This window comes from Armigeres subalbatus, chromosome 3, assembly GCF_024139115.2.
Source record: "Armigeres subalbatus isolate Guangzhou_Male chromosome 3, GZ_Asu_2, whole genome shotgun sequence".
In the NCBI taxonomy this organism is placed as follows: domain Eukaryota; kingdom Metazoa; phylum Arthropoda; class Insecta; order Diptera; family Culicidae; genus Armigeres; species Armigeres subalbatus.
Genome location: NC_085141.1, coordinates 31,234,891 through 31,523,248, shown reverse-complemented (window position 1 = coordinate 31,523,248; position 288,358 = coordinate 31,234,891). Strand labels below are relative to the sequence as shown.

General features: G+C 40.2%; 3 protein-coding genes and 1 long non-coding RNA gene across 9 annotated transcripts; 3 read left to right on the top strand and 1 right to left on the bottom strand.

Moving 5' to 3' along the window:
• The first annotated feature begins 28,273 nt into the window (after window positions 1-28,273).
• Window positions 28,274-33,582, top strand: LOC134224865 (zinc finger matrin-type protein CG9776). Its single transcript, XM_062704503.1, has 6 exons — window positions 28,274-28,532; window positions 28,639-29,178; window positions 29,304-29,494; window positions 30,543-30,775; window positions 30,921-31,308; window positions 31,370-33,582. Exons 1-6 carry the CDS (start codon window positions 28,514-28,516, stop codon window positions 33,329-33,331), a joined length of 3,333 nt encoding a protein of 1,110 aa, XP_062560487.1. The 5' UTR covers window positions 28,274-28,513; the 3' UTR covers window positions 33,332-33,582.
• Window positions 33,583-45,141: 11,559 nt separating this feature from the next.
• Window positions 45,142-281,050, top strand: LOC134220390 (serine/threonine-protein phosphatase PP1-beta catalytic subunit). 6 transcript variants are annotated; one of them, XM_062699444.1, is made up of 9 exons: window positions 45,142-45,399; window positions 59,478-60,039; window positions 145,779-145,856; window positions 272,413-272,544; window positions 272,716-272,931; window positions 273,009-273,148; window positions 280,433-280,531; window positions 280,609-280,848; window positions 280,912-281,050. In XM_062699444.1, exons 2-9 carry the CDS (start codon window positions 59,988-59,990, stop codon window positions 281,026-281,028), a joined length of 1,074 nt encoding a protein of 357 aa, XP_062555428.1. In that variant the 5' UTR covers window positions 45,142-45,399; window positions 59,478-59,987; the 3' UTR covers window positions 281,029-281,050. The 6 variants fall into 6 exon arrangements, with proteins under 6 accessions (XP_062555428.1, XP_062555427.1, XP_062555433.1 ...); XM_062699443.1 differs by having other exon boundaries at window positions 45,142-45,408; XM_062699445.1 differs by lacking the exon at window positions 45,142-45,399 and adding an exon at window positions 45,688-45,827.
• LOC134220669 (uncharacterized) lies at window positions 263,046-263,742 on the top strand. The gene is made up of 2 exons (XR_009982001.1): window positions 263,046-263,496; window positions 263,560-263,742. It is a non-coding gene; the product is annotated as an uncharacterized LOC134220669 (long non-coding RNA).
• Window positions 266,972-272,400, bottom strand: LOC134220391 (NADH-ubiquinone oxidoreductase chain 1-like). Its single transcript, XM_062699450.1, has 2 exons — window positions 267,532-272,400; window positions 266,972-267,454 (listed from the first exon to the last, which is right to left on the bottom strand). Exon 1 carries the CDS (start codon window positions 269,708-269,710, stop codon window positions 268,682-268,684), a length of 1,029 nt encoding a protein of 342 aa, XP_062555434.1. The 5' UTR covers window positions 269,711-272,400; the 3' UTR covers window positions 266,972-267,454; window positions 267,532-268,681.
• Window positions 281,051-288,358: the final 7,308 nt, after the last annotated feature.

Below are 288,358 nucleotides of genomic sequence, written 5' to 3'. Positions count from 1 at the left end.
AACATGGACAATGCTCGAGGAGGACTTGCAAGCACTCGGAGTATTCGAGAGACGGGTGCTTAGGACCATCTTTGGCGGTGTACAAGAAGACGGTGTGTGGCGGCGAAGAATGAACCATGAGCTCGCCCAACTCTACGGCGAACCCAGTATCCAGAAGGTAGCTAAAGCCGGAAGGGTACGATGGGCAGGACATGTTGCAAGAATGCCGGACAGCAACCCTGCAAAGATGGTGTTCGCTTCCGATCCGGCAGGTACGAGACGGCGTGGAGCGCAGCGAGCGAGATGGGCAGACCAGGTGCAGAACGACTTGGCGAGCGTGGGGCGTATCCGGGGATGGAGAGATGCGGCCTCGAACCGTGTATTGTGGCGTCAAATTGTTGATTCAGTGTTATCTGTTTAGATGTTAACTAAATAAAAAAAAAAAATCTTGCAGAAATGGTTATGCTTAGATCTTCGATTGATCCGCTCCGTTTTCACGAACGCTTTACAACCCTGGTTGTCCTCACGGATTGTAGTTGCTTCTTCCCCAACAAACAACGACAAGCTACAAATAAGCATCTAAGTTGAATTAATGTTTATTTGTGATCTTCATAGTTGAATAAAATGGATCCTGAATAATTCGCTAGACCGGTTTCATTTCAGCATTTGATTCAACTAATATTCGACTTGGCCTATTTATTTGTTTACCACCTTTATTTGAGGTCGAACCAACTTTTTAGTTTTATCACATTTCAGCACATTGGGGAAGTTTATCAATGTGCTGAACTAATTTTCGAAATTCTCTGTTCGACTATGATGTGATGCTCTAAAAGGGTGGTCGAATTTAGTTTGAATAGTAGATTAAAAAGCAAGCATTAGACATTCTTCTTAGCCTTTGTTTTTCTGAACCATTGGACCTTTATCGGATCTATCACACAGTGGAAGAAAACATTATAGGTAATAAGTTATACTTTTTCCGTTTGAAAAAAATCGCGATGGCTTGAATTGATGATATTTGGATAGGAAAATAATGATTTATTTTCAAGAACACTCAGGCTTTTTATATTCGTGGGGCAATTCATAATTATTTCGTGATACATAATAAATTCCTGATCTATGAAGGTGTTGGAAATTATAACCAACAAAATTAGTGGAGCAACGAAGAAAATGTATGCAGTTGTTTTAAAGTTGTGCGGAAACGAACACAAACAAATTCAAATAAAATCGACCATATTGCATATTTGTTACAGATTCCATATGTATTAGTTGTTTTTTTATATGTAAATAAATTTCGATATGTGTAGTTATTTAATTGCTGCATGTGTAGTATTGATGGCACAATCATATCGCAACCGGTTATTGAGAGATTCCAAGCAGGGTCGTAAATAAATCCATTAAATTCTCATAAATTTATCGTTTTGACATTATTTTCATATATTTTTCCCCAGTGTTCGATGGTTATGACTGGCTGAACAATGGTTGAAATAAAAATCTTCTACAGTTATTAACAAATTGTAGTTTGACAGATTGACTTGTTGAATAAGAGTCCAATCATGATTTATATTCAGCCATACGATTATTTATGTTTGCGTCGAGAAGGCCATAACTTACGAATCAAGGATGGCGCGGATGACAACGTTACCGGCGGATGATCAAATGTCAGCAGTTCGAGACCCGATTTAGGAAAATTTTAAAATGATTATATGAAAATAGCAAATTTCATCAACATACGTTCAATAAAGATCTTGATGATGTTACACTTAATACGTTATTATTTTCGAAATATTTACATGTAGCTGAATTAAGGCTAAGTAAAATGCTTATTAAAGATTTAACAAATCAGGTAATAAAGTTGTTTTCCAAAATAAGATGTTGTAGCTGTATAACTTCTCCAAAATTGTGTGAACAAAGCCTGAACAGAAGTTGCGATAAGAAATAATACAGACATTATTCAACACAGTGCTGAATTGAATCATCACACTGATGTTAGTTAAACTAGTGAATGTTTGTTGGGTCTTGACGTTCGCCGAAATCCGACAGCAGTTGCCTCAGCCAAACCACTTCTTGGCAGGCCTCGCTGAGGGCAACATATTACGCTTGCTTGACCACGACTTGCCCACGAAATTGTTCCTCCGCCAAAAACGAATGCAAAACCCGATGTTGATCTGCGACTGGTCACGTCGCCAGCCCAGCTGCCAGCCAGCTGAAATCGTCAATCAAGTGCATGACGTAACGATTACCACTTGGAGTCGTGGTTTTCATCGGCCCGCACAAATCAGTATGGACGATGTCGAGAATTCGTTTGAATTTACGCTCGGCGACCGGGGGAAACGGCTGTCTAGCGGACTTCCCCTCGAGGCAACATTCACACACAAGACGCATGCCACAATCACCTACCTTAATACCAGTTGCGAGGTTTTTTTTAAAAGGTCGTTCGGCTGCTGCCCAGTCCCTGTGACCGAGGCGTCGATGCCACTGGTGTTGGCAGTTTTCCCGATGTTCGCCTGCTACAGCCTTATTGGAAAGCTCTTCCGTTCGCAGGTAGTACAAACCACCATAGCGGTAGCCCGTCGCAACGATGTCTCCTCCTACATCATCGAAACTTCGCCATCGAAACTTACTGCAAGCTTCTTTTCCGCCAACTTGGCCACTGATATCAGGCTCGTCGCCAGCCCCGGGACGAACTTAACAGTCTTCATCTCGATCTTCACTTTGGCGACTTTGGCACTCGAAACATCCACGCCGTTTAGCACTCCACTTCCTTTTCTGAGGATTTTCTTCTTTTGTCCGTCAGCGAGCGTGATCCACCCACCGGAAAATTCACTCAACGCGTCGAAAAACTCACGATTGTTTGTCATGTGGGCGCTCGCCCCACTGTCAATAACCCACGCACTTTTTGACGAGCACTGCACAGTGGTGCGTTTGGCTAAAATCGTGAACTTTTTATTTTACCACTTCAGGGTGTTATTTTTTGGCATCGGTGTCTTTGGGAATAAATTTTAGAAAAATATGGCGCATCGAATGACGAAAAGTTGTAGTTCCAATTTTTGCCACAGGTGGCGCTGCAAAATGTAACTTCTTTAATAAACGATTTTTAAATATGGTGTCTTTGGCAAAGTTGTAGTGTAATTTATTATGAATTTTATTGCTGAAGACACCGAGTGTCCATCTATCATCGTTTTTGAAATACGGGCGTTTTTTATGGACAGACCCTAAAAAACAGTATTTAAAGATATTTTCAAAACTAACAGTTTCAGGTCAAAACAATGTTCTACAAAAATGTATATATAATCAAAATAGACCACTTTCTGGAAGAAACCAGGGATGTTTTTTGCAAACATGACTTGTTATCGGCGATTTAGGGTCGAAAATAGTGATATTTGAAGACTTCATATGCAACAGAGGGGCAAATTGGGGCAAGGAAATCCCCACAGGATTTAAAATATCTGGTCTGTAGTTTCATATGCATATAATTATGTCTGTCTCCACGTGTATCCAAACAAGTATTTCTAAATTTCATAAATCGACATTTTCAACTGATATTTATATAATAATTGAGATTTCACCACACTGCATACCACGCTGTTGAATGTTAATGTCAAAAGAAGTGCAGCGTGAAGCTATTTTTTGTTCTCTTCATCCAATCATTTCACACAATGCAATTCTGACGTCATACGCTACTAGGGATGTCGTAACCCAGCGATGAATCGATTCAATAAGAATAAAGAGTAATGAATCGACTGCTTTGAGCGTGCTTACAGCGGCACACTAGGAGTTAACTTTCTGAAATCAGTATGGCGAAAGGCATCTAAGGTTCGATTTCTCGAAATTAAGCACTTTAATCGAAAAAATATTTGGTAGGCGTAGTAGCGGACACCATCCCTCATAACCGGTACCAAATAGTTTTTCATGAAAAGTTCCTAATTTTAAGAAAACCAGCGTTAGATGTATTTCGCCATACAAATTTCTGGCGGTTAACTCTTGCTGGCTATTTTGTGCATATACTATAGCGCCTGGATGTGGCTGCGGCGGGTAGAAAATCAGCCACTGCCAATAATTCATTGATTAGTTACTAATCGATTATTCGGGATTTTACGACATCTCTAGGAGCGTATGACGTCAGATTTGCATTTTGTGAAATGATTGGATGAAGAGAACAGAAAACCAGCTTCACGCTGCACTTCTTTTTACATTAACATTCAACAGCGTGGTATGCAGTGTGGTGAAATCTCAATTATTATATAAATATCAGTAGAAAATGTCGATTTATGAAATTTAGAAATACTTGTTTGGATACACGTGGAGACAGACATAATTACCCAAGTAACCGTAAGCATTAAGTCACTGCATGTTAATAGCGTTATAATGGCATGTAAGCTGCTTGAAAGCTTAATAATAGCATTCTTGCAGCATACATGTCCTAAACAAGCATCGCTAATGCATTCAAGTCTTGACAAATGTGGCATTATTAATAACATTATATTCGTCTATAGTGCTTATTTAATGCATTGAAACACTACAAATTTCTATAGGGCATATTTGCTGTAAATCTGCATTACGAATGCAATTCCCAAATCTATTTTTAGATGTTGAAAATGTATAATTGATAAAAACAATAAAAATTGCATTGAAGAAAAATAGCATAAAAAGTATAGGTACACAATTACAAGCATCATTGAATGCTATCAGTTTGCTGAATATTTTCATCAGTTCTTTCAATTCAGAGTCATAATACAATCAGATCAAAACTTTGCATTCTAATTTATTTCGAACCTATATCACAAAAAATTACTTCACCCAGAAGTGATTGTGAATAATTTTAAAATTCGACTTAGCATGAACTTCGGAAACACATTTTAAGTGGTATTCGTTCAGATCTATACTAAGTAAGTCTTCCCTCTTTTGATTGCTCCTGTTCCGTTCACCCTCCTGAGTCCTGATCATTCTCGAAATCTGTTGTAAACTGATGATGATCCTTGATGGTTCCATTGAATTTAATCTCTATAACTTTCTGGTTTACGTTTACGTTTACGGTTTACGTCCATCCATGTCGGAAAGCAAATCCTCACAGTCCATAGCAATTTTCCGCCACATTTATGATTCGATGTGTTTTCGATATTAAGAAATCTCGTGAAGGCGTGTAATGCTGCCATGTTCTATACGTTTTTGCACTCGAATTACATATATGTAATTTAGTCGGAGATTGCCACATCAATTTTGTACCATTATTCCACATCAGTGTACACAAATGTCTGGTAGGCCCTCCCTAATTAAGTGTCCGCTGGTATGTATGGCCTTCCAATTCCAATCCAGCGGCTCCGTTCCCCATTCGTTTTGTGTGACGCATACCGAAGGCTATTACGGGAGCAAAATATCATCGGTTCCGGATGTTTGTACAATCAAGTAGGTAATTGTTCCGAGATCATTGCATCTATGAAGAAAAAAGGAAATTAACTAAAAACTACTAGAACTGAATTTGAATAACTTACCGGAATTATGCAGGAATTATGAACCAAACAAACACGAGATTTGATGACGAAGTTTGGAAGTTTTATTATTAATACTTGTACGAAGGCAGGATCTGTTTTGAAATTCAATTTGACGTTTCACATAAACCGAAGTTTTGGAGCAGAGTTGCCAGTTTTACAATAAATGAAAAATCATATTTTTTCTTAATATTAAAATTGTAAAATATACTATTTAAAAATAATAATAATGAGGTGAATATTTATAAATAAACGGATCGTTGGGATCGTGCATTAATTGCGCAAATTTATGTATATATTAAAATTTCAAGGGGAATGGGAGCTTCAACGATCCTTAAAATTTATATCTCGACTACAACATATGTACTAGCACCACTGTTGAGTTGAGCTTGAAACGAATCAAGAATGAAAAACGAATTTAAATTGATGACTTGTCACCGAGTTCATGCATATCCCGTATGGCCCAGCTAGCAAAGAAGCACTCCAACGAATTACGACGAAGCCAACCTCAGTTCGAGACCCAGGAGATGATAAATTTAAATACGTTCAATTTCAGCCTAATCATATTAGGGTATAAAATGCATACAAATATATAGAATATATAGAAATGGAGAATAGTTTACAACAATGATAATAATATTTTTTCTTCTATTTTGTATGTCCACTGAGACAAATTACGTTTAGAACACATAAAAATACCCTTTTCTCATGATGTCAATGCAAATAAAATCAAAATCAAAATCGAATAGCATTAGCCGACGCATTAGCAATGCTATAAACAGGCTGTGAAATTTGACAGCATAATTTCGCTGCTTTTAAATAGCATCAGTGGGGCTATACAAGTGCTTTCATCATGGCATTACATTGGCACGCTATTTCGCCTTTTGTTGCATTAAGTTGGCATTATATTAGCACAAAATGCTTGTTAGCTTCAAAAGGCTGCATCATACATGAATATGAAGCTATTTTAAAGCAATTTTATAGAGCTTATGGTTACTTGGGTAGTTGCCACTTATGTGCCTTATTGACAGCAGCCACTGGGCTGCGCGACCGCTATCCGATGATTCGGCTCAACGAACGCCGTCGATTGCCAGATCCGCCGAAGATGGGACACGGATGAAAATGATGTGCTGCTGCTTCCACGACCGCCACCACCACCGACCGAAAAAAATTCATCCGCACCACCACCGCTGAAACAGCCGTTGTCACTGGGACCGCTTCTGGACGCCTGGTCCGCTCGCCGTGACATCCAGAATGAAAATGACGCGCGCACGCGAAACACGAGGCTTTTTATACACAGGGAAAACGAAGCAGTGAATCAAAAGGCCCGTACCTTACTGCAATCTGATGTCCGTGTTGGGGATTTATGAACGGAATTGAATTTTTCACCCGGTTTGGAAAGAAACAACATTTTCAATAGTTTAACGTTAATAATTAATAGTATCAATAGAATTGGCAAATTGCTGGAGAGTTTCTGAATCGATTGATAAGCAAATGTCGAAAATCCATCGAAAGATAAAGACGCTATTAGCGTTTGAAATCTATCCTAATTTCGTGACGGTCTCGAATTTGGAAATTCCGGTTTTACACCCTGTATCTGAGTCTTCCCCTTAGACGTAGTTTACGTCAAAACGCCCGTATTTCAAAAACGATGATAGATGGACACTCGGTGTCTTCAGCAATAAAATTCATAATAAATTACACTACAACTTTTCCAAAGACACCATATTTAAAAATCGTTTATTAAACAAGTTACATTTTGCAGCGCCACCTGTGGCAAAAATTGGAACTACAACTTTTCGTCATTCGATGCGCAATATTTTTCTAAAATTTATTCCCAAAGACACCAATGTCGAAAAATAACACCCTGAAGTGGTAAAATAAAAAGTTCACGATTTTAGCCAAACGCACCACTGTGCACTGTTGCAACACTTCCGGTAAAAGCAACACTTCTTCCCTCGCTCTGAACAGCTTTCGCTTTTGGGGTGTCTTTCCCAGAACCAATTTCTGCTTTCTGTGCCTTAAATTTTCGGCAATCGCGACGCAAATGACCGACACGCTTACAAAAGTGACACACGCGAGACTCTTTCGGTTTGTTATCGACTGAACGCATTGCTTTATCCGTTTTCGATCCGGTACCGGCACCTTCGCGCTCCAAACGACACAGATATTCATCCGTCAGTTTGAATTTTAAGATATCCAGCGATATATCTTCGTCTTCGCGGCTGTCCAAAGCCGTAACACCGCACATAGTTTCTTCAGTAATGAAAACTCGTACCGAACGCGTCGTCTTTTGGTGGTACGATTTCAAAGCACTAAACACCGCGTGAGCACTTGCACAGTTTTTAATGAGTGACAGCTGACTGTCCTCAATCAGCAGCACCAAAGTGGCTTTTGCCTTTCGGTCGGCACTCATCGTCTCGGTCTTCCTCATCCGGGACGGGTTCACTCACTACGGTCCACAAGTCTTCCCGCTGCAGCAACATCTCGATACGAATTTTCCCCGTTCGCCAATTTGTGCCATTCAACTTGGCAAAAGCGAAACGGGAATCAGCCATCTTCACGACAAACACACAACTGTACTTTTTCTCACTCGCAACGCTTAACGAACGAGGTTAGGAAAATTTTCCTCCAGCGGTAGCCCCACACTCTGTAGCAGCAGCACACCAACACACGAAAACGCCGCCGAATCTTCGCGATACTTCGTTATTTTCCGACCGGACTATTTCTTCCGCGATTTCTCAAATCCTACTGCTTCCTGGGCCCATAACCTGACGATAATACGACCAGGCGGAGTAGCACAACGGATCAACGAAGCCAGTTTCGGACTTGGTTACGGTGAAATAAAAACACGCGAGCTAACTGTTAATGAATATAATTCGAGTGGAAAAACACTTCCGCACTTGGGAAATGTGCTTTTGGAATGAAAATGAAATGTCAAACATACATAGGGGTGTGAGGGTAAAATCAGCAGTGATTCAAATCGTTCGGGGCTGTCAGTTTGAATATGAATCTGAAACATTCATTTTCCCAGCAGCTGTTCTAGATTCATTTTTTATACCAGTCAAATGTCAAAAAATAAAACTGGTATAACGCTCCGTTCTATTTTCTGCAGATTTGAACCACGATTGAATCACGAGATTCAAATATTTTCCAATTGTTTTGGTGTATGAATGCGTCATTTTATCTACGGATCAATCCACTTTGCAATTACGGCGCCTTTCTTGGCGCCAACATGATGATTTCATTTAATTGAAAATTTGAAAACATGAATAGAACACTGCTGGGGAAACCAGCGAGTTTGTTCTATTTGGCTCCAGATTCAAACTAGAATAGTGGTCGAAAATTTGGAATGAAACTGAATCACTCCTGATTTCACTCTCAGAGTGAAATCGGTTGTACTCAATAGGGGTGCTCGAAAGCACCGTGTTAACAGGGGGTAGTTATCGCTCCTCACAAGGAAGCGGGCGTTCTGTTGAGGAGGAGCGCAGAGAAGAAGAAAACTTTTACGACTTTGTGGATGAAGATCAATACCGATGCTAAGTGCCGGATGAATCAATAAGACAACGAAGCGGTGAAGAAGACGAAGCAGGAGGAGATATTGTAGGAGAAGTGCTGAAACGACTGTGTGCCCAAGTAAAACTCTATGTATTGACTTTGTGTATGTAAAACTACGTGGACTTTGTGTTAACTGTAAATGATGATAGACCTCGAGGAGTAGTGTTGAATGTTGGGCCAGTCTAATTTATGTTTGCGATGTTTGTCATCCCTCACCAGCCCTGTGAATGTACGTTGTTGTTGTCTATTGTATGTATGTAAATAGTAAATAAACGACCACTGCGGAGAGCGAATCGCTTGTGTTTTTCTGTCCACTTACGCGTCCGAAATACCCCGGCGGGAGTGTAGATCGGTTCCGCTGTGTACCGTGGGAAGCCTCAGTGATTACTTCCCACAATTGATTGTATCAGCGCCCCAAAAACCTATCAAAACAAATAACGGAGTGGTCGATCATGATGGTAAACTGATAATGATGAACGATTTATTGTGCACAAATTCAAAAAAAATCCTTGAAACGAGTGCACCCAAATAGACAAGTGAGTTGGAGAGAAGAAGTGCCAAGATATTGTCTGTTTCCTTGGTAACAAAACGCGCCGACCATTTTTTAGGCACTATCAAAATCGTCGCCAACATCTTTATGCTAAAATTAGGTTAGTTTAATTAGAAAATAATGTCAATCTGCATTAAAAACAGGGCTCAATTTTAGGAAATAATGTGATTATTGAGTATATAAAATTTTGTTCACAGTTGATTTGACAGATCTTATGGCCATTTCTGCTGGCGACGATTTTGGCGTCAATTTGCTTTGCGACGATTTCAAATCGTCGCGGCCGATAAGGTGGGAAATTGATAATATTAGCCAATAGGAAGAGAAATACCTGTGAATAGTATGGGTATAATAGGCGAGTATCACAAAAGAAATTTCAAGTGATCCATCAAATTATCGCTGGAAGAAGGATGAATTTCGGAATCAAGTCATGTTATCTGACGAAAGCAAGTACAGCATATTTGAATTAAATGGCCGATGCATGATATGGCAGAAAATGAATACCGTGGACCCCCGGTAATATGACCGCTTTTAATCTGAACACTTTTCAATTTGAACCCCGTTGGTTTGAACATCGTTCAAATTAAAAATGGTTCAAACGTCATTTAGCACGTGGAATCGAGAGAAGAAAAATGAAACATCGTGAAACGGAACGCAGAATCAAAACAAAACAGCAAAGAGAGCGGCCAGAAACCAGTTTTTCTGATGCAAATAGAGTAACCAGAAGTTCAAATTAAAAATGAACCCCGTTAATTTGAATGAGGTACCGTTCAAATTATCGGGGGTCCACGGTATGTTGAGATACAACCGCAGAACCTCTTTTCAGCAGCAAAGCATGGCGGGGGCTTCGTCATGATTTCTGAGGTGCATGAGCACAACCTGTGTGAGAAAATTTCACATTAATGAAGGAATTTTGTATCACAGAATGTTCATCCGCATTTTGAAATAAAATTTGAACGCCAGTGCTGATAAATTAGGCTTACAGGGAACATACATCTTTCGCCATGGTAATTATCTCAAGCACACAGCCCGAAATACTAGGCTGTAGCTACTGTATAATACCCCAATCAACTCAAAACACTTCCTCAGAGCCCATATATGAATCCAATTTAACACCATTCGAAGGTGCTGGACGACAAAATTCGTAAAAGTCAGATTTCCAACAACAATGAATTGAAATTAGCGTTGAAAGAAGAATGGGAGAAAATTTCGTCCCCGTCACGACTAATTTGGTCAGTTCCATGTCACAAGAACTACAAGCCGTCATAGATACACAGGGGAATCCAACGAAATATTGAATTCTATTCTACAACTCCCGTTTCGTTTCAAAAGTACGCCAAACCTGAATAGACGAATACTTTTTGAGCCCATATTTAATGAATTGTTATGTTTTGTTACCTTTGTTTTTGCTATTGTTTTTTTTGTGTTTGATTTTTAATGATAAGGATGAATTATGTATTGATTTATTTTTGAGATCTTACTAGATTCCATTTTTGAGATTTTCTAGAAAACACACATCAAGACCACAGACAAACAGACATAACCCATTGGACATTCAGTCACCACATTCATCGTCGTTCAAACACTTACGACATCTGTTGATTTCAGTTAGTTGGGCAAATCACGAACCAGATGGCGGTAGTGAGCAAACGTCAACCTAGAGCAAATCGGATGCGCGCGCCACAAGTGATCAATTGGCCAACTAATGATTAATTGAATTGATGAGTAAATCAGTGAGCGATTGATATTTGTCAAGTGTTATGTTTGTTTGTCTGTGTCAAGACGATTACTTTTTGTGCTCACTGTATACGTTTATTTACATATACAGTATTTACCCCCGCTAATAGCGGGGGTATACTGTACACAGCAAAAAAAAATGTAATCCGCTAATCCGACAAATATATGGCCGAACTATAGATAGTAGAATCTATCAGGCTACTGACATCCTATTGTTTAGCCCATCGCCAGATCGTAGCCAGGATGTCCTGGGCTATAATTTTTTTTCATACTGCGTTTCAATGATGACAGCGGTCTATGTCTATTGATGATGATGACACCGCGCTTGTCACCGGGTCGGAATCTATAGATGAGCGAAAGCATGGCTGAGTCGATTTTTTTGACCGTGCACGCGCGCATATGACGTCACAGCCCTTAACATTTTCATTGAGATCGTGATGTCATGCTCGTTTGGAGACACGTTTGACAGTTCGTTTGGAGACAGAGGATTTATCTTCGCTCATCTATATATTCCACTATCTATAGGCCGAACTACCGGGGTTTCTCTCGTTAATCCGACTGTCAAATCCATACAAAATGAACCAAAACAAAATCACGGCACAAATTTGAAAACTGACAGCACAATTTTATTATCAAATTAGACAAAATGACAGTTCAAAAATTTGCAAATAACCCAGGTAACCATTAGCACTATATTTCGCCTTTTCGGCTATATAGGGCTATTATAGAGCCAGTATAAAGCTCGTTAGCTCTGTGATAGCGTTATAGTCGCACGTACGGCTTGTTTAAATGCTTACGGTTACTTGGGAACCCTACTCGCAGAGCAAGATTACTTTTGACAGATATTGAAGCCATTTTGATAGATGTTTTGTTGGTATTGCTGATCAGCACCAGCCATTCGTAACCGGGGGATTTCATAATTTCCGAACTGTCACTTTTAAGTTGAATTTGATTTTAATTCGTGAATCGGTGGTTTAAACTTTTTCCGTCCTACCGATAACCTCCGATAACTACCGATTTTTCTACAGTTGTGACGAAGTCGACGCAGTCGTCACTGGAGTTTCGGGTGTAAGAGCTACTTATTTCTCCGTGTGAGGAGACGTTTTTCGCAAATGCACGCCGGCTTGGTGATTCCTCGAAACTACTTGTTTCTCCTGTTAGGGAGAGACCTTTTCGATCCAAGGAACCGGGTTGTGACGACCTCGCTGGACTGTCACTAATTTTCTGGGTGCAGGAGCTACTTCTTTCTCCGGTTAGGGAGATGTCCTTCGCAAATGCACACCGCGAGGTTACTTTCCCAAGGAACTACTTGTTACTCCTGTTACAGAGCAACTTGTTTCGATCCAAGGAACCAAACCATATACTCCTTGTTTCTCCTTTACGGAGAGACGTTTTCGAGTCAAGCAGGGAAGTTGAAGACCGGAGTTTCGAAATTCTAATTAAAGAATCAGGAGTAAAACATCGAACTTAATTTTATTTGAAACATTCACAGGGGTAAGGGTCTTACTTCTACATGATACATTAGTGATTTACAATTTAGAAATATTTGGGTCACATTTTGCTCTCTTTGGGGCATTAGTGATTAATCTACGAATATTTTCTATTTCACTCATTACAACTATTCTTCAATGTGTGGTGATCTTCCACGTTGCGCCTAATGTAACTCTTGAATGTGTGGTGATCTACCACTTGTATAATAGTATTGAGCTTATTAACTAACGCCTATCCAGATCTGGTAATTATCCTTATTCGATTCTCTTTCGCTTGCTCTTACGGCCAGATCGGGAAGGGCTCACAATTTAAGGCGCGGCTTATCTTCTATGATTGCATAACATTAGCTTCTTAGGATTGAAAAACATTTGTATCGTTCCTGCCAAAGGACTGCATTCTGGCAGGACGAAAGAGAAAGGAAAATGTTTATTGCCACATGCGCCTACGCGTGGGCGTGTTTATCGCCTAATCTGTGTGCGATACTCGTTCCTAGCTGTCCTTATGTAAATTAGTTATGCCTTTTTCCGCTCTACTTATCACTTACAGTTTCTTAATATGACATCAACATCGGTATGGCTTAGACCAACGCGTTGCAATGCTGGGTGCAACGGCGTGATTGATTTTATGATGAACTAATTTTGTTCGCGCAGCGACATTCCGGAGCCCGTAAAACGCTAGGTTTACTCAAATTTGCTCATTAATCCGCGAAAATAAATTTGGGTAGAATGGAGCGCTGGGCTTGTCCAAATTTTCTTGAACGACTTCTACTTCGTGTTGCGGTGGATTTTCATTTTTATTATTTTGTGTTTCTGTTCTTTTCATAGCATTTCTATGAGAAAGAAAACTTGTTAAAGAATCCCAAAATGATGCAAGTAGTTGCCATCCCAAACCATATAGGGTGTATGTCCCTATATCCATCTCAATAAGCAAGCTAACATATCATAATCGTCTATTATGTGATAAACACAAATGTATTGCTCAAATAAATATCAAAACCGTGATTGCTAACAATCGACGGATTATCTGCATTTAGAAAATGATGCAATTTTCTTCCACAATTAAACTAATAATCGTTCAAAACTACCATCGAATTGAACATATATCCATCTCACCGTAAAATTTTCATCTCAACTGAATTGCGACTAGTGTACCGATATCCATCTTATTTTTAATTGCTCAACATTTACTTCACACTACTGTAGCTCTTGCACAGACTCATATAGATATATTCTTATAACCCACACATGAGCGATTTTCTTGAATAGCAAATGACATTATCAATTGATTTGTTTATCGTATTCCAAAGGAAAGACCGACAACAACAAAGTTCATGAAGTAATTTAAAAATATGTCGATCTCCAACAAGCACTCACACATGGCCGAGTTGCGCATGCGCATCGCGATGCCGTGCAAACAAGCTGGCTGTGATGCCAAAGTTTAAAAATAAACTGTGCGCACAATTTACTTTGAAATTTAGGGCATATATTTTGAGCAAAATTATGTCAAATAGATGATGATTATGGTGCTCTGACGTTTGAAAAAAATATTCAAATCTAAATTTAACACAATATTGTCATTTTACTCAATGTATCATAGTAGAAATATTCTTTCAAAACGATTTCATAGACTTGAAAACTGGCACCTCTGTGCTGCTAGGAGAATAGTAAAATGAGATGTATATACGAACAAAGTTATTTTGTTGGATGAAAAAAATTCATCCCATAGTTTTTGTAACATTCTGAGGCAGTTTTTTAACTTTAAATTAGTGAAACAGTGAATTCAAACTCTAAATTAGGTTGTGCGCGGTCATTTGTTGTGGAAAATGTAGTGATTATATTGTAAAAAGGTGAAAAAGTTCGGTGCTAAAAAGTGCTATTCAGCTAGTACGAATGTGCTGGTAAGACAAATAACGTTGTATGAAGGTAAGATTTTCTTCCTACATGGAAAATACTCGACGTTTTATTGGAAATTACGCTTTGAAAAGGTGATTCTCGTAAATATAAGTTGGAAAAGATATAATTTAAACCCGTGGTAATGTGTTTCATTAGTTTTTTTTATTCGATCTGTGATTATTTAGACTGGTATGCTGAGTTGAAATTTGATGAGTATCGAATGAGATGGACATAGGGGCTGAGATGGACATGGGAACAGATACCCTATGTCATATAATATGCGCCCGTGCATAATAGTGTCAATCGTAAATTTAATTATTCTTCCTATCATGTATATACCAATAAAGGTAGAAGTTATGTTTCCCAACCAGGTTGACCATGAGAGTAACTTAGACCAATATTTTTCAAAAACATTTTCAATTATTCGATCCGATATCAAAGCATCAAAACGGAATCCTTGAAAATCTGGTCGCTCTCCGACCAAAATTTTATGTAAAACATTAGATGCTGCTCTTTTATCACCCTGTTCATAGATCATGTTTCTCATCTTGATCACGCTTTCTGCGTCATAAACACCACTTTGTATTAGGTTTGGAAGATGAGTATAAGTCCACGTGGTTATTAAATCTGTAGTTAGCTTTAACGGCGACGTGGTTTCTCTTATCCGTCCGTCGGTGGTGTACCATCTTCCACCTATTTGAAACTTGGCCGGAAGAAGAGGTGTACAATCAATCTGTGTACCTCTATTTTGCAGTACGTGGCTTACTGGTGCTATAAACATGGAAAGATTGTTATAAGTTACAGGTATTTCCTGATAACAATTCTCGTCAGACCTGGGAGTTACATAAACTGGTTTGCATTCCAATACGTGCAAAACTTCTCCTGCCACCACAGCGGTGTATCCAGATCGTTTTATGATACTGGTTACAAATTCTGTAGGGTTGAGACGTGCCAGTGTTAATTTGGTTTCCATCAGTGTTTTGTCTACTTTACACATTTCGGTCATAACCGTGCTGTAAAGTTCCGACATGCTTTTCCCAATATAGTTTTCTACTAGGGTTATTTTGGAATTGAAATATGTAAATAAATCAAAGTTTCTACCCGTCGTAGATTTCCTTTTGAAAGGAGAGTTGAAGCCTACCACTTCAACAATAACGATACGAGGATGATCGGTCATAAAACCTAAGTGCCCACAAATTTTGTCTTTTCCCTAGCTCTAATAGAGAACAGATGTGTGTCTGAAATTGTGCTATAGACGGCGTTTGAGATTTTGTTATGTTTATCCCTTTTTTCGTTTTGGGTTCGATTTACCAAACCCTCATAAATTACCTCGTATTCTGATTCTTCACATCCGTTGTTGGAGACGGCGTCCCATGTTATGTATCCGTCTTCCGAATCTAAACATTTTCCTTGAGAAAATCTGCATGTGAGACCGTTTCTTAAGTGTATAACATCATTTTCATGATCTACAACTGCCATGTAATCTCGCAATGTGATCTCATACTCGTAATAAACCAAGGCATCTTCCCAAGTATATTTTGGAGTTCGGTAGGTGCCTCCTTTACAGTGGCTTCCCCAAACTGATCCCACTATCAGTGCCTCTCCGCGAGTGGTAGCATTGCGTTTCAATTCGCGCAGTTGATGATCGTAAGCTAATTTAATTATGCCTAGCTGATGTGATAAAATGACATTCTTCGGATGTGAACTCTTTCACAATGTATTCATAGCCGCGTTCATATTCTGAAGTGTGAGAATGCATTCCGCAATGCTTAATCCTCCTCTTGGCTATTACTTTACATTGATAGGCCTTGACTTCACTTTTAACACTCCTCTGCAATACTTGTATTTGCAATTCGCTTGTCGACAAGTTGTTCGAGGGTGGTATACATGAAGCTACATCTAACAGGGAGTAGCTCGTAAGATTGACCTCCGGATTTCCGCAATCAAAGGCTATCAATCCAGATCCATCGAAGGATATCGCGCTTCCCAAAAGAGCACATACAAAGTACAATATAACCATCATGCTTGTCCAATTTACGGCTCGTATCCTTTTCTTTGTTATCTTGGGCTTTGGTTTTGCGATAGCCGCAGCAATTTGTTTGACCCTTTCGATATCAACGCATTTTCTTTTACCGTACTCGTACCCTTCCGGTAATTTGTTAATTGCCCCGACAAATTTATTGCACTCAGAAACATTTTCAGAGGGCGCTTTCCGCTTATTTGACCTTTTCTTTTCGGCTTGTCTTCGGAGGTAGTAACGTCATCTGGTGGTAGTACATCCAATACCGCCAGTTTGGCTACCGGACGAGTAAATTCGCCCGTTGCCGTTTTAACTACCGCTGATCGAATTTGACCTTCTTTCGATGGGTGGACTTTAATGATCATTCCCTTTCGCCATCTTGCCTTTTGATCGTCGTCAGCGATCATAACGATGTCGCCAACCTTAATGTTGTTAACTTCTTCAGCCCACTTTGATCTTTTGGCCAGGGAGGGAAGGTATTCGTGCAACCACCGATCCCAATAATTCTTTGCCATATGTTGTACCCTTTTCCACTGCTGTCGGTTCGCTTCAGGTTTAGAAGTATCATTTAATGATGGTTCCGCTCCACCAGCACATCCAATCAAAAAATGGTTTGGAGTGAGTGGTTCGTCATCGGTTGCATCCAATGATATAGCGGTAAGAGGTCTGCTGTTTATGATACCTTCAATTTCGGTTAGCAAAGCTCTAAATGCGTATTCTGACATGGTTTCATTAGGTAAAAGGCTCTTGACTTCCTTTACCATTCTTTCCCATGCTCCACCAAAATGTGGTGCTGCTGGGGATTAAATTGCCATCTTATTCCCTCTGATGCTAGTCTATGTTGGATTTTTGCCATCTCGTTATTAGCTCCTACAAAGTTGGTACCATTATCGCTATAAAGGAATTTAATTCGTCCCCTTCTACTCTGTATAGAATTCAGGCTTAGCAAAAGCATCCGCGCTTAGATTATGGGCAAGGTCCAAATATACCGCCCGCGTAGTCATGCAAGTAAACAAGACTCCCCATCTCTTTTCAGTACGTCTCCCAATAGATACGTTATAGGGTCCGAAGTAATCTACTCCGGTATGAGTGAAGGGTTTCACATATGGTTGTAGCCGACATTCTGGTAACGGTGCCATCTTTGGTATATTTATCTTGGCATTTTCGTTTTTGCAATGTTGGCATTTATTTTTATTCTTTTCATCCCAGAATCAATATTTACTATATGGTACTTTTGTTGTATGGCTGCCACTGCCGTTTTTGTTTTCTGGTGTTTGAATTCCTCATGCTTGTTTTTCAATATGAGGTCCGATACAATATGTTTAGCCGGTAAGATGTACGGATACCTGGCAGAATATGGTATGCATTCTGCGTTTTTGTATCGTGTTTCCGATTTCATGGTGCCATTCTTATCCAAGAATGGTGTGAGTGTACGAATCGGACTCGATTTATCAACTGTTCGCTTGGTGCTTAAATCCATCATTTCATTAGGGAAAGCTTCCCATTGAGTTTTTTGTATAAGCAATATCTCAGCTTCCTCTAAGTCTTCAGCTGAGATGATCATATCAACGGTGACTTTTCTAATGTTGGCCTTTAATTTTCCCAAATATTTGAGTGCTCCACTCACGGCTCGTTTTAAGCGTGTCCAATCAGAGCACCATTGGATATTTATCCAATCCAGATCTGGTTTAAAGGTTTGCATTGTTGCAAGAACAGGACGTAATTCCTCATGGCTTAAATCGTCCGAGAAATCGTATTTAGTCACGTGTCCCCAATTTTCTTCCTTAAGCGTTAGAAATGAAGGACCTTTAATCCATGTTGTTTTCGCATTAGTAATTTTGGTACCTTCATCTGCGGGATTAGAATTCGATTTTATGTACTTCCATTGAGATCCCAGCGTACTCTCTAGTATCTCTCCTATCCGATATTGTACAAATTGCTTGTACTTGCGAGTTTCTGATTTTATCCAGCTAAGTACAGTTTTGGAGTCTGACCAAAGGGTAACACTATTAATCTCTACTCTTATTTCCTGTAGAACTGTATTGTGAAGTCTTGTTCCTAATACAGCCGCTTGAAGCTCCAAACGTGGTACAGACATAATCTTAGTAGGAGCTACCTTGGATTTACCCACGACTATTGTTACATCAATATCGTCGCGACATATAGTTCGCATGTAAATGACTGCTGCGAATGCGTGTAATGATGCATCGCAAAATACATGAAGTTCTCGTCTGATGGGATTTTTAAAATGAGAGTAGCATCTTGGAATTCTGATGTTAGTAATGGAAGATAGTCTATTTAGCCAAATATTCCATTTTTTGGATAAATCGTTTGAGATTTTATCATCCCACCCTATTCCGAGTCGCCAGATATCTTGCATTAGTATCTTCGACTCGATTGTTATATGTGCTATCAAACCCAACGGGTCGTACACACTCATTATAAATGATAAGACTTGCCGCTTCGTAGGTTCATTAGTGGGTTCACTAGGAAAGTTTATTCTGAACAAGAAGTTATCTTTCCGAATGTCCCAATACATTCCTAGAATTTTATCGTAGTCGCCTTCTTCATCATCTAATTTAATCTCCTTCAAAGGCGACACTCTGTCGCTTGGTAATTGATCGAGCAATGATTTTGAATTAGAAATAAAATTTCTCATTCTGAAATTACCTTCGTCATGAATTCTAATAACATCGGACACGATGTTTACAGCTTCACTTAAATCATCGAAACTGTCTAAGTAATCATCTACATAGTGATTCTTTAATATCGCGTCCACTGCTTTTGGACATTCGTCCTTATATTTTTGGGCATGATTATTCTTTACGAATTGCGCGCAAGCAGGAGAACATGTAGCCCCAAATGACATGACTTGCATTTCGTAGAATTCGAGTCTAACATTGGATTTTTCCCTGGAGATAATTCTTTGGGACCCTCGATCCTCTTGTCTAATTCCAATGCGATGGAACATTTCTTGTATATCCCTGCGACGGCAATGCTTCCTTCTCGAAATCTGATTTTATCCCGAGAGATGATTCCGTCATATCGGGTCCAGAAAGTAACTGAGAATTTAATGATACGCCGTCGACTTTGGCAGCTGCATCAAACACCATTCTCGGTTTCGATTTGTTCTTATTTATAGTTATAAAGTGTGGTAGATAGAAGGTCTTACTATTCTCAATCATGTACTCTTTTGGACTCAACTTTCTTAGATATCCTTTTTGATATATTCCTCAATTTTGTCATGATACCAGATTCTTAAATCATTATCACGCTCAAGTTTCTTTTCTTGCTGTAAGAATCGACTTAAAGCTGTTTGAAAGCTACTAGGAAGTTTCACATCATCAGTCTTCCACAGTAAACCTATTTCATAGCCTTTATCCGTACGTGTGAGAGTGTCGTTCATAATTTTTAAGGCTCTCTCATCGGACTTTGAAACTAATTCCGTCGATGGTACTTTTACCCCAAAGGCCTCTGTTGAGAAATATGCGGACATTATTTCTTTCATGGATTCTTCCTCTTCCTCCACCTCGTTGAGTACAAAGACATGGTTGAGAGCCGAAAATTATTATTATTTGTGCAACCGTACAAGACCCACCCTAGTCTAGTATTGGATGCCAGTGGCTCGTTGAACTTACCAACTCTATCTTCGATGCTTCTAAAGAGATAAGCGTGTGGAAGCCCCAATAATATTGTGGGAGTTGCGTTATCGTAGGATTCTATGTCTAATCCTTCAATATGAGGATAACGTCCCTTTAATTGTTCATAATTTAGAGATTGCTTTGGCAGGGAAAGTTTTCTTACTGTGCAAAGATCCTTCAAAGTAAAATACCTCCCGTTTGATCCATTAACTCTAAGCTTGATAATCTCACTATTATCATCTTCTTGAACTTCTCCGTTAGTCCAAGCCAAGGATATCTTCTGTTTTGAACCTTTCGCTTCTAATTCATCAGCTGTTCCTGATGAATTAGACTAATAGAAGAGCCTGAATCAAAGAATATGTGAGTATTGATTTTATGCTCACCATTAGATAATGTAACTGGAAGTATAGGGTAATATACCTTTTGGGTTCTCCTCGAGTGATAATTTATATTTCCTTTCACAGTTTCGACTTTATCTTTACCCCCTGGGTTTTCGTGAAGCAAACGATGGTGTCTAACAGCACATCCATCTATATTGCATACGGTTTTATTTCGGCAATCTATTACTCTGTGGTTCGGGCTGCAACAGGAGAAGCAAAGCTTCTTCTCCACTGCGAACAACCTTCGCTTGTTCACAGGCATCTTCTTAAAATCGGTACAATCTACCAATTTATGGTTTTTGTTACATTTGGGACATTTCCGTGGCGGTAACTTATGGAAGTTTACACGATCGGATTTCCCCGGTTTGTTGACTCCTCATTACCCTTCAACTTTTCCGCCAACAACATAGTGGCTAATGTTTCATGTGGTTTCAACCAATCATAGAAATCATTAAGGGTGAGTGCAACGTATGGGTTCATTAATGAGGACAATTCTTTTTCTTCATTTACGTGCATCAACCACTTTTGATGCAAATTAGAAGGCAATTTATTTGCTAAGTCTCTAATTAACCGCTGATCGTTCAAGTATTCTGTACGATTTAATGTAGTCATGTTGACAACCAAATTTCCCACTGCGGAGATGAAATCAATCATAGTTTGGGGATTTTCAAATCTAGGATTTCTTGTCGTAAGAACATCCTGCAGTAATCCTGTGTATATAAGTTCTATATTCCCAAATCGGTTTTCAAGTTTATTGATTATGACCCCACATTATCGGGGTTCTAACAAGAGCGCATTGACTGCACGCAATGCCTCTCCTTTAAACTCTTTTGGAGCCGTGTTCGATTCTCCAAGTCCGAGAAGTTGCCCTGTTTAGTGGTCTCCAAGAAAATTTTCTTAAAGCTGGACCAAGTTTTGTAGTTACCATCAAAATATGGTAACTCTATCATAGACTGTCTAGCAATATCCTTTTCGATAGCCGTTTGCCCATGGATGTTGATGTCGTTAACCTTTCGGATTAGAGCTTCAAAATTTCTACTTGTGGCTCTATTTTATTTATGCCTTTCAACTGTTGGATCTGATCCTTCAGTGTTTGGATTTCTAATTTTATTTTGGCACATTTGGCACAAGACCAAGGTTCTTCTTTTAACGGTCTATGTTTTAAATTTACGCACATAAGGTGAAACCAGCGACTACAATCGTCGCAGGCCACCATTACATCCTTATCATCCTTACCCTGACATAAGCCACAATGGCCATTCTTGTTAATCTCAAATTGGAAATCCATTCCAACGTTTGTATATAAATTTTCTTTAATTTGACTCACTTGACTCCTTTCCTGGTTAACGAATGTCCTCTTGGTTGGAACTTGATGGTCTGACGTGCTCCTTCCTTGTACCGTCCCAGACTAGGCCCTATCGGTCGGGCGGTTAGTCGACAGTATTGATGAGCTGGTCACACCGGTCAGCTGGCCTGCTCCGAGGCGGGAGCTGATCCGATGGTTTAAGGTGCGCACCCGTATAGCTAGCCTAACGCCGAGGCGGAAGCTTACACGGTTGCGGTTTTTCTTTCTATGTGATAACCACTATCGTCTAGCGGGCTGGCCTGCACCGAGGCGGGAGCCCGTTACTGCTACTATGTTGCGTGCACCGTACGACGGACCTTCACCTGAAGTGTCGTTAAGGATGCGGTTCCGACGGATTCCGAAGGCGTACTCCTCCTGTGCTTTTGTTCCAAGTGCACTGTTGTTCACCTTCTGGCCCAGCGAAGGGGTTTATACTTCGTGATGTTCTGCCGGTGTGTCCTTTCTTCGGTAGTCCCGGGCCACAATGTAATGGTGTATGTTCTTGTCTCACTCAGAACTTCTGCTGACAACGGTATCCGCATCCACCTTTGGTGCGCTGGAGTTTGTCTTACAAGACTCACTTGACGATCTATCTCGTTGAAATATTCGATCATGTAACGAACCTCGTCTTCCAACGTGGTCATTACTCGGTTCACTTGATTCACTTGGCCCAACTGGCCTACCACGGTTCACTTGGCTTACTGCCTACACGACTGATTCTTCTGGCGATCAGTACACCGTTGGCGCGAAGCCTACTTGGCTTATTGACTACACTTGGCCCAACTGGCCTTCCGCGGTTCACTTGGCTTACAGCCTACACGACTGATTCTTATGGCGATCAGTACACCGTTGGCGCGAAGCCTGCTTGGCTTATTGCCTACACTTGGCCCAACTGGCCTTCCGCGGTTTCTCAGTTAGATTTCGACTAACTGGAAGCTCTTGGCTTACTGCCTACACTTGGCCCAACTGGCCTTCCGCGGTTCACTTGGCTTACTGCCTACACGACTGATTCTTATGGCGATCAGTACACCGTTGGCGCGAAGCCTGCTTGGCTTATTGCCTACACTTGGCCCAACTGGCCTTCCGCGGTTTCTCAGTTAGATTTCGACTAACTGGAAGCTCTTGGCTTACTGCCTACACTTGGCCCAACTGGCCTTCCGCGGTTCACTTGGCTTACTGCCTACACGACTGATTCTTATGGCGATCAGTACACCGTTGGCGCGAAGCCTGCTTGGCTTATTGCCTACACTTGGCCCAACTGGCCTTCCGCGGTTTCTCAGTTAGATTTCGACTAACTGGAAGCTCTTGGCTTACTGCCTACACTTGGCCCAACTGGCCTTCCGCGGTTCACTTGGCTTACTGCCTACACGACTGATTCTTATGGCGATCAGTACACCGTTGGCGCGAAGCCTGCTTGGCTTATTGCCTACACTTGGCCCAACTGGCCTTCCGCGGTTCACTTGGCTTATTGCCTACACGACTGATTCTTATGGCGATCAGTACACCGTTGGCGCGAAGCCTACTTGGCCTATTGCCTACACTTGGCCCAACTGGCCTTCCGCGGTTTCTCAGTTAGATTTCGACTAACTGGAAGCTCTCAATTCCTGACGATGATTCGCCCTCCGAGGTCCTCTCTGGAGCCACCAAAATGTGACGAAGTCGACGCAGTCGTCACTGGAGTTTCGGGTGTAAGAGCTACTTATTTCTCCGTGTGAGGAGACGTTTTTCGCAAATGCACGCCGGCTTGGTGATTCCTCGAAACTACTTGTTTCTCCTGTTAGGGAGAGACCTTTTCGATCCAAGGAACCGGGTTGTGACGACCTCGCTGGACTGTCACTAATTTTCTGGGTGCAGGAGCTACTTCTTTCTCCGGTTAGAGATGTCCTTCGCAAATGCACACCGCGAGGTTACTTTCCCAAGGAACTACTTGTTACTCCTGTTACAGAGCAACTTGTTTCGATCCAAGGAACCAAACCAAAAAGTCCTTTTTGATACTACTTGTTTCTCCTTTACGGAGAGACGTTTTCGAGTCAAGCAGGGAAGTTGAAGACCGGAGTTTCGAAATTCTAATTAAAGAATCAGGAGTAAAACATCGAACTTAATTTTATTTGAAACATTCACAGGGGTAAGGGTCTTACTTCTACATGATACATTAGTGATTTACAATTTAGAAATATTTGGGTCACATTTTTGCTCTCTTTTGGGCATTAGACGATCCCCACCAGTGCGTAAATAAAGCCAAAATAGCAACCTCTATCATGACGCGAACTCGCACCGGTCGTTGGTAAACGGGTTTGGGAAATGTAAACGCAACCTACGGTGAATAGCGAGTTGGCAAATTTGGCGACCCGCTCCAACCGTTGCCAAACCATCACACGGAAATATAGAGTAACGCATAAATAAAAAATGTGCCGTCTTCTGAAAAATTGTTCGGTTATTCATCATCAAAACCATTGTGATGGAGGTCAGTTTAGTTTGGATTTCAACTGATTGGCGGCGCTAGTGCATATGAAATAACCTGATAGGTTAGATATCTCGAAATCTGGAATTTTTAGAATATTGGCGTCTTCTACAAAGTTGTTCGGGTGGTCAAAACCATCATGACGAAAACAAGTTTAATTTGAAATACAACCGCTTGGCGGCGCTAGTGAATAACCTTAAAGGTTAGATATTTCGATAGTTGAAATCTTAAGAATATTGCCGTCTTCTACAAAGTTGTTCGGATGATTAAAACCATCATGACGAAAGCAAGTTTAGTTAATAATACAACCGCTTGGCGGCGCTAGTGTATTGGAAATAACCTGATAGGTCAGGTATCTCAAAATATGTAATTTTATAGAATATTGCCGCCTTCTACAAAGTTACTCGGGTGGTCAAAACCATTATGACCAACGCAGGTTTAGGGCCGATGCCCACGTAGCGTTTTTTCAACGCTGCGTGCACACGGCGTTAAAAGGACGCATGTGTGCGTCGGGAAAAAGCGGTAACGCAGCGTCGCCGCACCAATGCACACCTGCGTTTTTTCAACGCCACGTGCACGCAGCGTTGAAAAAACGCTACGTGGGCATCGGCCCTTAGATTAAGATATAACCGCTTGGTGGCGCTAGTGTATAAGAAATAACCTGCTAGGTTAGATATTTCGAAAACTGAATTTTTTTAGAATATTGCCATATTCCACAAAGTTGTTCGGGTGGTGAAAACCGTCATGATGCAAACAAGTTTAGTTTTAAACACAATCGCTTAGCGGCGCTAGTGTATAAGAAATAAACTGATAGGTTAAATATCTCAAAATCTGGAATTTTCAGAATATTGCCGTATTCTACAAAGTTACTTGACATAAGACGAGTTCGTACAATTCCATTTAATTCCACCACTTGCTTGTACCTTTGACAGATACTTATTTCGACTTCTACAGTAAGGCCATCTTCAGTGTCTCGTACTTGACTCGATTCGACTCAACTCGAGCGCCAACGAGTATTGCGGTTTCAAACGAAACTTCTGGTTTTGACTACCCTTTTAAATCTTACATAATAACCAACCTAAAAGATAATTCGGATAACTTTGTAGAAGATGGCCACTTTCTAACTCTAACGGATTTAGAAATATTTAACCTAACAGAAAAATATATTAAGCTCGTTTAGTGGAATGTATTAAACCGTCTAAGACGAATTAAGTACTGTCCATTTAATTCCACCAGTTAATTTTCGTCATCTTTGCAGATACGTATTTCGACCACAACTGTGTGGTCGTCTTCAGTGTCTTGTACTTGACTCGACTTGTCGAGTCGAGTCAAGTACAAGACACTGAAGACGACCTCACAGTTGTGGTCGAAATACGTATCTGCAAAGATAACGAAAATTAACTGGTGGAATTAAATGGACAGTACTTAATTCGTCTTAGACGGTTTAACCTAACAGGTTATTTCTCATACACTAGCGCCGCTATGCGTATGAATTCCAAACTAAACTAGTCTCCATCATAAATGTTATGGCAACCCGAACAACTTTGTAGAAGACAAAATCTTTCTAAGTCTTATAGATCTCGAGATATCCATCTCACTCAATTATTGCATATAAGCTAGCGCCACCTAGCAGATGTGTGTCTAGCTAATCTGATAATCACAAAATGCATTACGCACATACTTATATTACAAAAGTTGGAGCGCGTTCTGAAAGATTTGAAAATAAATAATAATTTTTTCCTGATTTTATTTATTTCCGTGTTTGCCTCAATAGCACCCGGATATTCACCACCGGTGCGAAGCATGATTGCACTTCAACAACCTTGATAGAAACAACCGGTGCGAGAACAAGTGCATAAATAAAATATGAACGCATTTCGTTCCTATACTAGACACTCATTTGGATACACATCGGTGGGGATCGTCTTAGTGATTAATCTACGAATATTTTCTATTTCACTCATTACAACTATTCTTCAATGTGTGGTGATCTTCCACGTTGCGCCTAATGTAACTCTTGAATGTGTGGTGATCTACCACTTGTATAATAGTATTGAGCTTATTAACTAACGCCTATCCAGATCTGGTAATTATCCTTATTCGATTCTCTTTCGCTTGCTCTTACGGCCAGATCAGGAAGGGCTCACAATTTAAGGCGCGGCTTATCTTCTATGATTGCATAACATTAGCTTCTTAGGATTGAAAAACATTTGTATCGTTCCTGCCAAAGGACTGCATTCTGGCAGGACGAAAGAGAAAGGAAAAATGTTTATTGCCACATGCGCCTACGCGTGGGCGTGTTTATCGCCTAATCTGTGTGCGATACTCGTTCCTAGCTGTCCTTATGTAAATTAGTTATGCCTTTTTCCGCTCTACTTATCACTTACAGTTTCTTAATATGACATCAACATCGGTATGGCTTAGACCAACGCGTTGCAATGCTGCCCGCTCGGAAAGATATTCTAGACTTCTACCGTGATATCTCTGAGACAAAAAATTAGTCTCCTAGATATTTTTCTTCGATGTCTAGAACCTGTCAGACATCAAATCCGCCTCAAATGCAACAACCGTTTCTACCTCAAATTTACGGCGAATAAACCGTTTGAACCGATAGGGATTTGACAGATAGAATCTCTTCGATATTTCTTAGACATCTCTTAGACACGGGTACCATCATTCTAGTAGATTTTTGCTAGATATAATGGAGACAAGGGTACCTGAATATATACTTCTTCTTCTTTACTTTTTTTTTGGAATTTTCGATTTGTTGACATAATATTATCTAAAATTGAAAAGCTGGAAAGTTCAGAATTTTATTTTTATTTTACATTTTTATATTTATTTATTATAAAATAATGCTATGGACTATAGCTCATAACCCTAACTATTTGCTCCTGATGCTGGTCTACGTGTGTATCGTTTTTAGTTGGTCTTGTACAGCATTGTAGCGGCCAGCGGGAGATATGTATATAGGCCCAGCGAGATTTCCTTATGTTCCAATGTCCTACTTCCAATGTTGAAGGAGAACCTCGTTATGGATTGTCGCTCGGAATTCACGAGTACCACTTCGGCGATCAATGTGAATTGAATCAGCATCCTTCGGTTTCCATATCCAAACATGGACAACTTTCCGGCAAAATCCCCGACATAAAACAGCGGGTTTTGATTTTAAAATACTCTGGATCACTTCGCGGTGTGGCTTTCGATGGTAATTCGGATCAATTTTTCCAGATGCGGGATTTTCTTCGGAGGAATTTGGCAATGGCAAAACCAAAGCATCATGCATCAACATCAGTTTCTTCATGATTAATTTCTCCGTCTCCTCTTGGGATATTATTTAGTAGGTATTTAGTAATAAATATCACTCGAATATAAATTTATAACCTCACCGGTGAAAAAATGGCAATTACCAGCGGAAAAAAAATGTCAGTTTTAACCGTTGAACCGTTGGAGTGCGAATTAGCGGAAAAAAAAATTCTCGGCGAAATTACTTTAGGTGAGGGGAAAGGCGAAGGATTAAGCGGTTTAAAAAATGGTGGTTCTGTTCAAATGGACAGTTGATGGTGAGGTAGATTCCTGTTCGCTGTTAGATATCCTCCAATGCGGGTGGGTGCAACGGCGTGATTGATTTTATGATGAACTAATTTTGTTCGCGCAGCGACAACAGTCAAGCTACCGATTTAACAAAATATTTATCATCTGGCCACCCTGGAGTCGAGTCACTCATTTTTATGAGCTGTCATCTGTCAAATCTTGCTGGCGAAAAAGTGCCGCATTCGTGTGATTGGTGTGGCTTTTGAAAAAGTGGTTTTACTGGTTGATATTATCAATTTTACTAACCAAATCACCGTAAATGTATGGATATTTACTACGAGTTTCATAAAATCATAAGGAATAACAGTGAGCGGTAAAGCAAGAAGATAAAAACAAGTTATTTTGTGGCACCCGTAACGGGGTGCAGAAGCCAAAATCAAAGATGGACGACAAACGCGATGGTAAGCACCAGCTATGAGTTCTCGATTCGTTTTTTACAACTAGCCTGCCGCAAACGGTTGTTGTTTATTTTGTGTCGATAAAAAAAAGTTGGGGTTTTCCTTGCAGGTAAAAAGCGTGATAAAAAGATACGAAAATCGCGTAGCCCTAGTCGTGAAAAACGTCGGACGCCGTCTCGAAGCCCCAGTTATGGACGTCGACGACGTGACCGCAGTCGCAGCAGGGACCGCATTCGAAGACGCTCGCCCAGTCCACCGCCGATGAGGAGACGAGGTCGAGGTCGTCGCAGTCCCAGTCGTAGCCCACCGCCTCCGCCGGGAATGCAGATTCCACCACCGCCAATGATTGGGAACCCGGCTGCGGTGGCCGCATCCGCCTACATGGGAACCGGCCCGCCCATGTACGATGCTTATGGCGGTTATGCCGTTCCTCCGCCACCAGCACCGACCTACATGGGAGATATGGGCGCGGGTTACGGAGCATATGACTACGGAGGGCCGAGCGTGCCGCCGCCGGATGGTTATGCTGGTATGATGAATGCCCAAGGCACGATGATGATGGGACAACCAGGACCGCCTGGTGAAGAGTATGGCGGCGCCGGAGGATGGAATGTACAAGAAACCGAAGAAGAGAAACGCAAACGGGAAGGTAAGCAAAATCTGCTTCAGTGGGTTGTTTTTTAAGAAAAATTTTCGAATATTTTTCATTCGGTCTCTATTGAAATAATTGTTCAAGCATTTAATTTAGCATATTTCGAATATTATTTATTCCAGCCGCTATTGCGCTGGAGGTTCGCAACCAGCGCGCATCGCTAAAGAAACAACGGGATGATTACCGCCGGCGTGCAAGTGCCCTAAAACGGGAGTTGAAAACTTTGAAACAGCAGCGTTCGGATTTGTGCTCGGGACGGGATCCACCATCGCCAACGACCAACAGTTTTGTCAAGGAAAACGATAAGCTACAGGTGAGTGATGGTTGATCGGGAATCGAGCTGAACGTTTCTGCGACTATAAACGATTCAATCCAACCGTTCAACAGTTTATTTTCAAAGTCGAAACACTCTACACCTCTGAAATTCGGATGGCTCTTCAATCTCTCCGGAAGAGCATTCGCTTCATGATTTAGTTCTTGATTTCTGTAGTTCCACACTCGTGTGCATTTTTTTGTATTCTCTGTTTCAAACGCAACACTTTTCCCCGCAGCATTTGATTGTGTGCGTGCCTTCCTTCTTCACATTGATTCGAATGCTCACATAATTGTCTGATGCGGCTGATACCATCCAGGAGCACAATGCGGAAATTACAAGGCCCTCACGGGTGTCATTCCTTCCCGACTCGTGTCAACGCCAGACAATCTGGATATTCAAAATTCTGCAATCAAAACAGCTTTCTTGGCAGCGATGTTTTGATTGAACTCCGATTTCAGGTTCGTCCACGTTAGGGAAGGGATGGCCTCGTTCGATCCTTGGACCCATTCGGAGCGCAGAGGGAGACAGAGAGATAGTTGCGTGGACAACTTTGTTGGCGCTGTTAGTAGACTTTATGTATTCAACCGATTGATCGAAAATTGTACACATTGTAAGGGCGTGTTGTAAGAAATGGGCCGGAGTTCAACTTACATCCGCTCAGATAGGGCTCATATGTAATGATTAGTTTGTAAGTCTGCCCCGAGGACCACTGGAGAAGCCGCAACTGGAAGCGCGATCGACCGACCGGACTTGAAGCGAATACCGAAAAAGATTTTCTTTTCTAGCTCTGAGACAGAAACAACCAACTGATTGAATTTGCCCACACACAGTAGAAAGGTGTCTTAGCTTCGATAAGTTGCTAATCTCACGCCTCAGTCCCAATAAGAATGAAGCAGCAAGGTTATCCAAATATGATATCATACCACTTAATACACCCGTAGGGACATCCGATTTCGACTAATTGTTTGCCATATATTTTTTGCTTCCTTTATCCCGAAACCCTTCCGAATGTCCTTTTTCGCCATCCCACCGTCACCTGTTACAGTCCCAGATCCAGAGCAAGATCAGCACGATCGAGAACGTGATAGACATGCTGGAAGGAATCATTGGAAAGGACAAGACACCGACTCCACCACCGCCGCCAATCAGCGATTCGCCGAAGAAGTCCTCCAAGAGCCCAAGCAAGGAGCGAGGCAAACGATCGGAATCAGGTTCGCCGGAACGACTCAAAAAGGAAGTTCTACAGACAATGAAGCGTAAGGACAGGAAAGATGATAAGTAAGTATTGATACCTTGTTGACTGATTCAAGCCAAACATTGGTTAGATTAGATTTCCAGAAATTTTCATTCCACTGCATATTGAATATTGATTGTCGCATTGCAAAATCCATGCATTTTCATTTAAAGAAAATTTATTTCTTAGATCCGCAGTTAAAACCGAACCAAATGACGCGGATCACAAACGGAAGCCGCAGTACAATTACATCTACTACGACCCGGAACTGCACTGGTGTTCGGTGTGCAACATATTTCCAAAAACGGCCAAGGAATACCTCAACCACCTGCATTCGGAACAGCATCGCTCCAAGTTGACTGGCGAGGTTTCGAAAGATTTCCCCTGGAGGGAAAAACAAACAACGGAAGATCCCAAAAACGATCCGGATCTACCGAGCAAGCGGACACCCATCCGAGGGCTGCAGTTCTTCGTACCGGCGACCGCGTGGTATTGCAAGATTTGCGACTACTGGATGGGCGATCTTCCCAGCGCTTCAGTGCATCTCAAATCTTCGAAACACAGCGATCAGTATGGGGTATAGAATTGGTAACTTTCCCATAGAACTGCATCACTGACGCACATCTTTTATCTTACAGGAATTTATTGACTCGCATACCAACTTCGAGATCGACTGGATGTCGGACCGCCAAAAAGCTTATGAGAAAATGCGAGATAGCGATCGGCAGCCACAAGCGAACACCAAAACGACCGATAATGCCACACCGGCAGCCGTGCTGTCCGCCGTTGGAGGAGGTGATGTTGATTTCATAACCGGAAGTTCATTGCAGAAGGAATCGGGTGAAGGTAAAAAGCGCAAAAAGTCTAAAGATGATAAAAAGGAGAAAAAGAAGAAGAAGCGATCCAAGAAAAAGAAGAAACGAGCGGCTTCCTCGAGCAGTTCAAGCTCCAGCTCCGATTCAGATTCGGACTCGGATCAAAAGAGCACCAAAGGTGACGGGTTTGATCCAGCCACATCGATTCGGGTTGCCATGCGAAACTTGCTCAAAGCGCAGGAAGCAGCAAAGGATGCTCAACAGGTGGAAGAGTCTACTGCAGGCAAATGGACCGTTGTTCAGACAGCGTCGGTGCCGAAGGAGCTAGCCGCTCCACCCCCTCCCTTCATGACAGATGGAGCTGAAAGTCGAGAGAAGAAGCGCGACGAACTGATGATTTCGCAGTGGGTCACCCCGGATCCGATTATTTCCGAATCGGAGAAAAAACTACTGGAGCAGTTGAAAGGTAAGTTGAAGAAACGGGATGATGGACCGCCGGGTTCTGGTCGTCATCAAGACGATGAAGGTCGTGGTCGAGGTAACGATAGACGCAGCAAATCAAAAAGTCCGCCATGGCGTCGAGGTAGCCGTAGTCCAGGGCGACGTGGTAACAGTCGGAGTCCAATAAGGCGTTCCAGTCGAAGTCCTATCAGACGAGGAGGTTTCAGAAGAAGTCCAATGGATCGTCGACGAGAACGAGACTTTGATCGTGGACGGTTCGACAGAAGACGGCGTAGTCGATCGCGCGGCCGCCGAAGTCCTAGCTATGGGCGCGGAAGATTTCGCATGAGAAGATCGTATTCCAGATCCAGGTCTCGCTCTCGATCGCGCGGTCGTCGAGTGATCGAAAAACCGATCGTCAATTTCCCTCCGGAGCCGAAACCCAAACCAGAGAAGAAGATCAAAGAGAAAAAGGACGACGATAAAAAGGAAAAGAAACCCGTCACGTTGGCCATCGGTCAAAAGAAGTTGCCATTCATTGGACGAATGCCAGTATTCAAAAAACAACAACAGGAAGCCAAAAAAGAGGAGGCGACTCCGCCTGAAAACACCATTGGCTCAGCTACCGCAAGTGTTGAAAACGGAACAAAGCAGCAACCTGAAGAATTCGTCGACATGATGCCGGATCCGTATCAGTATGTTGCCCTAATGGGTGCACCTCCGCCTCCACCTTCTCACCCAAGCAAACCGGATAGCATTCTTCCACCGGGAATCGATGAAGCGGATGCAGATCTTGTTCCAAAACCCATCAGCGACGCCCCCATTCCACGCAAGGGGCCGCTCCCAAAAGATTTCCAAGAAGCTCTGGACATTCTCTTCGATGGCGACAAACCCAAACCAGCGGACATCATAGCCAACGAGACCAAACTCCCTGAGATGGTTCCCCAGGTTCCGATCGTTCCGATCATCGACACCGATCAACCCCAGATGATTGTCCCGGAAGCGATCGAAATCTACAACCAACAGATTGCCGCGCAGTATAGCACAGCAGTTGTATCGGCACCGGCCATCGCCTACGACGATGAATCGCAGAATCAGCCTCTTGAAATGGCGAAAGCCACCGACATGGCCGTGGACCATTCGGCGGACTCACTACCCCCGGCACCGACGGATAGTTCTCCCCCAATGCCTCCAACTGGTGAAAACGAGTCAGTGGAGCCAATGCCGCCTGCTCCTCCACCGCCGGAAATCGAAAACGAGGAAACGCGTCGGAAACGGGCCGAGCTGGAAGAGCTTGCCATGCTGGGCATTGATGCGGATGACATGGCGGCACAAATTTTCTAATCTTCAGCACGTTTTATTTTCTTAGGTTCCTTCCGCTGTTGGGCGCCGCCATGCGGACGGAGTAGACCGTTCCAAGGCGTAAATTTGGTCACATTAAGTATACAAATACAGTACACCAAACGTAGCCTACATCGATTTTTGTAAGTTCTAAATAACTTGTATTTTATACTACATTGATACATTGAATGATTATCTGATTAAGATATGCAAAACATGGTTCCCATTTCCAATAGACAACTGTTGAAAATATAGAGCATGCAGTTTGTTCAATGATCCGAAAGACTTCCCTAATTGGCGGAAAAAAATTGAGGGTAAAAACAAAGGATGCTTTACGCGTTTCGTGTGATTAAAATTGAAGAAAATGAGCATGAGCATAAGCATTATGACCGCACCATTCGTAGTTGCTACTCCGTGATTGTCGCGTACATTTTTTTTTTGCAAACTGTTTCGGCTTGTTTGGTGCATGAAATTTGACTGGATAAAATGTAAATATTCGCATAATCAGAGTGTTTTAATGTACATTTCCCAACACTGCCCAAGACAGATTGGCAAGCTTCCAATGCGTGAGAGTGAATGCGATTCTTCAAATTTGTGCGTTTGTTTTTTAATTTGTTTATTTTAAGGCTCACCCGCCGTGTAACAGCTTTACAAAGCCAAGATTTATTTATTTATTGCAGTCGGGATTCGCTGTTTGGGATTTTAATACTTGGACGCAAGGGGGTCCCTGAGAAAATCATCGGCGTCATCAAGGCGCACAGTACGAGGCCTTCTCGTGTAGAGTACTGCACAATGGATTCTTGTCCGACCCTATCCGGGTCAAAACTGGTGTTTTCCGCTAGCGGTAATGGCCGCCAGCTTGCCTGCGGGTTAGTCTCTGATTTGACGTTTGTGGAGGTCAACTGCACCCACCGTTCGAGCATTTTGATCAATGTGGTATATAAGTAGGGTGACCATATGAAAATTTTCGAAAGGAGGACAAGTCACCCAAATCGAAGCGAAAAAGGAGGACATTTGGTTGGAAAAGGAGGACATAGAAAACAAGATATCGAATTCAAAACTTTGTTTAACACTTGATATTTGCCATCTTTCATTTTGGTTCAGAATATTACAGTGGAACCGTTCCTACCTCCCTCTTACTGGATCTAATCGAGAAAAAAAAGCACCCAGAAGTTCGGATAAGGAGGGGATGTTTTGGCTTAATCAGCTCGCATTTTAAGTAATTTTTTGGTATGGTGGGAGCGCAAAAGTGAACTTTGACCGTTAAGGTGCTTGGAACTGAATGTGAACCATAAGTGAACCAATTGGTTTGGTTAGGAACAAATTTAAGTTCAATCTGAACTTCTGGTTGCTTAAGTTGTTTTTTTTACAATTTTGTATACTAAAATTAATTGTGAAGCATTACACAAGATGCTCCTGCGGAGATTTTTCCTCCAGATTAACTAATAATCACAAATCCAGGCATGCGAATAAGAATGACACCGTAACTGTAAGACCATGAACTGTTGTTTGAAGAAATTCAAAACTGTTTACTTCAGGGAACGTATCGTGCAACGCGAGCAAAACGCAATTTGATGCGTGCTTATTCGCGTTTTCTTCTTTTAGTCTATTTTTCACAATGTTTATTGTTTTAATATCTTCGACACAATGATTGAACTCAAACACTTATGCAAAATATGTTTCATATTAGAAAGCAAAATCGCAAACGTGTACAACTACTTTATTAACGAATTGATCTCAGTTTTTTTTCGATAATCCAAAGTTCCGTAGTTTTTCAGAGGTTAGCCAGCCTAGGGCTGCAAGCCTTTTTAATAAAGAAATAAAAAAAGTCCATGCAACCAATTACTCAGAATATTCAAAAAGGAGGACATTTTAGTGCAAAAGGAGGACATCCGATTTTTATTGAAAAAGGAGGACATGTCCTCCTTTAGGATACCATATGGTCACCCTATATATAAGAAGGCTTGAATTCACTTAACCAACACCTTCTCACATGCCACATTGGTCAGAATGCTTGGAGCGGTGGGTGCAGTTGACCTCCACAAACGTCAAATCAGAGACTAACCCGCAGGCAAGTTGGCGGCCATTACCGCTAGCGGAAAACACCAGTTTTGACCCGGATATTTAATATTTAGCTGGTTGAAACAACTTGAAACGCACATTTGATTCATAAAAAGTTTTCGTTCGCTTCAAATGCAACAATATGTTTGATCCAAACATATTTATTTTTGATGCCAGAACAAACTGAATTTATGTTTGGAATTACCTAGAAGATGTTTGTTCTTATCGTAGTTTTTTCTGCGTGTCACCACCGATGCAAACTCGCGGTGGGTGGCTCACATTGTCGTCTCTTGAACCTCTTCCTATCATGTACTTTGTCTTCGACGTATTGATGACTAGTCCGATCCGCTTAGCTTCCCTCTTCAGTCTGATGTAGGCTTCCTCCATCTTCTCAAAGTTACGTGCCATAATATCTATGTCGTCGGCGAACCCAAATAGCTGGACGGACTTATTGAAAATTGTACCACTCGTGTTAATCCCTGCTCTTCATATTACCCCTTCCAAAGCGATGTTGAATAGCAGACACGAAAGACCATCACCTTTCCGTAACCCTCTGCGGGTTTCGAAGGGACTCGAGAATGCCCCTGAAACTCGAACTATGCACATCACCCGATCCATCGTCGCTTTGATCAACCGTGTCAGTTTATCCGGAAAACCGTGTTCGTGCATTAGCTGCCATAGCTGGTCCCGATCGATTGTATCATATGCGGCTTTGAAGTCGATGAATAGATGATGTGTGGGCACGTTGTATTCGCGGCATTTCTGCAGTACTTGGCGAATGGCGAACACCTGGTCCGTGGTGGAGCGTTCGCCCATAAAACCCGCCTGGTACTGCCTCACGAACTCCCTTGCAGTTGGTGCTAGTCGACGGCATAAAATTTGGGAGAGTAGGGTAAGATGTGGCAAGATGAGTCGCCTAAGGCGAACCCTGAATATCTCAAAACAGAAACATTTTAATTCAACTTTTCAACATGGATCTATAAAAATAGCTCATAATCTGTAAGCCAGGGGTATGAAATAACAAAAAGTCCACTTATTATTCCACTTCGAGTCATTAAAGTAGAAGTCTATTTTTCTGTCAATCAAAAAATGGCGGGGTAAGATGGGTCAAACAGCGGGGCAGGATGGGTCACCTTTAAATACTGCAATTAATATTGTTTTTATTCCCAATATTGATTTACACACAGATAGAAAGCTTTATTGTCAATGATTATATTGAATAAAAAATAATGTTTAAGCCTTGGATGAAGAAATGGCGCTACATTTAAAAATGTCTGAAAATTCTTATGAAAACAAGCCGTCTAAGTATAGCTTTCTTAAAAACAAAAAATAGACATTTTTAATAAACAAATTAACATCATTATGTCAAAAGTAACCTTAAAATGATTAAACCAGCAATGGAAAATATGTTTTGAATACGAACTATGCACTTCAGTATGTGCTGACCCATCTTGCCCCATTTGTAAGTTCATGTTAGAATGTCTAATTTTCGATCAAATTTATTTATTTCAACGCAGTTAGTATAACATCACCTACATTACTTATAATACGTTCACTATGTTACTAAAAATGTTTAAATTTCACATTGCTCGACGAGATTACACGTTTTATAGAAAGTGTGTTTTGCATAAGAAACAATGCTGAAAAATATTTTACCTTGCCATACTCGACCAAAATAAAATTTTATCATCAAATCGAGTGATAATAAAGTAGAACCAAATTATTCCTCCTACAAAGTCATAATCTCCACATTAAAATGTACACGATGCTAAAAAACGGCCCTGACCCATCTTACCCCGTGACCCATCTTGCCCCGCCTAACCCTACCTTGTAGGCGGCGTTCAGCAATGTGATTGCGCGGTAGTTGCTACAATTTAGCTTATCGCCCTTTTTGTAGATGGGACGCACGACACCTTCCATCCACTCCTGCGGCAAAACTTCCTCCTCCCAAATCTTGGTAATAACCCAGTGCCTCACGTGTTTAAATAGCTCTCCTGGTAGTTGGTCAACCCCAGGGGCTTTGTTGTTCTTCAGCCGGCCAATCTCCTTCTGGATTTCCTGGAGATCCGGAGCCGGTAAAATTATGTCCTGCGCGCCTTCTCCCAGGTCCATCACCATCATTTATTTAGTTTACATCTAAACAGATAACACTGAATCACCATACCGCCATCTTCGTCTGCCACATCGCCATTCAGGTGTTCTTCGTAGTGCTGCCGCCACCTTTGGATCACCTCACGCTCGTTCGTAAGAAGGTTCCCGTTTATGTCCTTGCACATATCAGGCTGTGGCACGTGGCCCTTACGTGAACGGTTTAACTTCTCATAGAACTTTCGTGTGTTATTAGCGCGGTACAGTTGCTCCGTCTCTTCACGGTCTCGATCTTCCTGCTGGCGCTTTTTCCTCCGGAAAATCGAGTTTTGTCTGTTCCGCGCCTGTTTATATCGTGCGGTTTATATCGTCCATGCTGCATTTTTCTCTTTCACCAACTGCTCACATTCGCCGTCATACCAGTCGTTTCTCTGATCCGGGGGCACCGTGCCAAGTGCAGCGGTTGCGGTGCTACCAATGGCGGATCGAATATCTCTCCATCAGCCATCTTTAAGAGACGCTGCGCCTAGCTGCTCTTCCGTTGGAAGTGCCACTTCCAGCTGCTGCGCGTATTCTTGGGCTAGTCTACCGTCTTGTAGCCGCCCAATTTTAAGCCGCGGCGTCCGACTTCGACGCGTGTTGTACACCGTCGAGAGTTTTGAGCGCAGGCATACTGCAACGAGGTAGTGGTCGGATTCAATATTCGCACTGCGGTAAGTGCGGACGTTCGTGATGTCGGAGAAGAATTTACCGTCGATTAGAACGTGGCCGATTTGGTTTTCCGTTTCTTGGTTAGGTGATCTCCATGTGGCCTTGTGGATATTTTTGCGGGGAAAGAAGGTGCTTCGGACTACTATTCCGCGGGAGGCTGCGAAGTTTATGCATCGTTGGCCGTTGTCATTCGATACGGTGTGCAGACTATCCGGTCCGATGACCGGTCTATACATTTCCTCCCTTCCTACCTGGGCGTTCATGTCACCGATGACGATTTTGACGTCCCGCAGTGGGCATCCATCGTATGTCTGCTCCAGCTGTGCATAGAACGCTTCTTTCTCGTCGTCGGGTCTCCCTTCGTGTGGGCAGTGCACGTTGATGATGCTATAGTTTAAGAAACGGCCTTTAATCCTCAGCTTGCACATCCTTGCGTTGATTGGCTGCCACCCAATCACGCGTTGGCGCATCTTACCCAGCACTATGAAGCCGGTTCCCAGCTCGTTGGTGGTGCCACAGCTTTGGTAGAAGGTAGCCGCTCGATGCCCGCTTTTCCACACTTTCTGTCCTGTCCAGCAAATCTCCTGCAGCGCCACGACGTCGAAGTTGCGGGGATGTAATTCATCGTAGATCATCCTGTCGCAACCTGCGAAACCTAGCGACTTGCAATTCCATGTTCCAAGCTTCCAATCGTGATCCTGTATTCGTCGCCTAGGTCTTTGCCGATTATATCGAGTCGCATTATCTCTTATATTGTTCGTAATGATTGGTTTTCCAGGCGGCTTATTGGGCCTGCGCAAACCTCCTGTCTCGTCTGAGGGCCTGGGGAGGGATCGTCAAGCCCTTGGACATAGTTCCTGCTGCCCGCACAAACGTCAAATCAGAGACTAATACGCAGGCAAGCTGGTGGTAATTACCACTCGCGGAAAACTGGATAAGCGAAAGAGGGTGTAAACAGAGAGCCTCTCTTTTGCAGATTCGACCTACTCTCCAAGCAATCTAGAATTATTCAAGCTTTATCTGGAATAAGGAGGAATACCGCAAGAGGGGATTCTCTTCTTAGACTAACCCCTGTTTTAAATAAAAGTGAAAAGCAACAGTTTTTTTTTTTTTGGTTTATCACCTTAGAACGATAGAAAACAATGCAAACATGCATTCTGAGATGATAAACTGCAAAGAAATCCTCTGCTCGTCATGTTTATTCAAAAGAGGGGAAGTCGACTTAGAGTATTCTCTACTGCGACATTCGCCCTTTTATCAGATAGAGCTTAAAATTACTCTTATTTTTTACGCTTATAAACATATAGGGGCGGGATTTGCGGACGATATCGATATTATCGGAATTGATCGCTGTGCCGTGGAAGAGGCTTTTGTGCCTTTTAAGAAGGAGACAGCGAGGATTGGACTCACGATCAATACCAGCAAAACGAAGTACATGGTCGCTGGCAATCAACGTGGGTTCATTAGTGGTGGTGGTAGCGAAATGGTGCTGGATGGTGAAAAATTTGAAGTGGTGGAAGAATTTGTGTATCTTGGAACATTAGTGACGTGCTATAATGATGTTACCCGCGAGGTGAAAAGCGTATTGCAACTGAAAATAGGGCTTATTACGGACTTTGTAACCAGCTTAAGTCCCGCAGTCTGCAAACGAACGTTAAAGGAGGCTGATCGGAGAGCTTTCGGAGTGTTTGAGCGTAAGGTGCTGCGGACAATACTCGGCGGTAAACAGGAGAACGGTATCTGGCGGCGTTGCATGAATCACGAATTGTACCAAGTGTATAAAGGGCTGGATATTATTAAGCTTATACAACACGGCAGACTACGGTGGGCTGGTTACGTTGTTCGTATGCCGAAAGAACGTCAAGCGAAGATAATATTTAGTAGAGAACCCAGAAGAGGCCCCAGGCTTTGTGGAAGGCGTACGCGTACACGATGGCTTTTTGCAGTTGAAGAGGACCTGAGGGCGCTGGAAGCGATTGGCTCAGCATCGAGTCCAGTGGAGCAGGATACTCTATTCGGCGTAGGTAGGTTCATCGAAGAGCTGTAGCCTATCACGTATCAAGTATCAAGTAAAACTAAGGACACACCTGTGGTACTTGTACCATGGTACAAGAGGACAAGAAAATTATTCCAAGACTATCTTTAATAAAGACAATAATTGGTATGGTACTTATTTCAAGATTCTTGTACCATGGTACTTATACCACCGACGAACCGACGTGTCACCCCATGGAAAATAATTCAAATTTGCTGCCCACGACGCCATGATGAAAAATCATCGAACACTACTGCCACCTGCATAATGGCTCGCGAAGTTTTTGTAGCTCAGCCACCAACCTACGTGTATTAACATTACAGCGGAGTTGTGTCTTAGCTCATTTGACAGGAGCGATCGCCCGCAAAAGCGAATGGCCGTTAAAAAGTGTGAGACAATCAGAGAGCGCCAGTGACATGTCGGTTCGTCGGTGCTTATACCCAGAGATGCCAGATTTGAAGACATGTCTTCAATTTGAAGACATTTGAATCTCTGTGAAGACATTTATTTCGTGAAGACATTTTGAAGACTTTTCAAAATATTTGAAGACTTATCCCTACTTATTTGAAGACACTTGAAGACAATCAATAAGCCAGCGAATAGAAAATATAATTTCATTACTTACTTCTTTTTCTTCTTCTTCTTCTTGGCATTACATCCCCGCACTGGGACAGAGCAGCCTCGCAGCTTAGTGTTCATTAAGCACTTCCACAGTTTTTAACTGCGAGGTTTCTTAGCCAGGTTACCATTTTTGCATTCGTATATCATGAGGCTAGCACGATGATACTTTTATTCCCAGGGAAGTCGAGACAATTTCCAATCCGAAAATTGCCTAGACCGGCACCGGGGATCGAACCCAGCCACCCTCAACATGGTCTTGCTTTGTAGCCGCGCGTCTTACCGCACGGCTAAAGAAGGCCCCATTACTTATTTATACTTATAAGCTTATAAATTCTGCGACCTCTATGTAAACTAGGTATATAAATACACAGGATTTTGTTTTTACACGATTTTTTTTCGCTCGTATTTTTGATCGTGTGACTTCAATTTGCCACCAAACTCTTCGCAACATGTTTCAAAAAATCCAGAATAAATCAAAGAAAAATCACATGGTAATTAATATACGTTAAACATTTAGGATGAGTGGAAAATTGAAAAAATGTAAATCGCGTAAAAACAAAATCCAGTGTATTACAAAAGTTATAATAGTCTTTGTCTCGAACTTAGAATCTCAAACATAAAATACATTCACTCTAGCCGGTTGATAACTGCAACGCATTTTAGACCTCATACACACTTAAATTTGAGCTGTGCGCTTGTGAAAAAATTCCCGATGGTAACATTCGTTTGAATTTTTTTTGGCGGCGTCTTTGAAAAGGTATTTCGATCATTTCGGAACGCAATGACCTATCTAATTTGCGGCAAACATAGACTAAATTCTTCTATGACTAGATTTAATCTATTCAACCGTTGAGCTAGTACAAGTTTTTTTTCTAAATTTATTCTAAATGGCATATGCATACCATCATTCCACATTCCTCTAAATATCCGCCGGGAAACTCTTTGAATTTCCCGTGAATTTTTAAAAGAGTTCTTAGTGAAAATTTCAAAGAATTTTTCGTGAATTTTATAAGGAGAATTTCCGATGAGGAATTTCTTTTCTAAATTTAAGAGAATTGAAATTGAAAATTCAGGTAAAATTATAGTGGAAATTTATAATAATTTCCGTTAAGAAGAAATAATGGAAATACTCCAAATATTCAACGAGAAATTCTTCTTAACTTCCACAAGTTTTACTGAGCTCCCACAAAAAAATCCCTTTTGATTTCCACAAGAAATTTGCCTCAAATAATTCCCATAGAAAATTCTTACGAATGTCGACAAGAAATTGAAATTGTTTTGGTGTTAAACGGATATTTCTCAGATCTTCCATGGTAAATTACTACAGGAAAATGTTCTTAAAAGAAATCCGGAGGAATCTTATTGCACACCTTCGCTATATTCTTCCTTGAATTCCTTTGGAAATTCTTCAAGAAATATCTTTGGACATTCTTCCAGTATTTTATCTGAGAATTCCTTTATGAATTTCTCCAAAAAATCGTTCTAGTATTGTTTCTGAAATTCCTCCCAAATTTCCTACACGAATTTGTCCGGAAGTTTCAGGAATCTCTCCGATAAATCCTCTAGGAATACCTTTGGAATTTCTTCTAGGAGCTACTCCGTAAGGTCGTCCGAGAATTTCAGCGAAAGAACATCCAAGAATTTCTTCGGAAGATCCTCCTTTACTACTCCGGTAGTTCCTCCACGAATTTCTCTAGCAGTTCTTTCAGGAATTCCTCCGAAAGTTATTCCAGAAATTCTTCCGAAAGTACCCCCAGAATTTTCAAAAATTCCCGCTTAAGCTCCTTCAGTGATCCCTCCGGAAGTTTCCCCAGAAATTCCTTTGGAAGTTTCTCCAGGAATTCGTCTGGAAGATTCTCCAAGAGTGTTGCTGAAAGATTCTCCGAGAATGCCTCCAGAAGTATACTACGGAATTTCTCTGGTATTTCCTCCAGGGTTTCTTTTGGAAGTTTCTGCAGCTATATCTCAAGAAGCTTCTCCAAGAATTCATCCAGAACTACTTCCAAGAATTGCTCCGGAAGTTTCTCTAGAAATTCCTTCAGGGATTCCACCGGATATTCCTTCAGTAATTCCTCAGGAATATCGTTCACAAATTTCTCCAGAAAATCCCTTCGGAATTCATCCCGAAGTTCCTATAGGAATTCCTTCTTAAGCCTCTCCAAGAATTCCTTCTGAAAATCCTCCAGCAATTCCTCCGGAAGTTCCTTCAGAAATTTCTCCAGAAGTTTCTTCAGTAAATCCTCTGGGTGTTCCAACAGGAATTCTTCGGGAAATTTCGTCTGAATGTTTCTCAAGTATTTTACGGTAAATTTTGAAACCTTACAGGGTATTCCTTAAAAATAAATTTGAAAGAATTCCACATGAAAATTCAGTTAAAAATCCGGTGGAATTTAAACCAGACTCAGTATAAAACCCAGAAACTCTTTATACACTATCTCGTGAAAATTTTATAGAATATTCTCTTGAATTCTATCAATTTGAATGTTTAAAAAAATAAACAATATTCCACATCTGAATAATTCTCGCTGAAACCGGGCCACTATTTGCACGATGTTCTTAAAAATGCCTAAATTTATATTCTTTCGAAAGCTTTCGGCGAGTCTATTAAGGATCCGAGTTAAATTCTTCAGAAAGATGAACCCCTCGTTAGTTATACACGAAATCATTTTAATGGACCCCTCGATTTTTGTCAATCCTCGACTCACCAAAACTGTCATAACTCCAACATTTCTCAACCGATCGTAGAGATCAGCATATCGTTGGAAAGAGGATCGCCATCTTGGATTTCTTTTTAAAAACTATTTTTCCGCCAGGTTTGCAACCACCAATTTAGAATATGAATACATCGATAGAAAGCTTAGCTTATGTTGTGCATTGTGTCCGAAAATCTCAGGTGTAGGTTTTTCTATCAAAAGTTATGTACGATTTACCAATACCGAAATTCTTGAATTATTTAATACAATAACTTGAATACGGCTCCGTTATGCTCAAAACGTTTGAGCCCTTCAAATAAAATACTGTTGTAGATATGCTTTTCATTTTTGAAACATATTTGGCTTAGAATAGTGTATGAAATCAAGGAACTGACGTCGTAGTACCATATTAACCATAAAAATAATGTTCGTTGGTCAGATGGCCCTCCAAAATATAATTTGGTAAATCGTACATAACTTTTGATAGAAAAAACATACACCTGAGATTTTCGGACACAATACACAACATAAGCTAAGCTTTCTATCGATGTATTAATATTCGAAATCGGTGGTTGCGAACCTGGCGGAAAAGTAGTTTTCAAAAAGAAATCCAAGATGGCGGCCATATTCAATATGGCTGCTTTTATTTTTATTATTGCAAATTGAGGATACACTCTTCCTCTTTCCAACGATATGCTGATCTCTATGATCGGTTGAGAAATGTTGGAGTTATGACAGTTTTGGTGAGTCAAGAATTGACAAAAATCGAGGAGTCCATTAAAATGATTTCGTGTATAACTAACGAGGGTTTCATCTTTCTGAAGAATTTAACTCGGATCCTTAATATACTCGCCGAAAGCTTTCGAAAGAATATAATTTTAGGCATTTTTAAGAACATCGTGCAAATAGTGGCCCGGTTTCAGCGAGAATTACTCATCTATAAAACGAGGACATGATTGAATCTACAAACCTATTGGATTTTGAAATTTCTTGCTAATAATCAAAATTTTTATATTGAAGACATTTGAAGACATATTTAAACGACTGTGAAGACATTTGAAAATATTCTCTGGCATCCCTGCTTATACCACCAGTGTGTCATTAGAGGTCATTAGTATAAGTAAACATAGGGGCGTAACTGCATTGATCGATTTCTCTCTTCTCTTAATCGATTTCATTTTTCGTCCCCCGGCGGTTCTTCCGTGCAAAGCACAAGCACACCCCTGCAACTGATCGCTTCGGAGTTAAATTTTGAGAGCTAAACGATAAAGCACTGCGTTGTGTGCGTGTGCGCTCTCCGCGGCGTTCTAAACGCACCCACACATCGCCGTCGGTCCGTATCGGAAAAGAAAACGATCAGATTTTCCGCGAGTGACGAGTCTTCTTCGTTCAGTTCCAATGAGATAGATAGAAGGTGAGGAAGAAGACCAAATGCAAGTGTATTAGTGGATGATAGAAAATGTAAACAGCAAATGGTGACGTACATATTTGCACGGCTTCTTATGGGAGCTCGATCGAATGTAGTAGTGAAATGTTTTTCGCCATACACGAAAGGTACGCACACAGTATATGGATTTCCATACCTTAGTATTTATTTTCATTGGTTCAGTTCGACCGACATTCGTGTGGTGTTTTTTTTCGAGCCGAACCGAGTTCATAGTATCTGCGAGCAGCGAAGTCGCGCGTTTCGTCGTTCCGGTGCGGTGTGTTCTCACTCAAGTCCAGCCAGCGGGCCACTCATTCGATTAGTAGCATTTTCCGCGACTGGCAGCAAATCCGCGAGGTTCCGCGTTCCGTTTTCGCGTTTAGAGTGGGTGCTCTCCCAGTTACAGTACAGTGCGGTTGTTTTTCGGGGTGTGGAGGTGAGAAAGGTGATTATTTTTCCGTTTCTATTCCGTTTGGATGAGGGAATGGTGGTTGGGACAGAACGGATTATGGCCACCGGAGTAAAATTCGTAATCGGTCCGACATGTGCGGGATGAAAAATTCACTTTATATTGCGTAGCATCCGAATATTGTGTGTGTGTGAGAGTCGAGCCGCCGTTTTGTGTTTTTCAATGCGAAAAAAGAATGAAAATTGGTGTCTCGATTATTATCATTGTCCGATTTGGAACTTCGATAGTTGGCCGACGGAACAGACGATTGTGTTGATCCGTTCTAATGAGCGGCAGGTTTTGGTTTGATTCATCAGAAAAAGGGTGTGTGAGAGAGAAAATTGGTGCGGAGCGAAAATCTGTCGCCAATTTTGGCTCAGTGAAGCAATTTCTATCGCAGGGCTGGTTACGAACAGGTTAAAAACAATGATGTTTAACAAAATTACCGTTATTGTAGTGGAATGGCTGTAACTAAATATATATACATTGCCAAACGTGGTAGAGTTATGGTAAAATATTTTTATGGGTGTGGTGTGAGATCTTAAAAATGTGATAAAAAAATATTTTGTGCTTTTAGTGGAATGTCATTGTAATTTTTGTATTTATTTTATTGAATAATACGTTATCCTGTAGTACATAACTTTTAGTCAGGTCTTGACTTGTTATAAGACGAGTTCGTACAATTCCATTAAATTCCACCATTGAGTCAATTACGAGACACTAAAGACGGGATTACTGTTGAGATCGAAATACGTGTATGTCGTCAAGCAAGGTAGAACCAAGTGGTGGAATAAAATGGAATTGTACGAACTCGTTTTATAACAAGTCGAAATTTTTTTTTAAATTTTTTGGAACATAGGTTTTGATACCATGGTTAAAATCTACATTTTCAAACAGTTTTAGTTTCAGATATCTACTTCCTTGACCTCACTGAAATAAATATTGTAAAAGAGTTACGTGCTCTATCCAAAAAACTATTAAACTATCCTATAGTCATTTGAGAAGTAGAATAGGGACAATTATCATCAAATAACATTCGCGCTCACTTATATTTAGTATCCAAATGTACTGAAGGATACAAATATAATCAACAGGGCATCGTATATAAATGCAGCACAACACTAATTACGTAAGCAATTTTTCTGGATTTTTCAACCCCCACTCACCCATGTAAGATTTTTCCCATATACATGATTTTTTATTTATATGGAGCGTAAGAAAATGGGGGGTCTGCCATATAAGTGCTTACGTAATTAGTGTACGACCCCTTAGTCTATGTCGATTTTTACTGATTTTGATGATCATTCAGTATTGCCTGAAAACGTGGTAAAATAAAAGAATAATACATAAATTGGTTTTAGAATATGAAAATCGGATATTTCTTGTGCTGTCTCTCTCTCCGTTTATCTGCATAAACAGGGTTCAAATGTTTGCATTCAGTAATAACAAAATATAAACATAATAATGGAAATTAATATGCAGTTAAGTACCGTTGGATCGATCAGGTGGACGACGATAGCCGCAGACTGCGGGGCTGGCAACATGCAGCCATGGACCGAGTTGAATGGAGAAGACTTTTATTTACTGCATAGGTCAATTCGGCCTTAGTTTGCGAAATAATAATAATAATAATCGTTCAAAAATAAAGTATACTATGCCACAGTTAAACAACTTTAATTCATTTATTGTTTTTTAATTTAATTTCCAAACGAATTGGAAAACGATTTCGGAGATCACTTATCTGTAAGGAAAATTACTTACCTAGTTTTTACAAGTAAATCAAATTTGATTAAGGAGCTTGGTAACAAGCATTGGGGATATCCAGCTAGTCTTGCAAGCTAAGGCAGCATTGCCAATCCGGAGATGGCGAGTTCGATTCTCCGTCCGGTCTAGGATGTTTTCGGGTTGGAAGCATTCTCAACTCCCTGGAAATAATGAATCCGTTGTACTTGTCCCACAATATATATACTCATGCAACTGAGGAAATGCTAGTAGAGCACCTACTAAATTGAAAAGCAGGCCAAGTTCCATTGGTAATGTAGAGCCATTGAAGAAGAAGAAGGAACCTATGATTTTAACTTTAATAAAATTCTCGAGTCACATTTAATATTGCCTTTTTTGAATGATTTTGCTACCAGCCCTGCGATTGTGCGTTGATGCAAACCGCGAGTGCTTAGACGATTCCGACAGATGGGTGATAGTCTGACGGTAATACAAACCATTGAATGATAAGTCGCGACTTGTGTGAATTGGTTCGAAAGGATTTTTCTTTAAATGCAGATAAAAATCTTGCAGCTGCTGCTGTCCGGCGCCGCGCTGAACAGTGGAAAAATATTTTGTGATTGTGTTAAACGAAGCATTATCACTTGCTCGAAGGGCTGACAGTGTGTTTGTATATCGGTCGGTCATCATTCCGCGTATCTGATTCCAGAAGCAGCAGAAACGGACCTACCCGAGCCAGCCCATCGACGTAGGAACAAAGTGCGGTGCGCGAAAAGTGTGAGGAATAACTGAACTGTGAAACGGTGCGCGGGTGGTGGAATCGCAGAAATTTGCCCAAGTGAAAAATTGAAGAACAAAAACACGACGACGTGATGAGAAAAGCACACACATTCAGCGGACCGACCGGACAGCAAAAACAACAACACTCGCAAGACGCTCAAAATGATCGTCGTCCGTCTGAGTTTCTGTGGTTGGGTTTTGCCCTCATATCTAATCCTGGTTTTGCATAGTGGGCAAAAGTCAAGTCTGTGAATAAGATAAATTTGGTTGTTTTCACAGGATGATTGAATGCGTGCATTTTTAATGTGTTTCGCTTATCAAAAATATTAAAATTTATAATCCCGATAAAAAGGAATAAGCAGGGTGTCTACTACCTGGAAAAACCTGGAAAACCTGGAATTATCAGGGGATTTCTCCCTACCTGGAAAATACCTGGAATTGTCAGGGAATTCCTGACATAATGAGGGAAATTTCAATAATTTCCCTGATTATGTCAGGAATTTCTCTCAAAAGAAGAAAAAACTAAAAAATATTGGAATAAATATACCAATCAATTCTATTGAAAATGTAGTGAACGTTATTGGTTCGTTCCACATAAAACGTTTTGCCATCTTCTAAAGAATTCCTGGAGAATTTCCGAAGCTATTCTGGGAGAAATCTAGGAATTTATTCGGGAAATCATTTAGGGATTGCTTTGTAAATTCTTTTGAGAATTCCCTAGGAAATTCTTTAGGAATATATTAAAAAATACTAAATTAGTTAGGACTTTGTAAAGCAATTCCTGGAGAAACTTCCGAAGGAATTTCGGGATCAGTTTTCCAAGGAGTTATTCATAGAAATCACTAAAAGAGTGTCCATAAGAATGATTAGCAATTTTATAAATTATTTCTGGAAGAATCTCCAAGATAAAAACCGAAAAGAATTCCCAGAGGAATTTCAAAACGAATTTCCGGACGATTTTTCGTATGGTTTCTTTAAGAAATTCCTGAAAGGGAACATGAAGGGATTTAAAAAAAAGGGTGTGAAGGATTTTTGCTAAAGGAATTCTTGAAATAATAGCCGAAGAAATCCCGAATAGATTTTTTTAAAGGAGTTTCTAAAGGTACACTTTTTTTACCGAGATCTCAGCAAAATGTTGAACTTTTACCGAGATTCGCACAGCCGTGCCCCGGCAAACATGTTTTTTGCCGAGATTTCTGTCAAAGTTGCTGAAAATCAGCAAAAAAATTGCCGAAAATCAGCTAACAAACGTATTTTTTGCCGAAATATCAGTTTTTTATTTTGCTGGCGCACGGCTGTGCGGATTTTCGCCGAGCTTCAGAAATAAAAACTGTGTGTATGCTCGAAGTATTTCCTAAGAATTCTTAAAAGCAAATATCCGAAAAAACTCCTCCAGGTGTTTTCTAAAATTTTCCTCAAGATACTTCTGAATGAGTTCCTAAAAAATCCCATGGAATCCTCTGTAACCATTAAAATTATTCTGCCAAAATATGATTCAATAAGCTTAATAGCCTATTCAGATTATGATTAGATTATTTATCGTAATAAATATCGTGTTAAAGCGGAGAAAGAAAATTGAATGTATGGGGATGGCATCAGGTTGTTGTTTATCATGATATTCATGATCATAAATGGCGTAATCTGACTAGGCTATAACTTGGCCGTTTGACACTTATAGTGCCGGTACCTTGGCTGCTAGGTCCGAGCAAACTAGATGTTGGTCACAAACTAGAACAAACTAGATGTTGGTCACGCGAACAGGTATAAGGACGTTAGGCATAAAGGATGTTAAGCATAAAATGCCTCAAAAACAGCCCACGACATAAAGAAGGTACAGTAGCCGTTCGATAACTGCAACGCATTCTAGACGTCAAACAGTTGTCAATCGACGTCAGATGCAATAAAAGTGCATCTAAATGTGCAGCGCAATGCAGCTGTCATTGAGTTTGACATCAGTTTGAAGTTTAGCGGTCCGATAACTGCAAAACTGTTGCAACTATCGGATTGCAGTTAAAAAGCATTGCAGTTAAATGACTTGCAGTTATCGAACGTCTACTGTATTATGCCTAACGTCCTTATGCCTAACGTTATGGGCCCAGCAATCTCATATTTTTGCATCAACACATTTCCTGAAGGAGTTTTCGTAAGAAGTTCTGAAGAATTTCCTGAAGAAATTCCCAAACATATTTCCGGAACATTTTTTTAAGAAGTTTTCTTAAGTTTCTTTAAAAAAAGAAGCTGAAATAAAATTCTAAGAAATTTCCGATAGAATTCTTAACCAATTTTCCAAAGAAATTCCTAAAAATTCAGAAGAATATCTGAAGAAATCTACAAAGTATTTTATAAAGGTATTTCCGAGGGATTTTCACAAGACATTTTCGAACAAACATCTGAAGGAATTTAGAAAAATCGTAAAGGAATCGCCTAATGCATCTCTAAAGGAATTTTCGGAACAATTCCTTGAGATGTTTTCTAAAGTTTTAGCAAAGAAATTTTTAAATTAAATCCTGGAGAAAGTTCTGAAGCAATTCTTAAAATCTGGAGGATTTTCCGATGGAATCTATGGAGAAATTTTCAAGGGAATACCTGGAGGAATTTCTTAAGTAATTTACAACATTGTTTTTATGAAGCCACCAATTCTTAAAAATAATATTTTTCTTTTGATTATTTTGCTGCTAAAATCTATATATGGCTCGTTTGTTTTTGCCTGGAAATTAATGTGAAACACCTGGAAAAAACCTGGAAAAATCAGGGAATTTTGTTTTTACAGATGAGTAGACACCCTGAAGATACACCGGGATAATAATTCCGGCGTGAAACGGCGAATTCTAAGAACATTACACTCATTCATTTCATTTTTTAGTCTACATCTAAACAGATAACACTGAATCAACAATTTGACGCCACAATACACGGTTCGATGCTGCATCTCTCCATCCTCGAATACGCCCTACGCTCGCCAAGTCGTTCTGCACCTGGTCTGCCCATCTCGCTCGCTGCGCTGCACGTCGTCTCGTCCCTGCCGGATCGGAAGCGAACACCATCTTTGCAGGGTTGCTGTCCGGCATTCTTGCAACATGCCCTGCCCATCGTAGAGCTGGGCGAGCTCGTTCATTCTTCGCCGCCACACACCGTCTTGCACACCGCCAAAGATGGTGCTTGCAAGTCCTCCTCGAGCATTGTCCATGTTTCATGTCCGTAGAGGACCACCGGTCTTTTATTAGTGTCTTGTACATGATACATTTGATGCGGTGGCGAATTTTTTTTGACCGCAGTTTCTTCTGGAGCCCGTAGTAGGCCCGACTTCCACAGATGATGCGCCTTCGTATTTCACGACTGACATTGTTATCAGCCGTTAGAAAGGATCCGAGGTAGACGAATTCACCACCTCTATCGTAACACTGCTTCCCCGGCGGGCCCTGTCGCGCTCGGTTCCGCCCACAAGCATGTACTTTGTCCTTGACGCATTCACCACCAGTCCAACTTTTGTTGCTTCACGTTTCAGGCGGGTGTTCAGTTCTGCCACCTTTGCAAATGTTCGGCCGACTATGTCCATGTCATCCGTGGCTGTTACACCAGGCTCTCGCACACCTTCTAGCGCAATGTTGAACAACAGGCACGAAAGTCCATCACCTTGTCTTAGTCCCCGGCGCGATTCTAACGAACTGGAGTGTTCGCCCAAAATCTTCACACAGTTTTGCACACCATCCACCGTTGCTTTGATCAGTATGGTAAGCTTCCCAGGAAAGATGTTCTCGTCCATAATTTTTCATAGCTCTACGCGGTCTATACTGTCGTATGCCGCCTTGAAATCAACGAACAGATGGTGCGTTGGGACCTGGTATTCAGGGCATTTTTGAAGGATTTGTCGTACAGTAAAGATATGACCCGTTGTCTAGCGGCCATCAACGAAGCCGGCTTGATAACTTCCCACGAATCCATTCACTTTTGGTGACAGACGACGGAAGATGATGTGGGATATCACTTTGTAGGCGGCATTAAGGATGGTGATCGCTCGAAAGTTCTCACACTCCAGCTTGTCGCCTTTCTTGTAGATGGGGCCTATAACCCCTTCCTTCCACTCCTCCGGTAGCTGTTCAGTTTCCCAGATTCTGACTATCAGTTTGTGCAGGCAAGTGGCTAGCTTTTCCGGGCTCATCTTGATGGGCTCAGCTCCGATACCATCCTTACCAGCTGCTTTATTGGTCTTTAGCTGTTGGATAGCATCCTTAACTTCCCTCAAGGTGGGGGCTGGTTGGCTTCCATCGTCCGTTAAACTGACGTAGTCATCTTCTCCGCTGCCTTGACTTTCATTGCCTGTACTCTCAGCGCCATTTAAATGTTCCTCGTAGTGCTACAACAATCCAAACTGTCCTCCATTTCAGATATTGATATTCTAAACAATCAACAAAAAATATGAGATATCCTCACCATTTTTATTAGTAGGATCAGCTCCTGGAGACATCATTACCAGGGTTTGCAGAAATCGCTCTCAATAGATAACAAGCAACGATAAAAGAGAGACAAAAACCTTTTCTAATCATAACAAGCCATGAAAACAAGTTTATCGCATTTGTACACAAGTTAGAAAAAAAACTGGTTCGGATAGGCGATCCCCACCGAGGGGCTTTGATAAAACGCTTTGTTCTCACTCATGTTATGTTGGGGATCATATTTTTTTCACACAGCTCTATGAAACAAGTTGAAATGCATCATCAGAACCGGTGCCCCCGCAATTGGGTCTTTTTAATCCGTAATGAATCTAACATAGAATAATATTCTTATATTCGGGAACTGAAATTTGAACTTGTGCTCACATATTAAGGCCTAATATGTTGCTCTGTGGGGTTTTGAAAAAAAAAAAAATGTTGGTAGATTTTGTATTAAAAAAAAACACGTGTGCACAATATTCAATTATAGATCTTTTGATTGTAATGCATTTTTGACTTGTATTTTATTCAGTTTTATATCAAGACTGCATTTATAAACTTTAAAGCTTATAATAATTCTACCTATTCAGCAAAAATTTACATTTAAAAGTTTATTTTCGTGTTATAATTGAATTTTTGATGCGGTTTTCATGTTAAGGCATATATGGAGCATGCTCTTGAAGATCATTTACTTTTGACATGATAAAACCATTGGCGTAAATAAGGGGGGTTGTGGGGTTAGCCCTCCCTAGGAAAAAAAAACTAGGATTTGAAAAGTTAGTTAGCCGTGATTTCAATTTTCAACATATAGCATAATGAATTACTTAAAAAATTGAAGACAAATGATTTATCTACCATATTCACCATATTTTAATGAAATGAGTGGAAGACAAATGAGCTTGTTTCTAATTTCTGGGAAAGATTCCCGTCAGAATCCGAGAAGATTTCTCATTGGAATCTCTAAAGAATTCCTTTCAGACTCATCCAAGTATTCCAATTCCAGAAGAATTTACACTGGATTCCTTTCGGTATCGTTGAGGGATACCCTTGCCAACAAACAAATTTAGCTGAATAAGCTAATTTTTTAGATAAAGAAGAATATTTTTAATCATTAAACAAGAGATTAGTTCTAGAAAGTGAAGATTGATTTGCATCCCATCAGCATTTCGGGCTGCTCCTTTGCGGATAAGTGTGTGAAAAATTCTTTTTTTTTCAATGCCCTTTGAGAAGAAGTCAGTGATAAACCCACCAAAAGACTATTAAATTGGCACGATACTGCTAATTTATGCAATAATGCGAGACGAAGTACGTGGGATTCCTTGAAGAAATATGTTCATTATCACGGGAAGTAATTCAATATGCGGTGAACATGTTAGTAATTTGAATATTGAGCTTTTGTTCGACGCTATTCGATGCATTCGAATATTGGTGGGAGAGGGGTAGGGGAGGTGTGGGGTTGACCTCCGGTGCCATTTTGACTGCCATCCTGGTACTCTTCCAACTATGTCCTTAACCTTGACTTTGAGGCTGCTACATATGTTCTCGAGCAACAGAATTCAGATTTGTAAATCCATGCTTAATGGCCAAGCCTAAAACAGTTCAGTCACAAGCTCCGCTGTACTATCAACTCTCGCCATTGGGATATGGATAGCTTGTTAAAAGTCGGGCATTGATGCAACTGAAGGCTTTTGGCTGGATGCAGGGCAGAGTTGAGCATTTGACATGACTTCGGCGGTGGCTGGGTTTGTCAAGGATTTGAACGAAGGCGTTTTCTTGGCTGAAGGTTCGGCCATCTTGAAGCTAGTCGGCGGATATCGTTACTGTAAGTCACTGGCTACAGACTGCAGCATACGAAAAGCACGAAGAGTTGAATAGTCTAGCTTCTTAAAAAGAATGAAGATACGTGGAGTGTTCCAGTGGAAAACAGTCTCTCGGTGCTCGGCCAGAGCTTTCACATGCCACTGAAAGTCGCCTACTAATGTGTTGAGATCCGCGGCGGATTATTTATTGATGGCAGTTCTTTCTTCAGGAACCGCTTGATGTCATAACGCTTCATCAACGCATCCCACGTCGATGCATAGTTGTCCGCTTCCGTCTTCCAGTCTCTTCAAGAGACTGTAGCAGGTAGTGACGTTTGTTCACGGTCGGTATATCATCGTTGCTGTGGATCATCGAAATGAAGTTGTCACTGAATGACATGCATCTTGATTTTTAGCTCACTGTATTCTAAATTGTATCTCCTTAAAGTAACCTTCCTTGACCTGATCAAAAGTCGTACTAGCAGGCTATCCTTTTGCCTTTCTTTTATACTAAGTACTGTGTACAAAAAAAAAACTAACCCAATTTTTAGGAACTTAACCTTAACCGATTTGCTCGCAACAAGTTGCTTTCGACGGCGAATCCTTTTCCATAATATTTTCTATTAAAAATCGCCCGATCGTACTACCCTAGCCAAGGTCACGGGGGTTGACGGTACTGAAGAAAATATTCATCTGTGTATCACATCACATTTGGAGCACTTCAGTGCGCCTCTAACGATTCATAGTGGATCGGCTGCTTTGTAGGCTGTCCCGACATACTTATCAGGTAAAGCGCTTTACATGGAGGATCCGCTAGGGCTCATTGGCACCCATGATTAACCAATTTCTCGTCAACTATAAGTAGCGAAGCCAACGCGTGGCCACAGGATAGGATAGGTTGTAATATAGATTGAAATTGAGAAGTCATGAATCACAATAGATCATTCTTATATTTTAGAGACATTAAAATTTCAGAATGTTTTCAATTGGGAGTGGAGAACTATTTAGACTTATCAGGTTGGAAAATTCAAAATAGTAATGTCGATGCAATTAAATGAATTTAAGGTGAAGGTGGGTTGAGTACCAAAACAAAGCTTTGAAAGTATTGGTACAATAAAAACTGTAATATACTGTAGTAGTATTGGTGTCGTATTTGTAAAAAAAAACAAAGAATATTAGTAGGGTGGTTCAAAAAACGACCCAGCTCCACCACGTTCAATCGATTCCGTCCCATGCTCCGAGTGTCCTCCAAAAGCCGATTTGAACAAAAACTGATTGAGCAGTATGGGAAACTAAAGCTTTCATTACACTGGCTACAGTGCTTCTCCTCCAAACGCTGGCGAAAAGAGAACCCACATAGCTGAATGAACACCGCACTTTGAGAAAGATCCTTTGATTACGTAACACAAAAATAGCATTTTATACCCCGCTCACTCCCATGTCACACTTTTTGTATGAAGTATCTGTTCCCGGTGCGATAGATATCACAGACAAATTCCGGCTATTTTGTTGAATTACACGTTTGCTTTTACACTGATGCTTTCTGAGGAGCCTAATTATCATGCTAAGTATTCGCAACCTCGATTAGAATCGACTCCAAACTATCGGAAAGACAATTCGATATGGAATGTCTATGCAGTCAAAGCTCTTGAATATTTCATCCAGTCATATGGTCTCCCCCCTCGCCAGGGCCCAATGACTAAGCGCCACAATCAAAATAATGTAAAATTCAACCTCGCCATATCAACTCTCATACAAACCTGAACCAACCTGTGCACGGTAAGCCCCTATTCAAACCAGCCCAAACTATCGGAAGATACCCAGGATATGAAACATATTCGACTGAGCGTGGCGAAGCAAAATAATTTTTGAGCCACCCTAAATATTAGTTTGCTGCTGCCGGTTCCGATGCGATGTTTACATTCGCTCCGCGATCCGTTTTTAGTGTTTTTTTTGGTCAAAAATAGCAGTTTTTATTAAGTTTTCGCTTCAAACAAGTGACTGATTTCGAAAAGTGATGTCTAATTGGTATTCCATCAACATTTCGGGCTGCTCATTTGCGGAGAAGTGTGTGAAAACTTGTTTTTTTCAATACCCTTTGGGAAGCAGTGAAGTGCAGTGATAAGCCCACCTAATCGCGAACGGCTATTAAATTGGCACGAAACTGCTGATTTATGCTATAATTTGTGCCTAAATGCATAGGACTCATTGAAGAAACATATTGATTATCACGGGAAGTAAGTAAATATGCTGTGAGCAGGTTAGTAATTTGAATATCAAACTTTTGTTCGGTGCTGTTCGATGCATTCGAATGTTGGTGGGAGAGGAGTGCGGGAGGTGTGGTATTGACCCGTGGAAGATCCGGTGCCATATTGACTGCCATCGTGGTACTCTTCCAACTATGTCCCTAAAATAGCTTAATGATAGGAATCTGAATTAATGTTTCTCCATAACAATGAATATTTCTTATATAAACTGTGCATTGGTTCTGATGATAAGTCTTGACATCATAGCAAACCAGAAATCAGCAAAAAAACCCAGATTAATTCACCTAGCGTTGGTGGTGCCGTTCTCGCATTTAGTTAAGACACCAACCTTATATGGGGTTTATATGGTCCGATGTACCATTTTCTTCATAACTTTTAATCACAATGACCGATCGCTATCCACTAGTGATCAACAAGGCTTTGTCTCCTGTCGAATGAAACTTGTTGCGAGAAAATCGGTCAAGGATTACTATACGAAAAGTTGTCTAATGTTTTTTATAGCTTTTGTGCACACACATACACACACACATACACACACACGGACAGACATACATGTGCTCAGCTCGTCGAGCTGAGTCGATTGGTGGGTCTCATCTATGGGTCTCAGAGGCTTCTATAAAAAGTTCGTTTTCGGAGTGAAATGATAGCCTTTCGGTACAACTTAGTTGTACGAGAAAGGCAAAAACGTGGAATTAAAAAAACCCAGATTAATCCACCTAGCGTTGGTGGTGCCTTTCTCGCATTTAGTTGAGACACCAACCTTATATGGAGTGTATATGGTCCGATGTACCATTTTCTTCATAACTTTCAAACGCAATGACCGATCGTTATAAAATTCAATAGTGATCAACAAGGCTTTGTCCCCTGTCGAATGAAACTTGTTGCGAGAAAATCGGTTAAGGATTACTATACGAAAAGTTGTCTAATGTTTTTTATAGCTTTTGTGCACACACATACACACATACATACACACGGACAGACAGACATGTGCTCAGCTCGCCGAGCTGAGTCGATTGGTATATAATACTATGGGTCTCAGAGGCTTCTATAAAAAGTTCGTTTTGGGAGTGAAATGATAGCCTTTCGGTACAACTTAGTTGTACGAGAAAGGCAAAAAATTAGATTGATCATCAAATGAAATAATATTGAACATTATAGATTTAGATAGGATTTTTTTTTTAATTTGTGTTTGAGAAATTGATTAGAGTAGCCAAGGAAGAAGTTTACTGTACCATTGGTTAGAAACATCAAGCTCTATCTGAAATAAGGGCGAATGTCGCAAGAGAGGATTCTCTTCGTCGACTTCCCCTCTTTTGAATAAAAGTGACAAGCAACGGATTTCTTTGTGGATTATCACATCAGAACGATAGGAAACAATGCGAACCAGCATTCTGGGGTGAGCTATAAAGAGAAGATAGAGATTGATAAAAGGAAAAAGAAGATATTGATAGATAGAGGAAGGACATAGGATTTGTAAGGCAATACAATTCTTTTGTAGTTTTATACATACTGTATCTAACAATAATAAGACCTTTATGTTAAAACAGACAACCGACAACAACACAGTGACAATAACAGATGTAAAATATAAAAGACAAGTCTAGATTGCTTTGAGAGTGGGTCGTTTGTGCAAAAGAGAAGCTCTCTTTTGCTAATAGATAGGCTAGTAATGCATTTTTTTGCTTGTTTTTACTTCAGCTCGCTAGTTAAAGATATTGTCTTGAGATATCTGCCAATAAATCCAAAGTAAACTTTAGTATAGTGTTGTAATAATCGAAAGAGAATGGAAGCAAAGAGAAACTCTTTTTTGCACATGAATGAGACCTATTCTCAGGACACTCTAGAAGTTGTGTTTCACATTAATTATAAAACTCACAATTATAGAGTCGACTCAATAAATAATCAACGCCTAACATACATGCAAACAATAATGACTTATTCAAATTTACATTTTGACTAGACTTTGTCCTATGTGACTGACTTGACTGACCAAACCACATTCCTGAAAGTTTTCAAGAGGATTATGTTAGCTGATTTCCGCAGTACGGTGTTCATTTGGTCAAACGAGACTAGTTCTTCCGGCATAATCACTTGTCAACTTTCAAAAACCCACACTGATCATAGCAATCATAAGGGGCAAAAAAAATCGCTCGATCGTACTATTGGATCAAAAGTTATGACCAAAAAATACTAAAATACTCAAACCTGGGGTGGCATTGCGCATCTCGACTCGAAACCAGCAAACCGTGCAAACTGTCACACGAAAGAGCTATCGAAAGGAGATACGCAATGAGGACCCTGTTTGGGAAACATCACTTCTGCTCATCCGAATGGCTTGCAACAAGTTGCGTTCGGCGTGAAAAACAAGATTTATCCACCTTTTAGTGTTGTTTTAGACTTTTCTTACATTATTTCAATTTGGCGTAAGCTTAGAATGCCAACAATTGGTATTTATTCCTACTCCGCTGTAAGACAGCGCAAGTTCTATTAGGGACGTTAAGTCGTAAAACAAACGTATCTCGAATAGTTCTAGTTCGTCCGTTTCATATTTATTAGCTTCAAAATTCATCGCAAGTAATTACACGTACTTCAAATTATGTTTACATATGATGGAAAGCAGGAGTCTATTGCTGATCTACAAAATTCATTTGTTCGTGAGTGAAAATAACACATGATGAAGCCATCGCGGAGAATTCTAATACGTGCGAAAAATAAATGTCATTCATCATGATTTCTTGAAACTTTTGTATAAACACAGATAACGCGGTAACCATTTTCACTGACTCGACGCAATACCGGTAATCATCACTTATTAGCCTAAATTCGGTGTTAAAAAAAATGCTCTCGTGACTATGTGTGTCCTTCTTTCTTTACCCACTGTGCCCCGGTGATCGCGATAAAGACTCGCCACCACAACACTGCTTAGTTGGTGTGTGCGCGGTGCAAAAGGAGGATACAGTTATTAATAAACATCGCGGCTCGACGTTCGCCGTACGAAATATGTTTTTTGCCTTTCGCTAGTTTTCAATTTTCAATATTTTCCCTCTTGTTTTTTTTCTCACTTCTAGCGCAAAGCTTCAATCGAATCGGAACTAGCGGAGGCTTCGGAGAGGGTGTTCTTACGCTCGGATATCGCCAGCAGCAGCAAGAAGATCGAGTTCTGTAGAGTGAAAAAGTGCGTGCGTGGGTGAAGTGTTTTTGTGGCCTGAGGAGTGGAAAGTTTTCCACGCAACCGTTTAGAGAAGAAAATATTCAAATTCAGAAAAAAGAAAAAAAAAAGTGAAAAGTGATTGCGTGTTGGTGGGCTGGCGATCGGTTTGACGTCAGTGTGTCCGAAGAAAAACAGAAAATTCCTAGCGCTCTCGCTTCCAGAGCGGAACTAATCTATTCTTGACGATCCAGCCGAATCGACGATCACAGAAGCGTTGCGGCAGGTTTTGATCCAGTTACTACCACTTATTACTAGCGCCTGTCTACACTACTAGCGACAGAGTGTGATTCAGCTAGCCCAGTGAGTGAGAGGCAACCGAGCGAAACGAACCAGAGCAAAAGAAGGCCGAACTCGAACAACAGCAACAATGTCCGACCACGAACTGGATGTGGATAATCTGATACAGCGGCTGCTGGAAGGTAGGACCGAACATTTTCTCTCCATCACCTAACCCTTTTAGAGAAGAAATGAAAAATATGCAACGTCTCAATCATTTGAATAATGCAATCTCCCTCTGATTTTTACTCTGTTTCTATTTTTGGTTCGCGGGACTATACGACGAGGAAGTTTATTTCGAGTTTTATTGGTTTTGTCTTTATGTTTACTACATCACCACCGTTTCCGACGATCGAAATCTGGCTAAAACTGTCGTAAACTTCATTGTAATCGTGTTCAGTGCAATCGCACTTCCATTCCTGCCACCTTCCACTTCCGGCCACACTTCCTATGCTTGTCATCGATATTTTTTATTGCTATTTTTTCGTTAGTTGAATTCGTATTCGTTAGCTGAGTTCGCTCTCCCTATTCCACACTTTTCTCAGTGGCAAAACAACATTGTCTGGGAAATGAGCAACAAACAAGCAGTAATAATCGTTTCGTTGAAAATCGTGCAGATCTTATCATACCGACACAAACATGGATCTGGTGTGTGGGCTGATGGGTGATTAGTTCACAAAAAAGTAGAATGATAAAACTGTGTGATACGCTTTGAAAATAGTTTTTATCTTTCATTTGTTTCCCGTATTTATCGTCGGAGTCATTCCGAAAGTTCTCCAGTTGTTTTTTTTTTCTATAAAAAGGAACCAATTAATTTTTTTTTCGCTCTTAAATCAGAGTTTCCTTCCTCTATCAATTTTAATTCGAATCAGGTATTTATGATTGTAATCAAATAGTATTTTTTTATTCACAAGAGAGTTCGTTTTGAACTCTCTAATTATTCAAAATTAGATAATATCAGAAGCAGCGATCTTTCATTTATGATTATTTTGAGAACAATTCTCACACCCGCTACCACTACGACGTTTGTTGTTTTGAGGAACTTTTTTCACAACTCAGTGCTTTCAAACACGACCGACTATACATACTTCCTCCTTATCAATTACCGCTATTACTTCTATTGCTACCGGCCCGCTACTTCTACCTCATTAATTGTACCTTGCTGTTTCTTCATTTCTTGATTATTCCAATTTTCAAGATCCTCTTTCCTCTTCACGCGAAATCATGCGTAATGATAGCTCGTGTTCCATCAACAGACGGCTAAATGTTCAGTTAGTCCAGAAAGTCATTGCACACCTTTACTTTTCCTCTCGATCAATTGCCACGATTGTTTCGCCGTTCAATCGAACCGACCATCATCGCATCATCGGCGTAATCATCATCCATCGAGACACACCCGTTCCGTCTCACATATTTTCCGTGCGTCAATTTTTAAATCCCATTCATTTGGCCATCGGGTGGTCTATCCCGGTGCCCTATTGTTGATGTTGTTTTTCAATTCGGGTTTTTTTTCTTTCTTTTTGTTTTCGTTTTTTGATATTATTTTTCATCATCATCATAGCGTAATTGAATACGTTTGTGCCGATTTTCTATCCACTAGTAGCAAATTAAATCAGTTGAGGTGCTACTGAAGTGGCCATCAGCACCATTGAAAAAAAGAAGAACTCCACTGGATTAGTTGAATCGTAATGATGAAAATTTTCTTATGCTTTAATTGGTGGAAATAAAACTGGAAATGAGTGAAACTACTATTATTGTCAGGATATTTATTATCAAACTTTCTTAAATTTGGTCACAAGATGCTTTAAGCTAGACATAATCTTTAAGTTTAATTGTAGCAAAAAAAGACAAAGAAAACAGCAAGGGTTTTGCAAATAATAAAATAACATTTGATAAAACCGTAATCACTTCCACATAACATCAACATACTTTGCTAGTTACCGATTGCGGAGGAGACTTTAATGTTGATTGACAAATTGTGTCGCACTTATGTCTGATAGTAATTTATATTAACAAGCAATGTTGATATTATCTAATTATCATCAGCTGTCAATATAAACAGCACAGACAAGCAGTCTTAGCATCAAGCATAATTTTCGTTGCTATACGGTTTGACATCTTTGAAATTCAAATCGTTCTCTTTATATAGGACCGATGGAAATTTCCTTAGCGCGACGTCTGTTTGGCAAACATGCTCGACGATACCACGAAGATGAGATGCTTATATTAATCATCCAAGTGTACCAGACAAGCGAAGCATCCTTCCTCCCAGAAGTGACACATTAATTGTGTCACTTGAGGACAAAATTAAAGCATCACTTTGTCGTAACGTTGGGTTTGGTATGTTTCATAGCATGATTACAGTGGAGGAGTTGTTTCTTTTTGACGCCGCCATTATCTTTGGTGTAGTTTCGGTTAAAAGAGTTTACAATTCATTGTACTGACCATGATCGCATATTTGTATTTAGTTGACGTTGATGTTGTGCTAAGTCTGTGAATCGTTTTAAGCAAATTCCAGGAAAGTAAAATACGCATTGCTATTCCATGTTGCTTATCTATGGTAAGTTGCCAGAATTATTATTCTGGTGGTCAGGTGGTCACAGTGATTCACAAATTCAGAAAATATGCAGATATCCCAATACAACGATATGCAATCATGGGCAATGTTGATTTTATTTTAAAGCGAAGCAGAATTAGTTATAATTTTTTTTGGCAGTTCGACTTATGTTTCGAGTTTGATTCAAGTTACAACCTAATTTTTTTCGAAGTGTATGTTTTTGTATTCGTGTTTCGCACTAGCTCCAACCCCAAAAGCTGTCTAGTGGGGTGCCAATGAAAATCGACTTTTTGAATTTTAAAAACGGGTAGTGCTCAAAAGTTTCATCTCTTCGAAAAAAAGTCCCTATGCTAAATTTCAGCTCAATCGGACTTCGTTAAGTGTTTGAACAAAGCGGTCAAATTTTGACTTCTTTGAAACACGAAAATTTTCAAAAGAAGAGGGGGAGGGATAGTTGGTGTAAAGGAAAATTTCGAAATTGAAATGTTTGTTTTTGATGGCCGTTACCACGGAATTTTTTTTTTTCAAAAAAAATTACTTTTAAAAATTTTGGAGACTTAAAAAAAATCGAAATCTAAACTTTTTTTGATACCAAATGTCTAAGAAATACATGAAACATCGAAATGTGGTGTTATATCTAAAACAATTGTTTTGAAAGACATTTGGCATAAAAAATCGATCACAAAAAGTTATTTTTTTTCAGAAATCAACACCAGATCTCGACGTTTCTTGCATTTCTAAGACATATGGCCTCAAAAATAAAAAAATCGATTTCGGAATTTTGACAGCGTTGACAGCGAACGCAATGTCCGGTCTTGTTGTTTGTGCAATATCTGTCAAAGAACCTACGGCTTCTTTATATGGGATGTCCTGCCTGCATGATTTGAAGTTCTTCTTGATCAGATGGACACATTTTCTTGTCGAGCTTCACACTGGTTGCAGTATCGATCGAATGTATGCGTTCAATACTTGGCGGCGTGGTGGAAATTTCGCCATGAATCACAAGTTGTACCAAGTGTACAAAAATACAGTCATCGGCAATCTGATAAAATGCGGCAGATTACAGTGGGCTGGACATTATTGCGTATGCCGGAAGAAAAAACCAACAAAAAGGATTATTAGCTCCGGGCTCCGGGTAGAGCCCGCACTCGCTGACTGTGTGCAATCGAGAAGGTGCGAGTAGGAGATTGGCGGTCCAAGAACGAGCGACCAGGAATGAAATTATATTCGGTTTTGCTCCGGACAACACGAAGTGTACGATTATCATGGGAAAGGTAATTATAAATAATCTGGAATATACCTAGCTCATTTTTTTTTGGGAATCCGTAGGTTAAATCGTTTTGTCGTTTTGCCCAGATGAAAAGTAAACACGGATATCACGGACGAGATCATATTCTTTCTGGACAACCACTGTGTCAAGCAGTGTCGACAGGCAGAGCAGTAATGGGAGTCTCTATGGAGGCCAGTTGGGAGGTATATCTCTGGATTCAAACCCTTATTGAGGAGAAGTAGTTGGTGGTGAACCAAGCGGCGGATGCCAGAGAGGAAGCTGATTTGAAAATTTGGCTCCTTACTGAAGTTATGTTTGGAGCTCGGGAGTTCGTTAGAAAAGTTTCGAAGTTCTTTCAAAAATTCTTTCGGAACTTCCTTCAGAAAACCCTTGGAACATTCTTTCAGAAATTCCTTTGAAAATTTCTTCAGGAAATTCTCCCAAAAAATCTTCCGGAAGTAGAAAAATTTAGAAATTCATTCTCGAAATGCTACTCAAATTCCTTCAGGAATTTCTCCAGAAGTACCGTCAGGAATTTCTCCGGAAGTTCCTCTAGAATTTCCTCTGAAAGTTTCTCCAAGAATTCCTTCGGTGGTTCCTCTAGAAGTTCCTCCAGAAATTCCTCCAGGAATTCCTATAGAACTTCCTCCAGGAATTTCTCAGGAAGTTCCTCCAGGATTTCCTCCGGTGGTTCTTTCAGGAATTCCTCCGGAAGTTCTTCCAGGAATTCCTCCGAACGTTCCTCCAGAAATTCCTCCGGCAGTTAATCCATGAAATCCTCCGGAAGTTCCTCCGGAAGTTTCTCCAGCAATTCCTTCGGAGGTTCCTCCAGAAATTCCTCCGGAGGTTCCTCCAGGAATTCCTCCAAGAATTTATCCGGAAGTTCCTCCAGGAATTCCTCCGGAAGTTCTTTCAGGAATTCCTGGAAGAACTTCCGGACGAATTTCTGGAGGAACTTCCGAAGGAATTCTTGGAGGAATTTCTGGAGGGACTTCCGGAGGTATTTCTGGAGGGACTTCCGGAGGTATTTATGGAGGAACTTCTGACGGAACTTCTAGAGGAATTCTGGAGGAAATTCCGGAGAAACTTTTCGAGGAATTTCTGAAGGAACTTTTGAAGAGACTTCCTAGGGAATTTCTTGAGAGACTTCCGGAACTCCGGTACTTCCGAAGGAATATCTGAAAGAACTTTCAGAGGAATTCTAGGACGAACTTTCGGAGAAATTCCATTTCCGAAGGAATTCTTGTAAGGAGTACCGGAAGAATTCTTGGATAGACTTCGGGTGGAATTTCTGTAGGGATTTCCGGAGAAATCTTTTGAGGGACTTCCGGAAGAACTTATGGAGGAACTTTCAAAGGAATTCCTGGAGAAACTTTCAGAGAAGACTTCAAGGAGGAATACTTGGAAGAATTATAAGAATTCTTTAAAATTGTTGTCTCCCCAAGGAAATGTGTCTTTGTCCCTTTACAGATGTGAAACATCACCAAGAATGCCAACCATGTGAACATCAGCATTGTAATTAATTAAGCACCCTAAATTCCTCTCCCTTCCTACTTTTTTTTGTATTCCCTAACCTCGACCAAACCGCGAGTCTTTCGGTTCCCCAAAACTAACTCTATATATAAGAATCATAAAATGTATAGAAAATTATGATTTCGGCTCCGTAGCGCTTCATGGCAAATGAGCCTACCAAATAAACGAAAGATTAAAAAAAAAAATTCTTTAAGAATTTTCCGTTTGATTTTCTTGAAGAACTACTTGAATAAATAATTAATTGGGAATTTTCGATCAAATTGCAAATGAAGTATCAAAGGCCCATAATATTTCGGTTTAAACAAATTTTACTGGGATTACTAAAAAAGTCTCAAGGGAATTCAAATATAATGCAAATGTAAATAAATATCATTGGGAATAAAAAAAATACCGTAAAGGCTCCACCATACCTAAGCGATTTCATCGCCGCGACGGCGACAACTAGTCGCCGCGATTCTATCGTTGGGTCGCTGCAGGCAATAATCTATTTACGCTTCCACACCAACAGCGACAGAATCGCTGTCGCCAAGCGATAGAATCGCTTCGCGACTGTCGTGTCGCGTGTGTTTGGGGGAAGCTTAAAACGTAATTCGATGCGCAGTCTTTATTAAATGCACAAACAGTTTCGTTTTTACTCGTGTTTGTATTTCCGTTCGGTTTGTTTCAGGTTTGTTTTTGCAGTCAACATCTCAGTGTAAAATTCATGGTAGTATGTGTTTTGTTTACAAGCATCACATTTGATTCTCATTAGGATACAGAGCTGTCAGTGGGATACGGTTGCGTAATGTTGGCTGCAAAACAAACCTATAGACCAAGATATATACACAGCTAGGTGTTTCAATGTGCCCAATTTATGGACGAGAAGAAGGCGGGGGTGAAAAATTCATTTTAGGTGCAAAACATAAACAAACCGGTTGGCTCTCCCATACTAAAATCCAAGATGGCTGAATCGTGAATTTGACAGATTGGAACACCTAGTGGTGTATTCATCTTGCTATAGACTAACGCAAAATGAACTCCCCCAAGAAATTATGACGTTTGAGCGGGTCGCATAATGAACGCAAAATGAACTTTTGTTCGAGAAGACGACCCGCTCAAATGTCAAAATCCATGGGGCGAGTGAATTCGATGAACCCCTGTATAAGTCTATTGTGTGAGAAAGGGATGCCACCAGGCTGGTTTGTTTATTCCACCCATATGGTTTTGACAGTTGAAGTGCAGTTGTTTTGGTGAACCTGATGCGAAACTGTGAAACAACACAGTGCGAACCCAACAGCTTTGCGGTTGGAACTAGTGCGAACTAAAGACACTATAAACAATGACGGGAAATGTTCCAATTGGAATTCCAAGTTTACTGTCAGTGTCATTCCAATCGAGCAAGAGACCTGTCATTCCAAAAAATCGCGCATAACATTTGATGAGAGCCATTCTAAAGACATGTTTCAATTTTATTGTTTTATTATTTCTAGATGATATGATTTTGGGCTAACCGACCTCAACAAATGGTTGAAAATGAGTTTTATTTGTTTGTAGTGAATTCACAATCCGATTTAAGTTGGTGAACGCGATACAAATTCAATATTTTAATATCTTGAAAATTTTATAGACCCCGATCAGCAGTGTTGCGCATTTGGGGCTGCCGGTTGATTTGTTTGTCCAGGGATCAGATTTCGCGTCTTTGTTTATAGTGTCTTTAGTGCGAACATCCTAGGTGCGAACCTATTTCCAACCTGAGTGAATAAAAAAACGTTTTGACAGCAGTTAGGTTGGAACTGGTTCCAACCAGTGGTGCATTTGAACGCGTTCAATGTGCGTTCACAAAAAATGAACTGAACCTGTGAGCTTATGAATAGATCACGCGTTCAGATCTAGGATAGGATGTGACAATTGAATTGTGACTGCCTTGTTGTTTCCTCAGTCGGTTGCTTCGACGAGGTGGTGGCCAGTGCTTCCAAATAATTCTTATGCAAAATCCGATGAACAATATATGTAAAAAAAATCATGTTTTCTCGTGCATTTCTTCCATTATTCGTAGTAAAAGATGCTATGTACTACAAGAAAAAAAGTTTTAACATGGAATTATATGAGTTTTAGAATTAAAGGGGTGAAAAGTTGGTAAATAATGCTTCAAATCAAGTGTTCTAAATTAGTATAACACTTAAGACTCACGCATACACCATTTGCAATCTAGCATAAATTAATTTAATCCAAAAAATCTAAAATCAAATTTTAGAATTTTTTCATAAATTTCAATTTATTTACCCAGCAAAACACGGCCAAGGTAACAACAAGCTGCCCTTTTGAAATTGCGATACCGCCGATCGAAGTAATCGATTGTCATTTTCACCCAATCAACAACCGGTAGGATTTTGACAGAAAATCGGTACGTTTTTTAATGACTAATTGGCACATCCTATTAAAAAACTGAACTCGAAGGAGGCTTTGAACGAACGTAGTATGAACTCTGTCATTCGCTCAGCAGCTTGTCAATGTTAACATCTGCTTGGAGTGCTGTTGTCTGGCCGCCTTTTTTGCAAGCAAACTCAATTATTCAAGTTCAATCCGTTTAAATAAGTATTCATTCGAATGCCTCTTTGTTAAAGAAAATAATTATATTCACAATTTTTAGAATAGTACAAAATGCGGAAATTTGCTGATTAAAATTCAAGTTATGAGCAGTAGATCCCTGATAATCAACAATTTGAGCATGGAAACCGGATAATCGGAAGAAAACGTCTTTTTATTCATGGAAATAAGGCTTCAACATACTTAATGAATCATCAATTTTCTTCACTCAAAAATAAAGAAAGCTTTATCTTGTTGTTTGCAATGATTTTACATGCCACATTTCACGTTATTTCTAGTCAAGTTCATTACAATTTTTTTGTTTATTCAACTTTTTTTAAAGAAATTATAGCTTAGTAGTTCTGTTGATTGGATGTTGGAAAAAAGAAATAGGTAGATGCAGATTATTCCAAGCAGGAATAAGGAGAAGATCTAATTGGGTTCACAGTACATTTTACTTTTAGCGATTAGTAAAAGCGATTTCATCTGTTATTAGCTACATATTAATCTTCCATCATATGATAAACGAAAAGCTTGTTTTATTCTATTTCTGGAAATCATTTTAAGTTTTCGAATAAACTTTTACTGACTTATATGTAAAGGATTAGCGGTACTACTCGAATGGTTATTTTACTGACAGCTACAATTTGAAGTTCTCAATCAAGTTGCCACATTATAGAAATTCATTGCTGCTGCTTTGGCTGCTAGACATTTCGAGGATTTTTTTTTGACAAATTAAATATTATTGAATTCGATTCATCATTGCACATTTGATCAACTTGAATTTGATTCTAACTGTTTCAACCGTATTGCTATATGAATAATATTACGCACATGCTATTCTTAGCTCGCGTTCAGTTCAAAATGCAACACTGGTTCCAACCTAGGTTGCAACTTTTTAAAGACGAAATCGACATAAGATTCGCCAGAAGGTCGAGCAGGTTGCCGACCCTAAGAAAAAGCGCAAAGCCTCCATCAAAGAGAATAGTTCAAGTCCGTCGGGAGGAAGGGCTGCTCTGAATAGAGGTTGTGCTTCTCAAAAAGGCGAAAAAAAAGAAGAAAGCCGCAAGAGCTGCAGTCGAGGGAGTGAAAATGGCTCGTCTTGAAGTGGAAAAGTTCCGAGTATAAAAAGTTGACCGAGTAGGTGCTGGGTGATTGGGGTTTAGGTGAAATTCCTATGTCCAGTGGAGATAATACAGTGTCGAAGACTGAACGAAATAAATGAAGCCGGTTGCATGCTGACTGCACTGAGACATCAGTGAGGCGTTTAAATTGATGATGCAGTCACTCGCCCACTGCAAGCCGAGAACACCTCTGCACTTGCCACGAGTTCCTGCGGAATTTTATTGGAGTCTGGGAGTTAGGTTTTATGGCAGAGGTTCGTCTTGGTTAACGGGTTGCCAATGTGATAGTACTGTGGTGTATTATTCTAATTGGATGTCGAAGCTAGCTTTTTATTTCATTTTGATTTCTAACAGTTACCTGCTAGGTATAGGGACAGAAGATGGAAACGGTATGAACGCCCATTTCCAGTTCTAGCGATTGCTAGAACATGAGAAATATATGAAAATGTACAAAGTAGGAGGAATGGAACGGTCCTGGGATTGATCCCACGACCTCCTGTATATGCGGCAGAAGCGATAGCCATATGACCACCAAGCCCGTTAAACTTACGTGACCAGAGAATTTCACCTAAAAATTCACCTAAGGCTTACGCGATTTTCACTTAGAATGTTAATCTGTGAGAGAATCAGGTAGACTCTACTTGAATTACCGCAATTGGTGGTGGAAAAAATCTACTAGGGTTTCAGGTGGAAACAACGTGCAGATTTTTTTGGGTGTACCGTGCAAACTTAAACATCGGACGCTTAAGCACTTCCTGTTATAAAATCAACCTGTTTACTGACATTTTAATTTTTAAGTCACACCGTTTAAATCACCATTGCAATCACTAAGTACAGTATTCATCTTTGAACTACCGTCAACTGGGGGGAAGATGATCATTGAGGTGAAGATGATCATTTGATGTGTCAGTCAAAAGTGCCAAATTTTTTTATGAAACGGTAGTCAACAATATTCTCCGTTCAAGTAATGTTACCGCTAGGTAGAAATCCGAGTTTTTCGATTATAATCATGAAAATGTATTTTGTGGAAGAAAGAGAGAGATAGTCATAAATGACGCTATTTTCGTTTCATTGACTCCGTAGATTTCTTTACGTAGTAAATTCAACATTCATACAAAAAACCTAGTGTATTTTGACTACTAGGTCATAATTATTTTAGTAGAGCTGTCTTGATCAACTTCACCCCAAACCAGATTACTAAAAAAATGTGTGATAATTTAATTTATTTTAATAAATGCGAATTTCAGAAAACTAAAGTTGTTGATTATTGCAACGTATAGCAGTACATGTTTTGAAAATATTTGTTTGGATTTAAAATGTAAACACATATTGTTATTGCATGTTTTGTCTTAAAAATGATCATCTTCCCCCCAGTTGACGGTACGTATTTAATGTGTGCAAGATATTACGGAAAATGTTTGCAATTTATGAAAATGTCCGGCTTCTGTTTGAGTCAAACCTCGGACACCGTCTGGGTTGGATTCATATTTCGGACACAAAGATTCGAACTTCGGACACATGATTACACAGTACCGGGAAGAATAAATGAAAATAATTCGCACTGCACAGCTCAGACTGTCTTTTAAAAAATTCGTTGCATTGTTTTAACATGCCTTGTTAGAATGTAACTATACTAAAACAAGCTAAAACTATTAATCCTTCCGATCCAGCTTGACGAAACATTTCGATGAAATATTTCAGAAAATTTCCCATACGAATTGAAGCGTCCGAAGTTTGAGGGTGTCCGAAATTTGATTTTCCACGGTATTCCAAGTGATTCGATTACGGGTACAAGTCGTATGACTGTAAATGTCCTGATCGGAGTAGGCTATGTCGGAGATGTGGAGCTGAAGATCACAAGGTTCAAATCTGCCAGGGCGCACCACTGCGAAGTAGCGCAAGCGCTGCTACAACACTTGGTTCATGAAAATATAACTGATCTCGCTTTGTTGCCTGACCCGTGCCGCACCCTGCTGGGAACGACTGTTAGATTGTGGATAAATCCGAAACAGTGACTATCCAGGAGATAGTATCATCTGCATCTCCTAACGATGTGCGGTTTCGTTATATCAAACGGAAACTGTGTTTACTTATGTAGCTGCTATTGTGCGTTAGCTTAGCTTAGACTGACTGTACATTACTATTCCGTGATTGATCAGAATTGGTGTAAATTGCACTCTTATTTAAGTAAATAGAGGTTGGGATTTATTACCTATTCACGATGTACATGTTTCAACAGCTCACAAATCTAGATCAATAAAGGCGCCGACCAAGTCATTGTTGCTACTAGAGACCCGTTAACCCTCTGCATACCCACAATACTAGAAAAAGGAAATTTTATTAATTGCCACTAGCATGTGACATGACCATGCCAATCGGTAATAGCCAACCGGTGGTGTACTGGTGGACGAGTATAATCGCACAAAAACTGTATTATGGCCAATTTCTTCACCACCGTTCAGGCGCTAAACCAGATTTAATAGTATGGGTAAGCACCGCTTACTAGCTAAGCGAAGGTAAAGAAATTGGCCCTTAGAGCTGAAAAAAAGTTGCGACGCACCAAAACCGATGCGGATAGGTTGGGAAGATGCCCGACTTTCCAGACAGCGAGCAGAGCTTTCAACTATACTAGATGAACTGTAGTAGGAAAGCCTGATTCGAGGAACACTGCAAGGTGGCAAGCGATATTCTATGGGGGATGGATTGCTATGACCAACAGTTCACTTCCGAAGAAATACCCGGAGATCTCAGCCAGGATCGTCAGGACATGACTCATTGGACTGACCTGCGACACCGTACGAGTCAGCTGACGTGGTACCGCTAGTGACTAACGAAGAGCGTATCGTCGCTGCAAGAAAACTTAAGGTGATTATACAATCAAGCCATGTGGTGAATTTCAAATTCACCACACGATTTTCTACTCCTATTGTCAAAAGTTCAAATCTAGCGTAATAATTGTCGTACAATGCTGAAATTAAAGTCGATTGTTAAGCATGAGTAAGCAAACGATCTACGGATGTTTCATACCCATGGGCATTGAGGTTTTTCTCAATTCGTGCTCTTGAAAAATCACTACAAAAAACACGTGGTTTCCAAGATGGCCGATTTGTGGCTTTGTTGTATAACCACCTTAAGCTGAATAAGGCAGCAGGCTTGGATGGAATTCCAATCCTAGTCCTTGAGCATGCGATTCTTGCTGATCTAGATATGTCCTGGAGCTGCCTTCTGCAATGCCTTTCACTTACCCAGCTGTAAGATGGTAAAACAGATGTACTGATTACGCTGGATTATAAAGTAACCTTCATACAAATTTTCTTAGTCTAAAACGTAGTTATTTGAAAGAAACACAATTATCACTTTGGGTCTTCAGTTAGCTTTGCGAGCAAAGGTGTAGGATTGCCAATCCGGAGATGGTGAGTTTGTTTGTCGGTCCGGTCCAGGATGTTTTCGGGTGGGAAACATTCTTGACTCCCTGGGCAAAGTGTATCAATTAGGCTAAACCACACAAGATATGCACACACTCATGCAATGGCGGGCATAGAAAAGAAAACAATTGGAAACTGAGGAAATGATATTAGAATAGAATGTAATATAGAATAGAAGTTGAGAAGCAGGCCAAGTGCCAGTGGGAATGTAGAGCCATAAAGAAAAAGAACAATTATCACTTTACACTTTGGTAAAAAAAATCTGAATTCTGGAAACAACAATCTCACCTATTGTCGTTTCGTCACCCGAGCGAGAAAAAAAGGATTAGGTTCCCAACAATACCGCTCCGCTTAATTCAGTTTCCGAGATAAGAACCTTCGTCGCCCGCTACTCTATATCTCCATATCATCTCCGTTATCGTTAACCGACAATGACATTTCCAGTGACCCCTCTATAAAACAACAAGGCCCAGCCGTTGCAGTAATCTCCATGTTGGATTTGCAAAGTTAGCCAACCCTAACGGAATTTTCACAATCACAGACAGTAGATGGTGGACTCGTCTGAATCGTCATTGTCGACGAAGCATCCCCAAAACTCTTAAAGTCATAGCCCACCTTCAGTCGAAATGCTTGCGAAATGTCTCACTTTTATTGCGTCGCCGGTATCGACGTTGACTGCCACCACCGTTATCGAAAGCTTTGCGAAACCCGCCACTCTTTTCCTTATGGAATGAACTTAAAAAACAGGCGAGGAAAAGTCGATAAATATAAACCCTTGAAAAGTTTTTTCTCACCTCCTTTTCCTTCCCTCAAACGCACGGTTCCGCCCCGTTCTCGTGTCTGTTGTTTATGTTTCCACTGCAACATTGGCCGTAGAATAATGAAAAAACGGAATGAAGCCCTTTTCGGGGGTACGATATTGCAACACAGCTCGTAGGAGAAAACTCAGATCTATTCAACTGGTGAAGAAGGCAGCTTCTTGATGAGTGACGATTGACAGATTAAGGTTTTTTTTCGTAACTGTTATTTCTTGCTACTATATGTAGATTCCAATTATGTCTATTTTTTCACGATGATGGTTGATAGAAACTGCAAAACTATATGTACTCAAAAAATCATTTGAATAGTATGAAGCATTTGTTATATGATTGATGCTCTTGGTCTGACTGCCAGGACCATAATCGCATTGAAACATCATGTTTTGTACAACAGAAACATCTGCGCTCAGAAGTTCACCATTTCACATGAAATTGCATCCTTTCGGGTGCACCACCGGAACAGTACCAACAACCGCGACGGCGACGAGCGAAAAAGGGGGTACTTGCAAATAATGGCACAACATAACAACACGTGACAGAGAACTTTAACGATTGGTTTCCTGGTATGTCGATGGCGAAGGCTGCGGTCGTGACCGTTGTCGACGTCGTCGTCGTCGTCGTCGTTGCCGCCGCGGTCGAGGTCTGTCATTATGCTTATTTGAACGCAGAGCTGGTTTGCCTTTTCGCGCTTTGTAATTTTCGTATTTTCTATTCATGTGGAACGCCTTTTTTTGCGGGAATTTGTATCTGGACTTTGTAAAAGAAACATTGATAGATATAATGTTTTCATAAGGGACTAGGTCGTAAAAGTAAACATTGACGTTCTTTGCACTTCTTCGGTGATTATTACCGCTGCGAACAAACTACTGTTTCTCCAAGGCGTGTCTGTCAAAGAAAAGTGGAAAAAGCCGCGAGCAGCCCTTGATTCCTGAATTATTGCTCAATTTAAGTAGGGAGTTAGCAATAAGCTAATGATCGTAAACAAATAAGCTCGCAAATGCTGAACAGAAGAAAAAGCAATCATGGTTCATGTTCACGATTTAGGCCATTATGAAAAATCTATGTCGATTTGTTTCGTTTGAAGTGTAATCACTACAGAAGTTAATTTGCGCTTGGAGTGGAGGCTAATTACGGTAAACATTCTTTTAACTATCAATAAAGCTAACTAATTACAGTTACGATTCGAAAGAGGCTTCTGCAAGTTTATTTCTATTATTAGCTGGCAGTTTTATCGATGAAATTCTCGGAATTTCGGCCACATGGAGCTTTGATTAAGGATACATGTTAGAATTGCCCTATCGCATAAATTGGCAAATAATTTAGTTGTCATATTGTCATCTTTCTGCATTAGTCGGAATGCGCAGCTCGTCGGAACTCATTAACTTGGTTGACAGACATATCGGAGAACAAAAACGGTTGCTCACGACCAATGATTGCAGGAACGTTGGTTAAAAAGTCAAGGGCGTTCGATGCCCTTTTCTTCAGCGTGAATCCTGCTGCTAAAAGTATGACGGAAGCTTGCTTGCGAAAGCGGAGGTGACCGGAGGTACACGAGTACACACAAATGTACTCGAAGCTTCAAAAACTCGTTGATTCTTGGCATATGCTTAAGCGCTCGAATTGCAGTATGCATCCTAAATGGTTGCCTGTCGTTTAAGTTCCTTCTCCAGGCTTAGGAAATAGTACTCGGTCATTGGTCAAAATTTACTGAGGACTACGAGGAGACCGTGGTGCAAGTGGCAGACGTACGAGATAACTACCGGATTCTTTTGATTCCTCCAAATTTCATCGGGACATTCTTCCGAATTTCGCGTCTGGACATTTCTTGGAATTTCGTCTGAAAATTATTCCGATTATCGTCGGAACATCCCTCTGAATTTCGTCGAGACATTCCTCCCAATTTCGCTTAAAAATTCCTCCGAATTTCGCCATAATAAGACTCCAAATTTCATAGAGAAAATATCTCCGAATTTCATCGGAACATGCCTCTGAATGTCGCGAATTTCATCGGAACATTATTTTGAGTTTCAATGAGACATTCTTTGGAATTTCTTCGTCGGGACATTCCTCCGATTCTCGTCTGGAATTTCCTCTGATTTTCGTCTGGACATTCCTCCTAAGTTTGTTGAGACATTACTCCGAATTAATTCATGAAAATGCTAGAAATATATCCGAATTTCATCGGAAATTCAGGAAATGCTCCAAGTTTTGTCGAAAAATTTCTCCGAAATTCGTTCAGACACTCTTCTGAATTTCGTTTCAAAAATCCTCAAAATTTCGTCTCCAAAAATCATCAAAATTTCGTCTAAAAATTTCTCCAATTTTCGTCAAGAAAATGCTTCAAATTTCGTCCAGATTTTGTTGAAAACTTTCTCCAAATTTCGTCTAAAAAGCCTTAAAATTTCGTCCAAAAATACCTTCGAATTCCGTCAGGAATCAAATGCTCAAAATATCGTAAAAATATCTCCATGCTTCTGAATTTTGCGTCTGTACATCTTTTCGAATTTCGTCGAGATATTTCTCCGAATTGCGTCATGAGAATGCTCCAAATTTCTTCTAAATTTTGCCAAAACATGTCTCCAAATTTCCCTCCGAATTTCGTCAGAAAAATGCTCAAAATTTCTACGAGAAATATCTCCGGATTTCATAAAGACATTTGAATTTCTTCGTCGAGACATTCCTCCGATTCTCGTCTAAAATTTGCTCTGATTTTCGACTGGACATTTCTCTTAATTTTGTTGAGACATTACTCCGAATTATGTCATGAAAGTGCTCCAGATTTGGTCCAGAAATATCTCCAAATTTCATCGAAACAAATTCTCTAAAAAAAAATTCTCTAAGGTCTCTAAAATTATCAAAATTTGTTTAAATTTTCACCAAATTTCAGGGGCGTCTCGTGGACTTTTGCTACACCTGTTCTACCATGCTAATAAAAAAATATTCATCAAGCTGAGTGGTTTCGAATAAAAGTTGTGCAGTTAATCTAATATTACAACCTTTTCTTGTACAACTATATGTACAATATTAGAAAAAAAAAACAATTTAAATAGATAGGATTTACAAAACAATAAATAGCTTATTAATCTCTTTTGTTACAAAAATGTTTTAAATTTAGATGCACTTGAAATTCTAAACTCTCGCAAATCGTCTGAAATCTAACTTGATAACAGTTGGCAATACCGTCGTGCGGGGCTTCTTTTGATAAATCAGGGGCTACTTTGGACATTTTAAAACAAGAATTATAACGAAAATTACTATAAAGTTGTCATTATCATCAATCGGGGGTCTTGTTGATAGTTGAATGGTAACTTTCTGTTTCAAATTTGGTATTTTTTCCGTTTATTTTTTTCAAAGAATCAAAAATCCAAAGTAGCCCCCGGAATCAAAAGAAGCCCCGCACGACGGTAACTGGATATTGCTCAGAATAGAGATCTTTCACATCGGCTCATTCCACCATTCGGGGTACACGGGTCCCATCGCCGCTAATATTTAAACTCTTACATATTTTGTTGCTATGAAAGAAATGTTATTAACCATTATTAGTATAATAATAATAGTATATAATTATACAATTATTCAGTTCAATCAAAGTTAATTGCCTATTTCCGGGGATTAAACCACCCGACTTGGACATTAATTTACAATGTTGTGAAAAATCATATGTGAATAGTCTAGCGTACTGAACGTACATATTCACATATGAGTTTTCACAACATTGTAAATTATACAATTATTGTTTGATGCGACCCCAGATTGTGACGTCCAATGAGTCACATTTAGAAGTTGAAATGTGTTCCAGTTATTTAATTCTTCAAATTTAGTGAAAACTATACTTTTTCTCTATATTGATCGATTTTGAGTATTCGTAAAAAAGTATTATTTAATGAATCTTTTGAAAACGCAAACATTAGTTTAATATTGTTCTTGATGCATTGCATATTCATCAGGAGAAAAAAGAAAAACAAACTGTTTCCAATCATCGAAGTATGAACGAAAGCGTGCGCGGTGCGCCTTTCGGCAAAGCACAGCCCGACACTACGATCGAGTCTAACCGAAAGTGCATCGCGTCGTTGATTGTTCTCGCAGCGCGTCGAACGGGTTTGACTCATGCTGCGCGCATAGCAGAACTTGCATCTAAACGTGCTTGCTTCACTTGCGAAAGAGGATGATATGAGGAAACGGGGAATGCTGGCAACGCTCACGCTGGTTCTCTGCGCGCGGAGAACGAGTGAGCATATCAAGAAGGAAATTATTTCAAATCATTTGTCATGGCGCAAAACTTTAAATTTGACTTCTGGCAGCGCTGCTGTTGGTTCTTCATTATGAATCGTACGACTGGCAAAAGCTTTCTATGTGATGGGGTGTGGTGTGTCAGGGAAACACACATTTAGCTGCAATTTGACTATACGCCAAGCATGTGGCGTTAACTTGATCTGCCTACGAAATATTTTGTTTCTTTAGATGTTTAGATGTTAAAATCATTGGAAATATTACGCGAAACTTTGTTTAAAAAATTTACTGAGTAAATTATTTGCCCTAATAATTAATTGCCAAGACATTAATTTCCTACTTCTGACCTAACAATGGTTACCTGTTCCATGAACAGGTAGAACGTATGGACGAGTCGCCTCTGCCAAATTTCGTCATAAAAATGCTCTAAATTTCGTCCAGATTTTGTCGAAAACTTTCTCCGAATTTCGTCGAGACATTCTTCTGAATTTCGTTTAAAAAACTCTCAAAATTTCGACTAAAAAATCGTCAATTTTCAAATTTCGTCATGAAAGTTCTCCAAATTTCGTCCAGATTTTGTCCAAAACTTTCTGCGAATTTCGTCAAGACATTCTTCTGAATTTCGTTTAAAAACTCAAAATTTCGTCTCTAAAATCATAAAAATTTCATCTAAAAATTCCTCCAAATTTCTACATGAAAATGCTCCAAATTTAGTCCAGATTTTGTCGAAAACTTTATCCGAACTTCGTCGACACATTCTTCTGAATTTCGTCTAAAAATCCTCAAAATTTCGTCCAAAAATACCATCGAATTCTGTCAGGAGTCAAATGCTCAAAATTTCGTAGAAATATCTTCGGATTTCATCGAGACATGACTGAATTTTATGTCTGTACATTTTTTCGAATCTCGTTGAGGCATTTCTCCGTATTGCGTCATGAAAATGCTCTAAATTTTGTCAAAACATGTCACCAAATTTCGTCGAGATATTCTTCTGAATTTCGTCTAAAAAATCATCAAAATTTCGTCCAAAAATACCTCCGAATTTCGTCAGGAAAATGCTCAAAATTTCGTCGAGAAATATCTCCGGATTTCATTGAGACATGTTTTCGAATTTCTTTGTCGAGACATTCCTCCGATTTTTGTCTAAAAATTCCTCTGATTTTCGTTTGGACATTCCTCCTAAATTTGTTGAGACATTACTCGAAATTAAGTTATGAAAATGCTCCAGATTTTGTCCAGAAATATCTCAGATTTTCATTGGGACATGCCTCTGAATTTTGATTCTAGATATTTCTTCAAATTTCGCCGAGAAATTCTTCCGAATTTTATCGAGGAATTCCTTCGAATTTCGTCATGAAAATGCTCCAAATTTTGTCGAAAAATTTCTCCGAAATTCGTCAAGACATTCTTCTGGATTTCGTCTCAAAAATCCTCAAAATTTTGTTCAAAAATACCTCCGAATTGCGTCATGAAAATGCTCCAAATTTCGTAGAGGCATTTTTCCGAATTTCGCCTAAAAATCATCAAAATTTTGTCAATAAAATCATCAAAATTCGTCTAAAATTTTCTCCAAATTTCGTCTTGAAAATGCTCCACATGTCGTCCAGATTTTGTCGAAAACTTTCTCCGAATTTCGTCGAGACATTCTTCTGAATTTTGTTAACAAAATCCTCAAAATTTCGTCTAAAAAATTGTCAAAAATTGGTCTAAAAATTCATCAAAATTTCGTTTAAAAATTCTTCCATATTTCGTCATGAATATGCTCCAAATTTCGTCCAGATTTTGTCGAAAACTTTCTGTGAATTTCGTCAGACGTTCTTCTGAATTTCGTCTAAAAAATTCTCAAAATTTCGTTTAAAAAATCATCAAAATTTCGTCTAAAAATTCCTTTCAATTTCGTTATGAAAATCCTACAAATTTCGTTCAGATTTTGTCGAAAATTTTCTCCGAATTTCGTCGAGATTTTTTTCTGAATTTCGTCCAAAAAATCCTCAAAATTTCATCTAAAAAAATCTCCGAATTTCGTCTGGAAAATGCTCAAAATTTCATCGAGAAATATCTCCGAATTTCATCAAGACATGATTCTCAATTTTTCGTCTGGTATTTTTTTTTTCGAATTCCTTCAAGACATTCCTCCAAATTGCGTCATGAAAATGCTCTAAATTTTGTCGGAAAATTTCACCGCATTTCGTCTAAAAAAATATCAAAATTTCGTCTAAGAATTTCTCCGAATTTCGTCAGGAAAATGATAAAAATATTTCGTCCAAATTTTGTTTAAAAAATGTCTCTAAATTTCGTCGAGCCATTCTTCTGAATTTCGTCTCTTGAAAATTTCGTCCAGAAAATACTCAAATTTTTTCGGGAAATTTTTCGAATTTCGTAAAGGCATTCCTCCGAATTGCATCATGAAAATGCTCCAAATTTCGTCCAAATTTTGTCGAAAAATTTCTACGAGTTTCGTCGAGTCTTTCTTCTGAATTTCGTCTCAAAAATCCTCAAAATTTCATCTCAGACTACCTCCGAATTTCGTCAGGAAATCAAAATTTTGTCGAGACATTTCTCCGAATTTCGTCATGAAAATGCTCCAAATTTTGTCCAAAAATATCTACGCATTTCGTCAAGACATTCTTCTGAATTTCTAAAAAAAATGGTTGAGTCATTCTTCTGAATTTCGTCTCAAAAATCCACAAAATTTCGTCTAAAAAATCCTCAAAATTTCGTCTAAAAATACCTCCGAACTTCGTCAGGAAAACGCTCAAAATTTCGTCAAGGCATTCCTCCGAATTTCGTGATGAAAATGCTCCAAATTTCGTACAAATTTTGTCGAAAAATTTCTACGAATTTCGTCGAGTCATTCTTCCGAATTTCGTCTCAAAAATCCTCAAAATTTCGTCTAAAAATACCTCCGAATTTCGTCAGGAAAACGCTCAAAATTTGGTCGAAAAATATCTCCAAATTTCATCGAGACATGCTTCTGAATTTTTCCTATAATTTCGTCGGGAAATTCTTCCGAATTTCGTCAAAGCATTCCTCCGAATTTCGTCATGAAAATGCTCTAAATTTCGTCCAAATTTTGTCGAAAAATGTCTACAAATTTCGTCAAGACATTCTTATTAATTTCGTTAAAAATTCGTCTAAAAATACCTCCGTATTTCGTCAGGCAAATGCTCACAATTTCGTCGAAAAATATCTCAGAATTTCATCGAGACATGCTTCTGAGTTTTGAGTCTGGATATTTCTTCTAATTTCATCGGGAAATTCTTCCGAACTTCGTCGAGACTTTCCTCCGAATTGCGTCATGAGAATGTTCCAAATTTCGTCCAAATTTTGTCGAAACATTTCTACGAATTTCTGAATTTCGTCTAAAATATCGTCAAAATTTCGTCTTAAAATACCTTCAAATTTCGCCAGGAATTCCGAATTTCGTCAAGGCATTCCCCGAATTTTGTCATGAAAATGCCCCAAATTTTGTCGAAAACTTCCTACGAATTTCGTCATTCATTCATTCTTCTGAATTTTGCCTCAAAAAACTTCAAAATTTCGTCTAAAATACCTCCGAGTTTCGTTAGGCAAATGCTCAAATTTCGTCGAAAAATATCTCAGAATTTCATCGAAACATACTTGACATGTTTTGAGTCTGGATATTTTTCTTCTAATTTCATCGGAAAATTCTTCCGAATTTCGTCAAGGCATTCCTTCGAATTTCGTCATGAAAATGCTCCAAATTTTGTCGAAAACTTTCTACGAATTTCGTCATTCTTCTGAATTTCGTCTCAAAAATCCTCAAAATTTCGTCTGAAATCCCTCCGAATTTCGTCAGGCAACTGCTCAAAATTTCGTCGAGAAATATCTCCGAATTCCATAGAGTCATGCTTATGAAATTTGCGTCTGGATATTTCTTCTAATTTCGTCGGGAAATCCTACCAAATTTCATTTTGAAAATGCTCAAAATTTCGTACAAATTTGGTCGACAAGTTTCTCCAAATTTCTTCGAAAACATTCATCTGAATTTCGTCTAACAAATCCTCCGAATTTCGTCTAACAAATGCTCCGAATTTCGTCTAATAAATCCACCGAATTTCGTCATGAAAATGCTCCAAGTTTCGTCGAGAAATATCTCCAAATTTCTTCGAAAACATTCATCTGAATTTCGTCTAACAAATCCTCCGAATTTCGTCTAACAAATGCTCCGAATTTCGTCTAATAAATCCACCGAATTTCGTCATGAAAATGCTCCAAGTTTCGTCGAGAAATATCTCCAAATTGTATCGGGAAATGACACTGAATTTCGAGTCTGGATATTTCTTCGAATTTCGTAGAAACATTCTTCCTAATTTCGTAGAGACCTTTCTCCAAATTTCGTCTAAAAATCCTTCGATTTTCGCCAAGAAATGCTCCAGATTTCGTCGAATTTCATTGAGACATGCTTCCGAATTTACCGTCTGGACATTTCTTCGAATTTCATAAGAAATTTCTCGATATTTCATCGAGACATTCACCACGATTTTTTTTTTCGGAAAAGTTCTACGAATTTCGCCAAAAAAAGCTCCAAATTTCGTCGAGAATTTATTCCTCATTTCACGTTGGGGATTTCTTTCGAATTTCGTTTGGAATTTTTTCGAATCATTCCTTTGAATATTTTCTGGAATTTTTCCCTCCACCGAAAAAGAAGTTCAGAAATAAAAAAAATATTCGCTTCCAATTGACTTTTTTGCAAGATTTTACGAGATCTGTAAAGTATTCCATAATAATAATGTTATGTTTTCCATAAGAATTTCTTAAGAAACCTCTCCAAGATTATCAATGCTCTCGTTTTCCCTATAACAATCCTGTTCGTTAGACATATGCGGTCCTCTGCCCAGAAACAAATGCACATCAATGGTCATCCCGAGTCAACAAATCAATGTTTGCTCGCAATCCATCATTCCAAAGCCACCCATAAACATATTTATTCAAACGTATTCCAAAATGCCGATATGACCTTGCACGACTTACTGCAGCCACAGTAGCACAAACGAACCTTCACCCAAATACCACGAAACCAAAATTACAACGAACAAACCCCAAACGAGAGCTGCCTACCCTCACGAATGAAAGCTTGCTCCTTCCCAAAAATGCAAGAAACCATACCGTCCATTTGGAACTTGATTAATGCCATAGGTGCTTACTTTCCATCCCTTCCGATCGTGTTCCGATGGGGGATGGTCCTCCTGCTACCCATATCCACGGGTCCGGCCCGGCATGATGTCGTTCATGGTCAAGTGGTTTGCTGTTCCCGTTGCATAAATTGGAATATTTTACCACGGGAAACACAAGAACGAACCGCACCGAGCCGACCGACCGACAGACCGACCGTCGACTTTGCCAAACGATGCGATGATGATGAAACTACTCCGCTAGAGTGGAAAGCGGGAATGAGGTGTCGTCGTCACTTGGTGGTTGCTCCGGGTTTTTAGTGCTTCAACCTGTTGCAAGAAGTACACACCTACCCCATCCTCAGCCTGGAAACAAGGAAGAAACGTGCCGAGCGGAGCGAAAAAAAAGTTGACAAAAATCAATAATTTACAACACAGCGAGCTTCCCCAACTCAACTTACCGTGTGGCAACTAAGCACGGATGGCGGTTATTCGAGTGCCTTTCTGGGGGAGCCCACCAGTCCGGAGTGTGACTTAACGAACGAACAAGAAGCTGCGGCAGCCAGAGCGCGGTGAGCGTGGGTGTGCGAGTTATGCGCTGGCACCTTTTTTCCCCACATGCCAACACGTGTCAGGATTTCTTCGTTGACGTTGCACCGACCGGACCGACACGATGGCTTTCCTTCGCTTTTTATAGGCTCAAAGTGCACTTTTTTCCCTTTCCGATGGCTATTCTGCGTGAACGTTTGGACGCAAATAACTGCTAGTGAGGAAATCGAATTCCTAATTGAGTGGAACGTTTGTCGAGAATGTTCTATGGGATCATAGTGCTGGCTGGAAATGGTAACAACTTTTGTGTGTTCGACCTTTCCAGGAAGGTTGTGTTTAGTTTAACAACTGAATATCTTCAACAGTTTCGTTCAGCTCGTAACTTCTTTTCCGATTAAAAATTCCGTAAAACTGCCAACAGGAAAACTTCTTCGAATAGATATCCAATTTGTAATAAGGAGAGAAACTTCTATAACTGACCGAAAAGTAGATTTTATTGTCTCGTAGACAAGATTACAGGCCTGGTAGCGAGCCACTTTTTAGTGACTTGGTCACTATTTTGAGTCTAGTAATTAAAAAGTCACTATTTGCATCCAAAAGTCACTAAAGTCACTATTTTTCAGGAAATGGTCACTAAAGTCACTATTTTTGCATTGCCTGTTGTAAAAAAGTGCAGAATAAAACTAATTTGTACCTATTATAATCAACCTAATCAAATGTGAATCAATAGTTAATAGCAATATATTAAATTTGGAAAATATGCACCAAAGAAGTTGTGAAAATCGTGAGGTTATTTCCGATTCATGTCAACTATGATCTTTTTCTTCACGAATGGAATTTGTTAAAATGCGAAAGGCTAACCTCAAATAAAGAGTACAGAATTGAGGAGTATTTGAAACCTGAACCACGTCTGTTGGTGAGCGTTAAAACCCTCCGGTGACAAAGATAGTGAACAGCCTTAGTTTCATCACACGACAATGATGTTTGATGTTTCTCAACGTCAAGGAGAGTAGTGAACGAAAATGGCGTCGAAGACAGAAAGTACATTATGATTGTTAAATGGTTGTTAAATTCGTTTATGATTTTTTAATCCTCCTTGCGACTTTTCGAGATAAGTTATGTCAGAAGTAATTTCACAGAAGTACATTCAAAACTTTTTGATTGAAATTATTTCACAAATATTACATTTTTATAAAAAGATTCTGTTTATTAACAATTAAGAATAAATATACCCAAAAAAACTGTGGCCGTTGAATCAATCCGTTTGCTCTACTTTTGCCTTTCTTGGTAACTCCCTGTCAGCATAAGACCATAGACCATAGACCATTGCTCGTATTCCGTCCAGCGCCACGAGAAGGTAGGGATAGGAGTTGCTGGGTAAGAGGCTAAGGACCATCGAATGGTGTCTATTTGATTTCTTCAGGTACATATTACCCAGCCTTTGCCATGTCACCCAAAAAAAAACTAGTGTGAAGGCGAATGAATTGGTCGAATTCTTAAAATCTAAAATAAACAAAAAAAACTAATTAGATTTGAAAGATTTTTTTAACTCGAGATTATTTAGCCACCCGTTTTTAATCAACTTTAATTCTAAAGTCTGCCATGTATAAATTAAAACTAATTAGATTTTCTGGATTTCTAATAAAGGACCATGTTTTATTGGATTTTCAAAATTTTCCTTAGAATGCCACGTCGAGTTCAAAATCTCAAAAACTTCATTTATATTGGTTATTAAACCATAATTTAATAACAGGTAAAATTGTATTTTTAAAATTTTCTTCATTATTTTAATTACTTTATATTTTTCAAACAAATGGTCCTACAAAAGATTAGAACATTTTATATCATTCGTTGGCTGTTATACAGAAAACTTTCAGCTCATATTAAACAACAAATGTTGTTGTAAAATTATCAACTTAATTTTGTGACACAACTTGTAACTCACTACCCGTTCCCATCAGTGGTGCAATTTATCAACAACGCCTGCTGAGTGCGATTCTTTTGTTTTGTATTTTTCGCTGCTCCTCTTTGCCTATGATGATGTCTTTCTGTCAGAAAGACAAAGCAGGAGTAGCTTAGCCAACTCGGTTCGTCAACAACGGGCTGAAGCTGATGGTCATTTGGCACAAATTTCCTGTCTTTTTCTGTAAAGTGATAGTATTCACCAAGATTTTTTTATATATAGGAGGTTATACGACTTCGTTAGTTGATGGGAATAACCAGCGCAGGGGGAAAAAGTTCATTTTCAGTGCAAAACGTAAACAAACCAGCATAAATTCCATACACAAATCCAAGATGGCTGAGTTGGGGATATTGACAAGTCAGATCACCCCTCAATAAATTCATCCTGAGTATTCACCCATGCATTTATAAAGGGTTGTCTCTTTCAGGATGAATTTATTGAGGGGTGTTCTGACTTGTCAATATCCCCAACTCAGCCATCTTGGATTTGTGTATGGAATTTATGCTGGTTTGTTTACGTTTTGCACTGAAAATGAACTTTTCCCCCCTGCGCTGGTTATTCCCATCAACTAACGAAGTCGTATAACCTCCTATACATAAAAAAAATCTTGGTCTCTTTCACGAACCAGCGAGTGAACTGAATAAAAAAATTCTTCACTGCTGAGTTTTCACTGCTAGGAAGTGAGTGTGAATAGGCAATGATATCAATATCCTACAAATCTCAGTCACTGAGATTGATAATTTGCACCACTGCCCATGACGCCGGGTAGATACCTTCTCGGCTTTTCGTGGTACGTTACTTACCATGGTATCATAGTCACACTGCTAGCTTCTGCCTGATCCTACGAATACCACCCTCAATATCCAACTCCGTGTTACTTATGAGAGTGTCGCAGTCACTGGCCTCTTGTTTTCATCCTCTCTCTTCTTATGACGAAAATGGGCGTTGCCAGTAGCAGTAATCCTCATGTTTATATTGTTTCTGCTTTTTCTCGATTTCTGATAGCATTCTAGATAAGGATTTCGAAAAAAAATTAAAAGGATAGTTTGCAATCTACGACGTACGAATTATACCGAAACAATGCTAATGCAACTTGTAGCTCTATACCCGGTTCAAAACTTCATACAAAAGTCACTATATGGTCACTTTTTCTGCTATTGATAATCACTATTTGGTCACTTTTTCGTCATCGCTGGTCACTAAAGTCACTATTTTGAACGGCATTCATCGCTACCAGCCCTGAGATTACGGCTTTAGAAGGTTTCGTTCTATTATTGTTAGGATGTATTTAGGGTCGAAAAGCTTCGCTGCACAATTTTATTTACAAATAATAAACGGGCCGATTTTGAGCACAATGGCCTTTAAACCAATGAGGCCGAGGAAAAAGAAAGTTTGGATGCTATGGTTTAGTTGATATTGATTTACAGTGTCATCAAATTGGAATTATATGTAGGATATGTTATTTTATTTTTACTTCTACCTATAGCTTTTTAAGACCAATTTATACTCTCTATGGATGGGTGATTCAACACTTTTAGCTCGTGGAACACAGTCGAAATTTTGTCGGGAGCCATTGTTAAATTGTGCGATATGATTTTTTCGATATGAACGATGGGTGCTACTTCAAACAAACCTTCTTGTATCTGTTGGTACATTAGAATATCAATATCTCCAATATCAATTAATTCAATTTCAGAGGTGAGCCTGTCTAGGGCTGCAAGCCTCTTTAATAAAGAAAGAAAAAAATAACTACTTCAAGTAAATCTAACTTGCATCTGCGTCAGTTAAGTTGAGTAATTAATCAACTGCATGGTCATTCTCACTAACGTGACTTACAGAACAACGTACTTTCAAAACAATATCAACTGCGAAACAGAGCACGTCCCAACACGCACTGAATTATTATCACAGTTCAATCTGGCGTCGTTTCTATCCCATATGACGTGCTAAACCACATATTCATGACATCTGCCTAATGATTATTAGAAATGCATTTGAGTTATCATGGACAGCTTAGCATCTGTTTATATACTCACAATACTTACAATTCCTTCGCTGACAACTTTCTTCACATTGTGTGAAGCGAGCAGAGAGAAGTAACATTTGAGAAACGGAGTGTTTTTTTTACTTTATTTTAGTGATATTTAAAATTTATCACTGAGACAAGAAGAGTAAAAACAGTAAAAAGTGAGAATAAGGACGTTTCTGTCTTCTCTCTTTTTACTCTGCTTACTTTCCCTGCGTATTTCTCACTTTGTAAATTGAGGCGAAAGAAATGAAACGTCACATTTCTCATTCTTCACTATTGACTTCTCATTTTTTACTCATCATTTCTCAGACAAAAGTGATGGGAAAGAGAGAGGAGAGGGGAAAACAAGCAGCATAAAGAAAAGCAAAAGAGAGAAAAAAGAGGAAAAATTATAGAAGAAAAAGAAAAAAAAACGATATAATAAAAAGCAGGCATTGCAATTTATCCCATCATTCGATCTTCTGAGCAAAGATACTGGTGATATGCTGGGATATTGATCTTAGTTATCTATCTGCTCAGTAAACAAAGTGCAATGTTCGTCATGGAGAAAAGTTTTTTCACTGCTTTTGTTGTAGCAACGCCCTCGCAACGTGAACAAACCCCGAACCGCGTTGGCTATCAGGATCATCATCAAATGCTCAAATGATAATATCTTTCCAGAGTGTTCTTTGATTAGGGATAATATCTAATATCTAATGATATCAAAGATGATATCCTGTGCTCAGATGATATTGCAATGCCTGAAAAAGAAAAAAACAAAAGAAGAAAAAAAAGAGAAAGGGGATATCGGAAAATTCTTCTAAATTTCGATGAGACATTCTTACGAATTTCGTCGAGACAATCCTATGAATTTCGTCAAAAAAGCCTTCAAATTTCGTCTAAAAACTGCTACGAATTTCGTCAGGAAAATGCTCCAAATCTTCCGAATTTTGCGTCTGGACATTTTCTCACATATCGTCGGGTCAATCCTACAATGCGTCGAGAGCATTCCGAAAAGATTAATCATTCCTCAGACAAGAGGCAAGAAAAAAAAAGAAAGAGGCTAGGACGGCCCTACGTTGTGCCTTCAGACTCCTTAATAAGAGCGACTGCTTGAATTATTTCCTCCGAGAGGCAGCGTGCCAATCGTCGTCTGGGGTCTGAAAAACGATCACAACGTAGGATCTGTCTCATTTGGAGAATTAAACTGAAATAAACTTAAAAGTGATAGGGGAGCTGTATCAGTTTTAGCCATGTTCCTAGTTTGGCCAGTTTCTCGCATAACTCCGAAAATAAAGCAATTTTCGAGAGTTTTATTAGCTCTAACAGGAGGTATATCCCTCATGCTTCTTCACTGTTGAAACTGTTCGATATTTTTGGAAAATATACATTTTTAGGGTTGGCCAAATTAGGCACTAAGGTGGTAAAATCTGGTACGCTTCCCCTATTCCAATAATTATCGAATAACCCTGCTCGCAGAGCAAGATTAGTTTTGACAGATATCGAATTGTTTTTCTTCGATGTCTTGTTGGAATTGCTGGGGAGGACTAGCCATTCATATGACTTAGGGCCGTTTTCTTCACCTCCGCTTAACTCTTAAGCGGTGCTTACCCATACGTTTAAACCGGGTGTAAGCACTAAGCGGAGGTGAAGAAATCGGCCCTTAGGGTCAATTTCTTCACCTCCGCTTAGTGCTTAAACCAGGCTTAAATGTATGGCTAAGCACCGCTTACGAGTTAAGCGGAGGTGAAGAAAACGGCCCTTAGGGTCGATTTCTTCACCTCCCCTTAGTGCTTAAACCCGGTTTAAACGTATGGGTAAGCACCGCTTAAAAGTTAAGCGGAGGTGAAGAAATTGGCCCTTAGTGATTTTTTAATTCTCAAACTGTCACGTTTAAGTTTAATTCTCCAAATGAGACAGACCCTTAATGAAAAATTGGTGATGTGAAGTAAGAAGATTGAAGATGGTAGATCGGGATCGGATATGGTAGATATACGATGAGAGGTTGGAGAGTGAAAGTGAAAAATGAAGATAGAAGATTGGATATTGGAGTTGGGAGACGGGTGATTGAAGTTGAAGAGTGAAGATAGATTGGAGATTGGATATTAGAGATTAGTGAATGGGGATGGGAGATGGTTGATGAGAGATGGATAAAGGTGAAGATTGAGAAAAAATGAAAGATAGAAGATAAGAGATAGGAGATTGGGGAGTGAAGGTAGAAAATATAAGCTAGAAGATAGAATACAGAGATGGAAGATAGAAGGTAAAAGATAAAAATAGAACAAAAAAAATGTTTTGTTTACAGTCTTTGACTATATTGTAAATTGTACAGACTAAAAAGCTTAAAAACGAATACGTGACATGAACATCCGTTTACATAAATTAAAATCATACAAATGACTAACGACATTAAAACATTCACAACAAACGTCAAATGGATTTTTTGCCCATATAATTAATGTACGGTGTGCAGAGTGTCGGAAAAAGTCTGCTCTTTCGGGAGAATTAATGATAGATTTAAGATTGGAGATTGGAAAAGAAGGTCGGAGTTGGAAGATTGGAGATTTGAGATCTGAGATGGGACCTCATCGTCATTCTCATCGTATGAAAAAGCGAAAAAATATAATCTTCGTCATAACATTGCACGACGCAACTCCTGTTAGGTTTTTTCGCGCCGCATGCCTACCACGAAGATAGTCGTGCAGCCAAAAGTTAGGACGATTTTAGTCGTTACATCTTCACACAATTGATTGCACGTCGTTATAGACGGGCTGGTTAAAAACATAATGGCGTCTTAAATAAACAAATAGTAGGAACTTTGGTGACATTAATCAAATATTATATATTAACAATATAGCCCAATCTTGCTAAAAACAGGCGAACCCGACAAAAGCGCTCCAACGGATGGCGGTCGAACTATCAAGTCACAGCCACGCTTGAAGGCGCATCATTGCTTCTATATCGACGCGTAGAAGCGCATCGTTGCGTCCAAAACAATTAAATCAAAACAAAATCTTAAACGTCATGTCGTCCTCCCAATCATCTTAAGCCACCGTGAGTACATCGGCTTCCTCTTCCCAACCAACAAAAAAAATCCGGTCACCATCTCGACAGGCTTTATCGGAATCCTAATCGGGCTCATATGCGAATATTTGATACTAGTGAGCATGATTTTTTTGTAATAGCCTTTTGGTCAGCTCATGGAGCAGCTATCCAACGATCAGTTTAGACTTGCGTCTGATGAATATATAACAGATCAAATACTCAAAGCGTAGGCGAACCAATAGAAGACGTTAATGGCTATTTCCAGATAATATAAAGAATTAACACAGCAGTTAATCTTAAATATTTATTCTTTCTTTACAATATTATTGAATTAAATGGCGATCTCGATGTGGTCGTTCGAGATCTGTTGTGGCATACACCCTTTTTAACTTCATCTTCGCTCCAACGTTCCGCATCTGGACTTATCAGTTCTTTGATGCTATCAAGCAGTAGTGAGGCCTCGATATCTTACCAGGCCCTCGCATCGCTGGTTTCTATCATTCCTTGCCTGTGCGAGGCTTACATTTGGCACAAAGAGCACCAGCACAGATTATCTCTGAAATAAGCAAATAGTTGGCAATATTTGGAACAACACCTTATTTGCAGGGGTTCCAGAGCCCACCTATGCTCTTCCGCGGTCTTCAGAGCCTCACGGAACTCATTATTGCTTCCTTCTTACAAGTGGGTACAGCCCAAAATCGGAGGAGCTGTTTCCACTAACAAGCCAGTTCTTGATGGCTGAGGATTGGATCAATGTCTACCATCACATTCACAACAGTTCAATTGAGCTTACGAGGGAACAGTGACATTTTAATAACAATTAAAAATCATAGTCAACTTTATCATTTTTACTGAAATGGTCCGACTTTTCAGCACCAGGATGCGCTGCTATAAATAAAAATTGTTCGCCAGTGGCATGTATGTGACGTGTTTCGATGTCGTCATGACGATTTGGTTGCATGACGGAAGCTACGTCGTGCGCGTCATCGAGGATGCGTCGAGTAGCAATGAAGACACTACAACGTCTACAACTCGTCGCTATTGTGGCATTTCGTGCAGCGACGATAACTATTGTCAGCCCTGGATGGGACGTTGGAGAGTGAAGCTAAAGACTAAAGAGTAAATACAGAAGATAGATGGCTGGAAATTGGAGATCTGAGATGGGAGCTTGGAGATGGAGAGTTGAGGTGAGTGTAGATAGAAGATAGGAAATTGGATATTGGAGATGGAGGATGGGAGATTGAAAATGATAGATAGGTCAAGGTGAAGGCGAAGAGTGAAGCTAGAAAATAGAAGATGGAAAATAGAAGAAAAAAGATTAGACATAGAAGATTAGAGATTAAATATTAGAGATTAGATTTTGAAGATTGGAGATAGATGATAGGAGATCGAAGAGTGAAGGTGCAGAGTAAATATAGATGATAGATGGTTGGAGGTAGGAAATCTGAGATTGGAGATTGGAGACAGGGTATATGGAATGGGATATGAGAGGTGAGATATGGGATATTGGAGAGTAAAGGTGTAAGTAGGAAGAAGTGAAGATAGGAAATAGAAGACTGGAGATTGGAGATTGAAGATGAGAGAATAGAAAATAGAAGATAGAAAATATCGACACTGTTGTTTCATAAGGGCGAATGACGCAAACGTAAACAATGCCTTTTCCTGCAAATTCCTCAACAACTAGGACCGCTTTCAGCTAAAAACCACTTGGAACTGGTGGCGCTCCAAGCCTTCTATCGAACGGAAGTGGAAAATATCACCAGTAGTCTCTAATCTTCCTGAAATCAGCAGAAGAAGTCAATGTTTACGTTTGCGACTTTCGCCCTTATGAAACAACAATGTCGATATGTCCGTTTCCACCGTGTGTTTTTACTATTATTTCTTCCGACATTCGTATTAAGTGCCCAGCCCACTGAGGTCTGACGTATTTTATACGATTTAAAATATTTTCTTCTTGTGCACTTGATACAGCTCGTGACTCATGCGTCTACGCCACACCATTTTCCGGTACTGTAAGCAACGTTGTCTGTAAATGGCCACTCGTAGAATCATAGTTTTATACAGAGCATATTTTGTTTCCGTCTGCATTTTGCAGGACCCAAGTTTGTTACGTAATCCGGCGCAATTCGTAGCAACAATACGTCTTTTCATTTCACGGGAAACGACATTGTCACATGTCGCAAGCGATCCTAGGTGAACAATTTGTCCAACAACTTCAAACACATCCACATCAATCACTACCTCAGCACTAACACCACTAGGTCTATCCGCAACATTGTACTTTGCCTTGGTAGAGTTAATGATTAAGTCTATCCTCGCCGTCACCCTCGCTAGTGGGAAAAAAGCCTTCACTATTGCCCTGCGATTGATTCCGATGAGGTCGATGTCGTCCGCAAATCGCAGGAGCATACTGCCGTAATCTGGAAAAGTGACGTATACGCCATTTTCCAAAAATGGTGTTATCGAGTAGTATTCATCGTACTCTTTAACAGAAAAATGGAAAACATGTATGTTGTAAAATGGCGCATACGTCACTTTTTCAGATTACGGCAACATATGCGACAGTGTACATTTCGTAGATCATAGGTCGTCAAGCGCAAACGAAACTAGAGGCATTTTCATTTTCAACAGACCAAATGAAAGTATAGTAGGCCCCTGGTCATCTGCGCTCATAATGGGGATATTTGCTTTGTTTTGAAATTAAAATTTCAAAATTATTTTAATAGATTTATGCAAATAACGATGACTAATCCATAATAATATTCTAATTTTTTTTTATTTTCCGGTTGGAAGTAATAATAATAACATTATTTAAGATAAAACAAGCTTTTTTTTTTATTCGTATATTTATTTGGTAGGCACTTTGTGTTCTTAACCGCTACTGTGCCGTGATCTACTGTGGTATTCTGCTGCACAGAATCCACACAGAATCTATTTTTAGATATCCCTGATTCGATATTGTTGTCGTTTGCCACTTTATCGCATTGTGAGTCCATTGTGTCTATTTGTCCGTATAGTGTATCCAATAATGACCGTTGCTTTGTCCGGTTGCCATTTATCGAGGATCGTTGGAGGAATGCCTCCGAGAAGAACAGTTTTGTCAGTCGTCATCAGGCAGCCGTATCGGCTAGGCGCGTCTCCCAAAACGCCGCCGTATGAACTGCGCTGGGAATCGAACCCATGAAAAGCTTTTTTATAATATGTTGACGCCTTTTCATGAAATAAAAATCTATGAAAATATGATAAAATCCCTTTCACATATTCCTTTCATGTTTTCTATGAGAGCGAGATTAAGAAAGCTAAATGTAAAGATCGTATGATTTCTACCAATGAAAATGAAAATCTCGCTACTGGTACCGTTCCACTGCACGCCAGAACTCCGAATTATCCTCTCGAGTGCAATGTCGAACAATGAATTCAAGAGTGTATCACTTTGCTTCAATCCATCAAAAGTCATAAACGAGGTTGACATTTCTTCTGTAAGCCGAATACTTGAATATGGCATGAAGGCTCGTATCAGTTTCGCCGGAAAACCATGTTCAAACATTATCTGCCACAGCTTTTTTTCTTTTCGCTGCTTTAAAATCAACGAACAGATGGTGAGTCGGCACTCACAAAAGCTTGCCTGATATGCGCCGACGAAGGACTCATCAAACGGCCTCAGTCTGTTAAACAGACTACTCGATCGAATGTTGTACACCGAGATCAGAAAGGTGATACCACTGCAATTCCGACCCTTTAGTATGTGCCCTTTCTTATAGATCAGTCGGCACTTCTTTGTCTTCCCATCTTCTTCTTCTTATTGGCATTACATCCCCACACTGGGACAGAGCCGCCTCACAGCTTAGTGTTCATTAAGCACTTCCACAGTTATTAAACTGCGAGGTTTCTAAGCCAAGTTACCATTTTTGCATTCGTATATCATGAGGCTAACACGATGATACTTTTATGCCCAGGGAAGTCGAGATAATTTCCAATCCGAAAATTGCCTAGACCTTCACCGGGAATCGAACCCAGCCATCCTCAGCATGGTCTTGCTTTGTAGCCGCGCATCTTACCGCACGGCTAAGGAGGGCCCCTTTGCAGGGTTGTTTCGACTACGCGGATTTCGCGATTTTCGCGGATTTCGCGGTTTTCGCGGATTTGGCGCGGATTTCCATAACGATTTTAGGGTTTCGCGCGGATTTGGCGCGGATTTAGTTTTAAACGGAAATTTAATAAATAAAATTATTTAATGGCATGCATTACACTCTCAAGCATTCTTTAAACAAATGTTATGATGAGAGATACGTCACTTGTTGTTATTTTTAATCCATTCTTAAACACGACGCACACAAACCATGTCTATTGAAGCACATAAACACCCATTTTCATCTTGTTAATTTATTTGTAATTCCAAGATATTTGTCAGTTTCTGATTAGTTATTTCTTTTACGATGAACCACTCAGCATGATATATTATATCATTCTTCAAAAGTTTTCGCAGGATTTTTTATCAAAAGAATGCCGCCTTGAATTTACAAAACGGTTATAGCGATGATCACAGAAATTTCTGTAATAAATGCTCAAAAATTGCACCGGGAGTTTTTCCGCAGGAAGTCACTAATCAATTTCTGCAAGAGTTTCTAAAGCGATTTCCGTAGGGGATTTCTGCAAGTAAGCTCTGAAGTTTTTCCGCAGGTTATTTTTGGAGAATTTACTTGAACTCACGACAAAATTCCCAAATGAATTGCAGAATAATTTCCCAGGGGAATTTTTGTAAGAATACTCGGAGGAATTCCCACAGATGTTCTCGGAAGAATTTCCACAGACAATTTTGGAGCGACTTCAGACACTTCAGCAGATCCAAGGGCAGTTAGATTTCTGCAAACATTTCCCTGAAAATTTCAGCGAGATTTTCCGGAGGATGACCCGTAGCAATTTCTGGGATGAATCGTTTTTGGATGAAATTCCAGTAAGAATGGCCAAACAAATTTCGGCATGAACTTTTAGAAAAGCTTGTTACAAGAATTGAAGGACTAATAACGGACTTAATTTCTGTTGGAGTTTACTCAAATTATTCCAAAGAAATTTCTTCTGAAATTTCTGAAAATTTTCCTCTGTAAATTCCGAATGAATTTACGCTTGATTCTGACTTAAAAGTCAACGGAGCTCGAGCAAATTTTTTAGAAGAGGTATCAAGAAACACCAATTCAAATATTTGTTTTACAGAAGTTTTGTTTAAAAAAACGGAGCTTCATTGTCTAATGCCTTAATATCTCAGCAGGTTTGCTTGTGATCAATAACTACAAGAAAGTTGCATAGTTAATTACTTCAGAAGAAATTGCGGTTTTGGCAGATTTTTTAATATTTGCTAAGTTTATCTTTAATCAATTATTCTGGCCTTATCATTCATTTGTATATCAACGTATCTTGTGCTGAATTCTATAAAGTTCTATCAACAAAAAAACTGACCAATCAACGGAACAAAAAGCAAATCCGAAAAAGCGGTGCTTGTTCAAATAGTTTTGACTGATTAGTTCTTGTTCCCTTAGATTCAGTACTTCTAGTGGTGAATAAGGCTATTTAGTAGGGTTGTAATACTTACCGCGGTTTTATTAGCATTTTGATACAAACATATGTTGCAAAAAAACGAACTTGAAGAAAAGACGTTCAATAAATTTTTATACAAAAATTGATATTTAACGTGTATTTGCTTAGAATTTAGCTCTGGATCGCGCGGATTTGGCGCGGAAATGGCGCGGATTTGATTTTAGTCGGCGCGGAAATGGCGCGGATTTGATTTTAGTCGGCGCGGATTTGGCGCGGAAAATATTTCAGGATCTCCGTAACAACCCTGCCTTTGTCTTCCCATATTTTATTGAATAATGTGGTGGATCGATTGATGCAGCTGCTCACTTTCAAGTTTGATAAGCACTGCCGGGATCTCATCTTTCCCAACAGCTTGACTGTTTTTCAGCTCATTTAGAGCCTTCTTAGCCCTATCCAGCGACTAGTCCATTCTGCTCCTCAATCCACATTCGTTTTCACCGTTCAACAATTCTTCAAAGTGATGCTTCCACCTGGCTGGTACTGGAACTCATGCTCTTCTGCGCTTCACACTTCGTGCCGCTTCACCAGACCCGTTGACATCTCACATCACTTGTTCTGTTCTTGGCAATGCCGTTCAATAGTGATGGAAAACTGGAGATAAGAGACTGAATAGTGAAGGTGAAGAGAAAAGCTAGAAAATAGAAGATAAAAACAAAATTGGACGGTTGAAGATACAATAGAGAAGTGAGAAAAGAGATCAGAGGAGAGAAGCTTGGCCCGGTTTTTCACGATAGACGATATAAAAAGACTAGAAAATATAAGTAAGGAGATAAAAAAATCCTTATTAATCCACCTAGCGGTGATTATGCCTTTCTCGTTCGTGAGTTTTAGTACGGGTTATGCGCATTTTGAAACGTAATATGTTTAAAAATTTATTTTTCGCCAAAAAAATTGTTTTGGTATTACCGCAATTTTTTTTTACCCTATGAATCAATATGGTCGAAACTTAGGTATGGAAAAATTCATGTTATATCTGAGCTCTGGTTAAATTTTTAGCAAAATTGGTTTACAGGCAACCGAGATCTAGATCCCCACAGTTGACAATTTTGTATGAAAAACGGAAAGTGGGCTTTTTATTATGCAGGTCACTGTACTTAGTATACGAGAAAGGCGAAAAAGATAAAAGTTTGAAGAGAGAACTCAAAAAGTTATGAATAAATCCTAAAAGGAGATTAGAAGAATAAAAAGGAAGAAAGAGACAAATAATACGAAATATTTATTGCATTTGGCCAAATGGCCCGTTCGACCAAATGGCTTGATACCTTTTCAACATGTTGCAATTTTATGCTTCGCTCTTTCTAATATGAAACATTTTACTACCTTCCGTACTCTGTCATTGCAATGTTAAAATTTGAAGAAAGAAAATGAATTCTGCTACGTTTACAGGCCCATCGATGTTTTTTAATCAATCAACAATTTTTTAACAATTATAGTCAGCTACCCAATAAGAAGAAAAAACATTACACCAATTGTTGCTCGGAATCCTGAATGACGTTCGCTGATGACTATTTCCAGCCGAGAAGCCAAACTTTAATATTTAACAGCCCACCTTTTCTCTGTCCTGCCAATGACAACCACCAAATCGAGCAACGCGAGCGATAGCCTCCCCGGGGGGCGCACGGAAGCAAGAAATTATTCATTCGTTCTTTTGATGACTTTTATTCTGTCTCAAATAAACTTCCCCCTACACTTGGCTCATAAACACCGTTGGTGTTGCACAATTATTATCGCTCTCGACACCGACGCACCGAGAGAAAAAGTACATTGCACGGGGCTTTCATCGTCACCGCCGCCATCATTGTCGGTCACCACCAGGGAGCTGCAAAGAAATATTCAATTATCTAAAAATAGCTCACGGTTTCCCATTTGTTGTTGTTACCACTAGTTGCGCTGCAGTCGGTGGTACCGGTTTCCAACTCGAAGACATGGGACTTGGAAGCGGATCGGCAGAGCTGGTTACAGGTGTCAATTAGAACGAAGCATGACCGGTGAGGTATCATACGGTTTTCAGTTCGATTCGATAAATTACGCGGTTTTCGAAGGGGATTCTGAAAATGAAGTATGAAGGCACGGGTTCTTTTTAACGAGATGGTGAGCTAAACTAATCATACATTGAGACAAATATAAAAAATGAAGTTATAAAATTGGTCATTTCATGAAATGCTGAGTATGATTCATGATGTCATGGATATTGTTCATGCTGACTATTTCCAGCAATCAAAAATAACACCAGAGGCTTTCACTCGGAGTTCAGTTCAATAAAATTCTAGGTTTATTTTTTTTCTTGGGCAAGTGTTGGGAATATATTTCATTATATTATGAATTATTTTCATGTTATATGATTGTTTCTTGTACATTTTATCCTGATTTCGTTGTATTGTGTGCCCTTAACTGTAATTTGCATTTGTACACAGGCAAAAGTAGATTCATCCAATAGATGTCATACTCTTATAAAACGGAGCTAAATAAAAGGATAACACTCAAGATTTTCGATCTGTTGGTGAAATTCCATCGGAATCCAATGATATGTCATGTCATCAATTACACCATTTGTTCGTTGGACGGCTCTCTTTTCTATTATTTGGACCGAATAAACGACTCAATATCGCATCAATAAAATACGAAGTATCAAGTTAGGCAAAACTTTGCTCCATAATCGATTCCTAAAAGTTACCCCCAACCAACTGGACGACGTCGTTCGAGTGCAACTTCTCCGTCGGTCGCAAAACTTTTCCCATCAGTGCTCACCGTGCATCACCTCTCTTCCTGGCTGTGCCCATCTTGTCAGTGCTTCTTCTGGCGCGGAGAGTAAATTTTCCCGTGAAGAACAACCTCGATTGCCTGACACAGAGTGCTACAAATCTAAGTTAGTTCGCATTCCAGAGAACTCGAACCGGCGTCTAGTCAGCTGAGCCAAAAAAAAAACAGCCGTTTGAAATGATTTCCGAATTGTGTTCATACCGGGCTTTCGGAAGTTTAGCGGAATGACATTTCAGTCTAGTCAACCTAAAAGTTAGAAGTTCTCGCGAACTTCTTAAGTATAAAATGGATTCTGCTAACTACAAGATATGTAAAAGCATAATGGTAACGTGGCTAAGAATCCTTGAAGTTAATAATTGTGAAAATGTTCGATTGACGCTAAGGTACGGCACGGCAATGTCCCTGAAGAAGAGAAACATCAGATTCCGAAGTTCACAATCGTACCGATATACAATGGCTCCAGTAATATCTTGCTAATCATAGCCTCCGGGACGTTCCAACACCCGTTCTAATTGCTCTAATTCTGCAATCGTTTGACTGGTGTTGAAAGTGGGTTTCTTACTTGCCCTTTCATTACCCAATCATCCGTTGCATTAGGCCCAATGCATGTTTTATGAAAATGATGATGACGACTGTTGAAGGGAGTGGAAGCGTTGAAGATAATTTTGACGTATCGTCTGATAGTGGCAGCAGCCGAGCTCAACTGGAACTAGTAGTCTGCTACTCCCCAAGTATGTGTCTATGTCTACTGCTACAGTCCGTAAATGACGACGCCTTCCCGGAGTGAGATTTGCAAGGTGCGATAACAAGCTTGTTTTACTTAATGTGGCGTTGCCTCGTGCATGATTGCTCACTCCTCGGTGGAGCTCGCGCACTATTCATGATTCCCTGACAGTCTCAATTATTATTGGATTGGATTGAATTGATGCACCGGAATGGCAGTACGAGGCAGTTTCTCTATAGCCTAATCGATGACGGTGGAATCGTGCGGGAGGACCATGGGGCTTATTAGAGAGGTTCGTAACACAACTCAATTTGACATGCAATCTCGATGTTGATTCGGAGCGGAAAATCGATATTAGCTATATATGTTTGGAACAGAATAACCGGCTTTGGATTGGTTTCCAACTTGTAAATGCGAGGAAATAAACAATTTAGAGACGGTGACGTGAGTAAAATTCTCGTCTGTGTAAAATTATTTGTTCTCGTACATTGTAAATCATTATTCAAAAGTTTTTTATGATGAGAATTTTCGTAAAAATATTATAACGGGACTGAGATATTGGAGTTTTAGTAAATCTTAAATCTACGAATATTTACTCTATCGAAATTCAACAACATTTTGGTAGTTATTGCATTAAATTCGATGTTTTTACATCGAATATTAAAAAATCCAATTTTCGCTAGATTGAATTACAGTTTTCAATTTCGTTAACAACATAATATATGTATTCTTTTATTAAAGTTCACAGTTTGATTTTCTTTGACTACTTAAACGAAATAAAATTCAATTTTTAAAAAGTTGTAATAAATAAGAGTATGGAAAACGCAGCTTTTGTTTTAAAAAAGTCAACTAATAATAAACAGATATATTATCGATTTTATAAAAAGGCTGGTTACAAAGAACTTACTTTTGAAAAAAAAAAGTATATTATACCTTGAATAAATTCCTAAAAATAAGTTGTATGTCAAAAGTACAACAAACACAACTACCTTTGGAAACTATTAGTCTTCTTTACACACTAAACCAGGACTGCGCTGTTCGGTAATTATTTTTACAGTTTAAGTTCGGTAAATTATGATTTTACTGAGATAATTGTAAAACTACTGTCAAAGTTGATATTTTTACCGATGACTCAGTAAATAGAAAAAAATATGATTGTACATCATGAAGAAATGACTGACTAGAACAATTCCAATCAAAACAAATTGATAATGTTTTGATAATTGTGTATTTTCTTATTTCAAAACTTTGTCTTGTACATAATATGCGGCGCGATCAGTAAATCAAAGCCAATTGAATCCTGCCCTCCACTACCAAGGGCTGCGGAACAAAAGATCGATCGAATGAAAAAATTTAAAAAAATCTTCTATGCAATCTACCTTCTTAACTAAAATCTAGAATTTAAAAGTTCGGAAGCCTCCGTTTGAGAGGCATAAAGGCTTTTTTTTCCGAAAAGCTCGGTTGTTTCGTTGCAAAATGACTAGAAGCATCCTTCTACGCTTCTCGGAAGCGTTGTTCCAAGCTTCTCGAAGGCCGCCTTTCAAGAGGCTTGGACGACTCCTTTCAAGATGCCTAAAATCCTCGTTTTGAGAGGCCTGAAGGGCTCCTTTCGAGAGGCTCAGAAGATTGCTTTCAAAGGACTCGGAAGGCTTCCTGTAAGAAGTTAGGAAACCTACTTTTAAGAGGCTCGGGTGGTTCCTTTCAAAAGGTTCGGTTGGCTCCCTTTAAGATGCTCATGAGCCTACTTTTAAGAGCCTCCTTTCAAGAGGCGAGGGAGCCTTGTTTCAAAAGGCCCGAAAGCCTCGTTTTAAGTGGCCTGGACGCCTTCTTTTAAGAGGCTCGGAAACCTTCTTTCAAAAGGCCCGGAAGCCTCCTCTCAAGAGGCTCGGTAGTCTTTTTCAAGAGAATCAGATCCCTCCTTTCAAGAGGCTCGGAAAGCTCCTTTGGAGGAGCTCAGAAGCCTTCTTCCAAGAGGCTCGAAATCATCCTTTCCGGAAGCTCCAAAACCTGCTTTAAAGAGGCTCGGAAGGCTACCTTTAAGTTATTCGGGGCTCAGAGCCTCCAAGAGTCATAAAAGTCGCACGGAATAATAAAATATTCAGCCTACTTTATCCCGTTAGTTTTCAAGTCCTGAGAGAGAACCGCTGCATCAGACAATTATAGAATTCCGACAAATTAGCAAATACTCATAATTTTTACGGTTTACTAGGGTTACTGCTCCTGGACTTCATCTCATAGCTCCGATATTGGTCCTACGAAAAACAAAGCAATGAAAAGGTATTTGATTTGTTTATTATTTTTGTGATTTTTTTCAGCAGTGAGCATGCATGTTATCAAAAAGAAGCGAGTAAATTGGTGCTGTATTTCTTTGTTTCGCGATGAGATGAATATATGTTCAGTGAGATGGAAAACGGAACAGTTCCCCTATACCTTTTTTCTAAATACATTATTAGCGTGATTTTTTTTATTTTATAGTTAAGCTCATTACGTGGAACGCGAACGATTAGAAAAAGCGAACGAACAACGACAACAAGACCAAAGTAGGCAAAATAGTTTTTTTCAATCTGTTTTCTCGAAAACTGTGGTTATAAAAAATACTTCTCGAATAATGCTTGATAGTGCAACAGAAAAAATATTTTACGGATACAACGCGATTTTCTACAGAAATTATCAAAAAAATGCCTTTTGTATATTATTTAATTGCAGTGACGTTTCCCTAACCTCTACCTACCTTTGCACTAGATTTAAACTTAAGGAATTGGTGTGCGAAAATGCATAGAATAACTAGAGTTGGATTTGTTTAACGACTCTGGTAATTTTATTTTTCATTCGGGATGTCAAAATATCAAAATTATCAAAGTAAAGTGTAAAGTAAAATGCTTTAACCGGATCGGTCCAGTCGAGTTGAGAAATCCATATGATGAGAATCTTCTCGTGATCCAGTTTGTAGTTGTTTAGCACAAACTGTATGTCAGGGTGGGGATCGAACGCACAATGGAACCGAGTCCTCAATTGGAACACATTTCATTGCAAGAACAGATTCAGAGAACTCACTACGCTCTAACAGTAGGTTTACGCACAATTGTCGGATTCGTCGAATTTCACAACATAACTCTATAACTCGAAAACCATCAATGCTAGAGTTTAAACGTCTTCAGAGGAAATGATATACAAGAAAAGGTCTATTTTTGGCGTACGTTGCCATTAGGGTGCCCTTTTGTGACAAATTCTGTAAAATGAATTTTTCTTTTATCTGTTGGGTTAGAGCAGCAGTTCTCAACCTGGGGTACATGTACTCCTGAGGGTACCTTCGCTGGCCCTAGGGGGTACCTCGGACAAAAATGCGTAATGGCGGACGTATTAAATTCCAATCGAAACTTATTGATGAAGTTTTGATAATTGTGTATTTTTTATTTCAAAACTTTGTCTTGTACATAATATGCATGGCGATCAGTAAATCAAAGCCAATTGAATCCTGCCCTGCTCAACCAGCACAGCGTATGAAGGGCTGCGGAACAAAAGATCAAACGGACAAAACGTCGAAAAATCTTTAATGCAATCTACCTGTTATAAACAAAATGTTGAATATTTTTTTAGCTTTTGAACTGAAATCTAGAATTTTTAAGTTCGGAAGCCTCCGTTTGAGAGGCATGGAGGTTTTTTCAGAGAAGATTCCTTTCAAGAAAGTCGGAAGCCTTCTTACAAAAATCTCGGAAGGTCCCTTCCAATAGGCTCGGAAGTCTACTTTCAAGAGGCTCGGAAGGTTCTTTTCAAAAAGCTCGGATTGATCTTTTCAAAAGCCTCAGAAGGTTTCTTTCAAGAGGCTCGGCAGCCTCCTTTCAAGAGGCTCGGCAGCCTCCTATCAAAAGGCTGGGCAGCCTCCTTTCAAGAGGCTCGGTAGCCTCCTTTCAAGAGGCTCGGTAGCCTCCTTTCAAGAGGCTCGACAGCGTCCTTTCAAGAGGCTCGATAGCCTCCTTTCAAGAGGCTCGACAGACTCCTTTCAAGAGGCTCGGCAGTCTCCTTTCAACTGGCTCGGCAGCCTCCTTTCAAGAGGTTCGGCAGCCTCATTTCAAGAGGCTTGGCAGCCTCCTTTCGAAAAGCTCGGCAGCCTCCTTTCAAGAGGCTCGGCAGCCTCCTTTCAAGAGGCTCGGCAGCCTCCTTTCAAGAGGCTCAGCAGCCTCCCTTCAGGACGCTCAGCAGCCTCCTTTCAAGAGGCTTGGCAGCCTCTTTTCTAGGGGCTCTTAAGCCTCCTTTCAAGAGGCTCGGCAGCCTCCTTTCAAGAGGCTCGGCAGCCTCCTTTCAAGAGGCTCGGCAGCCTTCTTTCAAGAGGCTCGGCAGCCTTCTTTCAAAAGGCTCGGCAGCCTCCTTTCAAGCAGCTCGGCAGCCTCCTTTCAAGAGGCTCGGAAGCATCCTTTCAAGAGGCTCGGAAGCCTGCTTTCAAAAGGCTCGGAAGCCTGCTTTCAAAAGGCTCGGAAGCCTCCTTTCAAGATGCTCGGCAGCCTCCTTTCAAGAGGCTTGGCAGCCTTCTTTCAAGAGGCTCGGCAGCCTCCTTACAAGAAGCTCGGCAGCCTCCTTTCAAGAGGCTCGGAAGCCTCCTTTCAAGAGGCTCGGAAGCCTCCTTTCAAGAGGCTCGGAAGCCTCATTTCAAGAGGCTCGGAAGCCTCCTTTCAAGAGGCTCGGAAGCCTCCTTTCAAGAGGCTCAGAAGCCTCCTTTCAAGAGGCTCAGAAGCATCCTTCCAAGATGCTCAGGCCTCCTTCCAAGAGGCTCAGAAGCCTCCTTCCAAGAGCTCAGAAGCCTCCTTCCAAGAGGCTCAGAAGCCTCCTTCCAAGAGGCTCAAGCCTCCTTCCAAGAGGCTCAGAAGCCTCCTTCCAAGGCTCAGGCCTCCTTCCAAGAGGCTCAGGCCTCCTTCCAAGAGGCTCAGAAGCCTCCTTCCAAGAGGCTCAAGCCTCCTTCCAAGAGGCTCAGGCCTCCTTCCAAGAGGCTCAGAAGCCTCCTTCCAAGAGGCTCAGAAGCCTCCTTCCAAGAGGCTCAGGCCTCCTTCCAAGAGGCTCAGAAGCCTCCTTCCAAGAGGCTCAGAGCCTCCTTCCAAGAGGCTCAGAAGCCTCCTTCCAAGAGGCTCAGCCTCCTTCCAAGAGGCTCAGAGCCTCCTTCCAAGAGGCTCAGAAGCCTCCTTCCAAGAGGCTCAGAAGCCTCCTTCCAAGAGGCTCAGAGCCTCCTTCCAAGAGGCTCAGGCCTCCTTCCAAGAGGCTCAGAAGCCTCCTTCCAAGAGGCTCAGGAAGCCTCCTTCCAAGAGGCTCAGAGCCTCCTTCCAAGAGGCTCAGAAGCCTCCTTCCAAGAGGCTCAGAAGCCTCCTTCCAAGAGGCTCAGAAGCCTCCTTCCAAGAGGCTCAGCCTCCTTCCAAGAGGCTCAGGAAGCCTCCTTCCAAGAGGCCTCGGAAGCCTCCTTCCAAGAGGCTCAGGAAGCCTCCTTCCAAGAGGCTCAGGCCTCCTTCCAAGAGGCTCAGAAGCCTCCTTCCAAGAGGCCTCAGAAGCCTCCTTCCAAGAGGCTCAGCCTCCTTTCAAGAGGCTTGGGAGCCTCCTTTCAAGAGGCTCGGCAGCCTTCTTTCAAGAGGCTCGGCAGCCTTTTTCCAAGAGACTCGGCAGCCTTTTTCCAAGAGGTTCGGAAGCCTTCCTTCCAAGAGGCTCGAAAAACTCCTTCCAAGAGCCTCGGAAGCCCCCTTTTATGAGGCTCGGAAGCATCCTTTCAAAAGGGCTCGAAAGCATCCTTTCAAAGGGGCTCGAAAGCCTTCTTTCAAGAGGCTCGGAAGCCTGCTTCCAAGATGCTAGGAAGCCTGCTTCCAAGATGCTCGGAAGCCTGCTTCCAAGATGCTCAAAGCCTCCTTTCCAGAAGCTCTGAAGTCTCCTTCCAAGAGACCCGGAAGCCTCTTCTTTCAAGAGGCTCGGCAGCCTCCTTACAAGAAGCTCGGCAGCCTCCTTTCAAGGGGCTCGGAAACCTCGTTTCAAGAGGCTCGGAAGCCTCCTTCCAAGAGGCTCGGAAGCCTCCTTCCAAGAGGCTCGGAAGCCTCCTTTCAAGAGGCTCAGAAGCCTCCTTCCAAGAGGCTCAGAAGCCTCCTTTCAAGAGGCTCCAGCCTCCTTCCAAGAGGCTCAGAGCCTCCTTCCAAGAGGCTCAGAAGCCTCCTTCCAAGAGGCTCAAGCCTCCTTCCAAGAGGCTCAGAAGCCTCCTTCAAGAGGCTCAGGCCTCCTTCCAAGAGGCTCAGAAGCCTCCTTCCAAGAGGCTCAGGCCTCCTTCCAAGAGGCTCAAGCCTCCTTCCAAGAGGCTCAGAAGCCTCCTTCCAAGAGGCTCAGGAAGCCTCCTTCCAAGAGGCTCAGGCCTCCTTCCAAGAGGCTCAGGCCTCCTTCCAAGAGGCTCAGAAGCCTCCTTCCAAGAGGCTCAGAAGCCTCCTTCCAAGAGGCTCAGGCCTCCTTCCAAGAGGCTCAGGCCTCCTTCCAAGAGGCTCAGAAGCCTCCTTCCAAGAGGCTCAAGCCTCCTTCCAAGAGGCTCAAGCCTCCTTCCAAGAGGCTCAGGAAGCCTCCTTCCAAGAGGCTCAGGCCTCCTTCCAAGAGGCTCAGGCCTCCTTCCAAGAAGCTCAGAAGCCTCCTTCCAAGAGGCTCAGAAGCCTCCTTCCAAGAGGCTCAGAAGCCTCCTTCCAAGAGGCTCAGAAGCCTCCTTCCAGAGGCTCAGGCCTCCTTCCAAGAGGCTCAGGCCTCCTTCCAAGAGGCTCAGAAGCCTTCTTCCAAGAGGCTCAGAAGCCTCCTTCCAAGAGGCTCAGGCCTCCTTCCAAGAGGCTCAGAAGCCTCCTTCCAAGAGGCTCAGAAGCCTCCTTCCAAGAGGCTCGGAAGCCTCCTTTCAAGAAGTTCACAAGCCTCCTTCCAAGCGGCTCAGTAGTCTCCTTCTAAGAGGCTCAGAAGCCTCCTTCCAAGAGGCTCAGAAGACTCCTTCCAAGAGGCTCGGAAGCCTCCCTCCAAGGGGCTCGGAAGCCTCCCTCCAAGGGGCTCGGAAGCCTCCTTACAAGAGGCTCGCAAGCCTCCTTTCAAGAGGCTCGGAAGCCTCCTTCCAAGAGGCTCGAAATCCTCCTTTTATCAGGCTCGGAAGTATCCTTTCAAAAGGGCTCGAAAGCCTTCTTTCAAGTGGCTCGGAAGCCTGCTTCCAAGATGCTCGGAAGCCCGCTTCCAAGATGCTCGGAAGCCTCCTTTCCAGAGGCTCAGAAGTCTTTTTCCAAGAGACCCGGAAGCCTCGTTCTAAGAGGGTTGAAAGACTTATTTCAAAAAGCTCGGAAAACTCCTTTCAAGATGCTCGGAAGCCTGCTTACAAGAGGCCCGGAAGCCTCTTTTCAAGAGGCCCGGAAGCCTACTTTCAAGAGACTCGGAAGCCTCATTTTAAGAAGGCCGGAAGCCTTCTTACAAAAAGCCCGGAAAGCTCCTTGGGGCATCCCTTCAAGAAACTTGGAATTCTACGTTCAAAAGGCTTAGAAGTTTACTTTCAAGAGGCTGAGAAGCGTCCTTTCAAGATGCAAAAGAAGCCTTCTTTTAAAGGCTCGAAAGCCGCCATTCGAGAGGCTCGAAAGGAGATTCAGGAGATTCAGAAGCTTCTTTCAAGAGGCTCGGAAGGCTCTATTCAAAGGGCTTAGTATTGTTCTTTCGAAGGCTTGGAAGCCTACTTTCAAGAGGGGGTACCTCAATTATGCGAAAGTTTGTAGGGGTACCTCTAAAAAAAAGGTTGAGAACCGCTGGGTTAGAGGATTGTACTGCTCTGTAGAGAATTCAATTCTAAGCATTTTTGTTTAAAAAACACTTATCGTATCTTATATAAAAAATGTTTCATGACAAAATTACTTAATTTTGTAGGAGTTATCCCGAAAAAACAATTTTTAACTTCTACTTACTTCCAGTGGTGCAAATTCTCAGTTTCAGTGACTGAGATTTGTAGGATATTGATACAATTGCCTGTTCACACTCACTTTCTAGCAGTGAAAACTGAAAATGGTTAACAGCAATAACAAGATAAAGTAAACAAAAGACCTCTTTTCGCATCGCACACGCGAAAAAGACAGGAAATTTGTGCCGAATGATCATCAGCTTCAGTTCGCTGTTGGAAAACCAAGTTGGCACACCTATTCTTGCTGACTGAAAGGCATCTACATAGGCAAAGAGGAGCACAAAAAAATACAAAATAAAAGAATTGCACTCAGCAGGCATTGTTGATAAATTGCACCACTGCCTACTTCAATTCAAATTATTTTCTAAAACTGTCTCAGTATCGTTTCAAGGTCTGTGGATAGCGCATCTTTTGGTTACATAAGATGGTTGATAGCTTCATTTTGAAGCATGTTATAAGCATTTTTCATGTAAAATATTATTTCTCTGAGCCTTCTATTGCAGTTGGTAGCATTTTTCTAAGTCAATTGCCTCGCCGGCCACGTCCTACCGGTCATCAAGGAAAAGAAGGATTTATTAGTTCAACTCTCGTTGTTACTAGAGACCGGTTATACCTCTGCATCTCCACGATCGTCTCAAGATAGGTTATTATATTAGTACCATGCGATCTATAGGATGGGAATATATGAATGAGAATTAGAATCTGGTACTTCTAATAAGACAGTATTGAAGTAAATTCTGATAGGATTTTTTTTTTACAATTAGAATTTTTAATGGTATTGGATTTTAATACTACGATACCTATATCGAAATTAGTCACCCCAACGGTAAAATAAAAACAAAGAACGTTTCTACTAAATATTGCGAAAATCCGTATGGTATCTGGCCTTCAGGCCGAACGTCATAAGTCCGGATGGCCATTAGGCCGATTGAGAAGTAGGAAATGAGGAGTGAGACATCCGTTCTTCCTTCTTTTTGTCTTTCTTACTTCATTTACCTTCTTCTTTTGTCCCTTTAACTTAGTTTTTCTTTCGCTACTCTTCTTTCTTTCTATTTTTTTGTTCTCCCTTCTATCCTCTTCTTTCTTCCTTTCTTTTTTATCCTTCGTTATTCTTTTTCTGCCTCCTTTCTGCTTTCTTCTTTTTTCTACTTTATTCTTTATTCCTTTTTATTTATTTCCTTTTTTTTCGTTACGTAATTTTAGAAAGATCCCCAAAACGTCGAACGGGACAAAAGCTCGAAAGGACAAAACGTCGAAAGGAACAAAAGGTCGAAAGAGACAAAAGGCAAAAAAAGCAAAAGGTCGAATAAGACAAAAAAACTGTAACGAGAAAATTTTCTAGACCGAACCGGAAAACGAACCCAGATGATAGTGTCTGGGTTTTGCTTTATAGTCGCGCATCAAGGGAGGCCCCTTTTTTAAATCAACAATTTTGATTATCTCTAACAGAACTGTCTAGATATTCATAATATTGCTTATTCTTCGACTTTGATTGATGAGATGTGTGTATTACTTCTGTTTGAAGTTTAATGCATTTCACAAATTCCTTTGGAATGCATTTATTATCAACTTCTTCTTGATCAACATTTAGTCTGTTCAACCTTTTGTCCGTTTTGTCCTTTCTACCGTTTGTCCTTTCGACCTTTTGTCTTTTCGACCTTTTGTCATTTCGACCTTTTGTCATATCGACATTTTGTCTTTCGACCTTTTGTCTTTCAACCTTTTGTCATAGATTCATTCCTTCTTTTTGCTTCCTTCGTCTTCTTCCTCTTTCCTTTTTCTTACTTTTTTCTTTTTTATTCTTTCTTATTCCGTCTTCCTTTCTCCTTCTTTCCTTCCTCCTTCACACATCTACCTTCTCACTGCAAACTATTCTTTTCTTACCTTTCATTTCTCACTTCTCACTTTTCACTACTCACTCCTCACTTCTTATTTCTTACTTCTCACTTGTCATTTCTCATTCCTTACTTATCATTTTTCGCTTCCCACTTGTCATTTCTAACTTTTCGCTTTTCACTTCTCATTTCTAACTTCTCGCTTCTCCTCACTTGTCATTCGGCCTAAAGAGCAATCGGCATAATGATCCAGCGTCGTTTGATCTGCTGCAGGGAGATGAACTACTACTGATCTACACTGCTATACCGAGTTCTGTTACAGTCTCCAGGTGGCCGTATCGTGGGGTTAAAACGTGATGCAATTTCTCTAACATCGGTCGGATTATCAACTCCGGTCTTCCGTACAGGATTCGAAGAGTTAGAGTTTATTCAACATGTGGTACACTGCCGCTAACCGCAAGTCGAGCACATCTGTATATGGAGGCCCATATACAGATGTGCTCGATTTGCGGTTAGCGGCAGTACACTGGTACACTAGATGGCAGAAGTAGTGTGCTATATACGGACTCCAACATATTACTTTCCAGGCAAAAATGTTAGAGATTTTTGTTCAAAACAGTCTTGTTGTCACAATGATTGTTGAGCAGAGTATATTAAGAGTAGATCACATGGAAATTGGAAACGAGAAACCGACCAGATTCGGTCGTTAGTTCAACGCATTCCCTAATAGTCCAAAATTTCTTTATTTATATAAAGATAATCTTTGAAAAGTTGTTTTTGCAATACTACAATCCTCCCTAAAAAAATGCATACATACCAGAAACAAGGAACAAAACAGGCTTACTAAATCGTTTGAGCAAAAATGCCTATGTGTATTTTTATTTTGACAATAACGGTGGATATTAATTATATTTGAGTATTTGACCGAAGAAACCACGAACACCATTGTAAATGTAGTTCTCGAAAAGAATTCTGTTACCTTCCTTTTTCTTTTTTATTCCATCATGTTCTCGTGAACCACGGAAGCAACGAATTAATGATCTCGAATATGCGGCAATTTGGTAAACGAGAGAGTTCATTTTTCTACTCATGATGCATGTGGCATTCTTGACATGCACCAGTAAGGATAAACGTTTTATCTTTGAATTCGATTCGATTTTATATTCGCTTCCCAAACTAACACCTTGAAGTGATCGAGCCATGTACTTAGCTGTTCATGTTCAAAAACAAATTCAAATAAATTCCTCCACCATATTCCAGTTCCACCTCAACCATTTCAACTTGTCAAGACTGTCATTGGAACTTTTCCGTTCAAAAGTTACTCTCCAAGCAATTTTTCCCTTCGTTTTATTTCAACCTTCACCTTCGCACCAAATAACGCCGTCGTCGCTGCCACACCGTCCTGTATAGTACCCGGCGGCAGTGACAACTTGCGCTAGCGCACTTTCCATCAACCGGAAGGAAACATTTAAATTAGAGTTCCCTTCTCGGTGCGCTTCGCGCCCAATCGCAATCTGCGTGAGCAGCCCCCGCCCCTTCCCAGAAACGGTTTCCATGCCGCGTCGTCATTCCGTTGTGACACTCGGTTAGCGCACCGCCAGCCAGCCACACAGCTCGGAAAGAAAATTCACCCAGCAGACGCGGGCGGCGATGGAAAATCGAAACCCGATTTGACCTTCCCGGAAACTGCTGCCGGTTGATTTCCCAGTTGTTTTCGCTTGCACACGTACCTATACACAAATAAATGTACGCTAGGAACAACCGGGAGGAATAGTTTTTCGCCTGGCAAGTCGTTTGTTCAGTGAAGTGTGGACGAGTCAAGTTTGCTCGTGTAAATAATTTAAAATTTAATCCTGACTCACGTTTCGGGAGGAACGAAGGGCAGCAGCAGGGAAGGGCTAAGGTTGATGGCGGTTTTGGGGAATGTTTACCGCACTCCAAGCGCAACGAATCCAACCAACAAAGTCAAACGCTCTCGGTGTCGTAGTTTGGTTTCGTGGGGCTTCCTTTCGGTTGCATAGTTAAGGTGTTGGAGGGCACCTGCTTTATGGGGTTTCTTTCAAAATTAAATATATGCATTGAATAACTTGTCATATTTTTACAATGTCACATGAATTTACGGCAGCGAAACAATGTGTGTATTAGGGAAGAATATCGGCTGCAGGTATTTATCAACAGATGCCTGCTGTAAATAATTCGGTCCTGGTGGCCTTACAACTGGATCTCATACAATGAGCTCCATCGTCGTTGCCTCTAGAAGCTGAAGCAACTGCCTCTGAAGCAACTGAAATTCGTGATTGGAAGTGGGGCTGGGTCGGCCACACTCCACGTAGGGGCGGAAACGAAATCTGTAAACAAGCATTGGACTAGAACCCCAGACGCAGACCCAGAGGCGCATGGTGGCGCAGACTAAATAAAAAAATAAAATATCGAAATCTATCCTAGCTGAGGTTGATGCGATAGCTGGACATCGCTCAGGATGGAGATTTTTTAAGTTGGCACTTACCAGAAGGGGTGATAGGAATAGGACTCATAGAAAACCATGAATTTGCGGAAAAGCGTATCTCCAAGGTAATAAATATATTTAATAAATAATATTTATTGAGGTTATTATTTAATTTCATTCACATATTAAATTATGGAAGTTTGAATCATTTGTTTTGATCTGCATATGCGCGATTAATTTAATAAAATTACGTTGTTCTGTTTACTGTCCTGTTCGATACGTACTAAATGTACGTATTCGTATAAATTGATAAAATTTCGGCTGAAACTAACTTCAATGGACTGTTTACGCTGGTAGAAATTCTTCGCATTGTACCAACAATCATGTGCGCTGTTGTTGGGCTCACGCAGCTGAGCTGTGAGGCAGAAACGTCCTAGCTATAATTCCGAAAATTGTTGGTAGCGAAAATTCTTCTGAATTTCCCGGAGAAATACTTCTTTTTTTTCAAGGAATTCTTTGAAATTTCCTGGAAGGGCTATCAGTTGTTCTCCAAGTTGTTTATTTTTATTTTTTCGTTATCCACAGTATTCCTTGAAATTATCCCATTAACAGTACCTTCTTATCAATCCAACCGTCAACATTGGTTTCGAGTTTTGAAGACTCGAGATACATTCCTAAAGTGAAGTATTTTTTTCGCCTGCTACAGTGGATCCATCAATCACAACGGTGGCGTTCCAACGGAGGTCAATGCCAACGCAATTAATAACGTTTATATTTCACTGTCCTGTCAGGTGGTATCGTTGCCATTTGCTCCTGCTTCCTGTATCTGTATCTATGAATTCTAAAAAGAAAAAAAATACAGCTCGAAGCTCGACTACTTGTATGCTTTTTTTCGCTTTCCATGAAAAATTAAACTTGAAGAACATCCAACAACCTCCGAACAACCTGATACAGTTAATATGCCTCCATGTTGTCTCGTTAAAATTGATGAGGATTTTTCGTCGCTGTCACTGACTGGGCGTGGGCGGATGACTGTCGTCATTCTTTTTTTTTTCCTGTCCTAGCCAAGGAAGGTAAAATTTGTCCATATTTGTTCAACGTTTCCTTTCCGAGAAGGCTTCGCTTGGTATCTATGGTGGGGATCACAGTTTTCATCTTGTCCAAGTTCGCGCATCTTCGATAGTAGGGACGACACCGTTTTTTGATTGACTTGCAGCATCATATATCATTTTGAGGGAAACTTTGACGTTGATTTACTCGAGATTGAGTGAACGTATCAAGTTCAGGCTCGCTAATAATTAGTAAAACGAAACAGATTGATGAGAAAATGGAGATGTAAAATTTACAACAAGTCTACTTGTTTGAAATCTTTTTAATATCAGCTCGTGAATTATGAACTGATCAGTCGCTATGCCAACGCTGGGTGGATCTATCGTTTTTTTTAAATTTCATTCGCAGTGCTCTCATTCGCTTCGAAGTAATTGAATCGTGTCGAATTCCAGCGATCCGGTACTCGGGCTGTCGATCGTCGTGATCAATTGAAGCAAACCGCGCAAATTCACGAAACTAGTCTCGATTGACGTCATCACCACTCTGTGCGGGAGTGTGGCGTCAAGGGAAGAGGAAGCACGGGAAAATCACTCCCACCACACTGCGCGCCGGTGATTTGTGAATAAATTGAACGCGGAAAAGTATTCTAATGCTTCGCATATGTTTCACAGCCACCCAACGAATGTTTGCTCGCGGGGCGTCTATATAGGTCATCTCCAAGCCGACCGAGGAGGAGGAGGGTACAATACCCCTGGCAGTCAGTGAGTTAGTAGTCGTAGGCTGCAAGTGACACACATAAATGCATGAACGAACAACATGCTGTTTTTCGCATTCAAACAACAACAATGGCGGCTCGCCTAGGGTGCAAATTCCGTGCCGGTTGTTGTGCGACAACCACCGACGAGGAAAAACTGTTGACTGCCGTTTCCGTGGGAGGCGTTGAATGGGGGAGATGAATTGTGTGCTCGCTGTGACTTTTGTGTCGCGTCGCGACGTTTCATGTTTTATGTGGCCATTTGGGATTGGAGCCGGAAAATCTGGAATGCAGCTTGACTCTCGTAGGTTATTCCACTTTAGAGATTCATTCTGTAAATAAAAATAATGTGTCACTCTGCATGAATAGGAAGGATTTCTTTTTCGTTTAGTATGCTTGCAAACAGTAGTGGCAGTGAGGGATGTAATGCCAATAAGAATTAAGAAGAAAATATTTATTTTATGCACAGTGTTGTCAATAATTTATTGTAAACTTTTTATTTTCCATGTGAAATTTAAATTTGGTTTAAAAAAATTTCCCGTGACGTAAGACGAGTTATTCCATTTAACTCCACCACGTTGCAGTCTTTACAGACTGATACGTATTTCGACCTGTAAGGCCGTCACGTACTTGTCAAATCAATCAAGTAAATACGTATAGTATATGTAAATATTACAACATTGTGGAATTAAATGGAATAGTTCTAAACTTGTCTTATGACAGCATGAAACATTCCAGTAAAAAAACTTATTGATTTACTCAAAAATTTGTTATTGCCTTTCACGTACAACAAAATTGTACCGAAAGTCTATCATTTCACTCCAAAATCGAAACTTTATATAGAAGGCTAGGAGACCCATGATGTTATATACCAATCGACTCAGCTCGCCGAGCTGAAACATTAGCCACTTTTTCTTATAGTAATTCTTAACCGATTTTCTCGCAACGAGTTGCATTCGACGGGGGACAAACCCTGGTTAATCACTTTTGAATATGTATAATCATGATCGGTCGATGTGCTAAAAATTTATGAAGAAAATGGTATTTTGAACCATATACGGTTGGTTGGTTGTTTGCCTTACAGCGTTTGCAAGAGCCGTAATGCCGGATTAATCTGTTTTTTTTTCTCATTTATAATTAGGGGAAAATACCTATTCTTGGCAGTCTAAGACATTCGCCAAATTGAATGATAAAAATAATGAATAATTACACTAAAACACAGGTATAGTTCAACTGGTATACATTCGTATGCTCTTCCTTTGATGATTGGTGTTCACTTAATATAATATCTTTTACCACAAACTTAGTAAATTTAGTATAAAGTAACAGGTCAACGTTTCTTCTATTGGCATAGCAATTTCTATTATCAGCAATGATTTTGCTCCCTTCAGCAACTAGACATGGAAGTAGAAAACTAGTAATGTATTGGTGCCAGATGCTGGTTGTTTATATCCTCTAGTAGTAAAATTCATTCATAATAATCGGCCGCACGCTCATCTCGCTTCACTCAATTTTGGAAGAAATTTTATTAATTATCAAAACTGGCTTAAAACAAAACATGAATTTTAGCCTTGGCATCAATTTTATGTCACGTGGAAGATAGGCAAAAACATTTAAACACATTGTATAACAAATTTTACCCCTTCTGCGGCAACAAAAAAACAGACGTGAATGGCAGATAGGGTACCCGTGTATCCAGATATTGACAATTTCATAACTTTTACCATTTTTAACCTATTTGAATAATGTTGGCCATTTTGGAGAAGGGAACTTACATACTTTTCGTCCGCTGCCAAGATTTACATCTTTTGTCTTTTGTAATGCCTTAGAGTCTTCACGCGTAAGCAAAAGTCTATCAACCAGTTTCAAATATACAACTTGCTCTTTACGGTCCTTAGATTTGAAGGTCCTTACATGATATGTTTGTTTCATCAAAATAATCATGGGGGTTGTGTACAACGACGTAAACCATGTAAAACCAAATCTATACACATAAGATTGAGCTGGAGCCACCTCATTCGTACACTACGTTTCACAGTTGAATAATTGATAATACCCTAAAAGTAGGCAATTATTTATGGTTGAAATGCGCTATGTAGGAACGGGAATGGTTATGATTTTTTGATGAGCTTGGAAAGTATTAAAGTTGCAAAGGAAAACGGTTCTGTCAGCCACATAAGGCTTAAAATACTACAGTGAGGCAATCACTTTTGATATAATTTATGGTCTGAGTAAAAATCTGAATAGAAGCATTTGTATTCTAACACTTTTTAAAATAAATGCCAACGCCGGATATTTTGTTCGTAGTTTTGCTAAAATCAAATCACATGGAATTGTGCGTGGTATTTTTTAGCGTGTGTTTGATATGCTCACAAACACATTCTCTCGCTCTATTCCGAAGTGCGCTGCTGCCAAAGAAAACAAACAGTCCCAATTTTATTTAGTGAAACATAGAGCAAATATTGGATAAATTTGCTATTTGTGGTGATAATCAAGTGGTAATAAAGTGTAAAAAGCAGTTTACGTACCTAATTTGTCGTATCATACACGATAAGTAAGTAAGTAACAGTAAGCTTTTCGTCTGCTGCTTTCTTGGGCGATGCAATAATGGCAAGGATTTCGTAAGTGCAAATTTGTTTCGGTGATTAATTCGTCAAATCTTGCTACTTTTACACAAACAACTTATTCAAATGAAAGCCTAGACTTGAAATTGTGTGATTGAATCAAATTTATGTTCATAAATAGTGTATGTTTGCTGGAAAACGCAAATATTGTTGAGGGTGCCAACAAATGTCGCACCCTGCCAAATCCGTATTCTACCCTATTATTTTTAGTTTTAAGAGTTATTTACATGATTATTATTAACCTTTGCATCCTCATCCTTTTTTTGCGCAACTTCATTTTGATGATGTTTTTACTCAAACTCATTAAAATTTTGAGCGATTAGTTTGAAATTTTCAGACATACACTAGACATTACCAAAGTTTAGATCAGCGATTCTCAACTTTTTTCTTAAGAGGTTCCCTCTTAAAACTTTTACATTCATTGAGGTACTCCCTATTTTTTTTGTTGTGAATTAAAATAAGCATAAGGTATATGAAAGACAGTCTTAAAAACTTTTCAATTCAAATTTAGTTTGTACATCAAGCTTCCAATAGGACTTAAAAGACTTTTGGATGCTTCCGAGTCTCTTAAAAGTAAACTTGGGCGCCTCTTGAAAGGTGACTTCCGAGCCTCTTGAAAGAAGTTTCCGAGCCTCTTAAAACAAGGCATGAGCAGTTTGAAAGGACGTTTCTGAGTCTTTTGAAAGCAGGCTTCCAAGCCTATTTGAAGAAGAATTCTGAGGCTCTTAAAGGAAAGCTTCCGAGCTTCTTGAAAGCAGGCTTCCGGGCCTCTTGAAAGCAGACTTGAGTGCCTCATAGATGGAGGCTTCTCAGCATTTTGAAATGATGCTTCTGAGTCTCTTGAAATCAGACTTCCAAGAAGAAGAAGAATTCCGATGAGGAGTTCGAGTCTCTCAAAGGAATGCGTCCGAGCATTCTCTTGAAAGGACGCTTCGGTGCCTCTTGCAAAAAGGTTTCCGGGTCTCTTGAAAAAATGCTTTGGAGCCTCTTGAAAGAAAGCTTTCGAGCCTCTTGAATGGAGACTACCGAGGCTCGTGAAAGAAGGGTTCTGAACTTCTTAAAAGGAGGCTACTGAGCCTCGTGAAAGGAGGCACCGGAAACTCTTGAAAAAAAAAAAAAATCCGGGCCTCTAAGAAGGAGGTTTCCGAGCCTCTTGAGATGAGGCTTTGGAGTCTCTTGACTGAAGGCTACTGTGCCTCTCAGAAGGAGGTTCCCGAACCTCTAAGAAGGAGGCTTTCGAATCTCTTGGAAAGAGGCTTCCGAGCCTATTGAAAGAAGGCTTCCTAGCCTTTTGAAAAAAAGGCGTCCGAGCCTTTTGAAAGCAAGCTTCCGAGCCTCTTGAAAGGGGGCATCCAAACTTCTTGAAAGGAGGCTTCCGAGCCTCTTGAAGGAAGCTTCCGAGCCTCTTGGAAGGAGGCTTCCGAGCCTCTTGGAAGGAGGCTTCCGAGCCTCTTGGAAAGAGGTTTCCGAGCCTCTTGGAAGGAGGCTTCCGAGCCTTTTGGAAGAAGGCTTCCGAGCCTCTTGGAAGGAGGCTTCCGAGCCTCTTGGAAGGAGGCTTCCGAGCCTCTTGGAAGGAGGCTTCCGAGCCTCTTGGAAGGAGGCTTCCAAGCCTCTTGGAAGGAGGCTTCCAAGCCTCTTGGAAGGAGGCTTCCGAGCCTCTTGGAAGGAGGCTTCCAAGCCTCTTGGAGGAGGCTTCCGAGCCTCTTGGAAGGGGGCTTCCAGGCCTCTTGGAAGGAGGCTTCCGAGCCCCTTGGAAGGAGGCTTCCGAGCCTCTTGGAAGGAGGCTTCCAGGCCTCTTGGAAGGAGGCTTGTGAGCCTCTTGGAAGGAGGCTTCCAGGCCTCTTGGAAGGAGGCTTCCAGAGCCTCTTGGAAGGAGGCTTCCGGGCCTCTTGGAAGGAGGCTTCCAGGCCTCTTGGAGGAGGCTCCCAGGCCTCTTGGAAGGAGGCTTCCAGGCCTCTTGGAAGGAGGCTTCCAGGCCTCTTGGAAGGAGGCTTCCGAGCCTCTTGGAGGAGGCTTCCGAGCCTCTTGGAAGGAGGCTTCCGAGCCTCTTGGAAGGAGGCTTCCAGCCTCTTGGAGGAGGCTTCCGGGCCTCTTGGAAGGAGGCTTCCAGGCCTCTTGGAAGGAGGCTTCCGAGCCTCTTGGAAGGAGGCTTCCAGGCCTCTTGGAGGAGGCTTCCGAGCCTCTTGGAGGAGGCTTCCAGGCCTCTTGGAGGAGGCTTCCAGGCCTCTTGGAAGGAGGCTTCCAGGCCTCTTGGAAGGAGGCTTCCGAGCCTCTTGGAGGAGGCTTCCAGGCCTCTTGGAAGGAGGCTTCCGAGCCTCTTGGAAGGAGGCTTCCAGGCCTCTTGGAAGGAGGCTTCCGAGCCTCTTGGAAGGAGGCTTCCAGGCCTCTTGGAAGGAGGCTTCCGGGCCTCTTGGAAGGAGGCTTCCAGGCCTCTTGGAAGGAGGCTTCCAGCCTCTTGAAAGGAGGCTTCCCGAGCCTCTTGAAAGGAGGCTTCCGGGCCTCTTAAAAGGAGGCTTCCGAGCCTCTTGAAAGGAGGCTTCCAAGCCTCTTGGAAGGAGGCTTCCAAGCCTCTTGGAAGGAGGCTTCCAAGCCTCTTGGAAGGAGGCTTCCAAGCCTCTTGGAAGGAGGCTTATGAGCCTCTTGGAAGGAGGCTTCAGAGCCTCTGGGAAGGAGGCTTCCGAGCCTCTTGGAAGGAGGCCTCCGAGCGTCTTGGAAGGAGGCTTCCGAGCCTCTTGGAAGGAGGCTTCCAGGCCTCTTGGAAGGAGGCTTCCAGGCCTCTTGGAAGGAGGCTTCCAGGCCTCTTGGAAGGAGGCTTCCAGGCCTCTTGGAAGGAGGCTTCCAGGCCTCTTGGAAGGAGGCTTCCGAGCCTCTTGAAAGGAGGCTTCCAGGCCTCTTGAAAGGAGACTTCCAGGAGGCTTCCAGGCCTCTTGAAAGGAGACTTCCAGGAGGCTTCCAGGCCTCTTGAAAGGAGGCTTCCGGGCCTCTTGAAAGGAGGCTTCCGAGCCTCTTGAAAGGAGGCTTCCGGGCCTCTTGAAAGTAGGTTTCCGAGCCTCTTGAAGGAGGCTTCCGGGCCTCTTGAAAGGGGGCTCCCAGGCCTCTTGAAGGAGGCTTCCGAGTCTCTTGAAAGGAGGCTTCCGAGTCTCTTGAAAGTAGTCTTCCGAGCCTTTTGAAAGGTGGCTTCCGAGCCTCTTGAAAGGATGCTTTCCAGTCTCTTGAAAGGAGGCTTCCGAGCCTCTTGAAAGGAGGCTTCCGAGCCTCTTGAAAGGAGGCGTCCGAGCCTCTTGAAAGTAGTCTTCCGAGCCTTTTGAAAGGAGGCTTCCGAGCCTCTTGAAAGGAGGCGTCCGAGCCTCTTGAAAGGAGGCGTCCGAGCCTCTTGAAAGGAGGCGTCCGAGCCTCTTGAAAGGAGGCGTCCGAGCCTCTTGAAAGGAGGCGTCCGAGCCTCTTGAAAAGAGGCGTCCGAGCCTCTTGAAAGGAGGCTTTCCAGGCCTCTTGAAAGGAGGCGTCCGAGCCTCTTGAAGGAGGCGTTCAGGCCTCTTGAAAGGAGGCTTCCAGGCCTCTTGAAAGGAGGCTTTGAGCCTCTTGAAAGGAGGCTTCCAGGCCTCTTGAAAGAGGCTTGAGCCTTTGAAAGGAGGCTTCCGAGCCTTTTGAAAGGAGGCTTCTGAGCCTCTTGAAAGGAGGCTTCCAGGCCTCTTGAAAGGAGGCTTCCAGGCCTTTGAAAGGAGGCTTCCGAGCCTCTTGAAAGGAGGCGTCAGAGCCTCTTGAAGGAGGCGTTCAGGCCTCTTGAAGGAGGCTTCCGAGCCTCTTGAAAGGAGGCTTTGAGGCCTCTTGAAAGGAGGCTCCGAGCCTCTTGAAAGAGGCTTCTGAGCCTTTGAAAGGAGGCTTCTGAGCCTTTTGAAAGGAGGCTTCCCCTCTTGAAAAGAGGCTTCCAGGCCTTTGAAAGGAGGCTTGAGCCTCTTGAAAGAGGCTTCCAGGCCTTTGAAAGGAGGCTTCCAGGCCTCTTGAAAGGAGGCTTCCAGGCCTCTTGAAAGGAGGCTTCCAGGCCTCTTGAAAGGAGGCTTCCAGGCCTCTTGAAGGAGGCTTCCAGGCCTCTTGAAAGGAGGCTTCCAGGCCTCTTGAAAGGAGGCTTCCAGGCCTCTTGAAAGGAGGCTTCCAGGCCTCTTGAAAGGAGGCTTCCAGGCCTCTTGAAAGGAGGCTTCCTGAGCCTCTTGAAAGGAGGCTTCTGAGCCTCTTGAAAGGAGGCTTCCGGGCCTCTTGAAGGAGGCTTCCAGGCCTCTAGAAAGGAGGCTTCCTGAGCCTCTTGAAGGAGGCTTCCGGGCCTCTTGAAAGGAGGCTTCCGGGCCTCTTGATAGGAGGCTTCCGGGCCTCTTGAAAGGAGGCTTCCGGGCCTCTTGATAGGAGGCTTCCGGGCTTCTTGAAAGGAGGCTTTCATGCTACTTGAAAGGAGGCTTCCAGGCCTCTTGATAGGAGGCTTCCAGGCCTCTTGAAAGGAGGCTTCCGGGCCTCTTGAAAGGAGGCTTCCGGGCCTCTTAAAAGGAGGCTTCCAGGCCTCTTGAAGGAGGCGTCCAGGCCTCTTGAAAGGAGGCGTCCAGGCCTCTTGAAAGGAGGCTTCCAGACCTCTTGAAAGGAGGCTTCCGAGGTCCTTGAAAGGAGGCTTCCAGGCCTCTTGAAAGGAGGCTTCCAGGCCTCTTAAAAGGAGGCTTCCAGGCCTCTTAAAAGGAGGCTTCCAGGCCTCTTGAAAGGAGGCTGCCGAGCCTCATGAAAGGAGGCTTCCGGGCCTCTTGAAAGGAGGCTTCCGAGCCCCTTGAAAGGAGGCTTCCGAGCCTCTTGAAAGGAGGCTTCCGAGCCTCTTGAAAGGAGGCTTCCGAGCCTCTTGAAAGGAGGCTTCCGAGCCTCTTGAAAGGAGGCTTCCGAGTCTTTTGAAAGGAGGCTTCCGAGCCTTTTGAAAGGTGGCTTTCGAGCCACTTGAAAGGTGGCTTACGAGCCTCTTGAAAGGATGCTTCCGAGTCTCTTGAAAGGATGCTTTCCAGTCTCTTGAAAGGAGGCTTCCGAGTCTCTTGAAAGTAGTCTTCCGAGCCTTTTGAAAGGGGGCTTCCGAGCCTCTTGAAAGGAGGCTTCCGAACCTCTTGAAAGGAGGCTTCCGAGCCTCTTGAAGGGAGGGTTCCGAGCCTCTTGAAAGGTGGCTTCCGAGTCTTTTGAAAGGAGGCTTCCGAGCCTTTTGAAAGGAGGCTTCCGAGCCTCTTGAAAGGAGGCTTCCGAGCCTCTTGAAAGGAGGCTTCCGAGCAGGGTGTCGACTACCTGGAAAAACCTGGAAAGTCAGGGAAAGTCAGGGAATTTCAATTTGGACCTGGAATGTCAGGGAAAGTCAGGGAATTTTGATTGAGGTCAGGGAAAAAATCACAAAACCCAATATTGAAAATTTATAGTGATTTTTTTAATTCGAGCAAAATGCTAAACTAAGGACACGCTGAATTATTTTAATCCATTGAAAAAAGACCAATAATGGTACCAAAACTTCGGAGCAAAATTAATCTAGCGTTTTAACTGGTCATCAGAATGCATAGCCGATAAACAATACTCCGAGGAAGTTACAGTCGACAATGACTTTCACTATCAAGCTATAAAGCTTTTTCTTGTGACCGGTGACAGTCTCTAGACTAAAAGTCTACTCCGGGCCCATTCCATACATACCATGGTATTCGAGTTTGTTTCACTGACTAAGCAATAATATAGGTGTCAAAGCTACGTTTTTCAAATGGTCACTGATGAAGCCAGATCCAAATATTTTTTTTTATAAAAAGTCCCCTTTAATATTTTAGATTATTTAGTTTGAGTGATATTGTGTCGAGGTCGTTTTGATTTTTTGCAGTTTCCTCAGTAGCGTTCAAGTCATGTTCCCATTAAACAAAAGAAGTTCTGAAAGTTCGTTCAAATACTGGTCATAAGACGAGTTTGTACAATTCCATTTAATTCCACTGATTTATTGTACCTTTGACAGATACGTATTTCGACCGCAACAGTAAGGTCGTCTCCAGTGTCTCGTACTTGACTCGACTAAGTCGAGTCGACTAAGTAATATGTTTCCACTGACTTGTACCTGACTCGAATAAGTTGGAAATTGGAAAAAATGCGATCTATCTCGATAAATTTAAATTGATGATTAGTAGCCAACTCTAATATGTCATATTGCCTTTTGATGAAAATAGTTCAGAACCGATACACAAATAATCATCAAAAATGTTCAACCTACAACCAACAACTATATTTTTAGAAGCTTGTTTAAAGAAAACGCCGAATACTATCTTTGTGGAACTTTGACAATACTCCACAGCATCGGAATCATCTCCAAACAAGATTCTTTAGGTTTTAAAAACATTTCGTGAACTTCCATTTGATGATGGGCTTATAAAGTCATTGGCCGATCCTCATGTCCTTAGGTGGTCAAATTATTAGTCATGTAGAGAGAATGATAGTGGATAAAAGCATCATACGGTCTACCTCATGCACGTAGTTGGCGGTGGTCTTAATAAAATGTTTTCTCGAAACTCCATAACCATACTTGGACGCAAGTGGAGGAAAATGTTGTTGTCAATAATAATGTTTCAGTTTAACATTCGCTGTTTTTGATGTTTATTTTACAATTTTATCAGGAAATATTCTGGTTGATCTTTGAGATTTTTTTTCCCAGAAATTACTTTAGTATTTTTTGTGAAGATAATTATTCCCTTCAGAAAATTTTCTAAATTACTTCAGAGTTCTCCTGAAATATAAAAAAATCCCAAAGGATTTCCAAGAGCTCGCTCAACAGTTTAATCCTGGAGCTCCTTGATGGACGTTTAAATTTAAATTTAAATTTCAAATTTAAATTGAAATGACTTGGTGAAAGGATTCATACAAAAACTATGCCAATGAATATTCAAACATGTTACCACGAGAAAAAACTCCAATAGATGTTCCTTTCAAAATTTCATTGCGCGTTGGTGTTATACTTGTCTGACATATAGTTGATAGTAGTTGAACTTTTTATAAATAAAACAATGTTGTAATTCTAAGACTATCGATTCACTTTTGGCAAAAAACTAAAAATCGATAAAATATACGGAGGAGTAGGTGTAGCTCCCCTTAGCATAAGAGCCTAGCTATGCCACTTCTTCACAAAAATGACTATTTTTTATATTTTTCCATGGGGCCATTGCCAAAGGCCACAATCGGCAAATATTAAACGAACTGAGAGTATTCAGACCAAAATATTTCAAGTATTGCATGATTAGAATATTTTTCTGGGCTTACTGTAAGTGCTGCATGGATTTATGTGAGCTTGGAGGGATTGAATTCCTGATTATCTGGAAGATTGCAACGTCCGTGACTATTTTTAGAAGTCCATTAACTCCACAGAGAATGAATAAAAATTCTTACTCCGTAAGTATTGTTTTGAGCCAATGGAGGTTTCTCGATGTCCACGAAAATACCCAACCCGTAAGATTTTTTTAACGATTTAGAAGGATTTCTAGAAGCTCCCACGATGGTTTGGAAGAGTTCAAAAGTCGTGTCAATAAAAGTCGTGTCAGTAGTCTTGGAGGTCTATTGCGACTCCAGAGGGTGCATGAGGGTTCCCAATGGTGGATGAAGGCACCAGAATGTTTATAAATGTTATAAAATGTTTGATTCTTTGTGAACGACCAGAATTACCTACGAAATTCTACATATCCTTAATGTTTTGCCTCTAGAAGTGATTAGGCTAAAACATGGACAGAATTCAAACATGCAGAGATTTGTATACACATTTTTTATACCTGGAATTTGTCGAGAAATGGTCTGGAAAGTCAGGGAAAGTCAGGGAATTTCATTCTCAAATTTGAGTCGACACCCTGCCAAGCCTCTTGGAAGGAGGCTTCCATGCCTCTTGGAAGGAGGCTTCCATGCCTCTTGGAAGGAGGCTTCCATGCCTCTTGGAAGGAGGCTTCCATGCCTCTTGGAAGGAGGCTTCCATGCCTCTTGGAAGGAGGCTTCCATGCCTCTTGGAAGGAGGCTTCCAAGCCTCTTGGAAGGAGGCTTCCAAGCCTCTTGGAAGGAGGCTTCCAAGCCTCTTGGAAGGAGGCTTCCAAGCCTCTTGGAAGGAGGCTTCCAAGCCTCTTGGAAGGAGGCTTCCAAGCCTCTTGGAAGGAGGCTTCCAAGCCTCTTGGAAGGAACTGCTTATGTGCTGCATATACGCGTCACAGGGATTTAAAATGATTAGTGCAAATAACACAAACCTCAGAACTAAGATAAGAATCTGCCATCTGTGATGTTTACATCATTTGTTTTGTAATGTGTTTGTTTTCATCTGGTCTAGAACCTAATAGACTAACTAAAGACAAAACTATTCTATTTCATACATTTTTTCCGTTCAAAACACCCATTCAGAAAAACGACATTTTCGGCTATATGAATCATTTGGCTAACTTTTGGTCAAATGGCCCTCTCGGGGTATGATCTGTTCGACCAAATATCAATTTTGACTGTATGTCCTTGTGACCCGTTCGGCCAAATGACCTTTGGTTCATGCCAAATCATTAAACCAATTCTGCGGTGTATGATGAACTCAATATTATTTAGGTTTCAATTTTTCTGTTTTAAGCTTAACACAGAAATTTCCGAAAAAAAAACAATAAGGTTGCAAACAGAACAGAACAACTGCTTTTTCTGTTTAAAATTCTCGTCTTTCCGAGCAGGTTTAACAGGAGGACGCATCTCTAGGGCTTTCCTTATTTAGTTATGCAAAACTTTTCCCGTACAGCATCTTGGCACATTGCCATTTTGAAACTAGTTTCACGACTTTTCCCGTCCGTCAGTGTGATTTGAAATGATCGCATGTGAAAAAGTTCTTTTATGCACCACTTCCGAAAAAAAAAGTTTTGTTTTCTCTCGGCAATCAATCGGTTTCTGAAAAAGTTTAGCCCTGTCTGTTGACTAATTGTTTGTGCAAGTTTGAATCGTGTAAGCACGCAAGTCGAGTAAAAAAATAAAAAGACCTTGTCGCCCCAATAAGTAGAATTTTGCCTGGGGGATGCTGAGTACACGCCTTTTACGGTAGGCGGCAGCTGCCGGGAGGCAGTCTGCAATCAAAAGAGCCATTTACAAAGAAAAGGATTTACTCCAACGCCACCGTCGGTCGGTCGTTGCGCAGCGAGATGTCGTATCCCGGGTGCCGATTTTCGTGTCACAAAGCCAAACAAACGAACAAGGCAAACTCTTGGAACTTTGGAAGTACACCGTTTTGTGCTTCTTCCATATATGAATATGTCATTTTCACCGGAGGGAGCCAATGTGTTAATCCCAAATCCGCGTATGATCCCAGCCATACTCGTCGTATACCGCACACAATGTTCGGAGGATGTGGCGTTGCATAAAAATCAATACATTCCGTTCAAAGGTCGGGGAAGGGTCGCCTCGGTAATATAATGGAAATCGCTTGTTTACTCATTCGTATGATAATCTCCGTAATATCGGCTTGGTACAAAACCCTAATAAAAGTACGAATTTGACATTGATCCGTGTAAATGAGGGTGCCCTTTCGGTGTCGGTTCGCAGCTTAGAGATTGAGATGTTCAGCGTGGGATAGAGGATGTATAACATTACAATCAAAGTGGGTTAAGAGTTCTGAGGAGTGTATTTTGCATTGCAACAGAAAGATTCCTGATTTCCTACAAGTTTCTTTATAATTCGTCATTATTTCGAATCGAATTAATTAATTTTTCTGTTATTCCTCAACGCCAATTGTATGTGTAAAACAATCGGGGTGTGGCAAAGACTCAGCTGTTCTCAACACGCATTTGCCTAATCGATCGGTGCGTTGTCGTGTCGAGCCACTTTAGCGTCCAACCGGCTACAAATTAATATAGACGGTAGTCCGACACGTCGTCGTCGTCGGTTACGGAGGAGCCCGCAAACTTTATCAGCCTTTCGTCCCCTTGGTCACGGGGCAGAATGGAAAATTCAATTTCCTTCGGCAATTCACGCCGTTCGGTTTAACCCGCGCCCGGCAGTTGACCTTGGTGATGGCTCACGGGCGCGCTGTCACGTGGAAGCTCTTTCCTCGGAATCGCCGTACCCACCGTAACTGAATGAGCGAGCACCGTCGTCAAACTTCGATAATTGGCCTCCGGTGGTTCTATTGGGTTGGGAAAAAAAAAAGCGGAACCATAAAATAAAATTCGCTCATTATAAGACGATTATTTGCCATGACGAAAGATGGTGAAAATGGGGGAAAATGTGTCCCTGTGGAGTGCAAAAAAAAGAGAAACGGATGTCTCATTTCCGATTTTGTGCAATCGCATTACCTTACCATTATCAGAGGGTGGTGAGCGACCAAAGGATGACTCGCTTTTTTACCTGTATCTCGACGGTGTTGTATCTTTACTGGCATTTTATGATGGCTCTTATTTTGTGTTACACATAGATTAAGTTGATGAAATCTGAAGAAAATTTGATTTTGCTTTGATTTCGAACGGAAAAGTTTCTAAACCTGCATTATTATTCACGTAGGAAGTTAGTTAATTTTCAAACTTGAAGCGATTTTCACATGCACATGAAATATAGCGCTCTTATGTGTAGCCGCTAGTTTGCTGTGGCTTGCGTTCGAGAAAATCGCGAAGTAAAAGGAGAATTTCTGCATTTCAGAGCATAGTTGAAGCAAGGTTTTTTTTTTACAAATATAAGGTCGGTCAAAACCAATATTTTGTCGCTTACCAAGGAGACTTCCAATGGAATACTTTCATACTATTCTTTTAAGTCACGCTAATGGAGATGCAGAGGATTCACGACTAGCAACTGCACAATGCGAACAGTCAATCAAGCTAAGCTAAGCAGAGCTGAGCATTTCTTCTGTATTCAGGCCAATAATACATGAACTGATGTTATTTAAATTCTGTTTAAAGTCTAAGGTAATCATTCATGGTTTGAACCAAAATGAAGGCGTTTGACGTGTCCTCAAAATAGGTCCAATTATTTCCTACACAGAAACACTTATCTGCAACAAACTTTCCTTTACATAAAAGCTTTGCTCATAATCTTTCTAAAAACACTTTAGTACAACACATTTCATTGAAAAAACTGAATAATTAAACAACTGTAATTCGTACCATTGTTTGAACTTCCCTGCTCATGGTTTGAACTAAATTCGTACGATGGTTTGAACTACTGGTAGCAGCTTCTAAATATAATTACTAAAACCGGCTTGAAATGCCGATTAAACCTATAGAAACGCAGATTTGATTAACTATTTATCATCTCGCATTGGATTAGAAAATCAAAACGTGTGAAAAACGTCTAAATTATCGATTTGAAAATTTGATATTTTTGCACTTTCAAAAAGTAAACAAAGTGCTCCAGTCAGGCGCTTGCAGCGCTCCTATCGGCTAGTCATAGAACTTGGCCGCTTTCACAAGTTCAAACCATGATGAGTTTTCGCCTTGTATAAATGTAACAATTTTACCTATTCAAAAATTGTTTCTCTATTGTACGATGATGTTAATCGATTCTAGATAAAAATGGCTTTTATTCGATATATTCGTCTTTTACGAGCGTTTTTAAATTGTGCCACTTGTGGGGAAAAACTGGTGAAAATTTAGGACGTTGTGAAATCGCTTAATATTTTTATTTAAACAAAACGATTGAATGTTTAAATGAACTATTATTATTATTTATTCAGACTAAGGCCGAAGTGGCCTGTGCGGTATACAAGAGTCTTCTCCATGCGGCTCGGTTCATGGCTACACGTCGCCAACCACGCAGTCTACGGAGGGTCCGCAAGTCATCTTCCACCTGATGGATCCACCTTGCCCGCTGCGCACCTCGCCTTTTTGTGCCCGTCGGATCGTTGTCGAGAACCATTTTCACCGGGTTGTTGTCCGACATTCTGGCTACGTGCCCGCCCCACCGCAGTTGTCCGATTTTCGCGGTGTGAACGATGGATGGTTTTCGCAACAGCTGACGCAACTCGTGGTTCAATCGCCTTCTCCACGTATCGTCCGCCATCTGCAATGCCACGTATCGTCCGCCATGGTACGCAGCACTTTCCTTTCGAAAACTCCAAGTGCGCGTTGGTCCTCCACGAGCATCGTCCAGGTCTAGTGTCCGTAGAGGACTACCGGTCTAATGAGCGTTTTGTAGATTGTCAGTTTGGTACGGCGGCGAACTCTATTTGATCGGAGCGTCTTGCGGAGTCCAAAGTATGTTAGAGATGGGCAAACCAGCTTATGGTAGTGAGCGGATCAAATCCGTCCAGCTCATTGAAAAGAGTCAGCTCCTTAGATCAGCTCTTCAGTTCTTTAATGCTACATATAATAAAAAATAATTTTTAATATTATTATTTTTTATATTATTTTAATTTTAATTATTGTTCAAAAGTTTGAAATATTCATTCATTCATTCATCATTCATCTATTTGCCTCGCTTTGAAATTTTTAAAATGTTTAGCTATAGTGAGGTAATAATTTCTTTTGAAAAACCGACAATTTTAAACTAATAACATTTATTACGCTTTTTCTGTCCGTCTAGTTCTGATGATGATGATGATGATGATGGTCCCGCCACATACCCCTACAAGGGTTTGACGAGTTATCTTTAAGATAATTAATTGATATGCATTTAATCGGATTTCCAAAAAGAAAAACGATCCGATTTCTTATCACAGATATAAATTTGAATATTTTACATCACTATATTGCAAAAAATATAAATTAAAAAAACTGATCTTTCCAAAACCGCAATCTTGCTAAAACATCAGTAGTGATACAGGAGGGAAGTCTAGGAGTTCATTTAGAATCATCACATTTATTTCTATACAAAAATTAACTCAACATTATTTTCTATTCACAATTCTAAGTTACATTTTGTTGGTTACCATGATAACGTTTCTCAAATCGTTAATTTTAAGTCCCTAGTCTCTGATATGTATAAGAACCATATCACGTGTCATAAATTTTCTCTTCATACTGGGTGCAGTAAATCAATGCCTTGTTTGCGCGCGCTCCTAACGTATGCGTAGTTGAAATTTTCATACAAGCGAGCGCATCCATCTATACTGAATTCCCGAAATGCGAGAGAACTAAAAACAAGAGAGTAAAAAATACAGAGCACGGTGCTACAAATTTGTTAACAGAGTGCACATGTAGCAGTATGCTAGCGGGAAAACCCGTCGCAAGCAAAAGATCCGATCCGTGCAAGACACAGCTCCCAGTTCGGTTCGTTTGAACCACACGGTTTGCTAGAATCGGTCGCGACCTGAGATCCGAATCGATCTCAGGTCGCGACTGATCCGAATCGAGATCCGTGTCGCACGGTTCTGAGCTGGTAGCGTAGCTCTCGCTTCCATGTCGCAGCAATTTCGAGCTGAACTGAGAGTTGTTCGGATCTTCGGATCTTTTGCTTGGTACGTTTCGTTCGCTACCGCACTACTAGGTATCTTTTATGTGTTTGTTCGTAGCGCCGAGTATGTGGATACGGCAGGCTAGTTGGATTATTTTTGCTTGTGTGTTTCTTATTCCTTTCGGGCTTCGGCAGCAGAAATGATTTCTGTTGCTTGGCAAGATGGTGCTGTCGCTTGGCTTGATGTGCAAATAATAAACGTTCAGCACGTGCGCGATACTAGACTGCAGGGATGCTCATACAAGCTCGCTTGTGTTGTGTACCGCGAGCGTGGTATTTTCGTTTGTGTAGTACAAAATAAAACAGCACGCGTACTCGAGTGCGTACGCTCAAGGGAGTTTCTCTAGGCGCGTGTTTGAAAATGATTTCATCGATTTAAGGTGAGCTGCTGAGCTGGGGTTCTTTAAAAAAGATCCATGGTTCATCAGCTCAATGTAAGGAAGCGAATCTTTCGAACAGCTCCTGAGCGGAGCGCCCATCTCTAAAGTATGTATGATTTCCAGCCACTATGCGTCTCCGAATTTCTTTGCTGGTATCATTTTCGGCAGTCACCAGTGAGCCCAAGTACACAAATTCTTCTACCACCTCGATTTCGTCATCACCGATGCAAACTCGCGGTTGGTGATTCACTTTTATTGAACCTCTTCATATCATGTACTTCGTCTTCGACGTGTTGATGACTAGTCCGATCCGCTTGGCTTCCCTCTTCAGTCTGATGTAAGCTTCCTCCATCTTCTCAAAGTTACTTACTTGATACTTGATGGGCTACAGCTCTTCGATGAACCTACGCCGAATGGAGTATCCTTCTCCACTGGACTCGATCCTGGGCCAATCGCTTCCAGTCGCTCTGAACATTGAGCGCCTTCAGGTCCTCTTCAACTGCAAAAAGCCATCGTGTACGCGGCCTCCCACGAAGCCTGCGGCCTCTTCCGGGTTCTCTACTAAATATTATCTTCGCTTGACGTTCTTGCGACATACGAACAACGTGACCTGCCTACCGTAGTCTGCCGTGTTGTATAAGCGTAACAATATCCAGCCCTTTATATACGTGGTACAATTCGTGATTCATGCGACGCCGCCAGATACCGTTCTCTTGTTTACCGCCGAGTATTGTCCGCAGCATCTTACGCTCAAACACTCCGAAAGTACTCCGATCAGCCTCCTTTAACGTCCATGTTTCATGGTCGTATAAAGCCACCGGAAGAATCAGAGTAGTAAACAGCGCGAGTTTTGTTTTCGTTTGCAGATTACGGGACTTAAGCTGGTTACGAAGTCCGTAATACGCCCTATTTGCAGCTACAATACGCCTTTTCACCTCGCGGGTAACATCATTATCGCACGTCACTAATGTTCCAAGATACACAAATTCTTCCACCACTTCAAATTTTTCACCATCCACCATCACTAATGAACCCACGTTGATTGCCAGCGACCATATACTTCGTTTTGCTAGTATTGATCGTGTGTCCAATCCTCGCTGTCTCCCTCTTAAAAAGCACAAAAGCCTCTTCCACGGCACGGCGATCAATTCCAATAATATCGATATCGTCCGCAAATCCCAGGAGCATATGCGATTTTGTGATAATGGTACCGTTTCTTTGCACACCAGCTCTCCTAATTGCTCCCTCGAGCGCTATAGTGAACAGTAGGTTCGAGAGTGCATCACCCTGCTTTAATCCATCTAAGGTTACAAATGACGTCGATATTTCATCCGCAACCCTTACACTTGACTTCGATCCGTCCAACGTTATACGAATCACCCGTATCAGTTACGCCGGAAACCCATGTTCAAGCATAATGTGCCATAATTCATTCCGTTTCACTGAATCGTACGCCGCCTTAAAATCAATAAACAGATGATGTGTCTGCAAGTTGTACTCCCGGAATTTATCAAGGATTTGTCTCAGGGTGAACATTTGATCCGTCGTTGATCGGCCCTCACGAAAACCTGCTTGGTATTCGCCGACGAAGGACTCTTCAAGCGGTCTGAATCTGTTGAACAAAATACGGGACATAATTTTGTACGCCGAATTGAGGAGGGTTATTCCTCGGTAATTGGCGCACTCCAATCTGTGCCCTTTCTTAAAGAGAGGGCAAATGAGGCCGTCCAATCAGCTAGCAGGCATTTCCTCGTTTCCCATATTTTCGACATAATATGGTGCAGAACTTCATAAAGCTGCTCACTGCCATGTTTGAGAAGTTCAGCTGGGAGCTGGTCCTTCCCCGCAGCCTTATTGTTTTTCAGCTCTTTAACAGCTTCTCAAAGTTACGTGCCATAATATCTATGTCTATGTTGTGGCGAAGCCAAATAGCTGGACGGACTTATTGAAAATTGTACCACTCGTGTTAATCCCTGCCGTATTACCCCTTCCAAAGCGATGTTGAATAGCAGACACGAAAGACCATCACCTTGCCGTAACCCTCTGCGGGTTTCTAAGGGACTCGAGAATGCCCCTGAAACTCGAACTACGCACATCACCAGATCCATCGTCGCTTTTATCAACCGTGTCAGTTTATTCGGAAATCCGTGTTCGTGCATTAGCTGCCATAGCTGGTCCCGATCGATTGTATCATATGCGGCTTTGAAGTCGATGAATAGATGATGTGTGGGCACGTTGTATTCGCGGCATTTCTGCAGTATTTGGCGAATGGCGAACACCTGGTCCGTGATGGAGCGTTCGCCCATAAAACCCGCGTGGTACTGCCCCACGAACTCCCTTGCAGTTGGTGCTAGTCAACGGCATAAAATTTGGGAGAGTACCTTGTAGGCGGCGTTCAGCAATGTGATTGCGCGGTAGTTGCTACAATCCAGCTTATCGCCCTTTTTGTAGATGGGACACACGACATCTTCCATCCACTCCTGCGGCAAAACTTCCTCCTCCCAAATCTTGGTAATGACCCAGTGCAGCGCTCTAGCCAGTGCCTCACCACCGTGTTTAAATAGCTCTCCTGGTAGTTGGTCAACCCCAGGGGCTTTGTTGTTCTTCAGCCGGCCAATTTCCTCCTGGATTTCCTGGAGATCCGGAGCCGGTAGAATTATGTCCTGCGCGCGTTCTCCCAGGTCCATCACCAAACCGCCATATTCGTCTGCCACATCGCCATTCAGGTGTTCTTCGTAGTGCTGCCGCCACCTTTGAATCACCCCACGCTCGTTCGTAAGAAGGTTCCCGTTTATGTCCTTACCAGGGCTGGTAGCAAGTCACTTTTTAGTGACTTGGTCACTATTTTGAACCTAGTCACTAAAAAGTCACTATTTGCATCCAAAAGTCACTAAAGTCACTATTTTTCGGAAAATGGTCACTAAAGTCACTATTTTCGCACCACCGTTTGTAAAAAAAAGTTCAAAATAAAAATCATTTGTACCTACCATTATCATCAACCAAATCAAATGTAAATCTGTTAGCAAAATATATAAAGTTTGAAAAATTGCTCCAAGGCCGTCTTATGAAAGGCAGAGTGGGTTCGAACCATGGACTTCGGGATCGAGACACACACAGACAGACCACACAGCGAAGCTTGAGCATATGTTTAGGCAACGCCGTATATAAAGCGCAGGATTGTTACGACTACGAGGATTTCGCGATTTTCGTGGTTTTTGCTATTCTCGCGGATTTGATGCGGATTTACATAACGGTTGAGACTTCGCGCGGATTTAGTTTTGGGTGGAAATTTAATAAATAAGGAGCTTAGGGTTTTGTTTTCGATAGCAAAATATCGCTGAGAAGGGACTCCACATTTGAAGTCTATGCTTACCCAATTTTTTGGATATTTCCAAGCCATTATTGAATGCATTATACTCTTGAGCACTCGTTTAACAAGCATGATAAGGGTAAGAACTTCACTTGTTGTCATTTTTCATCGTTTCTGAATATCCATTTTTTTTCACGTCAATTTTGACATAATTCCGAGATATTTCTTAGTTTCTGATTGATTAACCCCTCTAAGACGAATCACAGAGCATGACATTGTCAGCGTAGCACCACATTAGAATTCGGACATCGGGACTTCCGAACCGAACTTTCTTCCGAAGTTTAATCTGTCAAATTAATTGATGTGTTGTTTAGCGCATCTTTAGGCGAATCCACCGCACTTCTTCCAAACTTGGGTAAGTTGGCTGCATCTAGGGAAAAATCCACTTCAAGCTCTATCTGGAATAAGGGCGAATGTCGCAAGAGAGGATTCTTTTCGTCGACTTCCCCTCTTTTTAATAAAAGTGACAAGCAGCAGATTTCCTTGTGGTTTATCACCTCAGCACGACAGAAAACAATGCGAAATTGCATTCTAAGGTGATAAAGTGCAAAGAAATCTTCTGCTTGTCACTTTTATTGAAAAGAGGGGAAGTCGACGAAGAGAATTCTCTCTTACGACATTCGCCCATTTACCAGATAGAGCTTGACTTTCGTTATAAAAAGCTTCCTAACTTTGTTTCTCTTAGAGGAACTTTCACTGTAATTTCTGTAGCGATGACCGCATAAATCTTTATGTAAAATTCCGTAAAAATTCCGCCTTGAATTTGGGAAATAATTTTCGGAAGGTTTTTCTTAGGAATTCACCAAACAATATCCATAGGAATTCTCAAAAAGATTTCTACCGGAATTCATGAAAAAATCCGCTTGTATTTGAAGGAGATTTTTTTCAGGGATTCGCAGAGAAGTTTTTATAGTAATTGACGTGCAGTTTCCGTGGAAATTCCTGAAAGACAGCAGGAATGTCTTCAAAATATTCTGCCTTAAATTTATGGTATGAAAGAATGTCCGGAAGTTTTTGTGCTGACATTCGCCATCGGATTTCTGTTCGAATTTCCGTTTAAACTCCTGGAGAAAGATTTCACAAGGATTGAAGTATTTTCTGCACAATTTCTGAAAAAAGTCCTAGAAATTTTCACAAGGTTTTCCACAGAAAATCAACGAAATTTCAGAGTCAGAGAAATTGCTTTTTGCATCAAATTCAAGATTTTGGATCACATTTTACGAAACTTGAAACTTAGGAAACTTAGGTTCGGTAAAATTCATGTTATATATGAGTTAATGTTTTTAATGAAAACGAGGTCAGGGTCTCGAAAAAACAAATGGCAAATGGACTCTATATGTTTTTAAACTTGTTTCAACTAAAAATGTTATTTTTAATTATTAAAAATCGTATTTTAAAAATGTCATCATAATTTTTAATTTATTAACAATTTTTCCTTATAAAGATTCATAAGCTTTGTGATTCCAAATAATTCTCTGTCTAGTAATTGATTAGATCATTTTATTTCTTTTTTGCCGAAAAACCGTGTTAATTTTTCAGCGTGCCAAAACGAATGTTCACACGTCTAAATACATAAAAATTAGCGAAAGCCCAATCCAAAACATCGCTCTAGCACTTTTTCGTCCCCTGCTAAGATCCATCCTCTTCCTAGTTACGATGAAGATGCACACGGCCAGCAGTAGTAATCCTCATGATTTTGTAATTTTTGTCTCCTCTTGATTTCTGATAGCATTCTAATAAGGATTTGAAAAAACATGAAATCCCTAGTTTCCGATCTACTACGAGTTACACATTAACAATACGAATGCAACTCAGCTCACTACCTCGTTAGTACTACATACAAAAGTCACTATTTGGTCACTTTTTCTGCTTCTGAAAGTCACTATTTGGTCACTTTTTTCGTCATCGTTGGTCACTAAGTCACTATTTTGAACGGCATTTATCGCTACCAGCCCTGCCTTACACATATCAGGCTGTGGCACGTGGCCCTTACGTGAACGGTTTAACTTCTCATAGAACTTTCGTATGTTATTAGCGCGGTACAATTGCTCCGTCTCTTCACGGTCTCGATCTTTCTGCTGGCGCTTTTTCCTCCGGAAAATCGAGTTTTGTATGTTTCGCGCCCGTTTATATCGTGTCTCGTTCGCCCTCGTGCGGTGTTGCAGCAATCTCGCCCATGCTGTATTCTTCTCTTCTACTAACTGCTCACATTCGCCGTCATACCAGTCGTTTCTCTGATCCGGGGGCACCGTGCCAAGTGCAGCGGTTGCGATGCTACCAATGGCGAATCGAATATCTCTCCAGCTATCTTCAAGAGACGCTGCGCCTAGCTGCTCTTCCGTTAGGAGTGCCACTTCCAGCTACTGCGCGGGTTCTTGGGCTAGTCTACCATCTTGTAGCCGCGGCATGCGACTTCGATGCGTGTTGAGTCGAGAGTTTTGAGCGCAGGCATACTGCAACGAGGTAGTGGTCGGATTCAATATTCGCACCGCGGTAAGTGCGGACGTTCGTGATGTCGGAGAAGAATTTACCGTCGATTAGAACGAATCTTTGTAACCACGACCCTTATTTTGGCGCACTATTCACGCTTTGGGGCCCTCCTTAGCCGTGCGGTAAGATGCGCGGCTACAAAGCAAGACCATGCCGGTGATTCCCGACCATGGTTTGATTCCCGGTGCCGGTCTAGGCAATTTTCGGATTGGAAATCGTCTCGACTTCCTTGCACATAAAAGTATCGTCGTTTTAGCCTCATGATATACGAATGCAAAAATGGTAATCTGGCTTTGAAACCTCGCAGTTCATAACTGTGGAAGTGCTTAATGAACACTGCTCTGTCCCAGTGTGGGCATGTATCGCCAATAAGAAGAAGGAAGAAGATTCACGCTTTGAAATTTGCTGAGTGTGGTGAAACAAATTATTGCGATCAAATTGAACTAAGCCTGTGCCCTATAAAAACCATAACCTGATATCAAGTCTAACGGTAATTATCAGTACTTAATTATAATTACAATCCTTATTTTTTTATTGACATCGTTTCTTGTTTATGTTTACCAAAAGTTTGTTTTCAATTCCCTTACATTTTTCCCCTAATTTTCCCGTACAATGAAGCTGAAACAGTCAGCTTACGGCCTTCGAAGTAAACAATCAGGCCCGATAATGAATTCTGTCGAAATGATTATTCACTACTACCACGCATCCATAAAGCACCGCTGACTTGAAGTAAGCGGAAGTGTGAATGCTTGTCTGGCAACGGGAGCCAACAAAATCCGAAATAATATTGCAAATAAAGTGAAAATTCGGTTCAAATCCTAGTTGGGCATACGTGAATAAAGATGCCAGGATTCTGTTCTCCTATTTTAAAGAACAGTTCTTTCTATAAACAACATAAATTAGTCAACCCACCGCGATCATCTTCCGCCCATGATTCAATGAGAGCCATTCAAAATAAGCGCCATACCGTTGTACGGTGGTGAAGTAACGTTGCCTACCATCCAGTAGCAGCAATCTACCGAATCTATTTTGGATGCGAAAATGATGATGATGATGATGAAGATACCGATCCGAACTTTTCCGGTTCTGTCCCACGCGTTTTATTCGATTTGGAAGCGACCCTCGCTCCTCCTCATCTCCTCATGCTCCGACCCTTTTTTGGCGCGACCAGCACCTGTCCGTCCCGTGTACTTATGAAGGGATGAGAACGGCCCAGACGGTTTCGGTATAATTAGGGGAGACCGGTATAATTCGAATTCTATCCTGTCGACAGGATATCGTCCCAACTAAATTGTTTCATTCCATATATGTCACTCTGAGTAAGTCGGTTTATTATCACACATGTTGAAAAGATCAAGTTCGTATATACCATTCGAAACATATTTTATTTTTAGATGTTTTTAAACTTTGGATTCTGGCATGTGTTCTACCAGTGTTATTAACCATTAAGAGTCCTAATCTGATACACGTGAAAAATTATTACCATTGCGTATCAATCCACACTCCCCGAGAAAGCAGTTTCAGCCCACATCACTTCGCGTTGTGACGAGCTGAGCCTCTGCGTGGGTGGTTCGTACCTTTCCAGTTTAAAACCTAATTTCAACGGGAAATTATCCAGCAGGTCACTGTTTCGCGCGTGTCAGGACGAGTCCTTTGATCTCCTCGAAAAAAAAACGCTAAAGGGCAGCTCAACAAATTGTACCTTATTCCCGTTTAAATTAATTCGTTCGGCACAGTTTGCCGGAAGCCTTGCCAATCTATAACCCGATGAATATTCATCGCTTCCCACCCCCGGAACAATCCGATTAACTCTGTGACCCGAATCGGACTGGACCCTCCTTGGTGCATGGGAATGGCAGAATTCTGGCACCTGATTGACATGCAATTCCCTGATGTTCTGTATGCTGCCGCGCTGCGCCGCTCCTGACTGCTGAAGGTCGCATCGCAAGTTGCCTTCGAACTCCGGATAAGTTGTTGCATATATTTATCATTCCGGAAAAAACGGAGCTATTTTTATTCATGGCACAAAGAAACCCGCAGCAAAAGGTGGCGAGAGGGTGGCATTTTCCTTGATTTCTGATTTCCATCGGCATCGTCATCATCGTACTCGTTCGATATAGTGGCAGCGGTGTACGTTCGTTTATTTGTGGGAGCAAGAAGTAAATAAATTCAATAACCCGCCACACTTTTTCTTTCTTGCTCCGTCGAGCGGCCTCTTGAGTCTTGAGTTAGCGTGCGGTGCTGTGTTTTTTTTTGTTATGATGAAGTATATTCCCGGGGGTAGAAGAGCTTCCGTCCAGAATTAGGTTTGTAGGTTAGGCAAAAGGTGACGTGTATCGTATGTTCCATTTATGAGCGCACGGTGCCTAATGGGGTCCCATCACGGAAGACGGGGATCTCCTTTGGGGAATTGGAGGCGATTGCGATCTGGTTTGGCGACAGCAGTTTATAACATCGGCAGGTGATTATTTTTTTTCTGGAAAAGGTTGTGGTTTGTTCTGGTTGAATGCCATCGGAATCTGCAATGGAGGCCTTATGTGTGGGAGGAATCTATCACATTTTGAAAAGCTAATTTGTGCTAAATTGAGGAATATATTGCCGGTGTGATTTGCGATGTGGGTTTCTGTAACTATGTACGTAATTCAACTGCCGATTTCCAAAAATAACAGGATTGCTATGAACAACCATGAGCCCTATGCGATAACGGCAATCTTTCTTGTTCCAAATGAGCAATGGGCTACTATTTATAATATTTAGTTTAGTACACCAATAGGCTGAAAGCTGTTATTGCTCACTTTGTTTCAGTTTGATTTGATAAGTTTTCTTTACGCGCAATCTGCTGACAGGCACATTTAGTAAGGTGAAAAATATTTGTGAATTGATTAATTAAAATTGCTAAATATTTAGATACAAATAATTTTATTGTAAGAAGGAGAAAAACCCAGATGAATCCACCTAGCAGTGATGATGCCTTTCTCGTGCATTATAAAATATATTGAAAAAATCACATTAGAAAGGTCAAAAAAGCTCTTTAGGAGAATAGATCACATTTTTCGATCATTTTGCATGTTTTTGCATTAGTTAAAATGTATTGCCACCATTTTCGAAAAAAATAATTTTTCGGTTTTGAATTTTTTTTCCCTTGGGAAAAAACAATGATTTTTCACTAATTCCGAAATGCAATGTCCGATCGAGCCAACTTTCAATAGCAAACAATGGAACTGCATTCCCCGTCGAATGCAACTTGTTGCGAGTAAATAGGATAATGCTAAGTTCCAAAAAATGTGTCTACAAAATTTGTACACATACACACATTCACACACATACATACATACACACATACAGACATCACCTCAGTTCGTCGAGCTGAGTCGATCGGTATATAACACTATGGGTCTCCGGGCCTTCTATCAAAAGTTCTTTTTTGAAGCAATTTTATAGCCTTTCGGTACAACTTTGTTGTACGAGAAAGGCAAAAATGGATTCAATAAAATAATGAAAGAAGAATATGAAACAACCAACAAGTAGGCAGATAATAAAGAAAAGAATAATCTTAAAAATAGCACAGAAATGATAATAATAAGCAGGGATGGGAAAAATCAAATTGTCAAAAAAGCGAGGATGATTAAAACTAACCCGCGATCTTACTTCAAAATTATCAAGTAATAAGAACTCGCCAGCGAAGTATCGTTTGAAAATCGTATCTTGATTTGAAGCATTTGCTGTTATATTTTGAACTCTTTTTCCTTACTACCATGAAACCATAACGCCAAATAGAAGAAATAACGGGACTGTTGGCAATTGATATTAGCTAATATTAGTAAAGATTAATGTTTGATTGAAAATCCTGATATTACTTAAAAGGAAGACGAATGGAAAAGGTAATATAATGAGTGAAAAGCTATCGAAGTGAATGGAAAAAAATTAAAGAGGATATCGAAAAGTGTAAGACGAAGCTTGAAGTCTTCTTCTTCTTATTGGCATTACATCCCCACACTGGGACAGAGCCGCCTCACAGCTTAGTGTTCATTAAGCACTTCCACAGTTATTAACTGCGAGGTGTCTAAGCCAGGTTACCATTTTTGCATTCGTATATCATGAGGCTAACACGATGATACTTTTATGCCCAGGGAAGTCGAGACAATTTCCAATCCGAAAATTGTCTAAACCGGCACCGGGAATCGAACCCAACCACCCTCAGCATGGTCTTGCTTTGTAGCCGCGCGTCTTACCGCACGGCTAAGGAGCTTGAAGTACACTTGTTCAAAACGACTTATGTGATTTTCTAAACAAAGTCTCAAACGACGATTTGTCGAATCTGATAGCACTCTCAGACAAATCAACACCATCGACAGGTAGCCGTATCACAGTCTCCTCTATCTAATCTATCTTTAGTGTTGCGTGACATTTTAATTTTTGTTTACAAAATCACATATGTCGTTTCGTATGATGATGATAATGGTCATCAGGACAAAAAGCCATTAAGCCTAGTGGGTAAGACATTTGATAGGTCCGTAACCAAATTGAACGGTTTTATAAAATTGTAAGTTGTTTTTGATATCTATTAATTTCTTCTATGTTGTCATCAAAGATTTTACAAAAAAATAATCCAAATACGGATATTATTAACCAAAAATGAGAAGTAAGGAACGAATATATTAGAAGTAAGAAAGAAGAAAGGAGTAACAAGAAGAAATAATATGGAAGTAAAAAGAAAAAAGGAAGGAAGTAGAAGTACTCTAGAAGTTGAAAAAATGAAAAAGAAAGAATAAAAATAAGTTAGAAAAAGAAGACAAACGAAAGAAGAATAAAAATATTAGATAGTAGAAAATAAGAAAGATGAAAGAAGATAGAAAATAGATGGAGAAAGTAGAAAGAAGAAAAAGAAGGCAAAGGGAAGAGGAAAATGGAATAAGGAAGAAGAAATAAGAGTGATGGAAAAAAAGTGAAGGTTGAAGAAATGAGATAAAAGAGAGATAAGGAAAAAAGAGGATGGAAGAAGGGAGAAGGAAGAAAGGAGTAGAAAGAAGAAAAAAAGGAAGCCGAAAGGAAATAGGAGAAGGGACAAGAAATGAGGTAATATGATGGAAGGAGATGGAAGACGAAAGAAGGAAGAAAGAAGAAAAGAAAAAAAAACAGGAAAGATGAGGAAGTTTTAAGGAAGATGGGAAAAGGAAGAAGAAGGAAGTTGGAAGGAAGAAAGTAAAAAAAGAAGGAGAAAGAAGGAGGAAGAAGTATAATGGAAGAGTTAAGAAGAAAAAAGGGTGAGGGAAGAAGGAGGCAAGAGGTAGAAAACAGGAGAAGAAAAAGGTAAGAGATGGTAAGGTAGGTAAGAAGGTAAGAATGAAGAGGAAAGAAGGAAGAACAAATAAGGAAGCAGTTTTAATGAAGATGGGAATAGGTAGAAGGAAGTTATAAAGAAGAAGGAACGAAAAGAAGGACGTAGTGAGAGGAAAAAGGAAAAGGAGAGAAAAAAATGGATGGAAGAGATAAAACACAAAAAAGACAATTAAAAGACGTAAATAAAAGATATAAAAAAGAAGAAGAAAATTTAGTTAGAACGAAACAACAAGGAAGGAAATATAAAGAAGTAATAAGGTACAATGAACTCTCCCTTACTCGATATTGAAGGGACCATCGAGTTAGGGAGGTATCGAGATAGGGAACACATTCATATTTGGCCGAATGCCGTTTAGCCGAACAGTTAAAATGTGTTTTTTTTATTAAGTGAAGTGAGAAGAGAGTTCGAAGTGAATGTTGAACAGCGAGAACTGAGAAGTGAGAACTGAATTTTTTTAAATGAGTACAGAGTAGTGAGAAGTGGGTACTGAGAAACGGAAATGAGAATTGAGTAGTGAGATGTGTGCAGTAACATGTGAGTAGTGGAAAGTGGGAAATGAGAAGTGAGAAGAAAGTGGTGAGAAGTGAGTTGTGATAGTTGCGAAGTGACAAGAAGAATGTGAGTGATGAGAAAAACAGAAGAAATGGGTGAGAAGGAGAGAGGATAATTATGAGATGGGAAGCGAGATGTTAAGTAGTGAGAAGTGAGTGGAGAGATATAAGACAGAAGAAGGAAGAGAAAAGAAAGAAGGAAACAGAAAGAACATCGTTTTTCACTTCTTGTTGCTCGGTCCTCACTTCTCATTTCTTATTACTCCCTTCTCAAAACTTACTTCTCACTCCTAATTTCTCACTTTTCACTTCTCACTACTTACTTCTGACTTCTCTCTTCGCACATTTTGCTTCTCATATCCCTTTTCCCACTACTCACGTCTCACTTTGCACTTCTCACCTCTTACTTCGCACATCTAATTTCTCTCAACTCATTTTTCATTTCTTACTTCTCACTTGTAACTTCTTATATCTCACTTCTGATTTCTCATTCGCTTCGAATTTCTCACTTCTCACTTTTTACTTTTCATTTCTCACTTCTCACTTCGCACAACTCACTTTTGACTTCGCACATATAACTACTCCTTTTTTACTTTTCACTTCTCACATGCAACTTCTTATATCTTACTTCTGACTTTCCATTTCTCACTTATCATATGTCACTTCTAACTTTTAACTTTTTATTTCTCACTTCTCGCTCTCCAAATTTCTCACTTTTCACTTTGTATTTTTCACTTCCCACTACTTATTTCTTACTTCTTACTTCAAACTTCTCATTTCTCATTTCTCACTTCTCACTTTCCATCTCTCACTTTTAATTTCTCACTTCTAACTTTTCCTCTCTCACTTCACATTTCTCACTTCTCGCTTATTACTTTTCACTTCTAACTACGTCGTGCATGTACTGTTTCTGACAACATCGAGGTGAAAATGCTTTGAAAAATTATTTCGACTTAGGGAATATTGAGTAAGGGAGATATCGACTGACGGAGGGAGCGCAGTATGCTAGATTCAAGGGACTTTGAATTTCATCGAGTTAGAGAAAATATCGAGTTACAGAATATCGAGTTAGGGAGAGTTCACTGTAGTAGGAAGGAAGAAAAGGACGAAAGAAGGGAGAAAAGACGGATGGAAGATAAAAGACACAAATAAAAGATATAAAAAAATAAAAGAAGAAAACAAATTGAGTTAGAATGAAACAAGAAGGAAGGAAATATAAAGAAGTAATAAGGTAGTAGGAAGGAGGAAAAGGAAGTAGAAAGAACCAAAATGGAAGATAGAAAAAGATAAAAGGAACACAAAAGAAGGAAACAGTAACAAGGAAGAAAGCAGAAAGAAGAAAAGAAGGAAACGTGAAAAAAGAACTAACTGAAAAATAAAAACCCAGAATAATCCACCTAGCGATCATGGCACCGGGGATTTTTCGTCTTTGCACTCCCTTTGGCAATGAAAACGAAAGTTTTTTTTTTCGTTTTCATTGCTAAAGTGACTGCAAAGGCGAAAAATCCCCGGTGCTAAATTCAAACAGTCGAGAGCATCCAGTTAACTAGCGATGATGGTGCCTTTCTCGTGTATTTTAAAATGTAACGAGAAAAGCACATGAGAGAAGTCAAAGTTGCACTTATGGGAGATAGATTCAGTTATTTCAATCAATTCACATTTGTTTGCGTTATTTAAATGCATTGCAGTAGTTTAAAAAAACATTTTTTCTGATTTTGATTTTTGATTTCCAAGACCTTTGAGAAAAAGGAAGAAAAATTCAATGCTTTTTATCAACTTCGGAACGCAATGGTCGATTGGGCAAATTTTCAATAGCCAGAAATTGGGCAGGATTCCGCGTCGAATGCAACCTTTTTCAAGCAAATCGGAGGAAACTAAGCAGCAAAAAAGTGTGTCAATTTTTTTGTACCCACAAACATACATACATACATGCATACACACATACAAACTCTCCTTGTCGAGCCTGAGCTCGATTGGTATACAACACTACGGGTTAGGGTGGCTCAAATTCGTATGTGCAAAACTTTTTTTTAATCTCCGTCTCCGAGCTTTCTAACAAAAGTTCGGTTTTGATGTTACTTAGTATACGAGAAAAGCAAAACGAAGAATAAGATAAAAGGCAAAGATGGAAGAAGTGAGAAAGAAAAAGGAGGAAGAAGGACGAAAGAATATGAACAAGGAAGAAGAAAGAGTACAGGAAAAGAAGATAGCAGAATGTTGAAAAAGCGAATATCGAAGAAGGATCAAGGAACAAGAAAGATGGAAGAAGGGAGAAGCTTGAAGGAAGAAGTGAAGGGAGAAGAGAGAAAGAGGAAGGAAGGAAAACGAAAAAGGAAAGAAAGAAGAAAAAAAAACTACAAGGAAAGAGGACGAAGTTTTAAGGAAGATGGGAAAAGGCAGAACTTCCTCCTTCTGGAAGGAAGAAAGTAAAAAAAGGAGAAGGAAGAGAGAAGAAGGATAATGGAAGCGTTAAGAAGAAAAAAGGGTGAGGGAAGAAGGAGGCAATGAGAAGAGAGAAGGAATAAAGTAGAAGGAAGAAGAAAACAGTAGAAGAAAAAGGTTAGAATCAAGGAAGAAGAAGAAATAGAAGAAGTTTTAAGAAGGCAAAAGGTAGAAGGAAGTTAGAAAGAAGAAGGACGTAGGGAGAAGAAAAAAGGAAAAGGGGGAAAATGAAAGGAATAATAGAGTAATGAGATTGGAGAAAGATAAAAAATATAGGAAAAGGAGGTATAAGATAGGAGGAATAAAATAGGAAAAAGAAGAAAAAAAAGCAGAATTAAGAAGGTAGTAGGATTAAGGCGGAAGGATTAAGTGAGAAGGAAAAAAGGAGAAAGAATGAAGAAAAACGAAAGAAGGAAAAAGAAACAAGAAAATAAAAACAAAACAAAAAAAACGAAAAAAAAAGAAGTCTGATAATGGAAGTAAGATGATAAAAAAAAGAAAAAATTAAAAAAAGCAAAGGTGGAGTAAGAATTATGAAGAAGGATGAGGCAGAACGAAGAGAAATTGAAGAAGGAAAATGAAAAATCGGAGCGAAAAGTAGGCAGGGAACAAAGAAAAAATAAGAAGAAGAAAAGAGAGGAAGAAGATAGAAACATAAAGAGAGAAGTAAAAGAGCAAGAAGAAGTGAATAAGATAGAAGGAAAAACAAATAACTGACTTCTCACTTTTCATTTAACCTAATGACCACTCGCCCTAACAACTGTTTGGCCTAATGGCCTGCTACCATTTTGAATAAGTATCACAGATTTGTTCGAAAATATTCGTCCTGAAAATATTTCTCTAAGAAACATGACTTTTAGGAAGAAGACACCTTATGAGATATTCATCCTAAAGAACATTAAACATAAAGAACAATCGAACGAATATTTGAATTCAACACGATTTGTACTTGTGCGAACGATTTTCTCAAATGAGTTCTCATATATACACAAATATTGTCATAAAGACGCCAATAGATATATGGGAGTTGGGATTGTTAAACATTTTTGTAATTCGAATTATATTGCTATAATTTTCTGCCATGTAATTATAAGAACTCTTCACTTTTAAGCATACTGTAAATGTTGAAGACCCTATGAACAAGCCCTTAAGCAACAGTTGCTACTTGATTCTATTGTTGCAATTTACATTTATTTGAATATAAATCATTATACGTTGTTATTTTGACGCACATTATTACTCGGACAATGATGAATTGTTCAGTCGAGCCGAAACCGTTTTGTCACAGTCATAAATCCCACATTTTCTGCTTAGTTGCATTTATGTTCCATTTTATCGCTCTTGTTTTGTTTGGATTTCGCCACGGTAGCATCCTCTGTCTGCTTCTTCATATCATACCCGTCATCAAGTCATCTTTCTACACAACCATGGAATACTACTTCATTCATTTTCCGAGCTTACGACCCTGTCTGTATTCCCTTAACTCGTTCATTCAAAATTAACACACGTCGCGTTAAGGTTAACCCCCCTTCCCCCCCTCTTCCGTTTCAGTGTTATAGTTTCAGTTAGATGCAAATTCTGAGTTCATTTCATTAGCTCGCTTTCTTGCGCGGCTTAGCTCACCACAGCACATTGTGCAACTCAACGCCGGAGAATAAGACAGTCACTCATTTAATTTTCTCGAACTTGTTTCTTTTCTCTCTTTTTTCTCTGCTGCTTTGTGCCATTCCCGCGCGCGCTGGATTGATGTTTTTCTCGATTCCGATGAAAAACCGATGCACTGTCATCGAATCGAACTGAAAAACATTTCAACCGTCTGCGCGAAACTGTGTGTGCGTTTTTCGTGTCTCCTCATCACTATCGGTGGACCCCTCGCCAACTGCTGGATCAATCGCAAAATTAACACAACTCACTTCAAATAACTTATTATCTACCGACAATTCTACAATTAAAACACCAACATCAAACGAACATCCAATCAGCACACAAACTGCAACAGCAACAGACACAGGAAACTAGGAAAAAAGGGAAACTGAAAGACATATTCTCGTCAGATAAGGGTCAGTTGCTCTTCCTTATGGAAATTTGTACCAAAGTTTTTGTTTGGTTTGATTTTTTTTGCGTCCATGCTAGTTCAATGCCGGAATCAGTTAACAGTAGTAGAAATCGAAATGTTTAGCGAACCGATAGTACCATCTCCTAATACAATGCAACCTACCTAAATGTGTTAGCCAGTAGCAGTCTGTCACTCCCTGTTTTCCCGCCATTTTCGAGCCAAATAGTTTCCCGCTTTCCAACCCAACAAGAATTAATCGAGCTTGAACTGTTTGTGTCTCGCTAGTGCGCTCCCACTGTCTCTTGGTTTTTCACCTCTGGTTATGTTTATGCCTCCTTTGCTTGTTTTTGTGCTGATCTGAAATTTGATGATTCAGTTAAACTTTAGGTTGATGATATCACATAAGAAACGGAAGTTGTATGACGTGAATGCTCTATTTGTTTTCGTATAGCGTAGCCATTTTGCCCTCAAGTTATGTTTGTAGATTATTTATTTCCCGGTACTTTTGTTTACGGATTCTAACAATTGTTTGCTTTCAGTAGAGGTTGCCGGAAAAACTGTCCCACATTACACAAATTCAAAGATAATCACACAAATGAAAATATTTGGCTGCAGGTGGGAGTTTTAGGCCAGAAATACACGGACGTATGATCGATTGTGCCACAGTACAATCATTGCGAGAAGCTGGTCCCATAACTTGCTAATAATGGTGGGATTTAAAGTAAATTCCCCGTATCCATCGATACTTAATCTAAAAACATTCCATACTTTTTCGTTTTTTTTTTGCATTTTTATACCGCATTTTTGTTATCAGACACTGTTTAAAATTGTGTTTTTACACCCCAGAGCTGGTTGACTCAACCCCTTAAGGGCAAGCCTTCGGTCGTATTTGATTTTGTGCCAGTGAAGCTTCAAAATGCAGACCAATAAACGAAATAGAAGAAGGCGTGAAATATTATGCAGGGTGGCCATCAAACCGGGAAAACGGGAAAAGAGGTAAAAAGACGGGAAATTAAAGTCACCGGGAAATATTAGGAAGGTTACATTCAAAATTTTTCATAGTTTTTAATAAAGCTTTTATAAGGAAAAGATTAGAATAATTAGTTTGAGAAACTGCATATATCCATTTACACAATTCCGAGAAAACAAAGAAAAAACAGTTTTTGTACACATTGGCACCGAACCTTTTGATTTCATCGATGTTGATCAATAGTTTTTGACTAAACTCAACATCCTGGGCCACTTTCAGTTCGAAAACTACAACCAGTAAAGACCACATCATTTAGAAATGGGGCACTTTCAAATGCGTTTATTTTTTTGGATTCCACTATTGTAGTGCCATTACTTCCATGCTACAATGGCAGCTGGCTAAATCTAGCCAAAACGTATGGGCCACATGGGACTGAATGAAGTGTAAAATCCAGATTTTGACGAAGATGGATTTTGCAGAATTATTTATCGTTTCTCTTCCTGCATATTGAATATTTTGAAACCACGTTAGTTTCAAACTGTGAAAAAATAGTCCGAAAAGAATGGTAAGGCGAAATTGAGTAAAGCTCATCGATCATTTCGACATCTGGTGGTCGTCACAAGAATCACGAAAAAGTGTCATTGGCCAAAAAAGTGCATTGGCAGTTTTCGGAGGGAGTACCATTTTCGCGTTTTCTAGTTAATCCAACCATGTATGACGGTGGGTGCTTGCATATAATTTTTCCCATTAAATGGCACATCTCTTGCAGTGCCTCCACCACATTAGGAACGCCACTATCTCTAAAATGATGTGCCCCATTTCTAAATGATCTAGGCTTTACTCCATATAATTATCGTTATTCAAAGTTCGTGTACTATGTAGTTTCTCGTAGTTTCAAACGAACAAAATTTCATACATTTCCGAAAAAAAAATTCTTTTGATTTTTATTTTGTCAGAATAGGTACAATACGTATTTTTGAACGACGATTCAAAATATTTTTTTTATATCGTTTTGCCCAAAAATCTAACATAATATGCAGTTTCTCAAACCAACTGTTAACATCTTTAGCTTAGCTTAGTATTTTTCACAACTAATTTAATATAATCAAAGGTTATATGCTGGTGAATGATATACTCTAAGACATTTTTTAACTTGTTACATGGTAACAATGATTAAGTTCCAAAACTTTGACAATCCCAATATTCTAATATTGAATGGAAATGTGCAAACTTTTTAATAATAAATGCAAATTTTATTTTATCCATTAAAACAGGAAGATAGAAAAAAAGGAAACAAAATTCTGGACATTTAAAATGTAAAATTGGTTAAATTACAAATCGAATGTTTTGATTGCGATCGAAAACAAACATGTGGGTTTTCACTCTTCAGTGTTTAAATTTGTTTTGTAGATTTTTTAGAAAAGCCATATCAATAACTATGATGAGGTTATTCTAAGGTTCTCTAAGATAAAAACATCGATTTAATTTGATTTACTTTATAAGAGAGAATTGTGTCCTTCATCGCATAATTTTGCGATAATTTGAAAAGCTTCATCAGTTACATTTTTTTATTGTCTTTATTAATGAGGTTTTCGGCCCTAGACCGGTTCACCTCATTTCAGTTACATCTATGGAATCGTCTGAATAAGATCAAACAGAAAGTTGATCCTTAAAAATATTTCGGCTGTACTACACTCTGTCCCACATTGATAGGTATACCCCATATTTTTAGGATAAGTTTTTTTCTGTTGCACCAAGAAAGCAATGGTTCTTCATGCTCCTGCCAACAGACGGGTTTTTAAAGGAATTGACGCAGGCGGGAGATGCAGAATGTGACCAACAAATAGTACTTCCGATCAACTTAACGCACTCATTGGAGGAAGTCGTAGAAAATTGTAATGGTATTGACGAACTACCAAAAACTTCATCAAACGCACAGGCAACAGAACTACTTGTATACTGTCAGAACTTCAATCGTATGAAAAGTGCTATCAAAATGAACGAAATACATAAACAAATTTTGAGTTCCTCTTTCTCGGTTATTTTAGGAACTGAAACAAGTTGGTCAGAAAGCGTTAAAAGCGAGGAAGTTTTGGTAGTGATTATAATGTTTTAGAGATGACCGAAAACTCGTCTTAGCGGAAAGAATGGCTGGCGGAGGTGTTCTCATCGCAATTGCCTCAAAACATAATTCGGAGCTCATTGATTCTACCAAATGTAATGAATTTGAGCATGTGTGGGTAAAACGCATATTGATGGTGAAACTCACATTTTGCAACAGTGTACTTTCCTCCAGATCAAGCTTGTAAATCCTCATATGAAAAGTTCTTCCATAATGCCGATGAAATTATTTCCCATTTTCCTCCTGAATTCAAAGTTCACATTTACGGCGATTTCAACCAACGTAATGCAGACTTCATTCCAGATTCTGAGAATGAAAGTATTTTGCTGCCAGTTGTCGGTGAAAATGAGACTTTACAATTTATTTTGAAAAACTGCATGTTTAGGCTTGAATCAAATCAATCATGTGAAAAATCGACAAAATTGCTATTTGGACTTTTTATTCACAAACACTCTCGATGATTTCTGTGTAAATGAGTCTCTATCGCCGTTATGGAAAAATGAAGCATTTCACACAGCAATAGAATACTCTGTATTTGTGCATCGGAACCATGATCCTTATGGCAATGATTTCGAATATAGTCTCGCTTATAAAATGCAAATTTTGACAACATTAAACAAAATTGAACAGAGCTAATTGGCAACAAATTTTACAAAATCAAACTGACATTGAATGTGCTGTTACAGACTTTTATGCAATTTTATTAGACATTGTTCGGAATGAAGTACCATTCGTGAGGAAACGTCGCAATTATAACTCAAAAACCCAATATGGTTCAACAAACAAATCAAAAATTTGAAAACCGAAAGCAAAAGGCTCATAAACTTTATAAACAATACACAAGTCAAGAAAATTTAGAAAACTATTTGAATATTTGCGATCAACTTAGTTTAGCCATGTCTTCGGCTCTTAAGGAGTATAATGCTAAAACCGAAAATGAAATCAAATCATGTCCAAAAACTTTTTCAAGTATGCCAAAACCAAGCTAAAATCCAGCAATTTTCCATCGAAAATGACTTTAGATGAAAAATTAGGAGATAATGCTGATGAAATTTGTACTCTTTTGCAACCTTTTTCAAGAGACATATACCGAATTTTCCGAAAGTGATCGTGATTATGAATATTTTTCACATTTTCCTGACTATTTAAGCAGTGTTGGTGTAAACCAAATTAATGCAACGGAGATTTTGGCAGCTCTACAGAATTTAGATGTCTCAAAAGGATCCGGACCAGATGGAATTCCACCTATGTTTTTGAAAAAGTTGGCAAGCGAATTTACGACACCTTTATTTTGGTTATTCAAGTTATCTTTAGAAACCAGTAGCTTCAAAAGAATGGAAGAAGTCTTTTCTAATACCAATTTTAAATCAGGAAAAAATCTGATATTAGAAATTATCGTGGAGTGGCCATTATTTCATGTATTCCTAAACTTTTGAATCAATCATCAATAGAAGGATGTTCAACCAAATAAAACATATAATAACAGATGCACAACACGGGTTCTTTAAAGGACGTTCGACTACAACCAATCTTTTAGAATTTGTAAATTACTCATTGAATGCTATGGACAAAGGTAGTCATGTTGAGGCGCTTTACACAGACTTTAGCAAAGCATTTGATAGACTCGATATTCCTATGATGATTTTCAAGCTTGAGAAATTGGGAATTGAGATGAGACTCCTTAAATGGATTAAATCGTATTTAACTGACCGCCAACAAATAGTACGATTTGAAGGGAAACAGTCGCTTCCAGTCAATGTAACATCTGGAGTTCCCCAAGGCTCGCATATAGGACCTCTTCTATTCATATTGTTTGTAAACGATATATCACTCATTCTTAAGCATCTTAAAATCCTTATTTATGCGGACGATATGAAACTATTTATGGAAATCAAAATACTGTTGACAATGACATCTACTTGAACGAAATACGCATATTTGATAACTGGTGTAACAAAAGCTTACTACAACTTAATGTCAAGAAATGTAATTTGATCACTTTCAGTAGAAAACGGAGCACACCATCGATAACTGTAACTCTAGGAAATCAACCAGTACAAAAATGTGAAAGGGTTAGAGATTTGGGTGTAATCTTAGATGCTAAGCTAACCTTTACTGACCACTACAACACTATTATCCATAGAGCAACAAATATGCTCAGTTTTATTAAAAGATTTAGTTATAACTTTCAAGATCCTTATACAATTAAAACTTTGTACGTTGCGTATGTCAGATCAATTATAGAATATTGTAGCATTGTATGGTCTCCGTATATGAAATCACATGATGATCGAATAGAATCAATTCAAAAGCAATTCCTTTTATATGCCTTACGCAAATTAGGGTGGACAACATTCCCACTTCCGTCGTACGAGGCGCGATGTATGCTTATAGATATCCAATCATTAAAAAGCGTCGTGAATTTGCCATGATCTCATTTGTGAATGATATTGTTTCGCACCGCATTGATTCCACCAAACTATTGTCTTGTTTAAATTTTTACACTCCTACTCGGCAATTGAGAAATCGAAACTTGTTTGCCACCTGTCACCATCGAACAAATTATGCAAAATTTAGTCCAATGAATCAAATGATGTCTGTTTACAATCAGTATTGTGAAGCAATTGATTTAGCCATGCCTCGTATGAGCCTAAGAAAATATTTTAGGAACATTAGTTACAATAGAACATAGTTATAAGTTTTTTAATGTAGTCTACATTATGTTTGACGAAATAAATAAATAAAATCCTTACCAAATTTTTAGAGTGGATTCAGGGGTTTAATTAACAATGTTTTGCAGACTGCTCCATTAGTTCATCAATTAAAAAATATATGCGAAAAAAATTGTGTCCCACTTTTATAGGTACACTGAACAAAACTGCGTTATTGTTTCGTTTTCAACTTTTTTCACGTGAGAAAAAGCAACTAAACCATTGAAAAACTAATAATCATCGTTTTTCTTAATGTATAGAATGTTTAAATGTAATTTACTTGTATGCTAAGAAGTATTTTGGCACCTTCTGATTAATTTTACGAACACTTGCTCGTTGACTCAAACTACATCATTCATTTAATAAGATTGTATAACATTTCGCCGAAAACCATTTCGCGGAAATCATTTTCGCGGTTGAACATTTCGCGGTATGTAACTTTTCACGGTATTTGACGGACTGTACCTTTTCACTGAATGACTTTTGGCGGAATGTACCATTGCGCAGACATCTACAATTATTTCCTGCGAGGATACCATTTTCATCCAAGTTACCATTTTTTTGCATTTGTATAACACGAGATTAACACGTTGAATTTTTTATGCCCAAAAAAGTCGAGAAATTTTTTTATCGATGAATTTGTTCGACCGAGCCAGGAGTTTAACTCAGCCACCTTGCTTGGCAGCCACGCATCTTCCTGCACGGCTAAGGAAGGGATCTCAGAAGTTTCCCCTCCCTTCGTCTTATACCGGGCAGAAGCTTTCTTTTACATAAGGTGTTTTTAACTCCGTTCGCCTTATACCGGGCAGACGCATCCATTTAAAGAAAGCGTTACCCACCACTTTGCCTTATACCAAGCAGATGCGTTCTTTTGAAGAAGGCATTATCAACTCCTTTCGTCTTAACCGGGCAGACGCATCCATTCAAAGAAAGCATTATCTTTCCCCTTTTATTTATACCGGGCAGCTGCGTTAATTCATAGAAGGGACTACCTCCTTTCTTTTCATTATACCTAGCAAACGTGTCTATTTCAAGAAGGCATTCTTTCCACACTTTGCCCTATACCGATCGGATGTGGTCATTTAAAGAAAGCTTTATCTTCTTTCATTGTTTTAAATCACAATCCAGATGAATTTAGACCAGATTGCATGTAATTAAACAGAATTCAGTAAATATTTTAATGATATTTATTCTAACAGAGTTCCGTCAAATGACATTCCGCGGAATGGCTTTCGGTGAAAAGGTACATTCTGCGAAGTGTCTGTCGAAAAAAGAAGGTGCGTTCCCCAAAATGTGTTTCGGAGATTTGATACATTCCGAAGAATGTCGCGCCGCGAAATTCCGCTAAATGTTTTTAGGTGAAATAGTATACAACTCTTGATAAATCTTTGCAATAGTTTATCCTTATGATCTTCCTTACTGAAAATCATAGAAAATGCATGTGAACGTCACTCATTGAAGCATATCTTGTTCGCGACTTGAATCAAGGCAGTATTTGTGCAATATCATTAAAGTTCTTGTCATTTTTTAAATTATTTGTCTTGAAGTGTATGCGATCCTAACAGAATGCGAAGGAAATATTTTTTAATACAAGAAAAACATTGAAACGCTTGGTTGTATTTGTTTTTCATCTGAGAACAAATATCCCATTTATCAGGGCTTCCCCATATTACCCCACTAGCTGTAGGTACCAGGCCTTGCACAGAATTGCCAGTTTGATAGGCACTTTTTTTCACAATCAGATAATGAATAACCAATTGGTCAACAGGATAATTTTGTTTTCTTTTTGATACTTCATCATTTGATTAAAAGAAGGTAGATTTCATTTGAAAACATTGACCGATTTTTAAAAAGGGACGATTCCGGGAAAACATCTATATCTAAAGAAGCAAAAACATCCTCCGATGCCTTATTCCGAGCAAACGGTTATTTGTAAAGAAGGGATCACATTAATCATCCAGAAGGAAACACATTAATGATTGCTTTTCACTGGGCAAACCACGATTTCGATGAAGGGTTGAGTTGATCAATAACTAAACAATACCTCTCTTCAACACCTTCCCCTTTTCCATCCCTAATACACTATCATCGTCTCCGGCTAAGGGGAGATGAGAAGTTACACTGAGGTGATTAATAGCTGAACAATGTCAGTCCCTAGCCCTACACAACCTTTTCCGTTTTTCAAATATCATCCCTAACCTCCCTCCCTAATATAAAGAATGAAAATTTGGTTGAAATCGGTCAAGGGGTTCAGAAGTTACACAGAGTTGATCGATAACTGAACAATACTCCTCCCCACACACCCTCCCTCTTTTGCAAAGAGTTGATCGATTACTAAACAATGAAACCCTCCCTCTTTTCCAAAAAGTATTTCTAATCGATCAATGGGTTCAGAAAGTTATGCTGGAACATACATACACACATACAAATATTGATTTTTATATACACTCCCGGCCAAAAATTTGGACTCACCCTCGAAAAATATAGGCAACATTTTTGGCCGTATTTTCGCCGTCTTACATCCGATTTCGGGTATTGTTAGCTCAATACAAAGAATATGAGTAGATCTTACATCGTAGGTATTTCGAACTAACAATTTGCGTTTTTTATGTGCCAAAATAGTATACAAATTTTTCTTATATTTATGTTGTAAAAATATGTGAATTTTTCTCAAAATTGAGCCCACAAAATTTTGAAATAAAAAGTGGAACGGAACCCAATTTTAATCATCTTTGATATAAATTGATGAAATTTCGGCAAAAAATCTAGTTTTATTTTTTAAAATCAAAAAATTTACTCAAGTGCATGGTACGCATTGACTAAAAGTTTGAGTTCATATTATTATTTATTTAATCAGACTAAGGCCGAAGTGGCCTGTGCGGTATATAAGAGTCTTCTCCATTCGGCTCGGTCCATGGCTACACGTCGCCAACCATGCAGTCTACGGAGGGTCCGCAAGTCATCTTCCACCTGATCGATCCACCTTGCCCGCTGCGCACCTCGCCTTCTTGTGCCCGTCGGATCGTTGTCGAGAACCATTTTCACCGGGTTACTATCCGACATTCTGGCTACGTGCCCGGCCCATCGCAGTCGTCCGATTTTCGCGGTGTGAACGATGGATGGTTCTCCCAACAGCTGATGCAATTCGTGGTTCATTCGCCTCCTCCACGTACCGTCCGCCATCTGCACCCCACCATAGATGGTACGCAGCACTTTCCTTTCGAAAACTCCAAGTGCGCGTTGGTCCTCCACGAGCATCGTCCAGGTCTCGTGTCCGTAGAGGACTACCGGTCTAATTAGCGTTTTGTAGATTGTCAGTTTGGTACGGCGGCGAACTCTATTCGATCGGAGCGTCTTGCGTAGTCCAAAGTACGTACGATTTCCTGCCACTATGCGTCTCCGAATTTCTCTGCTGGTGTCATTTTCGGCAGTCACCAGTGAGCCCAAGTACACAAATTCTTCTACCACCTCGATTTCGTCACCACCGATGCAAACTCGCGGTGGGTGGCTCACATTGTCTTCTCTTGAACCTCTTCCTATCATGTACTTCGTCTTCGACGTGTTGATGACTAGTCCGATCCGCTTAGCTTCCCTCTTCAGTCTGATGTAGGCTTCCTCCATCTTCTCAAAGTTACGTGCCATAATATCTATGTCGTCGGCGAAACCAAATAGCTGGACGGACTTATTGAAAATTGTACCACTCGTGTTAATCCCTGCTCTTCGTATTACCCTTCCAAAGCGATGTTGAATAGCAAACACGAAAGACCATCACCTTGCCGTAACCCTCTGCGGGTTTCAAAGGGACTCGAGAATGCCCCTGAAACTCGAACTACGCACATCACCCGATCCATCGTCGCTTTGATCAACCGTGTCAGTTTATCCGAGTTTATATGAGTTCATATACTATATGGTAAACCGGTCATAAGTTTGGGTTGCGATTTAATTCAATTTTAGCCAAATATTGTCTGAAGTACAGTTTTTGACTTTTTGTTTGAAAACTAACTTTCTTCAATGTATATTTTGCCCAAATTAGAACTGGATAAAAGGGTGAACCCAAACTTATGGTCGATGCATACCATGCACTTGAATAAACATTTTGATTTTTAAATATAATACAAGATTTTTTCGCCGAAGTTTCATCAATGCATATTAAAGATGATTAAAATTGGATTCCGTTCCACTTTTTATTTCAAAATTGTGTGGGCTTAATTTGGAGAAAAATCAAACATATTTTTACAACATAAATTTTAGAAAAATGTGTTTCTTAATGTAGTATTTTAGCACATAAAAAATAAAAATTATTAGTTTTAAATACCTACGATGCAAGATATACTTATATTCTTTGTATTGAGTTAACAATACCCGGAATCGGATGTAAGACGGCGAAAATACGGCCAAAAATGTTTGCCTATATTTTTCGAGGGTGAACCCAAACTTACGGCCGGGAGTGTATATAGATTTTCCTCCATTTAACCCTCCTCGATGGAATATAGAAAAAGCACTGCATTGGGACATGGGACATTGGTGGCGGATCTTTATGATATTGATAGCATAACTAGGCTTCAAGACAAAGATTAGATGAGTAAAATTGCTTTTGAAGAATAAATTCGCCAGGCATTTTTAGAGACCGATCAGTATTAGCGGTCTTGTTATATACTGCACTAACGTTGTCCTTAATCTTCATAAAATAAACAGAGCAGATTTTCAGGTTGTACTAAACAACATCTCAAGCCCTACAGTCACACAGTGTTCGATTTCGTCTATTTCACGATCAAAATTGAATAATTCTTAAACCGTTGATTTTGAATGTTTGGAGTCTTCCACAAAGTTTTTGGGCATGAAAAAACGCATTTTTTATGTAATAAGTTTGATGGTTAATCCACCTAGAAGTTAGATGAAATTTGTATTTCTGCCGACACCAAAAATAGGGAATTGGTTACTTTAGGAAAGTTGTAGTTTTTTATTACGAGAAACTTTGTACAACATTCTGAAGCTCTATCTATTAAAGGTATTGAAATACGAGCGTTATCTAAGGGTGACCCCCTTAAAATCAGTTTTTTTTAAATATGTTTCCAATTTTTTACATTTTTGTGGTCTTCTACAAAGTTATTCAGGCCAACAAAATACGCATTTTGATTATTATAGAGAGTTTCTACCTTTTAAACTAACGAGGTTATTCAAGTTTTTCCATTATTTTCAGACTAATTTTCACCTCAAGTAACTCCTTCCGGCGCAACATGGCGCAGTTGGTTTAGGTGGCATCTGAAAGTCTTAGCTTTCTGCTACAACTGGCATGTGATGCCTCTTGTGGGCAAGAGTGGGTAGGGCATGTAGCATACAGAAGAACTATCTGCAATATCAAAACTATTAATTTTAAAGGTTCAGTCTCCTCTAAGAAGTTTATTAGGTATGAAGAGACGCATCTCTTGAAATGAAAAGTTTTGTTATTAATCCTCCTAGAAGTGAGTTGAAAATTTTCTTTCCACCTAAAAATTAGATACAATGGTCGTGTGAGTGACGCTGCAGAAAATTCCATTACGAAAAACTTTGTAGAGTATAGCGAAGCTCTATCTGATCAAAGTGTTAAGATATGAATTGTTTTTGCTGAGGACACTTTAAAAACAATTTTTAAATATATCTTTTGAGAAGAATTTCTACATTCACATGAAATATAAGGAAAATAATATCTTCATGAAAATATAATTGGTTGGATTGAAAGCAAGCTATTTTGAATATTGGCATTTATGGCATAACGCCATTTGATATAAGGTAATTTGGCATAATTATGAACAACGTCAAAACTGAGAGTCATTTGACATAACGGGTGCTTGGCATAATTTGTTTTTTTATTTCGTTTTCACAAAATCCGCTTTTCAATAGAGAGTGGTGTTGAAATATTCGCGGAATGGTGAATATTATTCCAGTCGGTAATAAGATAAAAATGATTCTTAGAAAGCTTGCACTAGCCATAGAGCAAAGCAAAGGTAATTGCTATCCCCTCATTAGAATCATGGTTTGCCTAGTAGAAGGCAACGATTAATGCGTTGCCTTTTTTTACGAACTATCCATTTATCTGGAAGAAGGCAAAGGCGGATGTTATCCCTTCTTAGAAGTAGACGTTTGCTCGGAATGAAGCATCGGTGGATGCTTATTAAGGCAATGATGGATATGATACCTTCTTTTAAAGTAGGCAACGGTAAATGTGATTCCTTTTTTGAAGTAGCCGTTTGCCTAAAAAAAAGGCAACCGTAGATGCTATTCTTTCTTTGAAAGAAGGTGTTTGCTCGGACTAATAATAGATATGATCCCTGCTTTGAAAATAGGCAATGGTAAGTGTGCATCATTTCTTGAAGGGAAGCGTTTTACTGGAATAAGTCAATAGTGGATGTGATCCCTCCCTCGGAAGTAGTTTTGTCCTTTTTTCTGTCCATATTTCGCGAAAAAAAAACTCCATCAGTTTATATTCATCAGACCATTTCCATCTTTTCTATGTGAAAAAAAAAACAAAACCGAATAACCCTTCATCTGTCATACTTCAAATTTATGCCAAATGTCCGTTATGATCAGTATGCTAAATAGTCTTTGTGCCAAATGATCTTATTACAAAAAGTTTCGCAAATCGTTACAAAACAGCAATTGATTTAATCTGTCAAATCCTGCGATTTTGCATTCACTCAGCCTGAAATATGAGCGATTGAGCAAAGTATGGAGAAAAAAATGGAAAACATGCAATAAGTAATATCTAAGTAAAGTAATATCTAAGTAATATAAGTAATATATAAGTAAAGTATATCAAACAAGTAATACTAAAACGGCTTCATTTAGGGGAAGGAGGGGCAATATGCCCTAGCTAAGCATAGACTGCTTTTATGCCTTAGCTATAACGATTTTCATGGGTGTTTCTAGGTAAAATTATGTCGAAATTCAAATCATCACAACTTTGCGTAGAATGATCCGATTTGATAAAATCAGGACCATCAGAACCGGACGCTTTTCTAGTATACTGTCCCCTGCAAAACCTAGGATTGGTCTTTGGCCACCGGAGATGTTCTAGGTTTTCCAAAGGTATGTTCAAGATGCATTTTTTCCACTGCTTGTCATTTTATGTGACGTTTACTTTCATCATGTTTTATGCTTTCTCCAAAAACTAGAACTAATATGCCGGCCAATGGTGGCTGTAGATCGAGAATCCATCAAAACTACGCAGAGAAATGGCCATTTCCGTAAAAACGGTTCCGGGAACATAATGAAATGGTAACAGATCGGAATAATGCAAATATGGGTATCTATCTTCATGGCTTTGCGAGACGATGATTACAGAAACATTTCCAGAATGATAGTGTCCACTTATAGCATATAGTTCCAAGGGCCTTCCAGGAGGGGCCGGTTTTGGTACCGTCTGAAACAATGCGTATATGGGTGTCAAAATTCATGTTTTCCCAAGCCGATGAATATAGGATCTTTATTAAAGATACATTATGGTGACTGTAAGACTCTTTGGCCAATTTGTAACAGGTTCCGGGTGTTCTGCGAAAGTGACATCTGTTCAGGGTGTATGGCCAATCCCGTACCAATTTTACGAAAATGGCCATATCTTTGCGTATTCCAAACGAATTTTTGATCTTCAGCTAGCATTGGTCAGCATATTAGTTCTAGTTTCCAGGGAGAGTGTAAAACATGATGGCAGTGAACGTCAGATAAAACGACAAGCAGAAGAAAAACGCATTTTTAACATATCCTCGGAAAACCCGGAACATCTCCGGTGGCCAAGGGCCAATCCGAGGTTTTGCATAGGGACAGTATACTAGAAGAGTTTCCGCGTCCGAAGGTCCCGGTTTCATCGAAATTGGAGCATTTTACGCAAAGTTATGCTGATTTGAACTTCGACAAAATTTTGCCTATCTTAACCTTTTTGTCTAACCCCTGTACCTAGCTGATGCCATATTAAAATTAGTAAAAATCTCAATCATATTGACAATATTCACATTTCATAAAAGTAGTAATATTTCGTTGCCGGAAAACTCATGAGGCAAAACGGCTTTTAGCCGGCAGCTCTAAGGAAACAACGTACCACGCGTCGGCGCATCAGCATTCTGGTATGGACAGTGCGTGGAGACGCAAGTACATTGTAGGATAGTTCCACTAGGGCGTTTTGCCTCGCCGAAATGTTAGATGTTTCATCAAAATGTGGAAAATTTCAGTTTTTCCTTCATTCCTATCTATTATTTTGACACTTTTTTCGCCTAATCTACATAATTTCAGGTCTATTTTAATAAGGCTATCTCAAACATGGTAAATATAAGTGAATACCCGAAAGTCGTTTCTTCCCGGGGAGGCGTTTTGGGGCCTCTTCCCCTAATGGAAAACAAAACTAATAGTGTCGAGCAAAAAACGGCAACCTCGTCGAATGAAACTTGGTGTAGATGATGGGTTACATTCGACGGGGAGTTTTATACCATTGTTTCCTATTGAAAATGCGCCAGTTCGGACAATGGGCTCCAACGATATGGCCAAAAAACTATGTTCTACAATGCAGGAGAAAGGCAATTATACCGCTAGGTGGATTAATCTGGGTGTTTCGTATCAGGTTACGATAAACTTGTTTTCATGGCTTGTTACGACTGGACTGAGAGAGGTTTATGCCTCTCACTAATCGTTATTCATTATCTAATGAGAACAATTTCTGCAATCATTGTGAAAAATCTTTTGATTTTTCATAATTTTAAAATGTAGGAGATATCTCTGTTTCGGAGATACTTGTTTTTAAAATGAAAAGTTTCTAAGAAATCAATATTTCTACGACATAGCTTTATTTTTGTCAGAGATATTATTGACAAAGATCCGACAAAAATTGTTAGAGGCTCCTCCCTAGGTGCGTTTGTAAGAATAACAAAGTCAGTTGGTGATACAGTTTATATTGGTGAGCGCTTTGTTTATTTCGTGAGATCAGTACTGAAAATTTAATTTTTTGCTAATATTTGCCGCTAACTGCAGTAGAATGCTCAGAAATAGGGTAATTTGCCAAATGTGAAACGGCTAATTTATTTGCCTATTGTTGAACACACGTGTATTTCTTATGGGAGTTCAGCAATAGGCGACAAAATTAACCGTTCAACATTTGGAGTTTTCCCCTCAAACATTTTTATATAAAAAAGCGCTTCTAACATCCTTTAGAATTGATCTAGTAACCTTTTTATGTAATCAGAAGATGCGCTATCCGTAAACCGACAAGCGATGCTAGGACAGTTTTTGAAAATAATTTGAAATGAAGAAAGTAGAAGCTACACGGACAGATTAATCATCAGACAATCAAATGAGACAGTCAAATATAAATTACAGAACTGCAAAACAAATCAGTTTTCTATCCTTTTCTTTGTTTTTAATAATATGAATACAGGAGGTATGAGATGAAATACCGGAACATGTAGTAACTTTATATTAAACGTAGTCAAAGGGCAACGAACAAAAAATAGCTTGAGAGAGATGCTTAAGGCCGTCTCTTATAACTATTACCGAGCAATGCACCGATAGAAAAATATTATAACGGAACTGCCCAACTGTTGATGTTGCCAAGAAATAGTTCCAACATACTTGCAGCTAGGCTTACATTTATCGTTTTGCAAGGTACATTATTTGTATCCATCGCAATTCAGCCTTCAGAAACCGTATCCTTGAAAATATCAAAACATTGTAGCGAATTTTATGCCTTGGGAATCATAATTCCATTTAGTTTTCACCTCTGAACCACCGCAACGTCGGCGGAGGCGTAACGCAAGTAAAATAGCTTTTTACGCACTTTGCCAAATGCTCTGGGAAAACCGACGACGGCACCCACCTGCTCCGGTAAAGTGTAATTTTATTACTGGGTTTCACCAGAAGATACACCGACGCACTCGTTCGTCGTCGTTCGTCGGTATCGTTCTGTTCCCGTGTATCCTGACAGTGGGTGAGCGGGCTGAACTAAACGTTTCTTTGTGTATTTTCCGCGTTAATCCTATTAGATGTAATGGCTTCGATCGTATTCGAACAAATCGGTGTTCGTTCACCTTAGAGTGTGGACGCACAGACACACTCGAAGCTAGTTTTCCCGGGTATTCATGATGTTGGTGCCCCCATTGATCATTTAAGAAACCGTAGGTCGACAGAAGAGTCAATTGGATTGGCATAATAACGTTCATATTTTCCCTGAAAGCAAATGCTCTAGTTTGGGTGGAAATTATTCTCTTATTTCTTCTTACACAATGTTGGTCCGTATAATGGAATGTGCTTTCGTTTGTCAACTGTTTGTCATTGTCAGCTTTTTCTTTCGAGTACGGTCATTATCAACTTGAGTGGGCATTTATATTTTTTTCTTCGATGTCCTTTTTCAGTGTGCCGTCTATGGAGTCGAGGTTTTGCGTAATGTGTCCGTCGATTTTGTCGTTAGTATTGTTCTTCTCATATTCATTTCAATTGGTTATTGTTAGAATCGTTTAAACGCTACTTCTGTAATGTTCCGTAGGGATACAATTGGTTGAATCGTTCAGAGCTAGTCTGTAGTTGTTCGGCTTTATGTGCTAGCTGCATCCTATTCATGTATTCTAAATGTTTCTTTCTCATTACAGGTAAGCTCTTGATTTGGTTTGATCGTACGGATGTTTGAAACGGATGGTACAGTCATGGTTTCAGCGTTTGTGGTGAGTGGAATATAATTGCATTTTTGTCACCTTATATTCAACGGAAAATCCTATTTTAATCGATTAGCCAAATTGGCAAAACATTAGTTTAGTAAGATTTGCGCATATACTAATCAGTATTGTATGTCCGGAATTCTATCGTGTTTGCCACATAAATGTACATAACATGAAATAAATATTGCTGTTAATTGACACCGTAGTATTCATATAGGAGGTGCCATACTGCCCACAATCGCATATTTATCGCATAGAGATAGGCCTATGATCGCATATTTGTAATGCTCGCAATTTTGTTCAATTTATAAAAAAGCCTGTGAATCGTTCAGAAAACTCAACTTGCTGCATCTAATCCCACAACATTAAAATACAATATCAACCAAAATGCAAATGTTACAAATATGCAATCATGGGCAGTATATGAATACTACGATGGTAAATGGCAGTATTGGACATGTTTTTTTTTACAATTTGAAAGAATAAGAAGAGTTACAATCTCCTTGTCAGTTTTGATTTTGCAACCATTTGTTTAAGCTTCCCTATTATATTAGTTCATCGTCCTCATTACGAATTCAATTCGCTGCTCTCCCGCAGTCCTAGATTAAGAAGAATCTTACTCATTCCGGTACCGGTGCGTGCCGGTGCGTCTCTATAATTTGATATAAAAATAACCACCTGGATGTTGTTTGCGGCATACCACTCCATATCCGCTTCGAAACGTAAGAATTGTGTTCTCAGTTCCCAATTCTCAGTTTTTAGTTTCTAGTTCGCAATTCTCAGTAATTAGTTTTCAGTTCTCAGTTCTCTATTACCTGTTCTCAGTTCCCAGTTCTTGGCTCACAGTTTTTCCGGTTCTCGGTTCCCAATTCTTAGTTATCAGTCTTCAGTTGTCAACTCTCATTTCTCACTTCCAGTTATCAGTTCTCAAATTTCAGTTCCCAGTTCTTAGTTATTAGTTCCTACTTCTCATTTTTCGGTTCCCAGTTTCCAGTTCTTTGCTCCCAGTTTTGAGTTTTTAGTTTTCAGTTCTCAATTTTAAGTTCTCAGTCTCACTTCCTACTTCTCACTTTTCATATCTATCTTCTCATTTTTTCTCTGTTCACTTTTTACTTCCCACTTCGCACTTCTCACTTTTTATTTCTCACTCTTTATTACTCGTAGCGTGAAGTAATCTTTTTAAACTATTTGGCTTTTTACTTCAAATGATATCAACAAGATACTCTCACGAAAATTTGCTTTTTGAAGAGCTCTAAAAGTTGTCAGACGATTTAACTGAGAAATTTCAAATTAAAAAGTTAGAACCGAAAAACTGTTCTGTGGAACCACCCTAAATTGAAATAAGAAATATGCTCTAAATCCGTCATTTGAAGAGCCACAGAAAACTTTTTTTCAGCAATACGATTGGAATTAGCTAGTCTACTAGCTCGGTGATGGATCATTGTGCATTTTAGTCTTGAGTCGTAGTTATTGTCGTTAATGTTATCTGTTTTCTGTGGGAGAGGTGGTATGTTCTACAATGTGTGTTTAGTAAGATGACACAGCCACAAATCGGCCTTCTTGGGAATTACGTGGTTTTTCAAGTTTTTTTTCAAGAGCTCGAGTTAGAGCTACCACAGGAAAATTTCGAAATCGAATTTTTATTTTTGATGCCAAAGGTCTTGGAAATGCATGAAACGTCGAGATCTGGTGTTATCTCGAATTAAAAAAAATGTAAAAAATAGTACTTTTTGAGACTATTTCAAAAAAATGACTTTTTGGGCTTAGAAATCAAATCAAATTTTTTTCATGCCAAATGTCTAATGCGAGTTCATTTTTAAACCTGGGTCAGTGCCAACCTGAACCCTGAATAAAAAAACGTTTTGCAGTTCCATCTGTCATTGGATATGATGGTGTGCGTGGCATCGTGTTTGTTTTGATTCGAAACATATGATCACCATACCGGACTTGACCAGTGCACTGGTAGTTTGTGGGCCACAACGAATCAGATCATGATAAAAACGATCAAGTTCGCGATCTGATTTTCGCGAATAACGAAATTTACTTTTGGATGGATATATCTAACCCGGATTCACTATTCTTTTCTGCTTATTCAGGAACAGGAACTTTTGGAATTCCTCCGCAAGTTCTTGCCGGCATTTACTCGAAGTTTTTTTTTCGGAATTCCTTCAGAAGTTTCTGCAGGTATTCCTTCGGAAATCTCTTCAAGAATTGCTCCGGAAGTTTTTTCAGGAATCCATTCGTTAGGAAAGTTTCGAAGTTCCTTCAAAAATTCCTTCGGAAGTTCCTTCAAAAAATCCTTGGAACATTCCTTCAGGAATTCCTTTGAAAATTTCTTCAGGAATTCCTTTAAAAAATCCTTCAAAACTATTCCGGTAGTTCCTTTAGTAAATCATTTGAAAATTCATAAACGGAATCCTACTCAAATTCCGTCAGGAATTCCTCCATAAGTACCGTCAGAAATTCCTCTGGAAGTTTCTCCAGAATTTCCTCTGAAAGATCCTCCAGGAATTCCTGCGGTAGTTCCTCCAAAGATTCCTCCGGAAGTTCCTCCAGAGATTCTTCCGGAAGTTCCTCCACAAATTCCTCCAGAAGTTCCTCCAGGAATTCCTCTGGTGGTTCCTTCAGGAATTCCTCAGCTGTTCCTTTAGAAATTCCACGGGAAGTTCCTCCATCCACCAGAACTTCTCCAGAAATTCCTCTGGAAGTTCCTCCAGAAATTCATCCGGAGTTCCTCCAGGAATTCCTCCGGAGGCTTCTCAGATTCATTCAAGTTCCTCCAGAAATTCCTCTTGAACTTCCTCCAGGAATTTCTCAGGAAGTTTCTCCATGAATTCCTCAGGTGGTTCCTCCAGAATTCCTCCGGAAAATCCAAAAACTTCTGTAGGAACTTGGAGGTATTCCTGGAGAACTTCGGAGGAATTTCCGGAAAAAAATCTGGATGAACTTTCTGAGGAATTCCTGTAAGAACTTCGGGGAGAATTCCCAAAGGATTTTCGGGAGAAATTCCTAGAGGAACTTCCGGAGGAATTTTCGGAGGGTTTCAGGATCCATCCGAAGGAATTTCTGGAAAAACTTTCAGAGGAATTCTAGGACGAACTTTCGGAGAAATTCCACTTCTGAAGGAATTCTTGAAGGGACTACCGGAGGAATTCCTGGATAGACTTCGGGTGGAGTAGGGATTTCCGGAGAAATCTCTTGAGGGACTTCCGGAGGAATTTATGAAGGAACTTTCAAAGGAATTCCTGGAGGAACTTCCAGAGAAATTCTTGGAAAAAAATTCGTAGGAACTCTTGGAGGAATTTCCAGATGAATTTCTGGAAAAAATATGAAGGAATGCCTGAAATATTACTCTAATGCAGCGGTTCTCAACCTGGGGTACATGTACCCCTGGGGGTACCTTTGCCGGGCCCAGGGGGTACCTCGGACAAAAATGCATAATGGCGGATTTTAATCAATTTCAATTGATGTATGTATATTTTTTATTTCAAAATTTTGTACATAATATGCATGGCGATCAGTAACTTAAATACTATTGAAGGCTTCTCTTCACAACCGCCTTAGTTGATGAAGAGGTGTGGGATAAAATATCTAAAGGACAGAATGAGGAATGAACAGGCCCGGAAGCCTCCTTTCAAGGGCCCAGGAAGCCTCCTTTCAAGAGGCCCGGAAGCCTCCTTTCAAGAGGCCCAGAGCCTCCTTTCAAGAGGGCCAGGCCTCCTTTCAAGAGGCCCAGAAGCCTCCTTTCAAGAGGCCCGGAAGCCTCCTTTCAAGAGGCCCAGGCCTCCTTTCAAGAGGCCCAGGCCTCCTTTCAAGAGGCCAGGAAGCCTCCTTTCAAGGGGCCAGGCCTCCTTTCAAAGAGGCCCAGGCCTCCTTTCAAGAGGCCCAGGCCTCCTTTCAAGAGGCCCAGGCCTCCTTTCAAGAGGCCAGAGCCTCCTTTCAAGAGGCCCAGAGCCTCCTTTCAAGATGCCCGGAAGCCTCCTTTCAAGAGGGCCAGGCCGCCTTTCAAGAGGCCAGAGCCTCCTTTCAAGGGCCAGAAGCCTCCTTTCAAGAGGCCCAGGCCGCCTTTCAAGAGGCCCAGGCCTCCTTTCAAGAGGCCAGAGCCGCCTTTCAAGAGGCCCAGAAGCCGCCTTTCAAGAGGCCCAGAGCCGCCTTTCAAGAGACCAGAAGCCTCCTTTCAAGAGGCGCGGAAGCCACCTTTCGAGATGCTTGGAAGCCTCCTTCGAAGAGGCCCGGAGGCGATCCTTTAATGGGCTCAGAAGCCTCCTTACGAGAGGCCCGGAAGCCTCCTTACAAGACGCCAGGAAGCCTCCTTTCAAGGGGCCTTAAAGCCTCCTTTCCAAAGGCCTTTTCAAGAGGCCCAGGAGCCTCCTTTCAAAAGAGTTTGCCCAGAAGCCTCCTTTCAAAAGGAAGCAAGAGCCTACTTCAAAAATGTGAAGGCTTGAACGTTCTTTCAGAGGCCCAGAAGCCTTGCTCCATTCCAAGAAACCTCGTTACAAATGACCTGAATACGCTTCTTACAAGATGCCTGAAAGCCTACTTACAAGAGGGCTCCAGAAGCCTCCTTACAAAGAGACTTGGAGAGGTATTCTTTAAAGAGAAGCCTCCTTCTAAAGAGGCCGGAACCCTCCTTTCAAGAGGCAGAGCCTCCTTACAAAGAAGCCAGGAAGCTTCATTTCAAGAGGCCCGAAGCCTCCCTACAAAAGAAACCACAGAAGCCTCCTTACAAGAGGCCAGGAAGCCTCCTTTCAAAAAGTCTTTTCAAGAGGCCCGGGAGCCTCCTTTTAAGATGCCCAGAAGCTTCCCTTTCAAAAAGGCTCAGCTACCCTCAAAAAATGCCCTTGGAAAGTGCCCTTTCAGAAGCCCAAAGCCTCCATTCAAGAGGCCCAGAAACCTCCATTCAAAGAGGCCCAGAAACCCTTTTTCAAGATGTGCCTTCAGAAGCCTCCCCTGCAACAGGCTTGGAATTCCATATTTTTAGAGGATTAGGAAGCCAACGTTCAAAGAAAGCTCAGAAGCGATGTAATGGGAATTTCAGCTAACTACTATGGGAGACATATATCCCGTTAATTACCAGTACCATTTTCCTATATATTTTATATAGAGTTATACAGGGCCCTCCCTTAGCCGTTAGCGGTAAGACGCGGAGAAGCTACAAAGCAAAAGACTCATGCTGAGGGTGGCTGGGTTCGAGTTCCCAGTGCCGGTCCTGGAGGCAATTTTTCAGATTGGAAATTGTCTTGACTTCCTAAACTAGACATAAAAGAAGTATCATCGTCTGTTAGCCTCATGATATAGCCAGATGCAAAAATGGTAACCTAGCTAGAAAGCCTCGCAGTTAATAACTGTGGAAGTGCTTAATATGAACACTTACTAAGCTGCGAGGCGGCTCTGTCCCAGTGTTGGGGGATTCATAATGCCAATAAGAAAGAAAGAAAGAAAGAAGAATGAGTTATACTTATTTTCATTTACACCAATAAAATAGAGAGGTAACTCAATTGATGCAAAAGCTAACGTAGGGGGTACCTCTCAAGAAAAAGGTTGAGAATACCCTTGCTTTTAATGCATTCCTGGAAGAATTTACAATGGAGATAGCATACAAGGAAAACTTCAAGGAGGAATACCTGGGAAGAATTATTAGAATTTTTTATGAAGAATGTCTCTGTATGTTTTTGCCTTTCTCAGTATACTAAGTATACAGTAAAAGGCTATAATTTCACTCAAAACCAGTGACTTTTGATAGAAGGCCCGAGACCCATGAGTGTTATATACCAAATCTGACTTAGCGTCGACGAATTGAGGTGATGTCTGTTTGTGACCTTGTGTATGTATGTATGTGTGTGTGTGTATGTGTGTATGTGTACAAATTTTGTAGACACACTTTTGGAACAGCATTACCCGATTTACCCACAACAGAAGTTGCATTCGACGGGAATGCGGTCCCCATCTATTTGCTATTGAAAATTGGCCTGATCGGACATTGCATTTCAGAAGATTATTGAAAAATCATTTGTTTTTTCCCAAGGGTCCCCGCTTGGAAAAAAATTTCAAAATCGAAAAAAATTTTTTCAAGAATGGTGGGAATGCATAGTAATTAATGCAAAAACATGCTAAAATGATAGAAAATATACGATCTATCCCCCAAGTTAGCTTTTGACCTTTCCTCATGTGATTTTTTCAGTACATTTTACGATGCACGAGAAAGGCATCATCGCCCTTCTAGGTGGATTAATCTGGGTTTTTTGAAGAACTAGGGGAACTGTTCCGATCTCCATCTCACTGTACATATATCGATCTCATCGCTAAACTGAAGAAATACGGCGCAAATTCACGTTTAGCCTTCTTTTTGTCAACATGCGTGCTCACTGCTGAAAAATCACAAAATAATAAACAAACCAAATTCCTTTCCATTGCTTTGTTTTTGATGGGATCTGGAAATAGGAGCTATGAGGATGAAGTGCCCGTTCTCCTACCATAATAAACAAATTGCAAATGAATCATCGAAGACCTATAATATTTCCGATTAGAACAAATTCTCCTGGGATTACTGAAAAAATCCTAGGGGAATTTAAATATAATGCAAATGTAGACAAATATCATAGGAAATAAAAAAAATTCCATAAATCGGATTTCGATGCGCATTCTTTATTAAATGCACAAAGAGTATCGTTTTTACTCTGGTTTGTATTTCCCTTCGGCTTGTTTATTCCACCCATATGGTTTTGACAGTTCATCTGCTCAGTGACTGAGTGAAATTGTATTGACGTCCCTTTATCCCCACGGAAATTTTCCTAAATTTCGGTCAAAAGCAGGATTACTTTTTTTTGTCTTTATTAGAGAGACTTGCAGCCCTAGGCTGGCTCGTCTCTACCAGCAGGATTACTCATAGTTTTGAGTAGTCCTGCCTTGGACGAAAATTAAGTAAAATTCCCGTGGGAACGAAAGAGGGGGCAATACAATTTTACTTAGTCACTGAGTAGATGAAAGATAGTGTGTGGAATGGAAAGTTTTGAAAATCCAAGTCATAATTTTGTCATTTTACATAAATATAATTTTATTTCAGTCATATCAAACTGTAATCATTTGAAAATTTCTTCTAGATGTCGCCATTGAGGAAGTATTGCTTAAACATTAGCCATTCATTGGGAAAATCGTTTACAACAATCTTGGATTTGAAAAATGAACGAGAGTTATTGCTGATTTACAAAAAAAAAGTTCTAAAACCGATTAGTAACAAATCAAAGAAAAAAATTTCAAAACGACTTATCTGGCTTTTTGTAAGCAAAATTCAAACGACTTGATTTTACGAATCTGATAAGCTTTTCCACGCAAACCCAGCACCACCATTAGGTAGGTGAAGGTTTCCGCTTTACCTGGTGATGGTGTATGGTTTGCGTGGGAGAGCTGTCAGATTCGTCAAATCGTCGTTTGAATCTTTGTTTACTAAAGCAGAATCATCGTTTGAAATATCGTCAATGCAGCAATTAACCTTAAATCGTGATTTTGTTTTAATTTCGCTCAATATGAATAATTGTAATGAATCAAAGAGGTGGAAAACCAAGTTCTTCTAACCCTAGAGAGGTAGCTATAATAGGTAGGTGTATAAAAAATTATCCATCCAAGTAATGTTGAAGGATACAAAAGGAATTTCAATTGTGTCCATTTGTCCATATCGCGAATCCAATTGCTCGGAGGAATGCCTCCGAGAAGAACAATTTGCCAGTCGTCTTCGGGTAGCCGTGTCGATAAGACGCGTTCCCCAAAACGCCACCGTTTGGGCTGCACATCTCCGGTGACTGACAGGGACTGGGAATCTAACTCAACTACGCTACACGGGCCGTGTAACACGGCCCACCCTATAGGAAGGAAATATTATGGACGTCTTCTAATTGATCGATTCGAAACAAACAATTTAAATTCCTTCTGTATCTGTTAAACTACTTGGAAGTATCAATCAAAGGACCCACTCCAGGGGTGGTGGAATCGGGTTTCTCACATCTCTGACGCTGTAAATTTCTTCCTTTTAAGCGGAATTCGGCACAACTTAAGGATTTAGTTGATTTCTTCTGCACACGATATTTGTCGCGAATTTGTTGTTTACCTATCCTTCTTGTAAATCTGCAATAACTCCTCCGTTTCAATTTCCAAAATCCAAGCAGCAATAACATCCTAGACAGACCGCTCCCGAAAAGCAGCTGACTGTTCAAGATATCACACTGATTGGACAGCACTGGAGTAATGGGAAAACGTAATAGAATACGCCACCGAGGAAGCAAAGAACCCAATGATATTCTTTAACACCACTTTGTAGCTAATGAATGTTGAGGATTGATCGTTTGAAATTCGTATCTTGATTTAAAGCATTGACTGTTCCTTCCCTCCTCTCATTAACAGTGCCGAAAAGGAGTAAGTTTTATTATAAGTCAGAGCTTTGCTTTAATTATCAATCGATTTCGAAACGCCGTTTGCGAAAACTCGCTTACTTCTCATAGTATTCAAATGCAAATTCTATCGTTATTATTCTAAAAACCTTGCTATAAGCGTATTTACCTATTATTGCTGACGTATTTATGTCTCACGAATTTATGCGTAATGAAACATACACCTGCCAGAAAACGACAGTGGATTCCCGTGAACTCCTCGGCCTCGTTCGTTGGTGCCCACGTCAGGAGCTGTTTTCCCGAGCTGAATTTAAAATTCCAATCCTAATTACTTACCTGCTCCAAAGCACCAATCAAATATTCATCATTATATGGTCTCAAAGCTTGGTGACGAAGGCTCTTGACTCTGAATCATCATCATCATCATCATAAGAAATATACGTTGGACTGAGGGAGATGTAAGGAAATTGCGTGGTGCTTAACACCAATGCGTACATACTTACTCACGTCCATAACATTACTTGAAGAAATAACATTAATTTGAACTCCGAAGACATTTGTGATAGGTAATGACATTCCTGCTGCATTGATCGTTTGATGTTGTTGTTGATGTATGGTTACCTATATTTCAGTTGTATAACACTTTTAAGCCCTGATTTCCTTTGAACTACCGTGAGTCCTGTTTCATGATAGTCTGTTCTGCTGGTTCCACGAAATATATTTTATAATTGCACGGCGCCTTGTCTATCATGTCAACTTCAATACCAACCATGACGTTCATTTGAGTTGGCATACATTAACTTCACACCAGTCATTACCAATTATGGTGAGTGTTTTGGCCTGGACAGATTGGGCATATTATTTTGGTGCCATTCTCCAAAATTTGCCAGACTAGACGTTCTAATTTACAAATTCAACTATCGCATTTCTACGCTTCAGACGGAACTGCGTGATTATATTTATTTACTCTAAGATAATCACTGCTCTATTGAGAACATGAATCAAATCTAACCTTCCTTTTTTTTGGCATTCCGCTTTTTTATGTGTCTAGACTAAACTGTGTTGATTGAGCTGTAGGGGTGTCGCTTGCAGACGAATACCACATACAAATTTTCAATTTCATCCAATGTAGTTACCTCTCAACCCAATGAATCTAACCATAGATATAATCCTGAACCAGGAAACAGCTGCATATGATTGTATATCATTTTGTTATAAGAGTTATAACAAAATGACAATGATATGAAATAAACTATAAACCTAGCAACTATTTATATTTATACTGTTATATGTTATTTCAACATGCATTACCCTCTATGTCAAAACATTATTTCATGTAGCACTGATACTGTCTTCTTTGCATTTACCCTTTTAGTCAAGCTTTTTGGCTTAAAACACTATTTTCTTTATAGCAATAGTGCTCGACGAAGCTTTTTTGCCTGTCGAAATGCAAACATAACCGTAATCATAAGTTGGTTTAGAGCTTCGTGGAATGTCCTTCGGTGAATTGGCACATTCTGCAAACGCTGTTGCATCACCCGGGTGGGTTGATCAAAGATTAGTTTTTATTTTATTCAAAATATCTAAGGTTCAGGCCCATCCTGTTCACGTCAACGTTGGTTCATTATTAGTTGTAATTATTGACTACGTGTTATTGACTCTCCATAACGGGGCAAGCATACCCACCGAAAATGTCGCGCTGCGTTCCCGAATAAACTATAGGCTGGGCCAATGGAATGGAAAACACGTGTGTGCCGTTTTCTGTGTCTATGTCAACCCCTGCGTATACTCGCGAGAGTATTCACAAAAGTAAACAAACAAACCCTTTTGCGGCGATCGGTCGTTTACATACGCGGTATGCTTGCCTTCCCGAAGAAGACATCAAAAACTTAATTGGCCGAATGGCCAGCTAATTTGAAGATTAAAGCAATTAATTTTTTTGATGTTCATAATATTTCAGGACACTTCGACCTTCAGTCTTTATCAAAATCATTCAAGCAGAAATGTTCTGCACCCAGATGAGCCATCATAATTTCGCTTTTAGCAATTGACTTCTTTATACCAACAAACTCATGAACAATAGCACTTATTTGATACTCCGCAGGAGAAATTTATGAACAGGCCCGGGCGAGCAAGGGAAGCTACCGGAAAATGACTAAAAGGTACTTGAACTTGACGTGGCCTGCCGCTGGCTGTTATTACAAACGGATTTGGGAATTTCTAGATTTTCGTCGTGGGCACGACAACGATGCTACCGCTGCCACTTCTAGAACGTTTTTTTTCCTCTTCCAATCTATTTTATGTATATCGCAAGTCCGATATTATGATTTATGAACTTCAGGTTTTGCACCGGCCGGAAAGGGAATTGATTGGAATTGGACAACGACCGATAGATTGGATATTATTTCGTTCGAGGTTGTGAAATGAAAACGTATTCTCATATTGAAATATAAAGAAGGGATGGTGACCTCTGGGTTTAAGAAAGCTCATGTGCCCACAGTAATGATGCTCAAAAACAAAAAAGTGAATCAGAAATTTGTGGATTTTTGGATCTTATTATTAGTCATAGATAACTATACAAAAGTGTTGGCATGCTCAAGCCATGTATCTTATCAAATGTCAAAAATATAACAACATAATTGTAGTTGATAAAAATAACGTGAGACATAAAATAATTAAAACCAAGGATAAGAATATCTTCAACAGATTCTATTTCCTATTTCCAATTCGATAGAAAACATGTTTTGGATATTTTTGACTGGAACGACATTGAAGAGTTTTGAATTCGAAAAAGAGAAAGAAGTCAATTTCATCGTCCAAGATCATCAATCACCGGAGAAAGGTACGTCCCGTCCCATCCATACATAAACAAACAAATCAATCCAGAAACGAAATTGTTTTCTCCATTTCAACGCCCACCGATGCGAAGTGACACATTGTGACTGACTGCCGGTGAAATGCAACATATCTTTACTGACGACGCGACTACCCCCAACTTGACAAGTGTTGTTCAATATATGTGCACTTATAAATGTGTGTCTACACAACCATCTTCAACAGTGCCACTCGGAGGACATATTTGGTTGATACGCGGCTGGAGACATCATGGAAGCCATGTGACAGTGACCATTTGACTTCAGAAACACTCCAGAACAATTTGAGATCTTAGAAACCTCATGCCTCCAATTGAGATGCAAGTGAAGACAAATACTCAAGCACATAAATGGGTTATTACCTACAGGGGACATCTGTCAGAAACCATTGTTGATTCAGACCATTTGATTCAAACTGAAATTTCGAGAGACCTTACAACATCTCATATGCCTGGATTTGAGACGCAAGTGAAGACAAATACTCGAGGACATATTTGGCTTGATCGCAGCTATAGATATCTTAGAAGCCTCGGTTGATTCGTCAGACCATTCGATTCAAACTCCAGGACGATTTGGAGATCTTGCTCATCTCATATGTCTGGATTTGAGACCCAAGTGAAAGCAAATCTCGGAGGACATAATTGGGTTGATACCGCTGCTGGGGACATTATGAAAGCTTTGGTTGATTCGGCACCATTTGATTCAAACTCCAGGACGATTAGAAGATCTTATTACATCTCATATGTCTGGATTTGAGACTCAAGTGAACAATGCTAGGATACATAATTGAGATATGCACGCTGCTGGGACATCATGAAAGCTGGTGGCGAGACCATTTGATTCAAACTCCACGACGATTTGGAGATCTTCTCTCATATGTCTGGATTTGAGACCAATGAAAGACAAATACTCGGAGGACATTGGATTGATACCACTTGGGGACATTGAAAGCCATGGTTGATTCGAGACCATTTGATTCAAACTCAGGACGATTAGATATTAATCATCTTATGTCTGTTTGAGACCCAAGTGAAAGACAAATACTCGGAGGACATAATTGGGTTGATACTGCTGGACATCATGAAACCTGTTGATTTAGCAGACCATTTGATTCAAACTCAAGGTCAATTTGAGATCTTAGAACAACTCATATGCCTACATTTGGACGAAAGTGAAAGACAAATCTGGAGGATATATTGAGATAGATCCATGACTGAAGTCTAGGAATTCTTGGATGACCAGAAAAAACGGCTGCAGGCATTGAATTTGGTTTAATAGATCATATAGAGCATGAACCATTTAAAAAAGATAACAGCCCTTCGGTTAGCGGGTGAACCTATATTCCAGGGAATTCTTGTTGACCTGGAACGGAGTGGTTCAATATATCAAATTGGGCATAAACCATTTTTACAAGAGATTAGCTCTTTCGCTACGCTTGTAGACCTTAGGTCCTTGGTTACAGTGTGACTCCAGGAAATTCTTGATGACCTGGAACGTAAAATTGTTGAAGGCAATGCTGAATATACAAAGCATCTACTTTGTTCTGGGTTTCTAAGAGTGCCTTCTTATAGTCTTACTTTTGGATTCTAATGTTAAATTCTTTTTACGTCACGTGCCGACAAAAGGAGGCCGTAAAACGAAGTGACGTAAAAAACTGCGTAAAAGAGGGTTGAGTGTATTATGAAGATTAGGCTTTGTTTGCTTATCAATCGTTTTCGAAACGCCGTTTGCGAAAACTCGCACTTCTCATAGTATTCAAATGCAAATTCAATCGTTATATTAAAACCTTGCATGCGTATTTACCTATATTGCTGACGTATTTATGTCTCACGAATTTATGCGTATGAAATACACCTGCAGAAAACGACAGTGATTCCGTGAATCCTCGCCTCGTTCGTTGGTGCCGTCAGGAGCTGTTTTAAAAATTCCAATCCTAATTCTTACCTGCTCCAAGCACAATCAAATATTCATCATTATATGGTCTCAACTTGGTGAAGACTCTTGGCTCTAGTCATCATCATCATCATCATAAAGTATACGTTGGACTGAGGGATGAAGGAATGGGTGGTGTACACGCAATGCGCATACTTATCACGTCATAACATTACTTGGAAATGTCATTAATTTGAACTCCGAGAACATTTGTGATGGAAATGACATGCTTCCTGCATTGATCGTTTGATTTGTTGATGTATGGTTGCACATTCAGTTTTATCCTTTAAGCCCTGATTTCCTTTGAACCGTGAGTCCTGTTTCATGATGTTGTTCTGCTGGTTCCAGAAATATTTTTATATTGCACGGCGCGCTCTATCTATCAACTGAAACCAACCATGACGTTCTTTTTGATTGGCATGGGGAACAGGTGGTAAAATGAACACGTTAATGGACTTGCGTTGAATTCAATCATAAAACGAGGATAATTTGGAAGTTTTACCACTTGGTTCAATTTAACTCATATTCTTATTGCCTGAACTTTTTCCTTAAAATTTTTTATATGTTTTCATCGAAATAAAAAACATCGAAATTTCGTATGTCAAAAATGTGTGGGTAAAATAACACTGCCTGGTGGTAAAATGGCTCAATGCCATTACCCCGCAGGCCACTACTGAACAGTACAGTCCCTAAAACCATTACCCTGAATGGGACACTACCCCGAAATCCATTACCCCGAAAGGCCAGTACCCTAAAATTTCGAATCTGTAGCTTTCCAGTATCATTTCCAACTCCAAACGACAATCTTTGCAAATAATAGAAAAGAGTTGAAGTCTTGGAAAACCCATTGAAGATTAACCAGTTTAATCAACAATTGTTGATTTTTCTCCATTAACTAAATTGTCATTCCACCCCATTATTACCAGGAAGCTACTATTCTACGAATATAGTGAAGATAATGTCTCTTTCAATAGGACGTGTTTGCGAGGAGATAATGTTTCTTCAAATGAACGCTTTGCCCGGTATAAGGCGAACAGAGGAATGGCTTTTTGAATGAACACGTCTGCCCGGTATAAGGGGATGAGGAGATAATGCCTTCTTCAAATGAATGCGTTTGCCCGGTATAAGGCGAACAGAGGAGGTTATCTTCTTTAAATGTACGCGTTGTTCGCTACCAGGCACAGAGGATATAATGACTTCTTTATGCGGTTTGCCCGGTGTAAAGGCGATCAGAGGAGATAATGCCTTCTTTAAATTAATCCTCTTTCCTGTCAAGATACAGATGAGATAATGACTATTTAAATGAACACGTTTGCCGGGTACAATGTACGAGGAAATAATGCCTTTTATGCGCACCGGTCTTACTTGCTCACTTACTCAAATCTCTCAATCACTCCCACTAACTCACTTGCTTTTAATCAGTACTGCAAAGGTCATCATCGTTATAAGACAGAGAGCCAAACGCTTTTTTATATAGAGCAAATGAAAAATCATCAGTTATGGTGATCAATTTTGCATGAAAAGCAGTTATGAAAGGATGTTGTCTTTTTATAAAATTAGAATTGAGAAAGCATGTACTAATCTTAATCACTCATTCTCATATTCACTCACTCCTTTTACTCACTCATTCACTCTCTCTTTCTTACTCACTCCTCATTCTTACCACTTGCACAGTCACTCGCTCACTCACTCCTTTTACTCATGTCCATCTCTTCTCCCTCACTCACTCTACTCTTACTCACTCACTTACCTCTTACCATTTGCTTTACTCACTCTCACTCCATTTGCTCTCCTCTTACTCATTTTCTCACTCACCACTCACTCACTCACTCTCACCTCCTCCTCCACTCACTCCACTCTTATTCTCTCTTAGTCACTCACTCCTCTTACTCGATACGCTCACACTCTACCCATGACGTGCCTTACTCCTTACTCATTCTCTTTACTCACTCCTTGCCATTCACTTACTCTTACTCATTCGTTCACTCATTCTTACTCACTCTTACTCATTCGTTCCTCCTCTTACTCAATCATTTCTAACTCACTCAATTCTAACTCACTCACTCACTCTAACTCACTCCTTACTCTTACTCACTCACTCGCTCCTACTCAATTACTCACTCTTACCAATTCGCTCAGTTGTTAGTTACTCACTCATTGTTTTTACTCACTCGCTCCTCTCGTTCACTCATTATTATTCATTTCTAACTCACTCTTACTCACTCACCCACTCCTACTCACTCACTCTCTTACTCACTCACTCTCTCTTACTCCTCAATCAGACTAACTCTCACTTATTCAATCTGATTCTAAAAATTGAATCACGCTTCTCCGGAAAGCTAAAACCAAGGGCAACTTCAACCTTGTTGCCTTTGTAGCCTTGCTGACGTGGACCGCAGTTAACCGCATTGGGTGCAGTTGACCTCCTCAATCGTAAAATCTGAAACACATGCAAGTTGGCGGCCTACCGCTTGCGAAAATTCGATACTGAGTTCTACACGCGTTGAAACGTTCCAGGTGAAGGAACTTTGATGTTTATGAATTCTAGTTAAACTTTATTGAGTAAAATTTTTTCACCGAAATGAAGTATAAACTTGAAATAAGGACTTATTGTACTGGCTCATTCGGGTAGTGTCCATTCAGGGGTAATGGTATTCGGTAGTGACTCATTCAGGGTAATGGCATTCGGGTGGTAGCCTTCGGGTAATGGCATTATGGTAATGGAATTATGGGTAGTGTCATAGAGTCAGTAAAATGAACATCGCTTCTAAAACCCTTTTGAAACATTTAATTTTGCAATAATTAACTCTAGCTGTATATATAATAATTAAGATTACTAGAGCCTTTTAAAATCTGGCATATCTTTGAAAGCTCTTAATTATCAATATAATAAAAAGTAGAAAAAAAGTTATAGAATATCAGTTATTTTAAATTAAATTTACATATTCAAAGTTTTATCTTGTTTTGATATGGTTTGTGTCTTAAACTTCCACTTCACAGTACATCTTATCATAAATTTGCTTGAGTTTGATACAAGTGTTCATTTACCCCATACGTGCCTTGTGATAAATAACTCTTTTCTAACTATCAAACTAATAAGTTTCTATTTACTCCACAGCATCTTTGTGAAGGTTGTCCTATTGCCGCTGTGGTTAGAACAGGTTTGAATCAATTTATTATGAATCTGGCCAATTAAAGCTTGCGTAAAATTTTAAAATTACATGAATCCTATTTTTACGGCCCTCGTTTGATATTTTGGATAGTATAGTTTCGTTCGGTCTCAAAACCAAAATATAGCTCAGGTACCTTATTTTATTTTCGAGAAAACGTCTGCATGATTAACATACGCCCAAATAGTGTTTAATATAAATATAGCCACTTTGTTCATTTTACCACCTCTTCCCTACATTATTCACCAGTCATTACCAGTAGCAAGTCCCAAGCCTTGGTATCCAACTCAATTATAGACCGCCGAGGATTTGTGTCTTTGACTTGCGTCTCGAAACAAGACATATGAAGGTATTATAAGATCTCCAAATTGTCCTGAAGTTTGAGATCAAATGGTCCACCTGAATCAACCAAGGCTTCCATGATGTCCACCAGTCTCAGTATCAACTCAATTTTGTCCTCCGATTATTTGTCTTTCACTTCCGTCTTCAATTCTTGCATGTATGAAGACGTAAGATCTCAAATTATCCTGGAGTTTGAATCAAATGGCCTACTACCAGAATCTGCTAGAGGCTTGCATGATGTCCTCAGCCACGGTATCATCCCCAATCCATGCCTTCCAGTATTTGTCTTTCACTTTGCGTCTCAAGTCCAGGTACATGGGATGTTTTAAGATCTACAAATTGTCCTGGAGTTTTGAATCAAATGGTCTACAGAATCAACCAAAGGCTTCAACGATGTCCCCAGCCTCGTTATCAACCCAATTTGTCTTCTGAGTATTGGTCTTTTTACTAACTGGTCTCAAATACAGGCATATTCGATATTGTAAGATCTCCAAATTGTCCTGGAGTTTGAGTTAAATGGCTCTAGTCGAATCAAGCCAAAGCCTTCATGATGTCCTAAAGCCGTGAAGTATCAACTCAATTATGTTCTCTGAGTATTTGTCTTTTACTTGCGTGTCAAAACAAGACATGAGGATCTAATATGTAAAATCTCCAAATTGTCCTGGAGTTTGAATCAAATAGATGAATAGCCAGAATCATACCATGTAACTTCCATGGTGCCCCAGCCAAGTAGAAACAAACCAATTATGTCCTCCAAGATTATTTGTCTTTCACTACGTCTCAATTCCAGGTATATGATACGAATGGCATCAGTTTAAGATCTCTAATTGTTCTGGAGTTTGAATTCAAATGCTTCTGCCGAATCAAACAAGGCTTTCACGATTATTCTCCCAGCCGCGGTGTCAACCCAATTTTGTGTTCTGAGCGATTGGTCTTTTACTAACGTCCTCAATACAGGTATATGAGATGTTCTAAGATCTCAAATTGTCCTGGAGCTTTTAAATCAAATGATATAATCAGATCAACCAAAGATTTTATGATGTCTCTAAGCCGTGGTGACATCAACTCAAATATGTTCTCTAAATATGTGTCTTTCTGTACTTGCATCTCAAAACAAGACATATAGAGGTATTGTAAGATCTCTCAAATTGTTCTGGAGTTTGAATCAAATGGTCCCTAATGAATCGTAAAGGCAACCGTGGTTCCCCTAACCGCGCCCAATTTTGTCTTCTGGAGTAGCTCTTTCACTTGAGTCACAATTTTAGCACATGCTCAGATGTTGTAAGATCTACAAATAGTCCTGGAGTTTGAATCAAATGGTCTACCAAATCAATCAAGGCTTTCATGATTTCTTTCGCACATAAGGTATCAACTCAATTATATTCCACGAGTGTCTTTCACTCGTCTCAAGTCAAGGCATATGAGGTGTTGTAAGATCTCAAAGTTTTCCTGGATTTTGGATAATTTGCGAATTGCGTCTCAAATTCTGATATGTAACTGTAACATGTTGTAAGATCTCCCAATTGTTCTAGAGATTGAATCAAATGGTCTACCGAATCAATCAAGGCTTCCATTATGTTCCCGGCCACGAAGTCTAGACATCAGATATTTCTTCGATGACCTGGAATGGAATAATTGTGGAATGCCCATCTAATCTGGATCTATGGATCAAAATGGGATGAACCATTTAAAAATAATAATCCTGTAGATCTAAAGACCAGTACTCCATGCTGTTCTTAAATTACCTGGAATGGAACAATAGTTGAAGAGGTATCCAATTTAGTCCTATGGATCAAAACGGGTAAGAGCATTTTTTTTTAAAGAGATAACAGCCTTTTGGTTACGCGTGGTGACCGTAAAGCTTATATTTCAGGGATGGATGATATTCATGGATGATCTGCAATGGAACAAACCGAAACCGTAACCACTTTGGTTCTATGGATCAAAAAGGGCATGGCCCATATGAATTGCCAAATTTAGTCACAATCAAATTGCTAGAACCATCCCTACAAACATTTTAGTTTTATGCTGATTTTACCGAAGTCATGTAGAGCAAATAATGGTTTTCATGACCGTTATAGAACTAAAAATGTTCCTAGGGATGATTGTCTGACTTGTGCTGCTTGGGTTGTTACTGGGGTTGCTGGGGACATCATAAAGGCCTTTGTTGATTCAGCAAACCATTTGATACAAGCTCCAGAACAATTTGGAGATCTTAAAACAACTCATATGCCTGGAATTGAAACGCAAGTGAAAGACAAATACCCTGGAAACATCATTGAGCTGACACCACGGCCTGGGACATCATGGAAACCTCGGTTGATCCGGCAGACCAATTAATTCCTAGATAATTTGGATAATTTGGAGATCTTAAAACATCTCATTTGAGATTTGAGACGCAAGGAAAAGAAAAATACTCGGTGGACATAATTGGGTTGATACCGCGGCTGGAGACATAATGGAAGCCATTGCTGATTGGTAGACCATTTGATTCAAACTCCACAACAATTTCGAGATCTTAGAAAACCTCATATGCCTCCATTTGAGACGCAAGTGAAAGACAAATACTCGGAGCACATAAGTGCGTTATTACCACGGCTGAGGACATCATGGAAGCCATTGTTGATTCGGTAGACCATCTGATTGAAACTCCAGAACAATTTGGAGACCTTACAACATCTCATATGCCTGGATTTGAGACGCAAGTGAAAGACAAATACTCGGAGGACATATTTGGCTTGATACCGCAGCTATGGACATCATGGAAGCCTCGGTTGATTCGGCAGACCATTCGATTCAAACTCCAGGACGATTTGGAGATCTTACTACATCTCATATGTCTGGATTTGAGACCCAAGTGAAAGACAAATAATCAGAGGACATAATTGGGTTGATACCACTGCTGGGGACATCATGAAAGCCTTGGTTGATTCGGCAGATTATTTGATTCAAACTCCATGACGATTTGAAGATCTTATTACATCTCATATGTCTGGATTTGAGACCCAAGCGAATGAAAAATACTCGGAGGACATAATTGGGTTGATACCGTTGCTGGGGATATTATGAAAGCCTTGGTTGATTCGGCAGACCATTTGATTCAAACTCCACGACGATTTGGAGATCTTACTACATCTCATATGTCTGGATTTGAGACCCAAGTGAAAGACAAATACTCGGAGGACATAATTGGGTTGATACCACTGCTGGGGACATTATGAAAGCCATGGTTGATTCGGCAGACCATTTGATTCAAACTCCAGGACGATTTGAAGATGCTATTACATCTCATATGTCTGGATTTGAGACCCAAGTGAAAGACAAATACTCGGAGGACATAATTGGGTTGATACCGCTGCTGGGGACATCATGAAAGCCTTGGTTGATTTGGCAGACCATTTGATTCAAACTCAAGGTCAATTTGGAGATCTTAGAACAACTCATATGCCTACATTTGAGACGAAAGTGAAAGACAAATACTCGGAGGACATATTTGGGATGAATCCGCGGCTGAGAAGTCTAGGGAATTCTTGGATGACCAGAAAAAAACGGCTGCTTAAGGCATATTGAATTTGGTTTAATAGATCATATAGAGCATGAACCATTTAAAAAAAGAGATAACAGCATTTCGGTTACGCGGGTAGAACTATATTCCAGGGAATTCTTGTATGACCTGGAACGGAATTTGGTTCAATATATCAAATTGGGCATAAACCATTTTTTACAAGAGATAACAGCTCTTTCGCTACGCTTGTAGACCTTAGGTCCTTGGTTACGCGTGTAGACTCCAGGAAATTCTTGGATGACCTGGAACGTAACAATTGTTGAAGGCAAATGCTGAATATACAAAGCATCTACTTTGTTATTTGGGTTTCTTAGAGTGCCTTCTTATAGTCTTACTTTTGGATGTCAATAATGTTTCAAATTCTTTTTACATCACGTGGCGTAAAAAGGAGGCCGTAAAACGAAGTGACGTTAAAAAAACTGCTGTAAAAAGAGGGTTGAGTGTAATTATGAAAGATTAGAGCTTTGTTTTGCTTATCAATCTATTTCGAAACGGCGTTTGCAAAAGCTCGCTTACTTCTCATAGTATTCAAATGCAAATTCAATCGTTATCATTCGAAAAGCCTTGCTGTATGCGTATTCTCCTATTATTGCTGACGTATTTATGTCTCACGAATTTATGCGTAATGGAATATACACCTGCCAGAAAACGACAGTGGATTCCCGTGAACTCCTCGGCCTCGTTCGTTGGTGCCACGTCAGGAGCTGTTTTCCCGAGCTGAATTTAAAATTCCAATCCTAATTACTTACCTGCTCCAAGCACAATCAAATATTCATCATTATATGGTCTCAAGCTTGGTGAAAGGCTCTTGGCTCTGAATCATCATCATCATCATCATAAGAAGTATACGTTGGACTGAGGGAGATGTAGGAAATTGGGTGGTGCTTACGCAATGCGCATACTTATCACGTCATAACATTACTTGGAAAATGTCATTAATTTGAACTCCGAAGACATTTGTGATGGAAATGACATGCTTCCTGCATTGATCGTTTGATGTTGTTGTTGATGTATGGTTGCACATATTTCAGTAGTATCCTTGTAAGCCCTGATTTCCTTTGAACTGCCGTGAGTCCTGTTTCATGATGTTGTTCTGTTGGTTCTGCGAAATATTTTATAATTGCACGGCGCCTTGTCTATCGTATCAACTGAAACCAACCATGACGTTCTTTTGATTGGCATAGGGGAACAGGTGGTAAAAAGAACACGTTAAGGACTTGCGTTGAATTCAATCATAAAACGAGGATAATTTGGAAGTTTTACCACTTGGTTCAGCAATTTAACTCATATTCTTATTGCACTGAACAATTTTTTCGCTAATAAACATTGTTTTATATAGTTTTTCATCGAAATAAAAAACATCGAAATTTCGTATGTACAAAAATAGTGCGGGTAAAATGAACACTGCCTGGTGGTAAAATGGCTCCGAATGCCATTACCCCGAAGGCCACTACCCCGAACGGTACAGTACCCCGAAAACCATTACCCCGAATGGGACACTACCCCGAAATCCATTACCCCGAAAGGCCAGTACCCCCAAAACATTTCGAATCTGTAGCTTTCCAGTATCATTTTCCAACTCCAAACGACAATCTTTGCAAATAATAAAAAAGAGTTGAAGTCGCTTGGAAAAACCCATTGAAGATTTAACCAACTGTTTAATCAACAATGTTGATTTTTCGTCTCATTAACTTAAATTGTCATTCCACCCCATTATTACCAGGAAAACTACTATTCTACGAAATATAGTAAGGGGGTGATAATGTCTCTTTCAATAGGACGTGTTTGCAGAGGAGATAATGCTTTCTTCAAATGAACGCGTTTGCCCGGTATAAGGCGAACAGAGGAGATGATGCCTTCTTTGAATGAACGCGTCTGCCCGGTATAAGGCGGATAGAGGAGATAATGCCTTCTTCAAATGAATGCGTTTGCCCGGTATAAGGCGAACAGAGGAGATGATGCCTTCTTTAAATGTACGCGTTTGTTCGCCACCAGGCACACAGAGGATATAATGACTTCTTTATGCGGTTGCCCGGTATAAGGCGATCAGAGGAGATAATGCCTTCTTTAAATTAATCCTCTTTCCCTGTACAAGATACACAGATGAGATAATGACTATTTAAATGAACACGTTTGCCAGGTACAATGTACACAGAGGAAATAATGCCTTTTTTATGCGTACCCGGTCTTACTTACTCACTTACTCTAAATCTCTCAATCACTCCCACTAACTCACTTACTTTTAATCAGTACTGCAAAAGGTCATGATCGTCATAAGACAGAGAGCCAAACGCTTTTTTTATATCTGGAGACCAAATGAAAAAATCGTGGGTTAATTGATCAATTTTGCATGAAAAGCAGTTATGAAAGGATGTTGTGCTTTGTTTTAAAATTAAAATTGAAATTGAGAAATAGTAGTACTAATCTTAATCACTCATTCTCACTTATTCACTCACTCACTTTTACTCACTCATTCACTCTCTCTTTCTTACTCACTCGCTCATTCTTACCACTTACTTACAGTCACTCGCTCACTCACTCACTTTTACTCATGTGCTCATTCTTACTCACTTACTCACTCACTTACTCTTACTCATTCACTTACTCTTACTCATTTGCTTACTCACTCTTACTCATTTGCTTACTCACTCTTACTCATTTGCTTACTCACTCTTACTCACTCACTCACTCACTCTTACTCACTCACTCACTCACTCACTCTTATTCTCTCTTAGTCACTCACTCGCTCTTACTCGATGACTCACTCTTACCCATGCGCACAGTTGCTCTTACTCACTTACTCATTCTCTATTACTCACTCGCTCTTACTCATTCACTTACTCTTACTCATTCGTTCACTCATTCTTACTCACTCTTACTCATTCGTTCACTCACTCTTACTCAATCACTCACTCTAACTCACTCAATCACTCTAACTCACTCACTCACTCTAACTCACTCACTTACTCTTACTCACTCACTCGCTCCTACTCAATTACTCACTCTTACCAATTCGCTCGGTTATTCAGTTACTCACTCATTGTTTGTTACTCACTCGCTCACTCTTACTCGTTCACTCATTATTATTCATTTCTAACTCACTCTTACTCACTCACCCACTCCTACTCACTCACTCTCTCTTACTCACTCACTCTCTCTTACTCACTCAATCTAACTCACACACTTATTCAATCGTAGATTCTAAAAATTAGATCACGCTTCATCCGGAAAAGCTATAGCGACCAAGGGGCAACTTCAACCTTGTTGCCTTTGTAGCCTTGCTGACGTGGACCGCAGTTAACCGCATTAGGTGCAGTTGACCTCCTCAATCGTCAAATCTGAAACACATGCAAGTTGGCGGCCATTACCGCTTGCGGAAAATTCGATACTGAGTTCTACACTGCGTTGAAACAGTTCCAGGTGAAGGGAAAACTATTGATGATTTATATGAATTCTGAATAAACTTTTATTGAGTAAAATTTTTTTCACCGAAATGAAGTATAAACTTGAAATAAGGACTTATTCGGGGTACTGGCTCATTCGGGGTAGTGTCCCATTCGGGGTAATGGTATTCGGGGTAGTGACTCATTCGGGGTAATGGCATTCGGGGTAGTGGCCTTCGGGGTAATGGCATTATGGGTAATGGAATTATGGGTAGTGTCATAGAGTCGGTAAAATGAACATCGCTTCTAAAACCCTTTTGAAACATTTAATTTGCAATAATTAACTCTAGCACTGTATATATAACTAATTAAGATTACTAGAGCCTTTTTAAAAATCTGGCATATCTTTTGAAAAGCTCTTAATTATCAATATAATAAAAAGTAGAAAAAAAAGTTATGAAATATCAGTTATTTTTAAATTAAATTTACATATTCAAAGTTTTATCTTGGTTATTTGATATGGTTTGTGTCTTGAACTTCCACTTCACAATTGCACAACTTTTATCATAAATTTGTGAAAGTTTGATACAAGTGTTCATTTTACCCCCATACGTGCCTTGTGATAAATAACTCTTCCTCTAACTATGCAAACTAATAATTTTACTATTTACCCCTGCAACATCTTTGTGAAGGTTGTCCTATTTGCCGCTGTGGTTAGAACAGGTTTGAATCAATGTTATTATGAATCTATTGAGAATTAAAGCTTGCATAAAAATTGTTAAAAATTTCATCAGATCCTATTTTTACGGCCTCGTTTGATATTTTGGATAGTAATAGCTATTCGTTCGGTCTCAAAACCAAAATATTAGCTCAGGTACCTTATTTTATTTCGAGGAAAACGTCTGCATGATTAACATACGCCTAAATAGTGTTTTAATATAAATATAGCCACCTGTTCATTTTACCACCTCTTCCCCTACATTATTCATACCAGTCATTACAAGTTAGCGAGTGTTTTGGCTGGACAGATTGGGCATATTATTTTGGTGCCATTCTCAAAATTTGCCAGACTAGACGTTCTAATTTACAAATTCAACTATCGCATTTCTACGCTTCAGACGGAACTGCGTGATTATATTTATTTACTCTAAGATAATCACTGCTCTATTGGGAGCATGAATCAAATCTAATGCTTCCTTTTTTTGGCATTCCGCTTTTTTTGTGTCTAGACTAGACTGTGTTGATTGAGCTGTGGGGTGTCGCGCAGACGAATGCCACATGCAAATTTTCAGTTTCATCCAATGTAGTTACCTCTCAGCAATGAATCTAACCATAGATATAATCCTAAACCGGGCAGCTGCATATGATTGTATATCTTTTTTGTTATGAGAGCTATAACAAAATGACAATGATATGAAATAAACTATAAACTAGCAACTATTTATATTTATACTGTTATCTGTTATTTCAACATGCATTACCCTCTATGACAAAACATTATTTCATGTAGCACTGATACTGCCTTCTTTGCATTTAGCCTTTTAGTTAAGCTTTTTGGCTTAAAATACTATTTTCTTTATAGCAATAGTGCGCGACGAAGCTTTTTTGCCTGTCGAATCATAAGTTGGTTTAGAGCTCCGTGGAATGTCTTTTGGTGAATTGGCACATTCTGCCAACGCATCACCCAGGTGGGTTGATTAAAGATTAGTTTTTATTTTATTCAAAATATCTAAGATTCAGGCCCATCCTGTTCAAGTCAACGTTGGTTCATTATGAGTTGTAATTATTGACTACGTGTTATTGCCTCTCCATAACGGGGCAAGCATACCTATCAAAGTTGTCGCGCTGCGTTCCCGAATAAACTATAGGCTGGGCCAATGGAATGGAAAACACGTGTGTGCTGTTTTCTGTGTCTATGCCAACCCCTGCGTATACTCGCGGTATTCACAAAAGTAAACAAACAAACCCTTTTGCGGCGATCGGTCGTTACGTGCGCGGTATCTTGCCTTTCCGAAGAAGACATCAAAACTTAATTGGCCGAATGGCGCTAATTTGATTAGCTTAATTTTTGATGTTCATAATATTTTCAGGACACTTCGACCTTGATCTTTATCAAAATCATTCAAGCGAAATGTTCCGCACCCAATTGAGCCATCATAATTTCGCTTTTGTAGTTATTTATTTATACCAACAAACTCATGAACTGATAACATTTATTCACTTCCGCAGGAGAACATGAACGGGCCCGGGCGAGCAAGGGGAAGCTACCGGAAAATGACTAAAAGGTACTTGAACTTGACGTGGCCTGCCGCTGGCTGTTATTACAAACGGTTGGGGAATTTCGTTTCGTCGTGACGACAACGATGCTACCGCTTGCCACTTATAGAACGTTTTTTTCCTCTTCCAATCTATTTTATGTATATCGCAAGTCGATAATATGATTTATGAACTTCAGTTGCCGGCCGGAAAGGGAATTGATTGGAATTGGACAACGACCGATAGATTGGATATTATTTCGTTCGAGGCTGTGAAATGAAAACGTACTCATATTGGTATGAAGGGATGGTGACCTCTGGGTTTAAGCTCATGTGCCCATAGTAATGATGCTCAAAAACAAAGAAGTGAATCGAAATTTGTGGATCTTTGGATCTTATTATTAGTCATAGGTATACAAAGTATTATCTTGGCATGCTCAAGCGTATCTTATCAAATGTCAAAATATAACAACCTCGTTACTTAGTTGATAAAAATAACAATGAGACATAAATAGATAAAACCAAGGATAAGAATATCTTCAGCAGATTCTATTTCCTATTTCCAATTCGATAGAAAACATGTTTTGGATATTTGTATTTAAAGTTTGACATTGAAGAGTTTTGAATTTCGAATAAGAGAGAGAAGAAAGTCAATTTCATCATCCAAGATCATCAATCACCGGAGAAGGTACGTCCCGTCCCGTCCATACATAAACAAACAAATCAATCCAGAAACGAAATTGTTTTCTCCATTTCAACGCCACACCCGATGCAGTGACACATTGTGACTGACTGCCGGTAAAATGCAACTTATCTTTACTGACGACGCGACTACCCCCAACTTGACAAGTGTTGTTCAATATATGTGCACTTATAAATGTGTGTCTACACAACCATCTTCAACAGTATTCCAAGATCACTCATTTGTCGTGGTTGTCATCGTCCCAGCGTCATCCTCCATGGCGTGGCTGCACAATGGACATCCACGTGAGCCCCAGTGTTCCAATACCTAGATGAGATATTTAATTATTTGATTCCCGCTTTCAAGCGCTGGTTCGCTCCGCAAAACTGTACACAATTTGCAGATACATGAATATACGTTTGGATATTGGTATGTAGAGCTACTACAGAGCTGGCTGGGTGCATTTGTGCAGTATTGATGGCGATAGCTGAGGGAATCTTTGCAAGAGCAAGCATTTGATTTCTCCGGTGACACTCGTTCGGACAGCTGTTCGAATGTGTACTGACACTGCAGTCCACTCTTATGCTTTCGCCCTTTTTATAAACTTTTCTTGTTTGTGTTTTTTGGGACTGGAAAATGAAGTTTGTCTCATATAGAGATCTAGGGATGCTTTTCTACCTTTTTCGGAAACACAGGCTAGGCTCTGTATCAACTTATCTAATAATTACGCCCCCTGAAAAAAGTAGAAAAAGTCGACATTTTACCAGTTTATATAAATTTTTAAATATTTTGGGTAATCGAATGTATTCAACAGCGCAGTGGATATTCTGGCAAATTAAATTTCAACCTCATTATGGCTATATTCGTTTCTGATGGTGCACGTTCAACACTTGAAGTGAATACATCTGCACTAATTAATATGACCATCAAGCTTAACCGGGAACACAAACAACATCGCCGCCGCCGCCGCCACCACCACCATCAGGAACTACTCCCCCACGCCTTTCGTGTTCAAATCGATGTGTGTTGAATAATGGCCAAGTGGTAGTCCAAACAAAATAATTACAGCTGCCCAGTATGGGATGGTGACATATTACGGTGCTGGCGGGCACTCGATCGGTCTCTAATTGTTATTGTCATCGGTGGCTGTGCGCTCCGTTTAGAGACGTTTTGCTGCAATACGGGGAAACATCCATGCGCATATCCGAAAGGTTTTTGCTTCCAGTCAATATAAAAAACAACGAACCAGGCATCTTGATTCCCCACGGAGAACGTTCAAGGCGTGCATTGCTCATGGTTCAAATGCGCGTAGTGATTCGAATCTGTGTTTAGTAGAATAGTATTATTGCCGCTCTAGAAAAGACAAGCTCGGTGGTCTAGTGGCTATCGCTTCTGCCTTACAAGTAGGAGGTCGTGGGTTCAATTCCAGTCTCGTTCCTTTCCTACTTTGTATTTCTATCTTAGTTCTTTCTGTGTTTCAGGCTATACCAAAACGATTCCTACTGTTATAACCTTCCACACAAACCCAAAACCTCCCGTGGCACCTATGACAGGTCGTAGAGTTCTCTGCATCTTTCTTAAGTAGGTGTCCAACAAACCATCCTTCCCATTCCTCAGCATTCGCAAGGACGTGGCCAGGACAGATCTCGACTATTGGAGAGTACATTGCTTCCATCTAAGAGTTAGTGGTAACGGATGAAAGTGATGCTACTCTCGTACAAAAGTCTTGGCTTGTACCACCTACGAATTTGTGCGAACTGCTAAATGCTAATTTAGTTAGTTAGTTATGGATCCTGTACACCTCCGGTGGTGCAAAGGGCCGACTTGAAAGGTCTCCATCCTGAGCGTTGCCCGGGTATCGCTTTAACCTGTTGCCAGGTTAGATTTCGGTCGACTGCTTTTATTTCTTTATTGAGGCTTCGCCGCCATGAGGCTCTGGGTCTGCCTCTGCTGCGATATCCCACTGGGTTCCAGTCTAATGCTTGTTTATAGATGTCGTTTCCGCCCCTACGTAGAGTGTGGCCGACCCAGCCTCACTTCCGATCCCGAATTTCTGTTGCTATCGGCCTCTGGTGACGACGATGGAGCTCTTTGTTTGAGAAGAGTGCAACGTCATCAGCCAATTCGAAGTCGTTTAGGTGCTCCATGGTTATAGGCTGCCATAACAGCCCGCTGTTTGGTTCACGGTCAATCGCATCTGCTGCCGCCGGAGAGTCACATCGATCTTCTCTCGAATCCGGGCTAGGATAATTTTGCACAGAATTTTGAGAACGGTACACAGCAACATAAGGCCTCGCCAGTTATCACATACAGTCAGGTCACCCTTTTTGGGCACCTTCACTAAGATACCTTGCATCCAGTCGACCGGGAAAGTTGCGGTGTCCCAGATATTACGAAATAAACGATGCAGAAGTTGAGCGGATGTCATGGGGGCTTTTTTGCATCTCGGCTGATATGCGGTCGACCCCTGGGGCTTTATTCGATTTCATGCTTTGGATGGCTGTTTGAATCTCTAGCAGTGATGGAGCTTCGATATTGACGCGCGTTATACGTCGGATCCTAGGCACTTGAAAAAGTTGTTCGAAGTGCTCGAACCAGCGTTTCAGCTGGTCAGTTGGGTCGGTCAATAACTGATCATTCGCGTCTTTCACAGGCATCGTTGCATTCATCTTTGCACCGCTTAAGCGTCGTAATATATCGTAGAGGAGGCGAATGTCCCCGATTGCGGCGGCTCTCTCTCCTTCGTCGGCCAGAGAGTCTGCCCACGCTCGCTTGTCCCGTCGACATGATTGTTTTACTTCCTTCTCAAGAGCCGCGTATCGTTGACGGGCTAAGACTTTGGCTCCTCTGGTTTTCGATCGCTCTATCGTGGCTTTGGTTTCTCTTCGCTCCTCTATCTTCCTCCAGGTCTCATCGGTGATCCATTGTTTTCTCTGGGTGCGTAGTTCGCCCAGATTGTTCTCGCTGGTGTCGATGAAAGCATTCTTGATGGCGGTCCATTGGTCTTCCACGCTGCCACCTTCCGGAATATCTGCAGCACGTGTCTCCAGTTCTTCAACGAAGGACCGTTTCACCGTGGCACCTTCCAGTCGGCGTGTGTTGAATCGTCGTCCAACCCTCTTCTCCTGCCGACGAATCCGCGCAATGCGCAGGCGTATTTCGCCGATCATGAGGTGATGATCAGACGCGATATCGGCACTACGTTTATTCCGTACATCAAGAAGGCTCTGTTTCCATTTGCAGAAGGCTCCGTTTCTGTAAAGCCGTCACGGGAGACCTACGTGACCTTGTGAACCAGTCGATGAGGGAAGCGATCCCCTGATCACCATGTCGTTATTACCACAAAATTCTGCGAACTGCTCTCCGTTTTCGCTCATTTCTCCGAGAACAAGGCGTCCCATAATGCGCTCATGGTTCGAGTTTTCAGATCCGATCTTCGCATTGAAGTCGCCCAAACAGATCTTGATAGATCCCTTCGGAATTCTATCTACGACGGCATTCAGTTGACTGTAGAAGTTTTCTTTGTTTTGCAGATCGGCAGCATCGGTTGGCGCATAACATTGGATTATAGTAAGGTTTCTGACCCGTGTTCTAAATCTGGCAACGATTATCCTTTCACTTATAGGTTCCCACTTCATAAGCGCAGAGTGTGCCTGAGCGCTTAGTAGGAAGCCAACTCCGCGATACCGGGGAGCGTGTTCACCTCGTAAACCAGAGAATAGCAGATCTTGTCCCGACGGCGTTCTGTGTTCTCCAAAGTTTGGCCAACGGACTTCACTCACTCCCAGGATCTCAAGCTTCATGCGGCGTGCGCCGTAAAATCAGTCCGTATTCTTTCATTATCGGATTCTCGAACAAAATGCTAATGCTAATGCATATTGCCGCTGTAGAAAAGGTGTCTTAAGTTTTTTTTTGTAGGATGAGAATGTCATCGGAATAAAATGGTTTCAATCGTTTTTTGGATTGAATCTGATTTACAGGGCTACAACAGTCGATTTCGCGATTTACGCGGATTTGTGCTCTTCAAGTCGCGAAAATCGCTGATTTATATTTGCACTCTTTCAATTTCTTTTTATATGAGTGTAGCAAGCAATACTTTGGGATCGAAACACATTACAGAAAGTTCGCGATTGAACGTGTTTCATATCGGACGCGGATCTGGGTGTTCAGTTCTATTTTGTGCGGTCGGAAAGTAAAGAGTGCGCATTTACTCGTGTTTTGTGTTTTCTATCGGAGAACGATCGCAAGATCATTGGAATGCTGATCAGTAAATTACTATGACAAAACATCGTATAAAATAATTATTTAGTCGTCGTTTACCAAGGCGACTTCCTATAGATTAACCTTTCATCTGGTTCTTTTCCCCTGTTGATAATAATGATGTATTTAATAAATATCATAAAGAGTTTCGACTCCGTTAAGTGTTATACACGCCTAAGCCTTTCAAATAAACGATTTAAAAAAAAACCTTTCATTAGATGATCTATCCCTTTGCCGTGGCGCTCACGGAGATGCAGAGGATCCCTCGAACACTTGTAGCAATGAGTGTCGAATTAATTTTCCTCTCCAAAATCCTAAATTGACTGTGAGAACGTGGCAGGCATCGTTTCTTCTTCTTCTTCTTCTTATTGGCATTACATCCCCACACTGGGACAGAGCCGCCTCGCAGCTTAGTGTTCATTAAGCACTTCCACAGTTATTAACTGCGAGGTTTCTAAGCCAGGTTACTATTTTTGCATTCGTATATCATGAGGCTAGCACGATGATACTTTTATGCCCAGGGAAGTCGAGACAATTTCCAATCCGAAAATTGCCTAGACCGGCACCGGGAATCGAACCCAGCCACCCTCATCATGGTCTTGCTTTGTAGCCGCGCGTCTTACCGCACGGCTAAGGAGGGCCCCTGGCAGGCATCGTTATTGGTATTGAATTGGTGAAACTCCAACCCATGTACAATGAGTTGGAGTTTCCTAATCCCAAGAAGGTTATTCAGTTGACCTTTCCCGTCAAAAAAAGTATCTCGTTTTATTGTCTCAGTCGATTCTTTGGCTTGGTTAATGTCAACTTTCCCAAAGAACCCATATTTGTTGAAGACTCTAACTATTTTTAATATCGAAAACAAAAGCCTAAAAAGTGCTGCACGTGTAAACCGGCCTGAAAAATCCATCCGATGATCGTTCAAAGTCGGGCCAATCTTAAAAAAACAGCACTTTTTCGATTTTTGTTTTAAATTTTAAAAATATTTAAAGGCGCCTAAAAATATGAGTTCTTTGGGAAAGTTGACCTTAAATAAGCCAATGAATCGATTGAGCGAATAAATTTTTTTGACGAGAAAAGTCAATTGGTGAGCAGTGCATATTTGTTATTACTTGGCCAAGTACGAAGTGTACATTCAATTAAGCTAAGCTAAGCTTTGGGATCGAAACACATTACATCCCGCCATCGGTGGTGACAATGGGTCATCGCAAAATGAGCTTAGTCGAATAGCAAAATGGTTCAAAAAGGTCTCTTATATTTGAGTCTTCTTGCCCTCAGATACATTTAGTCTATTCTACAAGCATTCTAAGTATTTTAAACAGTGACCCATTCTCACCCCCATTTGACCCATTGTCACCCCCGATGGCGGTCCTTATAATGTTTTATTTATCGTACACCGAAAAAAATTCCGTGGTAGAAACTACTATTTCGTAGACTACGCTCTGTTTTCAAAACAACCATGGAATTTCAGTAAATTTTACCATGGTTTCAGGCAAATTCACCACTGTTTCAGTTCAAGTGACAACATTCCGCAAGGGCCACAGTTGATTTTTACTGCGCGCATGGTCATCTGAATATTTTTACCCCGTAACGTACCGACAGGGTACCCACATTTTGGTATGACCATAACTTCGTCAGTTTTCAACCGATTTGGACGATTTCATTTGCTATGGATTAACAAATTCATCCTCAATCCGATCAATGTCACATAGGACCGATTCGGATTACCTGGTTACCGAAGTTCCAGATTTGCTAGACCATGTCTCAAAAATGGAGAAGTTGATCTTATAGAACAGCGGTTCTCAACCTGGGGTACATGTACCCCTGGGGGTACCTTTGCCGGGCCCAGGGGGTACCTCGGACAAAAATGCATAATGGCGGATTTTAATCAATTTCAATCAAAACTTATTGATAAGGTTTTGATGTATGTATATTTTTTTTTATTTCAAAATTTTGTACATAATATGCATGGCGATCAGTAACTTAAATACTATTGAAGTCTTCTCTTCACAACCACCTTAGTGGATGAAGGGCTGTGGGATAAAAGATCAAAAGGACAGAATGACGAATGAACAAATTTTGAAAATCTTCTATGCAATCTACCTGATCGAATCAGAATGTTGAATGACATGTTAAGAATATGTGTGTGTGTGTGTGTTTACAATCTAACTCCCACTGTCTGGCAGTGGCATTATGGATAGAATATTCGTGCAACCATTTTATTTAATAAGCCCCGCATGATTACACCCACCTATCATAATGATATCTGAAGTGTATTCACACTTCCTGAATCAAAATTTAATCTATTTGATTCTAGCGTGTATTTAGTGGTAGAAAGCATTATTTTTTAATCACAGTTTTACATTGAAGCTTACCATATTTTCCCAACCATCCTTACGCTCACCTGCACTGATGGTTTCACTTTCTTTTTAATTTATTCGCCCGCACAACAGAATATGATGTTTCGATAATCGCGCGAACGTTCTACGTCCAACCTTGAATGACATGTTAAGAATATGCTTTTGAATTAAAATTTAGAGCCTACACGTTCGGAAGCCTCAATTTGAGAGACATGAAGTTTTTTTTTCGAAAAACTCAGTTGCTTCGTTGCAAAAGGATTGGAAGCATCCTTCTACGCTTCTCGAAAGCCTTCTAAGCCACTCGGAGGACTACTTTCAAGAGGATCGGAGTACTCCTTTCAAGAGGCTTGGAAGCCTCCTTTCAAAAGGTTCGAAAACCTACTTTCTAGAGGTTCAGAGGCCCGAAAGCCCTCTTTTAAGAAGCCCGGAAGCCTTCTTTCAAAACCCTCGGAAGCCTCCTTTTAAGAAGCTCGGAAACTCTTTCAGGAGGCTGGGAAGCCTACTTTAAATAAGCTCGGAAACCTCTTTTCCGGCCCGCTTCCTTACAAAAGGCCTGGAAACCTCCCTACAAGATGCCCGGAAGCCACCTTACAAGAGACCCGGAAGCCTCCTTTCAAGAGGCCCGGAAGCCTCCTTTCAAGAGGCCCGGAAGCCTCCTTTCAAGAGGCCCGGAAGCCTCCTTTCAAGAGGCCTGGAAGCCTCCTTTCAAGAGGCCTGGAAGCCTCCTTTCAAGAGGCCCGGAAGCCTCCTTTCAAGAGGCCCGGAAGCCTCCTTTCAAGAGGCCCGGAAGCCTCCTTTCAAGAGGCCCGGAAGCCTTCTTTCAAGAGACCCGGAAGCCTCCTTTCAAGAGGCCCGGAAGCCTCCTTTCAAAAGGCCTGGAAACCTCCCTACAAGAGACCCGGAAGCCTTTTTTCAAGAGCCTTCTTTCAAGATGCCCGGTCGCCTCCTTTCAAGATGCCCGGAAGCTGCCTTTCAAGAGGACCGGAAGCCTCCTTACAAGAGGCCCGGAAGCCTCCTTTCAAGAGGCCTTTTCAAGAGACCCGGGAGCATTTCTTCACCAAAATACCTAATTGATAAAACAATACTCTTATACAACATATTTTAAAAAAATGGGGAAACGGTCAGATCTGGGTAAGGGGGGTGTCAAGGGGGAGGGAACTGGGCTTCCACCTGTACCTATCCTGTTGAATCTTATGCACAGCAACCTTATTCTAGTTTTGATTTGCGTTTGAACTGCCCCTAAAATAAAAAAAAAACAATCGTTCAGGGTTATTGTTCAAGAGTACGTAGCTCATTACTGGGTTAAATATTAGTTACACCTTCCGGATGCGATGACAATACATAAATATGATTAATCTAGCTAATCTTACTAGAATACTGTACAAAATGCAGAAAATCCCTAAAAAATATTATTGGCCACCACTTTGTATGGAGCCGCCCCATAGTGCGTAGGAGCCAAAAACTCATTTAGAATGAACCCTGGCAATATGGGTATCATAATTTTTGGAATTGTTCCGGAAATATGTTTTCTAGATAGTTGAGACCATAGGATGAATATCAACCAGAACGGTCATCTTGGAACAGGTTTCCGGAGGGCCTAAAGTGGCCTCAAACTCATTTAGAAGACAACCTGGCAATATGGGTATCAACATTCTTGGATGTGTTTCGGAAATTTATTATCCATAAAATTGAAACCATAGGATGGATATCAACCGGAACAATCATCCTGGAACAAGTTCCCGAAAGGCCTTTCGTGGCCACAAACTCATTTAGAAGATACCCTGGCATCAAAATTCTTGGAATATTTTCGGAAACACGTTTTTCCAAGAGATGGGACTGATGCTGGGTCATTAGCCCGAATGGCCGTTAGGCCCATTAGGCCCTTGGGGCCCTCCTTAGCCGTGCGGTAAGACGCACGGCTACAAAGCAAGACCATGCTGAGGGTGGCTGGGTTCGATTCCCGGTGCCGGTCTAGGCAATTTTCGGATTGGAAATTGTCTCGACTTCTCTGGGCATAAAAGTATCATCGTGTTAGCCTCATGATATACGAATGCAAAAATGGTAACTTGGCTTAGAAACCTCGCAGTTAATAACTGTGGAAGTGCTTAACGAACACTAAGCTGCGAGGCGGCTCTGTCCCAGTGTGGGGATGTAATGCCAATAAGAAGAAGAAGAAGAAGGCCGTTAGGCCGAATGGTTATTAGGTCGAATGACAAGTGAGGAGTGAATAGTGAGAAGTGAGCAGTGAGAAGTGGAAAGAGAAAAGTGAAAAGTGAAATGAAAGAAATTTTAGTCGTTCTTTTTATTTTTGTAGATTATTCAGCAAACAAAAATGATCTTCATGAAATAACTTACAGCGCCTGTGGTTTATTATAAATCATTTCTGAGTACCTGTCAAGAATTTTTTAAGTCTTTTTGACAAGAAATTATGGAAAAAGAAGATAGCCATAGCTTCTTCTAAATGAGAAATGTTTCTAAATGTTTCCGGAAAAACCGTTCCGGGATTTAATCATAAGATGGTCCTGTAACGTAGTTAAGTTATATTCTTTCAATTTCCAACGATGTTTATTAGTCATGACGCAAGAAATTTTTATTTGGATGAATATATATCTTCAATTTATAAATACTTTGGGACTTGACCCAGATAATCCGGAATTCCGGTAACCAAGTAATCCGAATCGAATCGCTGGAAAACTGACAATGTTATGATCATTTTAAGTCCGTGGGTACCCGGGTACCCTGTCGGTAACGTAAGGGTGTTTATTTTGTCGGCAACAAAAGGGTTTAAGTGTCATTTGTTGCAAGTTTTTGATTAGTAAATCATATTAAATACCCCGTCATTGTATTTGCCAAAATTTCTGTATTTTATTATTTTATTTGGATTGAATTTGGATTTGAGTGTGTTGAACTTCATTGTATTTGCCAAAATCTTTGCAATTTTATTCTAGGGGAAATGTTCCGATCTCCATCTCACTGTACATATATCCATCTCATCGCTAAACAAAGAAATACGGCACCAAATTTGTCGCTTCTTTTTGTCAACATGCGTGCTCACTGCTGAAAAAAATCATAAAAATAATAAACAAATCAAATTCCTTACCATTGCTTTGTTTTTGATGGGATGGAAATAGGAGCTATGAGATGAAGTGGCGAACCGTTCCCCTATTTCTTAGTTTCAGCATTCATAGTCTCTCATACTTCGTGTAACAAAAGAAGGCCATTGAATTCGTAAAATGTGCTGTTCTCTAGTCACCCATTCATTACTTAGATTCAAATTTATTCGCTGGAATAGATTTGTGGAACAAAATAGGTATTCAAGAAATTGTATATCGCGTCCCCCCATTAATCAGGCCTCCCCCCTGGGGGTCGCGACCAACAGTTTGGGAATCCATGCTCTAGACTGCATCACCCTGCTTCAATCCATCTAAGGTTATAAATGATGTCCAAATTTTATCCTTACCATTGATTTTACTCTGTTCAACGTAACACGAATCAGACGTATCAGTTTCGCCGTAGAATCATTTTCTAGCATTATTTGCCATAATTCATTTCGTTTCACTGCATCGTACGCTGCTTTGAAATCAATAAACAGATGATGTGTCTGCAAGTTGTACTCCAAGAATTTATCATGGATTTGTCTCAGGGTAAAGATTTGATCCGTCGTTGATCGACCCTCACGAAAACCTGCCTGGTGTTCGCCGACGAAGGACTTTTCAAGCGGTCTCAATCTGTTGAACAGAATGCAGAACAGAATTAATTACAGTGGAAATGCCAATAGAGCCCAAAGTTGAACAGGCCAAGTTTAGTTGGACGTGTAGCCATTCAAGATGATGAGGACAGGAAAGTTGATTAGTATTAAAGATTTCGGCGTCGTAGAATCCTACTGGGCAAATATACTTAGCAAATAAAGACATAGACAAATTAGGGGGAATGACGGCTTTGGCAGGTTTTGTTCTATTATTGGCAGGGGGTTTTTTATGACTGACTAGGCTCAAATTTGGCCTAAACATTCTTTGCATATCAAAGAATATTGTGGCCAAATTTCATAAAATTTGGTCGACAAAAACTCCCCCGCCAATAATAGAACAAAACCTGCCAAAGCCGTGTTTCCCCCTATAAGAAAAAAAGAATTCAAAGAGCAGTGCCAACTCATAAGATGTGGCTGGTTCCTAAAGTATCGGTAGTAAGGGTTTGGGGCGATTATTGGTTGTATTAGTAAAGATTCCTATTGCGGCAACAATGTTGTGGATTTGCTCTAGCGATTACCTCTTTCGTGACAAGCAGTATTGACTTTGCAGCTCCCTGATGTATTTAAATCGATGGATACAATCGCAGCGTGTGGTAAACTGCTTTCAAGCAGTGTCTCCAAAGAATCTGCAGTAGTGCTATTTCATGCCCACTTGTATTTGAACCATGTATTAGAACTTCGATTGAGCAAATGAGTAATATATACACAGTATGTTTGAAATGCCTTGCTCCAATAAACAGTAATTTTCGTTTTCTGTTTGACAGTTCAATAAGGCGGCGGCTTCATTCTTTTCGGCTCTCTTCCAATCCGCCCAGCACACTACCGATGTCAGCGGAGGATGGATTCTTCTAGATTATTTTGCCCCACAATCTGCAAACTGCGCAAATTGTATCGCACTGTTGATTGTATCTGGTGACGGGTGTTCGCCTCACACAGCAGCGAGTGGAATACCCTCCGCTACAGCTGCCGGCACGAACTAGATATTCCATAATCATTATCACCGGCACAGGCCAGCCCCCCTCCCCGTTGTACCACTTGTTCGCTCAGTCACCCATCCCGTCTCCGTGCAATTCAATTCGTGCAGTATGGGGCTTGAAGGCAAAAAAAAGAATACCCGGGAACAATTGTGTCCGGTGTTCCAGTGTAGTGCTTTCAGCAAGTGAGATCTAAGTGCGCGAGGACGTGCAACCACGGTAAAATGTGCAATTTTCAATGACAATTGTGTGCACCATCACCAGGAGCAGTGTTGAAAGCTCTGATTTCACTGTCAGGGTCATTATCACATCGTCAAGGTTGGCGTCCGTTCCATCGGGGAGATTAAATCTAATGTTTGTGTGCGCTGAATGGGAATTAAATAATATGTATTGTACTGAACTTTACATTGTGCAAATGTGAAAGGGTGTTTCGTTTAAACAAAAATCACCATACGATGTCTGTGTTCCAGGGAAAACGATATTACTTTGCGATCAGCAATGAAAGCCCCCACTTAGGTCATCAATCAAAATCTTTTAAATCACCCAGGTATCTCCGCTAAACAGCTTAATACTTTATTTCCCGCTCCTCCAATACGCTGCGATGCGGTGTGCCATTCATCACCATCACAATCGAAATCGTTTGTCAGCACTCCTAACTGTTGTTGATGGTTGCGATGACTTTGGCGGCGACACATCAGGTTGATATACTTAAGTCCCACCTACTACGTGCGAGTAGGTACTTCTCCACATTTTGTTGATTGGCTTTGCTGTTCTGATACCGGGCGCGGGCTGGCCCGCAGACCGGGTGGCGCTCCGCCTCGAGTGAGCCAATAATTGCCTTTTGCTGATTACGTGCGCCTATATGTAGAGAAGAGCGGGGAAATAATTCGTTCGTACCTCGATTTCAATATTCGGTTTATTCGAGGTGTCGTCATCGATGTGCCGTTCCATGCTGTCTTATGGTGCCCTTGTCGATCTACTTTGAGGTGCTGGGAACAGCACCATGTAGCAGAAACTAGTCAGGTTTGCCTCAGGCATTTTTGGACTCGTATATCATGGGACTCGACAAAAATTTCCTAGACCGGACCGAGCATCGATCCCAGCCACCTTCAGCATGGTCTTGCTTTGTAGTCGTGATTCTTATCCCATGGCTATGGACATCCCTTGCTAATTTTATAAAAAATGCATTTATCTTTAAGATTAAGTGTTCCGTGTTTGGTTTAACACGTATGTCGCTAGCCCCCATTTTATGGAAAAACTCAAAATTCAAAACTATGTAGCTCAGCAGGTTTTTAATGAATTTTCAAGCAATCAAGCAGATCGATCTTGAAATTCCTATAGTTTTAGCAATTGAGGCCATTTTTTTGTGGATTAACCTTGGTTTCGGATATATTTGGGGGAATACTGGAGTTACCCCCCTTCCGGAAGGAATGACCTTCATAATTTTGCAAAATAAGTACTCCAGCATTTGGACGATTTTCAATCGACTTGGCCACCCTCCGAACACTTCCGGGGCCTGGTTCCGTTGGGGAAGTGTCCACTTTTCGTTCAATCTTGGAATGCATCTTGCGACATGTCAATCTCCATGAGTTTGCAAAAACAAGTACACTGGAGTACATTCTTACGATTTTCAATCGATTTGGTCGCCGTCCGGGAGCTGCCGAGATTTGGTCCTTGAACCAATATTGCAACATGTCAAACTAATGATTTTACAAAATAAACACACTGAAGTCCATTTCGAAGGTTAATGCTCGAATTGACCACCTTTGCGATGACTTCTGGGATCTGTTTTCCTTGGGGAAGTGGCCACTTTTTGTTTGATTTTGAAGCTCATCTTGTGAAATGACAACTTTTATGATTTTGCAAAATAAGTACATTGGAACACATTTCGATGGTTGATAGTCAGATTGGCCACCCACCGGGTACTACTGGGACCTAGTTCCCTTGGGGAAGTGGCCACTTTGCAATTAGTCTTGGAATTCATCTTGAAACATGCCACACTCAACGATTTTGCAAAATAAGCTTACTGAAGCACATTTTAACAGTTTATGGTCGCAATGACTATCTGTCTTGTAAACTGCCAAGACCTGATTCCGCTTGGGAAGTGACCATTTTTATTTTATTTCGAAACCTCTCATGCGATGTGTCAAACTTTATGATTTTGCAAAACAACTATACTTGTTGACATTTCGATGGTTTATATGTAGCTTTCTTTTTCGGGAATCGAACCCAGTCACTCGCACCATGGTCTAGCATTGTAGCCGCGCGTCTCACTGCTAGGCTAAGGAGAGCCTCTTGAAGCCACAGTAAGTAAATCGTTTTGCCAAAAGTCGCCAAAAAAATAACACGATCTATTCTTTATTTTGTTTCATTACTTCTAGTTGACGCTACGAAACAATAGATTATGTATCAAACAAGATGAATGAAGTATTCGCAACCATAACCCAGGCCTATCAAATGGATTCCACGAATGAAGTCTTCTTGAATACTTACATAAATTGCATGTTCACATGATAAATTAGAATATTCCGAATATGACAAAATACGCTATTCTATCTATCATTATAAAATGTATAGTAGACCTGTGCGCTGAATGAAATTTTATCGGCGGCAACGTGATAGATAGTTTTTAACCAGCGGTGGCAGTGTGGCGGCGTCACGCGGTTGGTAATCGGTGGCGGAACTAATTTCAATTGTTAAATTTTTTTTCCGAATTATCTTCGGAAGCTCTTTAACGAATTCTTCAGGAAGTTCATCCACGAGGTCGTTAGGAAGTTCATCAAGGAATTCCTCTGGATATTGTTCTTCAAGAAATTTCTCTGGACAACCGTCCAGTTACTTCTCTGGAAGTTCCTCCAAGTATTCTTACGAAAGTTGCTCAACGAGTTCTTACAGAAGTTGCTCCACGAGTTCTTACGGAAGTTCCTCCAAGAATTCTCCTGGAAGCTCCTGGAGGAATTCCTTGTGACGTTCCTCCAGAAATTCCTCCGAAAGTTTTTCCAGAAATTCCTCCGGAAGCTCCGCCAGGAATTCCTTCGGAAGTTCCGCCAGAAATTTCTCCGGGAGTTTTTTCAGGAATTTCTCTGGAAGTCATCGGGAAAATCCTCCAGGAATTCCTCGGGAAAATCCTCCAGAAATTCCTCCGGAAGTTCTGCCAGGAATTCCTCGGGAAATTCCGCCAGAAATCCTCCGGAAGTTCATTAAAGAATTCTTCGTGAGTTCCTCAAGAAAATCCTCCAGGAATTCCTCGGGAAAATCCTCAAGGAATTCCACAGGGAAATCCTCCAGGAATTCCTCGGCAAAATCATCCAGGAATTCCTCGGGAAAATCCTCCAGGAATTCCTCGGGAAAATTCCATTAATTCTTCGGGAAAATCCGCCAAGAATTCATTGGGAAGGTCCGTCAGGAATTCCTCCAGAAGTTCCGCCAGAAATTCCTCCGGAAATTCCGCCAGGAATTTCTCCGGAAGTTCCTCCGGGAATTCCTCGTGAGTTCCCCCAGGAATTCCTCGGGAAGTTCCGCTAGGAATTCCTCCGGAAGTTCCTTCAAGAATTCCTCGAGAGTTCCTCAAGAAAATCCTCCAGGAATTCCTCGGTAAAATCCTCCAGGAATTCCTCGGGAAAATCCTCCAGTAATTCCTCGGGAAAATCCGCCAGGGATTCCTCGGGAAGGTCCGTCAGGAATTGCTCCCGAGGTTCTGCCAGAAATTCCTCTGGAAATTCTGCCAGGAATTCCTCCAGGAGTTCCGCCAGGAATTCCTCCAGAAGTTCCGCCAGAAATTCCTCCGGCAATCCCGCCAGGAGTTCCTCCGGAAATTCCGCCAAGAATTCCTCCGGAAGTTCCTCCGAGAATTCCTCGTGAGTTCCTCCAGGAATTCCTCGGGAACATCCTCCAGGAATTACTCGGGAAGTTCCGCCAGGAACTCCTCCGGAAGTTCCGCCAGGAATTCCTCCGGAAGTTCCTCCAAGAATTCCTCCGCAAGTTCCGCCAGGAATTCATCCGGAAGTTCCGCCAGGAATTCCTCCGGAATGCCACCGGAAGTTCCTCCAGGAATTCCACCGGAAGTTTCTCCAGGGATTTCACCGGAAGTTCCCCCAGGAATTCCTCGGGAAGTTCCTCCAGGGATTCCTCGGGAAGTTCCTCCAGGATTTCCGAAAGAAGTACCTCCAAGATTTCCGACAGAAGTACCTCCAGGATTTCCGACAGAAGTACCTCCAAGATTTCCGACGGAAGTTCCTCCAGGAATTTCACCGGAAGTTTCTCCAGGAATTTCTCCGGAAGTTCCTCCTGGAATGCCACCAGAAGTTCCTCCAGAAGTTGCTCCAGGAATTCCTCCGGAAGTTTCGCCAGGAAATCCTCCGGAAGCTCGTCCAGAAATTCCTCCGGAAGTTCCTGCAAGAATTCCTCCGAAAGTTCCTCCAAGAATTCCTTCGAAAGTTCCTCCAGGAATTCCTCCGGAAGTTTCTCCGGAAGTTCCTCCAGCAATTCCTCCGGGAGTTTCGCCAGGGATTCCTCCGGATGCTCCTCCAAGAATTCCTCCGGAAGTTCCTCCATGAATTCCTCCGGAAGTTTCGCCAGGAATTCCTCCGGAAGTTCCTCCAGGAATTCCTCCGGAAGTTTCTCTAGGAATTCATCCGGAAGTTTCTCCAGGAATTCCTCCGGAAGTTTCTCCTTGAGTTCATCCGGAAGTTCCTCCAGCAATTTCTCCGAAGTTCCTCCAGGAATTCCTCCGGAAGTAACTCGAGGAATTTCTCCGGAAGTTCCTCCAGGAATTCCGACGGAAGTTCCTCCAGGAATTCCTGCGGTATACCACCGGAAGTTCCTCCAGGAATTCCGACGGAAGTTCCCCAGGATTTCCGACGGAAGTTCCTTCAGAAATTCTACCAGAAGTTCCTCCAGGAATTTCTCCGGAAGTTCCTCCAGGAAATCCATCGGAAGTTTCTCCAGGTATTCTATCTGACGTTTCTCCATGATTTCTACTTAAAGTTTCTCCAGGTATTCTATTTGTCGTTTCTTCAGGAATTCTACCGGACGTTTCCTCCGGAAGGTCCTCCAGGAATTCCTCCGAAAGTTCCTTCAGGAATTCTTCGTGAAGTTCCTCCAAGAATTCCTCGGGAAGTTGCTCTAGGAATTCCTCGAGAAAATTCTCCAGGAATTCCTCGACAAAATTTTCCAGGAATTCCTCTGGAAATCGATTGACAAGAATCGTCTAAATGTACTCCAGTCGAATTGTTTTGCACAATCATGTGATCAGTGCTTGCATCGCGCACTTTTAATCAGAATGACATCCCTAACATTAAGTCAAGTTTGTCATGTGACAAATTTGAATGCCTGTTACTGATTTCATTAATATATTACATGCAACATAATTGGAGTGAATGTGGTTGCAGCAATTTCGTACAGCGGTACAGCATTTTCAAAGTGTAATTGAACAATAAATGTTATTTTATTTAAATTTTTAGTACATACTTTATTGAATTCAACTTTCGCCCCACCGTACACTAAACTCTTTTTTATGACAAGCTCTAATAAAATTTGCGCGCACATGACGAATGAATGCACGTTGGAGGCACTACGGGAAAGCAGGAGATAGATTCGTGCGTGTGGCTGCGTGGGTGATGTTTTGCACCAAACACACATCAATCACTCACCATCAAATGGCGACGACGTCTACGAGCGATGCATCGCGATAAAAGCTCACCAACGAGCGCCGGGAAGAAGGACGAACGGGCCAATAATTCTCTTCATATACTCTTCCTATATTATTTGCTCGAGCAGACAGATCACACGGGACTCGGCCGGGGAAATTGCTTTCTTTTGCACGATGTTGTTGATTGTTATGATGACGATGACGCTCGTTATGATGACTCTTTTTGATTGATCAAACGCAAGGATGGTTTTTAGGTGAATGAACTTGCTAATGGCTATTCTTGAGAGCGGAATTAAGGGGCTATAGATGTGCTGATTTATTGAGGATATAAGACCATATTAGAAGTTAATTTTTCAAGCCCTTTTTTCTAGAGAAGTTATTGAACTATTCGAACTTACGCACCTCGCTATTTTCCATACAAAATGGTCTCATACAGGTCACTATCTCGATTTTTAGCGATTCGTTAAGGACATATTTTGCCTTGCATATTTACTGAAAAAGCACGTTTTAGTTGGGAATAGTTATAAAGCCACTCTACTTGTATGGAGTCCCATATAAAACATCTGATAAAACAAGATTAGTTTTCCAGATTTTGTAAAGTAATGTTGAGCAATTTAGAGTTTGGCTTTTTTCGGTGGTCAAGCGAGATTCTTGCTGCAGAAAATCAAGTAATTTGCCAGAATGACATCGAACTGTAAACTTTGGGCGCGAAAAGGAGAGTTGCATAAATGGATCTTTACCCTGTCAAATTACTAACAAAGTCAATTCAACAACGAACTTCCCAGAATTGTTCCAGAATCCTATTTCACATAAGAGCCTGGTTTCAGTAAAATTACTACCCTCATGTTGATATTTAAACAGTAAGCACAATCCCCATCACGTGCTTGCACGCAATCAAATCGCGTGTACTCGAGTTTCCCCCCTTCGATATGAGACCCGCATTATTGCCATCGATGAACTTATATTGGACACAATTACTCAGCTGCACTGATTCAACACCCGATGTGTGCTCAACAGAAGCAATTTTCTTTGCTTTTTTTCGAAAAATATTAACCTTTGTTCATACCTCTTTGCTTCAGCCGCCTGGCTACTATCACCCGGAACAGAGCGCGGGCGGCGGCGGCACATTGGAAAATCGATATCGATGCGATGGAGGAATGTGCAAAAAGCGACGTAAAAATATACAACACCTTCCGCTCACCGTTCGACGTCCGCCCGGCCCGCTAGCATAAGTAAACATATTCTTTTTTTATTGACAGCTTTTAGCAACAAACAGCACCGAACAGGGAACGTGCTCACTTATATCGGCTCTATTCAGCGAACTCGTGTAGTTAGATTGCTGTTATCAACGCGGTGCACAGTGGGCGAGCTCTTGGGCGTCGGTTGACAGATATCTAATACAAATCTGTATAAAAACTTATCGAATTTGAGAGATACGAGTATCCTAATAAAGTTAATCAAATTATGAAAAATTGAAAGATTGGTCCCTTCTGGAACACGGTCGCCTTATTATAAAGTGTACTTGTTGTTCCTTACTCGATGTTTTATGCCTAATTTTAATATTAACCCTACTTTTCTGATTGAGACAACTTATTGAACTAAAATACAAATAATATAATTCTCTAACCTCAAAATAAACATTCACCTAATAGAGACAATCCATTCAATAAGGTGTATTTCTGTCCGGCACCTGACTGCTGTGCGTGCTCGCTGTGCGGTGTAGTCGCTCGTTCGTTCGATTATTATTGTTGGTCGTCATCGCTTTCAGAACACGACCGCCTCTATGACTGATGGGACTACTGATATGTGATCTGTGTGAAGTGGTGGTGGCCCTCTCGCAGTTATTCGTCATCACCTTTATGCATGTAAACGAACTACAATTTGTATTCAATGCCATGGAGGGCCTGTTTCCTCGCATATTTCTGCGAAATTAGATTGCTGCTCAGATGTGCTCCGCATTGCAAACTGTTGGCAAAAATAGACAAACACTACACGTGCTGGCATATATGGATGGAATTGAACTTTGCGGGGCACTATTATGTGACGCTGTGGGCGTAATTTCATTTTCATCATATGTTTCACACCAAACAGATCAATTCGCCAATATTTACCCTCAAGACCTGAATGAGAATAGTAATTAGTAATATAGAGCATGCACTTTTTTAACGGATATTTCAATCTATGGAATGTGCCAACAATTTGTTGGGAGAATTCGTATAGTGCTGGTTGAGAATCAGTTCACACTAATTGCCAACTGTTGTAAAAACAATCCCATTCCTTATGTGAGCAAAATCTTAACAATAATATTTGCAACAGAACATTTCCAGGATTATGCCTTTCGATGCTAACAACATTATACTGAATTACAACAATGGCTAAGATGTTAGTCATTTAATAGTAATTAAAGAAAACAATAACAATTAAATAGTACAGACCCCATTCGATTTTGGTCAAATGTCTGTCTGTCCGTGTGTATGTATGTGTGTATATGTGTGTGCACAAAAGCTAAGAAAAACATTAGACATCTTTTTATATAGTAATCATCAATCGATTTTCTCGCAACAAGTTTCATTCGACAGGGGGCAAAGCCTAGTTGATCACTATTGAATTTGATAACGATCGGCTATTGCGTTTAAAAGAAGATTGCGTTATAAAGAAAATGGTACAACGAACCATATTAGCACCATATAAGGTTGGTGTCTTGGCTAAATACGAGAAAGGCAGTATCACTACTCGGTGAATTAAGTTTGCTTTTTATTTTTGATATTGCTTATAAACCTCGTAAATATCGTAATCTTCGTGAAAAAGTTGGTTAGACCCCTAAACCGAAGTAAAAAAAATGTAAAAAAATACCTAGCGTATTTTTTTTTTTCAAGATATTGCGGATCTTTTCAAAATTTTCCATTTTGCGGATTCCGTAAAGTTCTTCCGCAGCTGTCAAAGTTATACCGCAAGCCTTTAAATCTTCAATACACTGAAACAAAAATATTATGTTTGACGGTGTCATCGTAGAATGCCATGCCAAACAGAAAAGAAAAGTATGAAGTGACAGCTGCGATAGTTTGAAAATTAAACCTGAAAGAGGAAAATTATCTCTGGAACAGAAATAAACGCCCAAATATCGAAATTTTCGTAAAAGAAATTGGTTAGACCCCGAAACCGACTAAAAAAAATTTAAAAAACCCAACCTAATTCACCGAGTGGTTATACTGCCTTTCTCGCATTTAGCCAAGACACCAACCATATATGGCGCTTATATAGTTCGATTCCATTCGATTCCAATAGTGATCAACAAGGCTTTATCCTCTGTCGAACGCAACTTGTTGCGAGAAAATCGGTCAAGAATTACCATATGAAAAAGTGACTAATGTTTTTCGGTTTTCGTGTGCACACACACACACACACATACACACGGGCAGACAGACATTTGTAAAGCTCGGCGAGCTGAGTCGATTGATATATAACATCATGGGTGTCCGAGACTTCTATAAAAAGTTCGATTTTGGAGTGAAATTATGGCCTTTCGGTACAACTTTGTTGTACGAGAATGGCAAAAACCGCGTAAATTTTTTTAGTGTAAACGTTTAGATTTCAAAATTCGCGTCAAAAAGGGTCACAGTGTGTCTAGCGTCACAAAAAGTGAAGAAATGTTGAAGTATCATGAGAAAACAAAAACCATTCGATTTTGGCAACATTCAATTTTAGCAACATAAATGTTCCGAACTTGTTGTTAAAATCGAATGGGGTATGTACTGCCGTCATATGCATATTTGTCCCATGTTTGCTGGGATTTCCTATGTACATGGGGCAGTTATGCGTATAACGGCAGTGTACAACTTGTCTAAGAATAGCAGAAGATAACCACCTAATTGTTTACAAAGATTTATTTATCTTATTCGGATTTAATGACGGATCACTATCGCAACTTACTTGGTTTGGTTGGTTTTAATCTGTATGCACCTGAAAAACCTCTTCGTCAACGTCCATTTCTGTATCTAGAATCACATACTTGCAATTATGCACTACAGGAGCCTTATTCGATAAATCAACCGGTGGTTCAACGATTTTTTTCGATCTGTTTGACTTTATCTTTACTATTTAGGGTAAAACGTCCAGTCGTTGTGGTATGTCATAATGTTGCGGTAGTGTTTAAATAGTCAATCCTGGATAAAAAAGCGTCAATAACAACTCTTCGAATCTACCATTAGAACACGTTTTGTTTGACAAAATTCCGCTCAAAATGATGAAAAATCAACAACAAGGTCTTATTGTTGTGGTATCGCCAGAGTGTAAAATAATCGATTTTTTTTAATGAAGTTCATTTTTCTTCATTTGTCAGTTCACTTCCGACACATTCATAGTCGGCTCTGGACAGTCAATATTCAGTTGAATATTAGTCATTGAATATTTATGCACTTTTCACAAATTGATAAATTATCTGAAATCTGAACACGTTTCAAATGAGTAAAGTGATTTATCACACAGGACTGAGTCCGATTTTCATCCGCGAGGCACTTTCAGCGGTAAACATCAACATAAACAATGATAATTATGTTTTTTTCTGCACATGGTAAACACATTCAGTGACAGTCGAATGAATGAATTCGTGGAGTAGTCGTCTGACTATGTCATTCTATGTTTTGAATATTCATGCGATGTTTGTCAAAATTCGGACTGAAGTTGCTTCATGAAGATGAATATTTTAAGCTCTGGGTATCGCTCTCCATAAGAAATACAAGCAATACCGCAACAATAGGACCGACCTTCAAAAAATATCGCAACGATAGGGAACTGCGTCCTATTATTGCGGTAGTTTGTTTTCATTGTAATAAAAACAAAACAACATAAGTTTAACACATTTGACGTCATATTTACGAAACTAGAGTTAATGAGCAACCTATTCGACTACTGCAATGTGAAAAAAGATAAACAGTTCATTTTTAAAGAATTTTTGAAAACAATTTTGTTTCGACGCGGCGCTTAACCCCTCCGTAATAGGTCGTTTTACTCTATTACTATTTATTTAAAAAATCGTGCTTCTAGTTGATTAAGTATCCTTTTGACCCTGTTGACGTTTTTCTGATCGGAATTCATTAGTACATATAAGTTTTAATCATTTGGAGATTTCATTGTCAGTTGGATTTTAAACATAAACAAATGAACAAATTAAAATTATCCGAATTTGTATGTGACAAAATTTTATACAGATTATGTAAAATTCTTAAAAAGGGTTGTATAAAAAAATCTGAAATTCGTTGGTTGGGTGTTGAGGAATTGCTGAAAAGGGCACTTTGACTCATTTTTGACGGCGGCGGCGTGATAAAATCTACGTGGCCTGGCGCGGCGGCGCGTATGTCTGATTAATATAGAATTAAGAGAGAAAAATTAGTTCGACACTCATTGCTATAAGAGAACGTGAGCTCCACGGGAAATAGTTGAGAAAGTAATTCATAGAAAGTCACCTTGGTCGACTGAATATTTAGTGTGAACGATTTTTTTTAAAGACACGAAGACGAAAACCTTGTTTCATGTCAATCCAACCCGAAATCAATTATTTATTTATTTGCTCTGACTTAGGCCGGAGTGGCCTGTGCAGTACACAAAAGTCTTCTCCATTCGGCTCGGTCCATGGCAGCACGTCCTGGACCTGGAAAAAATCACAAAACCCAATATGGAAAATTTATAGTGATTTATTTCGAACAATAGCTAAACTAAGGACACTTATGACAATGAAACGCTAAATCATTTTAATCCATTGAAATAGGGACAATAAAGGTACCGAAACTTTGGATCAGAATTAATATAGCGTTTTAGCTGGTCATCAGACTGCATAGCCGATAAGCAAACAATACTCCGAGGCAGTTACAATCTAAAGCTATAAAGCTTTTTTTTGTGTGACCGTTGGCAGACTAATAACTAAAAGCAGTGTTGTTCTACACACTGTGCGAAAAATTATGCTCTTTGATTTTACTCCATCTAAACGATTTTATAATCTTAGCTAAGTAAGTGTAACTATTAGAGAGGTATTTGAATTTTCTAAATGTCATATCAAACTGTCAAAAACATGCACGCCAGAGCCACATACGTAGCACTGGAAACACACTTCAGTGAAAACACTGCAGTGTCTTTTTTGCGTGCGCTCGCTCTTGTGGCTCTGGTGTGCATTTTTTCAATAATTTGATATGACATTTAGAAAATTCAAATATCCCTTTATTAGTTGCACTTACTTAGATAAAAATTATAAAATCGTTTAGATGAAGTAAATCAAAGAGCAGGCCCCATGGTAATCGAGTTTGTTTTTATTAATCTCTAAGCAATAACACAGGTTCCAAGGCCTGTTCAAATAGTCACTGTTGAGGCCTGATCCGGAAAAGGTATTGGAGGGTAATCGCCCCTTCGGTGGGCTTTGATCCCACGACCCCAGTACGCTAGACAGGTTGTACATATGCATAATCGAGTTTCAGACATAGTACCTAATTAATTTCCGCTCCGGGTGGCTTAATATCCGGTATATGGGCAATTAACTTTGAATGTACTAGTTTGAGTGGTTTTGTGTCGGAGTCGTTTTGATTTGATGTCCTTATGATATTGAAAAAAAAAGGGATTTATGTTGATAAATTTAAATTGCTGATTAGTAACCAAATCTATATCATATTACCTTTTGATGAAAATTTATCGCCCAAATTTTTGAAAATTATCTGGTCTAAGCAGTCTAAGTGACGATGGTCTCGTTTTCTCGATACTCCATAACCATACTCGGACGCAAGAGGAGGATTTTTTTTATTCCTTTCTTTATTTGTTAGGCACTCTGTGTTACTTAACCGCTACTGTGCCAAGATCTACTGTAGTATTCTGCTGTACAGAATCCACACAGAATCTATTTTTAGATTTCCATTCCCATTATTGTTGTCGGTGCCAGTCCATCTCGTCGTGAGTCCATTGTGTCCGTTTGTCCATGTCGTGTATCCATTAGATCGTGACATTGTTCTGTTGCCATTTATCCGGGTAACGTTGGAGGAATGCCTCCGAGAAAAACAAGTTGTCAGTCGTCTTCAGGCAGCCGTACCGGTAAGGCACGTACCCCAAACGCCACCGTATGGGCTGCGGATCCGACGACTGACGAGGGTTTGGTGGAGGGGCTGGGAATCGAACCCATGACCATTCGCTTGTAAGGCGAACGTGTAGCCTACTACGCTACGGGACCCCCCCCTGCAAAAGAAGGATAATGTTGTTGTCAATGGTTTCAGTTTTTCTTTCGCTGCTTTTGATGTTTATAAAACACTTTTATCAGGAAATATTCTGGTTGATCTTGGAGAATTTTACTTCAGTGAAAATGCTTTAGGATATTTTGTGAAGATATTTATTCCCTTCAAAAAAAATATAAACTACATACTTCAGAATTCTCACTGAAACATAAAAATAACCCAAAGGATTTCCAAGAGCTAGCTCGATAGTTTAATCCTGGAGCTCCTTGATGGGTGTTTAGTTTCAAAAGCTTCACACCAAAAACTTGGTAGATTGTATGGTGTTTACTCAAATTTAAATTGAAATGTCTTTGTGGAAGGATTCATACAAAAAATATGCCAAGGAATCTTCAAACATGTTTCCACGAGTTCTTCAAAAAACTCTATTAGGTGTTTCTTTTAAAGTTCCATTGCTTATTGTATTAGTCTGACATCTAGTTGATAGTACTGAACTTTTTAAAGATAAAACAATGCTGGAATTCCAAGACCATCCATTCACTTTTGGTAAACAACTAAAAACCGATAAAATAAATGGAGTAGACGTGGCATATGAGATATGCCACTTCTTCGTACACTTACACGACTACTTTTTTTTATATTATTAAATGGGGCCATTGCTAAAGGCCATCATCGACAAATATTCAACGACCTGAGTGTATTCAGACCAAAATATTTAAAGTATTGCATGGTTAGAATGTTTTCTTTGGGCTGTAAGTGCTGCATGGATTTATATGAGATTTATATATTTATATTTATATATGGATTTAAATTCCCGATTATCTGGAAAATAACAACGTCCGTGACTTCTTAAAGTAGTCCATTAGCACAACAGAGAGTGAATAAGAATTCTTACTCCGTAAGTTTTTGAGAGCCAATGGAGGATTCTCGATGTCCCCGAAAATACCTAACCCGTAAGATTTTTTTAACGGAATTACAAGGATTTCTAGAAGCTCCCACGATTGTTTGGAAAGAGTTCAAAAGTCGTGTCAAAAGAGTCGTGTCAGTAGTCTTGGAGGTCTATTGCTACTCCAGAGAGTCCGTGAAAATTCCCAATGGTAGATGAAGGCACCAGAAGCTTTATAACATTGATTGGAGCAAATTTTCGAAAGATGTGAATAATGGAAATCTTTCAGGAGTCCTGCGCATCTACTTGATTCTCCGTGAACGACCAGCATTACCTACGAAATTCTAAATATCCTTAATGTTCTGCTTCTAGAAGTGATTTGGCCAGTAACTCAGGAACTCATATGGACAGGATTTAAACATGCAGAGATTTTCATATGATTCTAGGAATTGAAAAAAAAAAACACATTCTTCATACCTGGAATTTTTCGAGAAATGGTCTGGAAAGTCAGGGAATTTTATTTTCAAATTTGAGTCGACACTCTGAATTAAGTATGTGCCGACGCATGATATGCATATTTCAAAATACATGGATTTTTGCCATAAAGTATGTGTCTATTTTTCTGAGTGTAGAACTTAAATAAACATATTAGAATACATTTGAAAATGTATCCTCAAACCGAACAAAAAATCACCTCGGGCAAGGAACTTCTAGCCGCACGGTGCTGTCACAAGGCCAGGAGTATGAAAATAATCCTTCATCTTCAATAGGAAAACTGTCTAATACGTTAACGGTATCATGTTACTTATAATTCTTTCGATTTCAAAAAGTGAAAAAAATATTGTTTTTAAGCGTTTGGAAGGAATTTGGATGAGTGAATCTTCTCAATTTTCTCAACCAAATACAAATTATAATGAATAATACCATCTGGGATCACGTTGTTGTCGAACGTGCATATTTTTGTTTATGAGAGAGAATGAAAGATGTTGAGAGATTGAGCAAAAATCGCTTATGCCGGGAATTGAATTGAAGTATGCCGGAAAAGCAATCGATGTGACTGAAATACGTGCTACACCTCGTTAATTTAAATTCTAATAAAAGCTATTTGAAACGATGTTTAGCAAGAATGGCTATTTTTAAGCAAAAGTTAACCCCATTGCAGTAGGGTAGAGAACCATTTGGACAGTACCCCCTATTCCCGTCCACAACGTTCATTACTCGATCGCATTACAACCGAGTTACTTGTTTTTTAGTACATGGTTATTTTCTGTCGACATCTAGTGATGTACAAAAAATTAAGCCATTTGGTTGGAACGCGGTCGAGTTATTAACGTTGCGGACGGAAATAGGGGGTACTGCCCAAATGGTCCCGCTCCCTATTATACGGCCCACAATTTCATATCAATTAAATAATGCAGTCGTACGCATGTTAGGCCGAGAATGGGGTAAGAAAGCTTATGTTAAACTTCTCAGTAAATTGTTTTCACTTGTTAAAGTTTTACAAAAAAAGACGGTTATACTAAAGGTTTTAAAGATTTATGAGGGGAAATATTCCTATGTTCAGGAATAAATTTAAAAAAACCCAAATTTATCCACCAGTGGTGATTATGCCTTTCTCGATTCAATGTGTTGAATTCGAATTAGTATGGTAAATGCAACGTAAATTGCCTACATTTTTGCTGTTAAAAGCTTTGATGCGATTATATCACGCTACTTAAAAATTACTAGTAATGGGTTGCGTCACGGCTAAATTGATTAATGACTTAAAATGTGCATGTAAACAGCGTATTTGTTAAAATAAAAATAGAAATATTATTCAAACCGAATGAGTTATTAACAAACAAAAACAATAGTATCCAACTAGGAAAGTTTCTCCGTCGAATGAAACTAGTTGCACTCGAATCGGTCAAGTCCTTCTATATGAAACGTGTTTAACAATAAAAAAATTCCCGGGGCTACACACACACACACACAGTCAGACATATGCTCAGTTTTTCGAGCTGAGTCGATTGGTATATAACACTATGGGTCTCCGAGCCTTCTATCAAAATTTGGCTTTTGGAGTGAAATTATAGCCTTCTGGTACAACTTTGTTGTACGAGAAAGGCAAAAAATATTTGGATAAATGTGCAAATGTGATCTTTACATACAAAATGATGTTTATCAAACATAGTCTAATTCATACTAAAGATTGCTTAAATTATAAACATATTCGTTTGTAATAGCTTGCCACTTACTCAGGGGCGTCTCGTGAACTTTTAGTACACCTGTTCTACCAGCCTGCTAAAAAAAATATGCATCAAGCTGAGTGGTTTCGAATGAAGGTTGTGTATTTAATCCAATTTTCTTGTACAGCGTAACCAAACATTAAAAAACAATTTGAATAGAAAGGATTTACAAAACAATAAACATCTTATTAATTTAATTATTGGTTCAACAATTTGTCCGAAATCTAACTTGATATAAGTTGACGATAACTGGATATTGCTCAGAATAGAGATCTTTCAAATTGGCTCTTTCCACCATTCGGCACACACATCGCCTCTAGCATTTAAAAACTTTCACATATAAATTTGACGCGAAATGTTTTCGAGTGATTTATTTTTTTGAGTTTTGGGAAAACTATGCCTTTTTCTCTATGTTGATAGATTTTGATTATTTGAAAGAAAAAAAATTAAATAATTCAATTTTATAATCTTCTTTTATCTATCTATATAATAAAAATGAAATGGTCTGTGTTCGTATCCGCATAACTCAAAAACGGTTGGATGGATTTTGTTCATTCCTTCAGCAGATATATTCGTTATAGTTTCCGACGGGTTTATATGATATTTCTTCATGCAAAAATCTCGAGTAAGGTTGAGTAAGTCATGAAAATCTAAAATTAGGATTCGTATGGAAGTTTTGCATAGGCAGTTCACAAGGCGCATTTTCGCCTACTATGCAGGACAACGTCTGCCGGGTCGACTAGTATTTTATAATAATCAAATTTCGATGTCTCTTTTGAAAAATCAAGCATTAATTTAATATTGTTCTTGATGCTGAATTGTTTATGATGCTTAATCATCAGGAGAAAAAAACAGAAACAAACCGTTCCCAAGTTCCAATCATCGAAGTATGAATTGAACGAAATCGTGTGCGGTGCGCCTTTTGGCAAAGCACAGCGCGATACTCCGACCGAGTCTAAGGCTGATGACATACTGGGAGCGAAGAGAAGCGGAGCGAAGAGGTTGGAGATAAGCAAAGCGAAGTGAAGCGGCGATCAAAGCGAGCCATGACATACTGAAAGCGTTTTTTAGAGTGTTGATATCTTCGCAACAAATACAAGTGTAAAAATGTGGATTTCCTCAGATGTAGAATATTTTGCTTCTCCAAGCACATCTAGCTCAAAGAGAAGAGTTTTGGGGAGATTTATAGAATGTCGCAATTGAAAACCGATTTTATGATGTGAGCGATAGATTATCACCACATACAAACAGACGTAGGGCGTAGCTATGGTAAAACTTTTTAGGCCATGTTTTATTCCTATTTTTCGTTTACTCGTATGGAAGATCCATTAATTACCTAACGGGAAATTTTCAACCCCCCCCCCCCCCTACGTCACACTTTTTGTATGAAACATCTGTAAATTTTGTATGGATCGTCACACTTTGCCGACAACACCCCTCCCCCTTCAAGCGTTACATAATGTATGGATCTTGCTCTTACAACATTTCTATACACTGAAGTTGATTTGTACTCGGGAGATACGTACATAATGAAAACAACTTCCATAAAAATCGTTTTGTCTCGGCAAACTTTTTGAAAAACGGCGTAAACAAACGCAAATCCCAAAAATCCGCAGAAAAAGGGAAACCATTTCCCACCAAAGGCCAGCAAAAAATATGGACAACATTTTCCTCATCGATCGGATTGTTCCCGAAGTTTTAATATGCGGTCATAAGCAAAAATTGCGCGAACCTGATTTTCGTTGAACTTGTTTTTTCTGCGGTTATCTAGATTTACGCAATTTAACGGGCTATACATATACACGGTACGTATCTCCCGCGTAAACACCGACTCCAGTGTAAAATCAAATGTCAAAGCGATTGAACACAACAATTTCTTACGGTTCAAAAGCGCATTACAGATGCGTGAAAAACCTATCATTTAAAACTAATCCTAAATACGAGAACAATATTAAAATAACAAGTTCTACATCCATTTGTCTGTGGTAACAGCAAAATACGTGCTTTTTGTTTCAAAGTGTTTCTAAATGTATGGACTGCACCAGAATATTCCCAATTTTAATGAGTACCGCTACTATGAAAAACATCAGATTTGCTCCGTACATGTAGCTAAAACCATACATATTTTAATGTTTTCATTAACCAAATTAACAAAATAAACAATGTTGCTTTCCTCTCTCGCAATACTTTTCACCCACAGCCATTTTACACAACTGCGAACGAGGGTAAACTCAAATCAACAAACATACAGAAGTGATCCTTAGCGATCTCGCGCGGCAAAGCACTCTACGAACTGCTTCACCTCTTTGGCTACTCTCTTCTCATCGCTGCCACTATGACAGGTATAAGCGATTTCCATACATCGCTCATTGAGGTAGCTTTCACGCGGACGCTTCGCTCCCCTCTCAACTCTTCTAATCGCTTCTCTTCTCTCCCAGTATGTCATCAGCCTAACCGAAGGTACGTCGCGCCGTTGATTGTTCTCGCAACGCGTCGAACGGGTTGGACTCCTGCGCGTGCGCAAATAGCAGAACCTCTAAACGTGCCTGCTTCGCCCAAATCCCAATTAAGCCAAACCCAACCAAACCCAAAATTAAGCAATTTTATGACAACAAAGGGAAGAGGGAGGGAGATGCAAGAGAAAAAAAGTACCTAAAATTAGGTACTTTTTTCTAACCGTGTGTGAGGAAACGAAGAAAGCTGACAACGCTCACACTCTAACTTTCACCTACTCAGTGACTGAGTAAAATTGTGTTGCCATCTCTTTTCTTCGCACGGAATTTTTACTCAATTTCCGTCAAAAGCAGGATTACTCATAGTTTTGAGTTGTCCTGCTTTTGACGGAAATTAGTCAAATTCCGTGGGATAAAAGAGAGAGCAATACAATTTTACTCAGTCACTAGTAAATGAATTAACGATACATGCTAGTTCTCCGCGTGCGGAGAACGAGTGAGCATATCAATGAGAAAATTATTTCAAAACTTTTGTCATGGCTTTTTTTATGGAACCGAATGTCACTATTTGGTAACTGCAACTGAAAGCCACTATTTTGAGTGTCATTTATCGCTACCAGCCCTGGAATGGTTCTCGAAGGTGATCAACAAGGTTGATCGATCAGATGAAAGGTGATTTGTGAGAAACCATGCAGTTATGGACCGAGAAGAATGGAGACATCTTCTATGTATTGTAAAAGTTACTCCGGCCTTTTTTAATAGTCAATATATAGGGTGGTGGGGGTAAATTGGACATCCTAAGAACTTTTGTTAGTTATGAAGTGGCTAATAAGGCAATTATTTAATGCAGGTGCGTCGAAGCTCATATTATTGGTTACCAAAGCCCGTTGTAAAAAAAAATGGAAATTTGTTTTTTTGATAATTTAAAATTACTCCAAAATAATTCAATTTTATATTGAGCGGGGTAAATTGGTCAGGCGGTGGGGTAAAGTAATCAGTCTTGTAAATAATGCAAATAAGCCGGTCAAAATATATTATATTTAAAATGTTACCTGACAGGCATAATTTCTTCGTTTTATCACAGATTAGCAGAGGTACCGGGGTTGAACAATATAATAGGGCGATCAACATTTTATCAAAATTTGATTGACTATTACTCTGTAAAATATCAACCGGTTCCTCTGATTTTGGAATAGGCAGGAAATTTATCTAGTTTTGAAAATTGATCCAAAATCATGTTCTAACCGCAGGAGAAATACTTATATACGCGGAAGGCCCGTACGCCTTTGGCAAAAGGACTTATCCCAGAAGCAGAGTGTTTGGAGTGCCCCAGGAAGGGTAGAAATATTTCACAGTCAATGCAGTGAAAAACATGGATCTCAGTATAATCTGCAGTCGCCTTCATCGCCGCCGTGGTGAGTGCGACTGGGTGCAGCCGAAAAATCATTTCCAACACCGACCATTCAATTTCGCATTCAGCCACTCACAAGTCGCTCTGACCGGCTGCTCAGTTCGCGCCTTACCGTATGACTGTGAGTGGCCCATTTAAACGCGTGGTGAATTTTTTCAATTTGCTGGGTGAATGTGTACATTTTGCTGTGGTAAATTTCATCTTCGCGGCGCCGTGGGTGATGTGAGTTCTGTTGTTTACTTTTCTGCCTCTCCGGGAATGTGAGGTTGATTTCAAAGCAGGAAGAAAATAAAAAAATGATATAAAAAAACATCACCTTCATCCAGTGCTGCCGAAAATTTACAACCTTGGCCCCAGGCCTATATTTTTTGAAAATATAAACCAACAGGTAGCAGAGAAGGGCATCCATCATCCTTCGTCGTCTGCCATTGCATCCCGAATACTACATACCTGGAATCTCATATATATTTCGGGGGTGATCGTAAGAGTGATTCAAATTTTGACTTTTTTGCTCCCCGATGCTAAAATGATCGCATTTGCCATCTTGATAATCCTCCTATTTTTTTTTAGAAAATTTGGATGTAATTTGATTGTACACACGTCATTTCAAGTTTGCATGGACATTACTGAGAAAAAATATGTGAAAGATCGTTGGACTATTAGAATGGCAAATGCAATCCTTTAAGCATCGGGGAGCAAAAGAGTCAAAATTTGAATCACTCTGGTGGTCGTATTTGGGACATCTGCAGGTAAAGTGCTCCACTTTGTTTTCTGTTTCGCAGAGCTTACATCGGGACCGGAAATGCCCTCCACCGAAGTTGTTGAAGACCCTTTTGTGGCCAGTCCGGAGCCTCGATATGACTTGCTGTTCTTTTTGAGAAACAGGGTCACTCTAGGAGCCGATGGTTCTATTGATTTTCTTCAAAAAGAGCCCTCTGTTATTGGTCCGAGCCTAGTACTGGCCGACGACGCTCTTCGTCCATTTCTTAACGTCGGCCAGCGGGATGGAGCAGGTGTAAGGTAATTCCTCGTGCCCGACACTAACCAGGGCATCGGCTTCGGTATTTCCCGTAATGCCGCACTGGCCGGGAATCCAGGCAAAGTTGGTACTGAGGATTATACCCGAAAGGATTCCCTGGATCCAGGGGTGTTTTGGAGTCTCGTTTTGAAGGTCGAAAATTACAGTAGCAGAGTCCGTATAGATCACGAATGGTTTGTTCGCTGGAAGGGTGGCTGCGACAAAAGTAGCGGCGGCTTGGGCGAACAAATATTACATTGCCTCGCAAAATTAAATTTCACAGAAGCCGAAAAATTCAGTAGAATTGTTGAATTTGATAAATTAGTTGCATCCTTATCATTAGTCATTAAAAAAATAACGTTCAGACAACTACTTTTAGTAACACCATTAGTGGCCTACATCAGTGAACAACCCTTCCACACTCTGAGTGGTACGGAAGAAAGTGAACCTACCATAACTATTTGGAGCATGTGAGAAAATGCATATACCACATCGTGCCACACCGGAGAATGTGTTTATATTCATGTGTTTACAACATCTCGGATCAAACAGAGCGTTATGGGTGGGCGGCACTACAACTAACCGGGAAAGGCAACCATGCAGTGTGTAAGTTAGTTATTTACTTCCATGCAAATTAGTTTAGCTGAACCGTCGCTCTGGGTAGTACTTGGAAGTTACTTCGTTGGTTTGTTCCTCCTAAATGAAGGTCAGCAACGATGACCATGGTCACAAATGCACAGTTTCAAACTATTCATATGCAATTTATCACAGCAGACGCTTACCGTTGCAGCAGGTGTGGAACTCGATTGTTATTAATAAATCGAAATTTACCGTATCGCAATATCCACATCGTTTCAAAGCCGAATCGAACCGTCCAAAAATAGTTTCCGAACAGAAACAGCTTCTGCCCAGCGGCACAGCCTAAAAGTCCCAGATGATTTGCTAGTAATCACATCTATTAAATGTTTGTCAGTTTATGTGTTACTGTGTTCGTTGAGTAACCATGAACATGAGTAGAATTATAATCAAGTGGTGGCACCTGCTGGTAGTCCCCCCCAAAAGGCACTGCCTCCAGATAGGGATCTAAAAATAGTTTACAGACCTTCTATAGTGTAGTGATGCGGATCAGATCTCGGGGTTTGCTGTTGTGGTTTGAGGCAGTTTTGTGACGGAGTACCGGGTGGGTGCTTCTGCATATTTCGTGACTAGGCTGGTCCCATATATGTATAACGTACATTGGTTACCACCAGCCAGACCTAACGAACCATTCCAGCTGCCAGGCATGTATTAAATATTGAAAAGTTGTGACCAAATACCGTGCTTTGTGCTATTGTTGGCGCCACTTGCCTCCATGTATACTCAGGCCTGGTAGCGGGTCACTTTTTAGTGACTTGGTCACTTTTTTCGGGCAAGTCACTAAAAAGTCTCTTTTTTCGACCTCAAGTCACTAAAGTCACTTTTTCTCGCAAAAAGTCACTATTTTCAACTATTTTGAAACTATTGACTATTTTTGAATGAAGCTATATGTATAAGTCGGATGATGCTTTGTTCACGGCGGAAATGAAATTACGGATCTTGGAAAAATGATCGCTCTGAAACTTCGCCAGCCATTTTACTCGATGCTCTTATAGCTAATTGACCTTTCCCGTCAACATTTTTTATTTGCTCAATCGAGTCTTTATTTTATTTAAAGTCAACTTTTCCAAAGAACCCATATTTTTTGACGCCTCTAAGTATTTTTTAAATTTAAAACAAAATATAAAAAAAGTGTTGTTTTTCAAGATTGGGCTAACATCTAATTCCGCGCATCGCCTAATACCGTGGTTTTCATAAGAAATCAGAACCTGGCTATCATAGACATCACATTATTCGGCGAAATTTTCAAACATAATATGTTTGAACATTTCACCAAAGAATACGATGTCCATGATAGCCAGGTTCTGATTTTTGATGAAAACCACGGTATTAGGCGCTGCGCGGAATTAGGGCAGGTCACGGTAACAGAAAATTGTTTTATCACAAAGCTCTTACTTTGAATCATAGGGGCGTTATTGCATTAATCCATTGCTCTTTGTCGATGTTTTCTTTTTATCAGTGTAGCGAATTGCGGTAATGCCTGGGTCATTACCAAGATTTGGGAGGAGGAAGTTTTGCCGCAGGAGTGGATGGAAGGTGTCGTGTGTCCCATCTACAAAAAGGGCGATAAGCTGGATTGTAGCAACTACCGCGCAATCACATTGCTGAACGCCGCCTACAAGGTACTATCCCAAATTTTATGCCGTCGACTAGCACCAATTGCAAGGGAGTTCGTGGGGCAGTACCAGGCGGGTTTTATGGGCGAACGCTCCACCACGGATCAGGTGTTCGCCATTCGCCAAGTACTGCAGAAGTGCCGCGAATACAACGTGCCCACATCATCTATTCATCGACTTCAAAGCCGCATATGATACAATCGATCGGGACCAGCTATGGCAGCTTATGCACGAAAACGGATTTCCGGATAAACTGACACGGTTGATCAAAGCGACGATGGATCGGGTGATGTGCGTAGTTCGAGTTTCAGGGGCATTCTCGAGTCCTTTCGAAACCCGCAGAGGGTTACGGCAAGGTGATGGTCTTTCATGTCTGCTATTCAACATCGCTTTGGAAGGGGTAATACGAAGAGCAGGGATTAACACGAGTAGTACAATTTTCAATAAGTCCGTCCAGCTATTTGGCTTCGCCGACGACATAGATATTATGGCACGTAACTTTGAGAAGATGGAGGAAGCCTACATCAGACTGAAAGGAGAAGCTAAGCGGATCGGACTAGTCATCAACACGTCGAAGACGAAGTATATGATAGGAAGAGGTTCAAGAGAAGACAATGTGAGCCACCCACCGCGAGTTTGCATCGGTGGTGACGAAATCGAGGTGGTAGAAGAATTCGTGTACTTGGGCTCACTGGTGACTGCCGAAAATGACTCCAGCAGAGAAATTCGGAGACGCATAGTGGCTGGAAATCGTACGTACTTTGGACTCCGCAAGACGCTCCGATCGAACAGAGTTCGCCGCCGTACCAAACTGACAATCTACAAAACGCTCATTAGACCGGTAGTCCTCTACGGACACGAGACCTGGACGATGCTCGTGGAGGACCAACGCGCACTCGGAGTTTTCGAAAGGAAAGTGCTGCGTACCATCTATGGTGGGGTACAGATGGCAGACGGTACGTGGAGGAGGCGAATGAACCACGAGTTGCATCAGCTGCTGGGAGAACCATCCATCGTTCACACCGCGAAAATCGGACGACTGCGGTGGCCCGGGCACGTAGCCAGAATGTCGGACAGTAACCCGGTGAAAATGGTTCTCGACAACGATCCGACGGGCACAAGAAGGCGAGGTGCGCAGCGGACAAGGTGGATCGATCAGGTGGAAGATGACTTGCGGACCCTCCGTAGACTGCGTGGTTGGCGACGTGTAGCCATGGACCGAGCCGAATGGAGAAGATTCTTATATACCGCACAGGCCACTTCGGCCTTAGTCGGCCTATGATTGTACTACAATCGAATAAAAAAGGCGATACATTAAATATGTAAGGGATCTCCAAAGTAATTTTGCTGTAAGAACATGAGAAAATAGAAGCCGTTTTTCCCTCCCAACATCATCTTCGCTCAATATTTTGGAATTTTTCAAAACATATTGTGATGATAATTTATACATTTGAAATAGCATAAATGTAAAAGATTCCAATCGTGATTTTTTTTTTTAGATTTTGTTAGATTCGTTATATTTTGATAACTTTTGAATTTGAAGACGAGCCCGACGGTTCTGCATTATAAGCAGGAGGTTGAGCGTTCAATCCCAGGTTCGTTGTAACTGAATTTTCATAATTTTTGTTTCGTTTTCTACCAAAACGATCCGTACTGAAATTCCTTTCGCACTAAACATTCCAAAAACTTCCGTGGCACCTATAGCAAATCTGTATTTTTCTTAAGTAGGTGTTCAGCTAATCCAGTGATCGTAATTTTCACACATTCTCACAAGAAAAGAATGTTCATTCACGCTGATTTTTGCCTAGAAATCATTTTTCGGTGAAAAAAAAACAGGTCTTATGAGTGATAGATGAGTTTTGACTGATATTTAGTAAAATTTCCTTGGGATAAAAAGAGAGGGTAAAAGTTAGCGTGCACGATTTTCGTTTCTCTTTTGAGTTAGTTATGAGAGAGTGGTAAGTAAAAAATCCGCAACAAATTACGAAAAAAAATTCTCCCTCGACCCAAAAACGCTAAATTTTGTCTCATCAAAATTGCAACTGAAACTGAAAATCACTATTTGGTCTCTTTTCTGCAACTGAAAGTCACTATTTGGTCCCTTTTTTCGTCAGCTTTGGTCACTAAAGTCACTATTTTAAGCGGCATTGGTCGCTACCAGCCCTGATACTGCTGGCGGATGGTAAAGTCTATGAATAGTCCGAGCGTCCCTTGACATTGAAACTCAGGTTGTTAAATTTGTGGGTTTCCAATTTGTTTTGCGTCGTGCAAATGCCTGATAATATTTTAGAAGAAGATAAAATTCATAAAACAGTAACTGCTGCTCCGAGTACCCCAGTGTGACAATCAATTTTTACCAATTGTTATTCGCAAAATTAAAGGTTCAGCAGTGCCATTGCGTAATTTTAACCAAAAATATACCGCATATCAGCGGAGTCTCGACGCTGATTACTCAATAATATCACTATGAACTCGGCAGTTCCATCTGAATGCTAAATTTCCTCGAACCTACTGCCTATGGGAGGATGCTCCAAATTGCCACTCATCCAGCACCTCATTCACCTCCCTCCCGTGGGTTACCCATATAGTCAGCGAGATTTGAATAATTCAACACCGGGCAATCAGTAATCGGATCAAATTGATTCATCCCATAACAGTGAATGTAAGCAGCGAAACAAACGGTTTGATCGTTGGTTGCCGGCGTGGCGCGGTTTGTTGTATTATCGAGCGATGGGTTCGTTTCTGATGCGCGTTTGCAATTTTTATTTTACACTTCACCGATTGACTGATGAAGGATCGTTCGCCGCGTAAGGGAACAGCGGACAGTAGCATTGAGTAACGTTGGCAAAAAAATTTATCTTGTCGAATCGATTCACAGCTTAAAACTTTTATAGCTATGTGCTGGCTTGTCACACTCATGCAACCCAAGATATAGGCATTCGATGCGCATAAATAGGGCCATCGTTTTTATTATTAGAGGATCACCCAATTTTTTGTTTGTTTCTGAATTAAGAAGTAAGAAAAATTGGATTTTTCCTAATAACAAGACGGTAGATCAGATGAGTAATTTTGGGTCAACGGGGGAGAGGTAAGGTTTTCCGATAATAGTTCTTCGATAAAAATCGAATAATAGATCTAAAAACTCGGCCTTGGTTACATCGATGTATATCGCCCAAAACTAGCGACCGAGCATCGGTTAGTATGCAACGAAGGGAAACTGCAAAACGCTTTTCCTGATAAATTGAAGCGCCGTCGCCTGTGTTACGCAATTAGTACGGAACGATGACTGTAGTTGTTATGGCACTCGAGCTGGTTATTTTGTTTGGGAGGTTTAATCTGGTTTTTATTTTCGCAAAAATGATACAACTATCCTGCCTGTATGTTACTTATTACAACCCACGGCATTGTTTCCCTCTGGAAATGGTGAATTGCAATTCTCTTAGCCACTCCAAGTTCCAGCAACTTTTTGAAAAACGAATGCCTGCATTGCCAATGGTCCCGACCTGCACAGCACAATCGAGATGGAAGCCATTCGCTAATAATTAGAACACACTCTCGACGTTGTCGTCGTGTAGTCTCGTGATGATGACGACCCCTCGCATGCGGCCGCAAAAGCGTTGTTTTATTCAAATCGCCTAACTAATTACCTGGAATTATCGAATGCGCGTTGAATTTATGTACTGTGAAACCGCGCCCGCTGCAACGGCCGTAGTAAAATAGCTGAGTTGTGGGATCTCCGCGCGGAAGTATACGTGCTGCTGTGGTCTGGTATGTTGGGGGGTGCTCGGTGCATTCCGTCCATGTGCCGAGATAATTGAGAGTTAATTTGGGGTTTGAACATCACTCTGGGGAGCAAAAATATGTATCGATTGTGTTAGGATTTTGTGTCTGATTGTATGCATAGGGTAAGAGATTCCCTTGAAAAGGGTGTATGTGGTGCTAACAGAACGGTCGAAACTGGTGCAGAGATGGATTTGCGCCTTGCGTGCGAATAATTAGGTCAATGTTAGTAATAACTAAGTTTGCAACCGTTGGATATTGATTGAGGTTTTATGTAATAAGTGGCGTCTGCCTGTTGATTTTACTCCCGTGAGCCGGATGTTTCAATTTTGTTTCGAAGTTTGTGATAATTCTAATACTAAGTTTTCGATTGTTTTATTACACAAAACTAGTACTACGGTACTTTCATTTTTTCGGATTACGTGTGTCGGGTCTTAACATGAAATGTGGAGAATTTGAGGAGAAACAATGTTTGAAAAAATGTATTAAGCTGAATCATGGTTCAGACAAGTTAAAAGAAACAAATAACAAGAGTCTACCCGTTAAAGAAAAAATCAAACAGCCTAGCAAATTGCAGGTCGAATAATACTTCAATTAGGGGAAATTACGGCTTTGGCAGGTTTTGTTCTATTATTGCAGGGGGTGTTTGTTGACCAAATTTTATGAAATTCGGCCACAATATTCTTTGATATGCAAAGAATGTTTATGCCAAAATTCAACATAATTAGAAATAATTCAACATAACAGAAAACCCCCTTGACAATAATAGAACAAAACCTGCCAAAGCCGTCCTTTCCCTTAACGTATGAATGTTTTTTTTTTTTGTTATCTACATCACATTTGGCAGACAATCTGTTAAACAAACTTATCATATTACAATTCGGGATTGTCTAAATCCCGATTTAGTAGGTAGAGCTTGTAGTCTTTGTTTCCGGGGCTTCTGACAGTGATTCATTTCAATGTTGTTGCAACATCGTGAATTATTATTACGTTTAGAGGAACGACGCTCAGCGTATCTTGCTTTGCTATCCAAGGGTCGACGATAAATTTGAATCAAACACATGGGAAATTTGTATCTGGGACCGCCAAGCCGGAAAAAAAGTGAAAAAATAGTCGAGGGTTAAATTTTTTTCCTGTGGTGGGGAAATGTCTTTCCTCAAAATGTCATGAAGATTGGATGAAAATTGCACCTTGTACATCATGTCGATCCAATAGGCAACATTTCTTCTAAGTTTGCTTATAAAATGTATGGCGAAATCATATTGTTGTTCAACCTGATTTTTAACTATGAGGGGATATGATGAGCGTTTTGCGCAAATCTACACAAATAGTATTTTCCTTTATATAATTTTTTGAATTAATATTAGCGTTGGGAGATTATCAAACTTGTAGATGGTAAAGGTTTGGCTATTGTGCGACAGTAGCATTCTCTTCCATTTCCATATAATTATGAGGCTAACCACTACCTGTAAGCAAAACATTTTTCAAATTCTTACATTTGTCCTGGCCACGTAATTGGGAATGCTGAGGAGAGGGAGGGATCGTTAGTTGGCCAATATCATTCTTGTGATGGGAATAATGTAAAGTAGAACTCAATACCAATACATGTTCCATCGTTCACCCTTTTAATGGTTGATTCAAATATCTGTAGATGGGTAATCGGCCACGCATGGCGCTTCCATTGTTTTTGCTTTTGTTTGACGTTTGCGCAATAGCGCCCTCCGGTTGCCGCCTGGCCATACAGTGATTTTAGCATTGGGCGACAATGTTTCCGTGACGATGATTTTGATTGCATTTTGTTCTAAGTGAGACATCATTGGGATTACTTTTTTATATTTATCCTTCTAAATGCTTTGTCAATTTTTTAGTTCAATTTTATCAGTTTAAAAATTGGTCGATCTAGACAATTATTTTAGTTCGAAAATACATAATACAAATATGTCATGATCACCGGGTCCAGCTATAGTTGTGTTTCTGAAGCACAAGTTTGAATGCTAATGTTTTTCGGTATCGAAATAGTATTTTTTCAGCCATTATTCGGCAATGGTGGTATGGAGCAAATGTTATACACCAGAAATGGGGATGGATCCTTTTGTCGCAAGTTTGGCCGAATACAACGTCAGGCCGGAAGTCATATATTCGAATTACATTTGACTGAATTGGACGTTACTTACTTGATACTTGATGGGCTACAGCTCTCCGATGAAATTACGCCGAATGGAGTATCCTTCTCCACTGGACTCGATCCTGGGCCAATCGCTTCCAGTCGCCCTGAAGATTGAGCGCCCTCAGGTCCTCTTCAACTGCAAAAAGCCTACACGATGGCCTTCCACGAAGCCTGCAGCCTCTTTCGGGTTCTCTACTAAATATTATCTTCGCTTGACATTCTTCCGGCATACGAACAACGTGTCCAGCCCACCGTAGTCTGCCGTGTTGAATAAGCTTAATAATATCCAGTCCTTTATACACCTGGTACAATTCGTGATTCATGCGGCGCCGCCAGATACCGTTCTCCTGTTTACCGCCGAGTATTGTCCGCAGAACCTTACGCTCAAACACACAAATTCTTCTACCTCTTCAAACTTTTCACCATCCAGCACCATTTCGCTACCACCACCACTAATGAACCCACGTTGATTGCCAGCAACCATGTACTTCGTTTTGCTGGTATTGATCGTGAGTCCAATCCTCGCTGTCTCCCTCTTAAAGGGCACAAAAACCTCTTCCACGACACGGCGATCAATCCCGATAATATCGATATCGTCCGCAAATCCCAGGAGCATATGCGATCTTGTGATAATGGTACCGCTTCTTTGCACACCAGCTCTCCTAATTGCTCCTTCGAGCGCTATATTGAACAGTAGATTCGAGAGTGCATCACCCTGCTTTAATCCATCTAAGGTAACAAATGACGTCGATATTTCATCCGCAACCTTTACACTTGATTTTTATCCGTCCAGCGTTATACGAATCAGCCGTATCAGTTTCGCCGAAATTCAATGTTCAAGCTTAATTTGCCATAATTCATTCCGTTTCACTGAATCATACGCTGCCTTGAAATCAATAAACAGATGATGTGTCTGCAAGTTGTACTCCCGGAATTTATCAATGATTTGTCTCAGGGTAAAACATTTGATCCGTCGTTGATCGTCGTCTCAATCTGTTGAAATGAATACGGAACATAATTTTGTTCGCCGAATTAAGGAGGGTTATTCCTCGGTAATTGGCGCACTCCAGTCTGTGCCCATTCTTAAAGAGAGGGCAAATGAGGCCGTCCAACCAGCTAGCAGGCATTTCCTTGTCTTCCCATATTTTCGACATAATATGGTGCAGAACTTCATAAAGCTGCTCACTGCCATGTTTGAGAAGTTCAGCCGGGAGTTGGTCCTTCCCCGCAGCCTTATTGTTTTTCAGCTCTTTAACAGCTTTTTTTAACCTCATCTAGTGAGCTGCAAAATGGTGGGATGACATCAAGGAAGGAGCGCCCAGCAGAGCGCTGGACCCCACAAGTTCCTATCTCACGCTTCCACGGGTCGTCCGATGACAAAAGACCGCCAGCTAAGGGTTGTGTACTTAGCTGGTAGTGCAGCCTGGGCACTGTTGTCCTTCTGACATCAGCTAGAGTGAGAAGGTACGCCTCGAGCGTCTGTTCACCAGGAGGTGCGGCTCAAACAGCGTCTGCCTGGTACCCAGTGGCTGATCAACGAAACGCTGTATCCGTCAGCTATACCTAAGGTGGCAGCCCCAGCTAAGGTAGCTTATTCTAGCCTCTCAAATACCACGAAAAATGGAGATAGAATTGGACGTTATTAGGCTGAAAATGATTCGACCGACATGTGGCAAAAAGACATACGGTCGAATTGGTCGTTTGGCCGAAACGGTCGGATGGCAGAAAGGGCCATTCGGCCAAAAACAAGTCGGGCATACGGCAGAAATTGAACGTGAAAAGCGAGAAATGAGGCGTCTCACTCCTCATTTTTTGCTAAACATTTCACATTTCTTACTTCGTACTTTTTCCTTTCACAGTGAGAAGTAAGAAATGAGAAGCGTAAGGCAAGGAGTGAAAAGTGAGACGTCGAACTTAGCACTTTGCTCATTCCTCATTTCCCACTTTTCACTTCATACTTACCACTTTTCACTGTGAGAAATCAGAATTGCGAAGTACGTAATGAGATGAAAGAACTAGGAAGGAAGAAGAAAGAAGTAAATATAGAAAAAGAAACAGGAAAAACAAAGAATGGATAAAGGAGGAGGAAGAAGAGAAAAAAAAAGAAGGAAAATGGATTTGAAAGAAGAAAAATTAAAAAAGGACGAAAGGAGAAGGAAAAATTAAGAAAGAGGAAAAAAACATAAGAAGGAAGAAGAAAAAAGGCAGAACGATAAATAAATAACGTAGAAGGAAGAAGCATAAAAGTAGAAGAAATTAGGAAGAAAGAAAAGGAAGAACTGACTACTCACTCCTCACTTCTCATTTGGCTTAATGACCATTCGGCCCAATGATTATTTGGCCTTATGACTTTTCGGTCTATGATCATTGGTATTAATGACCTTCGGCCTTATGAGCTACTACCGTAATCCAGGGAACATTGATCACTGGGGTAACATTGATCAGTTTCACCTATGTCAAGAAATGAATAAAATATTATTTCCTATGTTGTTAAATGTCGTTTGGTCGAAATGGTCGGATGGCAGAAAGGGCCATTTGGCCGAAAATATCATTTTTACTTAACAAGTCGGGCATACGGCTGAAATTTAACGTGAAAAGCGAGAAATGAGGCGTCTCACTGCTCATTTTTAGCTAAACGTTTCACATTTTTCACATCGTACTTTTTCCTTTTCACAGTGAGAAGTGAGAAATAAGAAGCGTAAGACAAGGAGTGAGAAGTGAAACGTCAAACTTAGCACTTTGCTCATTCCTTATTTCCCACTTTTCGCTTCACACTTACCACTTTTCACTGTGAAAAAATTACAATTTCGAAGTGCGTAGAAGTAGATTGCGGGAAATGAAAAATGAGAAGAAAAATCGAGGAATGAAGAAAAAAGAAGGAAATATAGAAAAAGAAACAGAGAAAAGGATAAGGGAGGAGGAAGAAGGAAGACGAAAGAAGCAAATATGAAGAATAAAGTATGAAGAAAGGAGGAGGAAAAATAAAGAAAGAAGAAGTATAAAAAAAAATTAAAAAAAAACAAAAATAAAGGATGAAAGGAAAAGAAGAAACGAAGAAAGAGAAAAAAAAACAGAAGACGAAGGAAGAAAAATGAAGAACGAGGAAGGTAGAAGGTAGAAGGAAGGATGAAAAGAAAGCAAGAACTGACTTATCACTCCTAACTTCTCATTTGGCTTAATGACCATTGATTATATGGACTTATGACTGTTCGGCTTGATGACCATTGGGTTTAATGATCTTCGGCCTAATGGCTTGCTATTACCTATAGTGTCTGCAATGAACTAACTTGAAATGCAAATTACACGTAAGGGGTTCTGGCCTGCACATACTGGTTCGCTTTTGACTTGGGAACAAGCGGAGTTATGCTGACGAACCAATTGATTTCAACTCCAGAACATGTTAGATAACCTCAGAACATATCGTGGCGCTAACATCGACTTTGACCACTATCTAGTGATGGTAAAACTAACGTCATCAACCATATTCGGTACCGACGGCCGTCGCTGTACGTCGGTACCGTCGGTGACTGAAGCAAACTCAAGCTATTAACGACGCAGCGGAGAGCAACGTCGGGTATGTGGGACGAAGTCGGCGGAACGATTGGCTCGATGAAGAGCTCATTCAGATTCTGGAGGAGGAGGACGCAGCGCGAGCGGTCGCTTTGGACACAATCTATTCTGTGAGCCACACAGAGGAGGTACCATATTCGAAACAGGCTGATAGATTTTTGGTTACGCGTGTAGATCTAAAGTGCTTCGGGAATTTCTTGGATGACCAAGAACGTATGTTTTGAACTCAACCTATTCTGTGAATCACAAAGAGGATGTTCCATATTTAAAACAGGCTGATAGATCTTTGGATACGCGTGCAGATCCAAAGGCCTTACTTCGGAATTTTTTTGGATAACCAAAAACTTTTGCTTTGAACACAATCTATTCTATGAGTCGCGTAGAGCATGTAGCATATCGGGCTCTAGTAGAATCGAGAGTCAAACTAACAATCCTTTGTTTCTTATATGACCGTAAGGCATGGCCGGCACCGTTATTGACTTGAAATATCTGAGCTTATGATACGTGTACATTTAGAATGGATAGCAAATCCCATGATCCATTAACATGGTTGTCTGTGCAATTTCACAAGTTCCAGTCATTCACAGAGTAGCAACTACTTGTAATTGTACGGTCGTAATGCTCACGCTCATGATCAATTGAATGAAAATGTATTTTGATTCGAAAATCAATTTTTTGCACATAAATATTGAGGGGAAATGGGCCCTCCTTAGCCCAGCTGTAAGATGCGCGGCTATAAAGCAAGACCATGCTGAGGGTGACTGAGTTCGATTCCCGGTGCTGGACTAGGCAATTTTCGGATTGGAAATTCTCGACTTCCTTGGACATAAAAGTATCATCGTGTTTAGCCTCATGATATACGAATGCAAAAATGGTAACTTTCCTTAGAAACCTCGCGGTTAATAATTGTGGAAGTGCTAAATGAACACTAAGCAGCGAGTCCCAGTGGGGGATGTAATGCTAATAATAATAAGAAGAAGAATAACTCCCTTGTTATTATTTTATTATGCATTTTTGATTGGGTAGCGACTTGCAGTTCCATGTTCCAGGCTTCCAATCGTGATTCTGTATTCGGTACCTAGCTTTGAGCCGATTATATGGTTGTAGATATATATTATGTAGCAGATTTTGAGTTAAAAATGCATCGGAGGTAACCACTTTCTTTCGATGGGACTCGAACTCACGACCCTCAGTACCAACGCAATAATGCAGTCGGGTCGGAGCTTGATGACCGACTGCCAAATAGCTCACTTGATCAATGTGTTTGCTAATGAACAATGTGTGAAGCCACCTGACATTATAAATGTTGAAGCGTTGGTTGGGGAAATAAATTGTGAGTGTTTTGACTAAGCGTCAGATTTGGGAACTTGGGCTCTTTTAGTAACCGCTAAGTAGCGAAGGCCGACGAAGGTTGCTTTGTTGGTTAAAAGCACCAGTGACAAACACGTTTATTTTGCTCTTTCCATTCCAACTTAGGGGTGGTGTCATCGACAAAAAATGACTCGGATACATTAGAAACTGCATTACAAGTGACGTTCAAAAATATACGTCCATGGATTCAGTTTTGTATTAGAATTTTGCAGCCATGATTTTATGTAGAATTAGCAGACCCGACGAATTTCGTTTCGCCTAAAATTGATTTATTCTCTGATTAGTTCTCGAGTAATGCAGAAATTTCTGTTTCATTTGTATGGGAGCCTCCCTTTACAGAAGGGGAGAGGGGGGATTTCGAATCACCATAGAAACATATCTTCCCTTCCAAAATCTCCACATGCCAGATTTGGTTCCGTTTGCTTGATTTATTCTCGAGTTATGAAGAAATTAGTGTTTCATTTGTATGGAAGCTCCCCTTTACTAAGCGGGAGGGGTTGTCATCCACCTCTAAGACTCCCAGTCCAAGGAGGCGCATGAGACTCGGAGCCAAAGAATTATGTAATTTAGAATGGATGCCACTGGTATTGATCCTACGATCCAGAAATGTACCTGATTCGCAGCACCAACTAGGTTCGAAAAAAGCAAAATCTTTCCACGAATAATCGAGCCATTCCAACTCAATTGAGACATTCTAGTTTTACAGGAAAATGATCATATAGAGTGTACTTACATTTATTGATGAACTTAGCCTATGTTTGACTTATCCCAGGGTTCTGCTGTAGTGTAGCTGTAGAAAGGTCTATGATAGACATCGAAATAAAACATTAGCAAGACGACAATTGACGACTACATTTTTCGGGTTATGGTGAAACTCGTCTAATCAGTCTCTCACCGATCTCAAGAACTATAATCTACTCCTGCCACATCGGAGCTACTGACGTATTTCCCATTTAATCTCCTGTATGCTGAGAAAGACACTTCACTTTAGTGGGTCAGAGGTCTAAACAAGGTCAGCACAACTTACAGAAACTACATCAAATCACACTGGGCAAAGGCAACACTTCAACTTTTGCTATGAAGATTGAATTTATTTCGGCGATATCAGTCTTAATAAGTAGCAAATACTTTGTTTCTCCTACATCCGATCAGGATGTCCAGGATCAATCCAATTATATTCTACCATATGCTAGCCGACGTAGAGAGTATTCTAAAGACTGATCCGGACCCATCAGTTCAAGATCGCACAAGATGCACCATCTCCAACGTCGTCCTAAACCACATTCACTGTAGTGAATCTAAAAACCACAAACTGGAACCGTTAGCGAAGTTCTGTTTGAATGCCGAAAAAGTCACAAGAAAGTTCCTGAAAGATAATCCGAATATCTTTGTCTTGAAGTCGGATAAAGGAAACAAAACAGTCCTAATGAGGTCACAGGACTACAATTCCAAAATGCTAGAGTTGCTGCAAGACCGAAGCACATACGAACCCCTTCCGAGAAAATTAAACCAGCTACAACACGTTTTGGAAACATTCAACAGCTATGACATCCACATCCATGATTTGCAACAATGTCAACTGTTTACCATTCTTGGACATGCTATTAACACGTCATGAAAACCAGAAGGTCACAACACGATGGTACCAAAAGCCTATTGCGAGTGGCAGGTTTTTTAATTATCTAATACCTTGACAGATACGTATTTCGACCTCAACAGTAAGGCCGTCTTCAGTGTCTTGTACGAGTCAAGACACTGTCGAGTCAGGTATGAGACACTGAAGACGGCCTTACTGTTGAGGTCGAAATACGTATCTGTCAAGATACAATTATGTGGTGGAATTCAATGGGATTGTACAAACTCGTCTTATGACAAATGACTTACTGTTTTTTGCAGAAACTGCAGACTGTGCTGCTGAAAAACATTTTCAACATTCAGGACAATCTCTTACTGACCTTTTTGAGTAGTTCAAGCTCATATTTACCAGCATTGAATGACATTTTAGAAAATACAGTCTATTAAGCTCAACATAAGGTGAAGAAGTGAAATGTTTTGGAGCCTTTTCCCCTAAAAATCACTGAATTTTTGATGCAAAATACATTCTGCTTCGTAGCTAAAAACAATTCGAATTGAATGCTCAAAACCGTCCTATGTGTTAAACATTATTTACCAGATTCAGAAAGTTGTAGAGATGTTTTTAATTTTCCTCATCCATGATTTGCAACAATGTCAATTCCACTATATCTCATTTAAATTTCTTTCCATTCTCTTTTCCATTTCAGGTAAACCACCTCACCAAGCTGGTCTCAATAGCATCCGCTCGAAAACCCTAGCTTTGTGGTCAGTAAGTTATTTCTGAGCCGAATACCGGTTGACCGCGCGATAATTAATTTCACTTTGGGGTTAATTCAATGAAAAGAAAACCATAATGGACATTCCCATAAGGTACACAAACATCATCTTCCCTTGGGGTGGGCGACGATGACGCGGCAGGTGCAGTTCAAGGAGTGACAGCAATACTTCTGGTTCTCTGCATTGCCTGTACTCTATCCCATAATAGGTTGCCCTCGTGTGAGGGGTGGTAAGAACTGGAACGAAAAAGCGAGACGAAGCAGACGTTTGCCCCGGGCAATTTAGTAGATGACACTTTCTCTCGGCTCTCTGCGCCTCAACTGATGCATCTCGAAAAACAACGACGGTCATCATGTTATGTCTGTGTGCTATGCAGCGAGGTACTTAGAAAGCACACAAGTTTTTCGTTGTTTCATATTCGCACGGTCTGTTGCAGCATCATCGTTCCAGTCAGCAGCGGCGATGATAATGGTGTACTATGGGCAGTTCCCGAAGTTAACTGTCAGCATAATTCTAACTTAGCAATGTAGATATTATGTTTTTAGATGAGAATCGTAGGTACATATGTCTATTAGCGTATTATTAGCAGAGAGATAGAAACTACGTCCATGTGTATGATGGAATAATTTTGTCGATATTAGTTCGTCCGATGTCCCATAGTGAGGTCTACTTTCGGCAACAACACTTGTTTGTTTGGACCGGTGATACCCTGCACTGCTCCACTTCGGAAAGAATGAGGAGAAAAGGGTTGAAAATGAAAATATTTATTACTCGGTGCTCCAGATGATGATTACGACGGTGGGTGGCTGGGGTCTCATTTGGATTGTTTGGTTCGGGGCTTGGGCCACACAACTAGAAAAGCGGAGTACGTTGCGATGATGCAAAAGCAAATTGTGGCAGATGAAAGTGAAATAAAAATAATTGACCCAATTTTCACGTTTCCAGTGGTGCACACCGGTGCTGACTATTTGGTAGGTGGTGACACGTAGTGGTCGTTAATCTGAGAGACAACACGTGTTTCAAGGTTTTATTTTTTCACTGGCGTTGTATACCCACAATTGCCGTATAGCCACCTCGCTGCATTAGAGCATTCAAAGTTATTACTGCGAGTTTTCTGAGCAAAATTGCAATCATGCCTTTATATAAGTTTTTCATGTGTGCTAATCATATTTTATGTTAATTTTGGAAACTGGTTGAATCCCAATCCAACCTCTTTCAGTATGATTTTCTCCGAGTCTCGCGATCTATCTACACTTAAGTACTCAACCATCAGATGCCACGTTTTCTTTCAATTCTGTAAAAGAATCTTACAGAATAGGTATAAAATCTAGGCATACGCAAAATTGACAGGCGGCCCACAGATAGATCTGACTTAAACAAATCTCATTGATTACTTACAGTTTTCGAATGCCAGGGTGGCCACCGAACCGGGAAAAACGGGAAAAGCGGGAAAAAGACGGGAAATTGAAGTCACCGGGAAAAAAAGCGGGAAAAACCGGGAATTCAGAACATGTACCGGGAAAAAAATAATTTTCGTCAAGTTACCTTCAAAACTCTTCGAAATTTTTAATGAAGATGATGTAATGAAAATAATTACTCTTTAATGTTTATTAATCAGTCGCATTTTAACTGAATTATTTGATTTTACAACATGGTGTGTATGAAAAACAAAAATAAGGTGGATCTTTATCCCAAATCCAGTTTGTGTTGTTACTAGATCATTTTGATATCAATTTCGAGTGACATCTTCTATCTATATATATAAAACTCAATGTTTGTATGTTTGTATGTATGTTCCAGCATAACTTCTGAACCCATTTACCGATTTCAACCAAATTTGGAATACACATTCTTTATCTTGAGGAGACGACGATAGGGGGGTTAGGCATGCTCTTTGGACAAGGGGGAGGATGTGGGGGGAGGGGTATTGCTTAGTTATCGGTCAACTCAGTGTAAATTCTGAACCCCTTGGACGATTTCAAACAAATTTAGAACACAAATTCTTTATCTTAAGGAGTGGACGATAGGGGGGTCGAGCATGCATTTTGGAAAAGGGGGAGGGGTATTGCTTAATTATCGATCTACGAAGTTTGAAGTTTAGTGAAGTTTAAAAGGGCACGATAGGGGGTTAAGCATGCTCTTTGGAAAAGGGGGGGGGTGTGGGGGGAGGGGTATTGCTTAGTTATTGATCAACTCAGTGTAAATTCTGAACCCCTTGGCCGATTTCAACCAAATTTGGAACACAAATTCTTTATCTTAAGGATGGGACGATAGGGGGGTTAAGCATGCTCTTTGGAAAAGGAGGAGGGTATGGGGAGGGGTATTGCTTAACTATCGATCAACGCAGTTTAAATTCTGAACCCCTTGGCCGATTTCGACCAAATTTGGAACACAATTTCCTTCTCTTAAGAAGGGGACGATAGGGGGTTAAGCATGCTCTTTGGAAAAGAGGGAGGGTGTGGGGGACGGGTATTGCTGAGTTACCGAACAGCTCAGTGTAAATTCTGAACCCCTTGACTGATTTCAAACAAATTCGGAACACAAATTCTTTGTCATGAGGAGACGACGATAGGAGATTAGGGATGCTCTTTACAAAAGAGGGGGGTATGGGGCAGGGGTATTGTTTAGCAATCGATCAACTCAATGTGAGCCTCATTGGGATTGGGTATTGTTGTTCATTGGAATAATTGTATGCCCAGTGAAAAGCAATAATTAATGTGTTTCCTTCTGAATGGTGGATGTGATTTCTTCTTTAAAAGTAGGCATTTGCCCGGAATAAGGCAATGGTGAGTGTGATCCCTTCTTTGAAAATATGCGTTGCCCGGAATAATGCATCGATGAATGTTTTTTCCTTCCTTAGAAATAGACGTTTGCCCGGAATAAGATTTTTCAAATTCACGATCCCTTCTTCAAAATAAGTCAATGTTTCCAAAAGCCTTCTTTTAATCAAATGATAAAGTATGAATAAGTAAACACAATTACCCTGTTGACCAATTGGTTTTATCATTTTCCGATTGTAAAAGAAAATTGCAAACCAAACTGGCAATTCCGAGCAAGGCCGGGTACATAAAGCTAGTATATCATAAATATTATGTTATGAGGTACGCATAGAATCGAATATCGAAATATTCATGGATGTATTCAACTTTAAGTTATTCTTCCAATGTCCAAGCTCGTTTCAGATAATGTTCCTCTATTTTTTTGTATCAACTGCACAGAATTCGAAAAAATGGCGAATTGAAACCAATCTAGAGTTCAACGCTTCAATCAACTAAATGATCGAGAATAAAACCCGAGCGGGATCGGACAGGTTCGCCTAGTAATATATATTTTAACATATGCTCAAGAGTTGTTTAGAATTATATTTAAAAATTCTACAAATCCTTTTTTTTAACTTATCTGAAATATCTTTAAAAAATTTCAGCATCACAAGCTGACGTTGTTAAGATCAGTACTGCAATTTCTAATTTTCAATGAGAAATATCACGCGATGTTTACATATTTACCCCTTTGGTGTTTCATGGAGATGTAGAAAGTCTACTGGGCCGGTTTTATGATTTTGTGGATTTATAGAACACTGCTTTACTTACTGTATTGCTAAGTTCTCTAAGTTAAAAACATCGATTTTGAGCTTGAGCTTGAGCTTGAGCTTGATTGACTGCTCGTAGTTGCTACTCCATTATGACCAGATCAGCTGTTCTTGCACAGGGAACCAACAGATGTTTGCTTGGGTCTAAGCACACATCTTCAATGTACAAGTACTGGTGATCTCATTTCAAGACTGATTTGCGATTTGGGCGTAACTTATTTTGTAAACAAACATTGCTTCATGAATTCCGGAGAATGCAAGCGTTTTCATCCTAAACTAATTCCCTTATCTGGTAGAGGAAAGCTTAATTTATCGGATCCATACCGTGTTTTCCTCATGAAATGCATGTTCTAGCAGGAATTCGCCTTCCAATGTTTGTTTACAAAATAAGTTACGCCCAAATCGCAAAGCGGTCCCGATTTGTTAGGTCATACTGGCGCCTGCCACGTCAGAATGGAAGTCAATGTAGGGAAGGGGGAGGAAATGATGATGCAATCACTCGCCCACTGCAAGCCGAATATACCTCTGCACTTGCCACGAGTTCATGCGGAATTTGTTGGAATTTCTGGGTTAGGTTGGAGAGGCAGAGGTCCGTCTTGGTTAACGAGCTGCCAATGTGATAGATAGGAGAAGGTAACTGATGGAATTTCTAATTGGATGCAGGAAACGAGCTCTATAAGTTCATTTCCAATTCTAGCAGATTACTGTTAGAATACTCAAATTGAAGGTATAGGAATAGTAATGGAAACGGTATGGAAGTCCATTTCCAGTTCTAGCGATTGCTAGAACATGAGAAATAAAGAGAAAGATACAAAGTAGGAGAATGGAACGGACCTGGGATTGAATTCACGACCTCCTGCGTATGAGGCAGAAGCAGTAGCCATATGACTACAAGCCCGCTTCGAAACAAGAGAGACCACGCACTGAACTGATTATTTTTATTACCGGCCGCGCAATGCAGAACACAATAATTCGGCCGTCCGCGCGATCGTTCTGCTGTCCGAAACATGAGAGATCACGCACTGAACTGATTATTTTTATTACCGGCCGCGCAATGCAGAACACAATAATTCAGCCGACCGCGCGATCGTTCTGCTGTCCGAAACATGAGAGATCACGCACTGAACTGATTAATTTTATTACCGGCCGCGCAATGCAGAACACAATAATTCAGCCGACCGCGCGATCGTTCTGCTGTCCGAAACAAGAGAGATCACGCACTGAACTCTCTAAGTTAAAAATATCGATTTTATTCGATTTACTATATAAAAGAAAATGGTGTGTTTCCTCATATAATTTTGCCAAAATATGATAAGCTTTATCAGTTACACAGGAAGGTATTCTTTGAAATAGTCTGAATAAGATCAAACCGAGAGCTGGACACTAAAAATATTTCGTTTTGCTCTAAGAAGGAAGAACTTCACAAGACTGGCAAGCAATATTGGCTCTGATAGAAACTTACGAAAGTTTTGCAACTAAGAAAAGAATCAAACCGTTGTAACCATTGTAGGGGTTTATGTTGTATTACCGTTTTGATAAATGCCGGTTGACATTAGAACTTCATGGCCACGAAGCGCAAAATTTCAGAGTGCCTACTTTTGCATAACACTTTTTCTTCTTCTTCTTCTTATTGGCATTACATCCCCACACTGGGGACAGAGCCGCCTCGCAGCTTAGTGTTCATTAAGCACTTCCACAGTTATTAACTGCGAGGTTTCTAAGCCAAGTTACCATTTTGCATTCGTTTTGCGTTCGTACGTACTTTTATGCCCAGGGAAGTCGAGATAATTTCCAATCCGAAAATTTCCTAGACCGACACCGGGAATCGAACCCAGCCACCCTCAGCATGGTCTTGCTTTGTAGCCGCGCGTTTTACCGCACGGCTAACGAGGGCCCCTAACACATAACAGCATAACACGTTGTTGGTAATTTAATGTTCGATACAAATTATCAGTTGCTTCAATATAAAACTGACCTCTGGTTTGATCAGAAAATAAACACCTAGTTGAAGTTAAAAAAACTCTTACAATGTTTTTTTTAAGTTAAATAAAAACCGGGAAAATTTGACAAAACTTATCGGGAAAAGCGGGAAAAAACCGGGAATTTGAAAATCGATTTTCAGTGGCCACCCTGGAATGCACTCACTTGTTGGGAAAATTATTAAGCTCTTTTATTTGAATATCTTCATCTGTCATAAGACGAGTTTAGTACTATTTAATTTAATTCCACCTGTACGAGCCACTGAAGACGGCCTTATACATGAGGTCGTAATACGTATCTGAAAAGATTTCAACGTGGTGGAATTAAATGGAATAGTACTAAACTCGTCTTATGACTCACTTGATGTTTTAGAATGCTGTGTGCTTACGACGTTCTTTCGCGTTGTGTGGTCCATGTTCAACAAACATTGTCAATGTCTGATAATATGAAAAACAATCAACAAAAAAGGATATAATTTTAATTGTTATCCTTACTTCTAAGAATAAAAACACAATATTCCGATCTATGGTGAATATATGTTTGCTTCGGGATCATAAGTAAAATCAACTGCACTAAACATGCTCGAGACAATTGGAAAAGCGTGATAGCTGTCAAATCGGTTGTTTCAATCGAATACAAGGTTTTTAAATGTAGGAGTATAGCAGCTATAGAAGAAGCCAGGCACTTTAGCTCGAATAAGAAAAATCATTTCATAATTAAAAATGGTGTTTTTCACATCCACTAAATGCTACCTAGAAATACTTCTTATAAAAAGGAAATAGGATCACTGATGGTCTTCCGCATCCCGCTAATGTTCGACCCATTGCATGACAGCATTGAGCATAGGTTCGACTTCCATCAATCATGCACACTGCTGCAAATTGCACTTACGTTACCTCATCCGTGAGAATCAACTTCGAATTCCTAACTTACTGCATACTCCACTTTCCCCCTTTTTTCGATAATCACTCTCACGTGTTTGACATTACCGAATTCATATAATAGCAGAGAGCTCGGAATGGTGCTTGGGGCTGTCTGCCAGTCCTATGATCCAGCCCAAGCGCAATGAATGCACGAGTAGGTACTTCTTCAAAAGATGACAAACAATCGATTACCTACGTTTCGTTTACTTCGGCAAAGAAGGTGCCGATCGGCATCCGAAGGCGTCGTGCAGATACGTGCCGTGCTGCACCGGCAAAACTACATCATCACCTTAATCGATTTGCAAACAAGTAAGCAAGCAAGCAGGCAGGCAGCCAGCGTGTGATTCCGTTGTGCCGCCGCGCCGCTCGCTCGCTCCGCACGCAAACGGAAACTAGTCACGCTTATCCAGAGTGTATCAAGTATGTGCCGAGTGGAGTCTCACTCAGTCGAGTCGTTGCGACGAGATTAGATTACGTCTCTTGTTTTTGCTACTTTCTGCAGTGCATTACGATATATTGCGTAACAGTTTTTAACGTGACATGGAAGACAATCTTCTGCTGGAATTCCTATGTGGGGAAGCCGACAGTTACATCTCTAGTAGTAAGCGATTTCGGATCAGAGCACAAGTGCCAGTCATAGAAAAACTAAACAAATGCATCGTATGAACTAAATGCATTTTGAAAAAGTAGGGGAACTGTTCCGTTTTCCATTTCATTGAACATATATTCATCCTCTCGCGAAACAATGAAAAACAACACCAATTTTGTTGTTTCTTTTTGTTAACATGCGTGCTCACTGCAGAAAAAAAAAACAAAAATATGAAACATCAAATTTCTTTTCATTGCTTCGTTTTATGTGGGATGAATATCGGAGCAGTAACCCTACTGTAAAAAGCGTTCCAAAGTAGAGAGTTTGACACGACATTACAAAAAGTGTAAAATATTTATTTTGATATTCTGAATATGATGCCATATCATCAGGCATTCAGGCATTATTAGAGAATGAAAATGTGGTTTTCAAAGACGGTGTTAAACCTGGACTCTCCACACTTAGCGCATCTCGACTTACGCGTTAACTATCTGGCCTATATGCCAGTTGAACGCGACCAAAGGCTATCATAATCCACGTTTCATGCTATATGTATGTGATAATCATAATATAATCTCAAGTGGAAGGGTAACAAGGAGTGATACGAATGAAATAAGCACCATGCAAATTTTTGTCCTTTTCCGTCATCAAGCTAAATAGAATCGGAAAAATTATGTGGGTCAAAGTTATATTGCTTTACACGATTCATATACTTGTTCTAGGAGGAGTCAACGAGATTCGTTTGGATGTATTGATCGAAACCAAATAAACTAACTTAATGCAATTAGGTGGCATAACAAGTATGACATTCTGTGATCAGTTTACATGCAAGATTTGATACAAAACGCTCAATATAAAAAATGTCACACTAAATTGTTTTGGGTGTAATGGTGGTCCAAACAAGACTCGATTGATTTCCAAAAATGCGCTTTTCCTATCACTTAAAGCAGCAAAAACAAAATCAGTATCTCGAGAGAAAATTTTACTTCGCTACTACTGAGTACTGACGCCAACGTCAGCCACACGATGATTTGCTACTGAAACGCTATAGACGCCTTCCTTGCGAATTTCTTTATTCAGCGTCCCACTCGGGCGAGCGCTTATGATTCTGTTGCAATTTTCTGCCGACGTCAGGCGATTATGATTTGCACTCAGAAGAAAATTCGTCTTAGCTCAACTTTCTCATGTGTAAAATGGTCGTTTAGAATAGAACAGAATAATGTTCAATAATGCGCCTTTACAATCACTAACAACAACTAAGCGACAGTCCGGATGATCGAAAGTGCTGCTGCTATTAACGATGATTTTTTGCTGTGATGCAACCATTTCGAAAAAAAATTAGTATCGTCTCTGACAGGGTTTGAATCCAAAGGACAATGAGAAAATCTCTTACTTACACGTCTGTATAGGGAGAACGGTCCAAAATGCACCCCTTAAGCTTTTTCGATGTTTTCACCAATACAAACAGGAATACCGAACAATTTAGGAGATGCAAAATTTACAAAACCAGCTATGTTTGAAAAATAGGCATAGGGCATGGTTGTTTGTTTTTTAAAGGATTGAACTGAACTCTTACGGGTGAGGTGGAAAAATCGTTTTTCGGGCCAAAGGAGAATCTGTTTTCGTTGTTTATGTTGAGGATCATCTTTCACCCATCAATCTTTTCTCCAGAATTAGCCTGGGAAGATAAACGAAAATCTTCCCTGTTAGATGAAAATCCTTTTTCGTTTCCTCAGTTTTACCTCTCACTCACTTTTCGCGAGAATTATCGCAGAACAATTACAAAATTGTATGGCCGCGCCGGGATTCGAACCCATAATAGTAACAATAATAACTGTGGGGATGCGCTTACTCTAGTCACACCACCACGCTATCTGTATGAAAGCGTTAAGATATTTGTTCCACATAAGCTACTACCATTTGCATTTATGGTGCCACGAAAAGACTCGAATATGAAAGAAAAAGTTTGGCGGCAATCGAAGTGAGCGAAAAAAGGGTTTTCACTCTCCAGGCTGTTTTTCTTTCCCGAAAAGCGATTTCTCCCCGAATTTTTTTGTGGGGGAGCATCCTGTGCTCCTGAGATTGAGTGAGCATTACGAACCCTGCATACAACAGATTATATGAGTGATTTTATGAGTGAGGCCATTTTGCCCCAGGGGTGCATTATGCACTGTTCTCCCCTACACTCTCGATAGGTAGCATACCGTGAGAGACGTTTTTCGGTAGTTGTTACGATAATGAACTGATTCGGGGGGCTACAACCCATGATAAATTTCTTTTAATAAGCCCAATTGCGGGGGGCACCAGTTCTGATGATGCATTTCAACTTTTTTTTACACAGCTGTGCGAAAAAAATTATGGTCCCCAACATAAATTGAGCGAGAACAACGCGTTTTATCAAACCCCATCGGTGGGGGCCGCCTATCCGAATCAGTTTTTTTGTCAACTTGTATACAAGTGCGATACCTAGTTTTGTTTTCATGGCTTGTTTTTGCCTCTCTTTTATCGTTGTTCGTTATCTACAGAGAGCGATTTCTGCAATCCCTGGTCTCTGATGTTGCGGGATCGCAACCGATGCCATTTTTTTGTAATCAACCCTTTTTTCTCATAAAATGCTGGTAGAGTAGAGTGGGGCAAGAGAGCGCGTGGGGTTAGAGTACGTTTTCGATTTTTTGAAGATAAACTAGCAGCACTGCATCAGTTTGATAGGTATTCTGACCAACTATTGGCATGTGTAATTGTAATTAAATCGATCCACCTTGCCCGCTGCGCACCTCGCCTTCTTGTGCCCGTCGGATCGTTGTCGAGAACCATTTTCATCGGGTTACTGTCCGACATTCTGGCTACGTGCCCGGCCCACCGCAGTCGTCCGATTTTCGCGGTGTGAACGATGGATGCTTCTCCCAACAGCTGATGCAACTCGTGGTTCATTCGCCTCCTCCACGTACCGTCCGTCATCTGCTCCCCACCATAGATGGTACGCAGCACTTTCCTTTCGAAAACTCCAAGTGCGCGTTGGTCCTCCACGAGCATCGTCCAGGTCTCGTGTCCGTAGAGGACTACCGGTCTAATGAGCGTTTTGTAGATTGTCAGTTTGGTACGGCGGCGATCGGAGCGTCTTGCGGAGTCCAAAGTACGTACGATTTCCAGCCACTATGCGTCTCCGAATTTCTCTGCTGGTATCATTTTCGGCAGTCACCAGAGAGCCCAAGTACACAAATTCTTCTACCACCTCGATTTCGTCATCACCGATGCAAACTCGCGGTGGGAGGCTCACATTGTCTTCTCTTGAACCTCTTCCCATCATGTACTTCGTCTTCGACGTGTTGATGACTAGTCCGATCCGCTTGGCTTCCCTCTTCAGTCTGATGTAGGCTTCCTCCATCTTCTCAAAGTTACGTGCCATAATATCTATGTCGTCGACGAAGCCAAATAGCTGGACGGACTTATTGAAAATTGTACCACTCGTGTTAATCCCTGCTCTTCGTATTACCCCTTCCAAAGCGATGTTGAATAGCAGACACGAAAGACCATCACCTTGCCGTAACCCTCTGCGCGTTTCGAAGGGACTCGAGAATGCCCCTGAAACTCGAACTACGCACATCACCCGATCCATCGTCGCTTTGATCAACCGTGTCAGTTAATCCGGAAATCCGTGTTCGTACATTAGCTGCCATAGCTGATCTCGATCGATTGTATCATATGCGGCTTTGAAGTCGATGAATAGATGATGTGTGGGCACGTTGTATTCGCGGCATTTCTGCAGTACTTGGCGAATGGCGAACACCTGGTCCGTGGTGGGTCCTGGGTTCGCCCATAAAACTCGCCTGGTACTGCCCCACGAACTCTCTTGCAATTGGTGCTAGTCGACGGCATAAAATTTGGGAGAGTACCTTGTAGGCGACATTCAGCAATGTGATTGCGCGGTAGTCGCTACAATCCAGCTTATCGCCCTTTTTGTAGATGGGACACACGACACCTTCCATCCACTTCTGCGGCAAAACTTCCTCCTCTTAAATCTTGGCCATTGCAGCGCTCTAGCCAGTGCCTCACCACCGTGTTTAAATAACTATCCTGGTAGATGGACAACCCTAGGGCCTTTGATGTTTTTCAGATGGCCAATCTCCTTCTGAATTTCCTGGAGATCCGGAACCGGTAAAATTATGTCCTGCGCGCGTTCTCCCAGGTCCATCACCACACCGCCATCTTCGTCTGCCACATCGCCATTCAGGTGTTCTTCGTAGTGCTGCCGCCACCTTTGGATCACCTCACGCTCGTTCGTAAGAAGGTTCCCGTTTATGTCCTTACACATATTAGGCTGTGGCACGTGGCCCTTACGTGAACGGTTTAACTTCTCATAGAACTTTCGTGTGTTATTAGCGTGGTACAGTTGCTCCGTCTCTTCACGGCCTCGATTTTCCTGCTGGCGCTTTTTCCTCCGGAAAATCGAGTTTTGTCTGTTCCGTGCCCGTTTATATCGTGCCTCGTTCGCCCTCGTGCGATGTTGCAGCAATCTCGCCCATGCTGCATTCTTCTCTTCTACTAACTGCTCACATTCGCCGTCATACCAGTCGTTTCTCTGATCCGAGGGCACCGTGCCAAGTGCAGCGGTTGCGGTGCTACCAATGGCAGATCGAATATCTCTCCAGCCATCTTCAAGAGACGCTGCGCCTAGTTGCTCTTCCGTTGGGAGTGCCACTTCCAGCTGCTGCGCGTATTCTTGGGCTAGTCTACCGTCTTGTAGACGCCCAATGTTAAGCCGCGGCGTCCGACTTCGACGCGGGTTGTACACCGTCGAGAGTTTTGAGTGTAGGCATACTACAACGAGGTATTGGTCGGATTCAATATTCGCACTGCGGTAAGTGCGGACGTTCGTGATGTCGGAGAAGAATTTACCGTCGATTAGAACGTGGTCGATTTGATTTTCCGTTACTTGATTAGGTGATTTCCATGTGGCCTTGTGGATATTTTTGCGGGAAAGAAGGTGCTTCGGACTACCATTCCGCGGGAGGCTGCGAAGTTTATGCATCGTTGGCCATTGTCATTCGATACGATGTGCAGACTATCCGGTCCGATAACCGGTCTATACATTTCCTCCTTTCCTACGCACGTTCATGTCACCGGTGACGATTTTGACTCCCGCAGTGGGCATCCATCGTATGTCTGCTCCAGCTGTGCGTAGAACGCTTCGTTCTCGTCGTCGGGTCTCCCTTTGTGTGGGCAGTGCACGTTGATGGTGCCATAGTTGAAGAATCGGCCTTTTATCCTCAGCTTGCACATCCTTGCGTTGATTGGCTGCCATCCAATCACACGATGGCACATCTTACCCAGCACTATGAAGCCGGTGTAATTGTAAACGATTTAAATAAACAACAAGGAAAAAATGAAGATAAGGGGGATGACGGCTTTGGCAGGTTTTGTTCTATTATTGTCAGGGGGTTTTTTATGACTGATTATGCTCAAATTTGGCCTGAACATTCTATGCATATCAAAGAATATTGTGGCCAAATTTCATAAAATTCGGTCGACAAAAACCCCCTGCCAATAATAGAACAAAACCTACCAAAGCCGTCTTTTCCCCTAGTTATTTTCTGGTCATTTTGCTAAAAATAATTGTGTTTTCGCAACTAGTATTCCAATACCATCTATACGTTCAGTCAGGTGAACGTTGTACCATTTCATTAACCTATTGTATAGAGTACTTTGTGGTGCAGAACATTAATTCGGTTGGTTTTCCAAGAAGTCAAAACCATTAACTGAATAAATTTTGGAGCTGTGGAGTAAAAGTACGCAGTAACGGGTGGGGCAAGAGTACGCATGTGAACCTTTAAGTTCTGTTGTCAAACCCGTATCTCCGGTCGAAGTAAGACTAGTTTCACAGCGTAAAGGCCCACAACAAAGAAAAAAGGGACAGAAATCCAAAATTACCATAAACTCTCCCTTTAAAGATAATTAATTTGGTGTTAGAAAGGACATAGCGAACAAAGCACTGAAACGAAATAATACAATTGTATTTGGTATTGTTTTACACCTCAACATAGTTCGAAAACACAATTTCATCTAAATGATAATCATTTAATCAAAAGAAACATCCATGAATTACGCAACGCTGAGCTGGGAGGGTTGCAAAATGTATAACGATTCATAGAATTTTTAGAGGATTCATACAAAAAGTGTAAGATAGCGGGGAGAGGTGATAAAATGGTCAAATTTTCCGTTACGTAATTAGTTCATCCTAAGTTCGTTCATCCTAATGTCACCGCGAACCAGTTCGCAGTGACTGCTTCGCGGTGACATTAGGATGAACGTAAACAAGGCTGTCTTCTCTCTCTCAGCTCGGAGCGTGCCAAGTTCAACAAAGTTGGTCTCATTTTATGATATTTTTTTACCCCAACTCTCCTCTTACTTGTAAGTTATTCATCAAAATATTAATTCGGAGCACCTGAAAATAAAGTATTTCTATTAGTTGACTATAAGAAAATCAACCGAGCCACATCCAGCAATCTGTTTTGTGTGACGCGTTTTACCGCTGTGCTAAGGAAGATTAAAAGTGCACAGTGCAGTATAAGATATAAAGTTCCAAAATTAGAAATTTTCCAAAGCAATAAGAAACACAAATTCCTCAGGGAGCTTCAATGTTATTCTATTCTCAAAAGTTTCATCAAAACCGCAAAGTTTCACGTGGGACTATGAAAGATCAATCGAAGAGTTCTGTAAGTTGACTTCTGAAACAAACAAAAAATCTTCTTGATCTCGAAATTTCCCCAAAAGTCCAAGAGTTCATTCAAAGGATACCTTAAAAACCATAAAAAACAGTGAACTTTAATGTCGGCTGAAATCCGTCAAGCTTTGCAAGGCTATATGCTTGGCAAATGATCATCATCAAACATTTTATTAGCAGAAGCTCGATTGTAATATTCTTACCAAGATACTCAGAGATAGTTCGTGTTCATACCCAAAAATCATCATATGCTGAATTTCATGTCTAGTGGAATCTCCTTCGCTACTACTTCCGTTTCATTTAAATTGCAATTTATTAAAGTATAACACAACTACTGTCGCATAGCCTATGTTTGAGGTACCAGATTACGGTTGGGTCCGGTGCGCAACTATGAAGGTTTAAGACGTGACAAGTAAGATCAATCACATCCTTTTTAACCTTTTGTCTGTGCTCTGGAGTCAATATGACCCCAGGCCACTTTGAGTGGCTGCCATTTTTTTAGTTTTCAACCGATTCTCATACTTTTTGGTAGTTTGGTAAAACTCGCCGAGATCTGTCTCCTAGGTGCAAATTCGCTTGAAAAATCTTGAAAATATGCGCTACAGTGGACTTTTTTCAAAAAAACTTACGTTGTCTGTGCTCTGGGGTCAAATTGATTTAAATTGAAATTGCTATAACTTTTTTAATGTTTGGCCAATTATGGATTTTTTGTTTCGAAAGATAACTTAATCATCTTTCAGGTCGTTACCAAAGATTGGGTACATCACGGGGAGCGGTTTTCGTAAAAAAGGGTACAGAAACAGTGATTTTTCATGCTTATTTTACTTATATCTGAAAATCCTACCCATTTTGAACTGCACCTTTTCATAAAGGTTATGCAAGAAGGTGTGTGTTTTGACATAAGGCATTGATTAGTTTAGAGCTTGGTCGCTAGGTGGCGGTATATTTGAATTCATTAGTTTAGACTACTCAAGTAATTCCGATATATGGAATTTTCCTCATTGTAAATATTCTTATCGCACAAATTTGAAATTTGTAAAGATGACGTCTTTAACAAAGTTCGTCTGATGGGAATGGACTGTCATGTGACGGAATAAATAATTAGGAAATTTACAAATAGGCGGCGCTAGTGTACTTGCAATATTCTTGCATATTTGAAATATTGCTTTAGCTTGAGATCCCTCATACCTACACCCAAGTTGTATTCGGCAACATTGTTCAGGATGTCCAGGACTACAAAGCGGTGCTCAATATAATGAGCACTTCTTCCAAGATGCGGCGCTAGTGAGCTGTTATATTTGAGTATATTGTTCCATGTGAGATCTGATGTATTTTGGTTTGTAGCATTTTTGGCAAACATGAATGTTGTGGTAGAGTTCATCAAAAGTTTTCTTTGTATTCAACCTGCTCCAGCGATGCTGCAAATAATAGAATGTGTTCACAGAATATGTTTTAGGTCATCCAAGAAAACCCTGGAATTAAGGCCTTTGGGTCTACATGCGTAACCAAAGATCAGCCAATTTGCCGCCTATTTGTAAAATTCCCAATTATTTCTTCCGTCAATAGACAGTCCATTCCCACTAGACGACCTTTGATCAAGACGCCATTTAAAAAAAATAAATTTGTGCGATAAGAATATTTACACTGAGGAGAATTCTATATATCGGAATATCTTGAGTAGTCTAAAATAATGAATTCAAATATACCACCACCTGGCGGCCAAGTTCTAAACTTATCAACGCCTCATGCCGAAGCACACGCCTTCCTGCATAACCTTTTTAAAAAAGGTGCAGTTCAAAATGGGTAGGATTTTTGGATATAAGTAAAATAATCATTAGAAACCACTGTTTTTGTACCCTTGTTCGCTAAAACCCCTCCCCGAAATGTACCCGCCCACCTATAGTCAATCAATCAATAAAAAAGTTATAGCAATTTCAATTTGGGGTCAATTTGACCCCAGAGCACAGACAACGTAAGTTTTTTTGAGCACAGACAAAGGTTAATTGAAAATGAATAAAATTTCTGTTAGAGAAAAAGATAGGGAAGGCAAAACTATTCAGTCACTTAATAGGATAATTTTTTTGTTTGAATTATGTTTCTATTTAGAGAGCTAAGCTAAAAACTAACATTTCTGGACGAAAAGAAACTTGGGACCACAAGCAATGGAAAAGTTCGAAGGGGGTACCAACCAAGATCCGTTGTTCCAATTGAAGGACACGACTGTTACAAAAGATTTCACGGAACCATAATTTAGAAAATATAAATCAGATAGTTTTGGTTTGCGTTTGGAGGAAACATTTTACCTTCTACGGTCGATTCCGTTCCAATGTTTGTTTACAAAATAGTGTATGCCCGAGTAGTGAAGTTCCGAATTATTAACAATAAACTAATGAACGGTAAAATCTTACTGACTCTAGGCGTCAGTGTAACATTTAGCAAGGAAAGTTATTTTTCTTTCTTCGAATTTAAAACAAACAAACAATAAAGTGAAATGATCAACCATATTCCAAATCATTGTCCCCAATGGAATTTGTTAGGCGATCGATGAGTGGATCGATTAGTGCAGTCATTAACTTTCACTCCCAAAGGTAAACTTATACTTATCATATGTAACTACGTAGCTATAGCTACTTTGTTGCAAATCGTTTAGCAGTGTGTATTTATCAAGTTCTTCCGGCTAGAGATGTGCGCCGGTGCGTTTAGCCTAGTTTTGCCCGATGTCACGTCGGGAATATTTTTAACTGGTGATTGATTCAGATTTTTTTTACAATTTCCTCTCTCCGAATTCCATGAGGTATTCTTCAGAATTGCCAAGGGCAGCTCTTTTGGATTTTTGCGGGAAGGTCTTTTGAATGTTTCCGAGAGTTTCTTTAAAATATCGCATGTCAAATTCTTTTGATGTCCACTGGAGATCTCTTTGAATTTCGATGGGATACATTTTCTATTTTTTCGGGTTTTTCCTAATTCCAGTGAGATATTTTTTTTTTAATTTCCATGTTTTTTTTGTTCAGTTATTCACGGGGTCTTTTCTTTCATTTTCTCATGGAGGTGTTTTTAATGTCTGCGGAATTTCTTTTTAAAATTTGTACTGCAAATCACGCGTTTAAATCAATTTTAATTACAACTGAACTTGATTAATTATTTAGCAGCGACTTTTTTACGGCAATGTATATTTCAGTTTTAGAATCAACATCCCCATGCAAATTAAACCACCGCTGATTTAACTCAGCGTTTGTTCAGTTCTAGGTAAGGTTTATGTTTGTTCTAAGATATATTTCAAATAAACGCGTATGTCGCGAATGCATAGAATTGTTATAATTTACGCTATAACCCGGTCGGTACTCAGTATTGAATAATGTACACTCCTATAAAACTGTATCAGCGTGAGAAATTATAGATCACGCCGCGACAGGTTTAGAAAGGCGACGCGCCGATGCAAAACTATCGGCGCGGCGGTGCACATCTCTACTTTCGACATCAATTAGCGCATTTATACTTCGAAGTTAATGATCAATTAACAAGCAGACTGGTGTAATAAACCACATTAACACTATGATGATGGTTGGCTTTCGCTGCATTTTGTCTGGAGTGTGTTATTATATGGATCGCGGATCTAGTGATTTTATAAATCAGAATTAAATCATTAGATCCGCAATCCATATAATAATTTATTAGTTGTTCACATAGAAAATTACCCTTGAATGTATTCGGTTCTGTCGGCCAAAATCATTGTTCAAAGGTTTAAGCTTAATAAACTTCTGACAATAATTCATAATTCATTATTTTATATTCTTCGATTTGATAAACATCACAAAGACTATTAATTTCTAGTATGTGTTAAAGTGCTTCAATGACCATTATACCTCTCAAATGAGTTGCATAAAATTCATTATAACACTCATTTGGGTTATTACAGTTTATTATTAAACTATAATTGGTTTTCCTATGCGTTTAAAGGCGTGTGTAGCAGCCACAGAAGGTTTTTAGGAGACATCAAAGTTCGTACTAGTACAACCTGTATTTAAAAAAAAACCTACCCTTCTATATGAAACTGATCTGAAACAACATCCAACAAAAGAGCAGCACCAAACATGCTTTCAGTGATTTTTAAGAATGTCCGAAGTGCTTGTGAATGATCTCAGGATGCCCCAGATGTCCTCGTGGAAGCTGTAAGAGAGAACACTCTAGTTTCCAGCCCTAAAACACGTCAAGTACAGGGTTGTTACTACTACGCAGATTTTGCACTTTTTGCGAATTTCGCGGTTTATCGGAACAATTTTAGAGCATCACGCGGATATAGTTTTAGTGTGAAGAAGGGCGCCACTTGTTGTCATTGTTGAATCATTTTGAAACATGACGCATACAAAATATGTCTATTGAAGGAGATGAACACACGTTTTTTTATTTTGGCAACTTCGTTGTAATTTCGAGAAATTTGTCAGTTTTTAATTGATAATTTTCATTACAACGAACCACTGTAGCATAATATATATTATAATTTTTCGAATGTGTTTTTTTCGTCAGGATTTCTCATACAGTGTTCAATATTTTATATTTAGAACGAATAAGTGTTTATGCACCAGTTCAAAACACATTTTTCTTGATTTCGCAGAAACAGGGTGTTTACTACCTGGAAAAATCGTGGAATTATCAAGGAATTCCTGACACTATCAGGAAAACTTCAAAAAAATCCCATAAAAACACGCCTGCATCTGACATGACATGACATGAGACATGAGTAGCAACGTCTAGAAAAGACTACAAAAAATCAGTAGTAAACACTACATATCACTACGTATGAAATGTGTAATGTAGTAAATGCTACTGGAGGCCTTGCGAACAAAGGCATAGGATGGCGAGTTCGATTCTCGGTCTGGTCCAGGATGTTTTCTGACTTGAAAGATCTCCATAGTGTGTAATGTCCAGCCATCGCCTTTTTTTTAATTCTCTATGTTGTCTAGAAAGATTTCTGCCTCTTGTGCGATGTTCAGCTGTGGCCAACCCAGCCCTACTTCCGATCCCGAATTTCAGAAAAAGAAATTAGAAAACAACAAGGCCAGTGAATGTCAAATTTCATTATGAACGAAGAGATTCGTCCGTGCAGTGCCCTATAGAAGTGTTTTTTTGTGTTTGACATTTTTGCATCTCATGAAAAATTCAATTTTGTGAACTGTTTTTCCCTATTAAAAAATAACCTATAAAATAGAAGTTCTGTTAAACTAAGTGGAGAAAAACTAACGATCTCAGTGAGAATATGAATCCTTGGTGAACCATGGTATAATAACTGCCATCTGTATGAATCTTCGAATCATATTTTTTTTACTACTGCTATAAGCTTACAATAAAACGGTTAAAAATACAAACCATATCGTGTACAAAAGAGTACAGCCACTCTTTATGGAGCATGCTGATGTTTGTCGTCATACTCTTTCAGGTGCATGGGAGGGATGGGAGTAGTTTTCATCAAGTAGCGTCGCAAGGTGAAAACAGGTGCTATCGTTCGGGAGTGTTTAAGGGAGGAGGATGATGAACATCAGCAGGTTGTTTTCTTGCAGTGGAAATTGTGATTTTGTTCCTTTTCCAACGCTAGCGATGTTCAAATGAACAAAATTAAGATCTGAGATTATCAAAAAAGATTGCCTCATAGGTATTAGAATATTTTCGAAATTACCATCGGCGAAAGCCTTGGCGTCAGTTTTCAATAAGCTCTAGAATTGTTTTTTCAAGTTGACAAACATGTTCACAATTTGTTCTAGGAAATATTTTTAAATTGCTAAATTATCAATAATTTCGCCTTTATGTTAAATATTTCGAACATCAATAAATTACACTCCAGCACTTCAATATCTGATGTTTCATCACAGTTTTGAAAGGCAGGAGTTATGTCCAATATGTGCAACATGTCCTGCCCATCATACCCTTCCGGCTTTAGCTACCTTCGTCGTAGAGCTGGGCGAGCTCGTTGTTCATTCTCCGCCACACACCGTCTTCTTTCACACCGTTAAAGATGGTCCTAAGCACCTGTCTCTCGAATACTCCGAGTGCTTGCAAGTCCTCCTCGAGAATTGTGTGGCCATACATGGCCGGAACGAAGTTATGACGGCGACTCCCCGTGGATGCGTGTGCACGCGCGGAGGTCTGACTGGAAGAGGCAAAATCATGACGCTGATGTGTGAATCTATTATAACACGCTGAAGACATTTTACTCAAACCCCACATTTCCCTTCTTCTCTCATTAAAAAACGTAAAAAAAATCTTCTAGCATAGGATGCAATGCTTGTTTTTCTCCTGGGTTATTTAAATTTTTGAAGCCTTCTTTTGTTTGTCAAATACAATGACAATTTCTTCAAAAAAAAAACATTCCAAATCTTACCCAAATGCAATCCAAAACTAAGCGGCGTTGAACTTCATTACTAATAAGATTTAAGAACAACCTAATAATGATAAGAAAATTCATGCTAATCCAAATTCAATCCAAATCTAATTTAAATCCAAACTCAATCCAAATCCAATCCAAACTCAATCCATATCTAATCCAAATCCAATCCAAATCCAATCTAAAACCAATCCAAATCCAATCCAATCCAATCCAAATCCAATCCAAATCCAATCCAAATCCAATCCAAATCCAATCCAAATCGAATCCAAATCCAATCCAAATCCAATCTAAATTCAATCCAAATCCAAACCAAATCCAAATCCAATCCAAATCCAATCCAGATCCAAACCTAATCCAAATCCAATCCAGATCCAAACCTAATCCAAATCCAATTCAAATCCATTCCAAATCCGTACATTTAATTTAACTTTTAGTTTCGCGTACAGTACACCAACAACCATTTGCCATCAACTAGTATTGCTAGCCAATAACTCCAAACTAATCTTACGCATAATGAATTGGAACTTTCGTTGTACATTGTACGTTGCCAAGTGGCTTCATGTAATCTAAATTTGTTTCAATTAAATTTTGGCAGGACTTTGAAATTTTCTAGATCGTAAACCATTTCCGTAGGTCTTCCATACTCACCTTGTAATTTCACAAAGTACAATACATTTTTTTCGGCCACCTTTCAGACACGCCTTATAGTTTTCTAAACCACAAACCATTTACACCGATTTGCAAACCACAAACCAATTTCTTACGGTCTTCCAGGCGAGGCTTTAATATTCTTCAAACCACAAACCATTTTTCCAGCGGTCTTTCAGACGGGTCACCACAAATTTCCGACGACGCGTCACGTGATTTAGCAAACCACAAAACATTTTCCGACGGTCTTCGAGACGCGTCTTGTGATTTAGCAAACCACAAACCATTTCCCGACGGTCTTCGAGACGCGTCTTGTGGTTTAGCAAACCACAAACCATTTTCCAACGGTCTTCGAGACGCGTCTTGTGATTTAGCAAACCAGAAACCATTTTCCAACGGTCTTCGAGACGCGTCTTGTGATTTAGCAAACCAGAAACCATTTTCCAACGGTCTTCGTGACGCGCCATGTGATTTTGCAAACTGAACTATATCACTCGTCACAATTTAACCACTTGAATTCAACTCACCTCATGAAATCAGCAACAGGATCCAAAAAATCGACTGGCAGGATCGCCAAAATGTGTGGCCCTTAATGGCCGGAACGAAGTTATGACAGCGACTCCCCGTGGATGCGTGTGCACGCCGCGGAGGTCTGACTGGAAGAGGCAAAATCATGGCTTGCTGCTCGCCGATTGACACGCTGATGTGTGAATCTATTATAACACACTGAAGGCATTCTACTCAAACCCCACAATAATTGTCCATGTGTCATGTCCGTAGAGGACTACCGGTCTTATCAGCGTCTTGTACATGACACATTTGGTGCGGTGGCGAATCTTTTTCGACCGCAGTTTCTTCTGGAGCCCGTAGTAGGCCCGACTTCCACAGATGTTGCGCATTCGTATTTCACGACTAACATTGTTGTCAGCCGTTAGCTATCCCCGTCTATCGTAACACTGCTTCCCAGGCGGACCCTGTCGCGCTCGGTTCCGCCCACAAGCATGTACTTTGTGTTTGACGCATTCATCACCAGTCCAACTTTTGTTGCTTCACGTTTCAGGCGGGTGTACAGTTCCACCTTTGCAAATGTTCGGTCGACAATGTCCATGTCATCCGCGAAACAAATAAATTGACTGGATCTGTTGAAAATCGTACCCCGGCTGTTACACCCGGCTCCCCGCATGACACCTTCTAGCGCAATGTTGAACAACAGGCACGAAAGTCGATCACCTTGTCTTAGTCCCCGGCGCGATTCGAACGAACTGGAGTTTTCGCCCGAAATCTTCACACAGTTTTGCACACCATCCACCGTTGCTTTGATCAGTCTGGTAAGCTTTCTAGAGCAGCTGTTCTCGTCCATAATTCTCCATAGCTCTACGTGGTCTATACTGTCGTATGCCGCCTTGAAATCAATGAACAGATGGTGCGTTGGGACCTGGTATTCACGGCATTTTTGAAGGATTTGCCGTACAGTAAATATTTGGTCCATCACATTTGAAAAAATTCTTTCAAAAATTTCAATTGTGATTTTCAAAAGGTAATTTAAAAAAACGCAGAAATTCAGGACTATTTTTTGCGATATTTTTGGATAACTCCGATGATATTTCCTCAGAAATTCCTGTAGCGATGATGACGGAATTTCTATAAAAAAAAATTTCTACAAGAATTCACCAATCAATTTTGGCAAGAATTTTCGAAGCGGTTTCCGTAAGAACGGATGATGGGATTTCGACATGTAGTCTCTGCAAATTTCGCGCAGGTTTGAAGAATTTACTTGAATTTATGACAAAATTCTCGAATGAATTTCCGCACAAGTTCTCTGGAGGAACTTTTGCATGAATACCCGGAAGAAGAATTTCTAATGCTTTCAGCAAAAATTTCGCAGGCAATTTTGGAGCGAATTCTGCAGAAGTTCTAAGAGCTTCAAATAGGGTATCTGTTCCCATATTAATAACAGCCCGTATATTAATCTCTACCGTCGATAAACCAAATAAAAAATCAATTTGATTACAATTTCTCACATCGTATGTACACAATAATGAATAGACTACCTTCTCCAATGTTTGGAATATTATTTAAAATTCTGTTTGAGTAATGTTTTAGTTCACAAGACTCAAATTATTAAAAACAAAATTATAAAACACATTTATTTTCATTTTCCTACCTCTGAACTGTTGATTTGATGCACTGCTCGATTGCTACTAGCAGATTCATCTCATTTCACGCCGTTGTTTTCCACTCAATTTCAAGCTAAAACAAATGTATCCTTTCAAAATACACTTCACAACACATAGAGCACATCACATTTTCACTATAAATATAATCATATTTGAAAAACTAACGCGATTTCCTATAGTTTGATATAGGTTTATTTCGAACAACGTCTAAATTATTCTTGTCCGTATTCCAAACTATTTACATGGCCTGCAGCATCTGCAAGGGTTGCCGACCTAGATTTTTATTTCAAAAATGCTTGAATGAACTTTAATTGTAAAATTCAACTCTTATGTTTGTAAAACAAGGTATATCGAAGAGATAAGCTATGACAAACATAAAATTAAACTGATAAGTTGGAAAACTACAACAAAAACTGGAATTTTGTAATTATATTTCAACTCAAATACAAAACATTGAAGAATTCGGCATCACTGCAATCATATCGTTACGTATACACACAAGTATTGTGTGCGTATTTTATGTTGGAAACAGTATTATTGATATAGGTACTGGTATAGGATTGACTGTTTTTGAAAGTTATTGAAATAGGTGCATGGCAGTGATGATGTTTTTTAGCTAATTACTTCTATAATGTGATAACAATTTCATTTTTGAAGTTACCAAATTGTTATCAATTAAAAATGACGTTAGCCGAGCATAATTATTCTCATGTTACTTGATTATTGGGTGAGGAATAAATGCATTTCATATGCGCATTGGCTTATTGTTATTGATATAGGAACAGATACCCTATTTCCAGGACAATTTCCGCTAGAATCCCCGGAAAACTCACCACAGGAATTAATTAGCGCTCCTAGAGAAACCTGTCACAAGAATTAAAGAAGGACTTTCTGCACAAATTCCGGACTATTTTTTCTGGAGTTTACGCAAATTATTCAGCAAAACTCCCGATTGAATTTATGCTTCAAACTCAGGACTATGACCTGCAAATGCACGGAGCTTGAGCAACTATGTTGGTTTTTGTATTATTTCTAGACCAATATTTCAAAAGGGCGTGACAGCCCAAAATTTTCTCCTTCTGATTCTGATTTTGATATGAATTTAAATATTCGTGTACAGATTTGTTTAAAAAACGAAGTTGGCGCCTTATTGTGCCCGTCGCGTCGGATTGCTATCGAGAGCAATTTTCACCGGGATCTTGTCTGGAATTCTGACTGCGTTTCCTGTCCACCACAGTAGACCGATCTTGCGATGTGAATCTCGAATAGTTCCCCCCACATTCATGGTTGATTCGCCTCCTTAACGTTCAAGAATTTTTTTACTGCTTTGGTATCAGTGATGAAGTAAGAATGATTTTAATTAGTCAGTCAGACGCTTTGAATTCCTTACACTGGTGGTAGGATAAGTTCTATATAGCCGATTAGTATGCCACCAGTCGTTATGTCGACATGAAATGTTTACCTCGGCACTGACGTTTGGCTTTCGCGTGCAACGTTTGACGGACAGTACATATTCTCTAACTTTTATTCGCTGCTTCGGAAGAAAGCATGTTTGCCTAAAGTGCTTTTGACGTGACTTGATTCATATATTCTACGAAGATCCTCACACCCGCCAGCACCGCATCTATTTCCACCTCCGACAGTTGTTGCACGTTGTCCATATTTATATTCATTCATTGGCCTTTTCGCTACGAAGAAAGTTGCTAATGTGCCCATCCCGTCATCATTTCACCTTTTATTATGCTGTGGGTCTTCAGTTAGCCAATCCGAAGAAGGTGAGGGGGATTCTTGATCTGGTCTAGCATCTTTTCGAATATAAATGATTTTTGAATTCTGGTCACAGTGCATAATTTGTAATTGCAAAATTGAATACCAGTTCATTTAATGACAAGCATGAAAATACTAAGTTGAAAAACGGGTCCAACTCCAATGAGAACGCAGTGCCATGAAAGAGAAAATATGTTGAAGGGGGCATGCCTGGAGCTGGATTGACTGACAGCTGAGCTGCTACGCGTCAGTGAGTGGGTGATTGTGAGACGCGAGAGCTCCGATCATCAAACAACCCCGTACCCGCCGATGTTGCCACAGCCAACCGGCCGGTTCGAGGTAGAATTGATTTCACCGGAAAGTCCTACAGATATAATTGCTTCCAAGTTAGGGTTGATTTTCGATCAAAGTTGCGGGATTCAGTGGAAATCCTTTCCGGCAGAACCAATTAGCACTGCTTTAGCAGTCCGTTGGAGGGTTTCCGTTGACTTTTTGTATAACTTCTTCCTTCTCTTCGCATTTGCATGAATTCCACCTTTCATCCAGCAACGATTGATAACGGACCGGTTTTGCAAATATCACGAAATATGAAATCAGGAAAGTTTCGGTTATTTTCACTCTTGTTATTCACGATATGTCACCAGGGGTAGTGATGAAAGCTCTAGGATATCACTTTGTTGTAAATTGTAAGTTGCGTAGAATTTTCTGTTCTTCAACTAACCTATTCTAATTAGTAGCGCCTAACGTATTTGTCTATAGATCTTAGTCAATAAGACGAATCAATAGCTATCCATCATAAACAATTCATTGAGTCAATGCTATGGATGTCAATCTACAATCGATGGTGTTGCTGATACTGTCATCAAAATGATTTTCTTCTTCTGTAGCCGGTTCGTGCAACTCACACGTCTATGCCAGACTGCTAAAGGAACAACAGAAAGTTCGACCGGAGTATGATTTATGTGGGTGTTTGATTCGAGTCGTCGTCACTTTTATGAGCTTTTCGTAGTGATCAGTTGAGTGAGTGTTTGTTCTTCTTTATAACTTGCTTTTGTTTGGGGGTGAGGGATAAAAAGTGGGAACATGAAAGCAAGAGGAAAATAATTCCCCGAGCTGTTGCTTTTCACGCTAAAACTGCACATTATGTTTTTCGCCATGACACCGGATTTTTTTGTTGTGTTTATTTCACAAAGAAGGGAAGCGCCGACATCCTACATCGACCCACGTATCTAAGGAAGACAAGTATTTTGAAAACTTAAGTGGTGGATTTAAATTGGATAGTATAATAGCTCATCTTATGACATGACCAAACTTTTTGAATAATTTTCTATTCACTATTCAAAATGTAACCCATCATTTTTGAAAACTTGATTTTTTATATATATATTTTTTTTAAATTATATCTAAATAAAATGTTGGGAAGAATATGCGAATTTTACGAAAGAAGTTAAGTGGCTAAAAGACACAGGATGTCGCCTCGTTGGTTCGCAGCTGACTTTTATTTCCCTCGTCCGTTTCAAACAACTGTCGTAGTTGGGTTTAGGGTCATTTGGCCGCATACCGTTTGACCGAATAGTTGAACTACGTTTCCTTATTAATGGCGGTAAGCACCAACGAGGATAATACTCGATTTAATACGGATTTTGTTTAATCCAGTATTAAAGTTAATACCTCGAACGGTAAGCATCAAACCAGTAATAAAGTCTGCGCACGCAGCCAAACTTTGTGTATCATACACATGCGTGTAAATGTAGTTGTGATAAAGTCGAAACAAAACAGAAAGCAGCTGACTGAAAACTCAGTTCGGTCTCGGTTGTTAATAGATTTTTCAGTAGATTCGACTACTTTAATCAATAGCGATCTCTAGTAATATTTAAATTACTTTGATACGGATTTCCTATTTAAAACATCCGCTCTGCCTCGATGCATGTACCCAGCAGGTCCAGGTCAACCAGGAATTGTAAACGAAATTACAAGTCAAACCGCAGGGTTCTTTCAAGCCGGACTGAATCGTGCATAAATCTAGTAAGTTTATATGAAAACATGATCTGGAGGATGAAGCTAGGATGTTCGACTGGCCAATCGTCAAAATTTTGGATTTCAACCGTTTTAAACAGAAATCTAAAGAGAAATATGGTAAGTAATACTGATCAGACTAAATTTCGTAAGAATACTTTATGTTATGTGCTTCATTTACAGAAAAATTGATAAATAGGAGACAAGACAACGGCGCTTCGTGTTGAAAAAGAGCTAGAAAAATACCGTTGAATACGGTAATAAGTTGCTAAGATGATTATTAACGTTTATTGTGAAATACAAAATAAATATTCTAAATAACATTAATGGTATAAATAGTTCCTGTTATATTGTTCGAGTTTGTAATTAATTACCCATACATTTTATAAGTAGGTATGTATATGGAAAATATCTGAGAAGGACTCTATCTAACTTGATAGGTATTCGTCTATATAAGTAGATTTCTCTAGTTTGTTGGATAATGATCGCAATTGTAATATAGAAACCCTGGTTGATTTTCTAGATATATTTTAAACTGCCAGAAGTTTTATTTCAACATTTTGAAGAGGTTGATTCCAGAAATTCTTAGATTGTACTAGATTAATTTCTTCTTATTATTGGCATTGCATCCCCACATTGGGACAGAGCCGACTCGCAGCTTAGTGTTCATTAAGCACTTCCACAGTTATTAACTGCGAGGTTTCTAAGCCAGTAGATTAATTTCCTCGTTAATTTCTAGAATCACCGAAGTATTAGTCAATTAATGAACTGACAGCAAAAAAATATATTGAACTTTGAAGGAAGTTCCTATAGCTTTTTGAGAGGACAATTTTCATAATTCCGTTAGAAGAATTCCCAGATGTTCAAAACGCGATTTCTTTGAATTTCGGGAGTAGATTTCTTAAAGGAGATTTTCCTGGCTTCTGAAATTAAAATTAATGCATAGAGATCCGTGAAAAGATTTTTGAGAAATCTGGAGACGAAATTCCCACACGTCCGGAAGAAAAATTTCAAGAATTTCGGGAGAACAAATTTTCAGAACTTCAGGAACAGAATCCTCAGCATTCCAGGAGAAAATCAGAAATCCAATAGGAAATACGGAAGGAGTATTCCAGCACAAAAATTCCATCAATTGCGTGACAATATTCAGAACTCCTAAATCAGAATTTCTATAATTCCGAGAGAATAGTTCTCGCAAAACTCGCAGGAATTTCCATAACTACGAGAGAGGAAAGAATAATTCGAAAGTAGAATTTGGATGGCGATCTGACTGAATTTTAAAAGGTGGATTTCCAGACTTCCGCGAGTGCAATCCCAAATTACCCAGTAGGAGAATTTAGTTAGAACAACACTCAGAAAAAGTAAAATTTCCATAAATCCGGAGGATTGTTCTATTCCAATAAAGAGCATACTGAATGCAGAATTCCCAATATTCATAAAGAATTTTCAGAATAATAGGAGCAGGCTGAATAAGGACCATTGCGAGAATTATGAGAGAATGAAAATTACAGAAGAACAAGTCTCGCATTGCCTTGAAGAGGAGAATTCCAAAAATTCGGAGGATAGAATTCCCATACCTATAACTTTTGCTCCATTAAGTATTTTGGCGTGTTCTCTAGGAAACCCCGTGTGAATTCCTCCAGGAAATCCTCTAAGAAACTCTGCCGAAAGCCTGCCAAGAATTCCTTCAAGAAGTCCCTTAGTGATTCCTCTGGGAAATCGCGTGAGGATTGTAGTATGCGACTGCTTGCTATGGAAGATGGGTAGAAAGCAGGCGTCGGTTAGTTGTGGTTGCTCTTCGGTGTAGATTAAGAAATGTTGTTATTAATAATTGTCTATACCCGTTGTTTGAACGAATTGGAAAAAATCAAGAAGTTCCTCCTGAGATTCCTTTAGAAATTTCCACTAAGATTACTCTAGAAGTTCCTCCAAGAGATCCCTCTGGAATTCCTTCCAATAGATTCTCTTGGGATTTCTGCAAAAGTTCCTCCTGGAAATCCTCCAGGAATTCCTCCTGGAATTCGGTCAGTAGTTCCTACTGGAATTCGTTTAGAAGTTCCTTCAGGAATTCCTGAAGCAATAAAATAAAAAAAATATTGAAGGATTTCAAGGTAGAACTCCGGAAGGTTTTCCAGGTGGAACTCCTGGAGGACTTGGAGAAACAACTCCTGGAGGAATTCCAGGAGGAAATATTGAAGGATTTACAGAAAAAACTCTTGAAGGAATCTTGGATGCAGCTACCGGAGAAATTTCAGATGTAACTCCTAGAGGATTTTCAAGAACTACTGGAGGAATTCCAGGAGGAACTTCTGGAAGAATTCTAGAAGGAACTCCTGGAATAATTCCAAGAGCAATTTCAATTAATTTCTGTAGAATCTTCTGGAGGACCTCATAAATGAATTTTAGAAGAGACTTCTGGAGGTGGTCCAGAAGGGAATCCAGGTGGAACTTCCTCTTGGGTTTCCTCCTGGAATTCTTTCAGAGGTTCCTCTTGATTTTTTTCAAGGAAATCCTCCGGTAATGCTGCCAAGACCTGTTTCTCCAGTTACTGAAATTTCTCTAGAAGTCCGTCCCGCATTTCCTCTAGGAGTTTCTTATGAAATGGTATTCAAGGAACAGGAGGAACTCCAGAAGGATTTCCAAAAGGTACTTCTGGAGGATTTCCAGAAGATGCTTCTGGAGAATCTAGAGGAAGAACTCCTGGAGGATTTCCAGAAGGAACTCGTAAAGGATTTCCACGAGGGCAAAGTATTTCTGGGGGTTCTGAATGTATACACATTATTTAAGCAAAAGGTGAAACTGGTTGGTTTTGGTATCCAAGATTTTGCAAGGGCCCTGGACTCCCCAGAGCCGCTTCACCCCCTCTAAATCAGACCCTGGTTTTTATCTAGGATTCCTTAAAGTGTTTCTATTGGAATTTGTCCTGGAAGAATTAAACTGGAATCTTAGGAGAACCGCTTGGAAAAATCCTAGAAGGAAACCCTAAAGCAAATCTAGTGGAAACTCCTGGAGGAATTTCAAAAGTAACTTCTGGAAGAATTCCAGAAGGAATCACAGGAAAAACTCGAGGAGGATTTGCAGGCGGTACTCCTAAAAGATTACAAAAAAAAAACTCCTGGAGGAATTGCAAGAAGAGGAGGAATACTGGAAAATTTCAGAGGAAATTCGAGGACCCGGAAAACCTCCAGGAGTTCCTCCTGGAAATCCTTCAAGAGTTACTCCTGGCAATCCTCCAGGAGTTTCTCCTGGGAATCCTCCAGGAGTTCCTCCTGAAAATCCTCCAGGAGTTCCTCTTGGAAATCCTCCAGGAGTTCCTCCTGCAAATCCTCCAGTAGTTCCTTCTGGAATTCCTCAAGGAGTTCCTTCTGGAAATCCTCCAGGAGTTCCTCCTGGAAATCCTCCATTAATTCCTTCTGGAAATCCTCCTTTTCGGAAAAGTTCTATGCATCTCTCGAACAAATCCAAGAAGGATTCCAAATGTTTCTGGCACTTTTTGAGTATTCTTCGAGTAACTTTCAATATATCTTACCAAATTTCCGATATCACAAGAGGTATTCTCAGTATTTCCTATGGTACTGCAACGTATTGCCGCAATTTTATTCAAGAATATATCCTGTTTGCAAGATTACGACCCATGAATTCTTTATTCTTTATGTTTGATACACAACATGTTTTTCAGAGTTACTTTCTTATATTCATGTTTATTTTTAACACAGTTTAGGTCATAATTATACTGCCGCTAACCGAAAGTCAGCCTTATCTGTATATGGACGCCATATCCAGATAAGTCTCACTTGCGGTTAGCGGCAGTATAGTAGAGTTTAATCGTTACAACATCGTACTTATCCTTTAAGAACCCCACGCATTACAGCGGAACGGCGACGGAAACGGCAGGCAAGTAGGTTTATCCGCACAATTAGACCGCATACTGCTTCGATTCCTTCATGCTGGAGGCGGATCTTTTCTATGCGAAAACTGTGAATGCACACCACCCTCGATAAATTGATCAGATTTCAGTCCTTATTTTCCGCTCCGAATATGTTCCTGAATCATTTTCCTCTATGCTGTTCCGTATGAACTGGAAAAATAGAAAATCCAGGGGAGAGACCATGATTTAAATGACCCGGTACTTTACTTTTTAGCTTTGATACTTACCTATGGCTTGTGCATATACCTATAATATATTTTTAATCAAATTGTTCCACAGTCTTTAATTTCGGCAAACGAAGAAATGAATATTTATTCCAAATGAAAATACAAAACAAACAGTAAAATGACTTTTGCTAGACGTTCAATGTGTGTGTGCGAAGAAGTTTCTATTTGGCTGCGTTCTTCTAGAAAATCTCGTATTAACTTAATACCACGAAATCGGCGTATTAACAAAAAATCCGAGATTAAAATCAAGGATAATACGACTTGAAGCTTAGCACAAACGAGGATAATACGAGATTTGCGTATTATCCTCGTTGGAGCTTACCGCCATAAGTGTATGAAGTGAGTGGGTTAGGGTTAAAAGGTCGAAAGGACAAAAAGTCGAAAGACAGAACATCGAAAAACAAAAGGTCGAAAAGGACAAAATGTCGAAAGACAAAAGGTCGAACGGGACAAAAGGTCGAAAGAACAAAAGGTCGAAAGAAACCTAATCCTAATCCTAAATCCTAATGTCACCGCGATCCAGTCACTGCGAACCGAAAAAGTAAACACTGCGATGCAACATCAAATGGTCGTAACCAAATTATTTATTTGGCGATTTATGTTCGCAACTTTTCTTATATCTGTTAGAGTGAATTAAACCCGTAATTATCCATGTGAATGATCCCGTGTTATGAGAAATCGGTTTTGTTCCACGTTATGCAGTTCATAACCATTAAAATCAGTCAATTTGAACAAGTTTTTATTGGAGTGAAAAATGTTGCTTCCGACGTTATGAAATGTTACTATGATTTGTTGAGTTTCTACGGTTTCTACACAAATAAAGAAGAAGAAGACATAGTAAATAAACGATTCGTCAGTGAGTTGGCTTCTCTCTCAGATAAAGAGTAATGAAAGATTTGACAGATCGAAGTGACATTCAGAAAACCTTGATATTCATCTACTATTTGCTCTCATTAAATGCATTTTATTTAATTGTTTAAAATAGTGATAAATAAAAGGGATTTTGTTTACAAACTGTATAGGACAACTCTACCTCGCGCAATACAAGTTTTATTCATTTCCAAAATCAACAATCTGCTTTATCTCTAACAAACCTATCTAGACATTCATAATATTGTTTCATAGTAATTTCTCCTTCTTTGAAAATGGCTCATTGTTCAACTTTGATTAATGAGATGAGTGTGTTATTATTTCTGCTTGAAGTTAAATGCAGTAGCACAAACACCCAACATGTTATCAACTTGTTCTTGATCGAAATTTTGTCCTTTTCGACCTTTTGTCTTTTTCGACCTTTTGTTCTTTTCGACCTTTTGTACCTTTCGACCTTTTGTCCTTTAGACCTTCTGTCCCTTTCGACGTTTTGTCCTTTCGACCTTATGTCTTTCGACCTTTTGTCATAGATTCGTAGTAAGTAATGAGAGCTAAGAAGAGTTTGTAGTGTGTAGTGTGAGCAAGAAGTAAGAAGTAACAAATAAGAAATGAGTAGTGTGAAGTTATTTGTAAGAAATAAGAAGTAAGAAGGAAAAAGAAGAAGAAGGAAAAAGGAAGAAGGTAGAAAGAAAAAGGGAGAAAAAAATAAGGAAACAGGAAAGAGAAAGAACTGAAAGAAGGAAGGAGAAAGAAAGCAGATGGAAGAAAGAAGAAGGAATAAAGAAGAAGAAAGTATGAAGAAGAAAGAAGGTAGAGAGAAGAAGGAAGTAAGAAGAAGGAAAAAAGAAGAAAGAAGAAGGAAGGAAAAAGAAATAAGGAAAAAGGATGGAAAAAGAAAGCAAAAGGAAGAAAGAATTAGAAAGAAGGAAGTAGGAAGAATAAGGAAGTAGGAAGAATGAAAAAGGAAGAAAGAAGAAAAGCAGAAGGAAATAGGAAGAAAGTAGAAAGAAGAAGGAAGTAGGTAGAATGAAGAAGGCAGTAGAAAGAAAGAAGAAAAAAGAAGTAAGAAAGAATAAGGATGGAGGAAGAAAGTAGAAGTAAGTAGGAAGAATGAAAAGGGAAAAAGAAAGAAGAAGCAAGAAGAAGGAAGAAAGAATAAGGAAGAAAAAAGGAGGAATAAGGAAAAAGGGAAGAAAAAAGAAGGGAGAAGGAAAAAAAGGAAGAAGGAAAAGAAAAAAAAGAAGAAGGGAAAAGAAAAAAAAAACCCTGATTGATGCACCTCGCGGTGTTTGTTGCTTTTCTCGTACATTAGATACAATTAAAAAAATGAATGAAAATTTTTAGCGTGTTTTTTGTATATAAATCGTATTTTGGCCATCATTTTTGATCCCATAGTCCGATCTGACCAATTTTCAATAGGAAACAATGGGACAGGATTCTCCGTCGAATGTAATTTCTTGCAAACAAATCGGATCAAGATAAGTGCCTAAAAGATGAGTGAGTTTTATTTTGCGCACATACATACACACACGCACACAAATACGCACAGACAGACATCATCTCAATTCGTCGAGCTGAGTCGATTGGTATATAACACTATGGGTCTCCGGACTTTCTATCACAAAATCGTTTTGGAAGTGAATATATAGCCTTCTAATTACACCTTGTTGTACGAGAAAGGCAAAAAGGAATAAGAAACGAGGAAGAAGGCAGAAGGAAAAAGGAAGAAAGAGTAAGAAAGAAGTGAGAAGGAAGAATTAAATAGGAAGCAGGAAGAAGGTAGGAAGAAAAAAAGAAAGTAGGAAGAATGAAGAAGGAAAAAGGAGAAGGAAGAAAGCAGAAGGAAGGAGGAAGAATGAAGAAGGAAGTAAAAAGAAAAGAAGGAATAAGGAAGAAGGCAGAAGGAAGAAAGCAGAAGGAAGTAGTAAGAATGAAGAAGGAAAAACGGAGAATGAATTAGGAAGAAGGATGAAAGAAGAAAGCAGAAGGAAGAAAGAAGAGGGAATATGGTTGGAGAAAGAATGGAAGAAAGAAAAGGAAGAAGGAAGGAGGAAGAAGAAAAAAGAAAAAAAGGAAGAAGGAATAAAGAAAAAGGAAGGAGGAAGAAAGAAAAAAAGGAATAAGAAGGAAGTAGAAAAAAGGAAGGAGAAAGAAAGCAAAAGGAAAAAAAGAAGAAAGAAGAAATAAGAAGTAAGAAGGAAGTAGGAAATAGAAAAAAGGTAGAAAGAAGAAGGAAGGAATAGAGAAGAAGGAAAGAGGAAGAAAGCAGAAGTAAGAAGGAAGAAAAAAGGAAGAAGGAAGAAGGAAGAAAGAAGAAGGAAGCAGGAAGAATGAAGAGGAAAAAGGAAGAAGAAAAAAGTTCTCAGTTCACTTTTCTCTTCTCACGTAGAAAGCAGAAGGAAGTAGGAAGAATGAAGAAGGAAAAAGGAAGAAGCAATTAGGAAGGAGGATTGAAGAAGAAAGCAGAAGGAAGAACGAAGATGGAATAAGGTTGGAAGAAGAATATAAGAAAAAAGAAGGAAGAAAGAAAAAGAAAAAAAAAGTATAAGGAAGAAGGAGAAAGGAATAAGGAAGGAGGAAAAAGTAGTGAGAAGGAAGTAGGAAAAAGGAAGGAGGAAGAAAGCAGAAGTAAGAAGGAAGAAAGAAGAAAAAAGGATTAAGAAGGAAGTAGGAAAAAGGTAGAAAGAAGAAAGAAGTAGGTAGAATGAAGAAGCAAGGAAGGGAGGAATAAAGCAGAATGAAGAAGGAAGGAGAAAGCAGAAGGACGAAGGAAGAAAGAAGAAGGAAGCAGTAAGAACGAAAAGGAAAAAGGAAGAAGGAGGGAGGAAAAAAGCAGAAGGAAAATGGAAAAAGAAAAAAGAAAGAAGGAAAAAAGAAGAAAGAAAAAAGAAGAAGGAAGAACAAAGAAGTTCTCAGTTCACTTTTCTCTTCTCACTTTTCATTTCTTACTACTGACTTTCAACTATTCATTTTCCACTTCTCACTACTCACTCTTCATTACTCGTAATTCGAGGTAATTTTTTAAACTAATCCAGCAAACGGCATTCGGCCAAACGACAAATGGCGTTCGGCCAAACGGCATTCGGCCAAATGGCCTGACACCCGTCATATATGTTGCCATCGATACATTGCTTGAACTGGTCACAGTTGGCACGGGGAACCAACTTCTACCACCATCGCACTATAAGGCATCCCCATACACCCAGCGGACTAAATATTTTCTTCCTTAAAATACTGTTCTGAAAAACTCCGATGTGAATATGTACATTATATGGAAGGTTATTGATTTGAAAAATGTATTGGAGGTAACCACTTTCTTTCGACCTCCGCCGACCTTCACAACTTGGCATTTACTGAATGTACCCGAGATTCCAAAAATAGACACATAGTCGAATCAGTGGTGTTATTAAGTACTAACTCGTCTTATAATAAGATAAAAAAATCATTGAAAAGCAAAAAATAATTTCTTATCATGAAACATTGTGTTAGGGTTTATTTTTTTCGTACAATATTGTGACAAGATTTTTGAACGTTTTGTGTCTGGAGCCGTGCGGTAAGACGCGCGGCTACAAAGCAAGACCATGCTGAGGGTGGCTGGGTTCGATTCCCGGTGCCGGTCTAGACAATTTTCGGATTGGAAATTGTCTCGACTTCCCTGGGCATAAAAGTATCATCGTGTTAGCCTCATGATATACGAATGCAAAAATGGTAGCTTGGCTTAGAAACCTCGCAGTTAATAACTGTGGAAATGCTTAATGAACACTAAGCTGCGAGGCGGCTCTGTCCCACTGTGGGGATGTAATGCCAATAAGAAGAAGAAGAAGTGTCTGGAGTAAGCCTGGGAAGTTCCACTACATGCTATGTATGACTGAAGTCATAAGCGATATCAATGTCCTCAATAAGACCACCACAACTTTTATATATTAACTAGTTAAAAAGAAATCAATTAAGCTCATTTTGTTCATTCCATGCAACGTATTCCAACTAACGATCTGTTTTTTCTATTTGTAGTGCGAGGATGTCGACCGGGCAAGGCGGTACCCATGTCAGAAGATGAAATTCGCGGACTGTGCCTAAAGTCGCGAGAAATTTTCCTGCAGCAACCCATCCTTCTCGAACTGGAAGCCCCACTAAAAATTTGTGGTAAGTCTTCTTCATTTTCACAGCTCGTTTACTCCAAAATGGGAGGACGCCAACCGAATATTGCCACCCAAAATCGCCCATAATGCTGCAAGAAATCGTACAGCTATTTGTTGCCATTTCCGTCTTACCGGATTGTCGCTAATCCTCTCTTTGTGTCACTCTGCCTTTCAGGTGACATCCACGGACAGTACACAGATCTCCTACGACTGTTCGAATACGGCGGATTCCCCCCCGAGGCCAACTACCTGTTCCTGGGCGACTACGTGGACCGAGGCAAACAGTCGCTGGAGACGATTTGCCTGCTGCTGGCCTACAAAATCAAATACCCAGAGAACTTTTTCCTGCTGCGGGGCAATCATGAGTGTGCCAGTATTAATAGGATATACGGTGAGCATCCAAGCTTAAGTGTATCATCATCGCCTCGCTAATTGATTTTCGCGTTTTTCTCGCGTTCCCATCACTAGGATTTTACGACGAATGCAAACGGAGGTACAACGTCAAACTGTGGAAAACCTTCACTGACTGTTTCAACTGCTTACCGATTGCGGCCATTATTGACGAAAAGATCTTCTGCTGTCACGGTGGGCTGAGTCCGGATTTGAATGTGAGTCATATTACAGTTTTAGCTATATTACTTAGTCGAATTGGAGATTTGCAAAAATGTGGGAAGTAGTTTTCTGGGGATTTCTTTAGCAGCATTAGAAGTAGACGAAGTGACAGACATATCTTCTATTTACCTACCTTGTTAGAACTAGAATCATAATAGATTTGAACGCGGAATAGGGTCGACTAAAAATGGAGGACAGCTACTTGTATCTCTTGCTTGTGGACTTAATTTTTTTTATGGATTAGTAACGCCTACAACTACTATCTACCGTATTTTCCAATGGCTTTACAATCCAACTACCACTTGTGCCATCCAGTACTAAGATTTATTATGTTACTTCAAAAGATAAAGAGGTGTTGTACTTCATAAAGAACAATTTGCAAATTGAATTTGCTCAAAGGGGCTGTCCCTATTTTTAAATTTTTAGTAGAATTTTAAAATAATAATACATTTCAATTGAAACATGGTCTGACTTTCAACTCGTCATGTCCAGATTGGAAATCCTACGCCCAGTGGCGATTCCTTAACCTCAATCTACCTGTTCAACAAATTCAAATTTGAGAAATTTCTACGCGTAAATGTATGACATAAGTAGTCTTCGATAAGCTTAATCGACTCTGATTATTTTATTTCCTATTCGGGATGTCAAAATATCAAAACTTTCAATTTTTGTGTCGTTGAACAGGTAAAAAGTGAGGTTACGAGACGCCACTGCCTACGCCTTATGTTGCAAGCTAGGTTAGCTGGACATCCCAGGCAGGATTAATCTATTCTATATTCCCGATCAGGAATGCATAACAAAATTATAACTCAATTCTATCAATTGTTGTTATTTAAAACAACGTGTGTTATAATTAGATAATTCGCTAAAAATATGTCTTCGGCCAGTTTTATTTCATATCAAAATTATAACAACATTAGTTATGAATATTTTCACAAAATAATTGCCTACATTTTTTGTAGACATTGGAAAAAATCGGAGGTAATCACCTTCAGTATAACTTGAACCCGCTCGATATTAATACATAGCTGGAACAAAGTTAATTGCCTACATTATGGATGGTAGCGTACCAGATTTCTATCCGTGATGTAGACAATTACCTTGAAAGTAGATTTTTGTACAGAAAAATTATATCAACGTTTGGTATAATGTCGATATGAAAGTATCAACCTCTGTTTTAATTATGTTACGGCTAGAGGTATTTTTGATATAATTTTTGTTATTTTAACAACTAACCAGCAAAATTTATAACACATTTGGTTACAATATTTTTCTGAAACAAATTACTCCCCTTGTTATAATTTTGTTATGCATTCTTGATCGGGTTATGGGTGAAATACCTGACCTCTTACTGTCTTTGTATAGGCCGAATTCAGTACAAACCACATTTTGTACATTAGTACCGGTCATGGCATCTGCATTTACTTCTTGGATAAAGCTTCAAAGAGGTGTTCACTGCCGACTGCCAACTCATGGTCCATTTACCAAATGACGTTCATTCATTTATTTGATCAACATTTCAACATATAACATCGACTCAAAATTTGCACACCACAATACTCGATTCGCGGACACAAACAAGTATAATGCCGGAGCGCCGAAAAAGCGGAATTTAGACAATTCTATCGGTGTAGAGCGAACGTTTCTGCTTATCTGATGACTGTTAATCTGTGTAACGTTCAAAAACATCGGTGTGGAGATAAATGCGTTTCAAATACAGCGGGATACATCGCTAATGTTGATCAAGATCAGTAGAGGGCCCAGGTTACTGCCTTGAGGTACTCCCGATTTTTTTTTTTAGTTTTGTTTATTTTATAGGCTCGAGGCGCCATTAGGCATTACAGAGCCGAAATCTTAGAAACTAATTATAGTTATAAAACATTATTTAGAGCTTTTACGAGCTGTTTTCTTCAGCTGTAGCTCCATAGAGCTTGATGTTGCGAACTGCGCCCGTCTTTGGCTTGCTTTGTCCTTTTTTTGGCAGTGCGTCGATCATATCCGAAAGTTTTGAAATATTTTCCCTGAAGTTCTCCAACCCTAGTTGTTCTGCAGCTTCGTCAATCTCCTTCAAACGATGCTCTTCCGCATCTTCTACTTCTACTGGAAATTTTGTTACCATTTTGTCCTGTTCTACTTGTGCTGCTAGCTCCGTGTCAGTTTCATATTGCAAATTTTCTTCCTCCGCTATTTCAATTACGTCTTCCTCGATGTCTATTTCCTGCGGCAGCACTGCTGTTCCCGACTCAACCACACCAGCATATGTTGTAGCATGAATTTTCCGTTGCTTCTGTGGACAAGAATTCCTTCGGTGTCCCTCCAATTGGCATAAAAAGCATTTTTCTTTTAATCCATCGTAGTATACCTTTGCTTCCCAATTCGAAATTTTCAACGCTGGAGGAATCTCCAGTTTTCAATCTCCATATATACTCCTCGTACGCCAGTATTTAAATGGTCTAAACCAAGTTCCGCTGGAAATTTTTCTCGAATTAGACGATGAATCTTTCCGAACGACCCGAGCACTGTAGCTAAATCCGAATCATTAGCTTCCGGAGGAACATCAAACACTCGCACGTAATGGACTGCGATTCCTGCATCCATCATACGTAGCTCCACAACTCTGCCACTTGAATACTGAAAATTAAATCTGCGTTGGAGCTTTAGCACCAGGGTAGAAATATTTCACAGTCAATGCAGTGAAAAACATGGATCTCAGTAAAATCTGCAGTCGCCGTCATCGCCGCCGCGGTGAGTGCGACTGGGTGCAGCCGAAAAATCATTTCCAACACCGACCGTTCAATTTCGTATTCAGCCACTCACAAGTCGCTCTGACACGCTGCTCAGTTCGCGCCTTACCATATGACTGTGAGTGGCCCATTTAAACGCGTGGTGATTTTTTTCAATTTGCTGGGTGAATGTGTACATTTTGCTGTGGTAAATTTCATCTTCGCGACGCAGTGGGTGATGTGAGTTCTGTTGTTTACTTTTCTGCCTCTCCGGGAATGTGAGGCTGATTTCAAAGCAGGAAGAAAATAAAAAAAACATATAAAAAAACATCACCTTCATCCAGTGCTGTCGAAAATTTTCAACCCTGTTTAGCACTATCCAGTGTCACTGATGGATCCGATACATCCAAAGGTGGTGAGCGCACGATTACAACTGGACTCCCGATTTGTTTGTAAAAACTTCTGATCCTGACCACGGTGTATCTGGTACAGCAACATTATTTTCAATAAATCGGTTGCTTACACTCTCCTCTTTTATCTCATGATAAAATTAAAATGTTCTATCGGGGGGTCTAGAGCATTATTTTTTTTTTGATTGGCTGTAATATGTATAATGAAAGACTATGTGTTCATCATTCACATGTTTTCCTCTCATGTGTTTGGCATGAATATTTATAAAAATAATACTATAACTACAAAATGAAATAGATATATTTTGTACTAGAATAAATTTAATGAGTTCAAGTGGTAGCCAAAAGTAAAAATATCCAAGAAAAATTAAAATAATCAACGATGTTCGCTATTGTACATAATCACAGCACGAAGTAGCTGGCGTTCGTTTGATTCAGAATTTTCAGGAGTCTTGACTCGATTCAACGACGTCTGGAAATCGAAATGCACGGTTTCACTTGCTTGTTCGTTGTACTTACTTAGTCCTCTTCCGGCGAATGTGCAAAATTCGGCTATATGGTAACGCAAAATGTGAAACTTTGAACTATTCGATAAACCCGCCGCAAGCTTCTCGATTTGTTCAACATAGTCATAGCTTAAGGACTCTTGGAAACAGCTCTTTTGAACCTGGTCAAACTGATCAAGTGCTTGCCTTATTTTTATATAGTGATTATCTAGAACAGCGGCTCTCAACCTTTTTCTTGAGGGGTACCCCTTCGAACTTATGCATTAATTGAGGTACCCCCTATGATTTTTTGCTGTAAATAAAAATAATCGTTACTTTTCAAGTATATGAAAAATAGACCTGAAAACTAACGGAATGTATGGCTCTCCATAAATTTTTCTGAAATTTTCATTTTTTTAATCTTCTCAATTAAAATTAAGTTCTTACATCGAGGGACTGACTGTAGGTACTGTTTTGACTATTGAAGGCTTCCGAGCATATTGAAAGGAAGCTTCCGAGTCTTTTGGAAGTAGGATTCCGCGCCTCTTCCGAGAGAACCTTCCAAGCCTCTTGAAGATAGGCTTCCGAGTCTCTTGAAAGGCGGCTTTCGAGCCACTTAAAAGGAGGCGTCCGAGCATCTTGAAAAGAAGCCTCTGAGCTGCTTTAAGGTATGCTTCCAAGCCTCTTGAAAAAATAATTCCGAGCCCCTTGGAGCGAGGGTTCCGAGCTTCCCGAAAGAAGGCTTCTACCCCATAAAGAGAGGCTTCCAAGCGTTTTCAAAGTAGGCTTCCGAACCGCTTGGAATGAGGCTTTCGAGCCTCTTGAAAGGAGGTTTTCGAGCCTCTTGAAAGGAGGCTTTCTAACCTCTTGAAAAGAGGCTTCCGAGCCTCTTGAAAGGAGGCTTCCGAGCCTCTTGAAAAAAGGCTTCCGAGCCTCTTGAAAGGTGGCTTCCGCGCCTCTTAAAAGGAGGCTTTTGAGCCTCTTGAAAGCAGGCTTCCGAGCCTCTTGAGAGGAGGCTTCCAGGACTTTTGAAAAGAGGCTTCCAGGCCCTCCTTGGCCGTGCGGTAAGACGCGCGGCTACAAAGCAAGACCATGCTGAGGGTGGATGGGTTCGATTCCCGATGCAGGTCTAGGCTATTTTCGGATTGGAAATTGTCTCGACTTCCCTGGGCATAAAAGTATCATCGTGTTGGCCTCATGATATACGAATGCGAAAATGGTAACTTGGCTTAGAAACCTCGCAGTTAACAACTGTGGAAGTGCTTAATGAACACTAAGCTGCGAGGCGGCTCTGTCCCAGTGTGGGGATGTAATGCCAATAAGAAGAAGAAGGCCTATTAAAGGGAGGCTTCCAGGCCTCTTAAAAGGAGGCTTCCAGGCCTCTTGAAAGGAGGCTTCCAGACCTCTTGAAAGAAGGCTTCCAGGCCTCTTGAAAGGAGGCTTCTAGGCCTCTTGAAAGGAGGCTTCCAGGCCTCTTGAAAGGAGGCTTCCAGGCCTCTTGAAAGGAGGCTTCCAGGCCTCTTGAAAGGAGGCTTCCAGGCCTCTTGAAAGGAGGCTTCCAGGCCTCTTGAAAGGAGGCTTCCAGGCCTCTTGAAAGGAGGCTTCCAGGCCTCTTGAAAGGAGGCTTACAGGCCTCTTGAAAGGAGGCTTCCAGGCCTCTTGAAAGGAGGCTTTCAGGCCTCTTGAAAGGAGGCTTTCAGGCCTCTTGAAAGGAGGCTTCCAGGCCTCTTGAAAGAAGGCTTATGAACTACTTAAAAGGAGTCCTCCGAGCCTCTTCTAATGAGGCCTTCGAGCTGCTTGGAAGAAGTCTGTGCTAGTTGTGGAGGGCAGGATTCTATTGGATTTACTAATTGCCATGCATATTATGTACAAAACAACAGTTTTGAAATAAAAAAAAAATACACAATCATCAAAACTTTATCAATCAATTTTGATTGGAATTGTAATTCGTCCGCCATTATGATTTTTTTTTTTCGAGCCAGCGAAGGTACCCCCAGGGGTATTCCAGGTTGCTTTAACCTGCTACCAGGTTACATTTCTGTCAACTTCTATTATTTCTTTATCGAAGCCAAGATGAATACACCACTAGGTGTTCCAATCTGCCAAATTCACAATTCACCCAATGGCTTTTAGTATGAGAGAGCCAGCGGGTTTGTTTACGATTTGTACTGAAAATGATTTTTTCAACCCCGCCTTCTTCGTAGACTAACCCAAGACTACGCACAGCAGCTTGAAGTGGCACTCCCAACGGAAGAGCAGCTAGGCGCAGTTTCTCTTGAAGATGGCTGGAGAGATATTTGATCCGCCACTAGTAGCATCGTAGCCGCTGCACTTGGCATGGTGCCTCCAGATCAGAGTAACGACTGGTATTACGGCGAATGTGAGCAGTTAGTGGGGGAGAAGAGGAGAAGAATGCAGCAAAGCCGCATATGATACAATCGATCGGGATCAGCTATGGCAGCTAATGCACGAAAACGGATTTCCGGATAACCTGATAAGGTTGATCAAGGCGACGATGGATCGGGTGGTGTGCGTAGTTTGAGTTTCAGGGGAGTTCTCGAGTCCCTTTGAAACGCGCAGAGGGTTACGGCAAGGTGATGGTATTTCGTGTTTGCTATTCAACATCGCTTTGGAGACATAGATATTATGGCACGTAGCTTTATTATGGCACATAGCTTTGAGAGGATGAAAGAAGCCTACATCAGACTGAAAAGCGAAGCTAAACGGATTGGACTAGTCATCAACACGTCGAAGACAAAGTACATGATAGGAAGAGGCTCAAGAGAGGACAATGTAAGCCACCCACCGCGAGTTTGCATCGGTGGTGACGAAATCGAGGTGGTAGAAGAATTTGTGTACTTGGGCTCACTGGTGACTGCCGAAAATGATACCAGCAGAGAAATTCGGAGACGCACAGTGGCTGGAAATCGTACATACTTTGGACTCCGCAAGACGCTCCAATCGAATAGAGCTCGCCGCCGTACCAAACTGACAATCTACAAAACGCTCATTAGACCGGTATTCCTCTACGGACACGAGACCTGGACGATGCTCGTGGAGGACCAACGCGCACTTGGAGTTTTCGAAAGGAAACTGCTGCGTACCATCTATGGTGGGGTGCAGATGGCGGACGGTACGTGGAGAAGGCGAATGAACCACGAGTTGCATCAGCTGTTGGGAGAACCATCCATCGTTCACACCGCGAAAATCGGACCGCTGCGGTGGGCCGGGCACGTAGCCAGAATGTCGGACAGTAACCCGGTGAAAATGGTTCGACGATCCGACGGGAACAAGAAGGCGAGGTGCACAGCGGGCAAGGTGGATCGATCAGGTGGAGGACGATTTGCGGACCCTCCGCAGACTGCGTGGTTGGCGAAGTGCAGCCATGGACCGAGCTGAATGGAGAAGAGTTTTATGTGCAGCACAGGCCACTCCGGCCTTAGTCTGATAAAATATTAATAACGTTGTTGGAGAATAAACGCTCCAGGTTTGCAGAAGAAAAAATTGTACGTGTTTCAGCCAGCATCAGGGGCTGGTAATGATAATGACCTCCGCACCTCTTTTGATTGTTGATCTATATTATCCTTAATTCGATAATATTTAGCTTGTTTTAAATTCAAATGCACATTTTTCAACAATCCTTTTCCGCATTTCATTTGCAGCACATGGAACAGATCAGAAGAATCATGAGGCCAACCGACGTTCCGGACACTGGACTGCTATGTGATCTGCTGTGGAGTGATCCAGATAAGGATGTGAAGGTAAAATATTTTCTCATCCCAAAAACCTCAATTGTAAACATTTCTGACGATTAAATTGTTATTTCTTGCGGTCACAGGGCTGGGGCGAAAATGATCGCGGTGTAAGCTTCACCTTCGGCGTCGACGTGGTTTCCAAATTCCTGAGTATGCACGATCTGGACCTGATCTGTCGGGCGCATCAGGTCGTCGAGGATGGTTACGAGTTCTTCGCCAAGCGATCGCTAGTAACGCTCTTCTCTGCACCCAACTACTGCGGGGAATTCGACAACGCCGGTGGTATGATGTCAGTCGACGAAAATCTTATGTGTTCATTTCAGGTTGGTTGTTGTATTTAGTTTGATTGAATGATTCAAATTTAATAAACTGATTTTTATCCGTAGATATTGAAACCATCGGAGAAGAAAGCCAAGTACCAGTACTCGGGCACGAACGCCCAGCGACCACAGACGCCGCAGCGGAACCAGAATCAACCGCTGCCACCGAGCAAACGAAAATAATAATTTCTCTCTCTTCTGAATCGCTATCTGACCCGACGGCGCGGCGGCGGCGGTGGTGGTGGTGGCGGCGGAAGCAGCAGGAAACAGAAATCATCATCATCCTCGTCCACAGCATCTTCAGGTACGCCTGATCCGACCATTCTTCCCGCTCCACCACCGCCATCATCACTGTCGTCATCCACATCATCAAACGCAGCAGCAGCAGCATCTTCATCGCCATTGGGTGCCGTCCCCATCGGCGTCGGGACAGGTTTGTCCGATTCACTCTCCAACAGTAGCAGTAGTAGCGCCCTAGAAAACCAAAATCACCACCAGCACCACCATCAGCACTCGATTGCCGTTTCCTCTCGCCGACCGTCCTCTTCCTCTCAGTTGGCATTCGCTTCCAATGAGTACGAACCAGTAAGACATGTACACTACAACAACGGCGGCGGTGTCCACGACGAAGACGACCTGGAGGAGGAGGAAGAACTGATTGTAACCATACCACCACCTCCACCCCCACCCGCCCAGCTAATGGCCATGCAGCAACAGTTGCACTCGCTGCGGCTGCACTCACCCACAGAACCAACGATGCCATTGCTGAGGGGCGTCACCGTACAGATAGCCGTCCCTCCGCCGACTCCGCCATTGCCATCTAGTTCTAGTTCTTCCTCCGGATCGCCGTGGGTGCCGCTGAAGTCTGTCTCGGCCACATCATCATCATCGAACAGCATCCTGGGACCGGTAGCATCCTCCACAGCATCGGCGGCAGCAGCCGGCGGTGTGCTCCAACCATCGTCTGTAACGTTTTCCACCTTTCGGAGGGTCCACTAGGATTCGGAGGTTTTCCTGTTTCCAAATTCTTCTTTTTAAAAATTTACTGATCCGGAATAGATTGATAATTGGTTTGATAAGAGCGAAGCTTCAATTGGAAAGCTTCCAGAGTAGTTAACGAATGAGCATTTATGTTTGTATAACCTTTAATATTTTTACTTTTTTTTGATTTATTTCTAGTTTGTTGAGGTTGAAGAAAAAAAAAGAAATTTTTTGAACGTTGAGTTGAACTCAGAGAAAAATATAAATCCGTGGAAATGATATTCAAAGTCGGAAATACACGACGACTAACTGCGAAAACGACGAGAGTGTGTTGATCAATTACTTGTTTTGCGGGAAAAAACTCAATCTTTTAGTTAATCCAACTTGCAAACGACATTAAGCTGATGTATTTTTTTCAGGCAGGCTTGATTCCAAGTACTTGAGTAGATCTTACTCTACAAATATTACAAAAATATTTCCTAAATGCGCTGACCGAATTCATTGATCTTTGCGTAAGCTGGATATTGTTTTCAAGCCTTAGATCAGTAACAATTCGGTCATGTCATGACTCTTTCAGCCATTCAAAATTGTAGTGGTTTTGACTTCGGCTTTACGAAGGTTATTTAACCATTCTTATATGGACAGCATTGCAACTTTTTCATCTCAAATACATTTATGAAAGAACGAGCGTGGAATATGCCTTAGACAGCAGCTGTTGATGATTGTGTCATCCTTTTTATCTAATACCGTGACCTGCCCTAATTCCGCGCATCGCCTAATACCGTGGTTTTCATCAAAAATCAGAACTTGGCTATTATGGACATCGAATTATTTGGTGAAATGTTCAAACATATTATGTTGGAACATTTCACCAAATAATGTGATGTCCATGATAGCCAGGTTCTGATTTTTCATGAAAAGCACGGTATTAGGCGATGCGCGGAATTAGGGCAGGTCACGGTAAGTTCTCTCAGGACTCAGGAGTTTCACAGAACCGTCGTCGATATTAAGGACTTTCGCCAATTAAGGTTTAGTTGCATTGAGCCAAGAGTCTTTATATTCTGCAAATGTTTCACACATTCTGACGTAACGCGCAATGGGTCCTTACTGTTGCATTAAGGTGGTTATACAACAAAGCCGCAAATCGGCCATCTTGGAAACAACGTGCCACCACATGGCTTGATTGTATAATCACCTTAAGACGATCGCATGGAATTTTCGTTTTATTGGACCAATCTCTTTGTTGATTATAAAAAATCCTCGAATTATGTTCTCCCCAAATTGGATTTCTGCAAATGAACAATGGAAAACCGCCCAATCACAGTTACATTTATATTGGCAATATTTTTAACTCTCTGTGTAAATTTTGAACAAATCAATTCACACTGTTCTACTAAATGATCTTGCGCTAGACTGAATCGAAAACTCTTTTACTGTACTCGAAAAACTGTGATGATTGTCTGATTTTTGAGTCTTTCACATTTTTTATCCATATTTCATCAATTCAATCACACATCAACTCACATGTTCCCATTCTCAAAACTACCCCCTTTTCCAAATCACAAGGCATTACTGAGGTATGCCTCTGTCTATCAAAAAAGCATGAGAGAGATTGAAAAACATTAGAAACTGCTAACGAGTGTGCGAAAGAGACAGAAATGTATTTATACTATAATAAATCAAATAAACCATGTTACTGATGTGTAAAAAGCAAGAATAAAACTAACAAATTGAACAGTGATGATAATCATGTTTTATACTATACAAAATGTAATACAAATACACTGGACACGAAAAATAGAACGCAAATTCACTGATCAGAATACGCAGAATACAAATATACACTACCACATTCACATCGCGGTAAACTGAAGCAAAACAGTCAGTGCAAACATATAGCAATGTTGTACAGAACCAGTAATAAAAACTCATAATCTTACTAAGAAAAACTGTAGAAACAAACATAACGACTAGAGGCGGTAGGAAGCACTCGATAACATCTAGAACTCGGAGAAACCAACCAGAATATTACAAAGTGAACAAAGAAAAGCCGATTAATACGCAAATGTGGTTCTTTAAACCAGCGATCAGTAATAAATCAGATCGCTAGACCAATCACGTTATCAATGTATCATCTCGCAAATCGTAAGAGTAGCTAAGTAAACACTCATGGAGGGCTATAGTAAGACGGAACGTATAATCAAAGAAGTAATATCAATGGATAAACAATGAAGGCCGCCCCCGTTGAAATACCCACACGTACACATCCAAATATGTGTGCGTGGCCGAAAAAAAAAACACTGAAAAAATATAGCATTAAAATGATATAAATGTAGTTACAGAATCCAAACGTAAGGCGGATCGAAGCGCTCGTGAGCAATCAGGACGATGCCGGAACGGAGGAAAAAGAAAAATGTAATTTGATTCGTTTTTCCCATATTTTAAACGATATTCAACAGGAACATTTCTTTTTCGCTTGGCATGCCAACCGGAGATGAAGAGAGCGCCAAATGCGCTTGTATAGAAGCAAAGTTTTAACTGCTTGAACTTTCCAAAATTCGTGCAGTAGCAAAAGTGAAAAACAAAAACTAAAAAATCAATTGCCTTCTCGATGTACATAGATGCCTCGGTTTTGTCAGTATACTTTTGCTGTAGTTTAAAATTACATCCTTTTTCAATATTCATATTGCTCTTTATGCATAAGAAGGGTTTTGTAAAACTTTGACAAAATTGTTATCGATCAAAACTTTGCCGTTGTTCTGTTTTCTTTTAGTTTACTTGAAAATCCTTGCGCATTGAAAACCACAGTTCTTATACAAAGAACAAAGCAAAAAAACGATTTTTTTTTCTCTATGCCCCGAATGAAAATCTCGGTTAACTTTTTAAAAGGTCCTAAGTAACATTTTTTTCATGAATTAATAGTACTGAGTACTGCAATCAATAGCTTTCATGTTTTTGTGTTGATTGCGCTATTCAAATTAAATCATGAAAAAAATGTTACTTAGGTCCTTTTGAAAAGTTAAGCGAGAAATCAAAAATGTAATTCAACCACACAGTAGGCTGTGAATTATAATCATTTGAAAATGAAAGAATAACATAAAAAATGACGAACTTATTTTCGCCAGCGACTCCTACCACAAAACCTACCCAAACTGGGTTGATGAATTTTGAATAGAAAATCTATCTTTTTTGTACTACAAACTTTTATATACTCTTTCAATTAAAAAAATAGAAATCACTCTGTTTTGTATTGTATAAAAACAAATTTACGTAGAATATAGAAATGCATCTAAGAAAAACTCCCAGTGAACATGAAATTATTGCAACAATCGTGCAGTGTTTAGTCGTCCCTATAATAGTTAGTAGCGAGTTTTATTCGTTTTTTTCGGCCATGTTCGGTTTGTTTGTTCAACTAAACCATAACGTTTGTTCGCGCACCTCCCTCCCCCTGAGCAAATATCGCAATACTAGGTTTTGTTTCCCTGTGAAGTGAGCTTTTGAATTTGAGAGCACCCCACCCATCCTTGATCCGGAACGAGCTCAAGTTGGAACGAACCTGACTGGAAGTGATTCGTTCAGAGCAACCGAGCGAAAAATAAACACACTCACAGATAAGCGAGGATAAAAATGCAAGGAAGCAAACAATAATAATTATATATAAATTATTATATTATTATAATTATTATTAAACTTACTAGTTTTAGAAAGTGAAAGGATAAAAAGTTGAAAACGCAGAGGAGGTTATCAGAGATTACCTTAGTAATGAGTCCAGTTAGAACAGAACAATGTAATGAAACGGAACATACGTGAGCATAAAAACGTGGATCAATTTCCGATGAAGAAGAAAGTGAAGTAATAAAGAATTATTTAAAAAATTGGATCGTTCATTTTTGGAAAGAAATAATCCTGCTTATGGGCGATATATTTGGACTTATTTTGTGAGCAGAGCGACGTAAGATAAATCGATTCCGATTATGCTCGCCTTCTATTTCGACGCTACAGTATTGTGCCTATGCCTGGCGCATTGCCATAAATCGGCCATCTTGGAAAGCACGTGTTTTTACAGTATTTTTTCAAGAGCACGAGCTGTGAGAACAAAAGAGCGCATGCGAATGGAACAATGGTAGATTATTTGGTTACTTATGATGAGCAATCGACTTTAATTTTAGCATTGTTTATTTATTTACTTTCAGACTAAGGCCGGAGTGGCCTGGCTGTCCATGGCTGCACGTCACCAATTACGCAGTCCGCAAATCGTCCTCCACTTGATTGATCCATCTTGCTCGCTTTGTATATCATCTTCCTGTTCCCGTCGAATCGTTGTCCAGAACCACCCAGTCAACACAAAATCGTATATGATGCAACATAAGATGCTAAAGTGCGTGTTGGTCCTCCACGAGCATCGTTCAGGTCTCGTGCCCGAAGAGAACTCCGGTCTAATAAGCGTTTTGTAGATAGTCAGGTTGGTACGTCGGCGAACTCTATTCGATCGGAGCGTTTTGGGGAGTCCAAAGTACGTACGATTTCCTGCCATGATGGGTCTCCGAATTTCTCTGCTGGTATTGTTATCGAAGGTTACCAGGGAGCCCAAGTACACGAATTCTACCTCGATTTCGTCACCACCAATACAAACTGGTAGTGGGTGGCTTGCGTTGTCCTATTGAGCCTCTTCCTATTATGTACTTCGTCTTCGACGTGTTGATGACTGTTAAAGTCGCTTTTCAGTCTGATGTAGGTTTCCATCTCAATGTCGTCGGCGAAATCAAATAGCTAAACGGAATTTGTGAAACCGCGTTCGTGCATAAGCTGCCAAGCGGGCTTGGTAGTCATATGGCTACTGCTTCTGCCTCATACGCAGGAGGTCGTGGGTTCAATTCCAGGTCCGTTCCATTCTGCTACTTTGTATCTTTCTCTATATTTCTTATGTTCTAGGAATCGCTAGAACTGGAAATGGACTTCCATACCGTTTCCATCTCAATTCCTATACCTTCAACTTGAATATCCTAACAGTAATCTGCTAGAATTGGAAATGAACTATAAAGCGCGTTTCCAAACATCCAATTAGAAATTCCATCAGTTGCTTTCTCCTATCTATCACATTGGCAGCTCGTTAACCAAGACGGACCTCTGCCTCTCGAACCTAACCCAAAAATTCCAACAAAATTCCGCATGAACTCGTGGCAAGTTCAGAGGTATATTCGGCTTGCAGTGGGCTAGTTAGTAATTGCATCATCATTTCCTCCCCCTTCCCAACATTGACTTGCATTCTGACGTGACAGGCACCAGTAAGACCTAACAAATACTTGTACATTGAAGATGTGTGCTAGTCCCAAGCAAACATCTGTTGGTTCCCTGTGCAAGAACAGCTGATCTGGTCATAATGGAGTAGCAACTACGAGCAGTCAATCAAGCTCAAGCTCAAGCTCCGCGTTCGTGCACAAGCTGCCATAGCTGGTCTCGATGGGTTGTCATGATATTTATTCAGTGCAGCGCTCTAGCCGTGTTTAAATAGCTTTCCTGGTAGTTGGTCAACTCCAGGGGCTTTGTTGTTTTCCAGCCGGGCAATCTTCTGCTGGATTTCTAGGAGATCTGGGGCCGGAAAACGTATGTCCAGCGCGCGTGCTCCCAAGTTCTTCACCATGCTGCCATCATGTTCCTTTTCTTGGATAGGTGATCTCCATGTGGCCTTGTAGATATTTTGCGGGGGAAGAAAGAGCTTCGGACTACCATTCCATGACAGGATGCAGAGCTTGTACATCATTGGCCGTTCCCAAGAAACAATTCAGAGACATAAATCAACAAGCTTGTTGAACAATTGTTGGATAGAAGCGATGGTAGTTGAACAATAAAGCATGTTTAAGAAGTTGTTTAATAAATGTTATACTGATTGAACTCACTGCATTAGTTCCCTGTTTTGTTGTTATTTAAATAAAGCATCGAATAAAAGTTTAACAAATGTTGCTCTAAAATTTCTCTAGCAGTGTGAAGTACAGTTGTATTATTCACTGTAAATATTCTTTATTCCACCAAAATAAATCCTATTTTGTGTAATCAAGTTGATATTGAATAACATGTTTATGTGATGCTTAATAACATTTGTTAGAATTTGTTATTCAACACCGCTGCCGAAGTTGTACAATTCAATGAAGTAATGTGTCTTATATTAGATTGTAAGCCTTTGAACCAAATATGTTGATTAATTGTGAAATAAGTTTACTGTATGATAACTGTTAAAATAACTTACTTATTTATTTATAGTGATGTTCTTTCAAATGTTGTTCAACACAACATAATTGCTGTTGATTCATCATTATTGACAAAATCAATTATGTCGTATCTGGCTGTGCGGATGTCACTGTGCATTGAATTTTTGTGAAAGTGGATAAATCTTTCAAAAAGTTTAAAAAGAGTGGTACATATCACCGAAAATTAAAGCGAGTTGTTGTGTAGGACGCTACAAATACAACACAAAACAGTGGAAAATGCAGCGACATTCGCAGAACTCAAAGCTGTACCAGATCCTACGATTGGT

What these genes read in the sequence shown, in the direction of transcription:
- LOC134220390 (XM_062699444.1), top strand. Translation starts at nt 59,988, where the DNA reads ATGTCCGACCACGAACTGGATGTGGATAATCTGATACAGCGGCTGCTG. An exon ending in AGCCCCACTAAAAATTTGTG is followed by an intron (nt 272,545 to 272,715) that starts GTAAGTCTTCTT and finishes TCTGCCTTTCAG; the next exon opens with GTGACATCCACGGACAGTAC. An exon ending in ATCTTATGTGTTCATTTCAG is followed by an intron (nt 280,849 to 280,911) that starts GTTGGTTGTTGT and finishes TTTTATCCGTAG; the next exon opens with ATATTGAAACCATCGGAGAA.
- LOC134224865 (XM_062704503.1), top strand. An exon ending in AGGAAAACGATAAGCTACAG is followed by an intron (nt 29,495 to 30,542) that starts GTGAGTGATGGT and finishes CACCTGTTACAG; the next exon opens with TCCCAGATCCAGAGCAAGAT. An exon ending in AAGGACAGGAAAGATGATAA is followed by an intron (nt 30,776 to 30,920) that starts GTAAGTATTGAT and finishes TTTATTTCTTAG; the next exon opens with ATCCGCAGTTAAAACCGAAC.
- LOC134220391 (XM_062699450.1), bottom strand. Translation starts at nt 269,710, where the DNA reads ATGTACGAGAAAAGCAACAAACACCGCGAGGTGCATCAATCAGGGTTT.